The sequence below is a fragment of the Ptychodera flava genome, chromosome 10, assembly GCF_041260155.1.
Source record: "Ptychodera flava strain L36383 chromosome 10, AS_Pfla_20210202, whole genome shotgun sequence".
Taxonomy (NCBI): Eukaryota; Metazoa; Hemichordata; class Enteropneusta; family Ptychoderidae; genus Ptychodera; species Ptychodera flava.
Window position 1 is genome coordinate 6,533,549 of NC_091937.1, and position 207,242 is coordinate 6,740,790.

Here is a 207,242-nt window from a genome sequence, read left to right on the forward strand (position 1 = left end):
GGCAACACGTGAAGGGGACTAATGAAATTTGTAAAAGTATATAATAAGGTAAAGTAAAATATGTTAAGTTTAAATAATATCCTATCATAGTAAGTTTCATTAGACGTTCTGTATTAGTCAGATCAGATAACCCTGCGTGTTGTTCAGTACAGTAGGCCGACGTGTTGTTCAGTGTAGCCTGTGTTGACGCCGACATAGGACAGAGGCAGCCCATACGCACATTTTCGCCTGATGAGAAATTAAGTTGAACTGTTTCAGTAAAAGCAATAGGCCTATATGAGTTTGGTTAATATATAAATATTTTCCAATATTAATAAAATAAGCTGAGATTATGTATTGTTCTACGCACACATGCGTTAACTTTGCAACTTGGGTTAGACGGCAACAGTTAGAGTACTGAATCAAGGTTATTAGTTTTTGTCCCGGCTTCATTTTAATTAATACCATGGTATTGCGTAGTGTACTAAGTACCGATATCACTTGATCGTAACTGAAGTCGTTCAACTCTTACATTCTGTACATAGTTTAATTTCACTAAATATGCTGTTTATTATCCTTGGTCTATTGAGAATCGAGAAACAATATTTGTCATTCCTCTGTATCGCATCTTGTAGGGAAGCAAATAAGCCTTCGCGAAAAAAAGTTGTACAAAAATAATGTTGGCGGCGCAGCCCTTCTTATCTCATATCATTGGGTCGGGAAATTTCATTTGTTATCTCTGTGGCCGACTTCGGAACAAAACAGAAGGGGAGTAGATTTTTTGCATCGGTTGTCTGTTTGGATGGGGAAGACAAACGGAGTTACTTTCTTTGCAGTGATTGGGAATATGCGAAAAACATTGAGCTGAATGAAATTTTTCAACGTGCACTGAGGGGATAGTTGAGGAAACCTGCCCTTTTAATTTTGAACATCACTCTTGTTTAAAAACATTTCCATTTAAAAACAATTCTAGATGCAGCCTGAGATAAACGTTAATTTCGTGAACTAAAAGATAATATTTGACTCGTTGTGGTAGAACTGACTGCCCTCTATCCGTGGGCATTTAAACATCATTACATCTTCAAATTAATTGCAGAGGTCAAATTCATCAACATTAGAGAAGTGCAATGCATGTTATCTTCTGTAAACATTCTTATTAAAGGTATTCTATATCCAGCGGTCTTCATACACGTTAGCACGCTTATGAAAATGGACAGTGAATCTGTCAGATAAGACAGATAATGTAAGGAAAATACATTTTTCAAAATTGTAGAAGTTCACCTGTGACACATCATGACATGAATGAGCTGAATATGTACTTTTCTTGTTCAGCAATAATTATTAATTTACCTATTTTATTTATTCAAATAAACGGATTATTGTGAGATAAAAACAGTTATTTATTAATGAGTGACAGGAAACTCTTTTATCGGCCAAGTCACCAAAATTTTTAAACGCAAGCTTGTGAGTCACCATTAAAACGTTCAATTAGCTGTAACGTATGAAATATTTTTAAAGTTTTTTTTTTCTGTTTGGAAAATATTGTCTCTTCAAGTTGCTCTTCTCGCAAAATCACATCGAAATACTCAGCGTTCAACTTGTCGGCACGGCCCGTACCTATGCAGTGTCAAAGGTCATCGTTGACGAGTGAATTCTGACATTACATGTATTGCACACTATGCACTGTTTTGGCTAATACTTCTCATTCCATCATACTTTATGGAGAAGTACAAACATTAATTAGTTTTCTTGTGACGAAAACGATCGAATGTTAAATTTTCAAAGTTCAAGCTATTTAATTAGTTGCTGAACAACAATGACTTGTCGATCCGTTCCCTTATGCGACCCTGCGAGATAATTGCCTAAGAAGACAGCAGAAGTATATCATATCTGCATAAAATTGTATTGGAATGAAACGGTGTGTCCAAGAGTCAAAGGTTTAAACCCTTTCACTAGTTTCCCTACCCGACCATCTGATCCGACAGCTCTTAGATCTTCAATCAAAATTTTCTCATTCGATATTTGGTGTATGCATTCCACAAATTGTATGTACATGTAGAGTTATAATTTGCGATCTCTTCAATTCCCAACTGTATCGTTTTATCACGCTGTTGCTATGCAACAATTTATTTTATTTTTGTCGGGTTTTGTCCTCCTCCACAGGATGACCGTGTCGCACTGTATAATAAATATTCCCGACGGTGTTGACCTCGGGATAGAAGAACCTACTAAATCTCCACTCCTCCCCCGTTCAGAGGGACTTCAAAGCATCTTGAAGAAGTATGGAGAAGACATGGAGGACAATATCAAGGATCCAAGTAGACGAGTCAAGTTTTCAGCCTTGAACGTCAAACCGTACACGGCGTCATTAGAATATGGGCCATACAGGCAACCTGATGAGGTCGGAGGCAAGTACAGAAAACGTTGGAGGGCGATATTAACCATGCGAAATCTCAAACTTCAGGAGATGGAAAAGAAGAGACTTCTTTCTGAGGGAGACGCTCTCAGGTCTCCGAAGAAGAGTCAAGAAGATGACGTCATTGAGGATGCTCTCAGATCTCCGAAGAAGAGTCAAGAAGATGACGTCACTGAGGATGCTCTCAGATCTCCGAAGAAGTACAGTAAAAAAGATGACGTTACTGAGGAGATCAAGCCTGAGCAGGATAGAAATCTCAAGCAAAACGTCCAAGGATCTGGGAAAGAAAAGGAAGAAAAAGAACCAAATCAAAGCTTGGAACGACAGCGTCCACCTTCTCCATTAGCTGACCTACTTCAGCGATCATATTCTGCCACTAGCCACAAACCCAGTTCAATATCAGGACAACGAAAGAAAAAAAGAATTAGATATCGACGCGTGACAATTAATTCACCCGCGCAACTGGAACATTATTTTGGTTCGTTTAAAGTTCAAGTTCAACATAAAGCAGAGGTTACCTTCGAGGATGAGTCGGCAAAGTACAAGCCTCGCAAGGGGAAAGTTGCCAAGGCAATCGCATCAGTAGTCAGCAAGCCCTCCCTCCAGAGCAAGGAATCCTTTCTGGGTCAAGAAGTTGGTGCTGGTGCAAAAGAATCAACGAACGGGCCTGAAGAATCAGGAGATGCCAGTGTGGTTGTTGAAATTGCTAAAAAGGTACCTCAAGCGCATGCCGATGAAGTTAAGTCTTCAGACAAGTCTGTAACTCTCTCTTCTTCAAAGGCAACACCAGCACTGGTCAGCAAGACAGAAACCTCAGTGTCACTGCCTATGGACGCCGACAACACCTCAAGTCCCGTACCCGTGGTTGCAATCGGTGTAGACCACAGTAAACCAGCGGCTGTCTCAATCGATTGTCAAGCGCCGTTGATTGGTGGTCTTGGTGAACTCAAAAGTGTGAGCATTCAACGAGACATTGTGAGTGAAATCAAGATCATTTTACCAAAAGAGCAGAGCAAGAAATCCAACGTATATCAGCAAACAGTTGACACGTATGTCACGAAGAAAGAAAATGTGATCCCCAAGAGTGATGGTGCATCTGATACGTATCGCAGCAAATCACTGCTAGGATCATTGCAGACCAGTCAAGGTGGAAAACTCAGCATCGCTGCGTTACAACAAACATCTGAAGATTTGCAGGTTGAAATAGTTGAACCGCTTCAAATCAAAGTTACAGAGCCATCATGGCCTGCATTGAAACAACAGCCAGAGCAGTCACTTGTGAAAACATCTGACTGTAAAAAACTGTCAACCCAAGTTCCAGTTGTAGTCATAACTGACAGAGCAAAATGCAATCCACTGCTGGTGCAACCCATATTTGAGGTCAAGATTGAAGAGAAATGCAAGGCTGAAATTGTGGTCGTTGGCATTGCAGATGAGACACCAAAGACAATGACGGCCGTCATGATGGACACCTCTGCATCGATAAGACAGCCATCACCGACTGTAGCGAACACTCAGCCTAAAACAATTCCAATGCGACAAAAGAGTGACGTCATCGTGGTAAACGCAACTGTCGCCGAAAATGTGAACATCGACATCAACGACAATGACATCAATAAGTCGACTGAGGACAAGTACAAAGTTTGTTCTGCTGGAAAGAAAGAAATGAACTTGATCAATGACATCGAGAATACAGATGTTCAGATCATCTTTGGCGACAATGGAAAGGAAAGAAATGAAAAACCACCCCATTTCGAATTCCATACAAACAGCACTTCATGTGATATCAGCGAAGAAATTGTACGGAAGCCGGAAAAGCCATATGTAAATGCGCCAAAGGAAGGCCTTGTGCCTGAGGATGTTTCCCGGCATTTGGATGTCTTCAAAACATCTAAAACTGGTCCATTGGCCTTCCCAAGACCAGTTACAGATGAAAGAAATAATGCACCTTTGCTAGCTGGTCCAATGCAACAAGACATTTTGTCAAAGTCTGGAGAAATAAGTGCAAAGAATACTCAACTTTCCCAAGTATCAGACGAGGAAAAAGGACGGGAATCCCTTCAAAAAGACGTTTCAAGAAGTTTTGACAGTATGAAAACTTGTACGTCAGATGAATTTGTTCTACCTAGCCCCGTGGTATTAAAGAATCCTCGTGCTACATGTGGTGGCGCTGAGTCACAGACTTCAGCCTTCCTGGATGTGACTGTCCAAGAACTAGGGCCTGAAAACAATCCATCATCATCAAAAGCTGATGTGAGACGAGTTCAAGATTCACGTCATTGGGATGGCACTTGTAAGGTAGACAAACTAGGTGACACCAGACCAGTGAATCCTCACCAAGGGAACACCTTCGGCAGTGTTCTCAGACATGTCGACCCCAGACCAGTCCAACTTCATGATCAAGGGGACATCAACGGCAGTTCACACAATCTTGACAACACCAGGACAGTGCAACTTCATATTGGGGACTCAAACGGCAGTGCACGTAAACTTGCCGACACCAGACCAGTCCGTCATCAAATGGACATCAACGGCAATGCAAATAAAGTTGCTGACACCAGGCCAGTCCAACTTCATATTGGGGACACCGCTGGCAGTGCACGCAAACTTACCGACACCAGACCAGCCAGTGTTCATCAAAGGGACACCACTGGTAGTGCACTCAAACATGTTGACACCAAACCAGTCCAACTTCATCCTATGGATTTGTGCCGAACACCAGTACAAATATCAGAACCATGCTATTGGCCTGAAGAAATTTCAAGAAATCTAGACGTCTTGAAAACATTTGCGTCAGGCAAGCCCGTTTTGATTAGACCAGTCACAATTCGTAGTTGCGATGATGAAACAGAAGAAATCTCTTTGAAAGCTGGTCCAATTCCTGAACATTTGCAAAGAAAGATTAAGTGTAGATCATTCAGAAATCCCCTGCCACAGATGCCTCTTCCGGAAGAAGTTTCCCGAAATCTGGATATTCTGAAAACTTTTCTATCGGGAAAAATCGTCCTGAAAAGATCAATTACAGTACAAAATGATAAATGTGGCGATGTCTTCAGAGGTAATGACCAAGTACTCAGTGGAGCTAAAACAACAGTGACTGAAACTACCACAAAGCGTGGATCATCATCAAATGATTCAGTGGAAACCACAAATATGAGCAAACAACATATGCTTCCGCGAAAGGCTGTCTCAACAAATTTGGATGTACTGAAAGCTGAAGTAGCAGCCGAAGAGAGTGCACCAAATATGGCAGTGGCGAGACACAAAGACTTGACAAAGAAGTCAGTGGAGAGACCAGAAATACCAGCAGCTGCAAAGAAAGGCCAACCAGAACAAGTAAAGAAAAGTACAGACCTGACAACCTTGCTGAAAAAGTCGTTTGCTCATCTGAAACGCGTAAAGTCAAAGCCTTGTTCAGACTGTGAGAAGATAAACCTGAGAAGTGAGCAAGTAGATGAAAGTAGAATCGGTGTATTGCACAACGAAAGTGAGAAGACTTCAAGTCAGAGAAAACTCTGCAGAGAATGTGAAAGAAAGAAGCGACTGAGAGCATATATCGATGCGCAGCTGAGAGAAATTGTAGAAATAAAAATGACAGGAAAGTATACAAGAACCGATCAGAAGGTTGAAGCAAGCAGGGTAGTCAATGAAGGCATGTCTTCTGATAAGGAAACTGTCGAAGACAAGACGGCAAAACCAGCTGAAAAGAAAAGGCAAACAGAACAATTACACAAAAGTGCAGGACAGAAAACTGGAAAGGAAAAACGAAAGGTTTATCTGAAACCCTCACCGTCAAAGCCTTGTTTAGACTGTGAAAAGATAAACCTGAGAGTGACGAGCAAACAAATCAGCGACAGTAATAATGAACTATTGCGAAAGAAACAAGAAAACTCATCAACAGAGACACAGCTCTGCCGTAAATGCCAACGAAAGAAGAGACTGAGGGTATACATCGATGAGCAACTGAAAGAAATTGTAGAAATAAAGATGACAAGAAAGTACACAAGAACCAATGTGAAGGTTGCGTCCAGCAGGATGGCTGATCTGCACAAATCTTCAGAAGAGAAAGCTGTCACAGATAAGACAGAACAACCAGCTGGATCAGCTGATGAAGTATCACAGGCCCTGATATCGAGCAAGGCGTCCGTGGCAAAAAGTGAAAGTTCTGCAATGAACATTGATAATAAGGATGAGCCGGAGTTGGAAAATTCTGCTTCCTTGAAATCTGTAGACAGAGACAATAACAATGTAAAACAGTCCAATGGAAATATTTTTCAATCAGTGCGTGATTTGAATGTTGTAAGCGATGACATCGAGAAAAGCGAAAATGTTCAAATTTCTGATGTACCTGACTCTAATCACCAAAACGACGCAATGTCGAAAGATGTAGAAACAAAAGACAAGCCTGAACTATTGAAGTCCTTGGAGTGCACAAAGATTGACAGTGCTGCTGATAAAGCAACCGAAAATAACGCCGTTTGTTTGCTGGATGGTATATATGAACAAAAACAGCAAAAGTTCTCGTCCGTCAGTGAAATTGTCGTCAATAGTCCACAAAAAGATAATAAAGTGCCAACTGTAAACAAGGTGCAAGATAGTATGGCAAAAGGTTTTGCCGACAATAACTCCGTCGCTGAACTGGAAATTGAACAATTCCAACTGATCAAAATGGGTCCGTCATTGCACACAGTGCCAATATCTGAAAGCAAACTTGCCTGTAGAAACGATGATACCTGCACCAGGTCAGAAAAGTCGCAAGTTTCTCCACTCTCATTCCATGGTAGCCTGGAAACTGTGATGGCACATCGAAACCCAACGCTTGCATCAAAAGACAAGAAAGAATCTCAATCCGTTCGCGAATTTGTAAAAAATGTCGAAGATGGAGTACGCAGACGACATCAACGACCAAAACCGACCAGTTGTGTCCGTACATGGTGCATCGAATTAGACAATTCAAAACGCCAAAAGAACTTCAGTGACGAGAAAGAAACATCATACCGAGTAAGCTTCCCAGTGCCCACGGTTTCACCTTTGGGAAGTGAAGGCGACTCTACAATGTATGATGTCGATTTGACATCAACTACAACTGATGATAAGTGTAACGATTCGGCAGCCGGAAAGTCATCAAATGACGAGAAGAGATCTCTCGACCAGGAAAATACCATCTCGAGACAAAAGATGGCGGATACAGGGGAAGTCGTGATGGATTTCCTCGGCAAGGTGAAGAAAGTTTCCCGTCTCCCAAGAATTTTCAGTGATCTTGTTTACGGTGAAAATGACAAGTCCCCGCAGAGTGAAGTCAATGAAGAACCAAATAAAGATGATACCGTTGTGCCAATAAAGACGACTGAGGTGCAGAGTGAGAACCAAGGAAGTCAAAGCCCCGTCAAGGCACCGTCCTGTCAGCTGAGACGTCGAAAGAATCGTAAATGTACATTTGCAAACGACGACGAACTTCACGGCAAAAAGGAGCTCCCACCAAGGGTCGTCAGAGCAATGCCAACAACCACTGCCGTGTGCCAATCTGAACCGAGACAAAGTGACGGAACCGTTTTGAAAGACAAAATCCACCGTCTTGCGGACAGAAAAAGCGACCACATTAAAATCGTGACTGACAACAGAAAAGAAGCCACTGACCAACAGCAAGTGGACAGCCGTATCTCACCGCAGAACAATTCCTGCCGAGGAAAATTATATAATATTTATCTTCAAAACACCTTTACTGTGACCGACAACCTGAAAGATGACGTCACCGAAGACGGACCAGGAACTGTTACTGAGATAAAAGAAGAACCTGCTGTCAACGAGACAGATCATGTGACCAAAATCAGTGCTAATGTAGTGAGCAAGAGAGTCGAAGTGATGGAAGTGCATCGACACGAATCATATGAGACTGTCGAAAAGGAGAGTGACATGGCGGAACAGCCTCATGCAGCTGATATCCACCCAATACGAAATCTTACAGACGCTGTGACTGCCATGACAACTGAGTCTTACGTCACACCACAACTGTCAGCTCCAGTGCAATCTATGGTAAGTTCCACATTACATTGTCAATGCACACGGTTTTTCTCTTTTCTTTTTAAATTGATTTGTTTAATTTATGAATTATGTGGGTTTTTGTGGCCTTCCCCATATAAATCCTGAATTATGCAACCAACTTTGCTTTTACAACATCGCAAGAAACACGGCGATTTTTGCCAAACAGGTGCAAAGTGTTCTCTCAACGTACTTGACAACTTGTTTCCAACAGATGCAAAACTTGTAACTTCCCCGACGCGCTTGATCGACCAACATTTACATGTATTCTGTATGTGTAAAATGCCGCGAAACAAGAAAGGTATGATAGCGACAATCAGGAAATGCACTCGCACAACCGGCAATCGATGATATTTTCCAAAGTTCAGCTTTTTGAACGATAATTAAGACGTACACTGTAAAGGTTGGCTGAGAAATATCGAGCGAGACCGAACTCAAATACAGTAGCTCTCTTGTTACGATGCAAACAAATTCATTGACTGACCTGATAACTCTGTTCACAGGAGCTGATGCCGAGACGCGAGATGCCAGTGTCAAGATACACTGGGCATTTTCAAGTGTATGCCTTTATCTCATCGATGATACGAGCACTGAGCAGACGACAGAGGGATGGACTCTCTCTCCGCCTAATTTCCGAGTACAGAGACCAACGCTTTCGGAGAAGGTAAATTTCAACCTCGAAATTTCTTTCGTTATGAAGCCTATTGTATTGGTTACTTTTGTTGTACCGCTCAATGCATAATGTATTCGTTCCTGGACAGCCGATTCTTGGTGTCATTCAGATATTGTGATAAAACCGCTACAAAACCTCTATTTCTGGAAATTTAATAAAATGTTTCAAAGTTCTACCTATCGCAGGTAAACCTGACTTACTTTTGGATGAATGGGATTGCGTTTTACGCTGGAAAAAGTTGCATTAGGTCATAGCGAAAAACAGTCAAAACTGGAGAAGAAAAACGATAAACAACATTACAAAAATTCATACATGATAAAAAAAAGACAATTCTAAAACGATTCTATACTAGAAAAGTTGCTTTCAAAACGCGTTTAGCTGCTCTTTATCCATAGGAATATAAAACAAGGGAAATTGCGCAAATGCAATGGATAGGTGTATTCTTATTGTTACTTTCTACTGTGACAGTCAAAACTGAGGTCTCTCTTGCGTATCACGCGATCGGAAACGAGATATTGCGAAACCATGATGAAAGAATGTTATCGCACGCTCATTTAAAAAAAAATGATGCTCAAAGAGCAAATTTCGATGGTAACAAGCAAAATTTCGATGGTGGAAAAGAATTTTATGATGAAGAAGAATAAGATGTTCTGAAAAACTGCGTTTATCGCTTCGCGGATAACATTCACTGATAGAATTGACTTGTTTTCTTGATAGGTTAATCATTCAGTTGAGACCATTCTTGGATGACCACGTACACGAAATCAATGTCATGTGCTTAACGACACCTGCTGGACGGCAGTTCACTTTCCTGTCAACAAGCAGTGTCCGTACAGTATTCGCAGTTACCAGGGAACACCTGCAGATTGCGTGGAATCTAGTCCGTCGTCGTCGCCTGTTAGGACCCACTGACCGGATTGTTTCCGTAGATGTTTGCGACCAAGTTAACTATTTAAGACAGAGAATAAATACTATGCATCGACAATTTGCGTTACCATGGTGCCGTTGTCCTCTGAGAGTTCACTCTGTTGTCCGTGGAGCCAGTCATCAATTATCACAGGGAATGAACTGTGCAGTGACCTTACCAAAGACAAACTATCGACCCGAACGCTTTTCAGCTTGTGCAATCAATGGGAGATTCGATATAAACAATATTCGTGTGCGACCTAAGTACAAAGTTGTACAAAGGACAAATGTGGAAACATTAACGACGAAAAGAGACAATTTTATTCGCCATTTAAGGAATTCATCAGACTTTTGCGCTTGTCTGTGTCAGAGGAATTATCCACAATCAAATTTGATTAACCAAAACGCCCCTGGACTTATAGAACGGCAAGTGGGAGATCATAGAAACTTTTTGGAACATGATGGGGAAGAGGAAAAGCAAAGACAACACATCGTGTATGAGATTAATGACGAAAAGAACGGACAGGAGCAAATTCAATGTGATGAGATTTGCACGGCCGATGAGGGCGGTCTGTATAGAGTGAAAGACTGCAGCAGTAACATGTTCACGAGCACTGAGCTATTAGACAAACAAAAGAACATCGAAGCCAATAAGCAGTGTCCGTCTAAACATCGTCATGCAATCAAAACTTGTTATAACGTGTGTAGGAGGCTTCTAATTCTTTCGTGTTTGACCTTGCCCTTGATATTCAATTTACATGTCAATTTAAATGCCAATGATTTTCATATCGGTCTTGAACTATCAGAGTTTGCGAAAGAACTCATGAACATTATTGCTTTTGGTGCTAGTCCCATAACACTGCCGTACTTCGACGTTGTGCGCTTTGGTGTACGGCATTTTCAACGTCCACCACTTTAGTCACTATTTGATCAACTCACTGGTCACCTTGCTTATGTTAAGTCAGCTATTTTATTGCCATTTACATTAATGTTAATAAATTATTTGTTTTAATTCAGAAAATTTGTTCGTATTATTCCTTAAAAATCTGCAAGTCTTGTTTGTGTACAGAGAACTTTGTACTTGGAATAGAGTTTGGCAGCCAAATCCACTTTTTGTCCCGAACCTTGTGTTAGGGTCTTAAGTTTTTTTTAAACCGGATTTTACTAGTCAAGATAACCAAAGTGAAAAAAATAGTTACTGGATCTCTGTCAGTATTGAGCAATTTTAAATAATTAGCATAAACAAAATGGCCGCCAAATTATCACAAATTACCATTGGAAGCAGTAGAAGTAGGCTTTATATTGTTAAAGTCTGCTAGTAAAAGCACATTTCTATTAGTGCTTAAATTAAAAACAGGTTAGTAATCATAGATGAATAAATTTAAATACTAATTTGCATAAATGAACACAAAATTATCGCAAATTACCATTGGAAGCAGTAGAAGTAGGCTTTATATTGTTAAAATCTGCTTGTAAAAGCACATTTCTATTAGTGCTTAAATTAAAAACAGGTTAGTAATCATAGATGAATAAATTTAAATACTAATTTGCATAAATGAACACAAAATTATCGCAAATTACCATTGGAAGCAGTAGAAGTAGGCTTTATATTGTTAAAATCTGCTTGTAAAAGCACATTTCTATTAGTGCTTCAACTAAAAAAAGGTAAGTAATCATAGATGAATAAATTTAAATACTAATTTGCATAAATTAACACAAAATTATCACAAATTACCATTGGAAGCAGTAGAAGTAGGCTTTATATTGTTAAAGTCTGCTAGTAAAAGCACATTTCTATTAGTGCTTCAACTAAAAAAAGGTTAGTAATCATAGATGAATAAATTTAAATACTCATTTTTAAATACTCATTTGCATAAATTAACACATAAACCAAATTTTATAGGAAAGCTTGAACTGTACCAAAGTAGATTATAAACAATGCTACAATGAATGCTAAATGAATTGGTGCGGAAAAGGGGAAGGCAGCTCCACACACCATACTACTTTTGCGGATATTCAGTGTTTTCCTATGTTACTCGTAATATGTTTTATATTTTCGTCTTCTATAATTTTGGACACAGTGTTGGGACACTATGGCGAAGCAAAAAGTTTACAACGAGGTAAAAGTAGGCTCCGTGTTTCATACAGCTCTCTCAGCATTATACACGTGCCCGAACACAATATAACCGGTCTAATAACTGGCAAACGAAATACCACAACAGTCTTACAGGAATACAATCTCTAACAGAAAGAGACCAAATACAACAAGCAAAGAAGCTCCTCGGACGTTTCGAAGAAGAAGTCAAATAACAACTTATAACAAATAACAAAATATAAGTTGTTACGTACAAAAAACTACTTCCCCAAACCAAACCAAAGGGCTCTTTTTCAGGGCCACCAAATTTTTCAGCCAAAGAACTACCATTGAAATACGATGGCCAGGCCGCTATCATATTCAAAATACACACAGAGAAAATTTAACAGATTGAGGAAATCTTCTCTGATAATGGAAGCAAAAGAAAAGAATTAATTAAAGAAACAAACAAAAATAAGACGCAAACAGGCGTACCAAATACAAATCCCTAAGAACACTAAATGTATTAAAATATCTCTCGGAATATAAACAGCACGATTGGAACTAATTTGGGATAATTGGATTTTCATATTTTGCGAATTTCTGAAAAGTGTACATGTTCGGTGCCATATAGCTGAATGTTGTAGTATCGCAAATTACTCATTAAAACAAGTGTATAAAAGAAAAACAGATTAGATTACATTTGAAGATTCAATCGACATTACGTCACCATCCAATTATCCCAAATTAGTTCCAATTGTGATAACTCCTGAAATAACATTGAATAGAAGCTTAAAATTTATTCCTGGAAAATTCCGAAATTCATTTCAATACAACCAAATCTAACCTAATATAGGCAGAAAAAATGCCATTAAAACACTATCAAATTGAACCATAACATTACCATAAAACCATTCGATAAAGACAGGGGAAATGGAATAGAAATATCAAATTAAACAGATTACATTGAAGAAAGTCACAGACTTTTAAGCCAAAGAGATTACGATACAAAAGCGCATGTAAATGACAGCGACAACACAACCAGAAAACTAACACGGACATGTACTAAAATAAACAAATAGACAAATGATACGTTCAAATATCATGATCCCTTAAATACACTTAATATGGACACCAACGCAGTATCAACTCCAAAAATTCATAAAAGTCACCAGCATCAGCAAAATTCATTTGTCGTCACGGTCCAAATTATTTATGGCTGCTCAAGCCCAACACACAAAATATCGGAATACATAAGATAGACTATCTCTTAAAACTGATTGTACAAAACCAGCCAATGTACATTAAAGGCGCATCGGACTTTACCAACAAACTAAGCAAGATAACAATACAACATAATGCATTACTAGTCACTCTGGATGTAATCTCGATGTACACAAATACTCCACAAACTGAAGCAAGCTGTCACAAACGCACTTGATTCAGTTTCAACTATCAATTACAGCTGTAAAATATAAAGAAAAGATCGAAGCGTTCCACTAAAGAATGACTAACAATATTTCTGCAACATAACACGGTTGAATTTAACAGAAACGTCTATCAACAGATTTGTGGCTGTAGCCTGGGTTCACCAGTTTCGCCGGAAATCGCTGATACAACATTCTACAACCTTGAAACTGAGGACATTAAACTACACAAAAGCAGACTTTCCTTTTGGAAACGATTCAGAGATGATGTTTTCATGATCTATACGGGAACAGAAACTGAGCTGAATGTGAATTTATGGCTAACATCAAGAAGTTACACTGAACTTTCAAATTTACAATAGAGTATTCTCCTCAAAGTGTCATTAATGATTTACAAAGTCAACGATACAATAAAGGGAGAATTCTCGACACAAAAACACACCAAAATAACGGACCATTTCAATATCTAGCCAGAAACTCGTGCGACCCAAAAGGTATTTTTACTAGTACTGGTTTAATTAAGGTAAATTGCTGAGATATGCCCGTGTAACAACATATAATAATCAAGACTTTGACAAGAAAGTTGAATTTTCAACAAAAAACAAAAACAAAACAAAAACAAGGTTATAAGACCACGTAAATCGCACAATCAGAAAAAGGAAGTTGGACACACAAAGTGCGAATCGTACCTCAAACTAGGGAAAATCAATAATAACAAAACTAATATACATACGCAACCAAATACAGTCCACAAATTAGAACAATCGATATAGTAGCACTAACGATAATATGGAAAATAATTAAAAGCGATGAACGTCTTCAGCTTTTGTTCCATGAAAAAAACCAATAATAGCATACAAGAGAAACAAAACTTAAAAGATGAATTACTTGTAGTAAGAGCCAAAATCAACGCAAAGGATCAACGAAAAGAGAAAAAAAAGCCGAATGAACACATAAGTAAAGAACAAGAGAGATCAACGACATCCAAAGGAAAACAGGCCATACACAGACAATACAAAAATACAATCTCACACTGGATGGGATTCAGATCCAAATATATCAGTAATAGTTTCGTTACTAAATGAACAATGTAATTCTGGAGGTCATACACGAACAAAATAAGGATAACAATATAAGAGACTGAATAAGACTCACATTTCAGAGTTTCGAAATGCACGTTAAAATGGATCACAAATGATTTTTGACACCACAGACCGAACGACGAATCGTCATAGTACATCAAAAGTAATTAACCCCCCCCCCCCCAATACACATATTAAGAGTAACATACGAAAAAATTGAACATCCTCAATATAGTATGGTGTGTTTGAGCCGCCTTCCCCTTTTTACCTTTAGAGAACCCGAGTAACTTTGGAAAATCTTCTATAAGTCATTGTACTCCAAACCTATCGTCTTTTTCTGATACACAAAGTGTGGCTAATCATGGATTCAATGTGATGTCAGCAGATTCCATATCAACCTCGAAAGTAGTGTAAATCACAACGTTTTCTTCTTAAATGTACATCAAATGCATTGATAGTCGAGCTAGGAAAAGGTTCCCACCTTACTTAATCATTGTTTCGGTTAGAAAATCACAACTCAGGTTGGTTTTAGCCAAGGCATAACGATCACTAACTTACTTAGAAACAAAACAGAGTCTCTAAACTGAAACACAATTACCAGAACACTGTCCGCATCAGTTTATATCTTTTTACCAGTAAACAGACAAGTACTCGACAATGGGCGAAGGCTAAACTAGTCGGTTGCTTTATGTCTGATTATCAACATTAAATTTGCAACAGAAAAAGAAGTTTATGTACGTGCAACTATTAAAACTGATGTAAAAGCTACTGTGTTAAAATAACTGCACAAAGTACAGTAAATGATAATAATGTACAGTTACGCTAAACAACGAATTGTTTACAGCTGGCCGCCATCTTGAAATTATGCAAATTAGCATGTCATTCAAATAATATATGCCAACATTTATGTTCCAGTTTGCCGTTAGCAACTGCTTGGTGATTAAACGAAAAAAACAAAGTTACAGTATGTATAAAGCAATTTGAGTCTTCTTTCTCATACAAAGTGCAATAAGCTGGCGGCCATTTTGATTATGCTAATTTTCTCAAATTGCTCAATTCTGACATGAGGCCAGTAGTTATACTTCTTTTTGTGGTGGTCTTGACAAACGAAATCCACCAAGAAAAAAACTTAAGACCACAAAGCAAGGTTTACCCCACTGGCTGCCGGACTATAGAGTTTGGCATATGCATTCCATTTTTATTCTCCATTCTTATTCTCCACGAATCTGTGATATTCCTAATAACACTTGAAAACACTGAGCTAAGTATATTTTATCAGGAAAACTATTCAAAATTAAAGTATCTTCATTTTTCTGCTACTTTTACGCATGCTTATGACAGTACTCTTATGAAAGGATATGTTCATTTATTCTTTCACTGGCAATTATTGTGAATTTTTTACGGACATTGGAACAAAAAGAAATAAGAAGTAAAAGGAGTGAAATTAAAATGCAAATAAGAGAAGGCTTGTGATAATCCGATGATTAGGTCATAAAGTTTTTAATTGTATCGGAAAGGATATTTATTGAAACGCTACGCCTACATCACACGTTGCATCAAAATTGATTCCTCCCCGATCTTGCGAATATTGCGAAAAACGCCCTAAAGAATGCATATTCCATCGTGAAGTATGCCTTGCAACTTACAGATTTATTGTACCGCCTCAAATTGTATTGAATATGGAGGTGTGTGGATGTGGCAGAATGGTTTTAGACGCAAATTGACTGCTTTGATCCTGTAGCACACTGGTGAGCAGATGATATCGGAGGTTTTCTATACGAATTCTAATCACACGTAAAATTATCGCATACTCAAGGGAGCAAGCACACTGTGTTTATATATCACCTGTCGTTGATGGCGCTTTACAATATGGCAGCTGTCATTGAAAAAGTGCCGCGAAGAAAACAATCCAGAGTCATCGGTATGTTTTGCTGAATCAGGAATTTCGTTTGTGAGTCACGAACGCTGAAATGGTCAGTTAGGCTTTACCGTCGACACTAATAATCAGCAGTTAAAATTTTGACGCAGTAAAGAATGGATCGTATTCGTAGAAAACTGAACGAGATTAATGAGAAGATCGATGTGACCAAACACAGAGTGAGCGAAGAGAAACTTGGGCAATCGGGATTGACAGGTTGGTAAAGAATTGGCCCTCATAGTTGACTATAATAACGTGTATGTTTGTGAGAATCACTAGACGGTTTTAATATTTGTGTAGTGATAGACGCATCGCCCAAGCAAAACGAGATAGCCAGCCTTGACATTTGGCTTGGCTGTTTCTGATCAGGTACATGACGAGCGTCAATCACATACACCGGAAGAGGTCGTGTCACTGTCAGCATTACATTCAAGTTGGTTACAATCTGTCTCTGTGTCAAATGCATATCCCTCAGATTTCTTCCTCTTTACACTCTGTCAATGTGTAGGAATCACTCTCAGACCTTATCAACTTGAAGGCGTCAACTGGATCATCGAGCGTTACCATAGAAACCATGGGTGTATCCTTGGTGATGAGATGGGCCTTGGTAAAACATGCCAGGTGCGAATTGTATTGACTAGTAGTTATATCTTGACATATCCTTCAGTTTGTAATTTTACTCACCATTAGATCACTGGTCACCACTGGTTGCTTGTTGAAATATATATATATATATATATATATATATATATATATATATATATATATATACAAGTCAATTGTCAGATATTCTATGCCATGGATCAAAAAATAACTTTAACACACATAAAATTATAATCAATGCCTAATAATGGCAGAGGAGAGCATGTAGTATTCCAAAGTATGTGTCTCAATACATTTATCAATATATTGAGACTACATTACACACATGTAGATAACAGCAGGCTGAGGATGAAAGGAATTTTTCAAATATTCTTTTGTACATTGTATATTTTACTCTCGCTGCGATGTCAAAATGTCAGGGGTTATAATTATATGGACTAAATAAGTAAATAAAAAATTAAGACTTGAATTGTGAAATATCTGAATGGTGAGATCAAACACAACTGCTGTAAATCAGAAAATACTCATGATTTAACCGATGAAAATGATGCATTCAAAACTCAATAGAATTTATGCTCACGCTATGAGATCATGATGGTTTAATTGTTGAAATAACATGTATACACACTATCCAATAGAGATTAGACTCATGTGCACTTTTTATCTCAAACGCTAGACAATATCTTTCCTGACATATCTCCACGGAAAGGGTTCATGTAAAGGTCCATGTCTGATAGTCAGTCCTCTGTCTGTGATTCCTAATTGGAGGAATGAATTAACAAGGTAAGACTTTAAAAGCAACAAGTTTCAATCAGAGTCAGTTATAAGATTTTGTGTAATATTTCTAGTGATTCAAATTTTGAACAGTGTAATCTTGGTTTTTGCTTGTCCAGGCTATGAATCACAAACCTCTTCCAGAGATAAAATAGTAAAAAATGTCAACAAATTTGCAATATCAACTGAATATCCACTGTGCTATGCATTCAAATGATATTGAAGTGTTAAAAATGTGATATTTGCTTGTCAGAATGGTAATGTAAACAGTAATACTATTCATGAAGAATCGATATGGGTGTACACAATCTGGTTATTCAAAAGATATGTTTGCAATTAATGATTTTCCTTCTTCACCAGATTTGCACCCAAGCTGAGTCTTGAAGTTTACATCGGTGACAAGGACAAGAGAGCTGAGATGAGAGAAGAGATGGATGACTTTGATGTTCTTCTTACAACATACGAGGTAAGAATAGTAGCCATATTGAATTTTCTTCATAGATGCCTGATAGAGAAAATTAGGATAATTTTCTGATGCTCGTGGAAACTTAAAGTTGTCAGGTGTGTTTTCATGTTTACATGTTTAATGACCAATCAATATATGACAGAAAAATAAGGTTACCAGTACTTTAAATCTTCTTTCTAATTTTGTGAAAGCAATGGAAATTGATTTTTTTAAATGAAAGTCTTAAAATATCTTGCAAAGTATTGCAACCAAGAAAATACAAATTGAGAATGTATTTCACATCTACGACCCAAGTGACTCAACCTTTGATTCTTAAGTTTATTAAATAACAGAGTTGTACAGTGACAGATGTATTCAAATTTTAGACTAACAATAATGTCATCATTTTACTGATAGCTGTGCCTTAAAGACACTGCATTTCTCAGCAAACATTCCTGGTTTGTATTGGTTGTGGATGAAGCGCACAGACTGAAAAATCAAAACTCACTTCTTTATCAGACTCTGTCAGAGGTAAGTGAACTGTCAAACACAGTATCTCTTTATGAAATTTGTAGAAGACAACATACTGATTAGTAATGTATGTATTTTTATCCTCTTCAAGTTTTGTTTTGGTTTTCATGTTGAAATTGGATAATCTTGAAACGTATTAGGCGACATAAGTTCAGTTGAAAAATTTTCAGTCACATTTGAATTTTAAAACGTTAAAAATTTGAAATTCATGTTGTCCATTTGCTCATTTCAATGATACATACACAGACCACAGTCATGAAATATCACAATATAAAAACTTAGACCCTTTCCCTTGCTCTGTGCATGTGTTCCAACACATCATTGAAAATAGGAACAATGTGAGCGAAGTTTGGTCATTTGGTTCTGCAGGAATACACATTTAAAGTGCATCAACTTCCTGTTAATTAATGGCTGTTCCATTTTCATTGATTTTCTTGTCAGTTTGATATAAATCACAGAGTGTTGTTGACTGGTACACCAGTACAGAACAACCTGACAGAGCTGTATGCCTTGCTGTGTTTTGTTGCACCGACTATATTCCGTATCAAATACTGTGAAGAGTTTGTGGATACTTTCAGTGACATCAAAGATGATAGTAAAGGTGAGAGAAAAGATCTAATGATATTCCACCTTTTAGGTCACCTCTATCATGTGACATAGGTGTCACATGTAAGTCATGTGACGGCTAGTGGAAGATTTGTGATGTCACTTCTGGCACAAGACCACTAATTAATTTCCCACAGGCCACCACAGTACCGTTGAGCTCGATTTTCCTATTTTAAAACGTTCAGCGGCACGAATCCTCTTAACAGGTGTTAGGTCAATGTCAGCCTGACTACTGATGAAATTTTCTTGTGGCAAGTCCACTAAAATTTTGAGATAGCAATGAAAATGACACCCTCAGTGGTGTTTTTGACAAAATTCAGGCTTATTGTTATGATTTCTATGGGCCTTAGAACTCTATATATTCCACAGAATGCTTCAGCCATTATTCACAACAGTCTGCATTTTGATTCAGGCAGAAAAATATCTTTACAAAAATACTTCACATTAAAGTTCAAACTAAACAAGCATCCATGCAGGTATCAAACTTCAAGGTTTGCACTATTTTTCTTCCGAACTATCTTTGTGGGTAACGAACCCGGAAGTTAATTAGTGGGCTTGTGCCTTCTATATATGACTTTGCTTCAGTTGGGTTATCCCTGAAATACACTTGACCCAACCTTCTTATGAAAACAATTAGGTTTTCTGAGGGGCCCTCCTACAGCCTTCCTGAAGCAACTAGACCCCCTAGGATTATGTTGATTTGTGATATTGATCAATATGGGCCCGTTTTCTTCAGTTCCCATATCCTTATTTTCTCACACATGTATCAGATTTGATCAATGAAAATGATTGGGCTGGAGATGATGCATAATCAAAATAAGCATATAACAAAACCTTGTCTGGAATATCTCCTTGGTTTTGGTGTACGCTGCCCCTGAAACCTAGATTCTATAGGTTCAGAGACTGTGTACATCAAAACCAAGGAGATGTTCATTCTTGACAAATGGCAATCAAAACCTATTGCCTACAACATGCACTCTCCAAAAGAAAGTTTGGATGTGCAAAAATCTGAGGATGAAATTATCGTTCAGATTTTTCCTGAACATGATTCATTGCTGAAAATTGGGTGTTGGATGTTTAACTATCAAGAGGGTTCTGACAACAAACATTTCAAAACCAAATCTGAGATCATGATGATTTAGTGTCACTGAATGTATCCATTGGGTGACTGTGATACATAGTTTGTGTGAATTTACCGTACTCACAGTATCTAGTAAGTAGAGATAAATCTCCCCTAAACACAATCAATGAGTTTGTTTGGCAATGACATACCCAATTTCCACATCCCTTTGGTGGTTCAGGAGAAATCATTTGTGGTTCATTTTCTTTCCCTTTCAGAAGCAGCAGAGTTACATGCATTGTTGCAGCCATTTCTACTGAGAAGAGTTAAGTCAGAGGTGGTTTTGGATTTACCAAAGAAATCTGAAGTTCTCCTCTACCACAATCTGACAGAGTTACAAAAGAAGTACTACAAAGCCATACTGATGAAAGATATTGGTGAGTTAGTGATCTAGTCTCATTGACATTTTCCGGGCTGATAATACTTGGATGTCAGACAGAATTGAAATATGACCAGACCATGCAATACTAGCAACTTTTGTTTTTTACAGGTTCATATTTATTGCATGGGATAATGAAGGTTCTATAGAATTACATGTAATTTGTAAACTCAGGGTAAATTCTGTTGAAATACAATGTTATAAAATTGCAGTACATACGAGATTTCATTGGTTTTCAATTAAATTTCAATCTGCAAATTCGTTTTCACTGTACTCATTCCACTCCGTTTCCAGAGGCATTTCAAAATCCTGATGGTTCAAATAAGACAAGATTCAACAATATCTTGGTACAACTCAGAAAGTGTGTCAATCATCCGTATCTCTTTGATGGTGAGTATGCAGATTTTGTAATTGTGACGATAGCGCCGTCTGGTGTTTCACTGTAACCTATTATTAAATATAGTGACGCCATTGTGCTGTATTTCCAAATTTGAACAACTTCTATCAGAAAACAGAGCAACAATGAGAAGAACAACAACTACTGGAAATTTTTGTATTTACAGAGACTTCCCAGAGACTTGAGTTTTTCATTTGTTGCAAAGCTCAGTAAAATTTTCAAAATTTTTTAAGCATTGTAGATTTAAACTATTAAGCAAGAGATAAATACATAATTGCACAAATCATGTGTGGTCTTGAAGAAAGTAGAAACCTTGGTTCTCATGTCCTGGAGTTAGGACCAATGTCATTATTGAAAGCATTAAGGTTACCTCACAGTTCTGACACTGGAAAACTGACTTGTTTTATATTTTCATCTGTTACCAGGAGTTGAACCAGAGCCCTTTGAACTTGGTGAACATCTGATCAAAGCCAGTGGAAAACTTCATCTTCTTGATCAACTCTTGTCATTTCTGAAAGCCAGGGATCACAAAGTGTTGCTGTTTTCTCAGATGACAAGAATGTTGGACATTCTGCAGGATTATCTTGGATACAGAGGTTTGTAGAAAAGATGCAATGAAATTGAAATAATGACTTTTGAGTTAGAGAGGTTTCACAAGCTACGTTACTGTACGAGGGCATCAGTGTGGTCTGCAGTGTTCAATACAGCAACCCTGATTTTGCATCATTGGTGCAAACCTTGATATCAGACCTATCCGTAATTTATGCAACCCTGGATATTGTTTTAGCATGAAAGTCTGCATGGCACTGTGATCCATCAAAGTGAAATACTGCCATTACTATCACCAGTAGTATCTGGCTAGATATTTCAGCTGCACTAATCATGCAAATGGAAGCAGTTTCCAATGCCAAGTTCTTAACACTCAAAGGTGCCATCTTATGATAAAATGATACATTACTCTTCAACTCTACTATAAACTGTGAAATGTCCTCTGAGTACAGTGTTTATTTTAATGCTGTGGTTATCATAATCCAAGCCAACAAATTGACCGGCATTAGTGTAGTATTAGCAAAACCAGCATCACTGTTACATTGTTTTCTATCAGCTATGTTACTTTCATCATTGACATCTCAGTCCCCATGCCACAATCAGCATTTTCATCATCATCACCACCCATGTAGAGAAAAGCAGAATTTCACCCTCTTTTCTGACATCATGGGACATTTCTGTTTGTGTTCAACCATCAGGTTACAACTATGAGAGATTAGACGGCTCGGTGAGAGGAGAGGAAAGATTTCTTGCTGTGCAGAATTTCAACAAACAAGAAGATACATTTATATTCCTACTCAGTACTAAGGCAGGTCAGTTAGATTACATGGAGAGTAAACTCAGCTTGTAGATATCGTAATGCAACGTGTACTACTGTGTATTGTTTTGTGAGACAATAGTGGCAACTTGTTTGTGTCCTAGAAAACAGGTATGTTGAAACAAAGTATTGTGTAGAATATGCAGTGTTGTTTTCAACAAATAAATTCTCTTCCAGACTACAATTTACGGTAGTTGTGAGCAACAATATTGGACATGCATATGAATAGTCTGTGTTTGCAAATTGAACACTATGCATGATTTTTTTTGGTAGATCAAGAAACTGTATTTTACAAACAGGACAAAAATGATGGAAAATGCGTGTATGATTACAAAACTTGTAGAACGGAAAAGACTAACATTCAAATATTATTTAGGAATGTCTCAAACAAATTATTGAGGACTGAATTAATAGTGCAAAGATATTATAATGATGTCATCACTTTGTTCTTGGCAGGCGGTCAGGGTCTGAATCTAGTCAGTGCAGACACTGTCATCTTTGTTGACAGTGACTTCAATCCTCAGAATGACATCCAAGCAGCGGCAAGAGCTCACAGGATTGGTCAGACAAAGTAGGTTCATAAGCCTCACCAGGTGTTTTACAAATCTGGATCTCTTAGCAAACCAAAAAAAAGTAACTTCTGAACAATGTCCTGAGTGATGCAGTGCGTGCTTCCTTTCACAATAAACTTTAATGTGCTTTAATGAAAAGTTTGATTCTGTGACTAACTCAGGACATTTCTTTCAAACTTTCAGTTTTTGAAGTGTCTAGACATTGTTGTGTATTATAAACCTTCCTATTATTGTATCTGAACATTCTGTACTTTCTCCTTTTTTCTCTCTCTTCAGACCAGTCAAGATAATCCGGCTGGTTGGCAAGGATACAGTGGATGAGATTATTCTCAAGAGAGCTGATGCAAAACTGAAACTGACAAATACTGTCATAGAGGGCGGACAGTTTTCCCTGGGAGCTTCAAACCAAGCTGAAACACCACAAAGTGTAAGTTATTTGCAGTTGGTGATTTAGTTTTCCAGAAACGATGGCAAGATTTCTCAAAGGTGGTTTTTGGGCAATAAGAAAATGAACAGAATTATATCACCTTGCAGGGAGTGTAGTGCCAATACCAAATTGTATAGTGGTATAGTGTAGTGCCAATACCAAATTGCATAGTGGTAGAGTGTAGTGCCAATACCAAATTGTATAGTGGTAGAGTGTTTGGCAAAGAAGGAAACATAGAAATAAGAGAGAATTATTAAAATTGACATTTGCATAAAGTTGTCAATAAACTATAATCACTGTTAAACCCATCTGCAGCCATTGGCCTGAAATCTCCATGTTTAAAGCAAAGCCTCTAAAAGATTTCCATAGTGCACTTCTTATACCATACAAATTATCAACTTCTATAGTTTGTACTCAATGGTGAAAATTCCTGCTTTGACAGCTTTCAGATATGTTGAAGTTTGGACTGGATAAGTTATTTGGCTCTACTGAAAAAGGCATCACAGAGAAAGACCTGCAAAGGATTCTGGGAGCAAGTGTGAATGGAGAGTGGCAGTTAGAGGAGGAGGAGGAAGAGGCAGTTGCCATGGAGAGTGATGAAGATGAAGAAGAGGCTGAAGATGGTTTGTGTTTGCTTAATATAATTTTGAGTTAAACGGAGAATTGATTGCTGAGGAATGATTAGAAATATTGATTTAGAAAGAAATAAATTCTTCTGCAATGAATAATCAATATTTTTTGTAGATCATTTCAGTAAATTATGATTCAAAATTGTATTCCACTAAATTCACTCCAGTGATAATAATTGAATGTGTATACTGGCACAGTATAGTATTCATATCAGTCAAAATATTGCATTCAATTAATTTTGTTTTGCATGTTTCATATTTTCAGTCAACATGTATGTCTTTGAAGGCAAGGATTATTCCAGACCATGCACTACTTCTGATGAAAAAGCGTTTGATGAACTCATGGCAGGTCAGTGATTTGATGTTTCCTGGCAACTGAATGTGTTGCCAGACATCTCCTGTCATTTACTTGATGACAAGGTGTTTCATTTTAGCAAATTTACGTGAAGAGGAAAAAATTTAGTAATATTATATGGGAAAACTAACCATTAGATATGTAAATAACCTAAATTAAAACAGTTGCCTTACCAAACACTTTACTAAAGGTCTTTAAAAACCTGTCACAAAAAGTCTGCCAGTGTCGTTTACTGTTTTTAAGGTTTGAGTGTACGTATATCACATCGGTTACATTCCTGAAGGCATGAACACCAATCAGACTTACCACTCGGAATGCTACAAAATCTAAAATACTTTTTGGTATTGGACCTGTCCACTTAAAAATTTGGGTAGAAGTGTTAATAATGATCCTCAACATTAAATTGAATATTCACAGAATATTTAACTGTTGATCAAAGTAATCTAATGTGAGTATCACCTCTTCTTTGACAGCTGAGCTAGAAACTAGGAAGAAGACATTAGCAGCACCCATGACATTACGGAAGTACCGGACTGCTCCTGAATTGGCAGTGGCACAACTTCCAACAAGAAAACGGAAAGAACTAACTGATGAAGAAAAAGCTGAGAGAGCAAGGAAGGTAAGAGAAAAGTATACAACAGATTGTCTATGCAGGCATCCCTGTATAATAATCAGAATGGATCATCCTATTGGCCAAGATTATAAAACCATTATCATTTGGAGAGGGATGGAGGGGGTGGGGGTTAAAGGAGGCCATATAATTTTCAGGCTGGTGAAGATTATCTATTAATTTACATAGCTTTGTCAATACATAATTTTTCCTAGGGTCTATGGTCAATACCAGTGAATTTTGTGACATCGTACTCTCAGATTATTACTGATAGTGTATCAGATTATCCAGCATTTTGGCTCCAGATGTTTTCTATGCCTACGAATTCACTGGCATTGACAAAACTATAAAATGATAGCAATACTGTATCCCCTTCTTGCCTATAATGGACTCAAGCAATCTTTGCACTCCATAATGTACTCAGCTTCACCTTGTACATTATGTCATGCAAAGTTTGCTTCCGTCCATCATGGGCCAGAGGGGGTACATTATTGTTTAAGTTGTAAATTATTGCATATGAATGAAGTATATCTAGAATATTACTACAATTTGTTACAAATATGTAAAATTCAGTTTTACAAGAATTATGATAATTATATCCTAACAATTACCATTTTTTCAACCTTTGTACAGTGTATTTCTCTTAATGCCAACAAAACGAAATTTTTTTTTTCTGTCTAATGTTTCTCTTGTAAATAATAGAGAAAAGAAGCAGCAGCCAAGAGAGCAAGACTTCAAGAAGAGGAAGAAATCAGAAAAGCTCAGGAAAGAAGGAAAAGAAGGTAACAAATAAATAAATGAATGAATGAGTGAATGAATGAATGCAGACAATACTAACAGACTGAATGACAAGATACGTCATTGGGGATTTTTTGCAATCAATTCATGCAAAAAAATTGTAATGCAGTGTCTTTCTAATATCATTGCAATTTTAGGTGTGTTACTGTTGTGTTGATGAACTGTACAATGTTGATTGGTAGTATCATGTTGTAGCCTTGTACAATGTCAATATCCTTATTTTATGACAGCCTCATATGACATCATAGCTTCTTATGATGTTCTGGTTCCACATGGTCTTGCAGCATGAGATGTCACAACATCATGTTATCTTTCTAACATTACGTAACAATTGTCATCTCCTAGTATCAGCTATCATTGTATATGACTGCACAATTGTACGATCAAAATTTGTTTTTCATACTGCCTACCTATTTACACTTTCTCATATTCTATCACAGGGATGAGATGTGGAAAGCCAAAGGCTATGAAAGCTGTAATATTGCCATGGAAACAGACTCTGAAGATGAAGAGGAGGAGGAGGGAGGCACTGATATTGTCCTTGGAACATTGGATGAAGAGAAGTATGTGAAGACGGCTATAAACTATGTTAGTGGTGATGTTACACATCCTGTGAACACGGAGGGTGAAGATGCTATCATTGTACACTGTGTTGGTAAGTTTCACTACAGAGTGTCTTGTAAGATGCTATCATTGTACACTGTGTTGGTAAGTTTCACTACAGAGTGTCTTGTAAGATGCTATCATTGTACACTGTGTTGGTAAGTTTCACTACAGAGTGTCTTGTAAGATGCTATCATTGTACACTGTGTTGGTAAGTTTCACTACAGAGTGTCTTGTAAGATGCTATCATTGTACACTGTGTTGGTAAGTTTCACTACAGAGTGTCTTGTAAGATGCTATCATTGTACACTGTGTTGGTAAGTTTCACTACAGAGTGTCTTGTAAGATGCTATCATTGTACACTGTGTTGGTAAGTTTCACTGTAGAGTGTCTTGTAAGATGCTATCATTGTACACTGTGTTGGTAAGTTTCATAGCAGAGTGTCTTGTAAGATGCTATCATTGTACACTGTGTTGGTAAGTTTCACTGCAGAGTGTCTTGTAAGATGCTATCATTGTACACTGTGTTGGTAAGTTTCACTGCAGAGTGTCTTGTAAGATGCTATCATTGTACACTGTGTTGGTAAGTTTCACAGCAGAGTGTCTTGTAAGATGCTATCATTGTACACTGTGTTGGTAAGTTGCACAGCAGAGTGTCTTATAAGATGCTATCATTGTACACTGTGTTGGTAAGTTGCACAGCAGAGTGTCTTATAAGATGCTATCATTGTACACTGTGTTGGTAAGTTGCACAGCAGAGTGTCTTGTAAGATGCTATTGTAGTGTATTGTAAGATGCTATCAAAGTGTCTTGTAGGATGCTATCATCATAAACTGTGTTGGTAAGTTTCACAACAATGTGCTTGTAATATAATATACACTTAAGAATGTAACATTATTTTCTTATAATGTTCAAAAGGATGCAATCCATGTTAAGTTGCATCATTAAATCTCTCAGCTTTTTCACACCATAAATAAGTTTTGTTGAATTCTTGCTCTGCGTGTGAAGTAACAAATGATTGCAGTCTTAGATCCTCACTGTAAAGTATGAGAGCCTTTTTGTGTAATGAATATCAACAATAATGAAAGCTTTTGAAACTCATATTGTCTCTGTGTTCATCATCAGATGACAGTGGTAGATGGGGAAGTGGTGGATTATTTTCAGCGATATCAGCCAGATCACCACAACCAGCACAGCAATATCAAGTAGCTGGTCAAATGCAAGGTAACAAATACAAATCCATATTTCTCCAACAGACATCCATGCTTGAATTCTATTTCCCATTCCTCTAACATTATTGTTCATCCTTCAAGTTTCAATGAGAACAGTTGATTCATTGATACACTGACAATATAGATTTGAAGTTGTCTCCTCCCCCTCCTCTGATATGGTTTCACCCAGTGATGCAAAAAGTATAGAACAGGTGGTATGAAACATGTCTGGTAAGTTTGGTTTAACAAAAATATGACTGACCCATGTACTTAGATGTACCGGTATGTACTTTGTTTATATAATTTTCAGATCTAGCATTGGGAGATGCACACATGATTGGAATTGATGATTTGCAAAGCAGGGAAGATGGTAGAGATGTGGTATGTAACGTATTGTGTCTAGTTTGGTCAGATTTGTTGTGAAAGACTTTTTGTATGTGATGTTGATTCTGAATTAGTGAGATGAAGACAAAACAGAAAGAAAAAGAAATGTCACTGCTCAGTGCACACGTCATTTTCAAACTTCTGTTTTGATTTTTTGCAGTCCTGTCTGAATGTTATTAACAATTAAGATTAAAAATAAACTAGAAAGCATTTGCAAGCAAAAGCGAAGTTTCAGAGACCAGAGCAGCGGAAGAAACAAGAGAATGTGTGACAAAGATAGGTGCAGAATGAAAGAGTGCTTTGGATTTTAATATTCAGGGCTGATAGCAGTAAACACCATAGGGGCCTAATACAACTAAAAGCAAGGCAGTCCGGGGAATTACAGTACACAGATTACAAATGCCTACATGTACGGTAAAAACGCAACAGATACATACGGGGGCGACAATGCACGGAAATGTTTATCAGACGACATTCTCGCGAGCCAGAGCAATAATTTTCGCTCCGCTGACCTACGCAAAATCAATCGCTTGACGGGTAGCGCTGAGTTGTTGCCGTAAAGAGGCGTGTCATTTACGACGATGATCAGACGAGAGGAAACATCGGACCTAGGCCGTTGAAATTGAGCCACATGCATTTTCATTTGATTAAAAGCACAGACTAAAACAATTTTCATCGCTATGTCGCTGTTTTCACAAGATACTGACCATTTGATCTTGGAAAGTTGAGTTGCTTTTATGTGCAGCCAATGCATGCCGGTGCATGACAGACAGTACGTTCATTATGAATGCCTAGCTCTGCATAGCAGGGCTGTGTGTTACCGGCGTTAAACGGCCTCCCACCACAGCCCCGCAGACTGATATAGGAAAAACCGCTGGTGGCTCCTCAGAAATACGGCGGGCAGTTTCTCCGCCAAAACAGCCGATTTTGAGTCCAAATTTTGCATTGATCATCGTTTTCGAGCACACCCACCTCGCCTACGTACACGATGTGCCCAGCCGCGCTTGTAAACTTAGGGAAAGGCTACTTTTCTCTCTCTGTGCGAGCGAGGCGATCGATACGTCGCCATGTTGTCTCATGAGCATTCGGGCGAAACAGTATAGCGCCACGTACGGCGAGTATTTAGAGAAAAATAAAATCAAAAAGCAACAAAAAACAAAGCGAAAGAAAGCTAGAATTATTAATAACTGAACGCAATATGATAGTTGAGCAATGCCAAATAAAAAATAAATAAATAAACAAACAAGAAATGCCCGTAAAACCCGTCCGAGGTGAGCGATGACGTCATAAGCGTGTCGCAATGCATTCTGGGTAATTAAGGTAAAATTTCTGTATAGCATGTTCTATGGTAGTAAAACCGGAAATAGAGAAAGAAAGAAAGAAAGAAAGAAAGAAGGAAAGTGAGCAAAAACTAACAGTTCCAGAGCTGCTCTCTGGAACTAATAATTATTTGTAATATCTTAAACACTTGCCAAATTTGTGAGACAGTTCTGAAAATATGTTCGGTGGTTTTTCACACATAAACTAGTTTGTATATATGTTTATACATGCATAATTGTGTAACAATAACACGTTTCTTTTACAGGTGGCTTTGATTGTAGCTCAGCACCGTGACAGACAGAACAGACTGTCTGGAATTAAACTACTAGCACTCAGTCAAGGCTTACAGAGAGTTTACAAAGAAGCCAAGAAAAAATCAGGTGAACATTCAGATATTTTACTTATCATTTGGACTGAATATTTTTCACAATTATGTTGTATTATTAAGCTAATAAACAGAAATAGCACAAGTTGTAAGCAGTCAATTAAAATGATAGTATTGCAAAAAAAACTGAATCAATTACAGTTTTATAATCCTCAAGAACATATGCGGTTTTATAATTTGTCTGTAGGGCTTGCATTCAAACTGCAAATTAGCAGAGAAATGTTTTTTTCTTTGTTTGTTCATTTCACTTAATGTGGATAAGATGTGTTTTACTATTCAGTGTAATATTTTGGCACAATAGATTATATTTCCTATTGGGGTTAATACATATTGCTATCAGGCTTACATTACACTAGTTACCGTTAATAGCTGATTTCAAGGAATACCATTATTCAATCACAGAAAATAATTCATTCTATTAATGTCTTTGGAAAGTCAATTTCTAGTCTGTGTTTGTCTTGATTCTCTGAGCTACTTGTGTAAAACCACTGCAAGTTGAAGAAAATCACGTCATGTATCAAACATCAATTTTATTCCCATTCTTACAGCCAGTGTACATCTGCCACGTATTGGATATGCTACTCCAGGTTTTAATTGGTATGGTACAGAACGGTTGATACGCAAACATCTAGCAGCAAAGGGTATACCAACATACATGTATCCTTTATGTTACAAAATAATGGACAAACAGGAGTTGTGCTAAAATGTGCTTATTAGCTAGGTATGACTTTTAGCCAAGATTCGGTTGTAGTTAGGGAGAATGTTATATAATTATGGTATGATAGTTTGCTGTTAAAATTATCTAGGAGCATCACATGACATGTACAATTGATTCAAAGAGGATATCATTCCCTGATTTCTGCATAGCTCTACAATAATCTTATCAAGCAACAGTAAAATTCATGTCTGCCTCCTCATCACTTTATTATCGACTTTTAAAGAACTCTACATTCTTCCTATGTCTTTGCAGCAGTTGAGGGTCTGAGATTTTGTAACAATACTAGGATTTATGGTTAGCTCTTGTCTTTAAAACTGCACTCTAAATTTATTGTGTAGTGGACTTTCATAAGCCCTTCATCGGAAAACTAAAATTCACTTAAGACAGTTTTACATTGTAATATGTATACAAACAGACACACTTGAGAAATACAATTTAAAAACCATTGTCATATATTACAATTTATGGGTTGATTTTAAGTCAATGATTTGTAATGTAAGTCATGAAAACAATTTGTATATACCAGTAGCAATGATAAAGATTTCTCATATTGTCTTATGCAAAGCAACAGCTGCTATAGATGCCACAGAATGATTATGTCATGTCTATTAGCATGGACAGAATAATTCCAAGTTTTGCAATCAACCTTAACTGAACATCAGATATTACTTTCCAAGGAAGAACAGAAATAAAACATCCAGCAGGAAAAACTCACTGACAGGTCAAAGCAGTGATGACCCCAAACCTTCTACATCCCTTGATACACCAGCAAGAAAAAAGAATTCAGTTCAGAGTGACACAGATGAAGAGGGCAGTGACCCTGGACCATCTACATCCCATGATGCAACTGTTAATACCCAGAGTTCATTTCTACCTGACTTTTTGGCTGGAGTAACTGTGTATTTTCACAACATCAGTGAAGAGGACCAGAAGAAAGTGACTAGATTCCTTGTGGCATATCCTTTCATGAAAGTTATCATTTTTGACTTTGAGAATAGAACTCATTCAACGAACCTGCAGAAAGAATTTCTAAAACCACAAGAAGAAAAATATTTGTATGTTCTCAATGCAGTGAAATTTGATTTTAAGTGAAATGCCAATAACTAACTGGTGATAATTTTCTTTGAAGTTTTGTGCTATGTGTCAATAACTGTGGTGTACTTTCTCCAATATATGTATGAATACCCAGTATGTAGCCTGTATATCAGTATATCAGTGTACTGATATTGCTGACAAGTAAATTTCTGTCCAGAATTGAATGCAATCATTGACAATAACAATGCACCTCACACTTAGGTTCACTTTCTCAATGAGCTACATACTGCTTGTTTCAACATGCTATTGGGAATAGACCGTGAAACAGTACGTATCACATAGATATGGTCATCAAGAGTTAGTTACCATAAGTTTTGACAACTCTTAAAGTATCAAGGAAGAAATTTCATTAAACTGACAGTTTCTGGTGAAGTTTGTTTTCATACATCAAATTATATCAGAAAAAGGAAAGCTTTATAAATTCTTTATTAGTGATGTTATATGAACATTTAAAAGTGCCATTTTTTTGTTATATTTCATTTAAAACAGTTTTCCATCTCCGTTTCTTTTGTTGCCTTAACTTATTCTTACTTATGATGGCTGTGTGGATGACCAGGTTACCATAGATACGACTCATCTCATCGGCAACAGTGATGAGGATTGTGATGTGTTGCAATCTTTGGGTGACAAGAATTCAAAGATGAAAATGGTTTCCATGCAGTGGTTGGAGGACTGCATTGCAAAGAACAAGAAACTGTCAGAGGATCCATACAGGATAGATGTGTGAATGAGAACACAGGGATCAATTGGACCAGTTCAACAAATAGTTGATTTGAATTTCAAGAGACTTCAATAGACTACAGTTAATGGAATTTTTGGCTGAAAAACATGAACACATCCTCCCCATCCCCAAGGAGGAAATGATTATCTAGTAGAAAGAGAAGTATGACAAATCTTTAGACAGTCAAGCAAACTGACAGACAACCACAAAAACTTTCAACAGACAAGTTTACATCATAAACACCTGTTTTTAATGGAGTGTCTTATGTTTATACATGGTCCTCATATACAGTAGTACTATAGAAATAGACGTGTACTGAGATAGTCGAATAGTCAGAGATGTAGACAGTAGAAAGACACACAGACACTACAGAGAGAGGTACAAATCATTGCAAGTCGGTTTGTCTAATCAGGACTCTCTTTCCGTTGGTCATGTGACAAGCACATGATAAATTCAGTACTAGTGGAGGCTTCCATGAAATAATTTAGATACGAACAGCTATCAATTATTTTTTAGGATATATTGATGACTTTGATGTGTTTAGGAGATGGGTAGAATGAATGAGAAGTCAGCTTTAATACCATAAACTCTGCTCTACTCAACTCACACTCATTTCCACTGTTTTCAATGGCAGTGTTTAGACCCAGCAGTTCAGAATTGAAGTGGAGGATTAAAAACAACAAAACTCAAACTGAAATTAATTTAGCCAGATTACAATACTTTTATTTGTATTCAAGACAATGGTCAGCCACAGTTTCCCTTGCATTGGAAAGTACTGTGGATTAGCCAGTGAAGAAATGTACAGATATTCAGTCACATGAGACATTGCATGACATGTCCTTTCACTATCATGTATCAGTTTTGTCATCATATCATTTTCATTGTTGTTGTAATATGACTCAAGTTAAAAACTATTTTGTAGAAGTTAAGAATGATTTATAATTATCATGCAGTCTGTCATTTAATGGTGTTAATGTCAATCAGATTAGATCATACTCTAAGTTTTTTTGTCATTTTTTTGTTCAATATCAAACAACCAAAATGATAGAAATTTTTCATTGCTATGATAACCAAAGATTTAGGAAAACAATTGATTTGCCATCATATACAGTCAAGATATTCTCTTGCAAGTCAGCTTGTCAATTCAGCAAGTTTGACAGATGTTGTATGTTTTGTGTGATTTACTCTGTATACTGCAGATAGTTGTACATACTTTATAGTTTTCTATTTTAGCAATAAAATACATTTGAATAATGATGTTGATGAGATGACGTGTGGATGTTTGAAGAAACAACCATGTAATCAGTGCTTGCTTTGACACCATCTCCATGAACAGAAAGACAGACAATATATTTATAACATATGCAATGTCCCATGTGTCATGTCACAGTCTGCCTTAGTGGTTGGACTTTGGTGCAATGGCACAAGTAGGTTCCTCATATAGCCACAGATGTAGACATGGATAATTAAGGTGGTTCATGCCTCAAAAGTGAAAGATTTAGCATTTTACTCAAACTTTCCTCAATGAAACTTTCAACCATTCTTTTTAAAAATAAGTGGTAGATCAGAAAAGAAGTGTAGAATATTTGAGAGTCTAAATATCTGTCCCCGAGGTGCATTCTACCTTAAGACATACACATGGCAAAAGGAAATCATTGTATTGTGTTTGACCTCTCACCCTTCTTGTCCTCTGCAGCAAAATGTGGTAGTGTGAAAAATCTGATGACACATTGATGATTTGAACTCCAAATAAATTTCTGAAATAGGTTTTTGAAGAACAAATTCTTCAAAAAGAAATGTGAGTGGTGATTCATATCCCCAATGTTCATATTTTCCATACTGTAAACATAGCATATAGTGCTTTCACATTGATGCATGTATAACTGCCATTCCCTTTAAGACAAGCAGAAATATCTCATGTCAATTTATACTTTGTTATGACTGTCCTTTGCACAACTCTACACACATTTGTTTATTTCAAAGGTAAACAAATAAATACTAAAAAAATATTGAACATTTTACTATGATGTGTATGGATTTACAAGTCTACCTTGAAAGCAAGTGACAAAACATACATTGGAATTGAACACATAAATAATTCAAGTTTACTTTTGAAATATAAAGACAAGACCGGGATAAAGAACAGACGTCGATATGGCTCTTGGCTCATCCCTTAAACAGGAACTTTCCCTATAAAAGTTGTATTATTGTAAATCCATACAAATGTAACAAGCCACGCTACAGTTGGCATGTGCCGTTTGGTCCCAGAATCCCATAATTTTGCCATGTTTCAGGCATTCATTGTCATTGAATCTTGCGTATGTCTGTGAATATATAGGCACTAAACCTGAATTGAAAATAAACTGAAAAATGTTCCATTTTTTGTCTTAGAACGTATATGTTTCAAAATGTGTTCATGATTATTCAAATTTATCATACAGTCAAAGTGATGCAGTTTAAGAATTCAAAAACTCCCACCCAGTGTATGCAAATGGCTGCGTCATCAGTAATCCCCCTATTGTGCGCCCAGTCTTGTAACTTCTCATTTAAGGAAGTTCAGTTCATCCCTTAAAGTGCTAGAACCTGGGGCAGCACACTGCAGTGTATAGAAGTGATGGGTCTTAAAGCTGCAATTACAGCGCTTGTCATTTTATAGGGAATTGATTTGTGCAAAATTTGTGTTGCAGTCTTTGGATTAAATACTTGATTTTTTAGATTTATATTCTGATTTTTAAACTTTTCCGAATTCTTGTTTTGTCAGTCTTTTCACTGTAGATCCTACAAATTTTCAACACTGGTGGCGCTCTCCATGACACATGTTGGACATGGGCTTGTCACTACTCAGGAGTAACACTTTGCTCATTACGAAGATGCAGATTTACCTTGAGTCATTTCTTCATGAGAACATTTGACAACACAGCAAGTATATGCTTTATCTGAGCTGAATTCAAAAGATTACATTACCCTTAACAATATACACGCAAGCAACACCCCGCTTGTTATAAATCAACATGTAACCTGTCCTCACATGCTCCGTCTCTGGAAAATATACCAAAACCATAAAACAATTCTGATCACAAAGATCTATCTTTATGATAATTGAAAGTTAAATTTTATTTGCTTTCCCAATATTACAGTACAATTTAACATTTGAAACAAAAAAATAAAGTGATAAATGCTTATATTTGAATTTTCCTTATATTACATTCTATGTTACAATTAAAATACTAAATCTTTTACAAGCACGTGAAAAAAGCAATAAAGTAATACTGTGAGAGTTAAAACAAATATTACAGCAAAAAAAACACTAAAAAATATAACTGAATATATTTTGTGGATCAAAAATCTGAAACAAGCTGAACCTGTGAATTTCAGAGCATGCAAACGATAATACCACATTTTGCATAATCAACGAGCATACCTGGCCATATATGGACATAAAAAGAGCAGCATAACTAATAAGCATAATTTGCATAATATCAATATTACTGAGTGCCAATCAAATCTTTTGTAATATACCACCATAGACCATGGCGTGCACACACCATTAAAAGTTGCTGATCAGTGTTTGAAGATCATGTAGATGATAATTTCATATCTGTGTATAAACCAACTGTATATGGGAAGATAATTTGTGATCGAAATTTCAAATCTCTTATAATGACTGTAATGTATCAAGTCTCATTTTAATGTAAAGCCAACATTTTTGACAAACAAGCCATTTTCAAAGTTTATTCTTTCTTCACTCTGACAGAACATTGTATAATAACGAGACCAAACTAACTCCACTTTTATGTCAACTTGGTGTTTTGCTGCCGAGTCATAGCTACAAGTGTGCTTGGTTTATAGCATTTGATGATATCTCCTGGTACGATAGAGTTGACATTTTGACAACTTCTGAACTTTGCATTATTAGAAACCAAATATGGCTCAAGGTAAAGCCCATGATCAGTAAAAATGCATTTATGGTACATGACAAAAATTTGAAACATCTTCCTTTTCTTACAAACTTAAAATGTACAACATACTTATTTGCATCTATATACAGGAAAATAAAACAATAACAAATGAACTAAGTTTTACTTTAAATTTTTACAACTGGAGACGGAAAAGAAAAGCATCTATTTGTTTGTATACAACTCATTAACAGTGTTTCATTACCTGTTTAATTTTGTGGGGATCTTTTGGGGTGGGCCGATATGAATTTTAGAAAACATTTTAATATCAGGCAGGAAGTGAAAATTAAGTAAAACAATTTGTAGTTTAAGTTGAACAAATCACAAAGACATGTTGTTCCTTCGCCTAATGTAAGAGTTAGTCTTGTTTGTTTGTTTGTTTGTTTGTTGTTTCATATCTAATCATAGAGTTTATCATCTTTGATGCAGTCTGCGGACTTTTTCAAGTTAAAATAGACTTATATTGGATGTAAGTACATTGTGTTTGGAAGTGTTGAAAGTCCAGCTGATCCAAACACCACAGCAATAACAGAATAGAAAAGACTTTAAGCACAGCAGAATAATAAGTAGGTATAGAAATAGCAAAATACATGATAACATCACACAATGAAGATATCATTAACAGAAATTGGAAATCTATCACATGAAAATACACATCACAAGGAATTGTTAACTATATACATAAATAGTGAGATAATTTCCAAAATTTACAAGTTCATACAAATTTGGCATCCTCATGTGGTAAGTAGCTTGTTTTGCAAATATTTGAAAAAGACCATCTTAATCTATTTATTTGTACTTTTTAGGGTTTTTTGAAAAGGTACAATTTTGGCACATTCTACAGAGCAGTGCTGGAGCTGACCTTTTTTTCAGCATAGCAAGTGAAAAATAAAAAAATAGTTGAGAAAACTGGAAAATTGTTGAAATGATGGTGATACATACTGGTGTGATATTAGCAGTACAGAGTAATATAATTGTATTACGTGTATGTATGACTGACATGGTATTATTGCATTTATTTTTCATTTTGTGGGAAGAAATACAACAAGAGGTCCGGAAATTTGATGAAACAAACTGGTACAAAGATGTTACTGTGCATTAAAAGTAAAGTGCAAATGAACAAAAATTGTCTTTTTTATCCCCATTTCATATAAGAATTTCAAAATGTTTGTGTAATGGTTTAATCTTCTTATAGATATGGAAAAATGATTCACACTCTGTCTTGCTAATCACCAGAATTTACAAAGATATATTGAAGTATGACACGATTGAGCTAGAGGATGGCACACTGAATCACATCATTATGGTGTCAGTTACACTTCTCTTGGTGGAAAAACACCTCCTTTAGAAGGACTACTGCAGCCTTATGTTACAACAGAATATAATTGTCATTGTTTGACACATATTGTATTGTCGGAAAAACTTTTATCACGTTCTATGTTGGAAACACTTGACAGATGCTTGTAAGATCTGCAGTCTAATTGGCTGGGGCCATAACATGTGACATTATGATGTCATCGGTGTATTAAAGGTAGCTTGCACAGCATGATGGGAGTAATGTTCTAAACTCAAGTCAGTGCAGTGGTAGTTTTCCATATGAAACAAGAAAAAGCAGACAATATCAAGACATGCAGAACTTTAAAACCTTTCCTTGAATTAAAGTCAGTTTTATATCAATTTGTGATGTTTAGGCACAGAAATATGTACAAAAAAACAGGGAAAGCAGAGTTGCCATACACGAGTGCACTCGTAGAACGGCTTTGTGAATAGAAAAAATTATGAATTTCCTTTGTAAAAAACTATACTTTTATATTCAAAGGAACTGAAATTTGCCACCAAATTTGTACAATCATATCCTGTTAAACCGTATATAAATATTACTTGTCTTGGAATCCTATATTTTGAAGAAAAATTTACATATTCTCAAACACTCGTATTCCTGCTTTGAAACGGACACATTTCTGAACAACCTGAATAGCTTTGACATTTAAGTGTATGTAGTAATTAGCCACAAAATGGTTTAAAATCATATAATTTTGAATTATTCAGTCTGAAGGAATGTGTTAGTGAATAATTTCATATTTCTCTGACTACTTTGATAAAATAGTTATGTTTTCATTCATTCTTTGTCTCAAAGTTTCAGACATGACCGTGTTTATATTTACTCTTGGTCTCTGAGGTGTGTTGCATTTCAAATTGAAAAGTGAAGTTTGATATGAGTTTCTATATCACCACAGGTTTTGAATATATTGTTACAATGAAACATGTGTTGATGGAAGCTACTCAGGTAAAGCTTCTGGAGACGATGTCATCCTTGGATTGGATGTCTGTCTTCAACTTCCCCAAACCATAATGACTTTCTTGAAGCTGACGAATACTCCTTTGTTTGGCCGGCACTTGAAGAATCGCTGATCGTTGAAAACACCATCATGCTTACCGTCTGAAAGACATCAATATTGGACAGGTGTCAATTTCATCATTATCAGGACAGTTATCCCCAAGGAGATTGACACCTTCACATTTCCAACATACTGATTAAGCATAGGGTTAAGGTAGATGTCCACTGGTGAAATAGCTAGGGGTAACAACTGTCCTAGAATCAATTCATTGGTCTTCAGTGATTATGGTACAGCTGACAGTGTTACAGTAAATCATATATTGCCAAACACCTGGATACGCAGGAAAATAATCATGTTATACCTGACGTGTACATCATTTTTCAAGATCCCAATTCACAAGGCCATGTTTCGACTTAGATTACATTCTCAGTAATTAAAACACGTCAAGTCAACACCTCTATTTACACTGTATTTAAAACCAGACCCATACATTCCCTCGGATCATACACCATTTCAACTACATCGTTCTTTGAAATCACTCATTCACCTGTTGCACATGGCAAAGCAAATACATAGAGCTGATCTACTTTATTTTGGTAGTTTCTAGGAATGGTAGGCTTACTGATACATTATTCATAATTCATCATTTTTGTGGATTGCATTTCATATGGACATCATTCTCCTCAAATCAACATCAATTGTCTTATTCATTGTATGAATACTGCTCTTGGGACACTGACTACACACTTCACACAACATCCTATGTGGTGATCAGAACCTATTTCTCTGTTGCTGCAGTTACAATCACAAATAGTATGAAATAGCTTTTGATTTCCTTTTATTGACAAAGTCACATTATATAAACATGAAGATAACTTTCATATCATGACAGAAAATTACTCAGTACATGATTTTAGACAAGTGAATATTTTCAATTGATACAAAATCATTATCATTTGATATGTATAAATAAACGAATACTCAAGCAACGCATCAAAAATGTATATTAATGTTGGAAACAGAGCATTAGAGATGCAGAAAGTTACATGAGTACCAGCAGTAAGAATAATAGTGGGATAAACTGCAAAAGCATTCATTCAAAAGCGATACTATGATGGGGAAATTATTCCACTGATGTCTTAATTATCTGATTAACAAATAATTCTCAATGTTTCAAATAATTCTTTAAGACCATTTTTGAGAAATAATACCATCTCTTGGTATGAATGTTTTAGCTACCTTCATGTTCCAATTCAACTCCAAGGTAAGTATCATTTCTTCCCGGTAAATATCCATTATATTTCACAATTCCTTTGCTAATCTTTCCGCCTGGCCTGGAAAATTTCACCATATCACCGATGTTGATGTCAGCAGCCATGCGCGGAGCAAAGGGTCGGGACGGGAAGTTGAATGTGAAGGGTTCACTGTGAAAAATATAAAAATATATATGAGATGACTTTGATGAAATAGCTTTGAAAATTTAATAAAACTATATTTTATTCCTTGAATTAACTGCAAAAACTCAGGTATAGTTATCAAAGTAAATTGGAGAGCTCAGTTTTATTCAAAATTTGTTCCTTCTCCATTTTTGTTTTATATAATTTACTATATCTGTGGTAGACAAACATCAAAATATCACATTTCCTTAAAAAAGTTAATTCCCCCTTTCATCCCATTTTCTTATAAAGCCAACTTTGACACAGAAAACAACAGCATTAAGCCACACCATGTTAGTGAGAAGATGAAAGTAAAATTTTTTCTGCTCTTTTTTCTAATTTGAAAAGAAAACAATTTTGAGTAACTCAGCAATAACAGATCACAAACTAGAGCACTGTTGAAGAGTACCTTTTTCCAAATTACAAAATGTTAATAATTATTTTACCATTTGGCAAAATCTTGCAGTGATAGCCATGGAATATTGTCACAAGGCTCAGGACAAATTTGTTTTGCAACGTGGCTTACATTATTGGAAAAGCACAAACCTAAGTACCTGCACACCCCTTTATTAATCAATGGACCAGGCCAAATGGTAAACAGCTGAACAATAAGGGATTTAAGAGCAGCAGGTGTTTGCAGGTAATACTATTTTGGCGAGGGGGACAAGAAGCTTAGCTGCTATTCATGATGTTGAATGCAGGCTTACTTCCTCAATGCATATCTTTCTAATGAGATATTACCTCTGCCACACAAGAAGGGTCTTTAGTGAAATGTTTGCAGAAAGCATTTTGTCGGTGAGTTCAAAACATCCACCTATTTTGCATAAATTTCTGAATTCTACCCATTCACAGTTCCTTCACAAAATAATTTCTCAACAAGTCATCGTTGATGACACAGTCCCCACTTGTTAATGGGTACTTTGATTACAGGTCCTCAGAGAGGATAGAGTCCTCTTCATTAGTCTGTGATAAAAATACTTTTGAATAATTTCGCTTGATACATGTCTGAGCTGTAGTTCAGGACATGAAAAAAATGAATAAAATGGCCACACATGGCGGCCTTATTGGATCGTATCACAGAACAAATCTATGTGCATATGTATGACAGACATCCAGCTCTATGGGTTTGCTCAGAATTAGATATATGCATAATTAATGAGGTACAGTATGAAGCATCATAAGGTCTCCCATCATACCATATATGAAGGGTGCACCACTTGTTGTTACTGAGTTATGGACAAATATGTATATTTGAGGTCAAAGGTCATCGAGGTCATGTGACATTTTGTCACAATAATTGTATTGCTAAGTTATCCCTATATACAAAAAATCAGACCTCTAGCTCTATTGACTCGCTCAAAATTAGATATGCACATAACTAATGAGGTACAATATGTGGCGTCATAAGGTGTCCCATCATACCATATATGAAGGGTGTAGCACTTGTTGTTACTGAGTTATGGACAAATATGTATATTTGAGGTCAAAGGTCACCGAGGTCACATGACATTTTGTCAAAAAAATTGTATTGCTAAGTTATCCCTATATACCAAAAATCAGACCTCTAGCTCTATTGGCTCGCTCAAAATTAGATATGCACATAATTAATGAGGTACAATATGTGGCGTCATAAGGTGTCCCATCATACCATATATGAAGGGTGTAGCACTTGTGGTTACTGAGTTATGGACAAATATGTATATTTGAGGTCAAAGGTCACCGAGGTCACATGACATTTTGTCAAAAAAATTGTATTGCTAAGTTATCCCTATATACCAAAAATCAGACCTCTAGCTCTATTGGCTCGCTCAAAATTAGATATGCGCATAATTAATGATGTACAATATATGGCGTCATAAGCTGTCCCATCATACCATATATGAAGGGTGTAGCACTTGTGGTTACTGAGTTATGGACAAATATGTATATTTGAGGTCAAAGGTCACCGAGGTCACATGACATTTTGTCAAAAAAATTGTATTGCTAAGTTATCCCTATATACCAAAAATCAGACCTCTAGCTCTATTGGCTTGCTCAAAATTAGATATGCGCATAATTAATGAGGTACAATATGTGGCATCATAAGCTGTCCCATCATACCATATATGAAGGGTGTAGCACTTGTGGTTACTGAGTTATGGACAATATGTATATTTGAGGTCAAAGGTCACCAAGGTCACATAACATTTTGTCAAAAAAATTGTATTGCTAAGTTATCCCTACATACCAAAAATCAGACCTCTAGCTCTATTGGCTTGCTCAAAATTAGATATGCGCATAATTAATGAGGTACAATATGTGGCGTCATAAGCTGTGCCATCATACCATATATGAAGGGTGTACCACTTGTGGTTCCTGAGTTATGGACAAATATGTATATTTGAGGTCAAAGGTCACCGAGGTCACGTGACATTTTGTCAAAATATCTGAGATATCTGCGTGAAAGGATGGACTCACGGATGGACTCATGGACGGACATGACCCAATCTATTAGCCCCCTGGACTTCATCCGTTGGGACTGAAACTGTGTCACTGCATCCTTTTTGCAATATGAATACGATGAGAAACTAAATTTTTATTTTTCTCGGCCTTATACATGGGAGTCTATGGACTGCCTTATACATGGGAGTCTATGGACTGCCTTATACATGGAGTCTATGGACTGCCTTATACATGGGAGTCTATGGACTGCCTTATACATGGGAGTCTATGGACTGCCTTATACATGGGAGTCTATGGAGACTGCCTTATACATGGGAGTCTATGGAGGTGAAAACTAAAAAGTCCTCTAACACGGCCAAATTTGATCGCATTGTGAAACAAATCGATGTGCATCTGTATGGGGTAGGGTACTATCCTTGTGCAAAGTTTGAAAGAAATTGACCTGGGCATCTCTGAGATATCTGCGTGAACGGACGGACGCACGGACGCACACACGCACGCACGGACGCACGCACGGACATGACCAAACCTATAAGTCCCCCCGGACGGTGTCCGTGGGACTAAAAATATGTTGTTGAAACTCTGAAAAATTCTGACTTGTACTTGACAATGGTGCCACATGAATCACAGGCAAAAGAAGAACAGTTTCAAATTTTGTATTAAAAATCAATTCATGGTGACAAATCAAGTTCGTTGGGAAGTGGTAAATGAAATATTATATCAGAGTGTAAGCATAGTTTTTTTCTTGATATGCAGCATATTTTATTAATTTTACTGAACAGAAATCTTAACAATTAAGTTTTGAATTTCAATGTTCATACCAACAAAGTCACATATTCTCTCCAATCAAATTTACAGAGGAAAGGAGAAAAATTTAATTTCACAGTAATTCACATAAATTTTCTCAAAAAATGAAATTTCCTTATTTCAAAAATGTAAATACTACTGGACAGTTCAATAGCTTCCATCCCTCTTTCCCCTGTGGTATGGGCAAAGTTCCCGTCAGAGAGTAGGGCCTCTGTATAATATACATAAATTTTAGGGGTGTCAGGGCAGTGATATGGGGAGTCACACCCTTGTGTCTTACCTGACTGTGTGTGAAAGTAAATCTCTATTATGTTGAGTTACAAGATGCTTTGGAGCAACGCTGCGGAAACCAGCAGGAGGAGGGACTCTGGTGTCAACTGGAGAGGAGCTTCTTTGTCTGGTATTCCGGGACTGAGCCGCCTTGGTATCAATGGGATCCAGGGTGAAGTCTTCAGTACGGAATGAGTCTAAAGTCTGGACTGATGATGCTTTTGTTAGAGGGGTAAAATCTGGGAGAATACAGAAATAAATTCATAATGAGAAAGCTACATCTTTGTTTCTGTGTAAAGTGACATGATATTGACTCGCTCCTTCCCACTTCCCCTCTACAAGAAACTTTTCATTGCAAAATTGATTTGATTTAATATACCTGAGAATATCATTCATGTGAACTCATTGTCCCGTACAGTACCTTTTTAGGCAAGAATTTTACAGAAGTTTATGGATTTTGATAACTTTATGTTACCTTCCATTGGCACTTGAACTAGCATCATTGATATTTCTATTTATTTTGGACATTTTCGCCCAAAACCCTGCTCTTCAGGGTCTTGCAGAGTTTAATATTTCTTGCTGTAGTACTGATTAATAACTGATGTTTAACCCTTTCACCACCACGGTTTGTCCCAAATCCATTATCAATGATGATTGTAGACCTTTTCACTGGGGATTGGGGTGAACAGGTTAATACGCTGCACATGTTTGTCAGATGCATAAATCAACAACAAAGAATTATCTCACCTCCCCTCCCTGATGAATGCTTTTCCCTCCTGTCAGTAGAATGGGATCTCCTGTTTCCTGACCCTCCACCATAGGGGTTCATCTCATCCAACTCATCTAGGAGGGAAGACAGAGAGCTGCTGCTGCTTATCTGTCCACCCTGCTGGTGTCGATGATGATGTCTGGATTTCTTACTCTTTCCATTGACCTGTGGTTTGCTTTCCTCCAATCCGCTGGTGCTGTAGTCATCTGTGTCAGGGAATTTCATGGATCTTCTGGATCCTACTGGAATGGAAATCATGGAAAATACATTGGGATATAAACTTTAGAAGCATGAAAATGAGGCATTTTCTGTAAGTTGACAGGCTATACCATAAAAATCGAAAGTAAATCTACCCAAATATGAGCTATATTTCAGATATCTTTTATTCATGGCAAATGCAAAATTCAGAGTTTCAACAACACTGGTACATGCACTTGAATTTCAAATTATGTGAAACTCTATAGGTAATTTTCCGGTTATAATTGTACGTAGAGTGCATTATTTTCAAAACCTACAAGAACTGCAAACTGTTTCACCAATTTACATACTTTGATTTAATAGCAGAAACTCAAATTGAACAGAATAATATCTGCAATGTTCTCAATCTCTGAATCTGATAATTTTGCTTTTGCAATCAATGTCAGTATGCTTATTTTAATATCTACGAGGAACATTAAGTTTGTGTTATATACATCATAATATCAATGTCTTTTACTTTTTGTTTTATATTGTGACAAAAAATGAAATGAGTAATGTGAAAAAATCTAAAACATGATATAATGAAGAAATCTTTGATGATTTTACCCCGTGAGTCGTCTTTCCTTCGTTGCAGCTCTTTATCAATTTGAGCTGTCAGTGAGTCAACCGCACCAAATCCTTCATGGTCCCTATCATCATGCCACCCAGCCGTCAACACAGCTGTTGAATCACTGGTATTTGAAGCTGGTGATTCCTTACCTGAATCTGAAAACGTGGAATGAGTTAGCATGAATATGAATATGAAAATTGTGTGTTAACTATGTTAGCAATGGTACTTCAGTGGATATTTTTTGTGTATTATCCTTTAAACACCACATTTTGTTATCACCTTATTATTTAAATGGTAAATACAGTCCAAGGTACAGGAAAATGGGGTTGGGAGGATTAGAAAAGCAACTTGACATATATCTGATTGACTTTCTTACCTTCCCACACTGGATGCTTCTGAGGGGGTGACAACGATGCACTTAAGCTCTTGGACACCCTGGATGGAGAAAACTTTGAAGGAAGGGCTGATCCACTGTATGACAGCCTTCCCTCTGGAGGTGTGTAGTACCTGCTGTGATCTGGGTTGGATGAAGACAAGGTTGGCATGTAGCTTTTAGGGGTGGTGGTTGGTGTAATAAGACTCAGCTGTTCTTTCAAGGCGTGGATTTCATCCATGGCTTCTTGCTTCTCTTTTCTGTATCTCTCCAGTCGACCGTACAATTCTTCTCTTTCTCCTATCGTGAGAAAATTAGGTTAGTCAACTACTTTGTCCATATTACCTTCACTTTGAGGCATTTTCAGGCAAATTTCTGTTATTGAGTGTTAATCATTCAAATCAAACACACAGAATTAACAGTGAAATGAAATTTCAAAATATGGCTTGCATGCCAGTAATGTCAAGATTCTGATATTTGTTGAAGTTTTTACAGAAATACATTTGCCATCATGTGTTGACAATGGACCAAATTTTTTTCCTATATCATACATGAGATTGCAAAATCTCGGCTGACTCGCAGCGTGTTTGCAAGGTTATATCTGATTGGTCGATTGTCACTATTCACAGCCACTTAGGGAGTCTATTTGTATTGTTTTCATTATATTGGTAAGATTCAGCCACCCAATTGGATAACAGCTTCGAAATCGCTGCGAGTCGGCCCCAAAATCTTGCACTGTGCAATCTGATAAAATTTAGCTTTTAGTTTTGATCAAAATACCTAAATATCTTTGAGAAAGTACTTTTCAATTTTTCATCAATTATTGACATTACTGTATCAAGCCTATGAACAAGTACAGTATACCTGGACAAATACAATAGGAGAATTCTTTTTAGGTTGTTAGGCTGTTCCATGGGAGATAGGGATGAGAAATTAACCTTTTACCAAAATGGCTTGGCCCAAAGCCATTGTTGTCAATGGTGGGTGTGGAACTGTTTACAGTGGAATAGGGGTGAAAAGGTTAAACGTGTAAAAATATCAAAATTGCTTGCTGATTAGTAAATCTGATTTTCAACCCCATCACTCCTATTCTTCTGCAAATGGTTCCAATCATATCATTCAATAAAATACGGCTGGACCAAAGTACAGATATAGAAAGGGTTGAAACTTCATGCAAACGTGACGTGAAGTGAAAGAATAAAAACATCTGTACATGCAGAAAAAAAGAAAAAAATGCTAAAAAATGAAAACACAACAAAACAAAACTTTGGCTTACTGGCAGGATATTGACCAAGACTTAATTTGGTGTTTTTCATATCGGTGAATGGCGATACACTCAAAGCTGAAAGACAGTTCATGCATATGGAAATGAAGATGATTAATATTCATTGACATACTTAATATTCAAGTCTGTACACACTTTTACAATGGTGCCAATCATAAATCACAAAGGTCAGAGATCAGAGTTCACTTACTTGGCCCTACTTCTGAAAGTCTTGAGTTTTCCCTGCTCAGTGTTGATGTTTCATGTTCAATGTGCTTGTGCTTCCGTTTCAGATCTCGGATGTCGTCCTTCAGTCGTGAATTCTCATCAGTCAAACAGTCGTGTTCCTGTCTCAGTGATCTTAAGTCTGTTTTGAGAGCCATGACCTCATCTTCAATACTGCTAGGACCACTGTATCTGCTCTGTTTCAACCTGTCAATCTGAAATGTAATATTTCTTTTTTAAACATTGCTAATTATATCACTTGTTTGCCAGTTTGTATATTTTATGTAAACAACCCAGTATATGTATGCGCCTCGAAAGTGAAAAACTTTTGGTTTTGCTCAAACTTTCCTCATGGAATCTTTCAACAATTGTTGTCAAAACATCAAGAATGAAAATCGAGGGTCACTGTGCAAATGTTGATACTGGAGAAAGAAATTACCAAAATTTACCAATATTTGAAATTCAATATGGCCGCCATCCCTATGTTAACTTTATGGTGAAAAATAAAATTTTTGATTTTCGAAAAACTAAGACTGAAAAAAACTTTTTTTTTACACAAATAGCCTTAAAATGAACTCCCACAAGTGTAGATCAGAAAAGAATTGAAAAACTTTGACAGTCCAAATATCTGTCCCCAAGGCACATTCTACTTTAAACCTAGCATATTGTTTGTAAGTGATAGAATAATTCAATTTACTAATTTATTGAAAAGATTTGGCACAAGTCCAAGACAGCATTCATACATCTTTGCATTTCAATGTCTCATATATTGATATTTTGCAGTATTTCTCATACCAAATGTATCAATCTATAACCAAAGAGTATGTATATGCTGTATCATTGTGTTCTCTGACTAAAGAATTGCATGGAAAAGTTTAATGTTAATATTTACTGTCTTTTTATCAAACAAGATTACAACAGGCTACCATGAATAGCTACAAAATAGGTAAATTACCAAAAACAGCACTCAGTGCATAAAACTACATCTTTGAAGATCACATTATGAATTCTGTTGGTTTGATATTTAGTCCCCGCGGACGAAGTCCGGCGGGGACTTATAGATTGGGTCCCGTCTGTGCGTCCGTCCGTCCGTCCGTCCGTCCGTCCGTCCGTCATCAACAGTTTCTCAGACACTGCCGAACCAATTTCGTTCAAACTTGGCACAAAGGCATAGCACTATGACCTACAGATGCACGTCGATTTATTTTGTGATACAATCGAATTTGGCCGCGAGGCGGCCATTTTGTTGCGATTTTTCATGTCTTTGGACCATAACTCAGACATCCTTGAGCAGATTATGTTCAAACTTGGCACAAAGGCATAACACTATGGCCTACATGTGCATGTCAAATTAGTTTGCGATACAATCCAATATGGCCGCGAGGCGGCCATTTTGTTTGCGATTTTTCGTGTCTTTGAACCATAACTCAAACATCCTCAAACTGATTCTGTTCAAACTTGGCGCAAAGGCATAACACTATGGCCTACACATGCATGTCAAATTATATTGCGATACGATCCAATATGGGCGTGAGGCGGCCATTTTGTTGCGATTTTTCATGTCTATGGACCATAACTCAGACATTCTTGAACCGATTCTGTTCAAATTTGGCACAAAAGCAAAACAGTATGCCCTTCATATGAACACCAATTTATTTTGTGAAATGATCCAATATGGCTGACAGGTGGCCATTTTTTTGCGATTTTTTCATGTCTTTGAACCGTAACTCAAACATCCTTGAACCGATTTTGTTCAAACTTGGCACAAAGGCAAAGCACGTACTATGGCATGCATATGCATGTATCAATTAACCTTGCGATAGGATCCAATATGGCTGCAGAACTGCCATTTTGTTGGAATTTTGCATGTCTTTGAAGCATAATTCAAAGGTCATTACACCCATTTTGTCAAAACTTGGCACATAGATCAAGCACTATGGCATACATGTCAATTTACTTCGTGACATGTTCCAATATGGCTGCCAGATTGTAAATTTTTTTCCAATATCTCTGCCCGATGGTCTTTTTTGGATTTTTTCATGTCTTTGAGGCTTAATCATATGCAAATATTCCTTAACCAATGTTGTTGAGACTTGGTACAAAGATAAAGTACTATGGCATACATATGCATGTCTACTAATTTTGTGCTATGATCCATATGGTCAAGAGACAGCCATTTGATTTCAATTTTGGTGTGATTTTTTTATGTCTTTGAAACATAAACATAGGTCACTGTCCCTCGATGGACTGATTTTGTTCAAACGTGATACGAAGATAAAATACTATGGCTGCATTCTTGTGCACATTAATTGTTTCATTATATGATCCGAAATGGCTGATGGCTGATTACAACAACATACCCAATCCCATAGCATTTCGAAAATTCCACCAAACCATGTGTATAGTATGTGCCGTCATGACACTAGAGGCAGTGAGGGCATCGTTATGTGTGATGTAATCAAAAGTTCCTTCAATGGTCATTACCGGCAGAGATGAGTCATTTATTGAACGTTCCTCAGATTACTTTATTATGCAAGTCACAGGCCTGATGCACCCGTTGCATCAATGTCATTCCACAGCGACCTAGACCACAGCTACCTAGACACCAAAGATTATAACAAAATGGACAAGCGGGGACTGTGTCATCAACGATGACTTGTTCAAAAGAAAAATGCTAACACCGAAAAATTATGCTCACTAAACATTTTAAGGCAGATTTTTGGAAATTTGGAGTTTTAAAACCTAAGGCTTCTGTAAGCATACATAAAGAGCCATTTCCAACTCACCATTAGGTGCTATGCTACTCTACACACAGCGATGATAGCTTTCAACTGAACCAACATATGTCAACAGCTATCAGATTTCATAATTTATGTTACCTCTTTGTACAATTTTTTACTCTCTCCATGGTAGTCTTCATTAGTGAGTTTGTTTGCTGTTTTCAAACTTTCATTATCTTCTTTCAGTTCAAGTAATTTCTTCTCTGCTTTAGAGAGTTCTGATACAGCGCATTCATTGGCTTCTTGAAGATCATTGAGTTGACTTTCTAGATCAGCTGCAATTTTAAAATGGGAAAAAACAACATTGTTTTATGTCCATGCCAACACAAATACCTAAACTCTCTGTACAAATAGGACTGCACACTGTGTCTCCTGAACTATTTCACAACAACAGTGTATCTTGACACCCTATCCTTCATCAACTATGGTGTACTCTACCAATCTCTGAGTATCAGAAAGAACATGTCCACAAGAGTACGTGAAACAGCTGAGGCACCACAAAATTGGAATTTCAGATTGACTGTTTCATGTTAATATTGAAGATATTTAATCACAATTTTACAATTATTATTGTCACAAGCTGCGGCAGACTTTGACAAAATCCAGTGAAACGCAACATACAATGATGCTCTGAAAATCAGAATATAGATATACACAATTTCCTAAAAACTCCATAAAGTCGATATTTTGATCTCTTTAGTAACTTGCACAAGCTCAAAAAAGGATTTGCTGTCATAAAATAAAATTAGGACATAAACACATCTTGTGGTGAAAAAGCGAATTCAAAACCGTATATTTGGCCCAAATATCTATCCATTCCAAGTTTGGGTTTGAAATATACCTTAAACATTTTGAAATTTATGCAAGTCTGACTCACCGATTCTTTTCTGTAAGACAGCTGGATCATTGGGATTAAATTCTAAACTTCCTGGAATTTCATCAGCACTACTTGATCTTGGAATGTCTTCAGACGCCGAGTGTTTCTGAAGTTCTTCAACTTCTTTCTTCAAGTGGATTACTTCTGTGATAAGGTTTTCTTTTTCCCTGAGTAACTCATCAAACCTCTTATCATGCTGCAAGGCAACAACATGTAATTTGTGAAACAACACTTTTTCTCAGGAAACGTGAAGTTGTCTTCATAGTTTATTGATTATTACACCCTTTCAGAGACACCTGTAAGTGACATGCTCATATGTACTGTATAAGTTGGCTCAGGCCTGCAAGGATTGATCAAATTCATTGCAAATTTGATGTTGTCATTTTTTAAAACCATTTGGCAAAACCCTGGTGATAACATTGTTTACAAAATAGACACATTGTATCAAAGACTGTCCTTCTATTGATCAACTTAGGAAAAAAAGGACCAAAGTGTACTTGCCTGCTTTTATAACCCTTTCACAACCATGGTTCAATCTGATCGTGTGGTTTTAATACCGTAATATAGTTGGACTTATACATAACAAACTGGGGTGAATTATATTCACCAGATATTGTATTAGACATATCAATATTACATGAGTCTTACCTCTCGTTTGCTTGCTGCAGCTGAGGACGCCTCACGGACCACATGTTCTCTTTCCTCCAGTAATGTTTTATTGGTGCCCTGTACTGCACCTAGCTCTTCCTTTAATCTGGCAATTTCTAGATCTTTTTCTCCAAGGCATCTTTTGAGAAGAGCAATCTGTTCCAGGAGGTCTGTTATCTGTCTGGGGTCATTCTGTGCAAACAGAAAGAGATCAATCAATGTTCAAGTCATTGATCTGTTACTGATATTTCTGTTGTGACAAACACTCTCTCTGTTTTCAACTCTGATTTACCCACAATGCAGTGCAACAGTTATGCTGTTCATATCCATAACGTAAGTTAGAAGTTTTACCAAGGAACAATTATTAATTCAGTGATTATGCAAAGACTTCTAAATTGCAGTAAGTTAATATAACAGTTTCTTAAAGTCAGATGAGCTTAGAACTTTTCCTAGCTTTAATACGCACTTCTTAACTATTTTGGAGTGCCACATACACTCAGCTTTATTTAATATTCTGGAACACGAGCAAAGTGATTAATTCATATAATGACCATAATTCTGAACAATGAATATTTAGCACATGATGTTATGAATCAAATGATTGACAAATTTTATCAAAAAGCTGCATTTTGCTAGTGAGAAAGTCATTATACCTGTAAGGGAGTCATTTTATCTGTAAAATGCAACATTATGTTAATAATGGGCTGATGATAGAAGGGTGTGATTCTCTTGATATTATTTTACAGAATCAGTGAGTTGTATCACTAGTCTTGTGTAAATTATAAATCTAGGGACAGATTGGTTGAACACTTCAGGAGAATGCTTGAAACCTAACAGGCATACAAACATTCTGAATGGACACTCATCAGGGTCTTGGCCCATCTGAGGTTTGTCCGTAAAGTTGATACCAGTGTCTACTTTATGTAAAATACGTGATTGTTGAAATTCCACCATTCAAAGGGAATGTTTTCTCACTTTTTACACCTTGAATCAAATACAAGTATATAGCTACAGGAAGTATTAAACAGTCATTAGCAAGAGGATGTTACTGTACATGTACAATTGTTACCCTGCTTTTCATATTATAAATGTACTGGTATAACAACACAGCTATCTTTACGTTGATTCCCAAATCAGGTACCTCACTTCATTTCCAAGCTTACCAAAAACACTGCTGTATTGGTGAGACACATTTGGAATATATACAGTACAAGAGATGAAACAGACTAGGTGAAACAGTGAAAGAGACTCAGACAAGGTGTTCCATCGAATATTATTATGTCATGGCCCATAAAGTGAGAGACCACACCAGGGTCTAGAATTCCTCCAAAGACTACCGGAGCACTACAGACAAGTTATGTCATATGAGCAACACTGTGGAAGACGATGCTTCATGACATGGATAATCCGCAACAAAACTACTTAACCCTTTGAGTGCCAAAGTCGATTTTTGTTGCCTTTATACAATCTAACGCCAATAATTTCTTTCAGATGTAGACAATTTTATTCTGATTTTTCCTAAAATTTTGGTCAAAAAGTGTAGCCCATAAAAATTTATATCCATTAAGTCCAAAATCATGGAATAATTACAGAAAAATTCATGAAAGTCGGCAAAATGTTGCCCTGATATTTTGGGGGAGGAAAATTACAGTGCTCAAAGGGTTAAATCAGATCACTTGGCTATCCTTCAACAGTGTCAGTTTGTTACATGTACATGTAGTGTTTATCATCTCATAGGTCAATGTACTAGATGTATCTCTTCAGTTTATATCAGTTTATACAGACTTAGTTATATAAAAACACAGCATAAAGGCAATTCTTTATAGTTTTAGACTTTATTCTGAGTAAAATTTTATCTGATAGGAGGTTATGCTTCTACTTACTGGCTTGAAGTCAGTTTCTGGCGTACCATTGGTCAATTGTTGGTCATGTGACGTTATGACAGGTCCATTTGCCCCTGAGGATTTTCTGCTGGAGGTAGACATTGGTGATGTTCTCTGGGTGACCAATGGATCTCTCTGTAAAACCTTGGCACTTCCCCTATCCTCACTTTTTCCAGACGGTGGCCTCTCTGATGTTCGGCTCCTGTGATCACTTCCGGCATATTCCTTTAGATCTGGATTAGAGCTGGGTCTCTCCCTTGACCCTGGCCTTTCCCGACTGCCTGGTCTTGGCACCCCGGCTGATCCAGGTCTTTGACTACTATGATGGGAAGAGCTGCGGGAACTGGAGGACACTGAACTTTTAGATTTATGCGACCCACGCTCAAACATTTGTTCCACATGTTCTTGGCTGGAGCGTCTACGTCCAGCGTTCATTTCAAAGAGCTGCGCGACTTCCTGGTCGCTAGCTGCATCCCCTCCATTCCGTCCTTGCCAACTCTCATGGATATTTCCCTGTCCTGAAGCTCTGTCATCAGCCGGTGGCGGCTCATCACCCCCTTCCCTGGATCCCTGACTGCCACGTCCTACCTGCTCATCAACTTCTACGTCTGACATTCTGTTTTGCCTCCTTCCTGACAAGTCAAACTCCTCAGCTAAACTAGTCTCTGTTTTCTCAAGTTGCTGTTTCAACAGTTTTTGATAGATTCCAGTCGCTTTCCAAGGCCTGTTTTCTGACACCTCACTTTGTTCAATGTCTAGATCTGCAGAGTCACCATTGGGTACGCTCTCTGTTAAAACACTGGGCCGTAATATCGGCGTTGTTTCTGTGAACGAGTCTGTACTTACTCCAGTTCTTAGATTTTCAGTTTCTGTAAAAAAGAATGTCAAAATTTAGCTACAATTTCAGGATTAAAATACTAGAACATGAGGAGATTTCGAGAGTCAGGATTCAGGATAGCATAAACGGACAATTCTTCAACTTGAGGCTCTTACCCACTCATTGCCTTTGAAACTTGCTGTAATTTGTTGATATTCAGATTCAAGTATGAAATGAAATTACTCAGTCAGTTTGAACTTTATTCAAGCAAAACCCTTCCCCATACAATCCACTTTAAATTTAAAGTGTCGTTAGGCATCGTCAATCTTTTGATGCTGCCCTATACAGCACTGGTATAACTTTAACACATCCATCACAATGATTCATATTTGCTTGAATGAATGGTAGATAGTGTCCTGCCACACAAATTGAAACAAAACAGCTAAACTACCATGTTGAGTGGCAAATGGGTCAGTGACACTACAGTACAGCCTGGGACGAACCCTCCCCTATTCAACAGTAGTCTAGTATTGATACTTAAGCGTTCCTACACAACACACAGTGAGTCAGTGATCCATCAAGTTAACAAAATGCAATACACACTGAGGTCAGAATGATACCTGGCTCCTCCCACACCAAAGGAGTTTTTTCAAGCTCTTCATTATCCTGTCAAAGTTTGCGTACATTTTTTTCACCTGAAGAGATGCTTACAAAGTCAATACTTTATTAGTGAGAAAAAGAACAGTATATCTTCGTAACTCCAATACATATACTGCTACCGTAATAAGTAGCATCTGATGAAACCATACAAAATTCACTCCTTAATTTGACTGCTTGAAATAAATCCTAAACATAGTCCGAAAGTCTCTCCAAGAACAATTCAACTAATTGATACAAAATGACCCTACGCATGCCATCATACTTTTCGAAATCTACTGATGACATATGCTACACATCGTGATACACCCTATATCTGACAAAAAACTCAATAAGTTACCAACCATGTGATTATTGTACTGTTATACAGACCCCTGGATGTTTTTGTAATCTGTAAAAGCTGTCACTTGAAGAATTCTTCACACAATCACAATGACACCAAGTTGACAATACTAACACACACTTCTTACATGTAACAAGCAGACCTATTGAATGACCACAGCTACTAAAAGTTCACATGATGGACAACAATTTTAATGTTCTCCAGGTAATGAGCTAAAAAATGGGAGGTGGTAACGCAACAAAGACTCTATTCTAAAAGTAGAACAGCATAGATTTCCAAATCCTCTGGGATCAATCCCACAATGGAAGACATTTACATTGTAGCGTACATTCAAACGCTTTGATTATTACTGTCATAAATTTTCCAAAACCCCAAGCACACATGCTTTGGACAGAGGCCAAGATCTTTATGGACCTTTAAACTGTAAATGTGTACGCCATGCCAAGCTTTGCAACAAATTAACCCAACATGAAAAATCTTGGAGTAGAATCATACTTTTTTGATTTAATAAATTGCTAATTGATATTACTACCGATTTGAAAACAATCATATATAAGGAATCTATTGTAATTCTTCTATGCGATGCTACAATCACAGCGAAGGGAAATTCAAATTTGTCAGTAAACTTTTCAAGATCTATTCATAACATCTGCGATTTTAAGAACTACTGCATATCATTTAATCTCAATATTGCAAATATTAAATAGCAGCACAACATTAACATCAGTAAAATCATATTCTTTTACTGATGTATCATTAATAGAATTAAATGTCAATCAATTTGGTAAATCTATTGCTCACTAAATTATACAATCATCAGCACAGTCTTGACATTACCAAATTACTGACCAAAATTGACAAATCAATGATTTTTGGTATGTGGAGTAATGCTATTGTTGAACAGGTTTGTGTTCATGTTAGCTGGATGTCTTGACAATGGTGATCTCCTATGTGCAGTGACCTAAAACACAAACGGCGGCGTTCATTTCCTTATCAACCCATTGTGATATCAACAACATGTGAAATCAGTCAGGTTTACACATAAACTATATCTGAATGGTAGATTTGACTCAAAGGACTGATCTATTTTGATAATTTTTACTTCATTAATTTGCTACACTGTTACAATGTACACCAAGAACTGCACAGGGCAACCAAAACATGTCCTGCGACTCCCATGGTGACCTATACACACCGCTACAGCAGGTATGTCACTGCACTGCTATAGTGCTATGTACCCATGCTGTCAAAGCAACAGATCAGATATGTGTGGTTCTTCTCTGCTTTGACACTCTGATCACACAAAATACAGAATATTTGGCTTACCCCTGGTATCCTGGAGGCTGGTACAGCACACTAGCAATCCAGAGTGTTTGAGGTCACTCTATAACGGCCAGTATGCGTCTCGCGTCTGATCAAAAATATTTGATTGAGAGCAACAATGCAATGGCTGACAGTTTCAGGCTTTGAATTGACTCTCATTTGCATCACAAAACACAAGATGGCTGCCATGACCAGCATAAGGTAGCTTCCAGGGTTGTTACGGAAACTTTTGTTATGCAAATTAATGTGACTCTTATGGTAATTTAAAGGTTGTACCTCCAGACAAGGTGACCTCTGAACTTTTGTGCACGATTCAGACTTAAAAATTTCTGTTCTACTTCTACCATGTCTCTCTTCTTGAATAAGAATTATCAACACTCAGTGTATTATATCATAATATTTTCTTTGAGTGCCAAGAATTGTCAAGACGTATTTTCTAAAGGAATGTCATGAGCCTATGGTTACCACTTTAAGGGACAAAATGTTTGCATTGGTCGCGTTGTATGTACTGGCTGTATAAAAGTTTAAAGGTCACATCAGAGGAGAAGCTATTACCATAGAAATGGTGTGATCTAAAAAGTGCCTGACCCACACTAATTGGTAACACTGTCCATGATTTAGTAGACATTTACTGAAATTGTCGGTGTAAAGACTAGCGAAGATGGCTGGCAGAAATTTGAAGGAAAGCAGTTTGGCTGAACACTGGCATGGTGTTCTAAGCCCTCCCTCACTGATGCATGAAATGCATGTATCCATTTACAAGGCATGACACTGGGACATGCTCCAACACATTCTTCACAATCTCAACATGTACACAGGTAGTATCAGGGGACAAAGTATGCTCTAAAACAAACAAAGAAACCAAATTAAAACCAATGCATACCATCAGGTGCCTCACAAATATACCACACACATTAACCAACTCACTGCTCAAAAAATAGTACTATTACACTGGTATGAAATACTATTGGGAGAATAAACATTTGCATTTCAGCCTGCATAAAATTCACTACCTTGGCCATTTCCCTGACAAAAGATCAATTTACAACAATAGCACATGTATAAAGTCAATTTCCATACTGGAAGTCATTTCAATGCCCCAGACTTTTCCAACTTTGACTTTTTTTTCATATAGAAGGCAAATCATACCTCTTAATTCATCTTCTGGTTTGCGGATTGGCATAAACATTTCACCAAAGTCCTCCAAAATCTCCCACAGAATGATACAAATCCCCTCGCATCGGCCAAGCACGACCCCTGCTCTGTCTATTGGGCTTTAATTTCAAAGCAAGCCAAAACTCATGCCGATCTATTTGCACAAGGTCATGTGACCAAACCAAACTGGTTGACACCTTATAGCTATGTTTGGGTGGTTGGCCTTTTGTCAAGTTTTTTCTTTGTTCAAAAAAAGAAATGGCAAATTGCCAAATTACTTGCACATTCAAACTTTAAAGTATAATTTCCTGAGTTTGTTGGCTTTTTGAAAAAGAATTAGGCTTTGCATCTTCTCTTTATTTTGAAGAAGAAATGTTGTTGTTTGATTTCAGACGAAGTGTAAAACTTTCATCAATTTGCCTTTTGTAGTCTAAGAGTTGTTAATTTTTTGCTCTTTTAAATTTGCTTATTTTCAAATTTCACAACTCCGATTTTCAAGATTTACAAATTGTTTCATGTATAACATCCAAGCTTTTTCAAAACAAACATTTAAAAATAAATCAAGAATAAACAAGTCTGAGGACAATTTTGACTAAAATAATCCACAAGCATGTCAAAATTAGGGCTGATAACTTGTTGCCCGGCAATGAGAGATGTAAGAAGAATTTCACCTTTTAGAAGTTCTCACCTTTGACATATCTGGATCAAGTAATTTGTTGGTGTTGTGTATTATATAGATTTCATGCTCAGGTCTTGAAGAGTTACAAATTGGAATACTGTACCAGGCCAATTACCGTATAGTGTAGAGAATTTCGATAGCTGATAAAACTGACTTCAAAATGTTCATCACTTTAAACTGTTTCGGAGTTGCTCAGATATCAGATTCAAACATGCATCAAACCATAGTCCCTCCAACACTGTGGTCAAACCAATCTACTGTGCCTTCATTCTCTCTCAATTTGGAATAACCATTGTTATGCATCCAGGCCAGACAACTTCACAGGAATAATCAGGGGTGGACAACGTCCACTATGAAAACTTGCTGCAGCAAGATGATCTTGATCAACCAAACAATCGACAAGTTCAAAATTTGTAAGACCAAAGTTGTCATTCTGCTCCTTTGCTTCATTGATAATGCACAGTAAGTGAGGCTACCCACAATTCTCCATGATCTGTACACACGGAGATCACTCACTGAAATGAAGCAAATTTCTTCTGTACACAGAACAACTCAGTCCACATTTCAAAATTCTGGCAACATAGTTCTGATTATCATAATTTTCTGATTTCTCACTGTGAATAATGAGAAGATCAACCCTTTTCCGCGGAGGAGATAGCATTTTGTAATTTGTCGACATAGATTTTTGACAGCCATACACAATATTTTCAAGGAAACTAAGGGAATAAGTTGTATCTGTGTTGGCAAAAGAAAGGGTATTGATTTTTTTTAATGTTCGTAACAAAGGAAATTTGCATGTCTGACAGGTGGTATGATGAGACCATCTTAGTTGCTGATAACTTTATCTTGACAAGTGTGCAATTTTTAGCACCTCCAAACACCGACTTCTCATTCAATTTACTCTTGAATTTTAAACATAATCAATAATTTTGGAACATAGTTTTAAAAAATAATCCTGAACTTAAATTGTAAATTAAAAATTGTTAAGAAACTGATAAAATTGAAAAAGCCTTTAGCAAAAAATGTCTGAGTGAACAAATCAAGGGGAATTGTGGGTAGCCTCACTTACTGTGTAATGGTTTAATCCTATTCTTTGCTTTCACGGTCATTCCATTTTACAAGAGAGCAGGAGGGGTCCATTTTGACTTTGAAGAAGTGATTTAGAAGGCCTCCTCAAGGCAAAGTATCTGGCATGACATGAATTTTTTATCAACTTTTGCATACAATGAATAGATAGAAGCTTCTTTTAGATCTAGGAATATAAGCACGTGGAGTGGGAACCCTGGTAAAATTCTGTTGTATGTTCCCTTATATGTAAAATAACTGAAGGGGGGGGGGGGGGGCTCCTGGGATACTAGTCCTCACAAAAACACTGTGACTGTGTATTATCAGTATGTTACCATGACAACTGACCAAAATGAATTAGTTCATGTTTACGAATGACTGAAAAGCCTGTAGCAATTGATGAAAATCCTTAAACAACACCTGATACTGGATAGGGCTTTAGCTTTTAAAAGTGTTCAAGTTTGCCTAAGGCTCCAAGAAATGCATCTGACAATTTTATACAGTAATCCATTCATTTGGCAACTTGATAGAAAATCCTGCTATGCCCTGTGGTAAGAAATAGACCCTACAATCAACAAGTTTCACATCACCACTAGTCAAAGTATTTGCATAATATTGCATATACAATACACTGCCTTAACTTCAGAGTAAAAGCTATGTGCTGCATTTAGACTAGAGTTTAAAGATATCGCAACAAACCTGAAAAGCATAATTTTTTGTGTGAAAACATACCAGCAACCTTACTGTGTCATTTTTGAAGATTTAGAAACGATGTAAAATTTCACATTAAAAGGGGAAGTCATCTTCTGAATGTTATTACGTTGCTAAAATGGGGGTAGACATCCAAGTTTTGTATCTAGGTTTTACACATAAAGGTTGTGAGATTCAAGTGTAATTTATCAATGATAAGAAGACTACGAGATGTCACCTCTCTGTAAGGTTACAATCCTAACACAGCAAAACAGTGTTATATTCTAATTTCAAAAATGTAAGCAACATAAGAGTCACATTTACACATACTTCATATGGATTTGGCTTTTTTCCAATTTGGATGAATATTGAATTACAAATGAATGGGGGCTTTTGCTAGTAGTTTTGTTGTACTACCTGTTGGTACACTTATCACTATTACAGGGATGCTCAGCGGAAAGTAGACGATGAGATTAAATGATACCTTACTCAATTACTAATTTACATCAGACACTTTATTTCTAAAATTACACTAGTACCTCACAATATTGCTTGCGAGCGGCAAGTTCTCAAAGACAAGAATAACAAATACCAGACCTAAATGATAACAGTCGCTTGCCTGCTTCTCTGCCGACACGAGTGCCTTATCTCTTTCCACTGGTTTATTGCCGTAATCTTATACCACGATACTAATTACACAGCGACAAAAAGACAACTGTAGTTCTTGCTGAAGAAGTATAAAAGAGTATTTCTCGCGGGGAATCTAGCTCTGCCATAGCGGTGACGGTCTGTGACATTAGCAGTGACACGTGTTTTGTCAATTTGGTACAACTTTTTGATGATAAAAATCTTTACTAAAGAGGCCTTTAGGTTACCAAAAATAAACACCATCGACGCGATTGTCGATGGCACCTAAACCTTGTAAGAGTGAATAGTATTTTTTATTTAGGAGGGTGATCTCAAATATATTCGTGAATGCATCTTCCAAAAGTGAAGTATATACGAAAGTGAAAGCAACAAATTTGTTCGAACTGGGTATTGTCAGTACTCCCTAACTAGCTTATATACAGTGCAGCTTACGCAGTACAGAGGTATGTAAGAGTGCCTTCAACAGCATACTCCGAGTTCAAAAACCGAGTCGGACTTGCGTACTCCGAGTAAAACTGCTTACTCGGACATGTATACTCCGAGTGCACTCGGAGTTGAATACGCCGAGTTACACTTGCTTATAGAAAAACAATGCTGAAAAACAGAGGAAATATTCGATCTTGTGATAAAAATTTGCAAACAGTATATACAGTACATGTACTTTCAGTCGCTCAGAGAAAAGAGTTGTTAACGCGATCTTTCTGATCTCTGATCTGTGTAAAATACCATCCTGTAGCCTACAACACGCTCAAGTCATTGTCGTTGTCGAGTGTAGCTACCTTCACGTAAATTATTAGTTTGTCTTGTCTTTTCGTTTCATTACCGGATCAGATCCTGATTTGATACATGAATTGAAATGGGCACAACAACGTTTCATGATCACCGCGATGCATCGCGGCGAATTACATGTATTAGAACACGGACGCCATTATCGAATGACCTGTCGACCTGTGACGTCATGGCCTTGGTTTGCTAGCGTTGTGAGGCCATGATAGACTTGCCCAAACATTTTAGGCATATTTATGTCTTGATAAAATAATTAAACTAATAATTTTTCAAAATAAAATGAGCACAGTGCGCTCGTGTATAGTATGAACCCAGTGCGAGTGACCACTTGGTCGTAAATAATGACCTGACTTGACCTGTGATGTCATGCATTTATTTTGCTAATGAAACTGTGCGATATCTAACTGAATAACTGGCTGGACTTGCCTGAAGTTTATTGGCTTTACTGTAAATGTTACGTCTAAGTCATCTTTCAAAAAACTTCGCTGCTGGCCGTGGCAGCAGCTTTCTTCTGAGGGTAAAATCTCGGTCGCTCTTTGTGGAGGGACCGTGGTTAAAATTGCGCAACAGATTACAAGACATCGTGAAAATGAAATTCTTTTTTTTCAAAAGAGCAGATTTTCGACATATCGATCCGCGCTAGCCGTAAACTCCGTGAGTAATAAAATACCTTTTTTCGACAGATCGTTTCTTGACCGGTATGGCAAAATATGCATTTATAGGAACACGTATCGGCATATTCAAGTCCGAGTAGGCCATGTACTCGGAGTAGGCCTATACAAGTCCGAGTAGGCCATGTACTCGGAGTATACAAGTCCGAGTAAGCAGTTTTACTCGGAGTATGCAAGTCCGAGTACTCGGACTTGCAAGTCCGACTCGGTTTTGGAACTCGGAGTGTATGGTTTGAGATACTCCTACAAATTAGTCACATGTAAAAACAACTTGCGTGCATGCCTGGCTAGCCTTTCAAAAAGTTTATTTTCTAGCTACGTATGTTGCAAAATTGGTTTTGATCATTTTGAGTGAAACAGCTTCTGAACCCTTGACTTGAATGCTAGGCGCTCTCTGATCTTTGACCCAATCGGATCAGCATAATTTATAGATCTTTTTCGTCAGACACATTAGCAGAGCGTATTGTGATTTTGCAACAAAGTGTTTAGATTGATACTTTTAATAGTTTGACGTTCAGAGGTCGTGAACTTGTTACAAAGTGTGTCCACTGTTACAGTATAGTAGTCATTTTGAAAAAAAAATCAATTTGTTTGAACTCGTGACGACTGCTCAGTACTCAACATCGCGTCCGCGTCGGCCGGTCTACCCCGGCGATGACGTTCATTTCAGCAAGAACTACAGTTGTCTTTTTGTCGCTGTGTAATTAGTATCGTGGTATAAGATTACGGCAATAACCAGTGGAAAGAGATAAGGCACTCATGTCGGCAGAGAAGCAGGCAAGCGACTGTTATCATTTAGGTCTGGTATTTGTTATTCTTGTCTTTGAGAACTTGCCGCTCGCAAGCAATATTGTGAGGTACTAGTGTACTTTTAGAAATAAAGTGTCTGATGTAAATTGGTAATTGAGTAAGGTATCATTTATCTCATCGTCTACTTTCCGCTGAGCATCCCTGTAAAGCACCATGCATAACACAATGGCTTGTTCCACTGATTTTAGGCTTACACCCCATTTCCCAATGCAGAGATCCAACTTTTTCATACAAAACAAGGAGTACACCAAACTTTGATGATGACAGGGTTTTGGAATATACCAGCAAGTCCTCTACAATAATTAATTATATTATAATTATTTTCTCCATCATTCCATGGGTCAAAAACTCTTTTATAGGATGAGGTATAATTATGTAATCCATCCAATTGAGCAACCGGGAATAAAACGCCCTGTTCAAGGGCACAACATCAAACTCCAGATTTGAACACACCATCCCCTGATCAGTGTTGATAGTGAGTTTGCTTTTCTGGTCTCAAACTCACCAACCTTTGATCATGAGTCTGCTAGCCTATCCACTGAGCCATGATACCTCCTCAAATCTGTTAGAGCCATGCTTCTTTGCTGATATTTAAACACAGTTCATACAATTTGCATGCATGATAATTTCAAACATAATTTGCTGAAGAGGCAATGGTTGTGAGTAAAAAACATAAACTTAATAATTTTACACAATTACAAAATTGAAGATTCTCTTTTTCATTTTTGTGAGATTGAAAATCACAGAAATCAAAGAAAATTCCCATTTACACACGGTAAATACTGTCATTTTTCATCCAACATAAATTGAGACTATCATATTTGTTTGAAAGTATAATGCTATTTCAACATGTAACAAGGATTTTTCAATGGAATCATTTCTCTTCTCGAACTAGAAATGAATCTGATTGTGTAATGTTCATATGCTACAGCAAAGAATCTGACATATATATCCAAAATGTACAAGACATACAGAATTTAAGATTAAATTAATTTTGTTTGATAGCAGTGTTATTCCTGATATTTATCATGAACTGCTCAGTTTTCACCAATATGGGCAACAAAATTTAGCTTTTAGCATCTCTGATAGGGTATAAATCTCTCGACTCTCTCGGTAAACATCGTGTGGCATGAGAAAATTAAATTCTATATCAGTATACTGCATTTTCACCCTATAGCTACAGTAGTATCATATCTGTGTAATATCTCCTCATCATTGTTACACCATGCTGAGGTGTGGATTTTTAAATCACAAGTACTTGGCAGCCAGCCAAACTCATTCAACAGATCCATGAACAGGATTAATCTGGTACCCTAACCTACTGTGATTCCACTCTGCTGTCAGATTACTTTTGGATTAAAATGAGACATCTAGATCGTGAATCCATGCTAATTTGATGATCATATATCAATTTTCTACAAAAAAAATCTATTCCAGCCTTGGATTGATTACAATAGAGCAGTTTGACTATTAGGATACAAGACTTTGAAATTTGACACCAAGCCATTCAAACACTATTGTCTACCTGCGGAACTAATGTACAAAATATATTTCAAGAAAATGTGTACGACTTTTGTATTTGATTGAAATAAAGCAACACTTGGAAACAAAATATCTTTGAAGAAAGCAGAAGAAACTGTGTGATGAAATAAAACGATAGGTGATTGGAATTCACTGATAGACATTGTGAAGAAAAACAAAGTTTACACCGTAAAGCATGTCTTGACACATCTCATCTGCCCAATGCAAATATCATTGTGTGAACAGCAATCAATGCTATCCAGTATCCAAGATAGTTTATTTCAATGAAACCAGACAATCACAATTTCTATGGCAATGTTGCCACTACAATTACCAGAACTGACAAAAAAATTCTGCATGATTTAGTTTACACCATGTAGCAATGATGTCCCTTAAATCACGTTTCGTTCATTCATTTGTTTGTTTATACATTTTGCTGCCACTAAACCAACAAAGTCTCTTCTAAAGTAAAGATGCACATTCTTGTGACTGTGAAATTCATTTGCTTTGGCCATTCAACAAACATGCATAACTTACCAGAAAGCTGTGACTCCATTTTTTTGCTTCAAACTAGCAACGGCAAAAAAGCTACGCCGCGGTATTCTCAGACGTGATATGCCCAAAGCCTCAGCCTTTTTAAGAAAAATCCAGGATGGAAAATTAATTGAGAAACACATTTTGTAGTTCTGGTCTACACAATCGCTGAACAATTACAAAGTTGCAAGCGGTTCATTTGATAGACACTATACGTTGACTTCTACATAAATGATTGAGCTACCAGGAGGAAAAATTTGTTCTACTACCTGCCCGATATAATTTCATATGTAAATTTAAGTAAGCTGTTATTGCATTTTGGAAAGCATCGCTGTAAGCTTCCAAAATCAATGGTCCCTATAATATAGAGGGACTGTGTTATCTCGTAATGCCTGCGAAGGATTTAATCTAATGCATGTATTTCACCTTGGAGTCTAATGCAACATGAACACAGGGTTTTAATAAGTATGGTAGCTTCCAAAAATATCCCTACTATATTTGAATATGTTGCTTGGAGATAACAAAACCATGAGATATATCATCTTCAAAGTGACACCTGAATGTATTGCTCATATCACTGAGTGATTTTTGACATACAATTAATTCCATTGTGAAGAGGGTCAAAACATCATATAGTCAATTCTTTTAGAAAAAAAAAATTAATAACAATTCTCTTCGGCACAACAAAAACAACAATAAGAAACTAAAACTGTTGTAAACACAAGTGACATTCATCTGCTACATACCTGTCTGACACCTGATGATCAGAAAATGAGTAGAGCTATCATGACCTACAATGCAGCAATAAACAGACTTTCTCTCTATTTACATAAATTATGAATATTCAAATGAGAGTGAAAGAGAGGCTGGTAAATGAGGGAATCCCTCTACTGTGTGTGAACTAAGGTACAATAGGTTAAAGTTTAACAACTTTATGAATACAATAAAAATGTCAATCTACACTGGAATATATCAGTCAGTAAGTTGTAATTACTCATTAGAATGATTGTTTACCGGGAATTTCCTTGAATTCTTTTGTAGTTTGAGTTCAGTTAGGCTTGATATTCAGTTTGGCTTGATACATTTTAAAGTGTGCATCATAGTATATTTGATTACAATGTGGCAACTTTTTCAAAGTACATGAATTATGTTTATATACTAATGTAATTAAAGTGCTTTTGCGATCGGTTTTTGCTTGTCTTGCTTTTAGTGTTCTGCTTTTCCACATATATTTTCAGAGCAAATAAAACACCATTATGTATTTTCAGCAATTGATTCAACTCGATACAAAAAAATTCAAAATTAATTGATTTGATCTCTTTAAGGGTGAGTTTTGAAGTGTGCAGCATGTAAAAAGTTCTATTTAAAAGAATTTCAATATTTTGCCAAACAATTAAAATTCCCCTGTGATTAGAGGAATAAGAGGTAAAATGTTTTGAAAAAAATTCTTTTTTGCTAAACTGATGTTGAAAGGACCAGAATGACCATTACAATCAACAAATCTCCTTAACTGTGTACAAACAAGGACCATTTTCATTCACTTTCAGTGTGTCTCAATATTCAACATTAGATACAAGGGAATGGGATATAAAGGCTGACTCTAGAACTTCTTTGATATTCGAACTCTCAAACTTTTACAATTCTTTTCTGATGTACCACTTGTAGGGGTTCATTTCAAAGCCCTTTGTGTAGGAAACATTTTCACCGTCTTACTTTTTAAAAAAGTCGAAAAATTTTATTTATCTCAAACAAGTTACCCAGGAATGGTGACTGTTTTGAATTTCAAATATTGGTAAATCTTGGGTAATTTGTTACTAGCTGCTACCAAAATTTGCATGGTGCCCCTGATTTGTATTCTTGATTTTGAAAGAGAATGATTAAAAGATTCCTTGAGGAAAGTTTGCGCAAAAGTTCAAGTCTTCACTTTCGACACACATACTACCCTATGTTTTTTGAGGGTAGTGTGCAAAATCTTTTGAAAGATTCTAGACTACCCTCTTTTGGTTGATCTATAAGATTGAAGGATAGGCAAGTTGTAATGCACTTGTATTATAATTAAGCAATAAAGCACACCCAGCGACGGTATACCACGAGATTTTGAACAGTTCACGACATATATGCACGAGCGATAGCGAGTGCATATATGAAGTGAACTGGTGAAAATCGAGTGGTATACCGTTGCTGGGTGTGATTTATTGCTATTATATCATAACAGTATATTGAAATTCTGGCTTTGAACGTAAAAATGGATTTTTGCTCAAGCTAAGAGCTTACGCGTATGCCAGCTGTGGTATATCGGTGATATACCACGGTTCTTTTCGCGTCTCGACCAATCAGATCGCTGCATTTGCACCATCAATATACTGACATGATATAATGTGATGTACACTATTCTCACTTGTCGTTTTTCTCGTAAAGTTAGATATCAGGTGCCTAGTGTTCAACTTACAAACACAAGTTGTATGTGTGCATTGCCCAGTGTTATTGTTGAAGAGTGAATTCTATAACAGACTTGTCAATGATGACTTTGCACGTTGCACCCTATGTGTTATGTTAGCCAGGCTAATACTACATCCTTTATGGCAAAGTGTAAGAAAATGCATTTGTTCTCCAAGACAACGGAATGAAAATATTGGAAAACATTATCAAAGTTACAGCTATTATCCCTTTAAATCACAATTCCCATGGAGAATATTACATGACAGTTCGATAATATAAAGTAAAATTTATAAAGTTATATTATAGTCTTCTATTCTTATGCATAACTTTTTCTATTATTATTAGTGGAATGCACATGATAGAAAAACCCAACTTCACAAGAGACAAACTTGACCTGCTTACACCAGCTTAATTAAATTCCTCTATGCTTGACTTAACAATACAAACAGACATGTGGAACTGCCTGTATGGTCAGTTGGCCATATGTTATACACAAACACCATGTGCATGGTACAAGAATAATGGTTGGAAAAGCAGCTAAAGGATAATACATATATTATTAGGAGTGCCAATTCAATCTGAGATAGCTGAGGTTTACGTAGCCTTTATGATATAGAGAAAGTTTTTTTCAATATGCAGTTTGATACATTCTTCAATTCCTACATTACACTGTGTATGTGATGCATCAATATTGTGGACAGTTTGTAAAATCCAGGCTCTATCCAAGTCATCAATAGCTATGTAACTTGTGAAATTTTACTGTTTTGTTAAAACATTTCACTTGCTGCCTCTGTAGCTTTGCTACAAAAATCTGAGAAACAAATAATTTTTTTTTCATCTGGCCAATTCAACTAATGCACTGATGGGCCATATGCTGATTCAAGTCTACCTGCTACCCCTACTTTCAAAATGGTTGAGCCTCACTTTGGCTAGATATTGCATAACTTGTAATAAACACTGAAATCAATGAAGGTACACAGCAGAATTTCAAGTTACAGATTTCTTGTTAGTTTTTACCTTGCTATCAATTATTTCATCCTATTAGTGTCTGCGAAAATTATGTGATAAGTTTAAAATATCCTCTAACAAGGAAAACAAAACTTTTCAAAATAGGTTTATGGACAAAGTCCTGGTAAACACCAATCATTTCTGAAGCAACGAGACAGTGTACAATGTAAGAATCCACATTAACTTGAAATTATCATGTCTGGATTATATTAAAACCACTTCGAAATCAATTTTCGTACAGCCCTGGCGGCACAAATCAATAAACCAGGGCATTGCATTTGACAGTGACAAAAGACGCCAGCATGACGTTGAATCATAGAAGACAATGGAAAACAATTTGTGGCTGTCAGTAAACTGACCATTGTCCCGGTCAGTAAAAAATCAATAGACATTGTGAGAGAAACGGTACCAGTCTGTTACAGATGTAACATGTTGCTTTAGAGGAACTGAACTGTGAAATATCGACAAGATGTTTATCTATACTTGTCTGTCACTGTGTCTAGTATCAATGTATTCGGAGTAAAATCTGTATTTTGAAGCACTGTGTTGGCAGGTCTGAATGGCAACCAAAAATGATTTACAAGTTGTTTTAGTATCATTAACAAGAGTTTCTAAATTAAAATTTTCACTAAATGATAAAGTTTAAATGCCTCAAATCATGTACTGTAGATAGTCTTCTGGGTTTGAAGGGGCTGTGAACAGTTTTGAGATAAGTTTTGAAACCTAATTTTGCAAATTTATTCTTGTTTTCTTGTCTGCATTTTTTTAACAAGTATTGTAGTGTTTTGGTCTAGCTGTCACAGTTAACCAAATCGAATGCTTGGCCAAATCTTCTGCATGGTGGAAGTGAGTGCTTGTCTTATGCTTTCATGATGAACAAATACAAATATAAACCCATAGACCATGATAGACCCAAAAACTTATGTTGAATTGATGACAAGAACCAAAAACATTCAGTTTTGTCATTTTGGCACATACGATATCCACTATGTTCTGGCTGTATTCTTGTTGTACATCTCAATGTCTGCAATTCAGGCAGGCTGGATTTGTAGAGTTAATAATGACAAACATTACTCCTAAATACCAGGATTTGTGACCAGAGTTCAATCACCCATTGGTATGAAATACCATGATTATACGGATGCAGTCTCTTTGCTGGTGTCGTTCTAAACATTTTTGACAGACTTAACTACAAAACAGCTCAGCATTATTGGTGATTTTTGATTCAAAATCTACACAACACTCGTGACCACCTCCCTTTCAAACAGTAACTGACAACTAGACATTTAACACAGGCAGGTGCCAATGCCACAAATAAACTGTAACAATGTTTACAGTGTCACCATGACAACCAGAATGCCGCTAAGCCTAGCAACCATGACAGAGCTGCATTGCCTGAATAAATCCACTGACAGGTAATAATTGCAAACAAACTGCTATCTTTCAACAATCCCTGATTACTGGATCAGAGCCAGTAAAACCAGATTTCAATTGATTATCAGGTCCTTTATTGCTGCAAACTAGTTGCTAAAAAAAGCATAGCAGCAACATAGTATACAACAATAAGTAGTTATTCTTGGCTTGCATTTATAATGAACTAGTGTGACTGATGGTACGATGTTACTGTGAAACTCTGACATCTTCTGTGCTTATTGTCTTCCAATCATTGACCAGGCAGAGATTCATGACTTTTATAAAGTTGGGGGCGATATTGCAATACTGTAATTGTCAAGCATTTCTGTTCTACATCAATGTGTGTGCCAGATGCATCCTTGTAAAATCAGACTACTCTGGTAATCAAACAAAATCTATTGAACAGATCTACTCCATCTTGTGCATTCATTTGCAAAATATTCCATTTGATAAAATGTCCTTCCATCATCATCATGCTGACTGTCAAATGACAAATTTTAATGAAAATTTTGACGTTCAGTTCTCACTGATTAAAAAGAAGCCTTACATCTGTTGTGTTACAGCTCACAGTAATTAAAATGAGTTGATGACTTTTTAGCATGAAATTCACAAAATTATCAGTTCAATTTAGCCTAGGATTGCTTCCAAATAGACTATCTATCTATGCATCAAAAATTTGATTACTGTGGTGAAAGAAATAATCCTGTGAGTATAAACCAAGATTGAGGGCAGAATTTCATTATAATTGATGTTTACATAGTGTTATTTCTAATGTATCTATCATTCAATACAGTGTTTTGATCAGTTTTCATGTGAACTGAGTAATTCATTATGTAAAATATCAACATCTATGTCTGACTCTTTTGGAAATTGCAATTAACACCCAACCAGCCAAAACATAGAGGAGATTTTCCAGTAATAATATTCCCTTCAAAACAAAAGTCAAAATGGCATGATTTTCTGTCAATTATTAGACTCAGTAGACTCTTCAGTTGTTGAATTTAAACTGCTACGGCATTGAAGAAGATAAAATTCTGATAAAACTTATAAAATGGGTTTGAACATGTCTGTATGTAATTGTACATTGTATAAAATGTTCATTAAACATGAATTGCTCTACCGGCCTACGTAAATATGCTTAAAGATAAGAAACGATGCATTTCTGTTAATATCAGTTAGTTGTATATAGTAACAATTGTGAAGTCAGCTTTAAAAATTGAGGACGTCATTTGAAATGAGCACCTTGGTAGTTTAATACTGAAATTTGAAATGGACAAATATTGTCTACTATTAGCATCATCTATCGTTGACGTGGGTTTGTGATATGAACAGTTAAACTTACATATGAACTTGTCTCATGTACTGGCCTTGTAATGCTAAATGATTGATTTGATATTGATGGTTTCATCACTTGTGCTTCAGCATCAAGGAATTCTCGAGTCAAAACTCTTGGTTGCTAAGAGCGATGAACTTATTGCTGTGTTCCCCGTCAAACCTTAAGATCACTGACAAACACAGCTGTCATTGGATGCTAAGTATCAGTACAGACTTCTCATTTCATCTACATGGGAACTAATTGCCTGCCAACACATCAGGCTGATAAAATAAATATTGAGATACATATAAGTATTAACAAGTAAACTTTTCTATAACTCTTGCTTGATAAAATATGCACGGACTAGAAACAAGGTTGTACCATTCAGGTGAAGTGTTAATGCTAGCAGATATTACACTGTGTAGCATTTATATGGTATATTAAAGACTATTGACAAACCCTATCTGTCTACTACCTAACCCTAACTGTCTATTACCTAACCCTATCTGTCTACTACCTACCCTATGAGTGTCACTACAGCGTTTTACTTTGTAGAGCCTCTACATTACCATAATTTAAGTCCATGCTTGGGATGATTATTAGAATCTGTACCTACATATGCAATCTATGCCAATATATGCATGTATACTAGGCTAGTTGGAAAACTTACTATCAGCAATATGATCATGCAAGCAGGTTCCAGCATCCAAACCACTGAGTACTATTTGGATTTGGAGTTTGCTGTCAATGTGAATGTCATCAATCATTCCCAGGGTCATAATATCATTGACGTAAAGCAACAACATTATTTTAAAAGTGCCTCAGTCAGTTGTGATGTAGTGAATTAAATACTTAGACTAGGAAAAATAAAAAAAATAAGTAATATCACTATGCACAAGTAGTTCTCATTGAGAGTTATCATTCAATTGTGTTGACATTTCTGTCAACGCCTTAATCCTATTTTTCCAATCCCAACCCCCCCCCCCCCCCCCCCCTAACTACGACACACTGAACAAAGTTTTAAGGATGGACAAGGCTATCAGGACAGACTGTTACCGTGGCATCATGAATTCAAGATTCTCTGACTTGCCTGCTGTTATGGTCAGTGTTATCTCTTTGGTTGCTGGTTTGACCATAAACTTGGAGAGTTCATGGACTTCTTCACCAATCACAAGTTGGCAATGGTGATTCCCCACAGCAACCGGAAGAGGCTGTGATTGAAAATGAGCTTCTTGGGCGTTCCACTTCAAGGTAACTGGGTCTCCCTAGTTTATTGGAAAATAAAATAAAAGAAATAGCCATGATTGTTTGAACACAGTGCACAAAAAGTTGTGAACAAATAATCGTATATTTCATATTTAGGTCTTGTGACAGCAAAGTTTAAAATGACTTTATTTGAATTAGGAACATTGAAATATTCATAATAAAGCAGGTCTTCTGAATTTTCTTCATGAAAATATTTGAAGTTCTGTATCTGAACTTTTCCAAAGGATATTCTTTCTTCAGATGAATTCATCCCTTCTGTTATAAATCTGTGATGATCAGATTAACAACTCTACAGGTTCATACAGAGCAATTTTCCTTTGATATTTGCAATTGTCATCATAATATTTTCAAAATTTTTTTTTCATTAACACATCTTTAGGCATTCGATATAAATGAATTATTGCATTATTTCAAGTTAAAATTTGTTTTAATTGTTTGTCCTTTTTATTGAAAATGTCTTGCTATGTATCAAACCTCTTGCTTGAAACCCTCAAGCTCAAAAGGATCGATACGCCATGCTTTCACGGTCTATATTTGCACTAAAAATCAAAATCAAGCGCGCTTTTAAATAAAATGACCATGGGAGAATTTTAGTCTGTGTTGGCAGTAGTCGAAGTACCGTACAAAAGAACCATCAGAGAGACTGTAGACTTTGGCAGAAGGACATGGAAAACTGTTCCATCATACTGACTTTCCAATGGACTTACAACACTCCAGATGGGAACTGACAAGCTAGTAGTCATCTGACCTAACAGCTGTGCTCTACTGAATCTGGTTCAAGGTTTTCAATAACTACGGTATCAGTAAAATAAGAAATGTATTTGAGAGGCTTACATTTATAAAGACAGCAGAAAGACTCATTTCAAGGAAGGCGTTTCAACTGTAATATAATAACTACATAACTACATAAATAAATAAATAAATATAATATGTGTCTGTGTGTAAACTTGAGTTTATCTGTTTTATTTGGTTATTTTATTTGTCGCTTTAACTGTAAAATTACCTGACATACAAGAGGATGCAAAGTAAAATATATTGTACATTTCATAACATTTACATTTATCAGTTTAAAAACTGCCAGTACTTTCTGAGAAAATATAGCTTATTACACTTTGAAAGCAAAAGCGAGTTAAAAAAATTACGACAAAAAAATTTAACATTTTAATTAGGTAATGAGAAATCAATGACATCATTAATTCTGATTGTTCATAATTTCTCATGTTATTTGACTAAAACAGTCCCTTTTGCTCTGATTGTCTGTATTCTTGCATATTTTCAAATGTTGTGATAGATTGTGGCAATGTTTTGTGGGTATAGCCAAGCATGTCTATGAACCATGCAGTACAGATGTTGTTGCATAGTAGACAGAGGAGGGGAAGACTCTACATCGTATGGACTCACAGTGTATATTAGTTTACCAGTTCATATCTCTGATTTGGATGACACAAATACTTTGCATGAACAGATTATCAAAACATACCTATCACACATACAGTTACCATATGGATAGAATTGCTTGTCTATTAATTTCCACTTAATCACATTTCCTGTATTTTTACACTTGTCTTTCCCTGCCATACAAAAACTCACTGTTTGCAGAATTTGTACCTTTTCACCACCCCCAAAAAACAGATACACCCCCACTATATTATTGAAATGGATGGATCTATTCACAGGGGTTAGAGGTGAAAGGCTAAAGTTCATGGAGCATTTTAGAACACAGCAACAAAAATATGCATACTCTTGAGTCACTTGGTAAAAATAAACATTCTGGATGGGTGAACTTTGACTGTATTTAAAAATTCATAAAAGACAAGCTGTTACGGGATAAAATAGCATTAATGATATACCTCAGCACAGCATGCTCTGATGTTCACAATTTTACATTTTATCTCTGCCCTGTTTAATAGTTATGTTTTACATGATTGAGTTGGCTCACTATCTATATCAGAGAGATCCATGTTATCTATCAAATGACACATTGAACAGATTAGGCGACAATTAAGAAGAAACCGTTATTTGATAAGATGAAGAGTCACGCTGACTTTGTTGAACACTATGTTTCAATGATTTGATTTGTGAATATTACACTGAATTGAATCATTTCAGTATATATCAAAAGAATTGTCAGAAGATACTTTGGATTATTTGGTGTTTTGCTTGTTACTCTCACATCCACTTTCCGGCTCAAACAAGATGAAAATAATATCTGAGGTCTGAAATTACAATTTAGAGATTTCAAAATGTAACATTTTGCTGAAATATGATAATTAAGGATAAAATACAACATTTAAATAATTGTCTGGCAATTTGACCTGTCTCTGCTTTTAAAAATTGTTATTTAAATCAACAAAAGTGAAACTGGTTCTCCTTAGAACATTACTCATAAAATATCATTGTTTGTTGCTATATCTGAATTATGATAGTAAGATACTATTTACTGCTGTATGTTTTTGGTTGATAAAGTATGATGTATGGAATACAAAGGTTATACCGAGGTGCTTATAAGAAAATGAATCACATGACGTGGTAAAAATATCAGCTGAAGGCAAGTATGAATGTATTGATAACACATCAAATATTCCACCATACTGCATTCATCATGCATTTCAAAGACAGGGCTATGATGTGTGTTGTATATTGAAGGAGCTCCATATCATTGGGTTTCAACAAACAATAACACTCTTTTTTATAAAATCACAATAACTAAATGCAGTATTCTGAGATGTCTTTTTAATTTTAGGTGTGTAAAACTTACCATTTTCAGAATTATTCTGTAATTTTTCCATTTTTCTGTTTTTTTTTAATTTTTAGATGAAATGACAAATTTCATGACATTTTCATGTACACAAAATGGATAATTGGATGAATATACCCATTAGTATGAAAATTCAACCTGTTATCACACTTGACATTTCCAGCATTTCATTGGCATTTTGTTGTGACAGCTTGTTCAAATTTTCTCGCAGTGGATGGAGCATACATTAGGGATATATTCAAAGTTGAAAAAATTTCATAATTTCTACTTTGTAGGTTTTACAATTATCCTAAATGTAAGTTTCATCAATCAATATCAAGTTACTTGTACCTATGCAACTAAATATGCAACATGTTAAAATGCAGTGAATTTAGTGGATAAATGAAAAGAACGCAAGGCCATCATTTACCTATGGGACATAACATTTAATGACATTTCCCTCATAGTTAAGTCATGAGTCTAACATTTTATTAGATGACACTGAAATTAATGTGGTTTGACTGAACTGTATTCAAACTTTCATGAAAATGAAATAATCTATGGCAATTCTCTGTGTAGTAATACAGGCAAAAGTCTTATTTGTCAGTCTTCTGGTGCACAGAGACACACATATTGTCACAACCTGATTAAAATCAGGCATCTCTCCATCTGTAGTTTTTTTGCAAAATTCATGTCGTGATCTCATGAACAACTATGGATTTCTCTTTTCGATCAATAGTGTCAACTCTCTGAAAATATCCCCACAGCCAGTGATATTTTGTCATTAATTACATGTAGGAAATTAGTTTACAGATTTCAATAAGTGGAAATATGATTGCATATATCTGCCTGCAAGACCCCTGGTGGAAGACAATAAAGACAGTGGGTTGAGAATGGCAAAGTAATCAGCCAGAAAATCACGAAGCTCTGATCGGAAAGCCAGATACCGGTATTATGTAAAATTTTTGCTGCTGGCTGTACTTCCTTTAAATTACTAGGATCCGTCCGCTGGAAAATTTCCTTTCAAAAGCAAAACTAGATTAGCAACAACCAGAGTTACATTCATTACAATTCCATCATCTGGACAATTGGAGCTTCCGCATTTGATAGCAAACTTATGAAATTTTTATGAAATGGTTTCATGGGAACTGTAATCTTTGAATAATTTATGCTAAAAGAATTGTGGAGTATTCTGGTCATACTTTTCACAATTTCCTGCAATGATGGCCATTATAAAAAGATTTTTCCGTCAATTAAACTGCAGCTGTGAAATTACCACCACATGCACGGTGATTTTCATCTCAATTTTGATTTAGCTCATAAATGACACATGAGTATTAACTATATCCTGTGAAGGACACGTTCTGTCACAAATGCAATATCTTTTTTGGAAAAATAGGCAACACTCCCAACACAGTGTTTTTGCTAAGGTTGGGGAATATTGATAAATGAGTTGGGAACCTCGGTAACATTTGTGCTGTCCAAATCTGATTGCATTGATATACCAAGGGGAACCCTGGTAAAATGACTTGGGAACCCCGGTAACATTTACCGGGGTACCAGCCTTAACAAAAACACTGCAACAGGTAACTTCCATCAGTTTCAGAAAGCACTTTTCTGCTTTTCCAAGTGACTTGAGACTGAAATTGTAAAAAATGTTTAATCCCTGTCGGTAATTGATTGCACAAATGGAAATTACATCTAAATTAAAGTAAAACAGCTTTTATTCAGAAAGCAAAGGTTGTAAATGCGTATTTTTATTGTAACATGTAATATCTTTTCTAACATTTCCTGTGGTACTATCATTATTCAAACAGTACATTGCCTTTGAAATGCATTGCCATTGCATTTGTAATAATAAATGAACTTGCAGTATAGATATCATGATTTGCAGTCAAAGTAATTTTACTTGTAGTCATTTATACACTTGTGATTTCACATGATATTACACTTCCTGCTGACAAGAAACAGGATACAGTTTCTCCTCCGTGCTAACACAAATGTTGACTGTTCCTTACATACATAGATACGTCAGTATTTCCTAACATGTGTGTTTTGAAACTTCAATAATGATTGAAAATTGCTTCATAGAAACAGTGTCTGCAAGGACCTTGTGCAAGTCTTTGAAACATCTGATTTCATCACACTACGATTTTGTTTTTCACACATAATGGACATAATTTTACAGTTCATTAATTAATTTGCATGTCATTAACATGATAATAATCAGTTTCTTTGTCTAGGGGATTAGCACCAATTCATCAAATATATCCATTTTGCCACTGAACTGTTACCTGGTATCACCAACTTATCTAAACCAAACTTTGGAAATGGCCAAATATTTGAACTCTGATAATGCCACATTCTGAACAAACACTTGACAGGTGATCGCTGCATATATGGAGCAACACTACACAGGTTCAGTTCAGGAACAGGTCTAGTATAATTGTCTGTGTGTGAAGTGTAGCTATGGTACATTGATGACTCCATTGAAGTTCAGTCCACATACAGATCTGGTAGTTGTCTCTGTCAGGAGTATGGCTGTGACATGTGTCTGGTTGATGTAGGATATAAGCCTGTGTAGCACACTAGTACTACTGTGTAGTAAACATTTATAACGATGGTACTTTATGATTGAGATCCGATTTGGGATATGATTTCAATAGGCTTACTTTACGTCACTACAACAGCCTTATGACACAATTAAGTCCTGCCATGTACAACCAGTCGTAAGGTTGACCGTATGGACTTACACATAGAAAATGGGACATCCACAGGTTACACACAGGTTAACATTACATGTCCTATTCATGAACTGTAAAAGATAAACTATCCACGTCAAAAACTTGACAGAGTTAATTAATTGAAGAGAGATTTATTCCTGTATAGATCTGCCTCCATGAATGCATGTATGGTGTCAAAATTGAAGTACTGTTATACATGTTCCTAGGAAGACAAAATGTGTGTACAGCCAGTATCTCTTCAGCTTCAACTACCATCATCATCGGCCAATCACACACAATCTACCAAGATGTGGTCGGACAACGGAGGTTCATTGGATTTGTCACACTGAATACTTTCACTGTTTTCAATCATTTTCATCTTAAACAAGATCATTTATTTCGTGAAAAATATTTGCAGATATACTAAGTTATTTAGGGACTGTTAGAGGAGCCTTGTCATATTAGAGAATATAATAGTGATTCTAATTCCAGCTGTTTCACTTTTATGAAACTGATCATACGATTATTAATTTTGAAAAGAAAAACATCAATATGGACAACGGAAGACCTCTATAACATGGAATAACTTCATACCACAGACAAATCCTTTGAAATGTCGACAATTGTTTTCATTTTACTGAAACTGCTCTGAGATCAACAAGTGCTGTTAAGTACAAGACCATATGTCCATGTATTCACACAATTTTTTATGTGAAGAGTACAGAATTTGTTGTGTTATTGAAACAATACCGAAACCATTTGAACTGAACACAAAAATGCTGACCTCACTTTGAATGTTTAACATTCCATCACATTTGTCGGATTTAATACCAATCGATCAGCCACGTACAATCAATTTCAAAGGCAAAAAAATTCTTGCTTCTCAAAGTGTGGTTACTGTGAATTCACAGGATGTACAATACAGCCACAGATCATGATGCCACTGAGATAAATGCAAAATGTGAGCAGTGTTACTATATTATGAATCTCGACATGGAAATAACACTGTGATAACACAAATTGTTCACCACAACAATGACCATGTGAGAATGGCACTGCTTACACAACGAACTTCCTAAGAATTTTAGGAGGCACTTGTAAGAGTTTACAGACTGTTAAGTTGTCAGCATTAAAATAGGAAAGAATGCCATTAACCTGCTGTAAGAATTTTGTCTGATTTTAAACTGGCTACAGTTTTAATATCTGAAAATGTCTTGTACCAGCCTGCAGAGTATTAGAAATACAGGCATACCAGTAAATGAAATGACTTCTGATTTGTTTAGAGTTTTCCGCTTTCATAATCCAATGGCATAATCAATGTAATGTGGTGCAGTCACGTCTGCCTTTCACAGTGTAAATTACTGGAATCACTCATTGATGAGATACTGACAATCCCTGGTGCACAGAATGTTGATCGATCCATTGCTCACTGTCACTATATTGCCACATATTGGATTTACCATGTACAGGGCAGAGAGTGAGCACCCTTATTGGCACAGTGTTTGCTGATACCAATAATATACACACATGTACATTAGTCTCAGGTATGTGTAAGTCCAAAGATCGGCACACAGTCCATGTAGCCGACAATGAGATGCAAATGATATGCAGTTAAGGTCTCCTCAACTAACTTTCAGCTGGTTGTTCACTTTCTACTTTTTTATAGTATTTTATACAAAGGCACAGACTTATTCTACCTGCAACTTAAAACTGATAGTGTTTTTGTAGCTCATTCTTTACTATTTTTCATAGTTTTCGGTAGCCGGTAATAGACACTTCGTGTTTGTGTCGGCTACATGGACGATCTGCCAAAAGATCAGTATCAACACATATGTCCAGTCATCTAGTTTTCAAGCCATGCATACCGGTACATTAACAACAAGAGCATTAACATTCACTGGTCTCTCAGACCAGTGGCATTGCAGATTTATTGGTCAAAGAAAAAATTTTGGTGGTCCAAGACCTCGTACCACAAGGTTCATTGACCTCCTGAAATGATGGTGTTTGTATGGTGATTGTGGAAATCTTGAATTCCACTACACTTCACTGCAATGAAGTTACCTCACACCTTATACACAATGGAACACTTGTTGGTAGAGTGCAATGCAACTTGGAGTCAGCACTTTCCTTCCCTGAGAGGACTACTGTCATTGGACGGCTTATGGGAGCAATTATTGACCCATGTTAAGATGCTTGTGGGAGATAATTCATTGAAGAATATTCCTAGCAACTGGCAGAGAGAATCAAAGCAACATATTCTCAGCTCCATCATTTTAATAAAACAAAGGTTTTCATTTGTACTTTTCTTAAACTTTGTCTTTTCATAGACTGAACATATTTATTTTAATTTTGGCAATTTGAACATTCAAACTACAATGAACTTGAACCCCGTGTAACAATTACAGAACCTGCCATTTGTCGGCACCTGGATTAATGCATATTTTATTGCAAAGCAGAAAGGAGAAACAAGAATTCTATCAGACCACTTCATAGAGTAAAGACAAGTGCAGTAGCGGTGGATATGGCTGAATGAACGTAAATAACTCGACAACAATAAACACTCTACCATGCAGGTCAAACAATACCATGGTAGCCCATTATTCAGCATAATAATAGTCGCTGTTTACTAGCAAACTAGCAAACCCAAGCACAGACATGTCTTGCTACAATAGCAACAAGGCCACATACTTCTCTTCAGGAGTTTCTCCTAAGATATTACGGCATGCCAACTAGACGCTCTCTTCCCATTGACTGTTTCTAAATTAAACCAAATCAAGATAACTTTTTTATCTTCAAAATTAGTAATAAGGATGCACACATACAAGATATACAACTGTGTTACATTCACTTCAATAAAATCCTTTTTGATGCAAACTGCAATCTTTCAAATAGCTGCATCTTGATTACACTGTATCCGTAATAATCTAAGAATGACTTGAACAGGTAATTGGAGTAAGAATCTTTGCATAACGAGACTGGCCAATACCTAATTTTCATCACAATTTAACTGCCCACCAAACACTACACTGATATTTGTTTTGTCAGTAAACTAATTCTACACAAACACTGGTTTTGCACACACAAAACATAAATTTATACTGCCAACTGCCTGTACTAAAGGGTTTTGAGCTGCAAACATTGAAAAAACAACACTCTTCAAAGCAGCTGACCCTAACTGGACAATCTTATAACTTCTTTCCTGTAAAAGTCACAATTCTATTGGCATAAAAATGCCACATACTTATATCAAGATCAATTGGTAGCCCCGGCAATAACAATCAAAAAGTGATTACCGTTGCTATGATGACCGACAGTCCAGTTAAATCCTAATTTCGGCTCGACAGTCTGGGTAAAAATCTAGAAATACATTATCTAGTTTTGCCTAGATGCAATTGCCTAGATGCAAGTATTTGGGATCTGCTAAATGTATAAAGAGTGGGACACAACACCTTCTCATGAACAACAATTGCAGTGTACTTGACTCTGTGTATTTTCAAATTTGGATGACCTCTGACCCCTATCCTACTTGAGAATCACAGGTACATGTGCAGGATCACAGTTGTTGTTCATGGGACATCCACTCTCAAGAAAGCAGCCAAAGTTGACTGGCAGTTTAACAACTTTGGTTGTCATGGTAACCTAATCAATGGGGTGTGAGTTCCATTCCGATTTCTTGGTCTCATGCAGAAGTTGGCATGATTTCAAAATTTCAAAAAAATCGCGCACGAGGGTACGTTCCTAGACAACAGCGACTTTTTTTAAATGGGCAAGCTTCAGTGACTACCGAAGTGGAACGGAATGGGACCGAGCCTGTCTCTTGGGACAACCTGCTGTAAATTGTGGTCGTGGAGCATAGCGTCCTCAGTGATGTTAAAACATGCCACCTGGTTTATTAAGAATCAATGAGCCTGCACACAATAGATGGGTCACCTGTACGGCCCAATCACTGTGCACTCAGGCCAAATTTTTGACCGGCCTCGCTTGTTTGCCTTGGTACATTTAACAAAACAAAACAAATGTGAAACAGTCTTTCGATACATGTCTCTACTAGTTTGAGGGATAGATGTTTTAAAAGTGATGTCGCTGTATCCCCTCTCACGTCCACCCCTCGTGATTTCTATAATCCTCTCCAACTCTGCTGCAATTTTCTTTGCATGGTGATTTAACTGTTCCTAGAATTTCAATTCCAGTCAAGATCCCAACCCTGTCATTTGCTAAATACCCAACAACTGTACAAAGTAATTTAAAAAAAAGCCCAAGCCCTGTTTTGGGCAGAAAATCCTAAAACTGTACTAAAATATATAATTGTACTCATGTTGTTAGTGTTGGAACATCTTCATACAGGGAATAGTTTGAAACAGTTACTTTCCCAAATTTCTAAAATGTTCCCAAATATTTTTAGAAGTTTTTTCTGTACCAATTATGGAGTACAATCATTAATATTCTTAATTTATTATTAATGAGTCATTAGTTCGCCTTATTGATCTATCATGACTACAATTTTATGAGTAGAATATTTGATTCCAAAGACTTTCAAGACATTACCTGAGCTCCGAAAACAGGCCTTTTTATACCTGACCAATGCAATAACATCTCTTAAACAGGTGTAATGTTCAAACATGTATGTACCCGATAAATCTCAGAACAAGGGATTACTGAGTACTCTAACTTAATTGTTTGCAAGAAACTATTGAAAATAAACCGCTGATAAAATAGTCGTTTTCCAGGGTACATTATCTTTGCTTTTCTCTTTTCATAGAACCGTTAGAGAACCCTGCACCTCTCATATGTGCATTTGATACGAAGCAGTCAACCGCACAAAATATCGAATGCCAGTTAACACACGGGCAGTCGCTCGCTTGAAAGCATGACACCTCACTTTTGTTCTTTTGCAGTCGGCGTTTGTTTGGGATTGAATAAGTGCGGTACGAATTACCGAAACCCCATAGCGACCCGCAGAGACCGTGGAGAATGGAGTACTACTGTGTCGCCGTGGCAAATAACAACACCAGACGGAACGTGTTCAACGCTGTAACATTATCTGAAGACAAGTAGCACCGTTAAAGTCAACAGGCATTCCGCGGGTTTACATAGGGATTAATTGATCATTATCGGTAAAATAACAAACGATAAATAAATATTATAAGTTATGATTTTAATCACGGCAAGATTTAACAATGGCATCATTTTTTTCCAAGGACGTTCGTTATGCCGGGATGAAGTGCAAGTATATCCCAACTCACACGGTGATAGATTTTTCGGACTGTAAAATACCACTCTCACCTTTCCGAAAGACGTGAGCATAAAAAGTTCCGTCGTGTCTTCATCTACTTGCACTGTCTTGTACCATCGGAATATCACCTCTGCATCACCTTGTCTCACTGCGTCTACAAAATTACACAAAAGTTTATTTCCCTACGATGAGCCAAGAACAAAGCTGTTTCAGGCAAGAACGATAAACACAAGGCACATCAGTTCCCACGGGAGACCGATTTCATGAATGAAACATGTCCAATTGATCACAGAGAACGTAAAAATCGGTTTTTACCTGGCGGGCCGCCACCGCGGCTCGATATATAATGTTCTTGAAGATTATCTGCGATGCCGATGTCATCTATCCGCTGTGTAGAAATCATGTCTTTATAGAGGAAATCCTGAGAGCACGAAGAATATATATCCTCTGTTTTTTTCTGGCGCTAAAATCAACTTGTGTACTGTCGGTCCATTCAAACTGCTCTACCACGGAAAATGGCAACTGAGCTGGCGTGTGACACGGGGTGACCGGCCCAGTGATGACACTTCCCGGTTCATTGGATTATTGGAAGGGGGTTGCAGCTTGACACAGATGGGCAAAGGAAAAGCGCAGGCTTTACATGTGAAACCACGGCCCTTTTGTGGAGGGACCGTGGTGAAACCGTCTCTGTCATTTCGTCATGCATGACGAGCACAAAAGGAGCTTTGAATTACTTTTTACGAGAAATGAAATATGTTCGTAAGAAAATATCTATTGTACGTATAAAATTACCAAAACGTTCGTTTATTATTGCAAAAGTCGTCGAAACACAGCAAAGGATGTAATTTTGGGTCGCAGAACAGCTATTAAAGTACGCGACCTTCAAGTTCGTGTAAACCAGTCCTAAATACTCAAATTATAAGGCTTGGCGCGCTTGTAACAAAGCCACCTAACTGTAAAAGATATTGACTGAACACAATAATAGGGCTCTAACAGTTCAAACCCTTTGATTATTGAACTTTCTAACACTTGTTGGCACAGAATCAAAATCTTCAAGGTGCTGTTTCACATTGTCAATTTCTCCTATGTACTGTTGAGTGGGCAAACATGCAGGGTGGTCAAAGCTAGTTGCCAGAGATCTGTATTGCTTTCGTTTTAGTTGACAACATCAAAACAGTTTAAGAGCATTTTGTTCTACCAAATATTTCAAAGAAATCATTCTTTTTAACCACTTGAGTTTTCTCTTCTTCAAGTAAACATGAAATTTTCATTCTATAAAAATGCTACCATATCTATGATTCTGTACATATATACAAACTAATATACTGTACCTTTTTGAACACTTTGCCTTCATATTAACAAAACGTTGGTGAAACGTCCATAAGAGCCAGTAAGGATTTGTTCTTTGAGGGGGAGGGGCAGGGGAGGGATGCTTTTAGGGGTGTCATAATGAAGCTATGCATTGATGTAAGTTAAACTTTGACAGAGATAGATTCTGCACATAAGAACAGTAAGCTCAGAGAGTGGATAACCAAATTCATTTTAAAAAAGATGGTAGTGATGGTAGTATTTTTGCCATGCCAGGGCTGGGTGAATGTTTCTTTAATGCGATTGGAACTAATTTGGGAGAATTGAATATTGTTCAAATTTCTCAAAAGTGTTAGGTGCCCTATAGCTGAATGTTACCATATTACAAATTACTCATGAAAACAAGTGAATAACTTAAAAAGAAAAGCAGATGAACGTACATTTGCAGATTAAACCGACATTACTTTACTGCCCAATAAGATAAGATAAGATCGTTTCAAACTCATAGATAAGATTGTTTCAATATGCTCCAACATAATCGGTACTCCTGAGAGAAATTTGCTTTGTTTTTATAACCAACAGGTGCTCCGGAGGGCTCACTCTATAATATCATGTAAAGTCTGTTTTACTTCCTTCCTGTCAGCATTTTCAGTTCCCGGCTTGCAGGTCAAATCGGCACAAACATTCTTTTATTCCAACAGCAGTGCGGCTTTAAGTGAAAAGAAATGATATCAAGCTTTTTATCCAGTGTCTGTCTGTTGTTTGTTTGGTTTTTTTATTTCTCTTTTGTAGATTTCTCGTTCGTGCGTGTAAGTTTTCTCAGTCACCATTTTAATTGCCCTGTGTTTGGGATGAATAAAGTATTGATTGATTGATTGATTGATTGTTCCAAATTAGATGGTTCCAATCGTGTTCTTTCTAAATTTAGAAAACTCATTCAGTCTTCTAGATAGGTTTATTTGGAAACAGTACAAACAATAAACTTTCATTTATTGAGTTGTTGAAAGGATAATTCCTTAACTTGCGATGTTTATCCACAGTATTATAGGTGTCAGTAAATATGAAACTCTGTAATTGGTGAATTGGTGATTTTGTTAGTGATATTTACTTGTACATTCTTGAAAAGGATTTACCCCTCATCATGGTCCTTAAAGATATATTGTCTAAATTCTGTTCTTAACGCCTCCTCCCCAAACAAACAAGTAGATATCATAAACCCCTTTGGAGTCAAAGTCTTTGCAAAATGTCAAACTATTTTCCGTAATGAAATAATAACTGGACTTGCTTGAGGAAAGAAAACCAATAAAAAAGAGGTTTTACTGTGAGTTAGATTGAAGTAAGAAACCATAAATGACAAAAAGATTTATTTCCACCATTGATTTTCTGTATTTCTTTATTGCATGGCACATTGAAGAATCATAGAAATAATTGCAAGTTCTGAAAAGCTCTCTTTCTGATCAACTTCAAGTACATCACATCAAGGTATAGAAAGATAATAATGTTCGGAAGCAGAAGTGTGGAGTTCCATGATGATGAGAAAGGACAGGTTTGTCTTGATATTAAAAAAGTGCAGAAAAATTAAAAAAACAAGAAATATATGCAAACATGATTGTACATAGCGTATATTGCAAATATATCTTTAACCCTCCCCTGTTACCCACATGTGGTTTCATCTGATCGTCCTCAGTGACCAGATTAAACCTATATACAGATAAAGGTTTTAAAGTCATGTGTATTCAAGGCACCTAACATCTCTGAATTATATATATTTGATCAAAACACTAAAAATCTCACTTTAACATTAAATAATTTATTGATCACTGATTAACAATGGCTCTCTAAAAATAGTCATATAAAGCAGACCTTTGGTATCTTCAACAGCAAAATTTGTCACTGTATCAATCAAAAAATTTCATTTCTTTTCGGATTTGCTAGTTTTTACATGAGTATCATCAATGCTTCATTTCTTGTTTGATTTTTTTTAATTAAAATATCAGGATGATGGCTAACTTGAAGTTTCTCTTCATTGGAATCACAGACTGCATAATTTAAAATTCAGCATGACAGTACTTCTTGTCTTATAAGAGTACAATAATAGTTGTTTTGGGGTAAAAAAAGCTACTATCATAAATTATCTACATATATTCACATTTTGTACACTGCAAATTCATTGTTCATCTTTTGTAAACTTTCAAATGCTCTTAAAAGTCAAGATATGAAATTTAATGAAATCCCTGTTGACTTTATTTCCTGAAATTTTCACTGCCATGAATAAAGAGAATTTTCTAAGTGCCAACCATTTTCACTGAATGCTGTACTTTAATACAAATTTTAACACTGTGCAAGTAAAAATTTTTTTTCTACTGCAGCTAATTTTGAATTTGTACTACCATGTACCCCCCCTCCCCCCATTCCTGCAAAGTCATTTGGGGTCTTAAAAATGGACCATTATACCTGGACCATCTTGGAGTGCACTCAAAAGTGCCTGTATAAAGCCCTTGTTGCAAAATGCTGAAATTACATTCTATGGCCTGATGACAATATATTCTTGTTTCCGTTTCCACAGTCATTAGTGATTTGTGATCAAGGAGTAATCTCTGAACTCAAGTTGTCAGTGCACATGTCCTTGAAATTAACAGCTAACTTTTGTGCCATACAAAAAGCTTGTCAAAGTTATGTATTTGAAGTCTTGAACACCTTTTTAAGCCTCAAAAATGTAGTTAGAGTATAGAGTGTCAAACTTGTTCTTGGGTTGAGATATGAAATGTGAAACAGCGTATATTGGTACTCTGTGCCATTATAATGGCCAATATGCTAATTACATGACTCTCACAGCTCAATTGCAGACTTGTATGATCCAGCCTGATTAGAAGGCATACAAAAAGCACACATTTTGAAGTCTTGGCATATCTATATCTGTGAATGTGAAAGCCAGCCTCATAATATCATACAAAATTTTATGTGTCTGATGATGATGTTAGTTGCACATGTACTTTAATTCTGCTACCTTCCACAAAGACAATGATTTGTGGAGTTTCTTATCACATGTTTGAACCAACTTTCTGCCGCTTGTTACTTCATGTTTCACATGATTGTAGTAAGTTTGCATGTGGAAATATTTGTTATCTGAGTTGTGGCACATGTCCGGTATCTCTTCCACCTGCATAGAGGATTGAAATCCATTCTATAGGCTGTTTTCTTTGACACTGACAAGTCATTGAAAATCTGGCCAGGACAAGACACCAAGAAACAGTAATTGTTATCGACTTGGTGACACTTATCTTGCCTCTACATCTCTCTAGAATTAGCTTGTCTTCCTTTTGTATTCCATGGAATAGAAACTACAAAACACCTGATGGCATGAAATTAATGTTTTTTTTCATGTATTGCAATCATTGGTTACATACATCTGTATGGCACTTACAAACACTGAATGTTTCAATGCTTCTCACCCCTTTCACAAACAAAATTGGTATAACCCTGTTATAGTTGGATTAATGTTTGGACTGTGGGCCGTGAAAATAGTGAGGTTTCAAATTGGATAATATTGTCAGGATGATATGACCTGTTGGTCTGCTTCACAAAACACAACTACTGATCTCTCAAAGCTATATTTAAAGCTTGATTCAGGTACTTGGTTTGCCAATGAATGTATTTCCCAACTGACCATTTTCCATGAGTCTCTTGAAAAGAATCACAAAATCCAGAGTTAACTTTGTAAAATATTTCTCAAGTCTCGTAGTGTCCTTCTGCTGTGACTTCTGAAAGACGTTTTAAAAAAATCTCACCAGTGAATACCATCAGCATCACCAGGGATGGGCATACTGTGCTGTCCAATGTAGTATGCTCAAGAGTTTTGTTATTCCTGTATATAACAGCATATTTTGTAGACTGCTTAATTTTCAAACAGCCTTCTGTATTTCTGGCCTATAAAATTTTGCAGATATGTACAAAAGCCGTTTAAAAATCACAGTAGTTCAGTTGCATCATTAAAATTCCGATTCCTTGTTGAGTAAAACTGCACACAAAAATATTGATTCCGCAGATATGAACATGTTCTGTGTCATGGTGACGTTGGTTCCAAATCCTCAATGTGGAATAAATAACTCAGAGCACTTGTTTTTTGTTTCCAGTCCATGGCTGGCATGTTAACACAGGTAATGATAGGTAAATGCTATCCTTTATGTAGTTGTCTATAACATAAGATCATCATCTTCATCTGTGTTTGGCTTTGTCCTCCTTGGAAGTTCAGGGAGATCTTCCGCAAGTCCCCAGTTTTGCTGTCCAAAAGCTGTCAATGAAACAAATAAAAGTCGTCAGTCTTTTTTGAAAATATGTCTATCTTCATATTATTTTTCATACAAATACTGACAAAACTCCAAGGAAACTTTTGAGATGAATTAGCCAATGTTGCTGAGATTATTTTTAAGTAGCTCTGAGCAAGTTTAGAGACAACAATCAAATCAAAAACAAAATCATCAAATTTAGTTTCACAGAGATGATCATCATCCTATATTACTACCATTCCCTTTGTTGTCATGGCAAGTAGGAAAGACATCAAAAGTTGCACTACTTTTTTTTGGTAGCATTTTGGTAGTAAACTAGTATGACAATATGATAACCTAATACATCTTTCAATCGACACGGCGATTGGGCCAGAATGACAGTCAGATGATCATCATGTGACCACATGGGTTTGCCTATGATATCATATGATATACACTCACAATTTGACTCCACTGGACTGCTGGATCTTGGTGTGTGTTTCTCCATGAGAGGCGCCAACCTGGGTGGACGAGAGGCTCTGACTTCAAAAATGTTCCTTTGCCCTGGAGCCTGTGCCCATGATGGAGCCATAATAGGTGCTTGAAGAGGTGGAGGATGGAACTCATCTTCACCATCAAGTGACATTGGAGCCAATTTATTTTTCTTCTTGAGTTTCTTCTTCTTCTTCTTTTTCTTTTCACTTTCCTCTGCATCAGAATAAAAAGACCTGTGTTACAATATATTGACAGATATAATAATTTTTGTGATGTGAAGTCGACACACAAAAATAATGACAGACACATACATACACATAGATTTCCTCTGTCACACAGAGTAGATTGCAGATGGTACCTATTTGAATTTATTTCAAATTATTGTGACTTTTGCTTTGCTTTAATAGATTCTTTTCACACAATAATAGTTTTCCTTCGTTGTATCCTGTAGCCTTCACTAAATCAGTACAGCACTACGTGTCACTATCATCATTCATGTCAATTTCCCATCATCGTCATCATCACTGTCGTCATCATCACTGTCGTCATCATCATCATCATCATCATCATCATCATCATCATTATCACTGTCGTCATCATCATTGTTGTCATCATAATCTTACCTGCCACTTCCTTCCTCATCTTCACAATCATCAGGTCCTCATCATCATCATCACCACCACCGTATCGTGGCAACCGACTTTCCTCCTGGAACGAGGACTCCTTCGCATTCTTGGATTTTGAGGAATAATACATTTCATCAGCGTCATCATCCTGATCTGAAGCCACATGAATAATACGTCTCCTGCCAGAATGCTTGGAATCTTCCACACTTGCACTGTCCATTTCATAACTGTCACTGTCATCACGCCTTTGACTTCTGAAAAATGTTTCTTTTTTCCGTTCAAGTTCATGGTCATATTTTTGCCTGGAATAGTCTGATTCGTCAGACTTTTTGTTGTCCTCATCACTGTCATCATCCAAATAAAATCCATATCCCCCTGTTTTTTTAGTTCTAGATCTAGGTGTCAATTTGGGAGATTCGTACGATTGTTTATAGCCATCCTCATCATCATCACTGAATCTCTGTTTCCGTGGTGATTTCTTTTTCTTCATCCTTGGACTTTTGTGAGGCTTTTTGGTCACAATTTCTTCATCCTCCTCATCAGATGCATATGATTTGTGATTTTTCACTTTCATCTCATCTTCATCGGTATCTTCGGGGAGTTTCTCTTGCTTAGTGGGTTTCTTCTTTGGTTTTTTATTCTTGCTGTCAAACTGAAACAAAACATTGGAATCTATTGAGTGAAGTACATGTCACACCAAGATTAAAACAATACTCAGATTCAAATTGGTCTTCTCTGAAAGTGAATGTGGAAACGTCACAGAACTAAACACACTACATGTACATGATTTTCATGTTAGGAATTTGAAAGCATAATTGAATTCTTGGTGTTAAGTGCTTGGTACAGTGTATTCTTCCTTTAACCTTTTCATCCTATGTCCCTGTAGATAGATTCCAGTCTACTAGCCAGTACAGGGGAACAGTTGATTTGGGCTAACCCACAGTGGAGAAAGGGGTAAAATAAGTACATGAATTACAATGCAACAGTGAGTGCATGAAAAATACAGTATGTATTATCATGGTCTGTCCATCACACCATGCATAATTAATATTGCATAGATGCCATTTTTTGTTTGTTTGGTGGTTCATTTCTTGATGGTACACTAGTATTTGCTTAGTATTTGAATGGATTGGGGGATAATTATTACAGATATAACTTACTTTCATTTTTTCAACAGGTTTGAAAGGATTGTCACCAACATGGACATCATCATCATCATCATCTTCACTTTCTTCTTTCTCAATTCCTTCTCTTTTCCTTCTTTCCTCTTCCTCCCTTTCTCTGTAAGGAAACAAATTCAAATTCTGTAGCTGAGAGTTGCCATGTCCATTGGTCACATTGGCTGCATTGTTTTACATAACCACCTCTGGTTGGATTTTCATATGAGGTTTCTGTTGAACACGATAGCACACCTTACCAAAAATATTTTATTCGACACTCGACTGACAAAGCTCTCTCACAAGATCATGATGTACTCACTACCAACCAAATAAAGACGTAAATAAGGTTCCTTGCTGAATGGCAAAAATCTATGTTCCAGTCTCAGACTGAAATCTACAAACAGACTACAACTATGCATATTACAAAGATATTTCCTGTGTTTCAATTCAAATTTTATGAACATAACCAACATAGTTTTGAAAAACTTTCGTAATGCAAATCTCTCACTTGATTAGCCAATTTTAAATGTAAATTACACAGATCTTCTTGTTTATGGCAATTAAAACTGAATATCTTCTATATCATTTACATCTATAATTTGGCACATTTTGAGACAATGTGAAACCGAGAATTATTATTGTATGTTAAGATGAGTCAAACAGTACTGATTTCCATTGTCCAGATGAAAGTTTTTATATTATATTTTAAAAGATCACAGTATAGAATATTTCTAAAGATTAAAAATTTGGTGGCACAGTGAAAGGAGGGGGGGGGGGCCATTAAACACAAAAACAATTTCCATAGGTCTCCTTTTTCTAACCTTTCTTCCCGGATTTTCCTGACCCTCTCCAATCTCTCTTTCTTTTCAATAGCCTCTAGTTCCCTTTGTTCCTGTGTTTCCTCTTCAACTCTCTTTCCCAGTTCATCCCATTCCTCACTGATAGTCATCAACAGCCACTTGAATCCCGACTTGATTGACTTGTCCATCTTCTTGCCGATGCCGAGAGTCGCAGAACATGTCTCCTACAAATTGATGTAAACAATGAGAAGAATTCTGTCAAGTTACCATATAATTATGAAGCCTTTTCTTTCCTAACAACAGCTAAGGTCTACCATATAAGTAGAATACCCACAGCATTTAAAAATTCTGCCAGATCAGAGGCATATTGCAGATGATTGGCAGCCAGGCAAAGTTAGGAGCTGATTAGTGGTGCATTTTTTTATAAGAAAAAGACAATTTTCATGGGAAAAAGCTGATTATGAATAAATGAATAGATATCAATCTGTCTGCTATGTAGACACAAATTGTACAAACTGAGTTTATCATATTGATTTTCAGTATAATGCCCCTGGCCCTGTCACTTCGATATATGTGCCTACAATGTCACTCTGGCTGTCTTTTACCCACTTGACACTACAGTGTTTGCTTCGTCTTTTCCATTTACTCTACTGTTTCTTGGAATCTAAAGTATTGCATGACTTACCACTCTGCAAGGACTCTGACTAAAGTATTGCATGACTTACCACTCTGCAAGGACTCTGACTAAAGTATTGCATGACTTACCACTCTGCAAGGACTCTGACTAAAGTATTGCATGACTTACCACTCTGCAAGGACTCTGACTAAAGTATTGCATGACTTACCACTCTGCAAGGACTCTGACTAAAGTATTGCATGATTACCACTCTGCAAGGACTCTGACTAAAGTATTGCATGACTTACCACTCTGCAAGGACTCTGACTAAAGTATTGCATGACTTACCACTCTGCAAGGACTCTGACTAATGTATTGCATGACTTACCACTCTGCAAGGACTCTGACTAAAGTATTGCATGACTTACCACTCTGCAAGGACTCTGACTAAAGTATTGCATGACTTACCACTCTGCAAGGACTCTGACTAAAGTATTGCATGACTTACCACTCTGCAAGGACTCTGACTAAAGTATTGCATGACTTACCACTCTGCAAGGACTCTGACTAAAGTATTGCATGACTTACCACTCTGCAAGGACTCTGACTAAAGTATTGCATGACTTACCACTCTGCAAGGACTCTGACTAAAGTATTGCATGACTTACCACTCTGCAAGGACTCTGACTAAAGTATTGCATGACTTACCACTCTGCAAGGACTCTGACTAAAGTATTGCATGACTTACCACTCTGCAAGGACTCTGACTCTCGTTCACCATGTCTTCAAGATTCAGCTTCTCACAGATGTCAATTTCATCAAGAGCACCGTCTTCATCTTGTTTGTTTGCAAGGCTGTATACAAACAAAACACCATGAATGGGAAATTAGTTTTGTGTACTTTAAACAACAACACACAAGAAGGGCTGCATATCATGTTGGTAGTATCAGTGTTTTTCATAGCTTGTAAAAACAGTGGGACAGGCAATTTACATAACAATGCACAATATGCATATTCTTTTGATGTGAAAAATGTATTCTAGATCACTAGAAATACAAAGTGGTAGCCCACTGCTCAAAATCCCCTTAATAATTGTGGATAGTTTTGAACAGGTGCAGAAAAATGCTATCTAGAATGAAACTGTTTGAATATATAGAGATAATTCTTGATGAGTGTTCAGGCACTGTTGGGATGAGATAGGGAGACATCTCCTAGATGGTGATTGATTTTTTACTTGCCCTTGACACAGTTCCAGGCTGTCTCTAGAGGGCGCACATGCACTGGCTGATAAGACTTCTTATTAACTTACAAATTACATATGATAGTGAACTTAATTTTCAATAAGACCTGAACCAAAGAAATTATGTTAAGTATACCGGTATTTAGTACAATGAAATCAGTACATTAACAGATCACATAATGTTTTTATCATAATTGGGCAGAAATTTGATAATACTAGTCGTAAATCATCAATAGGCAGAATTTACAGCAAAATCATAGTGAAATCACAAAATATATGCTGCAATATTACAGTGTTCAATGGTCAGCTGTAGTTTGTTATATGTCATCGTTACAGAGAAAGAAACCTCCAGTCTAAAATAAATAGTAAATCTCTGCCATGAGATATGATTGATAATGTGTAAAATTTCTCTCTCTGTGTTGAAATTAAACCCACACACGCTGGGTGATATCGTGAAATTGTACACCGCTCAGAATTAAAGTACCCTTGACTCTTTGACTGCTGCTTTTATGAATAATTCATCAAACGACTACTTCCTGATAGTTCAATGGAAATGACATAAACAGATGTGCCAAGTCCTGAAGGCATGAACGCAGAGCTTCCAACAAATGAAATAGCTCCATGTTCAAATCAATTGCTTACAATGACATTACGGAAACACTAGTCATCTGGAACGTGATCTTTCTTACCATAGATTGGAAAGGGGTATTCTAATCCTACATGAAGGGCTGAGTATTCGGTACAACAACTTTTCCTGTGAATGCCATGTGTCTCTATGAATTATTTCATCAAATTCCACAGGAAAATATGAATAATATTCCTACGTATATTATATCACTGAAGATTCTCTAATCCTCTAGTGCAGAATTACATTTTATCAATAACTTCTTGAAGCCACTGAATTTGATTTCAGTGAGTTTTTTCAGGTTCATATTGCTGTCAGCAACAGATATTTCATTCTTTCAAATTTACCACAAAATATTGGCAATTTGCACCTACCATGTATTTCACCAAATTTTTCATATTTTTCATCCTTAAAAATTTAACACATAATATTCTGCAATCTGTATCTTTATTTACATTTGTACAATTACAGTGTATATTTAGATTTGATTTATTGAAATGGGTTCAAAGTATTAGACAGAGCAGCTATGAAATGATATACCGGTACATGCAATATGAGTCAGACAGGGATAGTATTTCATTTTTGCCAAAATCAAGATTTCTCTTCAACTGATTGAGTTACTAGTATTGCTGTCTTCATGATTTACAACTACCGCAGTATGAATCGAACGTCCGAACTGATAATTCGGCCTTTTTTTCATATCACTTGTCATGCAAAGAAACATTACAATTGAAACTTTAATAGGCAGCCTTGTGATAATTATATATTATGTCTCATATGAGTTTTCTGAATTTCAGTGAAATCTGACGGAATCACATTTCCTGATACGTATACTGGTACATATGAACCATCAGAACTTGTTTTTAATGAAGTCTTCAGGGAACTGAGTAGCTGCACTCAGATAGTGAATGTAACATGAACCAATAAATGTCCCTGGTTTTAACACTTGAGCTAGTTGCTATTTCAATGTTTTTCTTTCAGGTGGAATGCACCGTGGGGATATTTGGACTCTCAACCTGTCAAGATTCTTTTCTGGTCCCACCACTTGTGGAGGCACATTTTGAAGTTCATGAAGTGACTAAAGCTCAGCTTACTGGGTTGCTTTTGTGAAAATCATAAATTTATTTTTCCTCATTAGAGTTAGGACAGGGATGGTGGCCATTTTGAATTTAAAGTATAAGTAAAATTGGGTAATCTGTAGTACAAAATTTTGCATGATCACAACTGATTTTTATTCATGATTTCAAAAGGGAATAATTTAAACATTCCTATAGACAGTTTGAACAAAAGTTTATATCTTTTAATTTCAAGGTGCGTATTACCTTAAGCTCCCTCATGGTTTGTGTTTGTTATAAAACTTCACTGACCAAACTATTTTGTGCACTGTAAATCTTCCCTCGCATTTAAAATTTGCTGCAGCTTTTTAAAATAGTAATGGTTGAAAACACACACTTGGACTTGAACTAGAACACGAAAGAGATTGTACTGTATGCATGAAATGGAGTTGATAACGGTAGAAACAGTAAAATACTCAATGATTAGTTTATACAATTGAATTGATTGAATGATTATTATAAAGCAATGTAATATTTGCTCATGACTAGCGTTACCTGCATCTGGATTTATTTTGCTAGATACCACCTTGTAGGATAAAAGTTTGTACCATACTCTATCCTCTCTTTTCAGAACCAAAGTTTGGTATAACCTCATTGTATTCTATAGCATAGCTGTACCACTTTGTAGAAAGAGAGAGGCAAAAGTATTGGAACTGATCAGATCATCTGGAATGTGATATTCTGATACTGATAAATGCATATACTTACACCAACAATGGTTTTCCTTGTACCCGTTTGTCTCCCAGCACAGCCTTCAGAGTTTCCCTTGACTCTTCCAGTCTCTCTTGATCAGCGGCATCAATGACAAATACAACCCCATGGCTTTCAGAGTAGTAGTTCCGCCAGATTCCTCGGATCTTCTTGCCACCTCCGAGGTCATAGACCGTAATTTGAAACTTGTCAACCTTAAAGTCTACACTTGAGAAACCTACAGTTGGGGCAACACTTTCAAGAGGCTCTGAAACAGGAAGAGAATAAATGTATAAACTATATGCTTTCTCAGTTTACTTACACACTTTACTTTGAACACCAAACAACTACCAGTGATAATTTTTCCCCTTTCTCTCCCTTGCTTTTGGTTTGTTCCTATTATTTCAATAGTGTAGACAGACCCATGAATAAAGAAATGGGTTGGCTAAAATTCCATCATAGTGAACCTGTGAGATTTTGGGGGCTTTTTCGTGGGTATAAACATTTCAAGGAACCTTTTCATCATCACGTTATGGTTGGTAAAACACTTAGTGTCCAATGGGAAGTATGGACCTGTACATGTACAGCAGGAAAAACCAATAGGGATGAAATAATGGTACATGAGCATGCAGGCTTGCTGTTCTGCGCTAGGGTATTTATTTCAATTGCCTTAATTGTTATACATGTATGGCTCCATTAAGTAATGACATGTCCACAGGTGACAACACGGATATTGCATTTTACTTGTAGTCAGCAAATGGCGCTGAACTGGATAACAAATTCTCCATGCAATAAATGATAAATTGTGGCTCAAATTACTCCACTGAATATACTGCAATTTGTCATGTTGGGGTTTTCAGATTTGTGCGGCTCGGTTAAATTTTCGGTTTGTGAAAAATTTTCTCTTGCTCTTGATTAAGTCTACTGGTTCCAAGTGGTTGGTATGATAATTAGCTGGGAGACATCTCCTAGTAATCCACATATAGGTATGTGTTCTATCCATCATGTCTGCCATGTTCACAATTATCATCCGTTATGAAGATAATGAGTAATTATTAGCCATTGGTTGAGTTCCACTTGGTACAGATGATTGTATGCAATCACATAATGACATTACGTTAATGTCAATAAGCATAAAAAGGCCTACCAGTATTTACAATGTAAACACTTACTATTCCCATAATACATTCCCAAACAAGCTATTCGAAATGGGAGACCATAATATTAACAATTCAGACATTAATTTCTATATTTTTGATGTATTTATTTAAATGCACTATGAAAAACCTCACAATTTTTTATTGTGAATGCTAAATAATGAGAATTTTTATTTTTTTTACGAATATTTGCATCATCACAATTTTTCTTTAAACAATGCGGCAGACAAATAAACAATAAAATCGCAATTACTGCAAAAAACCTGCAAAACAGACTTTAAATCTGGAAATAAAATATTATTTTATCCTTATTTGCTATTTTATTACAGAAATTAAGACATGTAGACAAATTCTGACTAGACTTCTTTTGCAGAGAGACATGAAGAAAATGTTTTGTGAATTGATACCTTGTGCTTGGACTTTCTACCAGCAGGCAGCCATATTGAATTTCAGATTAATGATGGTTTTACTGCGCCCATTGAGAAGCACACAAATTTCATTCATTAAAACGGACTCTGAATTCCTTTTTGGGAAGTTTTGAATTCTCAGTCTTAAAACTTTTCACTTTTGATATTTGGTAAGTAATTAGTAACCTGTCTGTCAACTCAAGTGTTTATTTGATGTTTTGACTGTGTAGTTGACAACATCCCCTGAGCAAGCAATGATTTGAGACTGAAATTCAAGGAAAAGGCAAGTGACACGGTGTAAGTTCAACACCACCACAGTCTAGCATTACAGTAGTCTAGTACCGTATTTCCTGTCCTGTTTTCGTATACAAAACTATTGATGTATCAAGCAAGGGATAGATTACTAGACTATGGTACAGGTAGCTGACCAATGATAATAGACATAGCAATAATTTGGAATTTCATCATCACCGATATTGTCCTTTTAACATATAAACAAAATTAGAAAAAAAAACATGAGTAGAATAATTTCTACAATGGATTATCCAGAAAAAGACAAGAAATAACAAAATTTGCAAATTATCACAATAGCAATGACTGTCACTAGAACCAACTTTCAACATAAGACAAAGGGTGATGTGAAGTTTGAATTCCCACTATTTTCAGAACAGCAATTATAAAATTTTTGATGTCCAGGATTTGTTGCTATGGTGACATTGCCTATATTATGGCCTTTTGGGTTTTTAGAAATTATAAATATGGTATTCTCAAAAGTGCTAATTACCTTCATGTACAATTACAAGTTCCTATCATATTTTTGTTTTGACAAAGAAAATCACATTCACCACACCAACCCCCAACAACCAAATGTACATGTCACATTTTTCAGTTTAAGCATAACAAATAAGAGATCACCAATGGATTAATCTCAACTTTATACCATAGAAAGATGTGGCTATAACACACCTGTAAGTATTTTACAAACTTAAAGTTAGCAGATCTATTCATATTAAGATGGTCCACCTACAGCTCTTGAATATGTTAGCAGACTCAATGAATACATGGCACAGACGGCATAGATAGTAGCAATTCAATGTACACACTGAGTTTCCTTTGCAAGTAGAAGAAGTGTTTATTAGCGGTATCACCATGCTACATAATTCCATGCCAATTAATCATTTCAACAGGTTTAAAAAGAGAATATCCTTCTATGAAAAGCAATATGATTTCAGTTCCTTGAATTTTTTTCCCATTTGATAATTAAAGCATCCATTCATAATGAACATAGTAAAAAAAAAATTATCCTGGTAATTTTGAAGTGATTCATTGCCCTTTGCTGGCCATGCATTCCTGGTCTGTACTTCTGATGGTACTACATGTAAACCGTACTCAGATAAGAACTGTTTTATTTAATTTGTAAGTCACTATTCTTAAATTCTATGCCTCTGATACAAAGGTGAACTGAAATTGTAATTGCAGGATCAAATAAATCAAACAAAGGGACTTTAGTTTGTTTTTAAACACTGCGATTAAACATTAATTTACAGGATATGTTCACACAAAATACATTATTTACTCATCGCAAAACTTTTTTGACAAACAGAAAGCTTATCAAATACGTTATTATTCAAGAGACATTTAATTTTTGTTACAATGTCAAGTAAACGTGTTGAAAAAGTTGTACATTCATATGCAGACTGATATCAGACATGTAGTTTTTACAGATTACAACTTTTGCTGTGTTATAACACAGGAGACACTGAGGTTGTACACATGCTTTATCAAAGACACATGTTTGATAAATTGTGACAGAACACCTGACACCTTGTTGATCTGTGATAAAAAGGGCACAGGTTCATATGCTCAAGGTGACGTCAATTCAACAATTTAGAAATTTATCTGGATAGATTAACACTTATCAGTTTAGTGCATACATATTATTTGCAATAGCTACTACAAGTTGTCAATATGTAATGTGGCTGCATAAGTGTCGAACCCTGATTGAAATTAAATGAATGTTTCATTCCTACAATTGAAATTGAATGAACGTTTGATTCGTACGAGATCTGCAACATCAAATGATGTCGGTATATGGTCTAGCAGTACACCTTTGCAATGTCCATGCATTCAGCAGTACAAAAGTTTGATACAATCCAGTGATTAAGATTACCATCAGATGTTACATCTGATGTAATTGTAACAAGTTTCCTACTTACATGTATTATCCACTAATGGTCTAACAGTCTAACTAACAAAAAAACATGCATGAATTGCTATTAGCAAAAATATAACACAGTTAATGGTGAATGTGTTGATAAACACTTCTTCTGTATTTTTTGGCCGATCTTTTATTTCTTCAAGACACGCACTGCACCCTATTCATTTAAAACTGTATGGTATACATGTATCTCTAAACTTTATGACAGAGAGAAGTTTGACATCATATTTGACTTCAAAAGCATAGTTTAGACACAAAGTTACAAAATATTAGAGACCTAATATTTGGCACATTGCATCCACGATGAATGTAAGAATTACTGGCAAGAGGATGTCATATCATTATTACTGTAGATTGAGTGGGTAGCCTTTTTCATGCAAGGAGATAGATGGGACTTCACTGAATGGAAGTTGGTTTTCAAATTAAAAGTTCAATGCCCTAAAGTAATGGATCTGGTGGTTCCAGGGAGTACACTAGAGAACTTTGGCCGGGTTGCCATGATCCAAATATCAAATTGACAAATTATTTCATGTTTATTGTTCATAGCCTGATCATAGTCCCTCCCTTGGATGGGAGTGACTAGTGCCTATGGACTGAGTCACAATGTTTGTCTGAAAACTTCCTTTGGACTAGAATGAAAAGTGAAATCTGCATTGACATTGGAGAATGACAAACAAGTTGCATGAAATGATACTTGATGAAAAAACAAAGTAATCTGTCTAATCTTGAGCATTATCTTTCAAACACCCTATTGGTTTGCTGCTTTATAAGGCTTTTGAGCAAAATGATAGCATTGTGGTATTGAACACTGAACAGGAAATATCATTGTGTTATGCCAGATGGGGAGTTGATTGAGATGGGCAAGTCTTATCGCGGTCACTTCAAAAAAGTGGTCTTACATAATGCACAGTCGCTCAAGAGTTATTCAGCTCTTGGACTAGTCGCCCCATAGACGAGTATACAGAAGAGAGAAATACCTCAAGTCTGGAAACAGAATGGCTATAAAAACCACGCCATGTCACATTCCGTGTCCGATTTCACTGTGAAAATTAGCAAGTTCAACTATCATGCAACGCGTCGATCGTTCCCTACCATTCTAAAAAATCATACCTGATACTATATCTGATTCAAAAACGCTCGTTTCGTGTGATTTTCGGCCGAATTCGACGGACAACTCGCCAAAACCTGGGGGTGAGCAACATTCCGGTCACCTCTTGGGTACCTCCACTTTACTGACGTTTGCGCAGCCTACCCATGAGGGATGACTGGAATGTTGCTCACGCTTATGTTTTGGCCAGGTGTCTCTTGAACTCGGCCGAAAATCACAGGAAATGAGCATTTTGTAAGCAGATGAAGTATCACGTATGAATTTTTCGTGTGATTTTTCGGCCGAGTTCAGAAGACACGTCGCCAAAACATAAGGCATGAACAACCTTCCAGTCACCCCTCATGGGTACGCGGCGCTAACGTCAGTAAAGTGGAGGTGCCCAACGTCCACTGTGAGGTGCCCGGAATGTTGCTCACGCTTATGTTTTAGCGACGTGTCCGTCGAATTCGGCCGAAAATCACACGAAACGAGCGTTTGTGAAGCAAATCAAGTACCAGGTATGAATTTTGAGAATGATAGGGAACGGTCGACGGTTACATGATAGATGAACTTGCTACTTTTCACGGTAAAATCGAACATCGAAGTTGACATGGTGGCAAAATCCCTATACGAAATAGCCATTCTGTTTCCAGACTTGAGGTATTTCTCGCTTCTGTATACTCGTCTATGGGGCGACTAGTCCCAGAGCTGAATAACTCTCGAGCGACTGTACATAATGGAAGAATTTTTATCAGTGGCTGGATAATGGTGAGCAGTCAATATTGGTATAATAAATTAAGGTAAATATCACATCTCAGCGGGTAGTGCAGAAATGGTGTTGACAAAGTCCCCTGGTCAGTGTCACTTTCAATTTGAGAAAAGCATGACACGCATGAGATGAAAATGTCCAATCTAAATATCCACAATTATACTGTGTCACAAATATCATCATGTGGTCTATATCATCCAGTCAGAAAAATCACCACAATTTCAAGTGTTTTGTCGCAGTGACTTATTGCTAGCTCATGGTATTTTGAAAGTTCAAATCACACTGTCTAAACGAGACTACAGTACAGTCTCTGATTTTTTACAAAAGTGGCCATCATTTTCAAATTTGTCTTATTATCTGCAGCTTACCTCCTTTGACCCCCTTGATGGCTGTAGTTTTGCCAGCATTATCAAGACCAACCAAGCATAGTGTCACTTTCCTGGAGAAAAATTACATGCAGTGGTTAATGCACATTGTTTCACATCAACAGAAACGTTGAGTCTTTTAAAACATATCCACATAGCTATGCTGCAAAATTGTAGCGCTATACGGTGAGGCGGTCGGTGATTTTTGGTTTTTGCGACTTCGCTCACCAGTAGCGCTACAAGGCCGATGGCCCTGGGGAGTATCATATAAGCGCGTCGTATTCGACCAGGCGTTTTGATGTGGAATGCAACATATTTACTGCATTTGGTCGTACCGATTTATCACTACTGAAGACTAAACAGTATACTGCACTAACTTTGTCATTTATGGGGTTTGGAATTTGTTCAAACACGACGATCGCGTTCTGAAAACATTGAGCGTGGGGCGTCGGTGTTTGTGGGAGCCGCCATTACCGGAAGTTGGTAATGACGGCTCCCAGAAATGTTTCGGAACGCGATCGTCGTGTTTGAACAAATTCCAAACCCCATAAATGACAAAGTTAGTGCAGTATACTGTTTAGTCTTCAGTAGTGATAAATCGGTACGACCAAATGCAGTAAATATGTTGCATTCCACATCAAAACGCCTGGTCGAATACGACGCGCTTATATGATACTCCCCAGGGCCATCGGCCTTGTAGCGCTACTGGTGAGCGAAGTCGCAAAAACCAAAAATCACCGACCGCCTCACCGTAGCGCTACAATTTTGCAGCTATCCACATAGCTATGCAGAGACTATGCAGAGACTATGCACAGAAGTTTAAAATTGACCCATGAAAAGCTGTAATTTTCCACCGTGATTTTAATAAGGTAGCTTTCAGATTTGCAAGAATGCAATGGAAAACTTCAAAGGACATCAGCTTCATCTATTATCAGAAATAGAAACGACAGCCAGACACTGAGCTTCTGTTTGACATCACCAGAACAGACCTTGGCCTTGGTGAACCCGCTGTGAAAAAGAAACTTAATTTGGGAAGAATTGAAGCCACATCACATAAAGTAATAACTTTTCTGGTACATTGTAACTTTTTGGCAGCAATGAGTCTGGTATGTATTTTCATACTACTGACTGTAGATGTAGTAAAATGGGAATAACTTACCTTGGAGGCACTCGCCTTTCTTTGATCCAAACGAAACAGTTCCCCATCAGGCTAAACATACCCCCGGTAGCAATAAATATCGAATCATAAAACACTGAAAAATAATGTCGACATCTGAAATGAAGCGGGAAGTTTTCTTCCTTCTCCTGAGAAAATTGACGGTTTGCCCGTATTTGAAATCGTTGGTGTTAGTTCCCAGCAGTGCAGTGTCCGCTAGCTAGCGAAGTACAAGCTCTGAATCATTCAGTGTTCTACCGGCTTCGAATAGAACGTCCTCACCGGTTCCGAGTGTTCCAACCCGATTGTGGAACAAGAAAAATGCGTAAACCTCTCTGTATAACAAGACCACTGACTGCGTAGTAAAATGTTCGGATTACTCGCTCGAAGTGAGTTTAAAATGAAGTCAGTCTTCAAAGTTTATAGTGGTGGCCGTTCACAGAAACATTACACAGACGCCGCCATATTGGTTGCTGTTTGCGAATAACAGAGGGTATCCTGCCTGACGTATTAGTCACGTGGTTATTGTTGTGTTGTCTTGGAGACGGTTCGATAAATTTTAATGTAGTTCTCACTTGGCGGTCGAAGGTCAAGCACCGCATTTTTTGATCTTCCTTACAAATTTTCCAAATATTGTGCAAAATCGCATTTCTTGATCATAGGCGCTTGCTGAGGCATAACTTCGCAAACTGCCGTTTCTTCCAGTGGACAATGAATAAAGTTGTGTCACTTTCCTTTCGAACCGATGAGGCACGTCGAATCCGATTTTGCAGAGCGCCACCAAATATATTCTCGCAGAGGTCGCCAACAATATCTTTTGCACTACATTGTGTGAAAACTGCATGTAATATACAGACAAACACAAAGGAGCTGATTTATGGAAAAACAGTTACATTGTGAAATTGAAGCTGCAGTTGTCTGTCCCATGATCCCTAAAACTTGAAACTAATAGTGGATAAACATTGACAAATTTATTAAAATAGGGGGTGTTGCGTATTTTATAGTTAGGCCTAGTAGGCTATTGGTTGATCATAAAAGAACGACGTAATGAATTGTTGGTATATGGGGCAAATTAGGCGGAAATGGTTAAATCGAACTTGTTGCAGATGGCATATTTGGCATATTGTTGTTGTTGTTGTTTTGTGGATAAACCATTAAATAACCACTTTCGATAAGCAATTAGGCCTATGCTTCGAAATTTTAAACTTATGCGCTGAGTTGCTATAAATAATACAATATTTACACTACTCAAGTTTTTTTTTATCAGACGGTACACGTTTCTTTCATCAGAAGTTTTTAAATTGGTGATATCAATCCGACTTTGAAGAATGGCTAGGTCACTGGACCATACTTGACTACCAACATCAAGACATCTTCGTATTAAAAATAGTGAATCATCATCATCCAGTCTGCATACCCCACGCGATGCCAAAACCAAAACTTGACAGAACGTCGTTAATAACTTTGTTATGCAAAGTTACATGTAATCTTTCTAAAAGCAGAGTGTTTCCAAAGACTGTCTACCAAATCCTATATAGTAGCTCGAGGTAAAGGGTATTAGGGTGGGACGGTTTTGCCGTCCGACCAAAATAGCCTACTCAGGCAAAACCTCGAGCTACTGTACTGCAGCTACCAAATCCCGAGCCACTCACGTAGGGCAAAATGGTCACCTACCCTCGGGCACATAGTCCCATGATTAGGCTATAATCTATTTTGGTTTTTTTCCCCTTAATATGTTGCCTATGATACATTTTTTCGGAAATATTGTGGTCAGTGTTTGATCGCCCTGAACCCCCTGAAAAATAACAATAATTTGGAAAAAATATCCCTGCCGATCTACCTACCCTATTTTTGAAAACCATGTTATCGGAACAGCAGAATCTATTTATTTACTTATTTTTTGCCTACAATGAGAGTATAGAGAAGACGATAAATGATTACACAGTTAGCGGGCTTTTAAAAACGCCATCAATCGACAAAGTTCCGAAAGTTATAAATGCAGCGCCCCCACACTTCAGAATGTCGTTCGTTGTTCATTCATTGAAATCGAGGCTACCTAATGTTTGGGTTTTGCTAATGAGGCCATCTTGAAAATCGGAGGATTGTGCTGTGTAGATAAGCCGCGTACCCTTTGGAATATCTGCTATCATCTGCGTCATTCCACAACCAAATTCGTCGAAAACAGCGGTGATACATCGTGGAATAATAGTCACACCATCGGATTTTGTTTTTGTTTGGTTAGAGTGGGAACTATTTGGACATTTAGCCGTGTGAAACTTGCAGGCTTTCACAGTCCAAAAATGGCCTGTGGTGCAACGTTAAAACGGACTCTAGATTTTGATCCTTTACATAGTCCTTCGCCGTCACCGAAAAGACGAAGATGTGTGCCTCTTATACCGCCAACAACACCACAGACAAAGGCGCATCAGTTAGAACCGTCACCGTTTGGCCACGTTTCACCAAAGTTAACGCCAGGTAAGACCGGAAGAAGACAAAGACGCTGCAAAAACAGGTCGAACATTGCGAGTCAAGTGGAGCATAATTTAAATGGCGTCGTTTGCAAGTTTGAGCCTGTTCGAAAGCTCATTGTTTTATCACGATTTTGATTCAACTCCCGTTAATGAATTTCGCAGGGTGTAGATTCTAAATACCCGAAGAAGTTGTAAAGTTAGACGAAATAGGCAAGCATTTGTGAGAGTTTGTAAATGCAGACGACAATCATTGCTCAGGTTCCCACAAGTACTACGCCACATCATTTGAATTCGTAAATGTTCGATCAGAACACAGTATCCTAACGATTTCTTCTCTCAATAGGTATTATTTCCCATACAAAATCATGATCACTGTCTTCATCGTCTACACTTCCCCACCGAATCATTCATGTGTCCATACTTCTAAAAACTCTTTGTCGACAAGTCATGTAAATTCGATAACGGTCAAAATGGACGCCATGTAAATTTTAGATTCAAATGCTGTTGTAGAAGGGCCGGGCTTGACCCCTACCGTGCATGCCGTAGACCTTCCGCAATTTATGCCCTCAAGAGACAGTTCTTAATAATGAGCGAAATTTCAAAGCCTTAGTAAGAAATACAATGTGAAAACGTTCTGCTTGTGGTCCGTCTCTGATCATGACTTGTGACTGGTGTATCAGAAGGGGAGGTCACCCGATAAAAGCTGATTTATTCAATTCTGTAACTGAGATATAGAGATTCGTCAGCGTTGGTCGCATTTCTCGTCAGCCTTTGTAATGCGGAAAGTAGTGTACTGGTGTGTAAGTTTTATGTCGTATGATTTTTACGATTAATTTGCTTTAAGAATTCATGGAAGCCCTATGATGTTATTTCCTATCTGTTCCACTGGGGGGTCTTTTGGAAGCCCTTACAGTCACTTGCTTTGTGAATATGTTAATGATAGAGTAATGTGTGTGGCACTGAATAGCTTCCCATTTACTTGTCCAAACAGACCAAACACAGCACTGGATTTCTAAGTTTACATGAACTGCTGCAGAATAGTTTTGTGTCAGGTAGTGACAAATACAATTTATCAATTGCATCGGAATGTAAAATCCATGCAGTGTAAATTGTCTTTCATGCCAAATTTATAATACCACAATTTGGACTAATGTAGACACAATTTCAAGTGTTTCAGTGCACAAGTACTAGTAGAAAAAGTGTACCGTGGACTTTTTTCACCATTTATGACAGATTCATGAAAGTGTTGAGGTTTGAAAGCCGAGCAAATGGAACTTTGCTCCTGACAAAGTCTGCAGAGACCAGTGTCTGTATGAGTGTACATGTAGATGTTTTGTGACTGTTACATAACTTTTCCTGGTAAAGTTAATGATATCAATATATGTGAATAATAATCAATGTACAATTTATACCCTGATTTTCTACAGAAAATCAAGGCAGTCAATATTAGGAGACAGCACAACAGATACTAGATTTCCTGAATGTTAACAGTGTCTCCCTTTCCTTTGAGCAGAATGTATGCCATAGTACATAGCTGAAGTCGCATAATCTTTTTTTTTTCTTTTAGAACAACTATCAAACAATGTAATGCTGGAGTGGAGACGGATGCAAAGACGCAAGAAACTATCAACTGCATTTACAAATAGTAGCAGTACTTCCACTAGTGCTTCTCATATACAGTCACCAATAGCACAGGCATCAACATCGTCGGCATCATCAACGCCATCCACATCAAGTCTTGGCCAACATGTGCAATTGCTGTCAAGTTTATCTCCTTCTGTTTCATCGTGCGTCTCACCAAGTTCGTCTCCCTCCCGCAGAGAACAACCCATATTTACATTGAGGCAGGTCATCATGCTTTGTGAAAGGCTTCTCAAAGAACGGGAGGAGCAAATTAGAGAGGAATATGACAAAACCCTGACATGCAAACTTGCAGGTATGTGTTCAGTGTGCATGGTCTGTTCTGATACTTCCACAAAAAGTCTCTGTTCAAATTTATTGACATATATTGACAGCACTGTACCACAGTTCATGTATATTTTGAAAGATACAACAAAAACAAAGATTTGGATCCTTTGAAATTTATACTTTCATTTTACTCGGTCATAGTCGCATTTTAAAGTTGAATGCAAATTGTATTTTCAAACCCAATAATTTTTTTTTCATTCGTAAGGGAAAAAAGAGGAATTAATTTGAAACAGCCTTCCTTATGGCAAGATATGATATAAAATAACAGCAGAACTGAACGATTGAAATAGCATTTTGAGTTGTAGGGGCAACTGATTTTTGTAAGGTGAGAATGAGAAACAATGGTAATGGCTTGATACATCTTGTGTTTTGTAAGAGAAACTGCCAATTCAGGACTATTGGTATTCAGAATATTCCACAAGGTGATTTCGAGGGATGGGCCACCCCCGTTTTTTTCGAGCAATCCATTCATGTCAATAACTGCTCAAAAGAATGTATTTTCACAACAAAAGAATGTGCAAATTATGCATTGTAATGCAAATTGACTGCCCCTCTCATTTTTGAAGGCAGTGGAGAACACCAGTATGGTATAGCAACAGTTATGGGTCTCTGGCAATGAATTCCCAGTATGATGGGGATCCTGTATGGCTGTTCATAAGCAGATGCATTCAGTAGCTGTTTTTTATAGTTTCCATTGAGAACGCACATTCCGTACACTCCCAGTCAGGCCGTTTGGGTCTCTTGGATAATGAGAAATGCCATACAATTGGATCTTTCAAATGCTGGTCACCCACTGTGAATAGCAGCATTAGATGTCATGCCTTTGAATTCAGTATTGCTGACTTTCAGGCCAACCAGTTGTGCTGTTGATGTGAGACAGAACTGGAGGCATTAGAGCTTTAATCCCATAGTTTCCAAAGTTCTAAATGTTTTTTTACAATAACCAAAAAAAGCAACATGTGCTGACACTTGTGCTATGCATGTTCATCGCTGCAAGTTATTTTTTTTACATATTCATCAGCTAATGTTTGTATAACACCATTGTATTTGGTGTAACTGTGCACATCTGCATAAGAAAATGGGAGAGAAGAGATAAAATGAAAGCAGTCTCTTGCAGAATTTTTGTGATGTGTATGCCTTTAATTCAAACAAGCGGTTGGTGATATTTGGTTGGGAATGATACAAAGCAGATTTAGTCTTCTGTATTTGCAATACCGTGTCAACGACATGGTCATCACAAGTGATCCAAGAATCAGACAGACAAAGATTGCCCATTGACTGGGCACACTCTCTTTGGTAAATCATGTGATTTATCACTGTCCTTGATGGAGTGTTAGTTTTAGCAGATCTTATTTTATGATGGTATCCTTCTTTCACTTTGCAGAACAATATGAAGCCTTTTTGAAATTCAACCATGATCAACTCCACAGAAGGTTTGGTGAAACAGCTGCCAGCTGTAAGTATACAACCATATATGTAAAAGTAATGATGTCCTGTTGATTAGAATTTCATCCTCCATTGATCTGTCCGAAAGAGAGAGTAAAACAAGAATGTCAAATATGTTTGATGCTTTACTCTTGAGTATAGATACTGCAAATAGATGCTACTGTATTAGAATTGAGGTTAAAGTGGTAGCTAAGTTGTCCATTTTACAGACTTTTGGGGCTGTAAAGTACTTAATTTGAAATTTGGTTTGACCAAGGTATGTAAACTCGAGCTAGGAATGTAGTGTGATTGAGATTGCAGAGAATACATTTGCAGGATGTATGATAATTTGAGCATTTGTGATTCCGACTTTGTTTTATGGATTTGTGAAATTGGTCCCTTTGGTGAGTATGACCTTTGGTCATGCAAATATTAAAATGTACAGCTGGATGACATGATTTATGAGTCAGCCTGATATGGAGATGAGTATTGCCAGCATAAACCAATTTGACATGTAATACATCCCAAGTCAACTGTGTTACATCAATTGATGACAGTTGGAATGGTATACTGTATGTGTCTTTGAGTAGCAAGCCTGGTCCTCCTCCTGTTATTCAAATGTGTTCTTGTTAGTGTTGTCACAATCTCTCAGTGTTGTGTAGCTAGGGTATATAGTACACATTACTATTCACCATGGTAGGTTGTGTTTATCGATGTGTTACTTTTATTCTGAGCATGGCACTTCAAAAAAGGGGAACTTACAAAAACTCTTGATTGTAAATATTTATTTCAGTAAAATACGAACACTTTTACAAAAATTGGGGCATTGATAAAATGTGCCCCAGAAAACTATCCCGCATCAACCTTTGTTAGCTATTTAGCTTCATAAAGCCATCTTTTATAATGCAGTGTATATCCTTTACTTCCTTTACTTCATTTGAGATGTTTAGATCTGTGATCCTGTCATGTATCAGTCACTGAAATATTGGGATGATAAATGTGCCAACAAATGTTAAATATAACATTATCCTTTTCAAGCATGTACAGATGTGGAACATTGCACTCAGAAAACTCATTCAATTTGGAGGTCTTCTCAAATTTTTGTCGTTGCCAGATACCTGGCCCAAAATGAACCAACATTTTTTATGAACATGCTACACTACTGCTTTCCAGTCGCGAAACCCACCTATGAACTGTGTTGACTTTCATTCAGTACTACTGTCGCATAGACAGTTGCATCTAAAGTGACATGTTTTTGTGTTATTTTGCAGACGTTTCATAAAGAGTTGTGGAGTCTGTCTGTATGCACCCAATGGGTAGCATTTCCAACTGGTTGTCTTGCAAGTTGTGACTTCTACAGAAGCCATACAGCATTTGTATTCTTTCAGTGACCATGAAGCTACTCACCAACAACAAAAGTTTGATTATCATTCATTGGTTCTCCAAGAAAATGTTTTTTTAAAAGAAATTTACATGAGATTGGCCAGTCCCAAGTTCTGCTGTGATACATATTCTGGTCATGGCTCTATGTACTACATCAGTTATCTATCTACTCTAACATTGTCACTGTTTTCTGATTGAAACTTTGCCTACTATTGAGTTCCTTAGGTCACACAAGACAATTGTTCTGTAAAAACTTTTCTCAGACTGCCATGACAGATTCATTATCATTAAAAACTGGAAAAAAAATATAGTTGTGTACCTGTTAATTGAAAGAAAAAAAATTTTTTAGGGGGTCTACCTGTGCTTACCGAATGTTATTTTGATTATAGTATACTATACAAGTTCATACCATCAAAACACCTTATTCTGCAAAGTGACATACTTTGTACACAATTTTATCTTTGATTAATGTAACAGTGTGGAATACCAACATATTTGAAATTACACACCACACGAGATGCCTTTTACAAGGAGCCATTTCAGCAATAGCTTTACTTCTCTGAAACATGATAAGTAGACAGGCCCTGCATATTTCTATTTAGTTTTCTCTTGCATTTCAAAAGACCAAGTGTACAGGACTTGAAATTCTTGAAAAGCTTGGGTGATCGCATCACATCATTGAACATGTTTACCCTTTCACCACTATGGTTTGGTCCAAACCCATTGTTATGAATGGCAAGTGTGGACCTGTTTACAGGGATTTAGGGGTGAACAGATTAAATTTAACAGTTTGAGTTAAAAAACAACCCATGTCAGACTCGCTCCTGACCACGCACACCATGTTAGTGAGTGGTGTGGAACAGTTGGGATGGGTACTGCTGATATGTGATCATAAACCTGCTGTGTGTGGTCTCTAAGGATCGGAAACCTTGTACTTTAAAATGAATATAGAATAGCTAAGTCTACCCTGGACAAGAAAGGCATACACTTGTAGTTATGCAACTTATCTGATTTAAAAATGTGTTATGTTTATCTCTGCATTAGATTTTTGTGCTTGGGAATTTATTTTTAATATGGCATTTATCTTTTTGGGTTTGTATAGGATTTTTGTTCCCAGATCTTTACTTTTAAAAGTGTTGTGTAAAGCATACAGATAGATGTAGCTAGTATAAGTAAAACATGTACATAACAGAGATGCTTCTTTGTTTACTGTTGCCAATAAAGACTTTTGGGACAGGAGGATGTGATATTGTGCATTCTGTTCTCTGTTGCTTACTTAACCCTATCACTGTACTAGATGAGAATGGGTAACTGATGAATTTTATTCTGTGTACTGTAGCCTTCTTCATGGCAGAGTTGTTTGTAGGACACATTTGATAATCAGCAACCTCATTCTGACAATTAGAAAATGCAGAACTGCAGCTGCTACATCTGACTGACCAACAACAAAGGCTGTTACCAAATTTATAGGGTACTTATGCTATTAGCCGCATAATATATGAACTTCTGGCAGGCCCACTTCTTGAGCAACCATGTACAAGTGCTGTGGCCATGACAAGCATCTGTACCGGAGACTGAGCAGATGGAGTGGTTGTGGATGTGCAATGGTGTTGTCTTTTATAGATTTGTATAATCCTGACTACATAAATCTTGATTAAGATAATTTTGAAAGAGGTATTGCTACATTTCTGTCAAAGCTGCAGATTTATGTCAACGTTCTTGACTACCCATCCATAAACGTGTAGGTCACAGAATGGGGAAACAAGCTGGAGCTTTCTGACAGTTTTTGCATGAATTCATGCAGACTGGTTTTGAAAGGAGAGTATAGTGCAGTTTAAGGTAGAATGTGCCTTGGCGACATAGTTGACTCAAATTTCTGCAATACTATTCTGATCTTCCACTGTAAGGGCTCATTCTGAAGCTGTTTGTGAAAGAAAAACTTTTACTTTCTTAGTTTTTTGAAAATCCAACATTTAATGTTTCCCTCACAGAGTTAACACAGGAATGACGGCCATTTTGAATTTCAAATAATGCAAAAATGTTGGGTAATTTGTTTCGCCAGTTCCAAACTTTGCATGGTGACCCTGATTTTTCGACGTGCATACTACCTGAAGCTCATTTGCATATGAAAAATGACAGAAAATATTATTGTTATATTGTTATTTCTTTGAAACTTCAACCAAAAAGTTAGAGTAAGAAGCTGTTTTGAAAAATAGGTCCAAAAAGTGGGATACCTGGGAATGGTGAGATACACGGCAAAATCTGAAAAAGCTAACTAAGCAGTTTTTCTCTTTCTGCTGTAAGTAAATGTAGCATTGTGTGTCTTCATTGCAGTGTATAATAGATACCCACTTTATTCTACATACAACTCTAAAGGAGTATTTTCGAAATCTACACTAAAAGAAATTGACTTAATCAATTCCTCAAAAATGTAAATGTTGAAATTTACTACAAAGAAATGTGAACTGTGTAAATATGATAATGCAATGTATTTCTGCAAGATTTATCTCAAAGATGAGTGGAATCACTGATTTGTCAATTTCATTTCTTGTTTGCGTGTAGTTTGTGCAACTGTGGTAAAAATGGCAGTATTCCTTCTGATGATGAGGTACACACCTTATGGACCAATATCGGCAGATCACACCAAAAGATCAGGTCATGTTGAATTTAAAAGAGCAAGTGAACTGCAGAGTTATTATAGAAAGTGTACACTGTCAGAGCAAAAACTAGTTCAAAAAAGAAAAGCAATGTTTTTGGTCTTCAGGCCATTCAGAGTCACGTTGCAAGGCTTGACTAGGTAGGTAAATAATTGTATAAGACTGAGGTGACGTGGCATTTTTACTGGGAAGGGCATTATTGATTGACCTGCATACATCTACCCACGGTTACATACCTGTAAAGTTATAAAATTGAAGTTACTGATTACAAGGATCACTCTGATAGCAGTACATGCACTCTAAAGTTCACATCACATGCAGTTGTGTTTCCTTACATTATGGTTTTCTGCAGTATTAGGAAATAATGGATATATTTGTATATTCCTATAGTTGATAAACGTACAAAAAGACTGTTTTTTACACTTCCCATTTCCCATCTAGTGCTGATTGGAATCGTCTTTCACATAGAAGTAAGGTTTTAATTTCAAACCTATTATAACAATGGTTTGGTACATAACCTTTTTGTTCTGTTAGCAATCAGTTGGATCTCCACACATGGAAACAGGGTGGAAGTGTTAATATGCAGTTTAATCATAGCTAGTTTAACATGCTATTCATGGAACTATGTGGCTACAGTTCTGATCTGGACAACTCTTTCTTATCATATGCCTGGTCACTGAAATTTAGATTTACAGAAATATGAGAATTATATGGCTCAGTCACTTTGGTACAGAAAGACGTGCTGTACTATAGTTCTTTAACCAGTAACCATTTGGTAATAGCACATATTAATAGCACATTCTGGTAGCTGGGTTACCCTGACCTATATTTTCATCACCAATGGATACAAAATACAAGAAGCATTTTTAGGCACTCCAAGTTTGTGTCTTTCTTGTATATCAATGTGTCTTGCAACAAAAAATCAGTATTCTTTTTTAGCTCCGCTGTCAGCGACGCGGAGCTTATCAAATAGGTTGATTATCCGTCGTCGTCCGTCGTCCGTCGTCCGTCGTCCGTCGTCGTCCGTCGTCCGTCGTCGTCCGTCAACAATTGCCTTCTCCTCTGAAACCACAAGTCGAATTGCTTTGAAATTTTATATGCAGTTCACTTGGGGTGACCTCACTTCAGTTTGTTCAAATCATGGTGAAATTTGCATATTTGTATTTTTGGGGCATTTTTTGGTGTTTTTGGTAAAAAAATCTTCTTCTCTGAAACCGCTCGTCTGATTGCTTTGAAATTTGATATGCAGTTTGCTTAGGGTGACTTAAACCAGATTTGTTAAAATGGTGGTGAAATTTGCATATTTGTATTTTTAAGGCAATTTTGTCATTTTTGGTAAAAAAATCTTTAAAATCTTCTTCTTCAAAACTACAAGTCAGATAGCTTTTATATTTGGTACATATGTCCCTAGGGATGATCTATTTCAGATTTGTTCAAATTGTGCAGAAATATGCAAATTTGCATTTTTAAGGCAATTTTTGCCATTTTTGGTCAAAAAATGTATTTCTCAAAAAGTACTGGTCTGACAGTTTTGAAATTTGGTATACAGGTTTCTATAGATGAACTAAGTAATATATATTGAATTTCTGATGAAATCTGTAATTTTGTATTTTTTGAGCAATTTTTGCCATTTTTGGTCAAAAATGTGTATTTCCAAAACTACTTATCTGATAGCTTTGAAATTTGGTATACAGGTTTCCATAGATGAACTAAATGATATTTATTGAAATAATGATGACATCTGCAATTTTGAATTTTAGGGCAATTTTTCTCATTTTTGGTCAAAAAATGCGTTTCTCGAAAAGTACTGGTCTAACAGCTTTGAAATTTGGTATACAGGTTTCTATATATGAACTAAGTGTGATATTTTGAAATTATGATGAAATCTGCAATTTTTATTTTTGGGGGCAATTGTTGCCATTTTTGGTCAGAATATTTTATTCTCAAAAACTACTCATCAGATAGCTTTGGTTGACATGTTCTTAGGGATGATCGAATGTGATATATTCAAAGTATGATGAAATCTTCAATTTTGTATTTTTGCAGCTTATTTTAGCCACTTTTTTCTGGCCACTGCATTGAGTTATCAAAGATTTCCACCTTCTTCATCAACATGTGTCAAAAATAGTTATTCTGTACATAAACACAGCGGAGCTATATCGGCCGCTAGGTCGCTTGTTTGAGATTAATAGGGAAACAGTCTGTACAGCAGAAGTGTACCTATACCACTGGGGTTACATAAAACAGTCTATACAGCAGAAGTGTACCTATACCAGTGGGGTTACATAACAAATGAAATATGCAAGGTTGTTGGCACAAACTCTACTCTATTGTTAAAGCCAATAAGGGCCTGGGCAGTAATAAGGGGGGGGGGGGCGCCAGGGAAATTCAGAAACTTGGTGTGTGGAAAATATCGACCCAGCTGACCCCTCAAACTTTTGCATAGAAACAGTGACCTTCCGAAATTCAGTACGCTCCCCTGCCTCCATCATAATGCCAGTATATATATAAAAGTGATGATGATGATTATTATTATTAATTATAACAATTATCAGTGAATATAAATTATTTAAAAAACTACATTATACAGTGAAGTAATAAACCAGAATATCAAAGTACAATATCAACTTTTCTGCAACACAGAAAAAAAGGACAGCTTGTGACACTAAGTGATCAGTGCCAAAGCTTTTATGTCCAAGGTCAAAAGGAGGTGTCCCCCCTGATGTACAAACTTTGGTGGCAGTTTAGGTTACTTTTGAGACATGTACTTGGCCTTGAATATGAAAGTACAACATTATAACTTTCCGGCAACACAGAAAAAAGGGGATCTTTTGTAATAAAAACTGTGCAGTGGTCATTTTAGGGTTGGGAAGGGGAGGTGAAAAAGGATGTTGTCCCCCTCGCTTTGAAGAAACTTTTGAAAATTTCGCTATTGGAATTGTTTCATTAGATGATATTGGACTATACTTTTAGACATAAGGGGTGTTCAATGCTTGTGACAAAATGATTAGCTTTATCATGTTTAAAGCAGGTAATTAACATAGGGTCATTTTTATAATTTTCTACTAGTTTCACTTGAGTACTTGAAGAAGCAACATGGGTGAATAAAGACAGTTAGGGGTGGACCATTTGATATCGGGGGGGGGGGGGTCTGGAAGATTTAAGAGGTTGTACTTTTTTTGTTCAAATTTTTTTTCACTCTCTGATTACTGGTAACTTTTTTTCTCGCACTCCTCATTTGGATATTTGGATACTTTTTTCCCCAACAACAAATGTACAGTCCTCTTCTGTGTGTGGAGTAAAATGTTGCACATTAGATAATCAGTTGGAACACAATACTTGTACATATATTTACCATTTACCATCTAACTAACATATGGGAAAACAATTGAGCAACTGATGAAGGAATTGCACATTGGTTCCGAAACACCATCAGGGAGCCGTCATTATTTATGGCCTGGGGGAGGGGGTCGGAGGAATTTCATCCGAAACGCCAAAATTTCTAGTAACCACCTCCCCCTCTCCCTGGTAACCATAGTGAATTTGAGTAACCCCCTCTCTGACTCAGAAATTTTGACTGATTCCCCCCCCCCCCACTTAGAAAAGTTAAATACCAATACATGTATATATAAAATAATACAGCACAAAGTTACAAAAATATACAGATATAAAAGCTGATGGTCTATAACCAGTATCCAACCATATAGTATTGTTTAATTTGGATGTGAATCATGACAGGGTTTTCACTAGGATATTTGACTAGACAGAATTTGAAAGTACAGAGGGTAGAACACGCGAGATCCTGAGGGGAAAAGCATCAGAGGGGCTGTCCCTATCTTGCACGGAAAATTTCGAGAAATTGATGTGTGCAATTGTGCTGCAATCTGGTGCAATCTGACAAGTGTTTTTAATTTTTTTTCTAAGTAGAACTGTTAAAACACCCCAATGGATGTGTGTAGTGGTGCAACTGAGAGGTGTTTAATTTGTTTTGCACTTGTTAAAATTGTTTGAAAATGACATTGAACACTGATATTTTTATTACATTTTTTGCATGATCAGTGTTTCAGTCAAAATATTCAACAAACAAACAATGACAATACATTTGTAAAAACAGTTGTTGCCAGAGACTGAAGACCAAAGAATGTAAAAGAATGGAAAATCTGTAACAGGCTTCTTGTGTTATTTTTTCAGCTGCCAGCTTTGAATGACAATCCTGAATTCAGTATGGTTAGTTGTCAAAATGATTATTGAATGATTATTGATAACTGAAGTCAATTAAAATATATGTTTCGGTGTTGATAAAGGATTAATTCACAACAGTTCAGTCCTGGATCCTGTGAAAAATTTGAGAGATTGATGTGTGCAATGGTGAAATCTGGGAGGTCTTTTCAATTTGTCTTTTACTAGTAAAACTGTTAGAACACCCCAAGGGCAAGAGCATGGGGGTTACCCCATCTAGCACAAAAAATTTTGAGAAATTGATATGTGCAATAGTGCAATGTGAGAGGTGTTTCAATTTATTTCACACAAAAAATTGAGTAATCCTCCTTGAAGTGTTCAATATTTGAGTGAACCACCATCACATTCCTCTGACCCGCCAAGGCTGTAAATAATGACGCCAAGGCTGTAAATAATGACGACTCTTATATAACCAGTTCTCCTGGGACCCAGATCACACTATTGATTCACCGGTGTCTCGCCATGTTTCTCCATATCATAAAACCACATTGATCAATTCAATATACCTCATCATTAACAAAGGTAGAAAACAATGTGTGAAGTTGCCCTCACTTTCCTTTATGTATAGGTTTAAAAAGCCAAAAGTTGCTACATTTACTGACCACATTATACCCTCGAGCTATATGAGGAAGACATTACAATGTAAATGTAGCACTCCCCAAAATTATTTGGCCAAAGAACCATTGTGTATCTGACACAGTCTTCAATTTGCACCCAAAGGGTGCCCTGAAAATGAAAAATGTGCTCCAGAAAGTAACTTTTGGTCGATTTTTTTTTCTTTCACCTAAGTGAGCTAATTTTTTCTACGCCCCCTCTGCCTGATTTTTTTTTCATTGACATTCGCTGGGAATTTTTTTTTTGAAAACCTAGATCCCCCAGGATATCAAATGGTTCACCCCTTAGGCTTCCGCTTATTTCACTTGTGCTTGCCACAGGTGTCTGGAGTTGCCAGTGTAGATAGCCCTGCGCACATGTCTGTTCCTGGCGTTATACGGCCGTATAACGCCGGGAACACACAGACCTGTACGCAGGGCTACATGTACACTGGCAAATTCAGGCACCTGTGGTGCAATGCCAGTATACTCTTCTCCCATGCAAGTTGTATGTGTTTATCCTGTTGTCAAACAACAGGAAAAGTGTGACGAGGTCGAAGTGACAAGGGTACTGGAGTCGAGAGGACCACTACCAGCGACATCCATCCGAACAACCGGGTTAAAGGATCGACCTGCTGACCTACTCCCCTACGCATGCGTGTTCGATCCCTGGCGATATCTCCAAACAGCCTTTGACCTTTACCCGGAAGATATCAACAAAACGTCACGATCTAAAACGGGAAAGTTGTACACACTATTAGTCATACATCTGGTGAGATGGATCGCGCCGGTAGTGGCTGACTTTGACCGGTACTTCTCATTTTAACTGCAAAATTATCCTGAGTGTCACAGATCGGTTTGCAGCTATCCTAGCTATACGACCGCTAGCTTTGCAGGTAAGCTCTGATCTTGGGTTGCCCAACATGCCCAACGCACGTTCACTCAGCGAGTGGTTGGATTTTGATAGTGTTCTGTGTCCGTCTTTTCCTCGAGTGCCATCCATCGCAAACAAACAGTAATGATCGGGGATAAAGTTAGTCTTTTTGAAGATGTGCACAGTGCATGTCTGTACGCTTGTGATGGTAGTTAGTTCTTGGACGCTTTTTTGCATGCAGACACTGTCTAGTCACCAACGTACAATTACTACTGTAGGCGGAAATAAAATAACTGAGCTCTCAGTGTCACGCATCACAAGTCAACAGGTATCGGTATTGTAATATGATTCGTGAACACGCTTTTAACAGGGGACTAAATTTTATTCTATAGCATTATGCCAACCCAGTCATAAATGTGCAAGATGAACTAGCAATTTGGAACACACAAAATGCTGTCGATGTCGTCTCCTCCACGTCTGCAGTGCAATGTCAGCACTTTCCAGGCAGACATGTCACGTGATTAACTCCATACATCCTGGAAACAAGTTATGCAGGTGCACTCGCTCACTTACGACGAAAATGATTTACAAACAAAAAAGTACTCAACAATCTTATCATAAGACAATATGTTGAAAATGAGGATTTCCAACATGCATACTGTTAATCACAGTTTTACACAAATTGTAAGACAAAGCTTTTCCATGTCTGAATTTTTTGGGTTTGAAACTCGAAAGCTTAGTGAAATAACTTTCACTTACAAATTTGTAAATGAGTAATTTCTTAAAATTTGTTTTTGAATATGAAAGTCAACACTGCAGAGTAACTTCTTCTGTATAGCTTGCAAGTAAAACTCGGACAAGAATTATTTACAAATTATTTCTCTCAATATGGTATTTTTTCTCCACAACAGTGATGTTGAACTTTGGAGTTTGATTTGATTGGTTTGTTGCATAACAGTGCATAACAGAAATTCTGCTTGTACTAGCTGAATGAATGATTCTCTTTCAATGGTGTGCATAGAGATATAAGCACATTTGAGGAAGTATTTAAAAAAGATTTTGTTGATCGTTGACAGCTCTACACTGCAGTCATGCAGAAAAGCCAGCCTCTATGCGTTGACAGTTCTCACTTTCTTGTATGGAATACAGGTATATTGTGTTTTTGCTGACACGGAAATTCAAATAACTTTGACCTTGCTGTAGGTGAATTCAAAACAGGAACGGCCAGGCTTGGAATACAAAGCATCATGGGAATATTCAAAGGTTACCAAATTACGTTGGAACTGAGCACAAATGTTCCATTCAAGAAGAAACAGGAATTGAGAAAAAAGATAACAAACAATGATGGAATAGTGAGCTACATCATCACAAAGAAGGTGAGAAAGTTATTTTCAATCATCAAGTCACCATTTTAGCAGAACTTAAACTTCAATCCTAGGGATAAAGCATATTAATAAATATATTATCCAACATTTTCTGATTTCAGATGATAAAATGAACACTTTATGGTTTTATATGTACAGTTTTACACTACTGGCAGACAACAGTTTTGGATTCCACAAATGCCATTATAAATAAAATCAGGAACTGTACCTACACATTCGTGATCTTGACATTGTGGTCAAAAGCATGGATTCAAGTGTGACGGGACCCATTGATAATTTAGAGATATTTTATGTATTATGCAAGCATGACTTCATCTCCCCACCCCTGAACTTAGGCCAGTGTGCCGCCACTGGAATGGTTATGGCAGATTGATGGATTGTAGTTATTCACATTAACTTCAGGAGTCTAAAACTAAGCTGTTTTTAGCTGATTGGCTGTTTGAAAGGGATCATTATAAATATGAATGATATTCAGTCAACCAATAAGCAACATACACTGTAGCTTCCAAGATGCCACAGATTGCCAGATGAACTTGATAAGACATGGCAGTATGCAACATGTATCACTGTTATGTGTTGCTTTAGTTTCACCAGAACTTTCTGCATGAATTCACTCCTTTAAGCTTCATTTGTTTCATGACACAATGAATTATATATTTGTTCATTTGTTCCTGGTTTTTTAACTGAATGTCTAAAATTACCCATGGATATTCTTCAAATAAAGATATTTTGACACAAATTCAGTCCTGACATCACAGATATTTTCCATCTGCATCGTGCAAGCCTTCAGTTAATTACTGTTTTTGCATTTCCTCAGAAAGTCATGGCAGAGAACACATTTGGTCTGAAAATCCTACATTTTAAGAAAAAATACCAAATCTAGATATCTCCAATTGACCCTATAACATAAACATCATTGCATATTTCAATATCACAGTTGATTTTTTCCTGTCTTTACATGCAGAGTAATTATCTTGTTGTGAGTAATCCAGAGAAAGGGGACACTTCCTTCAAAATAAGACAGGCAGTAAAATATGGTATTCCCGTCGTATCCATGGATTTCATCCATGAGTGTGTGGAAAAAAACTTACTACAAGATGTGGATCCCTACATTGTGTACGGAGCAACCAGATCGGGGGAGTTCAGTTCAGGAAAGATTGTTGGTGAGTGGTAACACGTAGGACTTTTTTCAATTACTCGCATGAAAAGTTTATAAAATATTGCACTGCTGATAACTTTCAATAAATTTCACTCCCAGAGCGCACAAATTTGCATATGAAATGTATGGTGTAGGTGTGCAAATTTGTGACGAGACTGAAAGCAGAAGAAAATGTTTACATAGCAGGAAAAGATCAAACATTTGGTATTAATTTTTTGCATGTAATTTGTAGGATATTTCACGCAAGTGATATGGTACCAACTATTTTTAGAAAATTCAGTATTGCCCACAACCACTTCATGAAAAATATTCACACTAAATGTACACTTCTAATTCAAATTGAGGAAATAGTCATTTATCAAGGTTTTTAGCTCATATTTGGTTTTATATATAAATACCAAAAAGAGCTTATATGATGAGTCTAAATGTCTGTATATTTGTGGGTATGTGCGGATGTATGTCCGTCACACACAAAGGCTCCCATACCGCCAAAGCTACCGTCTCAGTATTTGGTGTACAGGTAGATGTAGGGGTTGAGATGTGAATTTGTTCAAATGAACACATCAGTGTCAAAAATGTGCAAATGAGGTAAGAAAAAGCGAAATTCTGAAACAGGCTTGAAACAGGCTTACTCCACTGACTTGAGTCATTTCCTGTTATTGTCATTGAACTGTTACATATTAACAGACCTGCTCAAACCATAGACAGTAGAGGGGAGGAAGACCGTCAGTAGAGGGGAGGAAGACCGTCTATGGTCAAACTGAGGCAGTAAGGGGGCTAGCTGCCTTTCTGCTATGCATGTTGCTAAAGTTGACCTCCAGTACCTAAAGTTTCAGACCTTAATTACTTTTGTCATTCTTGTTTTTCTGGTTTAAATATTTCTTGTTGTTTTTCTGGTTGTACTGTGCAGAAATCATTGTCATAACATCAACGTAGAATTTTCCTGCACTGAACAGATAGAAACAACATTTATTGTTGATCTTTGGTACCCATACTGGTATGTACCAATTCTGATCAAATTTGAGCGACACCGTATAATTGCGGTATTTTTCTTCATATTTTTCTTTGTATACAAAATAAGTTTGATCAAAAAGACATCCTGGCATTTTTTTCTTTTCTTTGTCTGATCACATTAAAGAAATATTGTTGGTAGGGACACAAAGGAAAAAAGTATACATCCCTTTTCCACTTTTTTCAGAAGGCTATATATTGCATTATTCTAAGCGTATTTTGGAATTTTCATCCTTCATAGACTCTGTTACTTTCCTGTAGGATTTCACAAAATAAATTTTAAATATAGCAATTATTTAGTCAGCAAATAAATTGTGTTTGTTCTTAATGCGGAAATCTCAATTTTTTGCACTAATTAAATATTTGCAAAGGTGATGTTTACAAAATTGATTAAACATTGTTTATAAAAAATTTGACACTGTGGCAGTTTTGACCTCATCTATCCGGTTGCCATTTTTGGTCTCAAAATTGTAATAGTGTACCATATTACGGTAGTGTACAAAGTTTATGTTCAGGCCTGATATTTAGACTCTGTTGATTTGAAGATAATCTATGAACTGTTTCCTTTTCTTTGCTGAATAGTGAAGAACTAAATTTTATATCCTATGTCAGCCACAGTGAAAATTTAAACTTTGAAAGGAACACCGTCAAGAAATGAGCTTCTGGTTGGATGTAGCAAATATCTGTCAGAATAAGTGATCATTCACTATGGTAAAGCAAATAATTTTCATGAACAATGGCCGTTAAGTGTTATTTGCTGAAATACAACTACAGCCCAAGCCAGAAAAACAAACTGTTACTTCCACTGAATGACACTACGTATAGCAACACTCAGCCTAAAAAAATGATATTAAAATGGCCTATGAGTCATTGAGTTTAGGTTCTGTATCTGTCTATCATTGTCTCTCTGTCATGCCCTGTCTCTCTGTCTTTGTCCCGCTGTCACTTTCCACCAAATGTCAAACTGACAAATATGCAGTGATATCTTTTGGTTCATGTGCAATGAAATAGGAAACATGTTCACTGTATCTTAAGCCTGCCATAAAGAAAATAATAAAAATTCATTGCTTCTCTTTCAGCTAATAAACCACAACAGCAACTTGATGGAAAAAAGAAAACTGCTGCACCAGTATTTAATATAAACAAAATAAAGTGAGTGTTTCAAGTTAATATTTTATTTTCTATATTATGAATTCATGAATTATGCATATTTGTATTTTGAAGCTGCAATTTTTGTCATTTTTGGTAAAAAAATCTTTAAAAATCTTCTTCAACAGTGATAGTTTTGATATTTGGTATACAGGTTTATGAGGATGATCAAAAAGTGATATATTGAAATTATATTGAAATCTGCAATTTTGTAGTTTTGGGGCAATTTTTGCCATTTTTGGTCAAAAAATTTGTTTTCTTTAAAACTACATGTCTGATAGCTTTGATATTTGGTAGACATATTCTTAGTGGTGATCTTAATGTGACATGCTCAAATTATGACGAAATGTTCAATTGTGTATTTTTGCAGCTATTTTTGCCATTTTTGGTCAGGCCACTCTGAAGTGAGCTGTCAAAGATTTCCACCTTCTTCATCAACACATGTCACAAATAGTTATTATCTACATAACACAGCAACGCTATATTGGCCACCAGGCTGCTTGTCAAGATAACGTTGAATTTATGAAAGTAGGCAGTGTGGTCTTTAATAGTGGTAACGCTAAGTCCGTGGTCAAAAATTGTCATTCTGTTTTTTCACCTGTTTTTAAATCACAATCATTTGTTTTTCAATCAAATCAGAGTCTGGCAAGACGAACATGAAGGCTTTCTATTCCGAGAAGAAAGTTTTGAAGTTGCCAAAAGCGTTGTCCTGAAGGTCAGTGTTATCTGGGTCTGTTTTTAATCCTGTTAACGGAATGTCCAACGGTCTAATGGTATGGCTTTTCATATGCCATATAATGTTAGCAGTGGACAGTGATTTCTCAAGAACATTTCACTACCTTTGTCTTCAATGCAGTGGAATGGTTACTTTTACCAATGTCTGTAAATGATTTTTTGTACCCTTTTAAAGCCTCTGTAAGTTAGAACGTGCCTCAGTGACAGATATTTAGATTCTCAAATTTCTATAATTCTTTTCTGATCTACTTCTTGTGGGGGCTCATTTTAAAGGTTTTGGAAAAAGTAAAAATTTCACTGTCTTAGTTTTTCGAAAATCCAAAATTTCATTTTTCCCCATAGAGATAACACAGTGATGGCAGCCATTTTGAATTCAGATATCGCAAAATGTTGGGTAATTTGTTTCGTTAGTTCCAAACTTTGCATGTTACCCCCAATTTTTATTGTTGATCTGGTAAGAGAATGGTTGAAAGTTTCATTTAGGAAATTTGAACAAAAGTATAAGTCTCTGTCTTTTGAGGCGCATGAGTCAAAATTGATATTTTCAACTCAATCATGTTGATGTTTGCCATGTGTGTTTCTTGAGTCGAAGTGAAGACAGAATTGTTCATTTTGTTGCAATACATGTCTTTACTACATTTACACATAAATAACATTTGTATCTATTATCAGTCAATTTTTGGCATAATTAGTCAAAAAGATGATTGATGTGTGTATGCATGTACTGGCTCAGTTACGCAAAATGTGTTTGCAATTAATTATCTTGCCCAATTTGTGATAAAGTGAATGTCTAGTGTAAATAACAAATCAAACTAACTGATATTATATACTGTATTTGTATGATTTTAGTACCCTGGTTTGGGAACATGAAATGGGCATAATTGTCAGGGAGGCTTTATTATTTATGGCCGGGAAGGGTGGGGGTGGGGGGGGAATGCCTGATGCATTCTTTAACTTTGAGTGTCCCTTTCCTCACATGCCATCTTTTGAGAACCCCCTTGCCAACTCAGAAAGTTTTGCATTTCCAACTGCCATAACAACACACTCATATGCCCATGCTTGAATACATAATACCCGGTATATATATATATATATATATATATATATATATATATATATATATAATATATATATATATATATATATATATATATATATATATATATATATATATATATATATATACAGTTACATGATAATATCCTTTCACCTGCCAGACGGTATCACTTCCCAATCTGCCAAGTCAGTTAAAAACAGTATTGAATCAAAACCATATGTATTTTCACCCCGTTGGCTTGGTTTGTTATAGCAGCTTTAGTCTGTAGAAATCATGTTTAGAGTGCACCTGTCTCCAAGGACCTTCAAATCTTCAAGTCTTTGTTAAAATCCACCATGTGGGACATGTTTTGCTTTACTGGTTGTAACCAACTTGACCTGGTTGTGAAATACAGACATAGCAAGAAAAGGAATATAATATTTACACACACATCTATATATGTAATACACACACTTACGTATACCGGTATAACAGCTCGTGCAGTAGGCTTCCAAAGGCTCACTGATACCGGTATGTGTTAATCAACTGCAGTACGATAACAAAATTTTCCTTGACTGCCTAGTCAAGGAAAATTTGACTAATTTTGCAGTTTTCAAAGCACTGTTGGTCAGTTGATAATGCAAGACTACATCAAATAGGAAGACAGATTTTGGTTGTGTTTTATCATTGACTGGAATCCTATTATACAAATTGTTAGAAAACTGAGAAAAAGACAGGAGAAGTAATGTTCTGTGTGCTGGAGATACATCTTGTTCCATCCTGGGTTCCAACAATGAAACCACAACCTAGTGAACGTAGATGCAGAGTTTTCACTCACCGAGGCTTGCTATCAGAAATGAAGGTAAGTTTAAGGGTGAGACTGAAGGATGAGTCCACACTGAACCACATTACAATTCAGCTTGACTCTAGAGGGCACATTCCAATTTTAATAGGGCTGTTCACAACTCAGACATTGTTCTCTCATTAATATGCTGAATAAATATTTGTCCGCATTTCCAGATTACGCTTTTGAAAATTACGTATGCAAGAATGACGAAAATACATCTTTGTAGGTGACTACTAGTGTAACAATGAACACTAAAAGACATTTTCACAATTCAGATTACAAGCTGCAAAAACAGCCATGCATGCATTGATAAATTTGTCTGCATTTCAAGCAGCAGCGTCAGATGTCGCATGCTTACAGCTATATGTACTGGTAGTAACAAACCAGTAACCATGAACAGTGCCATTAGTAAAGAAGGCACACTGAGACAAACTTATTCATTACCATATAGAAAGATGTACACTCATATGGTTTACCAAATTTGGACAAGATACTTAAAGTGTGCTGTAATACTGATTTGCTGATGGAGCTAATTTTGGTTAGGAAGACATCAGATTCTTTAGGTTTTGTTGTGAAATATAGATCAATTTCATGTTCCACAGAGTTAATAGTACTCTACAATAGGTCAAACCTGGAATTCTAACGGACACTGAGGTAAAAACAAAGTGGTGTGCACAAATGTGCACAGAAATATGTGTATTTCCATACACGTTTGTATATATGGGTTTGTTTGTATGGTACCACCAGCACGTGATCTCTTAGATGTACTGAGTCTGTAGAACATATTGCATCCTTTTTATTCTGCAGTAGAATCATTAACAGCAGACAGACATATAATTTTCAGTTTTAAATCACTATTCTCTGTATTTCTCATATCTCATCCAATGTACAGGATAAAAGTGCTGGAAAAAGAGAGTATCGTTACACACAAAGTGCAGATGAAGCCCTACAATGTTACATTTTTCTGTACAACCAATTTACCAGATATCCACACAACATGGTTAAAACAACAAAAATTCTTTCCAGAAAAATTGGGTCTGACAACTTTCAGAAGGTAAGAGGTGATGTCATCATGCAATGAAAAATGTATTCCTAGTTTGCATATAGCACTTGGAAGGATTCACCAAACCCAAATAAACTTGCTACATATGGTGATAATATGACATCAAATCAAGTCCAGCAATTGTTATCATTCAAGGCAAATAAATAACCAGGTCAAAGAAACAAACAAACAAACATAACTACAAAAAAACCTGACAAAATCAATAGTCCAATCTTGAACCACTAGTAAAGTGGTGGTACCAGGTGTCCGGAGTGGATAAGCATACCCCGCTAGCATGCTACACCCGTCAATGATTTGACAGCAGTGAAAGAAACTTAGGATTCTAATTATAGCTTACTACTAATTTGTACAGTGTCACCTAACAATTTTATTCATTGAAGCAGTGCATAATGAACACTCAACATGAAGCTGATTACAGCAATTCTGATGACGGTACAAAAACATGGCATTGATATCTCAGAAAAGTCTATATTTACAAAAAGTGCAACATATACTGAACATGGGACTGTGTTCAGTTTGTATCTTGTTAGTTCACTTGTTAACTCAGCTTTAGCTATTATCATAATAATGTCTGACCGACTGTGAAATTTCAGCGGAAAAACATGATTAAATTTGAAGAAACTTGAAATGTATATTGACGAGACAATGCGTTTGTTGTAGAGAAAGACATTTTGCATTTTCACTTCGGCTAACTTTCAATTTGCATATTAATAAGCTTTTACAATTTGGCGTATGAAAGTTACAGGACTTGACCGACGGCAATTACATTTGCTAGATAAAGTGACAATTCAATGATATCACAGCAGTGAAAGAAATTAAGCATTTTCATTTCAGTTGATTACTTCTTTGTATACTCAACAATTTTTCAATTGAAGCTCCACACAATGAATTTAGTTTGTGAAATTGATTTTATAGCAATTTTAATGAAGTTACAAAACTCATAACAATCAGAGAAAAGTATCAATTTACAGACAACTTGCAATATACTTAAACAGGGAAGCATTTACAGTTCATATTTGATGTTTTAAGTTTTGTCTTTCTAGAGCCATTTCACAGAAATTCCAGGACTGGTTTCCAGTAAACTTAGCACAAGGGCATTGTACCGTGAAGTACAGATGCATATTAATTGTTTTATGTGATATGGTGGCCACTTTCATTTTAATTTTTGTCTGGCTGGAGCCATTATTTAGATATACCAAGACAAATTTCATTTAAACTTGGCACAAAGGGTGCTATGATGGAAAGGTACGACTGTATACCTACACTTACAAGTCACACATTTGTGTTCAGCCGTTACTGTAAAATCCAATCAAATACCTATGCTACAGGTGGGGACTGTGTCATTTAAAGTGTGACTTGTTTATCTTGAAAAGCTCCCCCAAAGATATTTTTATTGATACCAAAGAGTAATCATTGCCTTGCATTCTTCATGAAAATATCTTTTTTGACATTTTGATGATTTGATAGTTTCAAAATCGGCTCAGAAATTTATGGTAATATTGTGATATTTTTCTGCATGTGCCAGATAATGTTGGAAACAATAGAAGTCAAGAATCTGTTGCCAGGTGTTTCTAAACTTGTGGAAGATCTTTGGCAAGAAGCTGTGGGCAAGCTGGATGAGATATTGTTGCAACCAGTCGCATCATTGAAGCTTGGAGATGTAAGTACCCAGAATGCAGTAGGAAAATTGAAAGTTTTGGATTGAGTAAACACAGACAAAGGCAGCCATTTTGAATTTCAAATTCACAAAAGTATGAGTCATAAAAAAAAACTTCCTTACATTCCTGTTATCAGCTGTAGTGCAATTCTTCCTTCTTGGATATAAAGTTGAATTAATCTCAATCTTGGCGATATTAATCTCTATGGCCCTGAGTGTGGTTGAAGACCAACGTTGTATGGTAAAAGGGTCAAAATGTGCGAGGATCAATATGCCATATGACTCTGGTCTGCACAACCTGTATTAGGCCTGTAAAGGTTTTATCATATATCCTATTGAAACTGATTGTCTGCATTTAGTTTCAAAAAATTACCATTCTATAAGGTGTTGAAACGCTTTTGACAGTGTTGCGTACAACTGGTGCGGAAAGTTTCAGTACTCTGAAACACAATTGTATTCACAAACATGTAATGTATACAGGTGAGAAACTAAAGCATGGTAGCAAAACTTAGAATTTGGTCACATAATTCACAGAACATTCTTGAATGTGCTGATAGTACAACATGAGCAAATTTTAGAATTCATATAATCTATGACAAAATTATAGAGGAAGATTATTTTTTTCTCTTTTTTTAAGGTTGAGAAGGCTGAAGGTATACTTCTACAGTTGAGAAGGGCTGTTGACAACAAGGCTAGCATATCAGATATTGCCAACCTTTCCGTTCAGTACTATGCAATAATCAAACACAAAGGAAATAATAACCACATAACAGATAAAAGACAGATTGCCCAGAAACAGGATCTTTGTCAGGTAAGGATGTTTTCATCAGTTTGTTACCTAATTGTATGTGACTTTCAGTATGGTGATCCAATACGGTGTCAATATGGTGAATTCTTACAGCTAATAAATGAAGGTGAAAAATTTTATGAGACCTATTATAACGACTACTTAAGCTTTAAGGTGAACCCAACCAATATTTTAATCTTGGGTTAACAAATTAATTGAAATTGAATGGAATATTTGCAAAAGAGTGATTTCGAGCAAAATACGCTGTGGTGGGTGCAGAGCTTCCTTATTTTCAACGTCTGTTTTGAGGAAATCTTTCAAAAATCACTGTTTATTGAAGGAGCTTGCTTTGCTACATCTTACCAAAGGGAAACATACCGGTATTGTTTGCTTTATTTACTTAATAGTACTACATTTGTAATTCATTTTCTGAATGAAATAATAAAAATATTATCAAAATTTTCAACTTCTGTCCCATTGGTTTCTGTGTACTCATAGTGCAGCTGAGTTGACAGGTGATTATTTTGATTTGGCCAAAATAATCATTGCCATAATTTTGTTTGTGTTTATACTTATCAAGGATTCAAGGTGGGCTTGTCATTTATTCAAGTACATGATATGTGAGAATTTGACTGATAGTAGTCTTTCTGCATTGATAACATGTTATTATTTCAACTCACAGCTTATCAGAGATGTTCTAAGTGTCAGTGAAGCCACAAACTGGTCTGTTTTAGGCAGCTCTGAAGCAAAGTACAAAGCTCTGCGATGCCGCATTGAACATCTGGTCGATGAGGATGATATAGAATATGAACGCATTAAAGATTTAGTCCTTTCCAGCCAGTCAAGGTTTGTTCATCTCAATCCCATAATTTTGTGTCACAAAGGTGTTTGCTTTTTATTGAAAAAAGTGTATTTCTGTAAATAGATGGCTTTCAGATTCTATGCATACAAGCAAGACACTGCCTTTATAAATAATTACACCACACTGTACCAGTAACTTATCACTAACTTTGAGTTTTAGTTTTTTCACTGCAAACGTGCACTGCCAATACAATAGTCAAAGTACCCGATAGGTTTGTCACTCATTGCAGATATACAGAACCATTTACTTGGTCATGTATTGCCCAACACCCCTAGCAGTTGCGCCACTCCATCAAGTCATCAAAATGTAGTGATTTATCTTATTATTGTAAAATAAAGGGATGTACTTAACTGTTTATTCAGTTTCATGAGGTAAAAATGGCTGGGATGGCAAATGTCTCTCACAAAAGTTTACTTTTTAGTTTGCTCATGTCTGGCCAAATAGAGTCTGGGTAATAAGAAAATATGACTGATACCATTGGACAAACTGCGTTAATGTAGGTAAATGTTGGATCAAAGTTTGTATGCCGTATATTCTTACTAAGCCGTGTTGGTCTACTCTGCCTTGCTCAGTGCGCCACCTGTTAAGGTAGTTTGAGCCTCGAAAATGAAATACTTAAAGTTTTGCTCAAACTTTCCTCAAACAAACTTTTAACCATTCTCTTTCAAAATCTAGAAAAAAATCGGGAGTCACTGTGCAAATTTTGTTACTAGAGAAACAAATTACTCAATATTTTCTGATATTTAAAATTCAAATTGATGGCCAACCCTGTGTTATCTCTATGGGAAAAGTAAAATCCCAATTTTCACAAAACTAAGCCGGTGAAATGTTTATTTACTCCATAAGCTCCAAAATTAGCCCCCGCAAGTGGTAGGCGAGAAGAATATTGTAAAAGTTTGAGAGTCGGAATATTTGTCTCCTCGGCCCGGCATGTTCTACCTTTATTGGCAGCATGTGCAATACCAGTACATCTACATTCCTCACCAGATATAAGAGTCTTTTTAATATTTTACGTTGCATCTGTGCCATGCAAATTCCATGTTCACATTGTATTTCATCAATGTTGCATCAGCAACTTGGATTAATTATCTATGTTATGTATTAGCTTAGATGTACACAAGAAAAGCTTCAGTTGTCCACAGTGCACACACAATATCAGACAAACAATTTGTCATGATGCCTGTGCCAGTATAGTATTGAGAATTCAATCTATTCATAGTTTTCACACAGTTTTATAGATGTATGTTAACACTACAGTACATGCATGGAAGATGTATTTTTAAAGTATCTATATTTTTCAACAGTGACAGTGAAATCAAAGTGGAGAACATTTATGCTGTCCATCGTCCAGCGGAAGAAAAAGTGTTGGCCAGAAAGCTAGGATATTCCAAATACATGTTCCATGCATCAAAACCAACAAATTTTGTTGGAATTTTATCAAGGTAGGAATATTTTTCCAAAGTTGTCAAACATTGCTTTAAAAAAATGCAGCCATTGTGTGATGGCTTAGAAAGTAATAGCCAATTGGTTGTTTTTAAGATAAAGTGTGGAAGACAAATTTACTAAATGCTGAAATCTTATTTTCCTGCAGAGGATTGCTCCTACCAAAAGTGGTTGTTGATGACTTTGGTGGAAAACGAACTGATCCCGGAAAGTTGGGACATGGCATATACTTTGCTGATTCATCAAGGTACAAAAATATCGGATGAAAAAAGAGAAGGCTTTTTTGATGAAGTATATCAGCAATAAACCGCACCCAGTGATGGTATACAATGTGATTTTGACCAGTTCATGACATAGCAAGTGCATACATGGTATGTCATGAAATGGTCAAAACCAAGTGCTATACTGTCGCTGAGTGTGGTTTATTGCTATTATATCATAACAGTACTATATTGAAATTCTGGCATGGAACATCAAAGAAGGATTTTGCTCTTGCTGAGAACTCACATGTGCCAACCATGCTTTATCGGGAACATAGCGTGGTTATTTTCACATCTCGACCATACAGGTTGCTGTGTTTGTGCCATCAATATATTGATATGATATAATTGATGATATAGGTTTAAATTTAAATTTACGTTTTACATCTGAACAAAACTGTTAGAGAGATCACATTTTCCATCAATAGTTAAAAATCTAAGATGTAAACTTACAGTAGGATTACAATATGATTTGACGGGACACCAGGCAATCCTACAACCCTATTGAAGGAATGTGGATAGGGAAATTTTAAAGTTATAAATATCTGTGTTGATGTTCAACATCTTACGATAACTGCTACCTATTATGTACTTACTGACCAGGGCTTCATTTTCTTGTTGCTCCTGTGCAACTCATACAAAATAATGCAACAAAAATAGATAATATAGATACAATAAGCAATATGATGCCACTACAGGGATCTATTGCTTAATTGCCACTCACACCCTTTTTAATTTTCTCTGCAAAGGCTAAAATTATAACTCATAAACTTGAATGGTAAACAGTCAAGTTCATTGCAGACCAGTACCTTGGACTATTTTTGAATTATTATGATTTTAATCTCATCAAGAAGTCTCTGCATTTCAGTACAAGTGCTAAGTACAGTTTTGTCAGTGAGGTCAGGGGAACCCGCTTTATGCTGGTCAGTAGAGTTGAACTGGGGCAATGTAAAGATCTGTACAAATCCGATGCAGACATGATAGCTCCTCCCAATGGATACAACAGTGTGCACGGCGTCAAGGGAACAGACCAACAACCATCAGATTTCAAGGTAAGAGTGGAAATATCCATTTTTAGCTCATATTTGGTTTTGTATATAAATACCAAAAAGAGCTTATATGATGAGTCGGTGGCGTCTGTATGTCTGTATATTTGTCGGTATGTATATACGGATGTATGTCCGTCACACACAAAGGCTCCCATACCGCCAAAGCTACCATCTCAGTATTTGGTGTAGAGGTAGATGCAGGGGTTGAGATGTGAATTTGTTCAAATGAACACATCAGTGTCAAAAATGTGCAAATGAGGTAAGAAAAAGTGAAATCCTGCAAATGTGCAGGAGTGATGGCATGCCAGTAAGAAACAGGCCAACTCCACTGATCTTGAGTCATTTCCTGTCATTGTTTATGAACTGTTACATATTAACAGACCTGCTGAAACCATAGACAGTAGAGGGGGGGGGGAAGACCGTCTATACTCAAACTAAGAGGGGCTTGTTTCTGCTATGCATGTTGCTAAAGTTGACCTCCAGTACCTAAAGTTTCAGACCTTAATTACTTTTGTCATTCTTGTTTTTCTGGTTTAAATATTTCTTGTTGTTTTTCTGGTTGTACTGTGCAGAAATCATTGTCATAACATCAACGTAGAATTTTCCTCCACTGAACATATAGAAACAACATTTATTGTTGATCTTTGGTACCCACACTGGTATGTACCAATTCTGATCAAATTTGAGCAACACCATATAATTGCGGTATTTTTAGGATACTGTACTTGATTAGCGCACATATCAGTTATTTGCTGCTAGTCACTTCATCTTGTTCATGATAAAATTATTCACTGAGTTATGGGGGCTGATTCTGAATAATGTTGGAGTTCACCACTAGTATGCAAAGTTTCAAACTTTTTGGAAGACTTTTGCACTAACCTCTTTCATACAATAATGATAATACTACTATCTTGTCATCACCAATGTAATATTGAAAAGTATGAATGTTGGTCCACACAAATGTAAGTTTTTATATTCATCCACCATACATTTAAAATTTGAAGTTTAAACTTTTGCTAGTACATTTTGCATGGAAACTTTAACCTGTTCTCCCCCTATGTAAACATATTCCTCTCTCTCCATGTCAATGGGTTTAGGCCAAACCATGGTGGTGAAAGAGTTGAATGAGATATATCTTTTTTGTAAATCATGCCTGGAAATAAAAAAAGTTAGCATGTCAACATTAGACAAGTACTAAAATATTTCAAATTACTAATATTGCTATATGCAAAAAGACCACTTATCTTTTGGGATAACTGTCTGAGGTCAATGTGACTATCTGTATTTCTTAAAAACAAAATGATGTGCATCCATTGTCTGTTCCATTTTGAACAAATTCCCCACAGTTTGCATGTGACAAAAAAGACAGACTGTCATTTTTGAAGTGATTTAACCAAGATATACATTCCACTTTCATGTTTAATTCATCAAAAATTGACAATTCACTATCTCTGTCTACTGTCGTTGAACAGTAGTGTCTACTGTCGTTGAACAGTAATAGGGCCTGGAAAAGTGTCTAGACCATGGTTATTATGTACATAACTGATTTGAATCAGTTTTATGGTTCAGGTACTGCTTTATAAATGTCTAATGTTCATTATGCAATTCCCAGGGATGTCAATTTGTGGATAGGGAAATGTTCAATAGGCATAATCTTTACAATTCAGATAATTTGTCTTGATACCCTGTAACTGTGTGTTGTTATACACCTGTGTCTGTAACCTTTAGAGTTTCATCGTAGAGTAAGTTTCAGTATCAGAGGACACTGAATCCAATAACTTTGACATGGAATACAAGAACTTGAGATTGTTGGACTCTATGTGACTTTTGACCTCACAGTAACTTTACATCAACAGGGGAAAAAGAAGAGAAGATTTTACTTTTTTTTTATAAAAAACATACCGGTACTACTTAACATTCAGTACTTAATGCATAATGGTCAGTCCAAAACCTGTGAATTTGAGTGAAATTATGATGTTGAACTACAATTTCTACGACATGCACTGTGCTGTGCCAGTTGAAGTTTCATTTAGTGCTTTTACTCTAGCAGACATGATAAAGGCACTCGCAGTCTGCTCATGATCACACGATGGGAATCCTTGAAATACCATAATTTGGGCTTTTTATGGTAAAATTGGAGTGAAAAGGTGTATAATAATAATGTTATTCATAAAATAGCATGATTTGTCTCCTTGTACATTGTATGGTAATGTTATCAGACATAAATCCCAGTATTTTGTGAAATGCCTTGTTATGTCACGTAGCTTTTTACAGAACATGCATGGCTTCTTCTGAGAGACTACTAAGTGTTCTTAATCAGAGTCTAAAGTATCCCATTCATATATCAAGATTTATCTGTTGAAAACTGAATCCTTTATCTACTGCTTGTGTTTCAGGATGATGAGTATGTAGTGTATAACACAAACCAGCAGATGATGCGATATTTAGTTGAATTTACAGTTCCTGGTGATGTCATCAAATCAGTGCCTTCTGCAGTGACACAACAAAGTAGAACCAGTGAGACTACTTCTTCAGATGATGAATCTGATTCTGAAAGTAGCATTGATGATTCTACTTCAGATGTCAGTGATGATTCTGGAATTGGTAAGAATAAAGATTGCATACATATTTCTTTTAAGTTAGAACATACCTTGGGGACAAATAGTCAGACTTTCAAATTCTTTCAAATTTCTACAATTTTTTTTCTGATCTACCACTTATAGGGGCTAATTTTAAAGCTCTTGGAGAAAGGAAAACTGTCATCGTGTTAGCTTTTCGAAAAATTCAAAATTTAATTTTTCTCCCTAGAGCTAACACAGGGATGGCAGCCATTTTGAATTTCAAATATCACAAAATGTTTTGTAATTTGTTTCGCTGGTTAAAAACTTTGTACGGTGACCCCCACTTTTTATTGTTGATTTGGTATGAGAATTGTTGAAAGTGTCATTAACGAAAGTTTGAGAAAAATTTTGAAATCTTTCATTTTTAAGCGCAATATACTACCTTAATGGTTGAACATGCCTTGACACATTAAGTGTTTTCCACAGCTTGGAAAACAGGGGGGGGGGCAACCATTTTACATAACAATGCATAATTTGCATATTCTTTTGTTGTGTAAATAGTATTTTTCTATACAGTCATTAACATATGAAAACATTGCTCCAAAACAGTAGGGTAGCCCACCCCTTAAAATACCCTTTTGGAGACCCCTGCACATAGTTTAAACTTTTGCAGTTACTTTAGTCCGGGAAACTTTAACTCAGTTTCTTTCATATGACATTTATAAGATCAGCTATAAACTTAGTTGTAATGGGAAAACTAAATTTTTTGTTTTCTCAGAAAATGAGACAATACCAACATTATTTACTCCAGTGGCTTAAAAATTAACTGACAAAGGCGACACATCAAAAAAGTATAGCAGTGATTTGAAAGTCTGAAAAGTGCTGTGTGGGTCCATGTTACCTTGGGGTAGAACATGCATCTCACCAAATCAAGAACATAAATCAGGGGTCGCCATGCAATGTTTGGAACTAGAGAAACAAATTACTACCTGTATGGATATAGAACTTCAAATTTGCTGCCATGCCCTGTGTTAATTTTATGGGAAAATACAACATTTTTCGATATTTTAAAGGAGACAGTGAAAGTGTTTTAGCTTCAAGAGCTTTAAAATGAAAGAATGGTAGACTAGAAAAAGTATTAAAACAATTTGAGAGTCCACATATCTTTCTCTGAGCCACATTCTATCTTAATGCTGGACTTTCTCACAGCCCCTGGTTTGCTACACAATATGTAGTTACTGTATCATATATTCATACTGTGATATGTCCTCAATGGTCTTCGCAGGCCAGCTCTATGCCAACTGTGTAGCAACACTACCCCAGCTTGTTGAGAGCCTGGCTATGGTGAGCTCAAAATCAGGGCAGGAAAAGACCACGCTGTGTACAGCCAATGTGGGACTTTAGAGAAACTGCTTTAATTTAGTTAGTGCCTCAAAATTGAAATACTTCAACCTTTGCCCAAACTTTCCAATAAGGAAATTTTAAATCCCTCCATTTTGAAATCAAGAATAAAAATCATGGGTAACCATGCAAATTGTGGTAATAGAGAAACAAATTACCCAATATTTATGAAATTCAAAATGGCTGCTAACCCTGTGTTAACTCTATGGGCAAAAGTGAAGTCACCTTGCTGAAAGCTTTATTTACTCTGTTAGCTTTGACCCTTTGAGCGCCAAAGTCAATTTCTATCGCCTTTATAAAATGTACCCAAGTCCAATTTTTTCAAATTTTTGCCAAAATTTTAATGAAAAACTGTAGTCCATGAAATGTGATGTCCGTTTGGACCAAAATTATCAAAAAAATTACAGAAAAATTCATAAAAATTGTTAAAATGTTGCACTAAAATTCTGATGTGAAAAATTACAGCACTTAAAAGGTTAAAATGAGCCCCCACATATGGTATACCAAAACAGAATACTTAAGTTCCAGAGTCAGAATATCTCGTCCCAGGGCACATTCTGCCTTGATACATGAGTGATAGTATATCTCAATTATAAAAAGTTCTCAAAAATTTATGGAAAAGTTGTGGCCCTTTGACATTGAAGAAACCCTGTAGACAACGTAATTATACTGAGTTATTATCAAACATGAATATAAAATTTGTAAAAGGTTTTCAATCTATAAAGGGTGAGGTATTCGTATATGTGAAGAAACAACACAAAGTCTGTTTTGCTCTAAGAATTGGCTGTGAATGTTATTTTATTCTGACAAATCTCTTTATGTCTGTCAGACTTGAATGATGTCATGAATGTGACTGACCCTATGTCAAAGGTTAAACCTGGCTTGATTTCAACAAGTGACACACCGGTACCCTTGAAGTCTGTTCATGTGAGGGCTAAACTGATGGATCTGGTTGCACAGGTAAGTTTTTTACAATGGAACAATTCAACTGAGGATTATTATAATGGATTTACTGTGAGCAAAGTTAGTCAGGTCAGACATCTTCAAGTATGTTGCAGGGCTAGGATCACTTTACATCATTGTTACTGGTCTTTGAGACCACAAAATACTGAACGGATTTGCAAATCTTTGGCATGTACTGATGGCTCCATCTACCACACAACAATTTCCAAATGTTTACAGAATCAGTTCAGCTCACTTTAATAAGAGATTAAATATCCATATATGGATAATGAAAATCTCTCAAACTACAAGAAGTGGAAATGATGATTCTAGATTATAATCGATGATGGGTGTGAAAGGGTGTAGAAGGCTTTGACATTATCAGCTGGTAAACTGTTCCAAGTGTTGTTCATATGTGGACTAAATGAAAACCTTTTCTAGTCAGCCGAGACAAAGGCTTGAACACCAATTTCAAGGCATATACTCAGGTTATTGCTTTCTTCATCTGAAATGAAAGGCTAAATAGGTCGATAATGATACAGGTATCATTACTGAAAAATGGTGGAATTGTAAGGCATATATACTTTGAACATATTTTTGTATTTAACAATTTTGTCAAAGTTGTCTAAGTTGTTAGACACAAATTTCTGTCAGACTCAATTTTAGCTGCATATTGCAATTCAACAAGCAGACAGCTGAAACTCTGAGTTGCACCAATAAAGACAGGTGCAAGACAGAAAAATGTCTCTGTTGTTTACATGATTTTTGTTTTTGCAATAATTTTTTATTGAAAAAAGACCAAAGAATTTAACAACGAGGTTATAGAAAAAAATATAATATATCTCTACATGATGATTTAATAAATAACTTTTCTTCTTACATATCAACATTAAAAATTTTCGTCCCCTTCCTTCGCAGGTCATCGTTATGCAAGCATACTTCAATGAAAGTAAGGACCCAATAGAGGCAAAATATGTCTTTCCGTTGGATACTATGGCAGCAGTGTGCGGCTTTGAAGCATTCATAAACGGCAAACATATCATTGGTCAAGTCAAAGAAAAGGAAACAGCACACAAAGAATACAAGGAAGCCATAAGTAAAGGGCATGGAGCATACCTCATGGATGAAGAAACTCCAGTAAGTTAGGGCGTCTGAATACTCTGCTTGTCTTTAATAGGGTGTCTGAAACTCTGCTTGCCTTTACTCTTGACAGATAGCTTGTATCTTCATTTATGCTACGTTAAAATGTAGCTGTGTGTCTCATAGTTTATGTGTCAGTGTGCCTGTCTGTCAGCATTAACACTTTCTAGCGCTTTGTACAAAATCTGTATATCTTTCATTCGCTCTCTCTTTCCTCTTCAGTCTCTCTGTCTCTGTGCTTTTCTCTTTGTGAAAAGTCATCCATTGTAAGTCTTTCTTCCTTTACCAAGTGGGCAGAACCACAAGAAAAATATTATTACATGATTGAGTTGATGTCCAATGGATAGACATTTAAGAAATTACATAATATGACCTATCAGAGTATGTAATGTAATATTATATGTATCATTAAGGTAGTATTACCTCAAAAGTGAAAGACTTAAACTTTTGCCCAAACTTTACTCAAGAAACTTTCAACCATTCTCTTAAGCAATCAAGAACAAAAATAACGAGTCCCTCTGCAAAGTTTGGAACTAGGAAACAAATTATCCAACAATTAGTAATACCGGTATCTGCAACTCAAAATGGCTGCCATCCCTGCATAAACTCTATGGGGCATGAACATTTTTGATTTCAAGAAAATTATGACAGTGAAAATTTTCTTACAGCTTTAAAGTGAACCACCACAAGTGATAGATTAGAATAGGATTGAAAAACCTTCAGACTCTCAATCTGTCCCAGACGCATGCATTCAACCTTAATTATTCGGCTGACTACAATTTTGTTCATTTTCATCCTCTGCAACTAGGATGTTTTCACAGTGAGTGTTGGAAACCTACCACCAATGGCAACGGTCCTGATCAAGATTACATATGTTACAGAACTCAGTGTGGATGGAGATAACATCTTGTTTCAGCTGCCAGGAAGTGTTGCTCCCTGGAAAAAAGACTCAGCACTTTCTCAAGAAACTCAGACAGATGTGAAAACTGTGAAGGTAGAGAAGGAAGGACAAGGGTAAGAATTCAATAAATTTATTTAGCATTATGTTCCATATCAAAATGCACATATACTCACTTTTACAGTCCTTAGGGTATTGTTTAATTTTATTTTATATTCCTCCCCATTATACACTTTTTGTCCCAAAAAAATTGATGGTAGACAATTGATATCAGTACTGACTCTGTTTGACTAGTTCAAAAGTTATTGTCTTTGTAAAATTGTCTTTGTAACTGTCAGTTGTAAAAAAAAAATTGTATGACCATATTTTGAGCAAAGAACACGTTTGTGTGTCATTATTTATATCCATGATGAAAGGACTAAATTAAAAATCGTCACAATAAAGTATTTTACTCCTTCAAGACAAAGTAAACTTTTGTTTAGTGTAGGTTAATCACAATGTTTTCCAAATAATCGGTGTGAATTTTTTCATGAATAGTTAGCAGAACTTCTTAATTCAGAATGTAGTTGTGGGTTTCATGCGCTGTGAAGTCCAAAAACCATCCACTTAGGCAGAATTTTTTTTTATCTTTTATTAAAATATATGCTTCAAAAAACAAAACGTTTGCATTAACATCAAGTTCGTATTCAAATAGCAAGTTAATTACATTTATAATAGGACTGTATGAATTTCATTGGATATTTGTACATTTCAGAGTAAAGACTGTATTTAGTTCTACAAGTGAGCTCATATTTTAGTAGACCACCAATTGCAATATTTTTCTCCATTTGCCAATACTTGTGAATAGTCCATTTTCCGATCAGTATAAGAAAATTAACAAAGTTTTCATCATCTTGAGAAAAATTATTCATACAACAATAAAGTACAATGTGTTTTTCTTTTATGTACATTGGCGTTTTCAAAAGTTTACTAAGAATACATTCTATATTATTCCAAACAACTTTAGCAATTTGACATCATAAAAATTTGTGTTCGAGGGTATCTACCTGCTTACACACTTTACAATCCATTGACGTTCTCTTGTTCCAAAAGTAGAGAAATTTATTACATGGAATAATCCGTTACATGGAATAATCCACCCAGGCAGAATTGTAAATCGCATTTTGAAATTCAGGCACAAGTTCCAACCATAATAGTATGATGACATGTGTAGTTGTCACCATATGGTGATTGGTTGGGAGTGAGTTTTGCCGTAACAATGAGTGTGAATATGGTAGTGATGAGAATTTCTGACCAATCACAAACAAGCTTACAATGATGGATTTCTAGTGGAACCAGTACCTTTTATTACATATCACTGTGGCATCACAGGGTAGTTTCAGTTCCCTTTCTTGATCATCTTAACAATTTCACCACCCGACTATGGTTTAGCCCGGTGAAACCCATTGTTACCAAAGATGATTGTTGACCTTTAACTTGAAAATGGGGTGGAAAGGTTACCAATTATCTGCTCACACTTTAAAATCAAGAACTCAATGCAAGCATGTGGTAATGGGTTGATAGACACAAAATATCAATGCTAGATCCCAGAATGTTGTAATCTGTGGTATACTGAACATTAAATTGAATCTCCACAAAACACAGAAACTGTTCCAAAACATACACAGGTGTGGAAACTTCAATTTTGCATTGATATTTCTCAACAGGGATCTGAGCATCCAAGCTTCTGTTGAGATGCCATTTGACATCAGAACAATAGAATCACCCACTCATGAAATCAACATCAAGGTATTTGATTTATATGCCATTTTCTTGTGTTTTTCAATAGATTTTGAAGCAAATTTAATAGCTACATGAGAAAGTTTTCTACAAAGTTACGGTAGTTTGTGCCTCAAAATGAAGACTTAAGCTTTTGTCAGGCTCTCCTCAAGCAAACTGTCAACCATTCTCTTTCAAAATCAAGAATAGAAATTGGGTGTCACCATGCAAAGTTTGGTATTAGAGAAACAAGTTATCTTCCATCAAATTGGCTGCCATCCCCGTATTTACTCTATGGGGAAAACAAAATTTCTGATTTTCACAAAACTAAGCTGGTGAAAACTTTATTTAATCCATAAGTTTCCACATGAGCCTCCTCGAGTGGCAGGCCAAAAGAATTATTTTGAAATTTTTAGAGTCTGAATATCTTTCCCAGAGGCACATTCTACCTTAAAGCTCCACTAGAGTAACTCTTGATGTATTTTTAATCCTTTATTTGTCCTGCACGTAGAGTACAGTTTCTCATTTCTACTCCAAAAGTCATGTGTAAGTGCTTTGTGTTCAACAATACAACTCAGCCTGGATATGAGTAATATGCGATGTCACTGGTATTGTTATCATTGTGAATTGTAATCACAACTTTAATTCATTTTTCCAGATTCATACAAAATGACTTTAATAATGAATCCAACAAAAATGTTTTTGCACTTAGAAATAGACATCTTCCAGTACGTAATTTGAATATTTTAATGACACATTATTTTAATGCGGATTCCGAGTGTCATCTGACCTTTGACCTGACTATGTCTCACAGCGCACTGCCAGCAAAGCTGTCATTGAACTTGAGAAGAACTCGACCATGGGCGATGGTTTCCAGCTGTTGATTGGACTTGCTGAGATCCATGTCCCCAGGATGTGGGTTGAAAAACATCCAGATAAGACTGATAGTCAGGTAAAATGTTGTATTGAAGAGGAAATCAATTTAGAATTGGATGAAATGGCTGGATCATGTACTTGCATTGTATAGATATCAGCAGAATGAGCCATTGCTATCAAATGAAGATACAGCTTTATTGTCTTCTATGGCAAAGCTGGACCACTTGAAATGCAATGGGGGGGGGGGGGATGAAAGCAATCTTACTTTCGTCACACTGAAAGTAGTTTTCATACTGTCAAATTTTGGTAAAATTACAATTTTTTTTGCAAAAGTCCTTTGAGTAGGAGAGGGATACATACTGTATATTAACCTATCTATGAAGGGTTATCAGTTTTCTTAGCTTGACCAGTTGATTGGCAAATATGTACTAGTTATGTATTGCACAGTAGTGAGAGTATGATAAAGAATTGGTTGAACATCAACCAAACAAGTGGTAGTCACATTGGACTGACTTTGATGCTTGTCTTGGGGAGACAACAAATTATAAGCATTTGCTGTATCCCTGTGATCATGTTCAAATCGTGCACAGGTAGTTAGGCCGTCTTTTTACATGCCATATCTAGTACATGTATACATGCAGCAATGGGGACATAGGATAGCAGAGAGTCCATATTTATGTTTAGATAATTATGTACATGTATTTGTACCGTTATCTGTGTGTGTTTGTCCATTTCGTGCTGAGTTAGTATTCAGTGATTGTAGTGGGTATGTGTCACTTTGCTGAATAATCACCCACTTACAGTATTTTGTATCTCAGTGTCTTCCCATGGTATATTCACTCATTACCACTTAAAGGCGGAGCTTACATTTTACTTGTCAAGATATGTCATAAATAACACTAACATTGTACCATTGGTTGTATTATTTTCCAACACAGGCGTGTATGTTGACATTCTACGCTGAGTTTGAAGCAGACAGCATAAATGGTTATGAGGTGGTCTTTTTCTTGGATTTGTCAAATTCAATGCAAGGAAATTCACTCACAATGGCAAAGAAGATACTTATGTTGTCGTTGCATCACCTACCGGAATGCTGTACCTTTAATATTGTAATCTTTGGCTCAAGTAAGTTGTTGCAGCTTGGCTTATAAACTTTTCTGCTCTCAACAAAGCAGGTTTTATCAAAAAAAGTTACTCTCTGCTGCTGTTACGGTCTTTAGTCTTTAAATTTCTCTCCACAATACATTTCATAATATGAGATGCCAGTGGTGAGACAGTACAAGCTTGCCTTACTGAGGATATTTGCATGAAGGCATGCTGTGTATTCTGTGGTGTGTTGGCACCTGGAGTGATCACGAAGAAACGAAATACAGGAGTAAAGCTTTCAGAAATGTGATATTTTGTATTATTAAAAAGTACATTAAGCGTTGAAATCTTCCCGGCCGAAAGATGTTTCTTTTTTTAAGGTGTATGCACCTCGAAAGTGAAAGACTTAAACTTTTGCTCTAACTTTCCTCAAGGAATCTTTTAATCATTCTCTTTCAAAATCAAGAATAAAAATAGGGGGTCACCGTGCAAATTTTGGTACTAGAGAAACAAATAACCCAAGATTTACCGATATTAGAAATTCAAAATGGCCACCATCCCTGTGTTAACTCTATGGAGAAAAATAAAATTTTCGAATTTCGAAAAAGTAAGCCGGTGAAAAGTTTTCTTTCACCAAGAGCTTTAAAATGAACCCCATATGTGGTATATCAGAAGAGCATTGTAAAAGTTTGAGAGTCCGAACGTCTGTCCCCGAGGTGCGTTCTACCTTAAGTATAATAATAATAGCTTGCATACCGTCATTTTCGTTTTGCTTATAAGATACTTGTTGTTTACAAACAAAAGTAGTTTGGGGCACAAGAGCTCATTAACATAAGATTATTGTATAATGTTTTCTGTATTGCACTGCAGTGCAAATACCAATTGTACGTGCACTATTAAAAAGTACAGTGAGCGTTGAAATCTTGCAGACCGAAAGATGTCTCTTTCTTTAAGTAGTATAATAATAGCTTGCATACCGTCATTTTTGTTAGCTACTATAGACTATAGTCTATAGAAGCTATGGGATGGGTACCGTCCGGCGTCCGTCGTCAGTCTGTATGTATGTATGTATGTATGTATGTATGTATGTATGTCCGTTTGTGAGGCGTCCGTCCACTCAAATATCTTGAGAACCGCAGTACTTACTGATTTGATATTTGTTGTGTAGATGAAAAATACGATTTTGAAACTATTTTTTTTAACTTTTTGATATTGTTGAAAATAGGCAAATTAATGCCAAAAAAGGTGTTTTTGGTAAAAAATCTTCTTCTTCATAACCGCTGGTCAGACAGCTTTGTTATTGGTATACAGGTCCCTAGGGGTAACCCAACTTAGACTTGTTCAAATTGTGATGAAATATGCAAATCTGTATTTTTAAGGAATTTTTTGTCATTTTTGGTCAAAATTTGACTTACATTGTATGTAATTCTTGTACTGTATAAACCCTATCAATTCACCCAGAAAAAAATAATTAATATGATTTTAAATAATTGAATTAATTAGGAAATCATCAAAGGCAAAATAATTTTAGTGTAGAATTATCAGAAAGTTCAACTTTTTGACGTTTGACAGTTCATAGTGAAATGCTTACCATCTTAGAGGATTAAAACATGTAAAGGCAACTTTCCTGAATCCCAACTTTGACATATTCTGAACCGTCATTTATTGTGCCCTGTATGTTATCTCAAAGAAATTGCTCAAAATAGTCAATAGAGATAGAGATAGAGAAAGTTCTAATTTCCATTTATGGTTGACTTGGTAAGGATAAAATAAAATTACTTTTTGAGGAAAAAAATAGAGTGGTCAATTAAAAGAGTGGTCAAAGTGATAGGGTTTTTATGGTAAAGCTGGGCTGTACAAAGATTCCTCATGTGCTATTTATAGCAATTATGCAATCTGTGTAAACAGTGCAATGAAAGTGTAACATGATTCCTTATAATGCTTTTGATGACCTTGAACTTCTTAAGTTTCAAACCTTTGTCTCTTCAGTGTGCTTTCTCTGAGTATGTACAGTCTCAACTTATTAAACAGAACTTACAATGTTAATCAAAGATATCCACCTTCTTCATCAATACATGTGTCACAAAAGGTTATTCTCTACATAACTCAACAGAGCTCTGTCAACTGTTGAGTTGCTTGTTCTTTCAAAACCGCTGGTCAGACAGCTTTAATATTTATTTACTTGTCCGTAGGATGACCTTAGTGAGATAATTTCATACAGTAAGGAAATACTTAATTTTGTATCCATGTCTATAGTAGCTTCAGGGACTTTGGCCCTATTCGTTTTTCTTGTAAGATACTTTTTGTTTACAATGAAATGTAGTCTGGGTCACAAGAGCTCATTAACATAAGATTATTGTATAATGTTTTCTGTATTACACTGCAGTGCAAATACCAATTGTACATGCACTCCAATGCAAGTAAACTGTGGTAATACACATATTTTCACCAACCAACAAAATCTTAAACATTCCACCCAGAAATGATATTATGAACATGCATTTCCTATACTTTAAACAGAAAACCAACAAGAACCAACTTTTCATTCTCAAAAAAGTCATGAATGTAGATAGAACTACTAATAGAGTAATTATTAAACATTTTGTTGATATTCTTTCGGCAAATGAAATATAACCAGTAATGAGTATAATGTGAAGTCTCAAACATTTTTCATATGTTGGCTAGAGCGTGATGAATATCTTCAGGAAGCATGTTTTTTACTGTACAATGTTACAGTTATTAGGGTACTGATACCTACACAGCAGAAGTAATTTGTCTGGTGTATTTGACTACCGAAATGATGAAAAATCTGTGAGCTAAAAATTTACTGCTTTCAAGTCATTTGTCCAAATTTCCTCATGCAGAGATAGTCCCTTGCCACCGCAGATCGACAATTGAGTTGTTCTAAAATTTGCCAGGAAAGTCAAGTATGTCTCTATCAGCACTCATTTACTCAAATTGTATGTAGATGAACATTAGACATAGTAGACGTAAGCTCAAGGTGGAGAAAGTTTACTTTTCCCCCTGTAGTAATGGTACTTTTAAATTCATTATCTCATTCCTTGCAAATTGCCTTTCTACAGCATTTGATGAACTGTTCCCAGACAGCGTTCCAAAAACCAAGGAGAACGCTAGGAAAGCCCAGCAGTTTGTCCGGTCGGCTCGCATCCGAGCCAACATGGGCAACACAGACGTTTGGCGACCCCTTCTGTTATTTCTTCAGTTCAGCCCTTCTACCGGCCAACGCAATGTGTTCCTGATTTCTGATGGGCATATCAACAATGAGAAAATGACACTGGATAAAATTCATCAGAACAATCAACATACCAGAGTCTTTACCCTTGGTGTCAGGTAAAACACTTGCTCCCATCAATTTATTTTTTATCTTGTTTATTTGATTCTGTCGTTTTGGAATATCCCGTGCCATTTGTCCACTTGTGACTCATGTATTGCGAGAGTACTGTACTGATACTGCTGTAGACTAGCTTGCCCTCACGTTGCATTTAGACTATACTATATGCTTTTAATTCTACCCCACACTGCCTGTAGTCTACCCTAACATTGCCTTTTGAGGTACATCTCAATATCTCATGTACTGCAGAATTCTACAAGCAAAAGTGAATTCATTCAAATTGATGACCATCCCCTGACCCTGAGACTTGGTATTGACATCAATTTCCAAAGAATTCATTCATGTGATGATTTGTGATATATTGTTTGAAGTTCCTCATTAAGGTAAAATGTAAAAATTTGCTCTAATTTCCCTAAATGAAACTTTCAACCATATTCTTACCAATCAAGAATAAAATCAGGAGTCACTATGTAAAGTTTGGTAGTAGAGGGTGAACCAACAACCTGACATTTACCAATATTTGAAATTCAAAATGGCTGCCATTCCTAGCTGTGTTAACCTTATGAGGAAAAATAAAATCTTTGATTTAAAAAAAAACTGCAATAGCGAAATTTTTCTTACTGTAAGAGCTTTAAAAGAAACACCCACAAGAGGTAGATCACAAAATTGTAAAAATTTGAGTCTGATATCTGTCCCCAAGGCTCGTTGAAAGACTGATCATTACAAAGCCAACATTTTATTAAATTAAATGTAAGCAGTGTATAGGGCTTTCAGATTGTAAACAATTGACAAACAATATCTTCTCTTTTAATTTTTCACAGCTCAACTGCAAACCGTCATCTGCTGCAGTCCATGGCCAGGGTTGGAGCTGGTGCCTATGAATACTTTGATAATCAGACAAAATCAAAGTGGGAGAGAAAAGTAAGACACTGTTCTCCTCTGGAACATTTAGTGACCCTGAAACTTCACACACCTAGTCTCTTGTAGACAATCTAGACTTCACAGTCCCTTGTCAAACCTTCCAACACTTTATTTACTGTCAATGAACTTCAGATGCCCAAGTATCTTCACAAACTCTTAAGCATCAGTCTGTCTTTGAACTTATAGATATCTTTGTCTTTCCTAAAAATTTGAAGACACCCCTATTCTATGTTCGTCAGGGTATCTTGTCATATTTTGAGAGACTTATCTTTTCAGAACTCTCAAACACATTGTCCTTGAGAAGTATACAAATAGAAGGTTGTTGATTCCATGATCGGACATAAATGTATCACTTGAGCTTTGTCATTCCTAAATATAGGAAGAAAACAATTTTTGAATCATAAGCTATGATTTATTAATGGCACAGTACCTGGTTATTTTATGTACCTGGAGAAATTATGGTGAATTTAAATTTTCCGATCAAAATTCCAATCAAACCTGAAATGTTTTCATAATTGAGACTTGATTATAAAGGCCTACCTCTGTCAGAGAAAAACATGAGATAATACAGTAATTCCAGTAATGTTAAACATTTCTATCTGTGATGTTTTACTTCAGGTGAAATCCCAACTCCAGAAAGCAGCGCAACCTGCTTTGACATCTGTCAGTGTTGCCTGGCAACAGTTTGATAATGATGCCCCCAAGCCAATTCAGGCACCCAATCAAATTGTCTCATTGTTCAGTGGGTCAAGGCAGGTGGTCTATGGTTTTGTACCATTCTGTACACAGGTAAAACATCTTTATGCAAATCATGTTTAATTTTTATCTGCTAATTTAAAAAGATAAGTTTATTCTGCTTAATTCAACAGTGAAGCATTCATTGGGCTTGGAATACTGTCAATATTATATCTTACCAGAAATCAGATTTGTAATTTTCCACCACCATATCAACAGACTTCAGGGCAATATTTTTTAATGCCTACAGTGTTCTTGTAGATATCAATGTTGGTGACTACCCCCAGGTTTTACAGTGCCAGCCATTTGAATTGCATGTAGAAATGAACAAACATGTCATTGTCATATTGTTTTCTTGAAATTTTCACAGACTTGATACAAAGAGCTATTCTTGGAAATCTATTTAAAAGTAGAGTGAACATGCTAGACTGTAAGATAAAATTCTTTACAAATTCACGCAAATAAATCTGTAAGTTTTTCTTTTACAACCTTTTGATTTTGATTGTATCTAATATTTGATGTACGTGTACCCATTCACTGGTGGTTGTTGAATTGTGAAAATCTGTTTGCTTTCTTCATTTACAGGAATATTTTGTGAGCCATAACTATTCATTAAAATTCTTTAATAACAACTGGGGTCAGACGATCACTTATTGAAATATATCATCAACATGATTTGTCTGTTGCTAAATTACTGTAATTTCTCATTATATACCTCAGCTCATGGGTTGGTCATGTGGTTTCTCTGATGTGTAAACTTTCTGATATTTCAGGCCACACTGAAAGCAGAGATTGACCATAAAGACGTTTCTACAATGGTGTCTACAGCTGATCTTAACATCACCCAAGGAAAGGTAATGATGAAATGAAAAATGTTTATTGACTGTTTCATTCAAAAGTAATAAATGTGTTTTATTGCTGATTGATAAGAAAAGGTGTTCTATTTTGATAGTGTACATGTCAACCAAAATTGGGAGAGTAATTAAAAAGCAAAGTTGTTACTATTTTTGAATTATTTTCCAGTTTGTCATTGTCTTAGCTGACCCTAAAAGTTTTTAAAAACAACTTCATGCTGTACATGAATGTTTCTCTGTACCATTAGTTTACCATGTTCTTGTAACTTGGTCTTTACCCAAGATCCTTCACCAACTGACAGCACGCGCCATTATCAGAGACTGGGAAGATGGGACATTAAATGTGAACAGAACTGAGCATGAGGTGATGAAAAGTGAGCAGAAGGCATACATCATCAATATCAGCAAAGAATATTCCATTGTGACACAGTTTACAAGCTTTGTTGCCATAGAAACTAGAGAGCCGGTGAGTATGCTAGAAGTCTCTCTCCCCTTTTCTTTTTATCAGCCATGATAAGTTACTTTTCAAAAAGAGAAATTTGTGTAAGAAAAGGAAATAAAAATGCCACCTTTTAATAGCTTGTACAACTCTCAAGGACATAAAATTGTAAATTTTGCAGAGAACATAATTTCACAAGCATCTCCCTTTTAATGAAAAACTTTTTAAACATTATGTCGTGTTTTAAGTAATAGAAACCAATAACTGTATGCAGTAATTTCTCTAAATTGTGAATTATGCACACTACGAGCTTATATGGATGAGTATCCTATACTTTCTAGTGGTATTCAAGTACTGTAGGTGTTTATTATTATTTCAAGTTTATGAATCATTCAAGAAATCTTCAGTCTGTGAAACACAGTACATTGTATTTGGTACAGTCGGTGCTTGCTGCAGTTTGACAAGTTAAATGATAATTCTGAAAAATTATGTTAAATTTCTCAGGCTGAAAAGTTACTGGGGCCATGGGGTCCCAGCATAGAAGAACTGGTTTCAAAGGAGAATGTAGACAGTCTGCCATATATGGGATTTGAAGAGAAAGTCAGAAAAGAAAAAGTGGAGGTAAGATCTCTGTTTGTTCTTTTGTTTGTATTTATGCTCATTGTACACTCTGAAATATGATCTCTTTCTGTGAATTAGCCATGCTAGCTCAAAGGTCGCTTATTCTTGGGCAGATAGAAAACCACCTGTTTTTACAATATTTTAGCTCCCATTAGCTGCGCGCAAATGTGTAAAGAATGTTTTCTGCACATAGTGGATGTATGTACTGGTAGTAAGCTTAACCCTTTGAGTGCCAAAGTCAAATTTTGTCGCCTTTATAAATATACCCCAGTCAAATTTTTCAGATATCTGCCAAACTTTTGATAAAAACTGCAGCCAATGATTTGTGATGTCCGTTTGGTCCAAAATTATTAACAAAAAATAATAATGCTGAAAAATTTATAAAAATTGATAAAATGTTGCACTAAAATTTTGGTGGGAAAAAATTACAGCACTCAAAGGGTTAAGTTAGGGTTTTAGGTCAGGTGACATTTGTGTTGAACGTACGCGTTCGATGAAGGTCTAGTCCGAACTTTCGTGTTAATTCTTAAATAGACCAAATAATTAGAGAAAATGAAACTGTAGTGTTGAAGATTATTATTTTAACTTCATTTTGGGGAATTTTCACTTTTGTACTACAATAAATGGCAAAGCAGTACGAGTACAAACTCACGCGTACCGGCGATTTTGGCGTCCATTATGAGCGTTGTGCCGTGATCTCAAATGTCCCGCGAAGGAGATCGAATATATACCTCTTTGGTAGGCTCTCCGCATGACTTATTCTGATCGCATCACTATTTTTTAGGGATGGTACGAAAGTAAAGATCATGGGCTTCATTTTGAGGGGGCGAACGTTAAAATCAGCCGAGAAAAACTCAATCTGTGATCAAACTTTGTGTTTCGTTTGTGTTTTTTTGGAAGAAAATCTTGATTTCCTTAAACGTTCGGCCCAAAAATTAATTTTATGATAAATATTACTTGTAATTCTGCAATAATTACGAGTCTGACGATGCGAAAAATGATGCTTAAGGCCCTTTTTAGCGAGTATGGTTTCACCCCAACTTTACATCCGGGCACTCCCAGGAATCACATACAAGTAATCAGCGCTTCGCCGCATGTTCTGTGTCAGGAGGTCTAAGCTGAGTTCCGTCGTTCACGATTTTGCAGCTAGATTTGTCTGATTTCTTATCTAACGCAAGGAACTAGAGAAATATACTTTACCTTTCAAACGTTATCTTGTTCGAAGTAGTTTGATTTCCGGGTGATATTTTTCGATAGACACTGAGAAGTTGTCAAGCCAGCACTGCAGTGTAGGCATACGCACGTGCACCGCACTTTGCCGATACTATACTGAACTGCTCACGTGCACCGCACTTTGCCGATACTATACTGAAATTTTAGTTTCGATCTTTAGTTCCCGAGAAGGGGACTATATTGGTTCTCTCTGAAGAACAAGGCCGTAGATTATTAATTTGTTCTTTCCTCATTGATGGTGTTCAGGACTTTGGAAAAGTTGGTTTTTATTTCGGACCGCTGACTTCAAGGGTCTATGGTATTTCCGGGGCAGCGTAATTTTGCATCCAGTTTTAATGCATTTGTTCATTCTATAAATGCGTGTTGCTGTTTTACGGCATAGACAAAGGGTTGAGAACGAAGTTTTTTTTACTTTTTGGAAAAGTTCTTCATAATTGTTAAACTTAAAATCTACATTAATCAGACATATTTCATAATCATTTAATAAAAGTTGTAATCACACACAAAAAATTAAAAAAATTTCCGAAGTTCAAATTAAAAAAAAATATAAAAAAATATTTTGTTAAATTCAAATCAAGTTCTAAAATGTCACAGGTATCATTTGATTGTTTACAGGTATTGTTGTTTATTTGTTTACCTTGTAAACGTAAATCTAAATAACTTTTCATATATGCAAAGTAATATATGATGGAATATGATTATCATATTTCTGTTGATGTTCACAATACATAATGCATACAGTGATCAATGTCACAGGTATCATTTGATTGTTAACAGGTATTGTTTATTTGTTTACCTTGTAAACAGCATTCTATATAATATTTTTCATTTATAAAAATTAAAAACCATTGAACATTTCATCAGCAATATCCACAAAAAATTTCATCAATTTTCAATAAGAAATGCTTGAGTTATTGCAAAAAGCACTAGAAATTGCAATTCTAGTTTCCTCAAACAATGTTCAGTATGGGGTCACCTGGTTGTTATGATAACTACAGGTGTCTACCATGGCATAATTTCTAAATAGGAAGCCGATTTTTGTCAAATTCAACAGGGCATATCTCTGCACGTTCTGAACCAATTTTCATCAAACAAAATGCAATCAATTGGTCTTGAAGAGAGCTTTCTTTTGATATATAATTTATCATTATTGTAGCTGTCTATCAATTTCATGTAAAATCCCTAGTTAAGTAAGTGTGTAAGAAAGAAAGTGAGCAATAAGTACATGAAAATCGGTAAGTAACTGGTATGTATCTATGAATTTTCACTATCTACTGCAAAGTTAATGTGCTTTCTTCTCTTTCATAAACTTTGTGATATTCATAATCTCAGTTCCAAGTAATGTTAATTTTGATCTCTGTATGTTCTTCCCGTGTTAAATGCTGATGTACATGGAAATGGGAATGCCATCTGGAATTTAATATATTTGCTTTGTACTGTATTGCTCATACAATATGAAATCACCCGTATCATTTGGCTTTCCTTGTGCTCACTTCAAACTCAAATGTTCATTTACTAAAGATACCAATTCTTTCTCTGTTTGAATGTGAATAGTTGAGTGGTGAAGAACTACTCAAGGACTTACTGGAGAAAGCAGAAACAAACCAACGTCTGTCCATCATTCTGCAAGCAGAGAGAGGCTATCAAGAAGCATATGATGTGGCTGTGAAAGACTTGCCGACAACTCATCCACTCAGACTCAAAGTAAGCATTCTGTTCCCATCTTTCTGCTGTGTTTCCTCAGATCCAGTATTGTCTATTGCATTTCTTTTGAGACTGGTCCATTTCATTTCTGAATGGGGTAGAACCGACCTTCGTAAGGCTGCAGCACTGGTATCAAAGACTTGCCATCCAAATGTAAGAGACACAAAATATGCCAGTAACAGTGTACATGGGGTATTTTGGTGGAGATCAGATTTACTTTACGTTTCATTTGGTGTACTTGACTCATAAATAAGAATGGAAAGTTATTCTATATCATTTTACAATCAAATAAGCACAACTCATATAATGTCACTAATATTTTTGTCAAAAATGATGCTCAAGTTATCTCCTCTACGATCTTATTAGCTCCATGATTTTCTACTTTCCTTCATCAAGTTTTGTTACTGTTTTTGATATCCATCCTTTTACTTTCAGGCTGCCTGTTCACTTGCCAAGTTTTGTTTGGATGTTCAAGGCGACAAAGACAAAGCAGAATCCATCGCAAAACAGGCTTTTGACGGTAAGCACTTGATGACATACATTTAATTTTTCACCGAAAAACATTATTTTTCACACATTTCTTTGTAAAGGGATAAAGTGACAATCACTTCATTCTATTTGTCATTGCATTCGAGGCCAGCTAATGGACATTTTGTAACATATTCAAAGAGTGGTCAAAACTATACCTTCAACTCTTTATAAAGTCAGAACTCATTTTGAAATGGCATAATTTCTGATAAAATGAATATGCAATTAAGCTATCGCTGACTTTGACCTGTTCATCCCTGGTTCCTTGTAAACAGGTCTGTGCTCTCTATTGATAACAGTGGGTTTGGACCAAACCATGGTGGTGAAAGGGTTAATGGTGTAAAATCATGAGCTGACAGTGCAGTCCCTTTTATGCAACAGTCATACCACCCTGATACATCAACATTGTTTGAACTCACAGTTAATTAAAAAGTAATTATTAAAGATTATCTCAGCATGTGAATATCGTGAAACACTTGGATATTGCCCCGTCTGTTTATGTCTGTTTATCCTTCGTGAAAATGGTACTACATACTGTGTTTTACTTTTACTACAATATGTATGTTGCTAATAACCTTCATGTGTTGAAAAGAGAATAAAAAATGTTGATTCGAATTTTATGATGGAGTTTACATGGTTGAAAGTTTACTTTACAGACAGCATATCTGAGTTGGATACATTGAGTGAAGATAGTTATAAGGATTCAACTCTGTACATGCAAGAACTGAGAGAGTAAGTCTTTGAAATTATCTTTATTTGTACAAAATATTTGTTTGAAAATATGATTATGGAATATGTTCATGAATCAACATATATGGCTTTTATTCCTAATACAAGTGTATTCATTGACAGTCCAGTTGCAGGCAGAGATGTGTATGGTCAGGTTAATTTGTTTGGCAGTCCATTCGTTGTATTGTGTATGTATGTGTGTCCTTCCGTATTGAGTCAATACCAACATATGCCAAGACCAACGTCTGTTGAACCGAGTATGAGGAGAGTGCATTGAGATGCTCACTTAAATGTAATATTGTTCTGCCATTGTATTCAATATGGTATGCCAGGCACCCATTTTGTTGTGATTTATTTCCTTCACATAGTTATGAACAAGATATGCCACATATGGCTAGATATGTTCCCTTGAATGTTGAAAGAAAAAGCACACAATGTTACTCTTAATAGTGTATCTGTTTGTGAACTTGTTTTGCAATACAATCCAAAGTGGTCACTTGTAACCTATGTCCTTGACTTTCTCACTGATACCTCCTATACTAAATCACATTTTTATGTCAACAACATCACTTTTTAGTGTCCCTGGACTGTGTCCCTGAGGACTTATATAGGTTTGATCATGTCCGTGTGTGGGGGCGTGCTCGCGTGCGTGAGTGCGTCCATTCACGCAGATATCTCAGAGATGCCTGGAGCGATTTCATTCACACTCTATTCCAAGATTACTCCCTATGTCATACATGTGCACGTTGATTTGTTTTGTGATCCGATCCAATATGGCCGTGTGATGGCCATTTTATTTAAAAAGTGGAGACTATGTCATTGACAATGACTTTTTAAAAAGAGCTCTGTTTCTGGAGCGTGTGATTGCACTAAACTTAATAAAACTTTGAGCTCTAAAAGCACACAATGAGGCATGTCAGTATTGCATCAATTAATTGCTAATTTGCACATTTGATGAACTTTTGTAATGAGGGTGACATGTCCAAAATACTACAGCAAATTTGATGAAACTTGGTAAAGATCTTTAACACACAGTCTCATAATAGTGTACAAAGACATGTAGCAGTGACATGCTAATTTGCATGTTTGACGAACTTTCCTAATTTGTAAGCTATGTCCAGAAACATTGCATCAAATTTGATGATACTTGGTACAGATGTTGATCTTTCAGTACTGTAATACTATGTAAAGACATTAAGCAGTATCATGCTAAATGATTGCTAATTTGCATTTTTGGTGAACTTTTATAATTAGTGTGATTTGTATAGAAATGCTGCATCAAATTTGATGAAAAGTGCTACAGATGTTGATCTCCAGGAGTGTTATGGCATGTAAAGATATGCAGTAGTATCATGTCAATTAATTGCTGATTTGCATGTTTAATGAATTTTCGTAATTAGGCTCATATGTCAAGAAATGGTTCATCAAATTTTATGAAACTTGATACAGATGTTAAGCTCACATTGCTTTAACAGTGAATAAAGACATTCAGCAGTGTCATGTTGATTAATTTGTAATTTTCATATTAGATGAACTTTCCTAATTAGAGTGATATGTCCAGAAATACTGAATCAAATTTGATGAACTTGGTACAGATGTTGATCTCAGTACTGTAATACCATTCATTGACACTTAGCGGTATCGTTTATAAAATGTGGTACAGGTGATAATCTTTCAGTGTTATAGTAGAATGCAAAAATGTTTGGCAACATGCTGTCGATTAATTATTGACTTATTTAATGACCTTTCGTAATTAAGTTGGCAGCCCATATTGGTTTAACGTTTTGACCACTATAGAACTTACTCTTAATCACAGACCCAGTTAATGAACAGGACTGTATCCTCTCAAAGAACTTGTAAATCAAAGTACCCATTAACAAGTGGGGACTGTGTCATCAACAATGACTTGTTATCCCTTTTGTAATCTGTTACTTCATTTTGTGATAATTAACAGAACACAGAAATTTGCTTTTAACATAAAAAAACAACCTAAAAATCATCATTATGATTGCAGTTATTGTTTGGATTTTTGTAAGCTTCCAAGGCATCACTGTCATTTTCAGTCCCCATGGATGAAGTCCAAGGGATTAACAGTTTTGGTCATGTCTGTCCATTTATGCAAGCTGTTTTTGAAGATGCCTGGACCCATTCCTTTCAACAGATCTACATGCATCTAATTTATAGGTCATGATACATCTTGTGTGGATACCAGGCTGCTGTTTTGTTATGATTACATCTCATGTCCATAGCATTAAAGAGGTATCTGAAATGATTCCATTGAAACTTTGTAGGAGGACATTGTATAATGGTGATATGGACATCAATTTGTGTTGCTAGAATAATTTCACTAAATGCATGCAAAAAACATTGAAAATCAAAACAGGGATTAAGAGCTCCTAAGAAAAATTTGATCCATGTAGACTACGTCAATCAATGATGATTTGTGCATTTCTATTTCATGTATTTTGTTTCCAGTCTCTTTGAGAGAAGAGAAGATTTAGAAATATCGTCTTTCTATCAGAGTTATGGAACTATCAGTAGTGATAAGTACTATGGCTATGATGACTATGGTAAGTTTAGTGAATGACTTCCATGCAATTCAATGTGAAGTTATCTAATATTGATAATATCATCTAATTATAAGAGTGCAGGGGAATGGAGCATGGGTTGATGTGAAAGAGAACTTTTTTGCGGCCTCTAAAATGTTCAAAAGTGTACTCCCCTACTTTTATCACTTTGGGCACAAATTATCAATTATTGGTGTTCAGTGAAAATCGAAGGCAGATGTGAATCTGCAGATCGTATTGTCACAAATAAATCTTATAAGCGTGTGTTCATGACTTATGACTTTCAAATTCAATTGAGTTCCTATAAATATACATAATCAACAATGTTATTACAGGCATAGCATGTGCATATTTGAAAAAGCTTGAACAAGACAATATGGCTGCCACAACTCTGTAAAAATAACCAGAAATGGTGGACATAAAGAAGGAGAATCTTGTCAGAGTCACGGAGACATGATGAGATCCGTTGAAACACATGGCAACAGATATTCTCTACAGTGATATTCTATTCTCTCTTTCCCTTGCAATATAACAAGTTTTGAAAAAAATTGCAGCAATAAAATGAACATATGCATATTTTATTAATGAGCATTGTTTCAGTATTGAAATTGTATGGTAATGATACATGAAGTGATTATTGATAATTAAGTGTGTATAATGATGGTAACAATGCAGATAATTCACGTACCTGGCATGTTGCATGGTATAAAAATGGAGTGAAAATCATTACAAGTAATTGCCAATTCTGTCAAAAGTGAATGTTGTCACGATGCAGGTAAGGGATGTGTCATTTTGGAATTCAGAGAAAGTTGAGGAAATTTTGATTTGAATTAATCATTGTGTAGCTCATAGGTCTTTAAACTTTGTGTATGATGCAGATTATGAAGATGAGGTATATGGCATGCTCTTCATGGACAATGGCTCATTTATGACTGATGTTGGATTTGCTGGCTCTCCACAGCCTAAGGCAACCTTTCCAACAGTTGTTGGCCGTCCCCGTCACCAAGGTGTCATGGTTGGTATGGGTCAGAAAGACAGCTATGTGGGATTTGAAGCAGTTGGTGGGAAACCAAAGCGTTTCCTGACAGAGGAAAAGTCCGTCTTAGCTCTAATAAGACGTAAAGCAGGTGAATGCAACGTTGTCAATGGTTCTACTCTGGAATAAAATAGACGCAATGTGTTTCCCATACTCAATATGTCCAAAAGATCATGTGATGCCGGTAAAAACAAACCGATTTGTATAAATGCATATAGAAATGCACGTATTTCTGGACGTGTTTGTGAATGTGGTTTGTTTGTACCATGGTCCATTCAAATTCCGGGTCTAACCTATCCTGGTGCATGCTATGTTTTAAACCAGTTTAAGTGCAATCAGTGCGACTCTCTTGCAAAGTGTTTATCTGGTAGAAGAATGGGTATTATTCTATGTTGAAGAGGCTGAACATAAGTTATGCAAAGTAGTTGTTGAAGTTGGTAGCTAAGTAGGTATTGAAAGCTAGATGATTTACAATGTCATTCTCAGTACTTAATGAAGAGTACCGGGGTATAAGTGCATGCACTCATGCATATTTGACACTGACAAAATCACAAGAACATGATAGTTCTGTTTGCTTTTAAATCACCAGATAAAGTGCATGGGTGCATGATTTATGAATAATCCTGATTAACAATGTGTCATTTTGATTGCATATGCATACTTTAGCAATTAAAAGACCAATAATTGATATTTTTTGTCAACACACACACACACACACACACACATATATATATATCTTTTTTTTTCTTTCTTTCTTTCTTTCTTTCTTATTCTTCAAAATTTATGTTGAAATACAAACTATTTTCACTTTGTTTTGTTAACAAAGTCATTCTTATCTAGACTAAATATTAGTTGTCAACATTAACATTGGATATAATGTACAGGTGGGCTGTGCCAACAACTTGTACACCAGACACTGGGGCATATTTGAGACAAGAACAAGAGCTATTTTATCAACAGATCAAAAATACTGCTCAGGGTTATATGTATCGAAGATCATAGCTGATGATGCTTTCAATAACACAAGCTATGATATTGCATATCAAGTAGTAGATATACGATATTGATAATATTGATGTGGATTGTTTTCAGCAGATATTGACTTTGAAAAGGCTATGTGTGCAAGATTACTAGGAAACACCCAATCAAGGCCATCACCAGTAAGTAATCTCATCAATTCCATATATGCCATATTTGCCTTTCCAAAATTCAGCATCAAATGTTTTGATTTTGGAGCCATGAAAGTACTTTTTATGTTTTGATTTTGACTTTTTCCAAGGTAAAAGCTTTGTTAATGTTTACTAAATATGCAAGGGAAAACAGAAAAAATGAGATGTCTTTTATTATCTTCTCAAGGAAAAATAGGCATTTTAATTTTTCTGGTAGACTTAACTCAAAGACTGGCAGCCATAATTTCTGTGTGAACACAATGGGGAAAATTTGAATTACTAATTTGTGTTCAACAATTAGAAGACACTGAAACTTCACTTACTTCAAGAGCTTCAAAATGAGGCCACACAAGTGGTAGATCAGAAAAGTATTATAAAATTTTGTGAGTCCAAATATCTGTCACCAAAATGCATTCTACCATTAGCTCTTTGTGAGTCCAAATATCTCTCACCAAAGTGCATTCTACCATTAGCTCTTTGTGAGTCCAAATATCTCTCACCAAAGTGCATTCTACCATTAGCTCTTTGTGAGTCCAAATATCTCTCACCAAAGTGCATTCTACCATTAGCTCTTTGTGAGTCCAAATATCTCTCACCAAAATGCATTCTACCATTAGCTCTTTGTGAGTCCAAATATCTCTCACCAAAATGCATTCTACCATTAGCTCGTTTTGTAAGACCTTTGAATGATGCTGTATCACAATATATTGAAAACTTCTGACCTCCCTGTGGCAACAACTATATTTCTAGAAGGCAGTGGTTATCTAATGCTTACAGAGGAAATATCATGTATCTCCTGTGCTGGTAAAAACAGCACCAATTCTCGCTACCTGAAATAGCTTTTATCTTGTGCTGGGGCGGTGGGCAAACTACATGATATTGAAATGCATTGTGGGTAAAAAGTCAACCAACAAGAGTTTGAGATAGTGATCTCATAAATTCTTTGAACACAAATGTGTATCGTTTTAATGGCAAAAGTTTGGGTTTTTTTGTGGAACCACTAAACTCATTTACCTTGTCATCTTTTTAGGCATTACTGGCATTAAATTTCTGTATAACCTTAAACATAACATTTGTAATGTGTGTTTTATGTGTAGAAATCTGCCAAATGGTCAATTGCCTGAGACTTTTATGACCCACCTTCGTGGAAAAATCATTACCGAGAATTGAAGGGCACTTTTCATAAAGCAGCAGCATAATTGATTCACTTTTATGTATTCCTCCTAGGCTGTCAGAGTGATCAAATGTACTTCAAACCTAGGTCCCTCATAAGGGACCATGTTAAAATATTGCATACAGTTGCAAAATTGCAAGCTGAATGTCGATCTGCATGTATAATGATTGTATATACCATCATTGGATAGGGTTTGGTGATTTTGTAAACACCAATGCCAAAAAGACTCTGCTATCTGTAAATATTGAAATAAACTTGGTGAAACAATCAGTAATTGGCCAATTATTACTCATGAATATTTATAACCTTCACAAACAGTGTGCGAAATTTAGAGAAAATAGCTTCAGGTCATAAGGACCTGCACCGAGCCAAAGCTTCTGGTCCTTACAGAAAACTGCCGGTCCTCAATAAAGGCACTTGTTAACGACCATTAAAGTCAACTTCTCCACCAATACTATGCTTTCGAATGTTGTAATATTTAATTTTCGTGTCCTTTTATCAATAGAGTCAGCAAGTATTAACTCCAAATGACTATTCACATAAATTGCAGAATAGGGTAAGTGAATGATCATGAAATATTCATCTACATGATCTGGAATCTGAAAAAGATCACAGTCCTCATCTTCCTCACTGTCATGCACACACATTTATCAATGTTTTCCACCATTTGGGGGACTATGGGACTAACAGGAGAATTTGACATTTTTTCTAGCCATGTCAAATCCCCCACTCTCGGACTATAAAATGATGTCAAACACCCAGGGGCCAGGGAATACAGGCTCATGCACTGGCTACATGTGGCTGATGAAAGCGATAAAGTTTGTCTCTCATGACTGTCTATGGGGAATGGTACGTGTTCTCTACATTGCTGTGTACAATTGTACACTACACCAGGGTATGTGATATTGTGATTTGAAAATGGTTGGCGAGCTGAAAATCACTTCTGAAATTTGCCAACGCAAGTGGTAGAAGAGTGCGTGAATAACTTAGTACCCTGTTAACGCAAAGTCATGAGTAAGGGGAGTGTATGAATAAATTTTTTATGCAAACATTGATCACTACAACTTTTTTCTTAATGGAAAACAGAAGGAAGAAAATACTTGGTATGGCTTTTGATATGACGTATGGATTACTTTCAAAATTTTTCAAAAAATAAATATGCTTAAATGTGGCCTCTGTTGCATTCATGAAGAAACAGATGAAGTTATACTTTTAATTAAAAGGACAAGTATCGTAACTTTTTTTCGATTATAAAAATTGCAGACAACATGAATGGCACACGTCACCACTTGTGGAAATGAATGCATATTTTCTGATTGAAAAGTTTTGACTGAGCGATTGCTGGGTCTCATCGCCCTTTGAAAGCGTAAAGTTATTAAAATGACTCTGAAAAGTTTGACAGACACTCGATACTGCTGAAAACCATCGACACGATCAGTTAATGATACCGTAAAATCTTAAAAGACGTAATTTTTTGCGACATTTAGGCCTACAGTCCAGAATGACACTGAGTTTTGCCTGTCTGTCGTAAAACAGTATACATCGAAACAATTTGAAGCCCTACTCTCGACCTCTGAGAGTATACACGACGGATCGTGCAACTCGACAAAACTGTTAATGATAAGGCCGCTCTGTTTTATAAAATGTGCATTTGTTATCACGATATATCATGGTAACAGTCGGCCTCTTGACTTTGGTTGAAGACCAACGAATGTTAGCAAGATGTTCTAGCGGTCACAAACAAACGCAGCGAAACGTGAACTTGACTGTCGACTGGCAGGTAGCACAATTGGGCTGTCGTGTAACATCTAGTCCTTGTATCTGGCGTAGTTCAAAACGATAGAGGTAAAAAAATACCTCCATATTCAAAACCAAATATGTTTAGCCAACAGCACTGATCTCGTAGTAGGTTTTTGTCTTAAACTCTTCATTGAACCGTTTATGTTTTGAACTCTTCAATGGAATTTACTATGTACATTTGTGTACACGTAAATTCCGAACACTTAAAGTGTGGAACTAGTGAAGTGATACTGGGTGTTGTTATCATATGACACAGATATGCTAACATTACCAGGGTTACACTCACTAGACGATTGTATCACATTGTTGCACCAAAATCAATCCATTCCATTGCTAGAATCTGCATGCACGGACGTAATTCATACTGATCTGAATGCAATCAGCTGCACCGTGCTATGCGCGTCGATCGGAGGGATTAGTGGCGTACCATAGAGATCGAATTCCCCACCACCAGGATACGAAGTGCGATCAATATCCCTGTTGCCCCGCACTCCCACGGTGGAAAACATTGATAGGTGCATGACATTCAAGTCTGAATCACATAATTCAGAGTCAGTCATCATCTGCATCTGTTCAGATCTTGAGGAGAAATTTTTATCATTTATTCCAAATTTCAGTCGGTCATAAGGACCGACATGTTGCTAAAAACTTTCGGCTCGACGAGAAATCTGTCGGTCTCGGACCGTCGGACCAACGTTAATTTTGCACACTGTTCACAAATCCCATGGTTTCCTGTCTCCTGGTAGCTGGGAACCTGCCCCAAACAGTGGGAAATAATTATCCAAAACACAGTAACCATACTGCATACTACTATTGCTACATTGCAAAGCATCCTTTGAATGACAACCATTTAGGTAGCTGTGTCTTTTTCTCCAGCAACAGCAACAGTCTTTTTGTGTTCCTGAGAATGCTTCAAATGCATAATACTTTGCTTACCAAGTCTTTGCATTTCAGACGTCATCAATCTCTATCTATCTCATCCTTTCATTCCTCTATCAGTAGACCAAATTTGTGGAGTTGATGAATTGTTAATCACCAATCCAAGTCTTAGAAGTTTATGTGTGGTCATCTAGAACTGAATAAAATCTTGTAGATTTGACTTTTGCAAATAAAAATTTTTTAATAATAATTATGCTTTTAGCTCACATTTGGTTTTACCAATGTGAGTTTATCGTATAGGCTGAAGTCGATGGCGTCTGTATGTATGTGTGTATGTATGTATGTATGTATGTATGTACAGTATGTCCGTCAACATCAAAAACACGCAAACCGCTGCACGTTTCAGCTTGGTATTTGTTGTGTGGATGCATCCTGGGCTATAGATGGGATTTTGTTCAAATGAAGTCTGCATTGCCAAAATTATGCAAATGAGCTTACAAAATGTGAAAATGGTCAAGAATTAATAACTCAAGAACTGCTTTTTTGATTGCTTTGAAAATTTGTGTGCAAGTACCTTAGGTTAACCTTATACAGTTTTATGAATATTGTGAAGATATCCTTAATTTTGTATTTTTGCTGAATTTTTTGGTGATTTTTCTCATTTTCAGTAAAAATTCTTCTTCTCTGAAACCGCCGGCCCAATCGCTCTCAAATTTGGGTTGTCTCTTTGCGAGGGTGTTACTCTTCTAATTTGTTGAAATTATGACAAAATTGGGAAAATTACTATTTTTGTGCAATTTTGTCATTTTTGGTCAAAAAATCTTAGACAGTGTTTCCTTTTTAAAACCCCTGGACAGACAGCTTTCATATTTCGTACACAGACGTACAGAGATGACAATAGTTAGATATGTGGAAATTGTCCTGAAATATAAAAAATTGTATTTTTAAGACAATATTGTCATTTTTGGTCAAGAAAACTTTATCTCAACATTACTTGTTTGATAGCTTTGTAATTTGGTATAAAGTCCCGAAAGATGTTATTAGATAAATTTTCTGCTCAAAGTGTTGGGAAACCCCAAAATTTGTATATTTTAGGTACTATTCTCAGTTTGTGACCTTAAATGACCTATACTAACCCAAGATATGTTGTGAGACAATTTTGAAGGCTGTGAACATAATTTTGTCATATTTGATACCAATTTGTAGGAAAATTTGATCCAGAAAACAAAGCTGAGGTGATTTTTTTCATTTTGGACCAATTTTTGCAACTTTTCTATGTAAGACATACAAAAACTGATGAGAAATTTGGATCCAGGATAATTCAAGATGTTGTAATCACCACCCACAGTGGAAGGCATTTCACTATCTGTAACTAACTTAAGTGGCTGTTTACATAAGAATGATAACACTCATGGCATTAATTAAAAATCTCCAAGGTTGTAAATGTACTTCCTGTCATTTGGTCTTATGTAATACCAAGGGGTGGAACATTTGATATGCAGGAGGGGTAGGGTTTAGAAGATCAATGATGTAGCATTACTTTTTTACCAGATCCCTTGTGCATTTTTTGCCCACTCCCACCTTTTCTTTTTATCAAGCCTTCTCTGTTTTTTGTTGTTGACATTTGCTTATGTATTTAGGATCTGCTTCTCCCATTGCTATAGAAGTTGATATGCTTGTTCCTCAGGATGACCTCCAGTACCTAAGTTGGAGACCTTCCTGGTTTAAATATTTCTCGAATGGACCAATTCAAACCGAATGTGAGCACATAGTGTCCTTGACGGTATTTTCACTTTAATGCACTGAAATTTCCCAATAACGATTGCTTTGGTGTTCGATGCAATTGTTTTTACGGATGCCCTGTTTCATATTTGTTAAACCTATTTATTTTCTGATGGCGTTTGTCCATTCATTTCAAATTTGGTTTCTTTCTTTGCTCTTGGGAATTATGGGGCCATGCAGATATGTCAAAATGGTGATGAAATTTGCAAACTAACATGTAAAATTTTTGAGCCAATTTTCTCGTTGTCCATCATAACATTTCCCACCACATAGCCATGTACCTGACTGCTTTCAAGTTTGGCTTGTAGGTTCCTTGTTACATATACTACTGTATCCAGATTTGTTCAAATGATGATGAAAATGTGTGTAACAAACTTCTTGTGTCTCATTGTTTATCTTACTGGAAACAACATCTCAAAAACCACTCAAACGAAAGCTTTTAATCATTCTTCATCTTTTTTGTAGAAAAACACTTCATATTTGTCAAAAATAACAACATTTTGGGAGTATGAATCGCTTGATAGCATGTTTAGTATTGAGGTTCCTATGGATGAGCTCATCAAGTTAACTTATACGTTGAATTAAATTAAGTCTTTTGGGCTGGTTTTCTAAAACATCAGATACTTCATTTATTAGCTCATATTTGGTTTTATATATAAATACCAAAAAGAGCTTATATGATGAGTCTGAGTGGCATCTGTGTCTGTATATTTGTGGGTATGTGCGGATGTTTGTCCATCACACACAAAGGCTCCCATACCGCCAAAGCTACCGTCTCAGTATTTTTTAAACCCCCTGACAGTGTATCATAGTTACAAACATATCATCTTTGGTATTAAATTTGCAAGAGCACAATCTGAAAGTTTCATTTAAATTAAGAACAAAGTCCAATTATTGTGTAGTAATGATAGATCATTGTCATTGATATTACCGGTAATGCCATAGGTTTTAACCTTATTCTTCATTTTTTTTTCTATTCCATGATAGCGTATACCGGTACGTAAATTTGCAAGGACCAAAGCCGACGATGACAAGAAGAGTTCTGACGTATTTCACAAGAAATCAGATGTTGAAGAGGCAATTGTGCTTGGAGGTATACCAGAGCTTGCATTTGTGGTTAAAAGATCAGTATTATACAGTAATTAGAGGTTATTACCCAATATTGCCTGTTCCTGTGTTGTATCAGCATGAGTGTCATTTGTGCTGCGTCAGACACGAGACGAAGTCGAGTGTCTGAGGCAGCATAAATGACATGAATGCTGATACGACGCAAGGAACACGTGATATTGGGTAATAACTAATTTATCATATACTCATGCCCAGAAATTTACTAATAATACTTATAACGCCTTGCGCATAAATATCTAAATATTTGTGTGAAAAGGCTTCATTCATAAACTATACAAAAAAGTCAACATCAAGCGCGACATCACTGCAAATCCTCCATATGTCAATGAACCGCAAGAAGAAAGACACCGGGATTCAAAAATGTCATACAGGAGAAACCTTTTAAGGTGCAATATACTATTACAATTGTAACAGATCAAAAACTGTCCTCAGCTTTAAATTTGTCCTGTCTTCGATCGCACTCTTTTGTCGTATGGAACGGAGTGGGGTTGCAATTTTGATTGTTAACACTGAAAGTTGCCATGTCAACAGGCGTCGCGTGCGCGACACTTCGCTGTCATGCCACGTGCTCGCTACCTGTAGACCATGCCATGGCCAGAAGTCGGGATTTTTTCATTTTAGACATTTTACATTTTAGTAGTGCATGTTTGACATGTTAGGTCGGAACTAACGTGACCAAAAAAGCCAAACTTGCAAAGCTATCGTGTATCGTGCAGACCCAACATATCCGCACCTATCGTTTCTAAAATGTCTAACGTGTATGTCAGGTCGGAACTAACGTGCCTAAAATGCCAAACGTGCAAACCTATCGTGTATCGTGCAGACCTAACGTTAATAACCTATGTCTAACATGTATAGCATTTTAGGGCGTACAAATTAATAAGTCCTATTCTATCATGCCAATCGTGCAAACCTATCGTGTATTGTGCACACCCAACATGTATCCTATCGTGTATCGTGCAGACCTAACGTGTACGGACCTAAAGTGTCTAAAATGTCAAACGTGCATGTCATTTTAGGTTCTCAACATGGGTCAAGTCTATCATGCCAATCGTGCAAACCTATCGTGTAACGTGCCGACCTAACGTGTACGGAACTAACGTGTCTAAAATGTCTAACGTGTATATCATGACTGTACCATTCAACTTATCTGGAGACCCTAAAATGACATACACTTTAGACATTTTAGACACGATAGGTTTGCATGATTGCCATGATAGCTCTTGACTCAATTAGAGACCCTCATTGACATACACGTTTGACATTTTAGACACGTTAGCTCTGTCAACGTTAGGTCGGCACGTTATACGATATGTCTTATGATTGCCATGATACAATTCTACTTATCTTGAACCCTAAAATGACATACACTTTTGACGTCTATAGACACAATGTCTAACGTGTATGTCGTTTTAGGTTGTCAACATGAGTCAAAATCTAACATGCCAATCGTGCAAACCTATCATGTATCGTGTAAACCTAACGTGTACGGACCTAACGTGTCGAAAATGTCTAACGTGTATGTCATTTTAGGTTCACAACATGGGTCAAAATCTATCATGCCAATCGTGCAAACCTATCGTGTATCGTGCAAACCTAACATGGTCAGCACGTTACACGATAAGTTTGCACGATTAGTATGATAGATTTTGTCTCAATTACATCCTAAAATGACATACACGTTAGACATTTTAGACACTTTAGCTCCATAAATCTTAGGTCAGCACCTTATACGATATGACTCAAGATTCACGTGATGGCCTACAAACACGGTAGGAGACTAACTCTATCACGCCAATCGTGCAAACCTATCTTGTATCGTGCAAACCTAACGTGTACGGACCTAACGTGTCTAAAATGTCTAACGTGTATGTCATTTTAGGTTCTCCACATGGGTCAAAATCTAACATGCCAATCGTGCAAACCTATGGTGTATCGTGCACACCTAACGTGTACGGACCTAACGTGTCTAAAATGTCTAACGTGTATGTCATTTTAGGTTCTCAACATGAGTCAAAATCTATCATGCCAATCGTGCAAACCTATCGTGTATCGTGCAAACCTAACGTGTACGGACCTAACGTGTCTAAAATGTCTAACGTGTATGTCATTTTAGGTTCTCCACATGAGTCAAAATCTATTATGCCAATCATGCAAACCTATCGTGTATCGTGCACACCTAACGTGTATGGACCTAACGTGTCTAAAATGTCTAACGTGTATGTCATTTTAGGTTTTCAACAGGACTCCAATTTCTATCATGCCAATCATGCAAACCTATCGTGTATCGTGCAAACCTAACGTGTACGGACCTAACGTGTCTAAAATGTCTAACGTGTATGTCATTTTAGGTTCTCCACATGGGTCAAAATCTATCATGCCAATCGTGCAAACCTATCGTGTAACGTGCAGACCTAACGTGTACGGACCTAACGTGTCTAAAATGTCTAACATGTATGTCATTTTAGGTTTTCAACATCGGTCAAAATCTACCATGCCAATCGTGCAAACCTATCGTGTATCGTGCAAACCTAACGTGTACGGACCTAACGTGTCTAAAATGTCTAACGTGTATGTCATTTTAGGTTCTCCACATGACTCCAATTTCTATCATGCCAATCATGCTAACCTATCGTGTATCGTGCAAACCTAACGTGTACGGACCTAACGTGTCTAAAATGTCTAACGTGCAGACTTTTACAGTGTTTAGTCATGCACGTTTGTCCTACACGTTTGGGTTCTATAATGTACAATGGCATACAATTGCCCATAGCACGATAGCTTCAACAATGTGAAACGTGCATTTTTACCAACTACTGGCCATAGCTCGCTACCTGTAGACCATGCCGTGTGAACAGGAAGAATGTTTGCTAGATTGTTTAAAAAAATACAAGAACTTTAACAGAAAAACCATGGGGAAGCATTACAAGACTCAATATCTTATTTCCATATTTAGCAACACAATATATTCATGTTCCTCAAAGCCCTTCAAATTTTTACATCGGCAGCATCACTTCGCAGGCGGAGAGCTGCAGCCATTTTTTGTTTACATTGTTTACCATCAAAATGCAAATATAGTTCGGGAATACTCCAAACCGATGACGTTTATAGTGCATATCTCGACATTTACTGTGAAATATCACAGCTGATATTTTACGGTAAATGTCACTATCGTGAAGTGATATGGGCATGGGTATATGATAATATGACCTTGAATGACGAAATAAGAAAGCGTTTGTGTATAGCTGTTGAAAGCACCAGGAGTATAATTATTATAACACGCCACACACAAATTTTTTGCCAAGTTCATAAGAACAAGATCCATGATGAGAAAATGGATAAAGCTAGCTACACTCTAGCTCAAAATATCAACTCAAGCTGGATTAAATATTTTCCTTTTTGCATTCTATTAGCATATCAATTAGAAAATATAAGTTCAAGCAGGGATGTTAATTTGTGTGCCAAGAATATTTTCAATGTCTCACCACAAAGAAATTATTACATCAACAACTGCTGTGGAGACCATTTACAATTCTTGTACAGTGTGTGCATTTAAGGTAGTATGTGCCGCAAAAGTAAGACTCAAACCTTCCTCGAAGTATACATATGTCCTTGTGGGAAATTACAGTGCTCGATGCTAAAGCAGAGTGTTATGAATAATAATACAAAAATACTTCAAGTACAAAGTAATGATATCTGTTACTTAAGTTTCATGCATCCTGCATCCTTCTTCTGTCTGATGATAGCAGGATGCATGAAACTTAAGTAACAGATATCATTACTTTGTACCTGAAGTAATTTTGTGTTATTATATATATATATATATATATATATATATATATATATATATATATATATATATATATATATATATATATATATATATATATATATATATATATATATATATATATATATTTATCACATGAACTCGCCCGTATCTCCACCTGTGTGACGTACACCAGCACAGATAAGAAATCCATATTACCGCTGTTGTACGTCATCAACCGGAACTTTTTTCCTGCAATGGTACCGTTCGTACGTGCACATCGCGACACAGACCGATTTGTCGTGATCGATACCGTGCTCTCATGGCATTTTGACAAAAAGGTGACCCGATAAATCCAGATACGGAAACAGAGAAGGCATGCCCAACGAAATTTCGAGTCGCTAAAGCTTTACTATTCCCAAGAATCGAATGAGGATACCGTCGATCGTTTGACTCAGTAACGTCACGGCTCCAGTCGCAAGGCTCAATGTGGATATCGTAGTACCTGGCGATCGCCAAGCGACGTTGTACCTGGCGATCCCGGTTGGCGATAAACCCGAAAGATACACCTCAACAAAAGTTCAACTTAATAAATGAATACTGTGTAAACTTCGGGAAAGCGACATAGAAGGCACAAATATCGACAAGCAACGATAAATTTCCTTCATCACACAAATACTATTCCGTTGTTTCTCGATCGTAATCAAGCCTAAGCTGTCGAACTGTAGTGTAAACTCTGCAGTGCAGCGCTGTAGAATCTGATGCATTTCGAAAGTTGACTCGGACAACACTCACAACAGAACAGAGTTCCCGTCAAGTAACAAAATTGGGAAGTACCTACGGGCGATATATGTGTCACAGCAAATATCAAAGTCCATATGACGAAAACATTGACGACTGAGATGGCCACCGGCGGACGCGCAGTGCATGCCAACTGTACAAGCGTACATTGTGTGTGTACTGTGTCATCGATCTGAAACTTTCGGGCTCGCCAAGGCCGTAAACTTGTGATATTTTAAAAGCCACAGCATCTGTAAGAGTGATAACTACTGTTTCGATCGTGCCGTTGCATTCGCTTTATAAATATAATTCTAAATATTCTAAATAACTCAAAATACTATCGTTATCTTTCGCAAGCGCGGTGAAGGCTATGTCCGCCGATGGCAGACTTGCCTTGGCATCGCTCCAGCACGAGACAATGATTGACACGCGCACGTGACCGAATCCGTATGTCTGATTGGTGGAGATACCATTCCATGTATCAAATTTTTAACTTAATGGGATTTATGAATGAAAGTATACCTGTAAACATTTGTACATCTCCTGGATGACGGACCGCTTTACTCATTAAATGTACCCGGTAAGTAATCCGCGTAAATAAAACACAAAATCGCGATAAACATCATGCAGTTTGTTACAATAATTTTGATCCATCCACATCAAAGAAAAATAAGAAGACTGTTCATGTGATAAATATATAATCCCATGGAATTTTTCTCTGTTTGACGTCATCGTATACGAGTGTTTTTCGCGGAGCCGTACAACTTCTCGCCTTGGGCTCGAAGTTGTACGGCTCCGCGAAAAACACTCGTATACGATGACGTCAAACAGAGAAAAATACCATGGGATTATATATATATATATATATATATATATATATATATATTATATATTATATAAATATATATATATATATATATATATATATATATATATATATATATATATATATATATATATATATATATATATATATATATATATATATATTATATCATGCTACCATGCGCCATTCTGATTGGACGAGAGCTCATTCCAGCGATGCTAAAATATTGTTTTAGCACTGATAGCGGTGGTAAAACGGGCCCCTAAACAAGCATTTTCGAAAATTGCCCAGTCGGTGCATTCGAACGTACACCTGTCTAAACCGTAGACCCTCGAGAAAAACCGAAACAGTCCGCTTTGTTTCAAAGACGGAAGACCGAATTTTGATACACAGGTAAAGTGTGGGTCTGTAACTCACCTCTTGGTGAAAATAAGCTTGGATCGATGATGAAAGACATCTCTGAAGCAGCACATTTGGGTGTGATGTACACAATATTATTAGAGCGAGAGCGCACCTTGCACTTTGCTTGATATTGCGGGAGTCGAAACGCGATATATCCTACCGCTCTTTAAAATAGCGCTAGTATTCATTCGTTCATACACTAATAAATTGACACTTCCTCACAGTAATGGTATGTCAGATAATCTTTACCAAAATTTGGGCTGTAACAGACCGGGGTGTCCTAACGATGTACCGGTAGACCAAGAAGTTCAAAATAACGATGGGATGACTCCTGGCGACTGCGACGAAATTTCACATAAATGCAACGAGCAGTGTCAGCGTCCAGCTATCGCTGCATCGGGCAACACACTCTGCAGAACTGCTCATCACAGTTGCAGTCATCGCAAGTCTGGATGATTTCAAAACTGCTTGTTTTCTGGTACAATTAACGTCCAAATTATCCATCAAATATTGATCCTGTAACCTCACATGCACTGTACCACCTCTGAATGTCGCAACGGCCGTATACGTGTATGCTGTACAGAATGAGACAAATCTATTTTTAGTATGCCAAAAGTCAGGACAATTATTCTTATGTCAATTTACGAAAAAAATGTTACTTTTTCTTTTGATTTGAACTCTTGACCCGTTTTCTGTGTCTGCAGCAGGTATTTTTGTATAGTGTTCATGTTCGTGTTGCATGCGAATAAAATGCAATGTTGATAAACGTAATTCGTATTTATCGTAGGATACGGTGTGCGTGTACGTAATCCCAACTTATAAAAATGCTCGGTCTCGGGCGCAGAATTTCCGACGTTCGATTTCTCAGACGTCCGTTTTCTGCATTTCGGGCTCAAAGTGATGAAATTACCCAAGTATGACAACAAAGACACACATACTGATATAAAATAATAGCAATAACCCCCTCCACAGTCGAGTATCCACTCGATTTTGGTACAATACGCTCCATATAGCACTCGCCTATCGGCTCGTGCTTTATGTCGCGCATTGTACCAAAATCTCGTGTATACCCTCCTGCGGCGGGGGTTATTGCTTAAATATATATATATATATATATATATATATATATATATATATATATATATATATATATTATATATTTTTTTTTTTTTTTTTTTTTTTTTTTCCTTTCTTTCTTCTTTCTTTCTTATTCTTCAAAAAATATGTTAAAATACAAGCTTTTTTTTAACCTTCGTATTGTTACCAAAGTCATTCTTATCTAGACTAAATATTAGTTGTCAACATTAACATCGGATATAATGTACAGGTAGACTGTGCCAACAACTTGTACGCAAGACACTTGGGCATATTTTGAGACAATAACAAGAAGCTATTTTATCAACAGATCAAAAATACTGCTCAGGGTTATATGTATCAAAGATCATAGCTGATGATGCTTTTAATAACACAAGCTATGATATTGCATATCAAGTAGTAGATATACGATATTGATAATATTGATGATATGGATTGTTTTCAGCAGATATTGGGTCGGGAAAGGCCAGATCTTCAGGTATATTACGAAGATTCGGATCAAGGCTATCAGATACAGTAAGTAATTTCATCAGTTCAATATATGCCATATTTGCCTTTCCAAAATTCTGCATTCACCGTTTTGATTTTGGAGCAATGAAAGTACTTTTCATGTTTTGATTTTGACTTTTTACAATGTACAAGCTTTTGTTAATGTTTACTAAAAATGCAAGGGAAAACTGAACAAATGACTCAGAGATGTCTTTAATTGTCTTTTCAAGGAAAAAAGGTTTTTTAATTTTTCTGGTTGACATAACACAAAGATTAGTGGCCACAATCTCTGTGTGAATTCTATGGGGAAAATTTGAATTAAAAATATGTGTTGGGCAAATACGAGACACTGAAACTTCACTTACTTCAAGAGCTTCAAAGTGAGGCCTTACAAGTGGTGGACCAGAAAAGTTTTATAAAATGTTGAGAGTCCAAGTATCTGTCACCAAAATGCACTCCTACACTACCATTAACTCTTTTGTAAGCCCTTTGAATGATGCTACAGCACGATGTCATTGAAAACTTCTGACCTCACTGTGGCAACAGCTGAGCACTGTACTTCTAGAAGCACTGCTTATCTAATGCTTTATGGAGGGAATATCATGTATATCCAGTGCTGGCTAAAACAGCACCAATTCTAGCTATCTGAAATAGCTTTTGTCTTGTGCTGGAGGTTGGGGGCAAACTACATGGTATTGAAATGCATTTTGGGTAAAAATCGTTAGCAAGAGTTTTAGATAGTGATCTCATAAATTCTTTGAACACAAATGTGTATCGTTTTAATGGCAAAAAGTTTGGGTTTTTTGTGGAACCACTAAACTCATTTACCTTGTCATCTTTTTAGGCATTACTGGCATTAAATTTCTGTATAACCTTAAACATAACATTTGTAATGTGTGTTTTATGTGTAGAAATCTGCCAAATTTGGCCAATTGCCTGAGACTTGTATGACCCACCTTGGTGGGAAAATTATATTTAGTTACCGAGAATTGAAGGGCACTTTTTGTAAAGCAGCAGCATAATTGATTCACTTTGATGTATTCCTCCTAGGCTGTCATATTGATCAAACATACTTCAAACCTAGGTCCCTCATAAGGGACCATGTTAAAATATTGCATACAGTTGCAAAATTGCAAGCTGAATGTCGATCTGCATGTATAATGATTGTATATACCATCATTGGATAGGGTTTGGTGATTTTGTAAACACCAATGCCAAAAAGACTCTGCTGTCTGTAAATATTGAAATAAACTTGGTGAAACAATCAGTAATTGGCCAATTATTACTCATGAATATTTATAACCTTCACAAACAGTGTGCGAAATTTAGAGAAAATAGCTTCAGGTCATAAGGACCTGCACCGAGCCAAAGCTTCTGGTCCTCACAGAAAACTGCCGGTCCTCAATGAGGGCACTTGTTAACGACCATTAAAGTCAACTTCTCCACCAATACTATGCTTTCGAATGTTGTAATATTTAATTTTCATGTCCTTTTATCAATAGAGTCAGCAAGTATTCACTCCAAAAGACTATTGTTCACATAGATTGCAGAATAGTGTAAGTGAATGATCATGAAATATTCATCTACATGATCTGGAATCTGAAAAAGATCACAGTCCTCATCTTCCTCACTGTCATGCACACACATTTATCAATGTTTTCCACCATTTGGGGGACTATGGGACTAACAGGAGAATTTGACATTTTTTCTAGCCATGTCAAATCCCCCACTCTCGGACTATAAAATGATGTCAAACACCCAGGGGCCAGGGAATACAGGCTCATGCACTGGCTACATGTGGCTGATGAAAGCGATAAAGTTTGTCTCTCATGACTGTCTATGGGGAATGGTACGTGTTCTCTACATTGCTGTGTACAATTGTACACCACACCAGGGTATGTGATATTGTGATTTGAAAATGGTTGGCGAGCTGAAAATCACTTCTGAAATTTGCCAACGCAAGTGGTAGAAGAGTGCGTGAATAACTTAGTACCCTGAAAACAGTCATGAGTAAGGGGAGTGTATGAATAAATTTTTTATGCAAACATTGATCACTACAACTTTTTTCTTAATGGAAAACAGAAGGAAGAAAATACTTGGTATGGCTTTTGATATGACGTATGGATTACTTTCAAAATTTTTCAAAAAATAAATATGCTTAAATGTGGCCTCTGTTGCATTCATGAAGAAACAGATGAAGTTATACTTTTAATTAAAAGGACAAGTATCGTAACTTTTTTCGATTATAAAAATTGCAGACAACATGAATGGCACACGTCACCACTTGTGGAAATGAATGCATATTTTCTGATTGAAAAGTTTTGACTGAGCGATTGCTGGGTCTCATCCCCCTTTGAAAGCGTAAAGTTATTAAAATGACTCTGAAAAGTTTGACAGACACTCGATACTGCTGAAAACCATCGACACGATCAGTTAATGATACCGTAAAATCTTAAAAGACGTAATTTTTTGCGACATTTAGGCCTACAGTCCAGGATGACACTGAGTTTTGCCTGTCTGTCGTAAAACGGTATACATCGAAACAATTTGAAGCCCTACTCTCAACCTCTGAGAGTATACACGACGGATCGTGCAACTCGACAAAACTGTTAATGATAAGGCCGCTCTGTTTTATAAAATGTACACTTGTTATCACGATATATCATGGTAACAGTCGGTCTTGTGGACTTTGGTTGAAGACCAACGAATGCAAGCAAGATATTCTAGCGGTCCACAAACAAACGCAGCGAAACGTGAACTTGACTGTCGACTGGCAGGTAGCACAATTGGGCTGTCGTGTAACATCTAGTCCTTGTATCTGGCGTAGTTCAAAACGATAGAGGTAAAAAAATACCTCCATATTCAAAACCAAATATGTTTAGCCAACAGCACTGATCTCGTAGTAGGTTTTTGTCTTAAACTCTTCATTGAACCGTTTATGTTTTGAACTCTTCAATGGAATTTACTATGTACATTTGTGTACACGTAAATTCCGAACACTTAAAGTGTGGAACTAGTGAAGTGATACTGGGTGTTGTTACCATATGACACAGATATGCTAACATTACCAGGGTTACACTCACTAGACGATTGTATCACATTGTTGCACCAAAATCAATCCATTCCATTGCTAGAATCTGCATGCACGGACGTAATTCATACTGATCTGAATGCAATTAGCTGCACCGTGCTATGCGCGTCGATCGGAGGGATTAGTGGCGTACCATAGAGATCGAATTCCCCACCACCAGGATACGAAGTGCGATCAATATCCCTGTTGCCCCGCACTCCCACGGTGGAAAACATTGATAGGTGCATGACATTCAAGTCTGAATCACATAATTCAGAGTCAGTCATCATCTGCATCTGTTCAGATCTTGACGGAGAAATTTTTATCATTTATTCCAAATTTCAGTCGGTCATAAGGACTGACATGTTGCTAAAAACTTTCGGCTCAACGAGAAATCTGTCGGTCTCGGACCGTCGGACCAACGTTAATTTTGCACACTGTTCACAAATCCCATGGTTTCCTGTCTCCTGGTAGCTGGGAACCTGCCCCAAACAGTGGGAAATAATTATCCAAAAGAAAGTAAACCATATTGCATGCTACTATTGCTACATTGCAAAGCATCCTTTGAATGACAACCATTTAGGTAGCTGTGTCTTTTTTCTCCAGCAACAGCAACAGTCTTTTTGTGTTCCTGAGAATGCTAAATGCATAATACTTTGCTTACCAAGTCTTTGCATTTCAGACGTCATCAATCTCTATCTATCTCCATTCATTCCTCTATCAGTAGACCAAATTTGTGGAGTTGATGAATTGTTAATCACCAATCCAAGTCTTAGAAGTTTATGTATATGGATGTGTACATGGTCATCTAGAACTGAATAAAGTCTTGTAGATTTGACTTTTTGCAAATAAAAATTTTTAATAATAATTATGCTTTTCCCTTATTAATGCACTGAAATTTCCCAATAACGATTGCTTCAGTTTCGTTGCCACTTGTTTTTACAGATGGCCTGTTTCACATTTGTTAAACCTATTTATTTTCTGATGGTGTTTGTCCATTCATTTCAAATTTGATTTCCTCTTTTGCTCTGGGGAATTACAGCGCCATGCAGATATATCAAAATGGTGATGAAATTTGTAAATATGTAAAATTTTTGAGCCAATTTTCTCGTAGTCCATCATAACATTTCCTACCACGTAGCCATGTACCTGACTGCTTTCAACTTTGGCTCGTAGGTTTATTACCTAATTCAGATTTGTTCAAATGATGATGGAAATGTGTGTAACAAACTCCTTGTGTCTCATTCTATATCTTACTGGAAACGACATTTTACAAACCACTCAAATGAAAGCTTTCAATCATTTTTCATCTCTTTTTGTAAGCAAACTCTTCATATTTGTCAAAAATCACATGTTTTGACTATGATTCAAGTGATAGCATTCTGCTTAGTATTGAGGTTCCTATGAATGAGCTCATCAAGTTAACTTATACTTTCAATTGAATTAAGTCTTTAGGGCTGATTTTCTTAAAGGGACAACGTCGGCCATTTTTCATGAATTTTGTTTGATATGAGATACTACTTATATTGTTTGACATGTTGAAAGATACTGAATGAATTGGTGAACATGCATATATTCGACCCCGGTTTTAGACACGAAACCATCGCGAAAATGAATTAAATATCTAAAACAGGGGTCAAATACATGCATGTTCACCAATTCAATCAGTATCTTTCAACATGTCAAACAATATAAGTAGTATCTCATATCAATCAAAATTCATGAAAAATGACTGACTTTGTCCCTTTAAACATCTGATACTTCATTTATTTAAACCACCTGATAGTGTGTCATAGTAACAAACATATCATCTTTGGTATTAAATTTGCAAGAGCACAATCTGAAAGTTTCATTTAAATTTGGAACAAAGTCCAATTATTGTATATTAATGATAGATCATTATCATTGATATTACTGGTAATGCCATAGGTTTTCACCTTATTCTTCATTTTTTTTTCTATTCCATGATAGGGTATACGTGATCGTTCAGGGACCAAAAGTGACGATGACAAGAAGAGTTCTGACATATTTCACAAGAAATCAGATGTTGGAAAGGCAATTGTGCTTGGAGGTATGCCAGAGCTTTCATTTGTGGTTAAAAGATTGTATTATAATATGACCTTATACGATAAAACAAGAAAGCGTTTGTGTATACCTGTTGAAATCACCAGGAGTATAATATATATTATAACATACCACACACAAATTTTTTGCCAAGTTCATAAGAACAAGATCCATGATGAGAAAATGGATAAAGCTAGCTACACTCTAGCTCAAAATATCAACTGGATTAAATATTTCCTTTTTGCATTCTATTAGCATATCAATTAGAAAATGTAAGTTCAAGCGAGGATGATAATTGGTGTGCCAAAGATATTTTTGGTGTCTCACCACAAAGAAATTGTTACATCAACAACTGCTGTGGAGACCATATTACAATTATTGTACAGTGTGTGCATTTAAGGTAGTATGTGCCTCAACAGTGAGACTCCAACTTCCTCAATGAAACTTCCAATCATTATATTACCAAATCAAGAATAAAAATCAGGGGTTACCGTGGAAAGTTTTGAACTATAGAAACAAATTGCCCAACATTTACCGATATTTGAAATTCAAAATGGTTGACATCCCTGTGTTAATTCTATAAGGGGGACAATAACATTTTTTGAATTTAAAAAAAACTAAGAGGGTGAAAATATTTCTCACGCCAAAAGATTTAAAATGAGCTCCAATAAATGGTAGATCACAAAAGATTTGTAAAAGTTTGAGAGCCAAAATATCAGTCCCTGAGGCACATTCTACCTGAAGCATATCAAAAATAAAAGTCATGAACAGAGTAGGCACATGGTATGTTATAGAATACACATTTACCTGGTCTTTATTTTTGCCAAAGCCCTTGTATTACCCTTTGACAATGTGCATTACCAAAGACAAATTGCTCCTTTTGTTGACTGAAATAATGATGTGTTTCTTATGATGCACAGCCTGTCAGAGCACATTACGTGGTATATCTGTTTAAGATTTTAAGCCAATGAGGGTGCTTAATGGAATACTGAACTGTAAATAAAATGACTACCATTTTAAAGAGGGGATGTAGAAGAGCAGGACAGAATGCTGATTACTTTCTTTACATAAAGAAGATCTGATTTTGTGCCAACACTAACAGGAAAAGTGAATTTTTACCATCTTGATCAACCATAAGCATTTTTTCCACACAGTGAATAACAAACATAGAATAAATGAGTTTGCCAAAAATGTATCTTCATATTTAAAGTCTTGGGTTCTTTCAGGTACTAAGATTAAACTTTCCTCGTTCCCTTTCCAAATTGAGATAAAAATTCAGGGGTCACCATGGAAACTTTGCCACTAGAGAAACAAATTGCCTAAAAATTACTGATATTTGAAATTCAAAATGGGCACCTTCACTGTCTTAACTCTATGGAGAAAAAATAATTTGAGATTTTCAAAACAATGAGACAGTGGAAAATTTTACCTTACAATCTTCAAAATAAACCTCCACAAGCTGTAGACCAAAAATGTAGCGCATTCCACTTTTAGGGAAAATAATCTTCAAAGCAAGATAATTTAGTCAAACTTGTAAAAAGAGTATCAAAATGTGGTAATAGACATTTAATGTTCAAAAGCAAAAATGGTAGAAAGTAAATAAGATCTGAAAAAGGGATGAATGATGTGAAACACTTCAATTGGCAAGTAAAAAACAGGATAACTTTGATCTTTGAATGGAAGCTAGCTCTTTCTGTTCCAAAGTTTTGGTCGTTTGGTTTTAACCCCTAAGAACAGGTGTACAAAGCTTTTCGTGTTTAGCTTCCCTTCAAAAAATAAATTCTTTGTGAAAGAAACATTTGTAAAGTATGAATAATAAGACATTAATATTTTATTCAGCTATAGAGTCAAATATTTATCAGATTTTTGATTTAAAATCATTAATATTGGTTTTCGTTCTGTAGAGGCTGAAGAGATGTCTGATTCTTCTGAAGAGGACGAGGAAATGGGTTTTGGTTTATTCGACGATTCACCTCCACTGCAGCCATTACGTGCTAAAACCAGAGGTATATTTTGCAAGTAGACACAATGCTTTTGATTTTTGGAAAGAGCCTCTTATAGAAAAAATTTGTTTAAGCATTCAGTGTTTTTGTCCGAAAATGACAACAAAACAAAAAAATAAAATTGATAAGATCACGCTTTCTGTTGCATAATAAGTAGACTTCATAGATCTTCACAGTCTTAGTTTTTGAAAATCAAACTTTTATATTTCCCTATATTAAGTTAAACTGTCTTACTTTTTTGAAAATCAAAAAATTTATTTGTCCCCACACAGTTAAAACACGGACAGAGGCCATTTTGAATTTTAAATATCGGTTTATTTGAGGTAATTTGATTTTCTGGGATGTAGAAGAGCAGGAAGGAATGCTGATTACTTTCTTTACACAAGGAAGATCAGATTTTGTGCCAATACCAACCTTAATAGGATAAGTGAATTTTTACCATCTTTATCAACCATAAGCATTTTTACATACATTGAATGACAAACCTAGATCAAATGAGTTTGCTACAAATATATCTTCATATTTAAAGTCTTCGGGTCTTTCAGGTAGTAAGATTAAACTTCACTCATTCCCTTTCCCAATTGAGATAAAAATTCAGGGGTCACTGTGCAAACTTTGCCAGTAGAGAAACAAAGTGTCTAAAAATTACTGATATTTGAAATTCAAAATGGACACCTTCACTGTCTTAACTCTACGGGGGAAAATTAATTTTAGATTTTAAAAGCAATCAGATAGTGAAAAATATCACTCAACAATCCAAAACAATGAGGCTGTGACAAATTTTATTCAACAATCTTCAAAATAAACCAACCTTCATACGTTGTTGACCAAAAATGTATTGCTAAAATTTGAAAGTTGGAATATCTGTCCCTGTACTATGGGCATTCCTCTTTTAGGGAAAATGAATTTCAGAGCAAGATAATTTAGTGAAACTTGAAAAAGAGTATTAAAATGTAGTAATAGATATTAAATGTTCAAAAGTAGGCATGGAATAAAGTAAATAAGATCTGAAAAAGGGATTAATGACATGAAACACTTCAGTTGGCAAGTAAAAAAAGGATAAATTTGATCTTTGAATGTAAGCTAGCTCCTTCTGTTCCAAAGTTTTGTCTGTGTGTTTTAACCCCTAAGAACTTTTCGTGTATAGTTTCCCTTAAAAAAATAAATTCCTTGTGAAAGAAACATTTGTAGAGATATGGAAAATGAGGCCTTGATATTTTATTCAGCTATAGAGTCAAAGGTTTATCAGATTTGTGATTTAAAATCATTAATATTGTTTTTTTGTTCAGTAGAGGCTGAAGAGATCTGTGATCCTTTTTTTGAAGATGATGAGGATGAAGAAGAGGAGGAAGAAATGTGTTTTGGTTTATTTGACGATTCACCTCCACTGCAGCCATTACGTACTGAAACCAGAGGTATATTTTGCAGTTAGAAACAATGCTTTTGATTTTTGGAAAGGGCCTCATATAGAAAGAAAAATTTAAGCATTCAGTGTTTTTGTCTGAAAATGGCAACAACAAAAAAATGAAATTGATAGGATCATGCTTTTTGTTGCATATAAGTAGACTTCATAGATTCATCATTGTGCAAATCCTGTACCTACCATTCATCCAGTAAACAGACTAAGAGATTGTGAAAATTTAAGGAAGAATGCACATTTGGGACAGATATTTGGAGTCATAACATTTTATAATTCTTTTCTGATCTAGTGCTTGTAGGGACTCATTTTAAAGCTGTCAGAGCAAGATAAATTTTATTCAGTCTTATTTTTTTGAAAATCAAAAGTTTTATTTGTCCCCATAGACTACAATGATGGTGGCCATTTTGAATTTTAAATATCAGTAAATTTGAGGTACCGGTAATTTGATTATCTGGTACCAAAATTTGCCAAGTGACTCTTAATTTTTATTCATGACTTTGAACAAGAATGGTTAGATGTATCCTTGAGGAAAGTTTAAGCAAAGTCAAGTTAATCAATATAGAGGAGCATACTACCTTAACACTGGTGAATATTTTCCATTTTATCGCCGGCTTGCACTAATTTGCAGAACAGAATGAGCAGAACGGAACAGAATGCAACGGATTAGCCACACTAGATAAAAAATTTGTTTCTTTCATTTCTTTTTTGTTAGTCCCCACGGACACCGTCCGGGGGGACTTATAGGTTTGGTCATGTCCGTGCGTGCGTCCGTGCGTGCGTGCGTGCGTCCGTGCGTGCGTGTGTGCGTCCGTCCGTCCGTTCACGCAGATATCTCAGAGATGCAGGAGCGATTTCATTCAAACTTGGTACAAGGATTACTTCATATGTCATACAGATGCACGTCGATTTGTTTTGTGATACGATCCAATATGGCCGCCAGGCGGCCATTTTATTACGATTTTTTCATGTACAAAGCCATAACTCAGACATGTTTCAACCGATTTTATTCAAAGTTGGTACAAGGACATTGACCAATGTCATAGATATGCATGTCGATTTGTTTTGTGATACGATCCAATATGGCTGCCAGGCGGCCATTTTATTACGATTTTTTCATGTACAAAGCCATAACTCAGACATGTTTCAACTGAATTTATTCAAAGTTGGTACAAGGACATTGACCAATGTCATAGATATGCATGTCGATTTGTTTTGTGATACGATCCAATATGGCTGCCAGGCGGCCATTTTATTACGATTTTTTCATGTACAAAGCACAATAACTCAGACATGTTTCAACTGAATTTATTCAAAGTTGGTACAAGGACATTGACCAATGTCATAGATATGCACGTCACTTTGTTTTGTGATACGATCCAATATGGCTGCCAGGCGGCCATTTTATTACGATTTTTTCATGTACAGAGCCATAAGTCAGACATGTTTCAACCGATTCAAAGTTGGTACAAGGACATTGACCACTGTAATAGATATGCATGTCAATTTGTTTTGTGATACGATCCAATATGGCTGCCGTGTGGCCATTTTGTTACAATTTTTTCATGTACAGAGCCATAACTCAAACATATCTCAACCGATTTTATTCAAAGTTGGTACAAGGACATTGACCTATGTGATACATATGCACGTCAATTTGTTTTGTGATACAATCCAATATGGCCGCTAGGCAGCCATTTTATTATGATTTTGTCATGTACAGAGCCATAACTCAGACATGTTTCAACCGATTTTTTTCAAAGTTGTACAAGGATATTGAACAAGGATATTGACCAATGTCATAGATATGCATGTCAATTTGTTTGTGATATGATCCAATATGGCTGCCGTGTGGCCATTTTGTTACGATTTTTTCATGTACAGAGCCACAATACTCAGGCATATCTCAACCGATTTTATTCAAAGTTTGTACAATGACATTAACCTATGTCATACATATGTACGTCAATTTGTTTCATGATATGATCCAACATGGCTGCATGGCAGCCATTTTGTTACAATTTGTTCATGTCCTTTGGACACGTACGATTTTATTCACCAATTTTATTCAAACTTAGTGCAAGGACATTGACCTATGTCATACATATGCACATTGATTTGTTTTGTGATACAATCCAATATGGCCGCCGTGTGGCCATTTTTTTTCCCGATTTTTTTTCATGTCCGGAACCATAACTCAGACGTGTATCCAGCGAATTTATTCAAAGTTGGTACAAGGACATTGACTTATTTATACATATGTAATATATGTCGATTGGTTTCACGAGATGGTCCAATATGGCCACATGGTAGCAATTTTGTTATGGTTGTTTCATGTCGAGAGCCATAACTCTGGCAAGTCTCAACTGATCCTATTCAAAGTTGGTACATGGACATTGACTTATGTAATACATATACGGTACATGTTGATTTTTTAAACAGTAAGATCAAATATCGCTGCATGGCAGTGATTTTGTTACAATTTTCTAATGTACAGAGCCATAACTCAGACATGTTCCACAGTATCATTCAAAGTTGGTACAAGGACATTGACCTATTTCACACATATGCTCGTCAATTTGTTTCACGTCATGTAGCAGTAACATGTCAATTATTGAAGTTTTGTAAGTAGGCTGATATGTCAAGAAATACTGCACCAAATTTCATGAAACTTTGCACAGATGTTAAGCTCACATTGCTTTAACATTGAGAAAGACATTTATCAGTGTCATTTTAATTAATTTGTAATTGCATATGTAATGAACTTTCCTAATTAGAGTGATATAGCCACAAATTAATACAACGTCAAATTTGATGAAACTTGATACAGATGTTGATCTCATAGTTTGTTGTAAATACTGCGTCAAACTTCATGAAATATGGTACCAGTGATAATCTATTAAGTATTAGGATTGTATGCAAAAAATTTTTGCAACACCCTGTGATTAATTCCTAGTTGACTCATTTTATGAACTTTAGGATGGTGGCCTACATTGGTTTTATGTTTTCATCACCATGGAACTCATTCTTGGCCATTGAGTGCCATCTGTATCAAAGTATTTTTATCACAGACCTAATTAATGAAGAGGACTCTATCCTCTCTGAGGACTTGTAATCAAAGTACCCATTAACAAGTGGGGACTGTGTCATCAACGATTTCATTTCTTTTTTGTTTTTTGTCCACTGGATTTTGGTGCTGAACAGGATTGAATTTTTGATCTAAAATTGAAATTCGGATATAAATACAATATCATCATTTTTTCTACCCTAAAAGTAATGCATCTGTTTTCCAAAGTTTTCTGTTTTTCTCCCGTGATGAAAATCATGAATAAGCTTAAGACTGATAAGAACTTTGTTGCATAAAACCACACTTCGGGAACCATGGTAGAACAAGTACCATGAATCAAACATTTCACATAATCAGGCAAGACTGCGGCTCCGGAGACTGCTGCTGGGAATGAATAAGACTACTGGACTGAAGCTTTAATTCAAATCTGAAACTACACCTGAATCCAAACCTTACCCTGGATATTGCATCTGATAGAGGACACCATAGCATATGAGATGGCGGGCTGTGTATCAGATATTCACCTCAATGGCATGGCGCCAGATTACATTTAAATTGGCACTGAGGTGAAAAATGAGGGAAGCGGTGGTGGATTCTAACCGCTAGGTGACTGGGTACCGTACGTTATGAGTTCGAATCCTGTTGAAACCACCATATTGATACATTGCCACAGCATTGCTGACTACGTGTTCATTAGTGTGGATGCAACCCCTGACTTGCGTGATGATGGGGAGTCTCACAAACAGCCAGGCAGGGCAGGGAGTGGCAGAGCTAGGTACATCCACATTAGTTGTTGCTTAGGGTCTGCAGACTAAGGGGGAGCACCATTTTATTTTGGGGGGGGGGCACTGGAGAAAATGGAGGTGTCGACAAATTTGTTTTCACCCGTTATGGCAGCATTTTTTTTTCAAAGTATGCTCACGCAACAAATTATTTTTTTACACAGCTGAAGGCAATGCAAAGTATTTCATTTGTTCTCAAAGTGAAGTACATGTGCATATTTTTTGCATGTCAAAGTTCATTCATGCAACCTGTAATCTATAATGGTGCAGAATTTTGCACATCTGACCCCTTCCCATGTTAGAAAATGTTGAAATATGCAGAGCTCAAAGCTGCATTTTCATGAACTCAAAACTAAATTGATTTCACAATTTTTTGTTTGATTAAAAAATTTCTTATGAAATGTCTCTGCATCCATTCTTCAAATTTTAAACAGAGCAAAAGTCAGAATTACAGTATACCATAATGGAGGGGTCAAAAATAATTTCGTAATTATGAATAAACTACACAAATGTAAAGAGATAAATTGAAATATACACTTTGTAATATGATTTCCACCATAGGCAGCAGCTCAAATACTAAAATCAGTTCTAAACATGCATTTTTAGCTCACATTTGGTTATACCAATGTGAGTTTATCGTATAAGCTGAAGTCGATGGCGTCTGTATGTATGTGTGTATGTATGTATGTATGTATGTACGTATAGTATGTCCGTCAACATCAAAAACACGCAAACCGCTGCACGTTTCAGCTTGGTATTTGGTGTGTGGATGCATCCTGGGCTATAGATGGGATTTTGTTCAAATGAAGTCTGCATTGCCAAATTATGCAAATGAGCTTACAAAATGTGAAAATGGTCAAGAATTAATATCTCGAGAACCGCTGTTTTGATTGCTTTGAAAATTTGTGTGCAAGTACCTTAGGTGAACCTTATACAGTTTTATGAATATTGTGAAGATATCCTTAATTTTGTATTTTTACTGAATTTTTTGGTGATTTTTCTCATTTTCATTAAAAATTATTCTTCTCTGAAACCGCCAGCCCAATCGCTCTCAAATTTGGGTTGGATCTTTGCAAGGGTGTTACTCTTCTAATTTGTTGAAATTATGACAAAATTGGGAAAATTACTATTTTGGAGCAATTTTGTCATTTTTGGTTGAAAACTCTTAAACAGTATTTTCTTTTTAAAGCTCCTGAACAGACAGCTTTTATATTTGGTACACAGACGTACAGAGATGACGATAGTTAGATATGTGGAAATTGTCCTGAAATATACAAATTTGTATTTTTAAGACAATATTGTCATTTTTGGTCAAGAAAACTTGTTCTCAAAATTACTTGTGTGATAGCTTTGTAATTTGGTATAAAGTCCCGAGGGATGTTATTAGATAAATTTTCTGCTCAAGTGTTGGGAAATTTGTATATTTTAGGTAATTTTCTCAGTTTCTGATCTTAAATGACCCACACCAACCCAGGATATGTTGTGAGACAGTTTTGAAGGCTGTGAACATAATTTTGTCTTTGGTATCAATTTGTAGGAAAATTTGAACCAGAAAACAAAGCTGAGGTGACTTTTTCATTGCAGACCAATTTTTGCAACTTATCTATGTAAGACATACAAGAACTGATGAGAAATTTGGATCCAGGATAATTCCAGGTGTTGTAATCACCGCCCACAGTGGAAGGCATTTCACCATCTGTAACTAACTTAAGTGCTGTTTACATTAGAATGATAACACTCACATTGTATTTACAACCACAAGGTTATAATTCATTTCCTGTCATCTGGTGTTATGTAATACCAAGGAATGGAACATTTGATATTCAGGAGGGGTAGGGTCTAGAGGATTGATGAGGTAGCATTACTTTTTTTACCAGATCCTCTTGTACATTTTTTTACCCACTCCCACCTTTTCTTTTCATCAAACCTTCTCTGTCTATTTTTTGTTGTTGATATTTGTCTATGTATGTAGGATCTGCTTGTCCCATTGCTATAGAAGTTGATATGCATGTTCCTAAAGATGACCTCAGTACCTAAGTTGGAGACCTTATTTGCTTTTGTCATTCTTGTTTTTCCTGGTTTAAATATTCTCGAATGGACCAATTCAAACTGAATGTGAGCACACTGTCCTTGACGGTATTTTTGGTATTTCCAGCACCCCACATCACATTTTTTTAACCTTCATCTCTGGGAAGCAGTAACATTTTTTTTCTCACTTTGGGGTTTTGCTGCAAATTATTTTTTATTCTCCAAGGGAGGCGGACAGTTTTCCACACAATCCTACAGCCCCTACCTCAGAAGTCAAATGTTTCTCCCCTCAGCATGCTCAGTAAAAAAAGGGGGGCTCAAATCAACCTATTGATTGGCCAATCAACAAGGTCAAAGGACATCACTTGTACACACATACAAAAGGACATCACACATACACAGTCGACAGACGATCAGTGCAGTAACTTGAAACCATACGGTCGTTTTGCAATTTTAGCCATTCTTTTGTGATCAGTTTCTTAAGACAGGATGTGTTTACACCCCTAATTTTGTTGTATGCCGTACATATGCAATTTTTGTTTGAAAACTAAGTTGAGCTATTGCGATCGTACAAAACAGAGTGCATAATTACATATTGGCCATAGACACGCCCACTGTGGTAGTGCCCTCTATTAGGCACAATTCTCAGGGTAAGATTTAAATTCAGATGTAGCAGTTACAGCTCTGAAGTTACAGCTGTTAAGGTGCCTCCCTTGTAGAGTTGGATAGTTTATTTAAATCCAAATTTCTGTTTCAGATCTGAAATTCCATTCTGTTCTGCTCCAAAATCCAGTGGGCTAAAAAACATGGACTCTTAATAATAAGAAACTTATTTTTTATCTGGTGTGGCTATTCCGTTCCTGGCCACAAATTAGTGTAAGCCCTTGTCGCCACCATTCACTCTGAGATTGTCAATTGTTTTTGTCGCTCAGTTTCTGTCAGTGGACAGCTATGCAGATCCTAACCATACTTACATTGTATGACCAAAGAATTGAGAGATGGCCTCCCAGTCTAAGATCACTATTCCATCGGGCCTGTAGTAGCATAAGACTACAGGTCCTAAAGCATTGGCTGGATGATTTGCTTATTACTGGTTTAGTCACAGTGAATCTCTACACAGGGAAATCGGGAAACAGTTAAAAGTTTGAAGACTCATCAGATGCATTTATGACAATTTATACATAAGCTTATTTTATTCTATTGCAGGGATAATGGAAGAGAAAAGCAAAGGTATGCTATCAGAAGTGTCAACAATGTCAGCTTCTATAGCTGGAGAGGCATTGAAACCAAGAAGGGCACTAGGAATGGCACCATCAACAGAATCTCTGGCAAAGACAAAAAAACCACCTCCAGTAGCACATCCAGCAGGTATGCCACCGCCCCCACCACCACCGCCACCACCTAGACCAGTAAGTGGTGCACCAGTGCCACCACTAGGAACAGGGGCACCAGTACCACCTGCAGCGGCACCTCCACTAGGCATGCCACCACCACCACCACCACCTCCAGCAACATATGCTCTACCAGTGCCACCACCACCAGGGGCATCAGTACCTCCTCCAGTGGCACATTCAGCAGGCATGCCACCACCACCACCTCCATCAGTAAGTGGTGCACCAGTGCCACTGCCATCAGGAAGAGGAGCACAAGTACCAATAGCAGCAGGATTTCCACAAGAAATGCCACTACATGAACGACTACAATCAATACCATGTCGATCAGCATATGCTAAACCAGTGCCACCACCACCATCAGGAAGTGTTGGGCCATTGCCACTTCACCAGTCTCAACAAAGATTAATGAGAGGCGGAATACCACAAGCACGTCGAAAATTATCAGTTGAAATGGTATATCCAGCAACCATACTGCCACCAGTACCACCACCATCATCATCATCACAAAGAAAATATGCTGCACCGTCACCCCCACCTCTTCCAAAGGCACGAATTCAAGCCCAGTCAGGCAAGCCATCATCACCACCTCCAGCTAGAGCAGAACTTCAAAAATCTTTGCCACTACAAGGACCACCTTCGGTAAAACGAACACCACCACCACCACCACAACAACAACAACAAGAACAACAACAACAACGGGCACAACCAGCTATACCAATACAGCCAGCACAGGTATTATCTAGGGGAGTACAACCAGCTGTATCCCAGCCTTTGCTCCATAAGGCAACTGCAGAATCAGAAGCACCAAGAATGAGAAGTGCAGTAAAGATTGGTGCAGCCATGCCTGAATGGGAAGAAGAAATACCATTGCAGATGGAAATTCCAATGAAGGCTGTGGAAGGGGCTTTTGATGCAAAATTACAACTGCAAACGTTGAGACAAGGAGATTCAATTGTATATATAGGAGTACCAAAGACAAAGGTAAAATTTTATCTTGCAACAATCTTGTCTGTTCATGTTCTGAATATGGATTTCATCATGACACCATTTTAATAGCATTAAAGCTCATAATGTTATTAGATCTGTATTGATAACAACATGGCTTTTGCTGTTGGATGGCAAGATTTCTTCTTACTCTTTTAAAGGGACAAAGTCTGCCATTTTTCGTGAATTTTGTTTGATACGAGATACTCCTTCATTTCTTTGACTTGTCAAAAGATGTTGAATTAATGGTCATTACCATTAATTCATTTTTGCGATGGTTTAGTGTATCGGGTTCGATAAAGCGGGTTCAAATGTATGCATGGTCACCTATTCATTCAGTATCTTTCAACATGTCAAACAATATATATAAGTAGTATCTTGTATCAAGCAAAATTCATGAAAAATGGCCGACTTTGTCCCTTTAATTTTGTAGGGCACATCTGTAACTTTGCATTCTGATTGCAGTAACAGTAGATTTGAGCATTATTACTATTCGTGGCAGTCATTGCTTGTGGTTTTGGCAAGCGTAGTTTATGACTGATGAATAATAATCTGTCTTCCTTTCGATCACTGTTCTTGCCTTGGTGAAACACCAGTTACTGTACCGGTACATCTATTAGCTACAGTCAAGGCACCTTCAATTTGGTTATTATGTAGAGTACCATACTTGTACAATACATCCATCAAGTACCATCTTGCAATCGTGATTGTCAGGAAAGCCGCTTCCATATTAGTGTACCATATTCCGAATTGTGCACATCAGTAGATAACTTTCAGCAGATATACTGGTACTTCTCACACACTGAAACCTAAATTAAGTTTCATTGTGGACTGCATAAATTCACTCAAACAAAACCAGGTGCAGAATTTCAGCTGCAGAAATTTCTATAGGGCCATTCACAGTTTACGTCACTGTTCCCTCATGAATATGCAAAAGTAAATATTTGTCCGCATTTTTAGATTACGCTTTTGAAAATTACGCATGCAAGAACGACGCAAATACATCTCAGAGGGCGTGACTGCTGGTGTAACAATGAATACTAAAAGGCATATTCACGACTCAGAGTACAAGCTGCAAAAACAACCACGCATGCAACATAGATAAAATTTGTCCGCATTTCAAGTTGCGTGTCCGATGTTGCGCGCGTACAGCTATATTTAGTCATACATACACCACTCATGACTTTAAATTTCTAACTGCCATTCATTTTGAAACACCTACAATACATGAGGATCATAGGACCATAGCCTGAAAGAAGAAGTTATTTTTGTAGGGCTTTCATGCCAATCACACTCAAAACCTGTCAAAAAAAAGTATTTCATAGTGGAGTACTGTTCTCTTCCAGGCAGTCATCTAATCCAGGAATCTTGATTCTATAAGATTTCAAACTTACGATATCTACCATACACATGCAAAGTCTAGTCTAGATAAAATAGGCATCAGCACATGACACTGCACTGGATATTGTCAAACCCATGCGGCAAGTAAGGTTCATGTACATGTTATATGTCATCCTAGGTCAGTGAAGGTTGTACCACAAGTCTTTCTGGATGTGGGTAGTCATAGCTACCACATGTGTACCGGTATATGGGAGCTGAGTATGCTACATACTCTCGGAACCAGAGTTCTTATCGCGCGTTCGCTCATAAGTATCTCTGGCACAGGCAGATTAATATATTTGTGTGACCTTGAGGTCATTGGAACGTAAATTAACTACTTTTTTACCTGTTGCGCACTGTAGCCATGGTATTGCCACAGTAACGCGCGGCAGTTCGAATTCGTTCCAGCATGCGCACAGTTATCTACAAATTCAAATAAAAACGCCATTTCCTCTTTTCAGTGTTTATTTATTATTCTTTCTTTTGAGTATTCATATATATGGCCTTGGTAAATAACTTGAAGTGCAGGAGGGGTCACAATTCAAGAAAATACATCATCAGCAGATGATTCAGAGGGGATTTGCCCAAAGGTCAACAGGTCAAAGCCTTGTTTCTTCCTGAATAATTACACTATTTAAAAGTAGTTCAAATGCTAATGATATTTTTCCAGTTTGTGTTTTCCTGTAAACTGATAGTAATTTTAAAATACGGTATGTCAATATCAAAGGACTTTATGTAAAAAGTACATATATCATGCTTTGTAGGGGAGCCGATTGCTTTTATCTACATTAGGGGTTATTTGACTGGTTTTCTTTTAATTATTCAATCACTTTGGTTTGGACAAACACTGTTGTCTTCACTGGGTGATCTGATACAGTGTGAGCTCAGATGACAGTATCATATCCAATAGGCACTGTTATCACATGCACAAACCAAGTTTGTTGTCTCTGAACAAAAAAATATGGGATTTATACTCAGGTCATTCTACGTCAGCACAACACACGCCTGTGTCATCAATTTTGGTGTATCGGAACTTTTTTTTGCATCAATCGTTGGTGTGCTTGTCAATGTAAACAAACAAAATGGCAGCTAGTGTGAAAATATCATAAAAAATTGACACGATTTTTAGAGTCTGACAAAGTAGATCAACTTTGCAAATTTTGAGTTCTTTTGTTCGTATAGACCCTGACACCACTTGAAATTTCAATGCATAGTGAACAACACAAGGGGCTCAGAGTCAATGTCCAGGCCTCCAAAAGTCATGTAATACAATCAATATTTCCATAGACCATGGTCCCTGTGATAGAGGGACCGTGCATAGACTAAGATAATAATAATCCAAACAATGAAAACACAAGTGTGTATCCCCTGTATCCCCTGTATATTCTGAAAGAATTTTTGGAATAATTTTCGGAAACAGTGAACTCGAAACTAGTTGCATCACTGTGGGTCAGACACGACACTACACAGTGTTCAAGTGGTTGAGATTCAGTCAATTTTTGTTCCAGAAAAATAGCATACTGGTAACGTTGTCTGAGGTAAATTTCTAGTTCTATGCTATCTTTGATATAGTGTATAACTTTGCAAAAGCTACTTGTAGGCTGAGTAGTCATCTGGCATTTGCTCCATACACAAACGTGAACGCCATGTTCCTCACTCATGTGACGGATGACCAGAAATGATTGATAACTCGCCTATGGACTATGATATTATTTCTAAAGTAGTTCAAAAGTTTAAAAGCCGGATCATTATGGAAACCTTGAACTTTGCAAAAAGTAGCAAATTCTTGGCTTGTGCATGTGATAAGGATATTATTCCCTAACATTTTATTCATGAAGCAAAGGAAAATACGAGTGACGTAATGACCTTGTGACACAATGGTAATAATTGAACATGTACAGTGAATTCATTCTCAAGTTTTTGATTTGTTGGTATTTATTATAGCATGCGACTTTTGTATGAACTTCAGAAAAAATCAGAGTCCTTAAATAATTGCAATATTTTATGGTATTTCATTCCTATCTGATCAAAATGTACAAACGGCAACATACCCACTTGGTCAAAATGTTATAACTGAAAGGCGAAAAAGTTTGTGCATATTGTAATCATAGTAATATATCTTTTAGCAAATAAATTGGCACAAGTCTGAAAGTTCATAGCAATAGAAATATTATCTGGTTTCAATTTTTGTCAAATATGCATACAGTATATTGGTATTCATCACAATCTTATTTGATGAGTACTTTAAGATTCATATCATGATTCATTTTTCAAAATCACACAATCTTACTTGAGCTGATAACTAAGCATGCAGTGGTTGAAGCCAATGATATTTCAGTACTTGTGTTCAATGTAGTAGAGTGTGTGCATTCAAATTGACCAGTCAGTCGTCCTAATTATTGTTGATGAATGTCTGTCTGTTTTATGCCATACACATGTTGTCCTGGACAGGAAGTGGAAGACAAGAGTGCATCAAGATTGCAGACACAGAGTCAAAGTTACCGTGGAATAGTCAGAGGAAGTAGCTTTGGAGATATTGCTGCATCAGAGTCACAGAAACAACAAAAGCCATTCACATTTGTGCAAGAGAAGGCAACAGTTGCCGACAGTGGCGTACCAACACACCGTATCCTCAAGGACGCTTCAAAAGCTGTGGAAGCTGATTTGTCAACAACTGATTCAAAACAAAGTTTTGGCTTTGCTTCATCAGTACAGCCAACAACAAAGTTTGGAGGAACAGTTGGTTTTGGTGCTTCATCAGTGCAAACAACAGTAAAGCTTGGAGGACCTGGTGGCTCTGCTGCAGCGGAAAAACCCACAGCAATGTTTGGAGGAACCGATGGCTTTGGTACTGCTGCTGCAGCTACTGCAGCTGCTAAAGCGCAACCCACAGCAATGTTTGGAGGAACCGATGGCTTTGGTACTGCTGCTGCAGCTACTGCAGCTGCTAAAGCGCAACCCGCAGCAATGTTTGGAGGAACTGGTGGCTTTGGTACTGCTACTGCAGCTACTATCGCGCAACCTGCAGCAATGTTTGGCGGAATGGGTGGTTTTAGTACTGCTACTGCAGCTACTACAGGGCAACCCACAGCAATGTTTGGAGGAACTGGTGGCTTTGGTACTGCTACCGCAGCTATGACAGCGCAACCCGCAGCAATGTTTGGAGGAACTGGTGGCTTTGGTACTGCTACTGCAGCTACTACAGCGCAACCCACAGCAATGTTTGGAGGAACTGGTGGCTTTGGTACTGCTACTGCAGCTACTACAGCGCAACCCACAGCAATGTTTGGAGGAACTGGTGGCTTTGGTACTGCTACTGCAGCTACTACAGCGCAACCCACAGCAATGTTTGGAGGAACTGGTGGCTTTGGTACTGCTACTGCAGGTACTACAGTGCAATCCACAGCAATGTTTGGAGGAACTGGTAGCTTTGGTACTGCTACTGCAGGGCAACAAGCAGCAATGTTTGGCGGAATGGGTGGTTTTAGTACTGCTCCTGCAGGGCAACAGACAGCAACATTTGGAGGAACTGGTGGTTTTGGTACTGCTACTGCAGCTACCACAGACCAACCCACAGCAAAATTTGGAGGAACTGCAGGCTCTGCTGTTTCAGTGCAACCAACATTTAGTTTTTTAGGAACTAGTATGCTTAACAGATTCAAGTCAACTCCGCAACCTGGGGGCGTTATCGCAAGTACGCAAGACCAGGCTGATGGTTTTATTAGAAGTTTATTTGACACTTCACAAGAAGAAAAATCTTCACCAAAATATGGTTTTTTTGGCTCTCAACAAGTCAAAGCAAGTTCATCAGATCAGAAACCATACCTATCTGGCCAATCTAAAGACTTGGAAATTTCATCTGCAGACACATCTGGGTTATTTGACTCTCCATTAGTTGAAGCCATCTCATCTGCTCATCAATGGCAAGGAAAAGGTGGAAGCGCTCCCAGTCAAGATAGTTTTATGCTTCTTCCAGGTTTCAATTACTCAACTGCAGAGCCTGGTAAAAAAGTGGCTGGATTGAGCTCTGATTCAACTGGTCAAGACATGGGTTGGAGTTACACCAGTTCTAGCATGAACAGGACGAAAAGGTGACAGGGTCGACATTTAGTTCACAGAGTCAAGAATCAAAGAGAAAAGAAACTGATTCAGGTGTCTTTGGATCAAGTCAAGACCAAAGTGGGACAGGGTCGACATTTAGTTTTGGTTCACAGAGTCAAGAATCAAAGAGAATAGAACCTGATTCTGGTTTCTTTTTCTCAAGTCAATATCAAAGTGTGAGCTCTTCATATGGTTTAGGTTCATCAACTCAGAGCATGACAGAATACAAACTTGAGCAAGAAGTCCCTAAATATGAAGACAAATCTAGCACACTTTCAATGCAAGATGTGCTTTGCTATGATGTGAGACTTGATGAAGCACTGGACATTGAAGACTCAAAGCAAAATGAGAGACACATTAGAGAAACCTTGACACCACCACCATGTAGTGTATCGCCTATAACACTTCCTACAATGGTATGTGGATTACTTCTAAATCACTAGATGATCACAAACTCCTAAACGTCTGCCATTCTGTATTACTGTGGGTTTTTTCAAATCTTTTTCCACAAGATGTGTATCATAACTGTGTGAAGGGTATGAGAGCAAAATTTACTCGGTCCCATAATGTTACTGTGGTTTATTGATAACAACATTAATTAATGGTAATAGATTCTGCGGAAAATAGAGTTAGTCTTTTGTTCCTACAAGTTGCATTATATAGAAAAATATTCCAAAGTTTTGAAAAATATTGTAAAATGTTCCAGTTGAATCAATGATAGAGATAAATTCCTTAATTGGCACAAGTGACTGGTGATTAAAAGATGATACAATGCTGGCAAATGGTCACTACAGGAAATGCCTTTTACTGATTGATACATACACCACTGGGTTGAGAAGGGCATGACACTAAGCATGGCTTTACGTAATTTTTTTCTATCGTATGCAAGATATTGTGTCAGAACAAATTAATTGCATAGTGCAAGCAAAAGACATAAAATAGTTGCATTATTGGTTTGATAAGGAACATGCTTTAGAACTAATTTTCAGTTAGTACAGATGTGTCTTTTAAAATGGAATTTGAGTTTGTTTTGTGTAAGTTTTTGGCTAATGTTTGAGTAGCTTGCTCATATAATGGATTGTGTGGATGGATTATGTCCAAAATTTCAATAATAAAACAGCAGGTACTGAATAAGTTTGTTAAAATGGGAAGCTAGTGAAGAGAGTGAGGGCGTGAGTTCTGTGCTCAACAAATTTGCTACCATAAGTTTTGAATATCAAATCTAACAATATATATTATGTAATCCAACAAGGGACAGTTTGCCCAATGTCAGTAGGGCAAATGGTCTCCTGCCTAGAAGGTCCATACTCCCTTGTAAGGGCTATAATAGTTTATTACATGCCTCTTTTATATAGTTTTCCCTCCAATTGTTTGGTATGGAGGAAAGTGTTATGCTTTATTTCCTGTTAAAAATAGAGCATTTTCCATCATTGACCAGAGCCTTGATGTATTTAAATCATTGTTATGCAAAAGTGTGAATGACTGAAAACCATTTGTTTTATGTGAAACGTGTAATTTGATAACTTAAAATATCAAAGTTGACAAGTTTGAAATAGTTCCTTTTCACTTTTAGTCTAATGATGACTATGGGACCGGCTACATCATCAACAAGATACCATTGAATCCTCTTGGGTGTATGACATTCAATATATGAGGCACATAATAATGTGCATTGCTTGTTTTAATTCCATAGCAACAATAAAATTCCAATTTTTGCAAAAGCAAGAAATATCAGAGTGTGCTTCCAGTAGTATGAGGATTTTCATTTAATTTTCAAAATCACTGCACATAGTCACAAATGTGCAAGACTTTGACATCAAAAAATATGCATTCATATTACGTGCTTGTCACATCTAATATTTGACTGCTTTGGTCGCTCTCTACCTGTATAGAAAAAGAAGAAAAAGAAGGGTTATGGTGTTGCATATATGGCTGCAGATTTTACAACAGATCAGAAGGCAGAAGAAGAAAAAAAGAAGCCACAAGTTGTTCCTTGTGTTGTTACCTCTCCAGTTAGCTGGCGTAAAGAACCGGAAATCAAAATTGATCGAATTGAAGGAGGAAAAGACGTTAAAATGAGACGTTCGTGGGGTGCTCAAGATGAGGAAGTCCTCGGTGATGATTGGGATGATGTAGATGGAGACTTTTGGTCACCTTCTACCACAGAAGATAAAGACATCACTGAACCCTTATTAGATATCAGCCCTGCAGAGCTAGATGTTGAATATTGGCTGAGTGAAGACTATGATAAGGCAACTGTATATGACCTACCTCCACAAGGTATTGTTATGATCATAACAACATATTTCACTTGCTAATGATTGCCTTTTATTTTGACTGTTCTGTTATCTTCATAGTCATTTGTGAATAACATTAAATAGAAAGACAATGTAGGGTAATTTGACCAAGCAACATACATATAACACTCTATACTAGCAAATGCAAAGCTGTATCATTAGAAAGTTTTTGTTGGGAGTTCCCCAGACAGATATCCAGTAACCATCCCGTCCTGAAAATCAATACCAGTAATATGCATTTATTTTTAATTTTTGAACCTGGCTTGTTTCGCAATCTTTGATGTGGAAGGTTTCAATAGAATGACAATTAACAGTTTAACTTTTTGTACAATTCTGTAAATTTGCAAGCAAATAGTGTGAGTTTAAACCTATGTATCTATACTTTAGTAGATTTCACCTTGATTTTTGAAAGATCAGAAAACAAAATTTGAATAAGTCTGTGTTATTTGTGATTCCTTTTGATGGGGTTTGTAAAATTTCAAAGTGACTTTTGTTTTCACATTTTGTTCTGAAATAGAAGACTTGATTTATGGGACAGGAGACAGGCTTGGAGATTTACAGCACAAGGAAACAGTTCCCACTACTCTACCCAATATCACAAGGCCTGAATTCAGATCAAAGGAAGAAGACAAACCAGTAAGTCAAGTTTGCCAAGTTTGAGTCAGACAAGCAATACATACCCTTCATCTTACTCAGCAAGCTTGATTTCATGACTTTTAACATTTTTTGTCACAAAACTTTTTATCAAACATATGGTGAATATTTAGAAAATGGACAAAAAGAAATTGTGTTTTGTAACTGACAAAATTATTTGAAAAGATACAGGAATGTTGAATTATTCTATTTGAAGTACTTTAAAATGACAAGGTAGTAAACACTTGGACAAGATAATATTGATTAACCACTTTATTTAATGATTGGATTTGATAGATTTGATGAATTAGATTAGTTTGATTGAGCTGATAAATTGACATTTGTCTTTGTGTGACTTGTATTAGATTGCCGTGAACAAGCAAATTGCAATTTACTGTCATGTCAGATTTGAATGTATGTAGGAACCATAGAGTTATATTTATGAATAATTAAGTGACAGTAGTTGATCCTTTTTGTTGCTTTTACAGGACCAGGTAGCTCTAACTTTTAATAATTTTTACACTATTTCTTATTTGAATGTCAAGGAGTAACAGTTTCTTGTTCAAGTCCTGTAAGCTTGTTGAGATACATAGTATAAAGCTTGTCAACTTAGCCTGTAGTGTTCATTTGTAAAATCAAAACAATCATGAATTTTTACTCATTTATATTGACACCTCTGACAGGTATGCATTGTTTATGAGCTGTTGTCTCTGCTCAAATATCCTATGAGCTTTGTGTCAGCAAAGTCCTGCATTGTGCTTTGATTGGTTTTAAAGTATATCATACTTTTCCAAATTGACATAAACATATGCATGTGGGCCTCCTTAACAGCTGCTCTACGTAGTAATGATAAAATTAGTTTTTGTAATGTTGTGTGCTTTATTAACAATGTACATCTTGTCTTATTTCTTGACAGGACCCATCTATGTTTGAATTAATGACTGAAATTATGAGCTTTGAAGGGGTAAGAATATACACTGAAATTTTGCAGCTTAAAACATTTTGCTGTGATTTTTTTGATGGTCTTTTTGTGTGTGTGCTTTTGACATGTTTGATATCTTTTCTACATATCTTGCCTTGTTCATATGACCTACCTGTGGTCAAGTTGTCTGTCTGTTCTGTAACACTGTTCTGTCTACTCCTGTTGCACTGAGTGTTTGACATCTTACATTGGCATTATAGAATGTTTAGTGACTGATTTTATGCTAGGGAATATCTTCCCTGGGTCATCACCATTTCACAAGCACACTCAAATAATATTCATCATTAAAAAGGCCATTATCTGAGACTTTTTATAGTTTTCCACTATTTTTGTTTTTGATGTTAACCATAGTTTCTTGTCTACAGCTTGTCAACTCAACTTGTACATGTGTAAATTGTCATTGTTGACAAATAAATTCTGGTCCGCACTAGAATTCAAACATCAAAATAACATCACATTCTACACACAAAGTCGCTGTGTTTGCAAGCTATGGTGTAGTGATTTTACATGCCTTACAGAGTAGAACAAGATTTGCAGTGGACATACAGAGTAAAAAATCTTCAAAATTTACAGCTATTGGCCTTGTAACACATCCTATGGTAATGAATATATGAATTTTTTAAAAAAAATCAAGTATCTAGAATTACAAAATAGTATTTGGATTGATTGTCAACTTTGTGGAAGATTTGTCTATGACTGAACAATTTATCGACTTTAAGTAAAGTTTATTGTTATTATCATAATAATTATTATTAGCATCTGATACCTCTGTGATTGCATTATGATGATGAAGATGATGATGGTGAAATGATATATTTTCATTTTTATTCTAAATAGGATATACCCGTATTGGATTGCTTTGAGAATCGATACGCTGACAGAATTGACAAGATGTTTGGAATCAATAGTCGTCTGATTAAAAAAGTATTAGAAGATGCTGGTGTGAAATCACTGGGTGAGATGTGAAGTCTATTCTTAATTTTCACTTGTACATTGGGATTATGAAATTAAATTTCAAAAGAGCTGTTGATAAAAATACTTCTGCAGGTTAAATACAATATGCATCTTTCGCAACAATTTAAACAAACCTAAGTCACCCGTACTATTACCTGTATGCCAAAAATTCAAAACAATTGGACAAGCAGTTGCAGAGAAAATTTTTTTGAACAAAAAGGAAAAATTGCCTCCAAAAATACAATTATGCAAATTTTACTACAATTTGAACAAACTTGACTCAAGTCGCCCCTAGCAACCTGCACAACCATTCAAACCCATCAGAAAAGTGGTTACAGAGCAGTGGCTTCAAATGCAAAAAGCTGACAGAAGGACAACACACAAGATGACGACAGACTATCATTAATATTGATAAGCTCAGCTCCGTCTAAAAAGTGGTATTTATTAATGCTGAAATTATATACTTAATCATTGTTTGAACTGACAGTGGCAATTTTGAAATTTCTTAAAAAAATGTTTCATTTTTCTCTTTAGGATTGAAAGCATACAATGACATATTTACTTTCCTGATGGTCATAGTGCTGCTTTCAATTTTGAAAAAACAACATCCCAAGTGGTTCACAGGAAGTCTGGCACCATCACCAAATGTGCCTAATGAGTGGTCGGATGATTTAGAGATATTGAATGTCATGATAATGAACTGGAAAAATGCCTACCCATCCATGTATTATCAGTTAGAGCTAGGTTCCAGCTGGGAAGATGTCACTGATCAACTTCTAGGAATCAAGTAAGATGACTCCATGAGATAATCTCTTTTGATTGTATCACTCCACCATACTTATTGCCACAGACAATGAACATGTTATTGCCATAGACCAATTTCCAGATCTCACAATGGTGCCATTTAAAACTTAGACACAGTCCTTTCCTACCATGAAAGAATGATCCCTCAACTATCAGTAGTACATGTGGGAATCATGAATGTTGTTATTAAGGGCCTCTGGTTTATTTTGTATATTAAGCAATAATGTACCCCCTCCCTGCCCATAATGGATGAAAGCAAACTTTGCACAATATAATAATATACAAAGCGAAGCTGAGTACATTATGGAGTGGAAAGATTGTGCGAGTGCATTGTGGGACGAGAAGGGGTACATTATTGCTATTATTTTATAATTTTGGCAATGCTAGTGAATTTGCAGATGTAGAAACATCTTGGGCCACAATGCTGGGTAATCAGATAAATTATCAGTAATAATCTGAGAGGGATGACGTCGCAAAATTCATTGGTATTACCAAAGCTGTAATGTAATGACACATATTGGCCCTCTGTCAACTTGAACTTGCAATGTTCAACCTCTAAACCAGTTGTGCTGAAAGTATTTTTCATAGGGAGCATCCCCTGTCCATGAAACATGGCAAATTAATGATGTTTCAAATATATAGTTCTTATTATGTATATGACAGTAATTCACATATTAGTTACTCAAATAAATATTTTTGTACTTCTCCATATACATTAAAATGAGCATTGGCATGTTGTTGAGCATTTGTGGTATTTGCCTATAACACTTTTGTTGAGTAACTTTACTGTATGTTTGTGTAAGAATTTTATCCCAACCATGCTACAATGAAAATCTATGGTAATACATCTGTTGATGATAATTCTCACATTTTTGACAGATAAGAAGACTCTCCAATCAAAGCAGGTGTATATGTTCAGAAAACTGGAACGACAACGTGAAATACTGTATATCCAAGACAAGTTCAGTGTAGCTTTTATTGTGTTAAATCATCACGACAAGAAACAGTTTATATTGTACAGTCTACATGAAAGAGAGAAAAACACTGAATCGAAATGTCTAGATAGCAGTTAGCCAACATCAAGTGAAATATACTTGTAGAGAAATTACTGTAAGAAAGGCAATGTATAATTATGTATATAAATAATCGGAAATCAAAATTTACATAGATAATACTTCTTAAAATTACTTTTTATAAACACCGGTATGCTAGGACACAGTAAAAAGTAATTTCAGTGTTTAGTTTATATGTTGGCATAGCCAACAATGTGCACTTTCATAGTGGGTTGTCTCATCTGTGTTTATATTTTATGTATGTTACTGAAAGTTTCACTCTTTCAAGAGTTTCTGTTAAAATTTATGTTACTTTGTATTGTGAATTCCCATGAAAGGATTTAAGTTTGGTTTGCCTTTGAATGCTGTAGCTTGCATTGGAAAGAGTAATTTGGATAATCAGCAATTTGGACTTAAATCAAGCAGCTCAAGAAGTACCGTATACTCAAGGCAATATTGTGTGACTTTGGAATTTTTTAATGATTATATGGTAACATTTGCTATGTTTACACTCAGGCCTAGGGACACCTCTTGGTCTGGTGCAAGGTTGTGATAAGACAAGAAAAATTTTGATATGTGTTCACAAAGTATTTGAATTTCCCTACTATCAGTCACTTGTTGACCTTTGAACTCAGTATAGTCAAAATGGCCAGCATGGGTAACAGAAACCTGTTCACCCTTTCCTTGTTTTTCATGCATTTATTTTTGCTCAAGAGGAATGAATATGGCTTTCCAGCTAGGCTTACGTGAAGTAGATACCTGTACTAATTACTTTCAAATTGTACACAGCTCTATCCTGATTGGACATTCTGCCAATGTGGTTTTTTCACAACGTCATCAATTTTGAATGAAAATGAATGCTGTCATTTTCTTGTTTGACCAAAGTTTGCTTTGGGTTGCGATGATTTACAATATGACACACTGAGGCTCATAGCAAGACCTCACTCAAGGCCATCTACGAAGGCTTCAACTTGACCCATGGCTGACATAAACTATTCACATAATTAGAGGCTGGTCACAAAGTTTAGATGACTTTGAACCACCTCTCATACCCAACATGCAATAGGCTAACACAGGGCCAACATAGCATGTTCACATTGGGCTTTTAAACTAGAGTTGACTCAGAGGTGACCTAAACTCTGTAGTGTGAACATAGTAAACTGTGGTTAAGGTTTGGTGTGAATTATATCTTGATTATTAAAGTCATTTACATATAATTAGGCTAAATATCAAAGTTGATTTCTGTGGACTGAAGAGATACATCATCATTGTTAAGTTTGATGGTTTGGATAAATTTAATGAGCATAGCATATTATCTGTGTACTCCTTTCCATATTTAGTAAATTTTTGTAATTAGACCCTTTATCAATACTAAATACATATAGTTGGATTTTATGAGTCTGAGATCTGACTTGAGTGTTGTTATTGAGGAGTCATTTGCATTCTGGAAATTATTCACAACTTGAGGACACATTTTGTGGAAATAACTGATCTGATTTGTTGTTCACTGCAATCCGGTGGAAAGAACAAATTAATTCTAAATGACTCAAAAGATTGCTTACAAGATGGTGTGAATTTGTTTCTTTTGTCTATCAAGTTGTATCATGCTAAAAGATTTTGATAACAGTTACTTACCGGTGAAATTGCTAAAAATTTACATTATCTAATTAATAATTGTAATAACATAGGGCCACAGTTATGCAAGTTATCACCTTTTCACATTTTGGTCACTGGAATATTACTTTGTTATTGTGTTGCTTTTTATAAATTCATGTACCAGTATTTTGAGTTTTTACTATACTGTGTCTCTGAATCTGCTTGAATAAAAGAAAATCATGGTAATATTCATGTGATCTCAATAGCTGCTGTGGTGTGTTTGTGTTCAAATGATGACTTTACAATTTTATTGATGAAACATCTGACCTGATGCATCATTGGTTTATGTGAGCAAAATAAGTGACAATGGAAATATACTGATCACAAGTGAAATGATAATGCTAAAGCAGAGAAAAAAGTAGAAGCTGCTGTTTCAATAGATTTTCAAACTCTGACTCAAATACTGCAAGGGTATCAACCAAAACAATAAATAATCTTCATTCTCTCTTGCAGTCCAATTAATTCTGGCTTTGACATTGACTATTTCTAGATGCAAAGCAGTGAAATAAAATTACCCCATTTGTTGATCCAACGTCATATGTGTTCTCTTGGAGGATATATCTGGTGTTATTTGAGTTCTGGCAGTCAATTTGCATAGTGTCTGTTATTTCAAGGAGAGATTACTTTAAGGGGCCTGCAGTATATCCTTACGAGTTATGGTCATTGTGGAAATTTTACTGTTCATCTGCTTCAGTTACAAAAGGCCTATGCGTGGCGCCTATTTGTAATTTGTTGACATCAAAATAATTTGCAATTGTCTCTGATACTCTATAAATTGTAGCCACTAAAGCTGTTTGCTTTCCACCTGCATGCTTTGATGTGGTATTTCTCCCGCTAAACACCCAACCGAGTCCAACTAATGTTTTTCTTTTGCTGTCTGCCTGTCAGAGACATGGCGCTTGTGAGATAGCATGGTCGTTTCTCATCCTCTGCGAACTTTGTACTTCTCCAAAAACACACGTTTTGCTGAGAAAACTTGCAATCTGTATTTCATCACATAGAATGACAAACTTTGATTTCTTCAAATGATAAAATATCACGTTAAATCTGATCCAACAATGTGAATGATATATACAAGGTAATTAACACCAAAAATTACCATATGACATTAACACCAATATTTACAATTTCAGGAAGGACCATCTTGAACCACAAATAAATATCATAATATGTGGTGGTACCAGGTGTCTGGAAAGGGTAGGCATACCCTGCTAGCATACTACACCCATCAAAAATGGCTGAAAAGTGTCAAAATCAGTCCAGTGATGCTACAGAACCACTTTATTCAGGAATGCTGTCACGTATCATTTGTGTAACAGTTATGCGTATTTGGAAACTCTGTCTCCATATCTACCATAGGACTACTTAAATGATCTTTCAATTACTTGTTGCTGGTTTATCTTTGTTTTCTCTGATACTTCAGGTCTTACAAATCTTTGAAATTTGATTTGTAGGTCTGCCAAACTAATCAAGCAGACTACAGGCCTTTGACAATACCGGTACACTAATGCTCCTGCCCTTTTTTGCATAACAGAGATGAAGTCAATTTTTTTTGAAGTAATTTCATATCAATCAAGCAAATCACCAATCTCAAACATGACACTGATTTTGAGTTTAAAGCATCGCAAACTACTGGTTGTAAAATCCCATTGACAATATTTGGCAGCTGATTATGCAGTACAATCAATCAACAATCAGTCTAAAAGTATCCAAACCAGCCTTATTCATTTCTTCTCAACTGATAATATTTTGGAAATCACAGTTTAAGTGAGAGATAATTTCATACCCCTCAACTGATAATCACTGAGGTAAAGGAGAACGGGTCTGCCTTGAAACTTGTTGACAGGGGAGATATCTAGGGTATTGTCTAGTTAACTGATCAAGTTTTCTGAATACCATTCTTTCCAAATTGCGTGTCAAGAAAAGGGGACAATTCTACAGTTCCCACTGACAGCAGTATCGAGAATTTTGATCCTTTAATAGTACAAAATTCACCGTCTATGACACAATAGCACACTGCCCTTGAGTTTAATAGGGATGAGTACTGCCAAACTAAAAATTCTCGAACATGACGACAGTCCCTTGGTTGGGGAACTTGTCCATCAGAGTGTATGTTCCCAGCAAACATGACCAATTTGGAATGACAGCCTTCATGTTAATGAGCCAAGAGTGTGAAAACACCATCGCTTACATCTTCACTGGGGAAAATTTCAACCCACCAGCCGACGATCAAGTGAAATGAGCTTGGCATTTCAAAATTGTTATAGGTTTGAAAACATCCAAGCCGCTACATTTTGTGTTTATATACAGACTACATTGTACTGCTATACAAGTCAAATTCAAGTTTACAGTATTTGTGACACAGTTTCTGTAGGTATACACAGGCTGAATCAAAATGAATTGCCAGATGCAGGCTCTACTCTGATAAACAGAAGAATGAGGCCCTATCTGGGGAGGGCTGCATGCTGGCATTAAA

At 36.4% G+C, this 207,242-nt stretch overlaps 6 protein-coding genes across 18 annotated transcripts; 4 read left to right on the forward strand and 2 right to left on the reverse strand.

The window, feature by feature from the left end:
* Nucleotides 1-16,460: 16,460 nt before the first annotated feature.
* On the forward strand, nt 16,461-33,819 carry LOC139141868 (chromodomain-helicase-DNA-binding protein 1-like). Its single transcript, XM_070711611.1, has 23 exons — nt 16,461-16,730; nt 17,023-17,135; nt 17,794-17,900; nt 18,252-18,357; nt 18,754-18,867; nt 19,309-19,468; nt 20,812-20,970; nt 21,267-21,362; nt 21,795-21,965; nt 22,617-22,730; nt 23,192-23,306; nt 23,584-23,734; nt 24,177-24,357; nt 24,629-24,712; nt 25,192-25,337; nt 26,031-26,110; nt 26,567-26,781; nt 27,854-27,952; nt 28,250-28,320; nt 29,909-30,023; nt 30,577-30,685; nt 31,409-31,702; nt 32,373-33,819. Exons 1-23 carry the CDS (start codon nt 16,631-16,633, stop codon nt 32,566-32,568), a joined length of 3,096 nt encoding a protein of 1,031 aa, XP_070567712.1. The 5' UTR covers nt 16,461-16,630; the 3' UTR covers nt 32,569-33,819.
* Nucleotides 33,820-35,651: 1,832 nt separating this feature from the next.
* LOC139141869 (myosin-8-like) lies at nt 35,652-83,812 on the reverse strand. Of its 13 annotated transcripts, none has more exons than XM_070711613.1 (15): nt 83,588-83,811; nt 83,323-83,426; nt 72,404-72,578; nt 53,440-54,308; nt 51,557-51,748; nt 50,909-51,104; nt 50,131-50,306; nt 47,238-47,466; nt 47,039-47,104; nt 45,766-46,062; nt 45,386-45,544; nt 44,560-44,820; nt 43,823-44,051; nt 40,097-40,281; nt 35,652-38,958 (listed from the first exon to the last, which is right to left on the reverse strand). In XM_070711613.1, the coding sequence occupies exons 1-15, from the start codon at nt 83,673-83,675 to the stop codon at nt 38,852-38,854; spliced, it is 3,333 nt and encodes a 1,110-aa protein (XP_070567714.1). In that variant the 5' UTR covers nt 83,676-83,811; the 3' UTR covers nt 35,652-38,851. The 13 variants fall into 13 exon arrangements, with proteins under 13 accessions (XP_070567714.1, XP_070567713.1, XP_070567717.1 ...); XM_070711612.1 differs by having other exon boundaries at nt 44,560-44,823; nt 83,588-83,810; XM_070711616.1 differs by lacking the exon at nt 45,386-45,544 and having other exon boundaries at nt 44,560-44,823; nt 83,588-83,812.
* Nucleotides 83,813-85,955: 2,143 nt separating this feature from the next.
* LOC139141870 (ADP-ribosylation factor-like protein 13B) lies at nt 85,956-103,858 on the reverse strand. The gene is made up of 9 exons (XM_070711626.1): nt 103,375-103,858; nt 102,219-102,289; nt 96,231-96,480; nt 93,291-93,396; nt 91,948-92,150; nt 91,127-91,247; nt 89,964-90,618; nt 89,308-89,553; nt 85,956-88,871 (listed from the first exon to the last, which is right to left on the reverse strand). Exons 1-9 carry the CDS (start codon nt 103,431-103,433, stop codon nt 88,774-88,776), a joined length of 1,809 nt encoding a protein of 602 aa, XP_070567727.1. The 5' UTR covers nt 103,434-103,858; the 3' UTR covers nt 85,956-88,773.
* Nucleotides 103,859-105,390: 1,532 nt separating this feature from the next.
* On the forward strand, nt 105,391-111,857 carry LOC139141871 (akirin-2-like). Its single transcript, XM_070711627.1, has 4 exons — nt 105,391-105,846; nt 107,410-107,778; nt 109,195-109,266; nt 110,507-111,857. The coding sequence occupies exons 1-4, from the start codon at nt 105,672-105,674 to the stop codon at nt 110,515-110,517; spliced, it is 627 nt and encodes a 208-aa protein (XP_070567728.1). The 5' UTR covers nt 105,391-105,671; the 3' UTR covers nt 110,518-111,857.
* Nucleotides 111,858-119,222: 7,365 nt separating this feature from the next.
* On the forward strand, nt 119,223-158,934 carry LOC139142971 (protein mono-ADP-ribosyltransferase PARP4-like). Its single transcript, XM_070713165.1, has 31 exons — nt 119,223-119,309; nt 120,131-120,357; nt 121,331-121,529; nt 123,616-123,688; nt 124,325-124,400; nt 126,175-126,318; nt 127,196-127,357; nt 128,892-129,026; nt 129,661-129,834; nt 130,493-130,656; nt 131,977-132,114; nt 132,264-132,362; nt 133,244-133,427; nt 135,821-136,028; nt 138,216-138,346; nt 139,247-139,465; nt 140,277-140,482; nt 142,073-142,154; nt 142,939-143,076; nt 143,939-144,125; nt 147,170-147,437; nt 148,260-148,359; nt 148,978-149,148; nt 149,868-149,948; nt 150,232-150,414; nt 150,892-151,008; nt 153,796-153,945; nt 154,381-154,465; nt 155,130-155,205; nt 157,678-157,772; nt 158,648-158,934. Exons 2-31 carry the CDS (start codon nt 120,229-120,231, stop codon nt 158,932-158,934), a joined length of 4,461 nt encoding a protein of 1,486 aa, XP_070569266.1. The 5' UTR covers nt 119,223-119,309; nt 120,131-120,228.
* Nucleotides 158,935-159,843: 909 nt separating this feature from the next.
* On the forward strand, nt 159,844-204,969 carry LOC139141872 (nuclear pore complex protein Nup214-like). The gene is made up of 13 exons (XM_070711628.1): nt 159,844-159,965; nt 166,597-166,702; nt 174,058-174,125; nt 179,140-179,239; nt 181,137-181,238; nt 189,736-190,904; nt 194,739-196,804; nt 198,281-198,668; nt 199,203-199,321; nt 200,235-200,282; nt 201,138-201,255; nt 201,789-202,041; nt 202,938-204,969. The coding sequence occupies exons 1-7, from the start codon at nt 159,921-159,923 to the stop codon at nt 196,380-196,382; spliced, it is 3,234 nt and encodes a 1,077-aa protein (XP_070567729.1). The 5' UTR covers nt 159,844-159,920; the 3' UTR covers nt 196,383-196,804; nt 198,281-198,668; nt 199,203-199,321; nt 200,235-200,282; nt 201,138-201,255; nt 201,789-202,041; nt 202,938-204,969.
* Nucleotides 204,970-207,242: the final 2,273 nt, after the last annotated feature.

Bases quoted from the DNA above. Each gene is read 5' to 3' on its own strand.
- LOC139141868 (XM_070711611.1), top strand. From the start codon at position 16,631: ATGGATCGTATTCGTAGAAAACTGAACGAGATTAATGAGAAGATCGAT. The intron at 20,971-21,266 runs GTGAGTTAGTGA...CTCCGTTTCCAG, and splicing joins CATACTGATGAAAGATATTG to AGGCATTTCAAAATCCTGAT. The intron at 26,782-27,853 runs GTAAGTTTCACT...GTTCATCATCAG, and splicing joins TATCATTGTACACTGTGTTG to ATGACAGTGGTAGATGGGGA.
- LOC139141869 (XM_070711612.1), bottom strand. From the start codon at position 83,675: ATGATTTCTACACAGCGGATAGATGACATCGGCATCGCAGATAATCTT. The intron at 51,105-51,556 runs GTAAGACTCATG...GTTGCCTTGCAG, and splicing joins CTGCAGCAAGCAAACGAGAG to CATGATAAGAGGTTTGATGA. The intron at 45,545-45,765 runs GTAAGAAAGTCA...CCACGTTTTCAG, and splicing joins GAAGCATCCAGTGTGGGAAG to ATTCAGGTAAGGAATCACCA.
- LOC139141870 (XM_070711626.1), bottom strand. From the start codon at position 103,433: ATGTTTAGCCTGATGGGGAACTGTTTCGTTTGGATCAAAGAAAGGCGA. The intron at 92,151-93,290 runs GTAAGTCATGCA...ATCAATTTGTAG, and splicing joins GTCAGAGTCCTTGCAGAGTG to GAGACATGTTCTGCGACTCT. The intron at 88,872-89,307 runs GTGAGTGTATAT...TTTCATTGACAG, and splicing joins CAGTCCAGTGGAGTCAAATT to CTTTTGGACAGCAAAACTGG.
- LOC139141871 (XM_070711627.1), top strand. From the start codon at position 105,672: ATGGCCTGTGGTGCAACGTTAAAACGGACTCTAGATTTTGATCCTTTA. The intron at 105,847-107,409 runs GTAAGACCGGAA...TTTTTCTTTTAG, and splicing joins TTCACCAAAGTTAACGCCAG to AACAACTATCAAACAATGTA. The intron at 107,779-109,194 runs GTATGTGTTCAG...TTCACTTTGCAG, and splicing joins CCTGACATGCAAACTTGCAG to AACAATATGAAGCCTTTTTG.
- LOC139142971 (XM_070713165.1), top strand. From the start codon at position 120,229: ATGGGAATATTCAAAGGTTACCAAATTACGTTGGAACTGAGCACAAAT. The intron at 133,428-135,820 runs GTAAGAGTGGAA...CTTGTGTTTCAG, and splicing joins AACAACCATCAGATTTCAAG to GATGATGAGTATGTAGTGTA. The intron at 144,126-147,169 runs GTAAGTTGTTGC...GCCTTTCTACAG, and splicing joins TATTGTAATCTTTGGCTCAA to CATTTGATGAACTGTTCCCA.
- LOC139141872 (XM_070711628.1), top strand. From the start codon at position 159,921: ATGTGTGCAAGATTACTAGGAAACACCCAATCAAGGCCATCACCA. The intron at 166,703-174,057 runs GTATACCAGAGC...TGTTTTCAGCAG, and splicing joins AGAGGCAATTGTGCTTGGAG to ATATTGGGTCGGGAAAGGCC. The intron at 174,126-179,139 runs GTAAGTAATTTC...ATTCCATGATAG, and splicing joins GATCAAGGCTATCAGATACA to GGTATACGTGATCGTTCAGG.